Raw genomic sequence first — 244,059 nt, forward strand, 5'->3', positions numbered from 1 at the left:
AACATGAAATATTTTATGGCTCAGGAGAAAAGCCAGTCAATTGACTGCACATTGTATTTTCGTAATTGGAATGAGATCCCTCCAAGAAGGAAAGTCTACAACACTCCGTGTACAAACTGCCCAATAAAACCTCAGGCCAGACGTCTCTGAAATACTTAAGTACGCCCGAACAATGCTCAGAGTAACTGATGTGTAAGTCAGCTAACGGATTGCGGTGAGGTGGACAGACGCGGTGGATTGTGAGTCACCATCAGTGGCTGGATGTTTCGTCCTATTCCACCGTCAGACTCAACATCCGCTGATTTTCTCAAAGTAACTGTATTTGCGCATTGATTGCCCTCAGAACTCACTCCAGAAAGTCAAGTCTAGTCATTAACAATGCAACAACACTTGTAAACACTATTAAGGGGAGAGATGACCCAGTATTATCGCTCGATTATTAACACAGAAACTCAGCTAATGTTCTGGGGACCCGGTTCGAATCAAACCACGGTGGATGGTGGAGTTTGAATTCAATAAGAAATATCTGGAATTAAGAATCTACTGATGACCATGAAACCATTGTCGATTGTCAGAAAAACCCATCTGGTTCACTAATATCCTTTAGGGAAGGAAATCTGCCGTCCTTACCTGGTCTGGCCTACATGTGACTCCAGAGCCACAGCAATATGGTTGACTCTCAACTGCTCTTGGGCAACTAGGGATGGGCAATAAATGCTGGTCAGCCAGCGATGCCCATGTCCCACGAATGAATTAGAAATAAACAAATCACTATCGTCTATCAACCTCTCTTTCCCAGAGGTGAATAATTAGAGGTGACAAGGCTCATTTTTTGGATTCTGAATCATTGTTGGAGATTTTAAAATGTCAATTTTTTTTATTCTTATTTTTTTTCCTTTCTGACTCTTTTCTCTCTCGCCTAGTCCAATTTTTCTTCTTGCTATCTTTAATTCTGTTTCCCCCTCTTTCATTCATCTTTCTTCTCAGTTCCTTTAGTGTTTATTACACAATCTGTCAATTTCATTAGTAAATGAGATACCGGCTATGATTCTCCATGGGAAAACCAAGTGGTCCCAGCAGCAGGGGACCCAGAGTGTTTCACATTGGCTGTCCTTAGCAGATAGTGTTCAGACATTTTTAGTTAAAAATATTCAGTGAGTCAGTGTTAATTAATTGAATTTAAACTACCCGGGGCATTAGCCTGGGTCTCTGTGAGTGCAGCCACAGTATCTCTCCACCACCATCTCTCTTATGATACAGTGAAAAGAGTGAAAGAAAGTTCCGGACTTCTCGACATCGTTTATCACCATCAACACTGATAGCTTCAGATCTGTGTAATCTCCAAGTAGCAGTCACTGATCACTCTGGAGTTAACCTCAGAATACACTCTGACAGAATACAAATGAATATATTCTGTCTCCCCGACCCGCTCCTCCTCCCCCCCAACCCCCCAGCAAAGGCCTCACTGAATTATAATTTAAACACTGCAGCAATTATTTCCATCCAACCCGAGCATGCTGAGTCAGTGGAACTGTCTGAGATGTTTTCCAGATTTATTTATTTGACAAATATCTGTGTCCAGCTCTTCCATTAATAGAGAATATTCCTCAGCAGCTTGTGGAATCTTTCTGAGCAGCTCGCTGATCCTATCATCATCAATGTTGTATGTTTATTACAACTGAATAATTTCTTGTTCATGTTTTAAAACCTACTCCAGTTGCCCTTAACTAGAAAGTCCTGCTCCAGGGCTGTACAGCAATCTGTCAGCAATAGATATTTTCCAGACTCCAGCAACTAGAAAATGAAGCAGTTATTTTCTAATTCATTCGTGGGACATGGGCGTTACTGACTGGCCAGCATTTATTGCCCATCCCTAGTTACCCAAGAGCAGTTGAGAGTCAACCACATTGCTGTGGCTCTGGAGTCACATGTCAGCCAGACCGGGTAAGGATGGCAGACTTCCTTCCCTGAAGGCATTAGTGAACCAGATGGGTTTTTCCGACAACCGACAATGGTTTCATGGTCATCAGTAAATTCTTAATTCCGGATATTTTTTATTGAATTTAAATTCCACCATCTGCCGTGGCGGGATTCGAACCCGGGTCCCCAGAATATTAGCTGAGTTCCTGGATTAATAGTTTAGCGATAATACCACTGGGCCATCGCCTCCCTGGATGTGTGCAGATAGGAGTGGAGCAGTTGGATCTGAGCCACTTATTTCTGACGACCGACCACACCAACATGCATTAATATATAGTGCCTTTCATGCAATCAAAAATGTCTGCTTCACGGGGATGAAATTGGGTGAGATTTGATTCTGAACCGTGGAAGGAGCTAGTGGGTGATGAAGAGATAGGTTTTAAGCAGCATATTAAAGGGGGAGAGGCAGGTTCACTGAGGGAATTGCAGTGCTGAGGGCCCAGGCAACTGAACACACAGCCGCCAATGGTGGATCATTGATAACACTACATTCTGCACTCTCTCATTTCCTTCTCTATGAACGGTATGCTTTGTCTGTATAGCGCGCAAGAAACAATACTTTTCTCTGTATACTAATCCATGTGACAATAATAAATCAAGTCAAATAATCAGGGGGTGTTCATGAGGCCAGAATTAGAGGAGTCGAGTATCACAGAGGGTTGTGCAGGAGATTAGAGACATCGGGAGGCATGTCGCCGTGGAGGGATTTGAAAACAAGGATGGGAATTTTGAAATCGGGACATTACCAGACAGGGAGCCAATGTATGTCAACTCACACAAGAAGGAGTCTCACAACACCAGGTTAAAGTCCAACAGGTTTATTTGGTAGCAAAAGCCACAAGCTTTCGGAGCGCTGCTCCTTCGTCAGGTGAGTGGGAGTTCTGTTCACAAACAGGGCATATAAAGACACAAACTCAATTTACAAAATAATGGTTGGAATGCGAGTCTTTACAGGTAATCAAGTCTTAAAGGTACAGACAATGTGAGTGGAGAGAGGATTAAGCACAGGTTAAAGAGATGTGTATTGTCTCCAGCCAGGACAGTTAGTGAGATTTTGCAAGTTGTGGGGGTTACAGATAGTGTGACATGAACCCAAGATCCCGGTTGAGGCTGTCCTCATGTGTGCGGAACTTGGCTATCAGTCTCCACCCAGCGACTCTGCGCTGTCGTGTGTCGTGAAGGCCGCCTTGGAGAATGCTTACCTGAAGATCAGAGGCCGAATGCCCGTGGCCGCTGAAGTGCTCCCCAACAGGGAGAGAGCACTCTTGCCTGGTGATTGTCGAGCGGTGTTCATCCATCTGTTGTCGTAGCATCTGCATGGTCTCCCCAATGTACCATACCTCGGGACATCCTTTCCTGCAGCGTATCAGGTAGACAACATTGGCCGAGTTGCAAGCGTATGTACCGTGTACCGGGTGGATGGTGTTCTCACGTGAGATGATGGCATCTGTGTCGATGATCCGGCACGTCTTGCAGAGGCTGTGGCAGAGTTGTGTGGTGTCGTGGTCACTGTTCTCCTGAAGGCTGGGTAGTTTGCTGCAGACAATGGTCTGTTTGAGGTTGTGTGGTTGTTTGAAGGCAAGAAGTGGGGGTGTGGGGATGGCCTTGGCGAGATGTTCGTCTTCATCAATGACATGTTAAAGGCTCCGGAGAAGATGTTGTAGCTTCTCCGCTCCGGGGAAGTACTGGACGACGAAGGGTACTCTGTCCACCGTGTCCCGTGTTTGTCTTCTGAGGAGGTCGGTGCGGTTTTTCACTGTGGCGCATCGGAACTGTCGATCGATGAGTCGAGCGCCATATCCTGTTCTTATGAGGGCATCTTTCAGCGTCTGGAGGTGTCTGTTGCGATCCTCCTCATCCGAGCAGATCCTGTGTATACGGAGGGCTTGTCCGTAGGGGATGGCTTCTTTAACGTGTTTAGGGTGGAAGCTGGAGAAGTGGAGCATCGTGAGGTTATCCGTGGGCTTGTGGTACAGTGAGGTGCTGAGGTGACCGTCCTTAATGGAGATGCGTGTGTCCAAGAATGCAACCGATTCCGGAGAGTAGTCCATGGTGAGTCTGATGGTGGGATGGAACTTGTTGATGTCATCATATAGTTGTTTCAGTGATTGTTCATCATGAGTCCAAAGGAAGAAAATGTCATCGATGTATCTAGTGTATAGCATCGGTTGAACGTCCTGTGGGGTGAAGATGTCTTATTCAAACCTGTGCATGAAGATGTTGGCATATTGAGGTGCGAATTTGGTCCCCATGGCTGTTCCGTGTGTCTGGATGAAGAACTGGTTGTTGAAGGTGAAGACATTGTGGTCCAGGATGAAGCGGATGAGATGTAAAATTGCATCTGGAGATTGGCAGTTGTCGGCGTTGAGTACTGAGGCAGTTGCAGCAATGCTATCATCGTGGGGGATGCTGGTGTAGAGTGCCGAGACATCCATTGTGACGAGGAGTGCTCCTGGTTCAACTGCTCCACGTGTGCTGAGTCCGTAGTGTCGCGACAAAAGCTGGGGGATCTTTACAGCGAAGAATCGCACTGGCCTCCTCAGAAGACAAACACAGGAACGGCGGACAGAGTACCCTTCGTCGTCCAGTACTTCCCCGGAGCAGAGAAGCTACAACATCTTCTCTGGAGCCTTCAACATGTCATTGATGAAGACGAACATCTCGCCAAGGCCATTCCCACACCCCCACTTCTTGCCTTCAACCAACCGCACAACCTCAAACAGACCATTGTCCGCAGCAAACTACCCAGCCTTCAGGAGAACAGTGACCACGACACCACACAACCCTGCCACAGCAACCTCTGCAAGACATGCCGGACCATCGACACGGATGCCCTCATCTCACGTGAGAACACCATCCACCAGGTACACGGTACATACACTTGCAACTCGGCCAACGCTGCCTACCTGATACGCTGCAGGAAAGGATGTCCCGAGGCATGGTACATTGGGGAGACCATGCAGACGCTACGACAACGGATGAATGAACACCGTTCGACAATCACCGGGCAAGAGTGTTCTCTTCCTGTTGGGGAACACTTCAGTGGTCACGGGCATTCGGCCTCTGATCTTCGGGTAAGCGTTCTCCAAGGCAGCCTTCACGACACACGACAACGCAGAGTTGCTGAGCAGAGACTGATAGCCAAGTTCCGCACACATGAGGACGGCCTAAACCGGGATCTTGGGTTCATGTCACACTATCTGTAACCCCTACGACTTGCCTGGGCTTGCAAAATCTCACTAACCGTCCTGGCTGGAGACAATACACATCTCTTTAACCTTTGCTTAACCCTCTCTCCACTCACATTGTCTGTACCTTTAAGACTTGATTCCCTGTAAAGACCTCGCATTCCAACCATTATTTTGTAAATTGAGTTTGTGTCTTTATATGCCCTGTTTGTGAACTGAAATCCCACTCACCTGACGAAGGGGCAGCGCTCCGAAAGCTTGTGGCTTTTGCTACCAAATAAACCTGTCGGACTTTAACCTGGTGTTGTTAAACTTCTTACTGTGTTTACCCCAGTCCAATGCCGGCATCTCCATATCATGACTCACTCAAGACAAGGCAGTGGAGTTTCTGACTCAACTCAAGTTTGTGCAGAGCAGAAGATGGGAGGCTGGCCAAGCTTTGGAATAGTCAATCCTAGCGGTACTGAGGATGCGCGGAGAGTTTCAGCAGCAGATGAGCTGAGGCGGGGCAGAGATGTGAACAGAAGCTCATCTCAATGTCGATTATAACAGCAGGACTGTAAATATATTCCTAACTGCATGCAGTTAAAAACATTCAAAAGCTTGTTTCCTCAAATCTGTCCAGTGAACCCGACCAGCTCCTCATTGACAATCCACCCTTTCCCTGAGTCACAATGGGTCAGATATTACTGAGGTTAACTGTGTGGGTGATGATTCGATGCACAAATTGGGCAAAACTCATGCATAGAAACACTGGGAATTGGAAATCAGCGCAAGTTTCTGGAGAATTTGCATTGCTCAAGCAGTCAGTTTACAAGAATGGCATCTCACCCTCAGTCTCACAAAGTTGCTGCATTTGTAATTTAATTTCAACAAAAAAAATTATGTTTTATTTATTCATTCACAAGCGAGAGGCCAGCATTTATTGTCCATCTCTAATCACCCTTCAGGAGGTGTTGGTGAGCTGCCTTCTAGAACCGCTGGAGTCCCTGTGGTGTAGGTACACCCACCGTGCTGTTAGGGAGGGATTCCAGGATTTTGACCCAGCGACAGTGAAGGAACGGCCGATACATTTCCAAGTCAGGATGGAGAGTGACTCGGAGGGGAACCTCCAGGTGGTGTTTAGTAATTAACATTGTAAATCGCTTTTCAACCACAGGATAATTAATAACAACAGCCAATCAACCTTTTGAGCCTTTCTTAAACACTTTGAACATTTGAGTTATAAAATGTTGCAGATGAGATTAAAAAGCCGTTTGATTAATTGGAGAATTGAAAATGTGACAACTTTTTTATCGAAGGAGAGAGGGACAAACTCAACAAGTACAAAGCAGCCAGTTTAACATTAACAGCAATAATCCAGGATCAATTCAACTGACATTTTGGAAGGTACAGACGCATAAGCAAAGTCAGCACAGATTTGTTCAAGTCAAGTTGCTGGTTAAGATATTTCCTCCTGCTTTATTGTCACAGTTTATGGTGAATCTACCCTGTGCCGAATTGTACAGAGTTTTCTGGATCCGGATTCACTGAGAAATGGATCAACAACAAAGAAAATGAGGCAGATTTATCCACTCACCTTAACTGAGCTGCATTCGAAACTCAACCTCCATATGTGAATAATCACATTAACTCTCACTGCCCCCATTAACCCCCAGTGTCCCACCCCCACCAGCCCCCACCTCTCACTGCCCCCCCCAGTGTCCCACTCCCACCAACCCCATCTCTCACTGCCCCCCAATGTTCCACCACAACCACCCACTGTACCCCCAATGTGCTAACTCCCACTAACCTCCAACGTCCCACCATCCCCCACCCCCACCAACCCCTACCGCCCACAAACCCCCACTGACAAAACTCCCTCAATGTAAACAAAATGAGGGAGATTGTCATTGACTTCAGGAAGTGTAGAGGGGAACATGCCCCTGTCTACATCAACAGGGCCAAAGTAGAAATGTCCGACAGCTTCAAGTTTTTAGGTGTCCAGATCACCAACAGCCTGTCCTGGTCCCCCCCCCCCCCATGCCAACGCCTCTACTTTCTCAGAAGACTAAGGAAATTTGGCATGTCAGCTACGACTCTCACCAACCTTTACAGATGCACCATAGAAAGCATTCTTTCTGGTTGTATCACTGTGGTGAACCATCGTTGGTTACCACTGTGGGGTTATTCCAATGTTACTGTTGGGTTAGGGTGTTACCACTGTGGGGTTGTTATAATGTTGTTGTTGGGTTAGGGTGTTGCCACTGTGGGATTAATATACCTGTGGTGGATGCTGTTATGGCACATCCCGGTCGGGCCCCGCCTCCTGGGGAGAGGTATAAGACCCTCTGCTCAGGCGGGACCCCTCCAGTCTGGATTGGTGTACTCGTGTTAGATAGTTCCATTGTTTGTCAATAAAAGCCTTCAATCGCTGAAGCCTTGTACCTCGTGCTTGATTGTCGCGCATCAATTTTATTGACAAACACAAAACTCTCGACAGTAAAGAGAGTATGGAGCAAATGCTGAAACCAGAGCGTCTGACGCTGGACCCACGTGCGGTCGGTGCCTCTAACACCTTCGACCACTGGCTGAAGTGTTTCGAGGACTACCTGGCGGCCTCTGCAGCAGTTACTACGGACGACGACAGACTCCAGGTCCTCCACGCGAGGGTAAGCGACACGGTCTATCTTGCGATTCGTGCGGCCACCACTTACCCGAGGGCCATCGAGCTCTTGAAAAAACGATACACGAGACCACCCAACGAGATTCACGCTCGTTACCTCCTCGCTACACGACGTCGGCAGTCGGGCGAAACCATGGAGGATTACGCCAATGAGCTCTTGCAGCTTGCCAGGGGCTGCGACTGCAAAGCTGTGTCGGCTGAGCAGTACATGTATGACCTCGCCCGAGATGCGTTTGTAGCAGGGGTAGGGTCCTCGTACATCCGGCTTAAGCTATTGGAGAAAGGGAACCTCAACCTGACCCAAGCGATGGAGATGGCTGAGATGCTGGAGGCAGCGTCGAAAAGCTTGGCTCTGTACCCCGAAGACCACGCGGAGACAACGTGGCAGGAGCAAGCACAAATCCCTCCTCGCCCCACGGGCTCGCGCTCCCATATCGACCCGACGACGGCGGCAGCTCCAGGCGGCCAGCGGTGCTATTTTTGCGGAGGAGCCAAGCATCCACGGCAACAGTGTCCAGCTAAAACAGTGATCTGCAGTCAGTGCGGTAAAAAGGGGCACTACGCGAAAGTCTGCAGATCGAAGCCCAAGAACGGCAGTGCAGCCTGTGACCCTCCAGAGCGGAGACAATCTCCTTCGGCGTCGCAGTATCCACGAGGTCCGACCACGTGCGAATCCAGGACGACGCCATCGTGGCTGGCGGAGGAGGAAGATGACCACCAGGAGTCGCTACGCTTGGCGCCCTCACCCACGTGCGATTCATGGGGGCGGCCATCGTGGTCGACGACGACCAGGAGCGACCAGCAGGGGTCCTCAGTATCAACCTCGGCTGCCTGCAGTGACGTCCAAGGGCCAACGGTGGCGTCGATCACCCTGGACCAGACAAAGCATCACAGGCTTGACTGTTCAATGATGAACATCAAGGTAAATGGTCATACTGTGTATTGTCTGTTTGACAGTGGGAGCACCGAGAGTTTTATTCACCCTGACACTGCAAAGAGGTGTGGACTCCGGGTTCTACCTGCCAAACAGACAATTTCCATGGCATCACGGTCCCGGTCTGTACCGATCCAAGGACGTTGTATGGTAACCCTGGAGGTGCAGGGCACAATTTACGAGCGATACAGGCTCCTTGTGTTGCCGCACCTTTGCGCGCCAATTCTCCTCGGACTAAACTTTATGGTCCACATGAAGAGTGTGATCCTACAGTACGGTGGGCCACTCCCTTCGCTGGCAGTAGGGAATCAGCCGCAGCCTCCAAATTGTCCAAAGCGCCCCGCATGCAACCTTTCCACACTAAAGATCACCACACCCTCTTTATTTAAGAATCTGGTACCAGGCTGCAAGCCCATCACTACTAAAAGTAGGCGTTACAGCGCTGAAGACCGGATCTTCATTAGATCTGAGGTTCAGCGGCTCCTCAAAGAAGGGATCATACAGCCCAGTGCTAGTCCGTGGAGAGCGCAGGTCGTGGTGGTTAAAAGCGGGAACAAACCCCAGATGGTCATCGACTACAGTCAGACCATTAACCGTTATACGCAGCTGGATGCGTATCCTCTCCCGCGCATATCTGATATGGTCAATCAGATTGCGCAGTACCGGGTGTTCTCCACCATAGACCTTAAGTCCGCCTACCACAACTCCCCATCCGCCCAGAGGACCGACAATATACGGCTTTTGAGGCGGATGGTCGTCTGTATCAGTTTCTTAGGGTTCCATTTGGTGTCACCAATGGGGTCTCGGTCTTCCAGCGTGCTATGGACCGAATGGTGGACCAGAACGGGTTGCGGGCTACCTTCCCGTACCTGGATAACGTCACCATCTGCGGCCATGACCAGCAGGACCATGACACAAACCTCCAGAACTTTCTGCGCACTGCGTCTCGCCTGAATCTGACCTATGACAGGGAGAAGTGTGTATTCCGTACGCGCAGGTTAGCTATCCTGGGATACGTGGTGGAAAACGGGGTCATCGGCCCTGATCCAGACCGTATGCGCCCCCTTACTGAACTTCCCTTGCCCGCTAGCGCAAAAGCACTGAGGAGATGCCTCAGCTTTTTTTCTTATTATGCGCAGTGGGTCCCCAACTACGCGAACAAAGCCCGTCCACTCATCAAGTCCACGACTTTCCCACTCACGCCGGAGGCCCAATTGGCCTTCAAGGCTTTGAAAAGCGACATTGCGAAAGCCACGATGCACGCGGTGGATGAATCCATCCCTTTTCAGGTGGAAAGTGATGCATCGGATTTCGCCCTGGCCGCCACACTGAACCAGGCAGGCAGGCCCGTCGCGTTTTTTTCCCGCACCCTTCAAGGTCCCGAAATTCGGCATTCAGCGGTGGAGAAGGAGGCTCAGGCTATTGTGGAGGCCATCAGACACTGGCGCCATTACCTGGCGGGGAAGCGGTTCACCCTGATCACGGATCAACGATCCGTGGCGTTTATGTTCAGTAATACGCAGAGGGGCAAGATCAAGAATGATAAGATCTTGCGGTGGAGAATTGAGCTCTCCACCTATAATTACGATATTATGTATCGTCCGGGGAAACTCAATGAGCCCTCAGATGCCCTCTCGCGCGGAACATGCGCTATCATGCAGGAGGACCGCTTGAACGCCCTCCATAATGACCTGTGCCATCCTGGGGTCACTCGGCTCTACCACTTCATAAAAGCCCGCAACCTGCCCTACTCGGTGGAGGATGTCAGGTCTGTAACGAGAAGCTGTCGGATTTGCGCGGAATGCAAACCGCACTTTTATCGACCTGACCGGGCACAATTGGTCAAGGCCACTCGCCCCTTCGAGAGGCTGAGTGTGGATTTTAAGGGCCCCCTTCCCTCAACGGACCGGAATGTGTATTTTCTCAATATCATAGATGAATACTCCCGGTTCCCGTTTGTTGTCCCCTGTGCGGACACGTCGACTGCCACAGTGATTAAGGCATTCAGTGATCTTTTTACCCTGTTCGGGTACCCCTGCTACATACATAGCGACAGGGGCTCGTCGTTCATGAGTAACGACTTGAGGCAATTCCTGCTCTCATACGGGATTGCCTCTAGTAGAACCACGAGCTACAGCCCTAGGGGTAACGGACAGGTGGAGAGAGAGAATGCTACAGTCTGGAAGGCTGTCCTATTGGCGCTGAAGTCCAGGGGCCCTCCAGTCTCCCGTTGGCAGGAGGTCCTTCCAAATGCGCTTCATTCCATTCGCTCCCTCCTGTGTACGGCAACCAATGCTACTCCCCACGAGAGGATGTTCTCATTCCCTCGGATGTTGTCCTCGGGGATCTCCTTACCAGCCTGGTTGACGTACCCAGGACCCGTCCTTCTGCGGCGACATGTGAGGGCCCGCAAGTCCGACCCCTTGGTCGAACCGGTCCAACTCCTCCACGCCAACCCTCAGTATGCCTATGTGGCATATCCTGACGGGCGAGAGGACACAGTCTCGATTCGAGACCTGGCGCCCGCAGGGGACGTAGCAACTCCTGTCGCTCCTATACCCCCTGTCACGAACCCCCTTTCACTTCTTTCTTCCCCAGACGTGGCGCGGTCAGCACCGGGACCAGTGCATAACAGTTATACTCCCATGTACAGCTTGCCTGAGACTCGGAGATCGGCGCCACCACAGAAGGTACCAGGATCCCCTGCACCACCGCTTCACCACGGTCAACCGGCCCGTGAGTCCTCGAGGAGACAGCCGGACGCTGTTTTGGAGAGAACGCCACCGCAAGCACCTGCTCCGGTGTCGCAACCGGTGTTGAGGAGATCACAGCGACGGTGCGGTCCTCCAGACCGTCTGGACTTGTAGATTTTGTATATATGTAATCTGTTTTCGCACCCCGCCGGCCTTTGTTTTCAAAGGAGGGGTGAATGTGGTGAACCATTGTTGGTTACCACTGTGGGGTTATTCCAATGTTACTGTTGGGTTAGGGTGTTGCCACTGTGGGGTTGTTATAATGTTGTTGTTGGGTTAGGGTGTTTACACTGTGGGATTAATATACCTGTGGTGGATGCTGTTATGGCACATCCCGGTCGGGCCCCGCCTCCTGGGGAGAGGTATAAGACCCTCTGCTCAGGCGGGACCCCTCCAGTCTGGATTGGTGTACTTGTGTTTAGATAGTTCCATTGTTTGTCAATAAAAGCCTTCAATCGCTGAAGCCTTGTACCTCGTGCTTGATTGTCGCGCATCAATCACAGCTTGGTATGGCTCCTGCTCTGCCCAAGACCGCAAGGAATTACAAAAGGCCGTGAATGTAGCCCAATACATCACGCAAACCAGCCTCCCATCCATTGACTCTATCTACACTTCCCGCTGCCTCGGCAAAGCAGCCAGCATAATTAAGGACCCCACGCACCCCAGACATTCTCTCTTCCACCTTCTTCTGTTGGGAAAAGGATACAAAAGTCGAAGAACACATCCCAACCGACTCAAGAACAACTTCTTCCCTGCTGCTGTCAGACTTTTGAATGGACTTACCTCGCATTAAGTTGATCTTTCTCTACACCCTAGCTATGACTGTAACACTACATTCTGCACTCTCTCGTTTCCTTCTCTATGAATGGTATGCTTTGTCTGTATAGCGCGCAAGAAACAATACTTTTCACTGTATGTTAATACATGTGACAATAATAAATCAAATCAAATATAAAAAACTCCTATTGCTAAGCTTGAATTGGTATCTTGATCATTACTGGCCAGCGCTAAGTTGTGGTTTACTATCACCGTAAATATTATTATCCCATTTTGTTTACCAATTCTAATGGGCCTCGCTGGAACTCGTTCAAAGAATTTGATGATGAATCAGATGGTTAAAAGACCATGTACACTATTAATGACTTGATTTCAGGACAATGTTTAAAGGAGATGTACGAGGCAGATTTTTTACACAGAGAGTAGTGGGTGCCTAGAACTCGTTGCCGGGGGAGGTAGTGGAAGCGGATACGGTAGTGACTTTTAAGGGGTGTCTTGACAAATTCATGAATAGGATGGGAATAGAGGGATATGGTCCCCGGAAGGGACCATTTTTAGTTCAGGGTTTTAGTTCAGTCGGGCAGCATGGTCGGTGCAGGCTTGGAGGGCCGAAGGGCCTGTTACTGTGCTGTAATTTTTTTTGTTCTTTGTAATTGGAGTCAAGGATTCCAAATGTAACATCTCCAATTAAAAGAGGGGAAGGGATTAAAAGGAACAATCGTCAGCCAGTCAGCATAAAGCCAATGCTGAGGCAACACTGAGATAATAATCTGGATAAAATCCATTGGCATTTAGAAAAACAATGGTGAATGAAACAAAGTTAAGTGGATTTTGTTAAAGGGAAATGATGCTTGACTTGATTGAGTCAATTGATGAGGTCATGGAGAAGATTGCTCGCTGTAATTCAGTTGATGTTGTATTCATTAACTTTCAAAGGGAGTTGATTATTCATTATTAATGATTAGTAATATATATTTATTAATCAATGAAATATTAAAACCCATTGGGCGGCATGGTGGCACAGTGGTTAGCACTGTTGCTTCACAGCTCTGGAGACCTGGGTTCGATTCGCGGCTTGGGTCATTGTCTGTGTGGAGTTCTCCCTGTGTCTGCGTGGGTTTCTTCCAGGTCATAGAGCCACAGAGTCATAGAGAATTACAGCATGGAAGCAGGCCCTTTGGCCCAACTTTTCCATGCCGACCCTTTTCCCCTTGATCTGGTTTCCTCCCACGTTCCAAAGGTGTCTGGGTTAGGTGCATTGGTCATACTAAATTGCCCCTTGGTATCCCGGGATGCCTAGGTTAGAGGGATTAGTGGGGTAAATATGTAGAATTACGGGTATAGGGCCTGGGTGGGATTGTTGTCAGTGCAGACTCGATGGGCCAAATGGCCTCCTTCTGCACTGTACGATTCTATGATTCCATGATTAAAGGAACAGTATGGATATAATGTTGGCCAATGGGCTGAAAGCAGAGAGTGTGAACATGATGCTTTTAGATTGTTAAGATACACAGGTGAAAGGGCATTGATGTTTAGGAAGGTTCAGAGATCGGACGAGACCTTTGGCTTCATAAATAGAGGCGTCAAATCCAAAATCATGGAAATGTAGCTGTGATCCAGCCAATGTTTTGTCTAACTCTGGAATCTGGGAAGGATGTCGAATTCTTGGAGTGTAGGCTGAGGAGATTCACTGGAATAGGATCAGGGATGAGAGATTGGAGAAGTTGGGATCATTGTTCTCCAATCAGAGAAGGTTAAGAGGAGATTTAATAGTGATGTTCAAAATCAGGATGGATTTCGATTCAATGAATCAGGAGAAAGTGTTTCTAGTGCGAGGAGGGTGGGTAACCAGAGGGACACAGATTGAAGAGAATCGGGAAAAGAACCAGAGGGGGAGATGAGGGGAATTTATTTGACACAGTGAGTTCCTGTGATCTGGAATGTGCTGCCTGAAAGGGCGGTGGAAGCAGATTCAATAATAACTTTCAAAAGGGAATTGGAGACATGGAACAAAGAAGAACAAAGAACAAAGAACAATACAGCACAGGAACAGGCCCTTCGGCCCTCCAAGCCCATGCCGCTCCCTGGTCCAAACTAGACCATTCTTTTGTATCCCTCCATTCCCACTCCGTTCATGTGGCTATCTAGATAAGTCTTAAACGTTCCCAGTGTGTCCGCCTCCACCACCTTGCCCGACAGCGCATTCCAGGCCCCCACCACACTCTGTGTAAAATACGTCCTTCTGATATCTGTGTTAAACCTCCCTCCCCTCACCTTGAACCTATGACCCCTCGTGAACGTAACCACCGACCTGGGAAAAAGCTTCCCACCGTTCACCCTATCTATGCCTTTCATAATTTTATACACCTCTATTAGGTCTCCCCTCATCCTCCGTCTTTCCAGTGAGAACAGCCCCAGTTTACCCAATCTCTCCTCATAACTAAGCCCCTTTACCAGGCAACATCCTGGTAAACCTCCTCTGCGCTCTCTCTAAAGCCTCCACATCCTTCTGGTAGTGTGGCGACCAGAACTGGACGCAGTATTCCAAATGCGGCCGAACCAACGTTCTATACAACTGCAACATCAGACCCCAACTTTTATAGTGAAAGGAAGAATAATGTCAGAGTTGTGGGAAAGGGTGAGTGGGACTAATTGGATATCTATTGCCAGCCCCAAGACCTCATTCCACACCTGCCAATTTGCAGGTCTGGTGGAGGTAGGACAAGCACCCAGAGTGTCCCACGGAGTAGTGTGTCTGACAGGGGGGAGTTATGATGAAAGGAGGTGCCTAATGATAGGGGCAGGATCCCGCCTTCCCCCCATATACTTTAATCTCCTTCACCCCAAGAGCTATATCTAACTGCTTCTTGAAAACATACAATAGAATCATAGAAGATAGGAGCAGGAGGAGGCCATTTGGCCCTTCGAACCTGCTCCACTTTCATTAAGATCATGGCTGATCATCCAACTCAATCGCCTAATCCTGTTTTTTCCCCATAACCTTTGATCCCATTTGCCCCAAGTGCTATATCCAGCCGCCTCTTGAATACATTCACTGTTTTGGCATCAACTGCTTCCTGTGGTAATGAATTCCACAGGCTCACCACTCTCTGGGTGAAGAAATGTCTCCTCACCTCCGTCCTAAATGGTGTCCCCGAATCTTCACGCCTGGTTCTGGACTCCCCCCACCATCAGGAATATCTTCCTTGCATCTACCCTGTCTAGTCCTGTTAGAATTTTATCGGTTTCTATGGGATCCCCCCCATTCGACTGAACTCCAGTGAAAACACTGCTAACCGACTATTTTAAATAGTTTTAGATCTGATTAGCCTGTAGTTATTCCTTTCCCTTTGTTTTTTTGAACAGGGCTGTTGATGTTTATAATTCTCCTGCCCCCGGCATCGAGGCACGGTCAGGAGCTTGTGCCCAGAGCTCCACTATTTCCATCGCATCTCATCTGGACTGGCTAACTGTTCCACACTGAGCGCTGCCAGCCTCTGAAGCTATTTTTATCGGATCCAATTTCGCTGCTACCCCCTCCTTTCCTCTAAGTGGTATTTTTGGTGACTGTATTTTGAAGATGTGGCATTGGCTGGCAAGGGCAGCAGTTATTAACATTCCTGAGAAGGTGGTAATGGGATGACTTCTGAAACCACATGTAGCAATTTGATGGTTTGTTGGGATGTCTCAGAGAGCAGCGAGAGGTCATTCAGTTTGGGGTGTCTGGAGTAACATGCAGCTCAGACTGGCTAAGGGCAGCAAGTTTCTTTCTTATAAGAACCAAGAGATATTACTGGTCCAGTGACATATAACAACTACACTGACATAACTCTGCAGAGATTTCATGCACTTAACTTCATCCAAAATCCTCATGTGCTACATCACTCTAAGATTATAAAGGAACATTCATGCCACACAAGTGCCAGGCAATGAGCATCTCCAACAAGAGAGGATCTAACCATCACCCCTTAACATTCAATGGCATTAACATCACTGAGTCCCCCACTATCAACATCCTGGGGTCACCGTTGACCAGAAACTGAACTGGACTCGCCATTTAAATACTGTGGCTACCGGCGCAGGTCAGAGGCGAGGAATCCTGCAGTGAGTAACTCACCTCCTGACTTCCCAAAGCCTGTCCACCATCTACAAGGCACAAGTCAGGAGTGTGATGGAATACTCCCCACTTGTCTGGATAGGTGCAGCTCCAACAACACTCAAGGAGCTTGATACGATCCGAACTGACCCCATTGAGCACCTTCAACATTCACTCTCTCCACCACCGACACACAGTGGCGACACGCAGTGTACCATCGACAAGATGCACTACAGCAACTTGCCAAGGCTTTAGACAGCACCTTTCAAGCCCACAACCTCTACCATCCAGAAGGACAAGGACAGGAGGTACATGGGAACACCGCCACCTGCAAATCCCCCTCCAAGTCCTGGCTTGGTAATATATTGCCGTTTCTTCACTGTTGCTGGGTTAAAATCCTGGAACTCCCTCCCTAACAGCACTGTGGGTGTACCTACACCACATGGATTACAATGGTTCAAGAAGGCAGCTCATCATCACCTTCTGAAGGGCAATTAGAGATGGGTAATAAATGCTGGCCTAGCCAGCGACACTCAAATTGTGAGAATGAATTAAAAAACAGAAAATGATTCTGAGTGTCTTGTACACTGTTGTGTTCTGTACAAGTCATTCAGAAATACTATACCATACAATATTAACTTGCACAATTACCAATTTATCTCACTCTGACTGGCAATAGCAGGATCGCTCTCTGCAGCCTTTTGTATTCAGCATCCTCCTCGCATTGACTTTGTGGAAATTTTCTTTTACTTGAGAGGCGAAGGTGTGAGGAGCGAGGAGGATTGGGAGAGGAAAGCTGAATTTCTTCAGGATCTGGAGAGAGAGTCATAGACGTTTACAGCATGGAAACAGGCCCTTCGGCCCAACTTGTCCATGCCGCCTTTTATTTTAACCCCTAAGCTAGTCCCAATTGCCCGCATTTGGCCCATATCCCTCTATACCCATCTTACCCATGTAACTTTTTAAAAGACAAAATTGTACCCGCCTCTACTGCTACCTCTGGCAGCTTGTTCCAGACACTCACCACCCTCTGTGTAAAAAAATTGCCCCTCTGGATACTTTTGTATCTTTCCCCTCTCACCTTAAACCTATGCCCTCTAGTTTTAGACTCCCCTACCTTTGGGAAAAGATATTGACTATCTAACTGATCTGTGCCCCTCATTATTTTATAGAGATGATTTAACTTGATTTATTATTGTCACATGTATTAACATACAGTAAAAAGTATTGTTTCTTGCACGCTATACAGACAAAGCATACCGTTCATAGAGAAGGAAACGAGAGAGTGCAGAATGTAGTGTTACAGTCATAGCTAGGGTGTAGAGAAAGATCAGCTTCATGCAGTCCATTCAAAAGTCTGACAGCAGCAGGGAAGAAGCTGTTCTTGAGTTGGTTGGTACGTGTCCTCAGACTTTTGTATCTTTTACCCGACGGAAGAAGGTGGAAGAATGTCTGGGATGCATCGGGTCCTTGATTATGTTGGCTGGTTTTCCAAGGCAGCGGGAAGTGTAGACAGAGTCAATGGATGGGAGGCTGGTTTGCGTGATGGACTGGACTTCATTCACGATCTTTTGTAGTTCCTTGCGGTCTTGGGCAGAGCAGGAGCCATACCAAGCTGTGATACAACCAGAAAGAATGCTTTCTGGTGCATCTATAAACATTGGTGAGAGTCGTAGCGGACATGCCAAAATTCCTTAGTCTTCTGAGAAAGTAGAAGCGTTGGTGGGCTTCCTTAACTATAGTGTCGGCATGGGGGGACCAGGACAGGTTGTTGGGACATCAGATGAAGATTTGACAGAGGTTGCATCAAGAACATGATGCACTGTGAGCAAGAAGCATTGGGCTGGTTGTTTTCAATGTTGCATCAATTGAACAGATGCTGACTGGGGCATGGTGCCTGAGGCTGAGGGTGAGCGTCACAAAGAACAAAGAACAATACAGCACAGGAACAGGCCCTTCGGCCCTCCAAGCCCGCGCCGCTCCCTGGTCCAAACTAGACCATTCTTTTGTATCCCTCCATTCCCACTCCGTTCATGTGGCTATCTAGATAAGTCTTAAACGTTCCCAGTGTGTCTGCCTCCACCACCTTGCCCGGCAGCGCATTCCAGGCCCCCACCACCCTCTGTATAAAATATGTCCTTCTGATATCTGTGTTAAACCTCCCCCCCTTCACCTTGAACCTATGACCCCTCGTGAACGTCACCACCGGCCTGGGGAAAAGCTTCCCACCGTTCACCCTATCTATCCTTTCATAATTTTATATACCTCTATTAGGTCACCCCTCATCCTCCGTCTTTCCAGTGAGAACAACCCCAGTTTACCCATTCTCTCCTCATAACTAAGCCCTTCCATACCAGGCAACATCCTGGTAAACCTCCTCTGCACTCTAAAGCCTCCACGTCCTTCTGGTAGTGTGGCGACCAGAACTGGACGCAGTATTCCAAATGCAGCCGAACGAACGTTCTATACAACTGCAACATCAGACCCCAACTTTTATACTCTATGCCCCGTCCTATAAAGGCAAGCATGCCATATGCCTTCTTCACCACCTTCTCCACCTGTGACGTCACCTTCAAGGATCTGTGGACTTGCACACCCAGGTCCCTCTGTGTATCTACACCCTTTATGGTTCTGCCATTTATCGTGTAGCTCCCCCCTATGTTAGTCACAAGCAAGGCCAAACTGTGTCGCCTCTCCTGATGTGTCATTGAGGTGGTGAGCCACCTTGTTAGACTGCTGCAGTCCATGTGGTGAGACGGCGGATGCTGTTTCTGCTGTTCAGGGATTGTGAAACACGGGGGCGCAGTCTCAGGATAAGGGGTCAAGCGTTTAGGACTGAGGTGATTGAGTCCCTCCCCTTGTCAATCGAGGCCGGACCTCTTAGTAATGACAACGATTGATTTTTGCACATCATTTTCTGCAGTAACTATCCTCCAGCGACTGCATTTCTTGCTGGAGAAATTATCCAGCTTCTATTTGCTGTAGTTTTGGTCCAGAGTTCTGTAAATTCAACTAACCCACACTATCCAAAGAAAATCTCTGATCTGTGAAAGAAGGAATTCTAACTATTGAAATCAATTTAAAGCACAACTTTAGATCATCGTTTGCCTTGTTCCCTCGGGTCCCAGATATTCGCAGTGACACCGGTTTTCACTTTCAGAAACACGCAAAACAAAAAAAATTCAATAAGCCAACTACATGAGGAGCAAGTCTGAATAAGGGCAAATACTGTTAGACATCCTGGTACAGTGAGAGCACAATTAAATCCTCGTTAGTAACAAGAAAATGTTTTCATATTGAAATACAGGATTTTTATCCTTGAAGTTTTTGTAATAATAAATACTCCCTGCAGAAAATAATGATTGTGGGAAGGATGTAAACAACTTGTTATTCCAGGAAGGTTCCGAAACTTAAACATTCCAACAGATTGCTCAAATCCTACTTACAGATGTGTAAAATTCCAGCTACAACCTCCCATTGCAGGAAGTCTTCTATCCCACAGAAAGAGACAATACTGCTTTTCCCATCAGCGTGTTGTTGGCCTTATCATTATAATTGCATGCTGGAATGCAGTAAAGAACATGCATTAGCGAATTCCCACCACATCCCAATCTTACCACTGAGTGTATCGACTCCTGAAATTTCTCAAGGCAGTGTAGTTGGACAGGACTCGCTCCATTAGTGTGCCTGACACCCAGCTCCGATCCCTTGCCATTTGTACAATCACAAAATGATACCATACAGGAGGCTATTCGGCCCTTCTTGTCTCTGCCAGGTCTTTGAAAGAGCTATCCAATCAGTCCCAAGCATCCCCCACCTCATTCCTCTGCCGGCAATCTTTTTCTCAACTATCTCTCCAATTCCCTTTTGAAAGTTATTATTGAATCTGCTTCCACCGCCCTTTCAGGCAGCACATTCTAGAGCACAACAACTCACTGTGTCAAATAAATTCCCCTCATCTACCCCTCTGGTTCTTTTCCCGATTCTCTTCAATCTGTGTCCCTCTGGTTACCCACTCTCCTGTCACTGGAAACACTTTCTCCTGATTTACTCCATCAAAACTCTTCCTGATTTTGAGCTCCTCTAATAAATCTCCTCTTAACCTTCTCTGCTCCAAGGAGAACAATCCCAGCTTCTCCAGTCTCTCCTCATTCACTGAAGTCCCTCATCCCTGGGAACATTCCAGTAAATCTCCTCCGCACCCTCTCCACAGCCCTGACATCCTTCCTAAAGTGTGGAGCTCAGAATTGGCTCTCTAGCTGAGGCCTAACCAGTCATTTATAAAGGTTTCGTGCAACTTCTTTCTAGCCTATTCCTCTCTCGATAAAGCCAAGAACCCTGTATGCTTTTTTCGCAGCCGCTTCAACTTGTACTCTTCAGCTTCAGAATGTGTGTATGGGCAGCTCCAGGCCCGCTATTCCTTATCTACAGTCCATGTTAGTGTGGGAGGTGCCTTCCGCTTTGACAGTTGACAATCTCTCTGCAGGAACACCAGAAATTTGAAGCAGTTTCAATGGAGGCCAAGGGCTGTTCTGTGATGACACTGTGCCTTTAAGAAATACATTTGCATCATGTTACTTGTAACGGGTATGATTTAAATTCAGGGTGCCAATCTGTTCAGGAAAACCTTGAAATTAGTGGTTGGGAGAACAAGATAAGTATTCATTTTGGACACAGGATGTTTGTTTAAGCTGAGATAATGCATTTGTGTTTACTTAGGTTCCCCTTGGGGTTTCAGAGTAGAGTTTTGATTCGGGTTGATGGACAGGGACAGAGTCATCTGGCTAATGGGAGGAGCTACACTTGCAGGAAAGAAAGAGTTTCAGTTTAATTTTAAAATACAAGCAGTTGCTACCTGGGCTGCCAGGAGAAAGCAGTGTCTTTCTGTTTATCTCCCTTTCTTTATTTCTCTCTCTCCAGAGGCTTTCTGAAAGCTCCTAGATTGTTAACCTGAGTCTAGGCAAGTATGCGTGTATTTTGCTAACTAATTTTAAAGAGGGGTTTAAGTCTATAAGAGAAATATTGCTTGATTGGAATTAATAGGGATAGGTTAGCAGTTAAGAATTATATCTTGCCATGTTTAAGTGATGTTCAATTGTTAAAAGTTAACAATTCATTATAGTTAAATTGTGTTGTTGAACAAAGTTTGTTTTGAAAGAAGTTCCCCGGTTTGTCAGTAGATTCACACCTGGAGTAAAGCATCTTAATCTTACATTAACACCAAAATAGACAACTGTCTAGTCTGACTGTAATATAGATTGGGGTTTCTGATCTGCTGCTCTAACAGTTCCAAGAGAAAAATAAAAGGACTTGTTTATAAATGAAGTGAAACAATGATGCAAAGGCCACTTCCCGACAGGCAGACAATCTCTCTGCCACCCAATGGCCGTTAAGAAATAAGAAAATCTTGCAGTGCAATAGATTTAGTCAGGATGCCCCTTGACAATCAAAGAACTTCTATCTTGTGCTGTAGTTACTGCAGTGATATAAGAGGCAAGTAGCTACAAAGAGCTAGTCTGTGTGTGACTCCAGAGCCACAGCAAAGTGGTTGACTCCTATCAGTGCTTCCCAATTGCCTTGGAAGCCACTCAATGGTTACTCAGGCGGGCAGCTCACCACCACCTTCTCAACACCAATAAGGGATGGGCAATAAATGCTGCCAATGGAGCCCACATCCCAGGGGTGATTTTTAAAAATTTTTTAAAACTGCTCCTTTCTTTGAAGGATTATTTTTGAAACGTCCAGGTCGCGGAAAAGAAAATGGAATTTCTCAAGCCTTGCAAAGGAGTAATTTTGGTGGTTGAGGTTGAGGAAGAATGATGTTGAAATGATATGCCTGTTGACCACATATTCCCGGAATAGTTTATTTTTCTGCTTGTGAATTATTGAGAGAGTGAGAGCTCTCCCCAGACGCTGCAACGTGGCCAGAGGAACACATTCAATTTGTGGCTTTGTGTTCAGAAAAACAATTTTAAACTACGTTGTGAGGATAAATAATTTTTAAAAATTAATTAGAATGATGATGCAGAAAGTCCCTCTGGAAAGGATTTCTAACCAGCCGTGTTTGGAACAAATTGTATATTTGGTTTTGTGAAACTGTTGAAAGTTCTGCTAAATATACAATAAAGTGGAGTTGCGTTAGTCTTTAGCTATATTTAACATGATGTTTATTTTTCTCCAGAAAAGAACGCAGTATAATAATTCTTATTTCAAACAAGAAAACAGTAAAATAGTTTTCAATGTTAGGCAGACAACAAACATGTCCTCATTTCCATTTTAAAACAAGCTCCTATTTCCAATACAGATTTCTGCCAATCGATTAGCTTTCAGCAGTGGCTCATGGGCTGTAGGTTCACATCTGGGTCAGAAGGTTATACGTTCAGGCCCCCCCACCAGAAATTTGAGCACAGAATCTAGGTTGACACTCCAGTGCAGTACGGAGGGAGTGCTGCACCATTGGAGGTGCTGTCTTCCACGTGCAACGTTCAACTGAGGTCCGCTCTGCCTTCACAGGTGAACGCCAATGATCCCGTGACACTAAATTGAAGAGGAGCAAGAGAGTTATCCCCAGTGTCCTGGCCAATAGCATTCTCTCACTCAACACAGATTATCACTGTTTGTGGGAACTTGCTGTGCACAAAATGGCTGCCGCAAGTTCTACATCACAACAGTGGCTACACTTCACTAAGCTCATCATTGGCTGTAGAGTGCTTTGGGGTGTGATGAGATTGTGAAGTATGTTTTATATTAGGTGGATTGGCCATGCTAACTTGCCCCTTAGTGGCCCAAGATGTCTAGGTTGGATGGTAAATGTATGGGGTTACGGGGGTAGGTTTGGGGAGAGGGCCTGAGTAGAGTACTCTGTCAGAGAGAGTTGGTGCAGATTGGATGGGCCAAATGGCCTCCTTAAGCATTGTAGGGATTTTACGATTCTATATAGATGTAAGTCATATATTCAGTTCTTCCAACCGGCCCATTTGCTCCACCCGTACCTCCTCCCACTCGACACCATCTCACCCTAACGGCATCCCCTCCTGTTCCTTTCTCTGTCGCATTAGTATTCAGCTTCTACTGAAATGATTAGGCATTGGACTGGCCAAGGAACATTCCTCAATCAGCGTAACCAATGTTCATCGGATTCAGTCTCCTTGCTTATTATGGGATCTTGCTGTGCAGAAACTGGTCATCGCATTTCCTGCATTGCAGTAGTGAACACGCACCAAAACATTCCATTGGATGTCAAGTGCTTTGGGCTCTCCTGAAGTGCTGAAAGGCGCTATATAAATGCAAGTCTTTCCTTTTTCGGTCTTTCTCCTTCCATCTTTCTACCCAGCACCACCCCCCCAACTCTCCCACGCCCCCACCTCCCCCCCCTTCCCCGCACCCCCACTCGCCACCACCCCACCAAAACAAGTGTTTCTGCAACATATCTGAGTTATTTATGAATTGCATTTGTGAGAAATTTGAAATTGTGGAAGATTTGATTAAACAGTGTCTGGAGATTCAGTTTATCAAAACATCAGTGAACTGGAACCAAAAGAGAAAACGCCGGACAATCTCAGCAGGTCTGGCAGCATCTGGACTCGAAACGTCAGCTCTTTTCTCTCCTTACAGATGCTGCCAGACCTGCTGAGATTTTCCAGCATTTTCTCTTTTGGTTTCAGATTCCAGCATCCACAGAAATTTGCTTTTAACCAGTGAACTGGGATTCACCGCCGGCGAGTGGTGTGGATCCAATGGTAACTTTCCAAAGTGAACTGAATAAATTCTTGAAAAAGGAGAAACTTGGAGTGTGGTTGGGAAAGAATGGGAATGTGGGAGTCACTGGATAGTTCCTTCAAAGAGCTAGCACAGGCAAAATGGGCTGAATGGTCTCCTTTAGTGACAACAGATTCTACGAAATCTATCTTGTTATATACTCACAGCAGTAAAATTATTTGTCCACATGATAAATATTTAAGATGAAGAAACTGTAAACATTAATTCCTGACGCAGTTTATGGAAATGTGAATGATTATTCGGCCTTACACGCAATCTTAAAGTTTATTTATTAGTGTCACAAGTAGGCTTACATTGACACTGCAATGAAGTTACTGTGAAAATCCCCTAGTCGCCACACTCCGGTGCCTGTTCGGGTACACTGAGGGAGAATTTAGCACGGCCAATACGTCTAACCAGCATGTCTTTCGGACTGTGGGAGGAAACCGGAGCACCCGGAGGAAACCCACGGAGACACGGGGAGAACGTGCAGACTCTGCACAGACGATGACCCAAGCCGGGAATCAAACCTGGGTCCATGGTGCTGTGAGGCAGCAGCGCTAACCACTGTGCCACCGTACCACCCTAACTATATCAAAATTACAACTCCCACTACAGCCAGACATATTTTACTGAGAGCAGCAATCTCACTCAAGATGTGGACCATAATCAGAAAGTAATGTCTGAAGTAAAATCATCTGATACAGATCAGTTCTCAGAGATTTAAATCCTTACTCCACCCGAGCTGCCCTGTTACCAGATATAGCCCGAAAAACCTCAAACTCTCCCATACAGAGTGAAATATCGGATATGTTCAGAAAAATGATTCCGTGAACACAGATTTAATTTCACAAATCAAATTGTCTCGTTGGAAATTTTAACTGTTGATGGATTTTTTATGTCTCTATCAGTGATTCGACTACATTCCATGTTATAAAAAGGCTGCAGAATAGGAATGTCCATGTGATAATGATAATTATTAACCCCTGAGAGCTGGAGCAGGATTTTACAGCCTTACTCGTCCCGAAACCGTAAAATCCCACCTGGGTCAAAGGACCTTCCTGTGCTCCATCCCTCGCCTGCTCCGATTCCTGTGGCGAGCGAGATGGAAAAATTCCAGCCCTCGTGTTAATGAGAAAGATTTGTTAATCTCCACTCAGAGAGCTAGAGCAGAATTTTCCAGCCACGCTCGCCCCAAGTCTGGAAAATCCTACCCGAGGTCAACAGACCTTTACATGGTCCTGAACCATCTGCTACGATACCTGTGGCGAACGGGACAGGAAAACTCCACGTCTAGTGTTGCTCAGTTATTGAGTATATTCCAGAAAGAGGTCGATTAATATTTGGACTCCAGGGAATCAAATTATATGAGCGGGACGGCACGGTGGCACAGTGGTTAACACTGCTGCCTCACAGCGCCCGGATCTGGGTTCAATTCCGGCCTCGGGTCACTGTCTGTGTGGAGTCTACACATTCTCCCCCTGTCTGCGTGGGTTTCCTCCGGATGCTCCGGTTTCCTTCCACAGTCCAAAGATGTGCTGGTTAGGTAGGTTGGCCATACAAAAATTGCCCTTTAGTGTCAGGGGTACTAGTTAGGGTAAATGCATGGGGTTATGGGATAGGGTCTGGGTGGGATTGCAGTCGCTGCAGACTCGATGGGCCGAATGGCCTCCTTCTGCACTGTAGATTCTATGATTTATGAAAGTGGAGTTGAGGTTGTGGATTTTTGATGACCGTTTGGAACAACAGAGCTTGTTTGAAGGGCTGAATAGTCTGTTCCTATTTCAGATATTCCTCTGTTCCCATGAACGGAACACCTGCTCACCAGATTCAGTCAGTCCAAATACATTTAAACATTTAATCAATGATCACATCCTGCCTTATCAAGGAAGAAGCTAAATACAGGAAATCCATGTTCAGATCTTAAACAAATGGAAAGAGAGAGGGGGGCAAAGGGAGTGCTCAAGAACAGATTAGCAGCGAACATGAAAGGGAATGCAAAGTCTCTTAGGGGAACATAAATAGTAAAAGGGTGATCTCAGGAAAGGTGGGGCTGATTAGGGACTAAAAAAAGACATCCTTGTGCAAGTAAAGGGCATAGCGGAGATACGAAATGAATACTCTGCATCTGTCTTCACTAAAGAAGAAGATGTGACCAGTGCTGCAGCGTGGAAGAGGCAGCAGCAATAACGGACAGGATAAAAATAGACAAAGCATCATTCTACAATGCACTGATCAGAAACTCTGAACGCAATCATTGAATCTTAGAAACCCTACAGTGCAGAAAGAGGCCATCTGGCCCATCGAGTCTGCACCGGCCACAATCCCACCCAGGCCCTATCCCCATATCCCTACATATTTTACCCACTAATCCCTCTAACCTACACATCTCAGGACACTAAGGGGCAATGTTAGCATGGCCAATCAACCTAACCCGCACATCTTTGGACTGTGGGAAGAAACCGGAGCACCCGGAGGAAACCCACGCAGACACGAGGAGAATTTGCAAACTCCACATAGACAGTGACCCAAGCCGGGAATCGAACCCAGGTCCCTGGAGCTGTGAAGCAGCAGTGCTAACCACTGTGCTACCGTGCCGCCCCGCTGAATCAGCTGAAAGGTCCAGAATACATCCCCAAAAACCTGGAAAATCAGATAGATCATTACTTCATTCCTTATTTTTTAATTTGACAATTTAGCTGAGATCAAAAGTAAAACGTTTGCCAAATCTGGATCTTAAACTGGGGGAGGTTTATGAAGAGAGAAGGTGACTCTTATATCCTGCTCCAAAACCTGCCATTAACAGTTTTTTGACATTTTGTTTTTATTAGCCCTACAGTGGGGGCAGCACGGCAGCACAGTGGTTAGCACTGCTGCCTCACAGTGCCAGGAACCCGGGTTCGATTCCCGGCTTGGGTCACTGTCTGTGCGGAGTCCGCACGTTCTCCCCGTGTCTGCGTGGGTTTCCTCCGGGTGCTCCGGTTTCCTCCCACAGTCCGAAAGATGTGCTGGTTAAGGCGCACTGGCCATGCTAAATTCTCCCCCAGTGTACCCGAACAGGAGCCGGAGTGTGGTGACTAGAGGATTTTTACAGTAACTTCATTGCAGTGTTAATGTCAGCCTACTCGTGACACTAATGAAAAATAATAAACTTATTATTAATTAAATTGGTTTCTGCCACTCAGATAGGGTCAGACTGAGTGGGAAGGGGGAGTTATAGGGTGGGGTTGAGGTTTCTGGTCTCGCCGATGTACACAGGGCTTTGCATGCTTCATACTCTCCTGTGCCAATGGGCATGGCCGGGACATTCAGCCCATGGAGCTGAACGCTCTGAGCACACTGGTCTTCAGACACGGTGTCCTTTCAAACAACACCATTCATTTGTGCCTTTTAATCGAGTGAAACATTCTGAGGAATTTCACAGGAGCTTTAGCCAACAAAATATGGACACAGAGCCGCATGAGGATGGGATCAAATCCTTGGTTGCAGAAGGAGGCATCAAAGAGCATTTTAAACAGAGCACAGAGCAGCAGAGATGCACAAAGGCAGCTTCCAGCGTGATCCCTGGATCTGAGATGTACACACTAACTGGACGATAAATAAACGATTAAATTTGATTTTGTGTCGGCAGGCTCTCAGTAGAAGATGATCCCAACAAACCATTGATTATCTAATTGTCCATGTTACGGACAGGAGAGAGACACAAACTGAACTTCCTTATCATCTGTCTGTAAGCAGACATGTCGATAATTGTTTTAAAACAAGACTGTGACAAGAAGGTTTCCCCAAACCTTCGGTTAGTGTGCTCCAATCTTAAAAGAAGCTTGCAGCAAACTCTCTTCATGACTAACTCGGAAGGTTAGTTTACTCACACATTCAAACCCGGGGGTGGGATGTTCGTTATTTCACACACAGACGCATACAGCGAGGGAAATAGATAAGAGGAAATTTCATAACTTTGGATAATACCAGTAAAAGAGCCAACAACCTGTCCTGGTCCCCCCATGTCGACACTATAGTTAAGAAAGCCCATCAACGTCTCTACTTTCTCAGAAGACTAAGGAAATTTGGCATGTCAGCTACGACTCTCACCAATTTTTACAGATGTACCATAGAAAGCATTCTTTCTGGTTGTATCACAGCTTGGTATGGCTCCTGCTCTGCCCAAGACCGCAAGGAACTACAAAAGGTCGTGAATGTAACCCAATCCATCACGTAAACCAGCCTCCCATCCATTGACTCTATCTACACTTCCCGCTGCCTCAGCCAAGCAGCCAGCATAATTAAGGACCCCACGCATCCCAGACATTCTCTCTTCCACCTTCTTCCTTCGGGAAAAAGATACAAAAGTCTGAGGTGATGTACCAACCGACTCAAGAACAGCTTCTTCCCTGCTGCTGTCAGACTTTTGAATGGACTTACCTTAAGTTGATCTTTCTCTACACCCTAGCTATGACTGTAACACTACATTCTGCACTCTCTCCTTTCCTTCTCTATGAATGGTATGTTTTGTCTGTATAGCGTGCAACGAACAATACTTTTCACTGTATACTAATACATGTGACAATAATAAATCAAATTAAATCAAATCAAAATGAAAATCAAATCACCAAAGTTAATATTCATTCATGTGATTTGCAGAGTCCATTGGGAGGGGGATTCCTTTGTTGGGAGGTTCCGATTGCGGTGGCTTGCTGGTTGAGGACAGCAGCACACAATTCCTGCAGAGTGCAGGGTGGTGCTACAAGATGAGATTGGGAGAGTCGGTCTGCTTTGCAGGCGATAGCCGCAAACTTCCAGATGAAGGAGCTTTGAGGAGCTGGGAGATGTTATTGGCAGCTTAGTCAGACAGGAACCCAGCGATTGTTCTCGGGGGTGAATCAGAAAACTGCCGGCTTCTCATTCCCAACTGAATATCGAGATTTCAAAATGGTGGCGTGAGTCATGTGACCTCCTTCTTTCACAATAATTTCAGAATGGATCTTTATCTGGGTCTGGCTTTTGTTTCGTGGATTGTAATGTCCCACTCACTCGATTCTGAAAGAATCACCACCCATACTGACAACGCTGCTTCGTGGTAGCCATTACCTTGTTAGACCCCATGACTCTGCTGGAGAGGTAAGCTGATAAAGATACAAATGTCCTCCATTTCCCTTCAATGGTTGCTTTTTGAGATGGTCTTTGACAATTCCAGGTATGAGATGGGACTGTTAGCAACTCTACAATTAGCTTTGATGTCTGCAAGGCTGCATCTTGAAGCAGTACACCCCTCCAACACAAAATATATCAATAGCACAGTATCATCGCATCCTTAAGTAGTCATTAATTGACCACTTAAGGGCCTCAATATTTTGTGGGGTGGGAACATTGATCCAGAACGTAATTCTGGTGGAGACAGGGAGGTGACCAGACTCTGACCATCCCGGCGAATTATATTCCCTTCCTGCGTTCATGCTCATTATCAGAGAGAGAAGCTTATGTTGCGTGTTGCCAATTCATTAATCCAGGTTTTCATAGAATCCCTACAGTGCAGAAAGAGGCCATTTGGCCCATTGAGTCTGCACCGACCGCAATCACACCCAGGCCCTAGTCCTGTAACCCCACATATTTACCCTGCTGGTCCCCCAGACACTAGGGTCAAATTAGCACGGCCAATCAACCTAACCAGCACATCTTTGGACTGTTGGAGGAAACTGGAGCACCCGGAGGAAACCCATGCAGACATGGGTAGAATGTGCAAACTCCACACGGACAGTGACCCAAGGCTGGAATCAAACCCAGGACCCTGGCGCTGTGAGGCAGCAGTGCTCACTACTGTGCCACCATGCCGCGGATTAGTACATAATTACTCTGCTACTGTGTTGCTGTAAAGTATATATTGGGAGCAGTGACCTAAAGCTTGTTCAGAGGTAGGAGTGGGATAGAGCAAGACGGAGAAGGTCAGGGAGGAAATTTCAGGGTGTCGAACCCAGGCAGCTGAAGGCACAGCCCCCAGGGCTGAAGCGATTATAATCAGGGATACTCAAGAGGCCAGAATCTGAGGACAGAGATGATGGAAAGCTGAAGATGGTGACACAGATGGGATGTGTTGGGGCGATGGAATGATTGGTCAGAATGTTAAGAATGAGATCATACCAGACTAGGAGCAAATGTGGGTCACTGAGTATAGTCTAATAAACCAAAGGAAAATAAAATCAGCTATCTCCACATGTGTGTACACAAGAATTTTTACAAGAGTTGAAGGATTAACTGGAGTTAATTGCTATTGGTAATCCCGCGGGTATCTTTATTACCAAGGAATAAACTTATCCAAAATGAGATCAACATTTTAGTTTCCTCTCCAGGTACAAAGCCATGTTATTAAAAAACACGCGTGCAAACAGTAAGAAAGTCAAGATGATGCACGGTGGCACAGTGATTAGCACTGCTGCCTCACAGCGCCAAGGTCCCGGGTTCAATTCCGGGTGACTGTGTGAAGTTTGCATATTCTCCCCGTGTCTGCGTAGGTTTCCTCCGAGTGCTCCAGTATCCTCCCACAGTCTAAAGATGATGTGGAGTTGCCGGCATTGGACTGGAGTGGGGCACAGTAAGAAGTCTCACAACACCAGGTTAAAGTCCAACAAGTTTATTTGGTAGCAAAGATGTGCAGGTTAGTTTGATTGGCCGTGCTAAATTGCCCCTTAGTGTTCCAACATGTTTAGGTTAGGGGGGTTAGTGGGGTAAATATGTGGGGTTGCGGGGAGAGGGCCTGGGTAAGATGGTTTGTTGGAGAGTCAATGCAGACTTGATGGGCCGAATGGCCTCCTTCTGCAGTGTAGGGATTCAGTAAGTGCACAGTTACTCTGGAAGTACGTGTCAATGAATATATCACCCATGGACACAGAAATATTTTGCATTGTTTCACAAAATAAAAAATAAAATATCAATCGCAGAATAATTGCAGCCACTTTCCGTGCAACACCAACATTTTAATTTTGCGCCAATGAATATTTTGGCAAATTGTTTGAAACTTGTAACTCGGGGCTCTCTGGTGTTGATTTTTATTTTAATAAACACCGCAAAGCTCTATTTTAAAATTAGATTTAAAGGTACAAACCACAAAACTCCAAATAATTGTTAAATGGTTGGTTTCATGTACCCACACACATAACTGGCTTCTAATAGAGAAAGCAGTAATTAAAAAAACATCCTCTTCAATAGAATTCTCTAAAGTTAGACTTGTGCTGCTCTTGTCCAAATAGATCACTCCCTTGGACTGCAAAAAATAGAATACACCAAAATAAACTGAGAAAGTCACACAATTAAGAGCAAGCGATTTTACCCTGAAGTTGAATAATCACATGGTAACCACAATCAACAATAAATCAGCCAATTAAAGAGGAGGATGTCTTGGCAGTTTTGAATAAACTGAAGGTCGATAAGTCCCCTGGGCCTGATGAAATGTATCCTAGGATTCTGTGGGAGGCAAGGGATGAGATTGCAGAGCCTTTGGCGTTGATCTTTGGGTCCTCGCTGTCCACGGGGATGGTGCCAGAGGACTGGAGAATGGCGAATGTTGTTCCTCTGTTTAAGAAAGGGAATAGAAATGACCCTGGTAATTATAGACCGGTTAGTCTTACTTCGGTGGTTGGTAAATTGATGGAAAGGGTCCTTAGGGATGGGATTTACGACCATTTAGAAAGATGCGGATTAATCCGAGATAGTCAGCACGGATTCGTGAAGGGCAAGTCGTGCCTCACAAATTTGATAGAATTTTTTGAGGAGGTAACTAAGTGTGTTGATGAAGGTAGGGCAGTTGATGTCATATACATGGATTTTAGTAAGGCGTTTGATAAGGTCCCCCATGGTCGGCTTATGATGAAAGTGAGGAGGTGTGGGATAGAGGGAAAGTTGGCCGATTGGATAGGTAACTGGCTGTCTGACCGAAGACAGAGGGTGGTGGTCGATGGAAAATTTTCGGATTGGAGGCAGGTTGCTAGCGGTGTGCCGCAGGGATCAGTGCTTGGTCCTCTGCTCTTTGTGATTTTTATTAATGACTTAGAGGAGGGGGCTGAAGGGTGGATCAGTAAATTTGCTGATGACACCAAGATTGGTGGAGTAGTGGATGAGGTGGAGGGCTGTTGTAGGCTGCAAAGAGACATAGATAGGATGCAAAGCTGGGCTGAAAAATGGCAAATGGAGTTTAACCCTGATAAATGTGAGGTGATTCATTTTGGTAGGACTAATTTAAATGTGGATTACAGGGTCAAAGGTAGGGTTCTGAAGACTGTGGCGGAACAGAGAGATCTTGGGGTCCATATCCACAGATCTCTAAAGGTTGCCACTCAAGTGGATAGAGCTGTGAAGAAGGCCTATAGTGTGTTAGCTTTTATTAACAGGGGGTTGGAGTTTAAGAGCCGTGGGGTTATGCTGCAACTGTACAGGACCTTGGTGAGACCACATTTGGAATATTGTGTGCAGTTCTGGTCACCTCACTATAGGAAGGATGTGGAAGCGCTGGAAGGAGTGCAGAGGAGATTTACCAGGATGCTGCCTGGTTTGGAGGGTAGGTCATATGAGGAAAGGTTGAGGGAGCTAGGGCTGTTCTCTCTGGAGCGGAGGAGGCTGAGGGGAGACTTAATAGAGGTGTATAAAATGATGAAGGGGATAGATAGAGTGAACGTTCAAAGACTATTTCCTCGGGTGGATGGAGCTATTACAAGGGGGCATAACTATAGGGTTCGTGGTGGGAGATACAGGACGGATATCAGAGGTAGGTTCTTTACGCAGAGAGTGGTTGGGGTGTGGAATGGACTGCCTGCAGTGATAGTGGAGTCAGACACTTTAGAAACATTTAAGCGGTTATTGGATAGGCACATGGAGCACACCAGGATGATAGGGAGTGGGATAGCTTGATCTTGGTTTCAGATAAAGCTCGGCACAACATCGTGGGCCGAAGGGCCTGTTCTGTGCTGTACTGTTCTATGTTCTATGTTCAATTTACAAAGAATCTCCCACAACCTCAGGATGTTGCAAAGCTCTTTCAGCCAATTCGCAGATTCTCAACAAGATAATGATCAGACAAGGGCTGGAAAATGCCCCCCCCCCCACACCCCTGCCCACCAGCAGGGTCTTCCAGTCCCACCAAAGGAGACCCACCATTCCCGCTCGACAATCACCAGGCAAGAGTGTTCTCTTCCTGTTGGGGAACACTTCAGCGGTCACGGGCATTCGGCCTCTGATCTTCAGGTGAGCGTTCTCCAAGATGGCCTTCACGACACACGACAACGCAGAGTCGCTGAGCAGAGACTGATAGCCAAGTTCCGCACACATGAGGACGGTCTCAACCGGGATCTTGGGTTCATGTCACACTATCTGTAACCCCCACGACTTGCCTGGGTTTGCAAAATCTCACTAACTGTCCTGGCTGGAGACAATACACATCTCTTTAACCTGTGCTTAACGCTCTCTCCACTCACATTGTCTGTACCTTTAAGACTTGATTACCTGTAAAGACTCACATTCCAACCATTATTTTGTAAATTGAGTTTGTGTCTTTATATGCCCTGTTTGTGAACTGAAATCCCACTCACCTGATGAAGGAGCAGCGCTCCGAAAGCTTGTGGCTTTTGCTACCAAATAAACCTGTTGGACTTTAACCTGGTGTTGTGAGACATTTTACTGTGTTTACCCCAGTCCAACGCCGGTATCTCCACATCATAGATACATGAATAAGCAGGGAATAGAAGGATATGGACCACGTAGAGGCAAGAAAATATTAGATGAGAGAGGCATCTGTGTCGGCACAGACTTGGAGGGCCGAAGGGCCTGTTCCTGTGCTGTACTGCTCTTTGTTCTTTGGGATGGCCAGCAAGCAACGCTAATGGCCATTGACATTGGCGGGACCAGAAGATCCCACCGGTGACCAATGGTGAGCCACCTCCACCACTGGAGGACCCTCCGCGGGGGACAGGGAGTAACATGGCAAACAATCGCGGCCAAGCAGTTTCAATGATCCGTTTGTAACTCCACACATCTTCCTCCAGACCTGAAACAGCTTCTCGATTACAAACTATCAATGACTAAGGCAGGCCATTCAGCCTATCCAAATCTATCCATTCACAAATGTCCTAAAATTCACGGCTATCTTCCCCACCTCCATTTGTTCCTTAAATATTTCACAGATTTTAACTTCGTTGCTCTCTGAGAGTTCACTCTGTACATGTACCTGTGTGAAATAACTATCGTCAGCTTACTGTTTAATAAATACAATTCAGACAACAATGAAAATGTGGGAATTAGGAAGAGAATCACAGAATCCCCAGAGTGCAGAAGAGGCCATTCGGCCCATTGAGTTTGCACTGACTCCCTGTCAAATGTCCTGCCCAAGTCCTCCTCCCCAACCCTCCCTTCAGAACCCCACATATTTCCCATGGCCAATCCACCTAACCTACACGTCTTTGGACTGTGGGAGGAAACTAGAGCACCCGGAGGAAACCCACGCAGACACGGGGAGAACGTGCAGACTCCACACAGACAGTCGCCCAAGGCCGGGAATTGAACCCGGGTCCCTGGTGCTGTGAGGCAGCAGTGCTAACCACTGTGCCACCGTGCTGCCCCTCCAGCCTGCTCCCATATTCAGTAAGGTGAAGGCTGATCTTTCACCACAGGATTCCCCTACCCTTTAATTCCGTTAGTACCCCTCCAAAATATCGATCTACCCTCTTTCCTGAATGTACTCAGTGAGTGATCATTCACACAACTCCCTGGATAAAGAACCTTCTCTTCCTCTCACTCCCATTGGGCCAACACCTTTCTCTGAGACCTGGATTTAGATTCCGCACCTCACATAGATAGGTAGGGAAGTACTAAAAAACAGAACGCCATTCTCAAGAAGTCGTAATCAACTCGGAACGTTAACTCTGTTCCTCTCTCCACAGACGCTGCCAGACCTGCTGAGGTTTTCCAGCATTTTCTATTTTTATTTCAGATTTCCAGCATCTGCAGCATTTGTTTATATTTGTAGGTCGAACAGTAAATTGTTAAGAGGATGTAACGGGATATAGACAGATTAAGTGAGTGTGCAAAGGTTTGGCAGATGGCAGATAATATGGAAAAATGCGAACTTGCCACTTTGGCAGGAATCACGGTGGCACAGTGGTTAGCACTGCTTCCTCACAGCGCCAGGGACCTGGGTTCGATTCCCGGCTTGAGTCACTGTCTGTGTGGAGTTTGCACGTTCTCCTGGGACTTGATGGATTGAATTATAAGGAGAGGCTGGATAGACTGGGACTTTTTTCTCTGGAGCGTAGGAGGCTGAGAGGTGACCTTATAGAGGTCTATAAAATAATGAGGGGCATAGACAAGGTAGATAGTCAATATCTTTTCCCAAAGGTAGGGGAGTCTAAAACGAGAGGTCATAGGTTTAAGGTGAGAGGGGAGAGATACAAAAGTGTCCAGAGGGGCAATTTTTTCACGCAGAGGGTGGTGAGTGTCTGGAACAAGCTGCCAGAGGTATTAGTAGAGGCGGGTACAATTTTGTCTTTTAAAAAGCATGTAGACAGTTACATGGGTAAGATGGGTATAGAGGGATATGGGCCAAATGCGGGCAATTGGGATTAGCTTAGGGGTTTTTTAAAAAAAGGGCGGCATGGACAAGTTGGGCCGAAGGGCCTGTTTCCATGCTGTAAATCTCTATGACTCTATGACTCCCCACGTCTGCGTGGGTTTCCTCCGAGTGCTCCGGTTTCCTCCCACAGTCCAAAGATGTGCGGGTTCGGTGGATTGGCCATGCTAAATTGCCCCTTAGTGTCAGGGGGACTAGCTCAGGTAAATGCATGGGGTTATGGGGATGGGGCCTGGGTGGGATTGTGGTTGGTGCAGACTCAATGGGCTGAATGGTCTTCTTTTCCACTGTAGGGTTCTATACAGCGCAGAAAAGGCCCTTTGGCCCATCAAGTCTGTACCAACACATGAGAAACACCTGAACTCCCACCTAATCCCATCTGTCAGCACTTGGCCCATAGCCTTGAAGGTTATGACGTGCCAAGTACTCATCCCGGTACTTTTTAAAGGATGTGAGGCATCCCCCCTCCACCACCCTCCCAGGCAGCGCATTCCAGACCCTCACCACCCTCTGGGTAAAGAACTTTTTCCTCACATCGCCCCAAACCTCCTGCCCCTCACCTTGAACCTATGTCCCCTCGTGACTGACCCTTCAACTAAGGGGAAGAATAGCAAAGCAGATTATTTGAATTGATTTATTAGTGCCACAAGTAGACTCACATTAACACTGCAATGAAGTAACTGTGAAAATCCCCTACTCGCCGCACTCCAGTGCCTGTTCGGGTACACTGAGGGAGAATTTAACATGGCTGATTTACCTAACCAGCACGTCTTTCGGATTGTGGGAGGAAACCGGAGCACCCAGAGGAAACCCACGCAGAGATGGAGAGAATGTGCAGATTCCGCACAGACAGTGACCCAAGCTGGGAATCGAATCCGGGTCCCTGGTGCTGTGAGGCAGCAGCGCTAACCACTGTGCCACCGTGCAAAGAGATTGCAGAACTTGGTGGTACGGAGAGATTTGCATGTTCTGGTATATGAATCGTAAAAAGTTAGTTTTCAAATGCAACACGTGCTAGGAAGGCAGATGGAATGATGTTGTTTATTGCAAGGGGAACGAAATATAAAAGGAAGATCAGGGCCTCAGTGAGACAGCATCTGGATTACTGTTTACAGTTTGGGCTGCTTACTTAAAAACAGGTTATAATTGCATGAGGAGCAGTTCAAAGAAGGTCCACTTGACCGATTCCTGGGACAAAAAGATTACTTGAGGAAGAGAGCAGCTTCGGTCTATACCCATTGGAGTTTGAGAGATAATCTCATTGAAAGATCCTGAGGCGACTCGATAGGGAGGAGTGATGTTCTTTTCAGAAGAGAGTGGCCTGGGGCATATTTGGAAAGAGAGTTAACTGGCTTCCTGATTATGGCATCATTAGGTTCAAAGAAATGCCCATGTGACCTTGGGTTGCCATGAAGGTGAACAACTAAGAGAAAAGGGTAAATGGAAAGATAATTGCTGTGTGGTCGGGTTCCAGCCTTTTTTTTTGTTTGGCATTTCAGAAGGCAGGGAATGTTTGCAAAGAAAAAACAGGCAAGACTCTGTCTCTCTCTCAGGTTTCTGTTGGTCGTCTTCAATTAGATCCTGGTGTTGAAGCAGGTCTCTGAGGATAGAACAGACAATGTATTGCTCTGTGCATTGGAAAAGACAGAACCTGAAGACAGGGAGAGCAAGGGATTGCAGATTGGCAATACCTGTTCCTGTTTCAGTGGCGCTATACCCCACCAGACCATTTAAAGGTTCAGAGAGGGAGTCACCAGGGATTCTGTGTCTATTGTAACCCAAGTGAGAGAATATTTGCAGATGTCCACCTTGTTGGTCTGGGACATTCTGATGGAATAAAGTTGCTGGTGATTGTGACTCAAGGGCTGAAAGAATTGAGTGGGAAGTGAGAGACTCAACATAGTGGAGGCTGAGTTAGAAAGACAAAGATTGTCTGTGGTCCCACATTTGTACTGGAGGGAATGCAAGTGTTGGTAACTACAGAAGGTGTAACTTTACAATATCAACTATTTAAAGTGAAATTAGCCTTTTTTTTATTTGAAATATCCTCCACCTGTTGATTAGTGTTTGAATTGTATTGACTTTAGTTGGTTTGTTCCAGGAAAAGTTTTAAAAAGTGGAATCTTGTCCACGAGCTTTCTTTGCATTGGCATCATCGGGATGCATTTCCCAAAAGGTTCTCAGTCTCTATCAGAGTTGTCAAAATGTTCAGCTGAGAGACATGTAATTTGGCAAACATCACCTCCAACAGTGCAATGCCAAAATGTCAGTGCGATGACACGTTCAAGTTCGTGGAGTAAACAGCCTGATTATGACATCATTAAGTTACAGCGTGCTTTTGCCATTGAGGTGAACAGGTGACAAGAAACCAAAGGGTAAACAGGAAGCTAATTGTGTTGGCATTGGAATTCCACCATTTTTTCTGTTAGGCAATTCAGAAGACTGAGGATTCGTTCAAAGAGAAAACAAGCAAGGTTCTCTCCAGGTGGAACCGCTTTCTCTTTCGCAGTCCTTGGAGACATCCTGGCGTTGAAACAGGGGTCTCTGAAATTAGAATAGAGACTGTGTTATTGTGTGCATTATACAATTGGAAAGGGCAGAACATTGAATACAGGAAAGGCTGTCACAGCTTGGTGTGGCTCCTGCTCTGCCCCAGACCGCAAGGAACTACAAAATGTCGTGAAGTCCAGTCCATCACGCAAACCAGCCTCCCATCCATTGACTCTGTCTACACTTCCCGCTGCCTCGGCAAAGCAGCCAGCATAATTAAGGACCTCACACGCCCCGGACATTCTCTCTTCCACCTTCTTCCATCGGGAAAAAGATACAAAAGTCTGGGGTCACGCACCAACCGACTCAAGAACAGCTTCTTCCCTGCTGCTGTCAGACTTTTGAATGGAGTTATTTCGCATTAAGTTGATCTTTCTCTACACCCTAGCTATGACAGTAACACTACATTCTGCACTCTCTCCTTTCCTTCTCTATGAATGGTATGTTTTGCCTGTATAGCGCGCAAGAAACAATACTTTTCACTGTATGTTAATACATGTGACAATAATAAATCAAATCAAATCCCATGTGACTTTTTCAGCTTGTGGGACTGAGGGAATATATTTGCATGAATTGAGGATTGGTTAAGGGACAGAAGACAGAGTAGGAAGAAAATAGTAATTTTCAGGTTGGCAGACTCCAAGGATCAGTGCTTGAGATTAATCTATTCGCAATTTCTTTGCATAACATTGATGAGGGATCAAGCATAAATACCAGCAGGACGTTAGGCTGAATGATGGATAGGTGGGGAGGTGGGTAAGTGGGCAGTTGGAAAAGCAGCCAGCATAATCAAGGACCCCTCGCACCCCGGACATTCTCTCTTCCACCTTCTTCCATTGGGAAAAATATACAAAAGTCTGAGAACACATCCCAACCGACTCAAGAACAGCTCCTTCCCTGCTGCTGTCAGATTTTTGAATGGACTTACCTCGCATTAAGTTGATCTTTCTCTCCACCCTAGCTATTACTGTAACACTACATTCTGCACTCTCTCGTTTCCTTCTCTATGAACGGTATGTTTTGTCTGTATAGCGCGCAAGAAACAATACTTTTCACTGCATGCTAATACATGTGACAATAATAAATCAAATCAAAAAATGGGTTGATGTACATCCTTACCAGCCAGGGAGTAGGGTAAGGTTTTTTTTAAATGTCCGTTAATAACAGTTTTGTGAAGTCTGTAGTTGAAGACATTTTGTCTCTTTCCTGAAGCATTTTAATTACAGATTATTGCGTGAATCATTGCCTTTTAGTAACTGCACAGCGCTGATTCTGGGTAAAATTTCCACCATCCAAAACACTAATTTCTCTCAAATGATTTTCACTTCAAACAGATGCCACATTGTGACTTCCATCCCCTGGTTTGCTGGAGGGGAAATGTCCTAATGGATGATATAATTTGGGGGCAAACAGTGAGAGGCTCCAACTTTTACATTGGAATGTGAAATATGCACCTGAGGCAGAGAATTAAGATCAGTGGCAAAAGCAGACATGAAACTGAATGGTAGAATGACACAGCAGCGAAAGAGACACAGAACGGGGAGAATACTCAAACTTGCTGAATAATTTTACACCAAGGTTCATAACGTCATAGAATTGAGAATTATAGAGGGAGGACATTCAGCCCTGTCTCTTTCAGTGCTGTCTCTTTGAAAGAGCCATTCAGCTAGCCCCGTTCCCTCCGCTCTTCCCCACAACCCTGCAAACATTAAATTATTTATCCAATTCCCTTACGAAAGTTATTTCTAAATCTGCTCTCCCGGCTCGAGTGAGACCGGAAATTCCCGCCTGAGGTCAGCAGAGATTTCTGTTGTCGGGACCCTGGCCAGCTCCAATTCTGTGGCGGGCGGGGCGGTAGAGTTCTGGCCCAGATTATTTTGGGGCTGTGGGTTAATTTATGTTTGACAAGAGGGGATTAATTCAGTTGGGGGTCTATCCCATGCAAGTCTTTATCCTGCAAATATCTGGCAGATATGCAATGAGATGGACAACGTACTTTCCATTGTATCTTGAACCTAGACTTTACTAATTGTTATGGATTTTAGAAAAACCACCAGATACAGACACTCTCCAATAATGATCATCTCAAATCACATCCGAAATCGATTTCTAACACGATACCAGGGGATGTGCCACTCCTTCACTAGATTAATATACAATGGTAAGAGGTTACCAGTAGTGTGAAATTAACACTGCGGCTTACATATTTGCAGGTGACATATTTGCTTTTTCCCAGGATGGAAGAGTCCATTACTAGGGGGCATAGTTTGAGGTGCGAGCGGCAAGGTTTAAAGGAGATGTACGAGGCAAGTTTTTTTACACAGAGGGTGGTGGGTGCCTGGAACTCACTGCCGGGGGAGGTAGCGGAAGCGGATACAATTGTGACTTTTAAGGGGCATCTGGACAAATACATGAATAGGATGGGAATAGAGGGATATGGTCCCCGGAAGGGTAGGGGGTTTTAGTTCAGTCGGGGCAGCATGGTCGGTGCAGGCTTGGAGGGCCAAAGGGCCTGTTCCTGTGCTGTAATTTTCTTTGTTCTTTGACACAGTTTAAATAATGAACTTGCAATGGGAAAAAACAGGTTTCCATACATGTAAATTAATCTGCTGTCTACGACCTAACTAAAAGCAAGTCTTGTCCACCCATTATCCCTGCACTCACTGACCTGGCTTGGTTCTCAGTCCAACAACACGTCGATTTTAAAATTCTCATCCTTGTGTTCAAATGCCCGCTTGGCCTCAGCTCCTTATCCCTGTAAGTTTCTTCAGCCCCACAATCCTCTGAGATCTCTGCCCTTCTCCAATCCCGGTCTCCTGAGCATCCCCCGATTTCCATTGCTCCAGTATTGACGACCATGCCTAGGCTCTGGAAGCCGCTCCCTCAACCTCCCTGTCTCTATCTATCTCCACCTTTAGCTTTCTACTTCACCAAACTTTTATCATCAGTCCTAGCATCTCCCTATGTGGATCTTGTTTGATAATCGCTCCAGTGAAGCAACTTGGAATTTTGTTGTTGTATGGAGAGCACAATGTCCCACCATCACATTACAAAGCAGCCAGGCCGTTCAGGAGGGATGTTAGAAAACATTTCTACACGCAGAGTGGTGGAGGTTTGGAACTCTCTTCCTCAAATGGCAGTGGACGCTGGTTCAACTGTGAGGTTTAACTCTGAGATAGATTGATTTATTGAGCAAGGCTATCAAGGGATATGGGCCTAGGGCTTGTACATGGAGTTAGGACACATTCTTATTGAATGGCAGAGTGGGCTTCTCGTGTTCCTATGTTCCAATGATTGGCACTCATCATCCACCTTAAGCAGTCACTCCCTCCACCACCGATGCACAGTGGCAGAAAGGTAGACCATCTGCAAGATGCACTGTCACAACTCGCCAAGGCTCCTTCAGTGACACCTTTCAAACCAAAAAAATCTACCATCTAGAAGGACAAGAGCAGCAGATACCTGGGAACGCCACTACCTGGAGGTTCCCCTCCAAGTCACTCACCACCCTGACTTGGAAATATATCACCGTTCCCTCACTGTTGCTGGGGGAAGGGTAATTATGAGGCTATTAGGAGAGAATTAGGAAACATAGGTTGGACTAGGAGATTACAGGGACTGGGAACGTCCGACATGTGGAGTTTTTTCAAGGAGCAGCTACTGCGAGTCTGTGATAGGTATGTCCCTGTCAGGCAAGGAGGAATTGGTAGGGCTAGGGAACCGTGGTGCACCAAAAAAGTTTCTTTGTTGGTTAAAAAGAAAAAGGAGGCTTATGTTCGGATGAGACGTGAGCACTCGGGTAGTGCACTAGAAAGCTTTAGATTGGCTAAGAGGGAGTTGAAGAGCGAGCTTAGAAGGGCTAAAAGGGGACATGAGAAGACTTTGGCGGATAGGGTTAAAGAGAATCCTAAGGCGTTCTATAGGTATGTCAAGAACAGAAGGTTGGTTAGGGCAAGTTTAGGGCCAGTTATAGATGGCAGAGGGAAGTTATGTGTGGAACCGGAGGAGATTGGTGAAGCATTGAACCAATATTTCTCTTCGGTGTTCACGCAAGGGGACATGAATATAGCTGAGGAGGACACTGGGTTGCAAGGGAGTAGAATAGACAGTATTACAGTTGATAAGGAGGATGTGCAGGATATTCTGGAGGGTCTGAAAATAGATAAATCCCCTGGTCCGGATGGGATTTATCCAAGGATTCTCTGGGAGGCAAGAGAAGTGATTGCAGAGCCTCTGGCTCTGATCTTCAGGTCGTCGTTGGCCTCTGGTATAGTACCAGAAGATTGGAGGTTAGCGAATGTTGTCCCATTGTTTAAGAAGGGGAACAGAGACTTCCCCGGGAATTATAGACCGGTGAGTCTCACTTCTGTTGTCGGCAAGATGTTGGAAAAAATTATAAGGGATAGGATTTATAGTTATTTGGAGAGTAATGAATTGATAGGTGATAGTCAGCATGGTTTTGTGGCAGGTAGGTCGTGCCTTACTAACCTTATTGAGTTTTTTGAGAAAGTGACCAAGGAGGTGGATGGGGGCAAGGCAGTGGACGTGGTATATATGGATTTTAGTAAGGCGTTTGATAAGGTTCACCATGGTAGGCTTCTGCAGAAAATGCAGATGTATGGGATTGGGGGTGATCTAGGAAATTGGATCAGGAATTGGCTAGCGGATAGGAAACAGAGGGTGGTGGTTGATAGTAAATATTCATCATGGAGTGCGGTTACAAGTGGTGTACCTCAGGGATCTGTTTTGGGGCCACTGCTGTTTGTAATATTTATTAATGATCTGGATGAGGGTATAGTTGGGTGGATTAGCAAATTTGCTGATGACACCAAAGTCGGTGGTGTGGTAGACAGTGAGGAAGGGTGTCGTAGTTTGCAGGAAGACTTAGACAGGTTGCAAAGTTGGGCCGAGAGGTGGCGGATGGAGTTTAATGCGGAGAAGTGTGAGGTAATTCACTTTGGTAGGAATAACAGATGTGTTGAGTATAGGGCTAACGGGAGGACTTTGAATAGTGTGGAGGAGCAGAGGGATCTAGGTGTATGTGTGCATAGATCCCTGAAAGTTGGGAATCAAGTAGATAAGGTTGTTAAGAAGGCATATGGTGTCTTGGCGTTTATTGGTAGGGGGATTGAATTTAGGAGTCGTAGCGTTATGTTGCAACTGTACACAACTCTGGTGCGGCCGCACTTGGAGTACTGTGTGCAGTTCTGGTCCCCACATTACAGGAAGGATGTGGAGGCTTTGGAGAGGGTGCAGAGGAGGTTTACCAGGATGTTGCCTGGTATGGAGGGGAGATCCTATGAGGAGAGGCTGAGGGATTTGGGATTGTTTTCGCTGGAAAGGCGGCGGCTAAGAGGGGATCTTATTGAAACATATAAGATGATTAGAGGTTTAGATAGGGTGGATAGTGATAGCCTTTTTCCTCTGGTGGAGAAATCCAGCACGAGGGGGCATGGCTTTAAATTGAGGGGGGGTAGTTATAGAACCGATGTCAGGGGTAGGTTCTTTACCCAGAGGGTGGTGAGGGATTGGAATGCCCTGCCAGCATCAGTAGTAAATGCGCCTAGTTTGGGGGCGTTTAAGAGATCCGTAGATAGGTTCATGGACGAAAAGAAATTGGTTTAGGTTGGAGGGTCACAGTTTTTTTTTTAACTGGTCGGTGCAACATCGTGGGCCGAAGGGCCTGTTCTGCGCTGTAATGTTCTATGTTCTATGTTCTATGTTGCTGGGTCAAAATCCTGGAACTCCCTCCCTAACAGCACGGTGGGTGTACCTATACTACAGGGACTGCAGCGATTTAAGAAGGCAGCTCACCACCACCTTCTCAAGGACAATTAGGGATGGGCAATAAATGATGGCGTAGCCAGCGATGCACACATCGTGTGAATGAATATATTTTTAAAAATCCTTCACTCTCCATCATCAGTATCCTAATCATTTATGGTTTGAACTATACTTATCTACACATCCATCACAGAGCCTGTGATAAATCTATCCTGGATAATTGTCAATGTGAGGTACAGCATAGAACAGCTGGAGATGGTTAATATGATGCCTAGGTATTCATGATATCTTTGTGTCTACTCACACGGAATTAAATAACATTTTGTACAATAACTCACTGTTTTTTACAGATAGGAGTACAATTGGTAAAAACTGGACGATCGGAACATACGAACAGGAGGAGGTGTTTTGACCTCCGGTTTATTCCCTCATTTAATAAGATTTTTATTGATCTTTATCCTAACTCTATCCACCTCCCCATGTTGCTTACAGATCCCTTACTAACCTCGCCGAGCAAACGTCTATCCATCCCAGATTTTAAACGATGAAGCTAGAATCGACTGTGTGAGAATTCCACACCTTATTGTGAGGATGTGTCTCCCAGTCTCGCCTGACTCTGATTTGATGGTTCCATCGTCTCTTTGTCTGAGACTCCCCCACCAGCAGGAATCGTTCTCACTCTCAACCCTTTCCGCATCGTAAAAACTTCAATCAAATCACCCCTGAGCCAGAGAGTTTCCGCAATCTCGCCTCATGATCTTGGGCCGAGAGGACAGCCAGTGACCACAAGCAGAAGCCAGTTCTGTTTCTGTGTCACAAACACACCGGAGGTGAGAAATGGAGTTTCAGATTTTCACAGGGATGAATCCCGCTTTGATTTGGAAATGAGGATCCTGTCCAATTCAAGCTGCTGGGGCAGGAATAGAGATAGGTTTTAGACGGACGTGGCAGCCATTACTGAGCGTGCTGGCTGCCCAGAGGGAGCCTCTGTGCCAAAGTCTGCCATTGCCCTGTAGGGAGGTGAGATGGTCCAAGGAAGCCCTCTGGTCCGACAGCGATAGCAACTCCAGAACGGCCGCCCCGGGAACATTTTTAAAAATTCATTCGTGGGACATGGGCGTCGCTGGCTGGCCAGCATTTATTGCCCATCCCTAGTTGCCTTTGTTCAGAGGGCAGTTGAGAGTCAACCACATTGCTGTGGCTCTGGAGTCACATGTAGGCCAGACCAGGAAGGACAGCAGATTTCCTTCCCTAAAGGACATCAATGAACCAGATGGGTTTTTTCGACAATCGACAATGGTTTCATGGTCATGAGTAGATTCTTAATTCCAGATATTTTTTCTTGAATTCAAATTCCACCATCTGCCGTGGCGGGATTCGAACCCAGGTCCCCAGAACATTAGCTGAGTTTCTGGATTAATGATCTCGCGATAATACCACTGGGCCATCACCTCCCCAGTTTGCCAGAGAGCATTTTCTAAGAAGCCGGGTTAGGAATGGAGGGTGGGGTGAATTCAGAGCCCCGCTCTCTGAATTAATGGAGATGCTGGAAACTGAGACAGGATCTCAGCCGCCTGACGCTCCGCCATTTTCCCAGCCACCCACCTCCATTTTGCACAATGTGAGCATGAAAACCTGCCCCTGAAACCTTGGTCACATTCGGATGAATCCTTCCGAGGTGCAGCACCAGAAACTGGTCCAGATGTGATGTAACTGGGGCTTTGTATTAAACACGAGGTAAAGTTCAGCTGGAATCTCGTGTCCTGTTCTGGGAGTCACACTTTGGGAAGGATGTCAAGGCCTTGGAGGGAGTGCAGAAGAGATTTACCTGGGAATGTTCCCAGGGGATGAAGGGCTTCAGTTATAGAGAAACCGGTTCTCCTTGGAGCAGAGAAAGTTAAGAGGAGGTTTAACAGAAGGATTCAAAATTCATAAATATCGCTGATAATTTTCAATTTTCCAAAGTTAGACTTGGTGAGCAGTGGGAAACAACGAGAGCAGAGAGAGGCTCTCCACCTCATCAGAAATCAACCTATGGGTTCAGGACACACATTCAGAAAGAGAAAATGAGGTGCGGCCAACATAAGGAAGCAGGGGTGATTGGGTGGTGTGTAGGAGGTTTACTGCTACTAGTAAGGGTATTAAGTATAATATCAGTATTAGTAAGATTTATTAGTATTGGTAAAGATTTAATAATATTAGCAAGGTTTATTAATCGTAGCAAAGTCAGCAGCTAACAGTAAAAGGATTGGCAGGTCAGCTCCAATCTCAACAGTGCATATCCTGTGTTGTGTGGGAACTCTGGGGTGCTTCCTGTGTCTGGGATAACCAGTTGTGCAGGAAGTATCGTCAGTTGCAGCAACGTAAGCCCTGGTTTTCGGAACATGAACAGCGTGGGCATCACTGCAGCATATCCATGAGGTTGAGAGCTTTCTGGATAGCACGTTTATATGATAGATCTGGTCATTGTGCACCTTCAGAGTATGCAGGGAGAGAGGGAAAGGTGAGCAACAGGCAGTCACAGAGGAACAGGAAGATAGCGCAGGAGTCCCGAGTGCATCCTACTCTCCAACCAGTATTCACTTCTGAATACTGATCAGAGGGATGGTTCGTCTGGGGAGTGCAGCCAGAGCCAAGACCATGGCACCAGGGTTGGCTCAGCTGTACGGGAAACTGTACAGGAAGGGAAGACTGGAAGAGCAATGGTGATTCAGTAGTTAGGGGAATAGACAAGCATCTTTTCTCCTTTGAACTTTGGCGTCAAGTGATCACCTTCCACCCTCCCTAACTCTGCACTGCAGGCTTACAACGACTAATCCAGTTTGTTCTCGTCACCAGTGCAGTAGCTCAAGGCGACTTGATGTGACAAATAACAAACCAAAGGATTTATTGACTGAGAAGAACTATCTACAACGAAGGATTTAACAGCACAGCTCGACAGGTCTATTAGTTATCAACTTCAGGAAGCGTAAAGGAGAACATGCCCCTGTCTACATCAATGGGGGCGAAGTAGAAATGGTCGACAGCTTCAAGTTTTTAGGTATCCAGATCACCAACATCCTGTCCTGGTCCCCCCATGCTGACACTATAGTTAAGAAAGCCCACCAATGCCTCTACTTCCTCAGGAGGCTAAGGAGATTTTACAGATACGCCATAGCAGGCATTGTTTCTGGTTGGATCACAGTTTGGTATGGCTTCTGTTCTGCCCAAGACCACAAGGAACTACAAAAGATTGTGAATGTAGCCCAATCCATTACGCAAACCAGCCTCCCATCCATTAACTCTGTCTACACTTCCCACTGCTTCGGCAAAGCAGCCAGCATAATTAAGGACCCCACGCACCCTAGATATTTTCTCTTCCACCTTCTGCATTGGGAAAAAGATACAAAAGTCTGAGATCACGTACCAACCGACTCAAGAACAGCTTCTTCCCTGCTGCCATCAGTTTTTTGAATGGACTTACCTCGCATTAAGTTGATCTTTCTCTGCACCCTAGCTATGACTGTAACACTACATTCTGCACTCTCTCCTTTCCTTCTCTATGTCGGTATGTTTTGTCTGTATAGCGCGCAAGAAACAATACTTTTCATTGCATACCAATATATGTGACAATAATAAATCAAATCAAAGATTACAACTGCAGCGTCTGAGCCCTGGGGACGCACACCCGTGCTCTTGATAGGCCCAGCTTCATGTTTGCGCTCCATTAGTTTCAGCCTGGTCAGGTGCCCCCGCCCTCTTCCCCCGCCCTCTTCCCCCGCCCTCTTCCCCCCCCCCCACCCCCCACCCTCCCCAACCCCCCGCCCGCCCGGATCGATCGCCCATTAAAGGGGCCACGGTACCGCAATGACCTTTTATAGTGCTTTCTGCAGTATGAATGTTTCTGTTGGATGGAACATGGATCAAAGCCGCATTTGGCAACAAGATGTCTTTCAACCTTCAGCCTAGCTCACAGAATGGCCAAGAAAAATACTGACAAAATAAAAACTTGTGTTGGACAAAAAACAAAACCTGCAAATAGCAAATTCAAAAGATTTGGGTACTTGGCCGAAGAGCCAATCCTGGATCACCTTCTCTCAGTTTCTGAGGGAGGGATGTTTGAATTAATCTCATGTTCTTGCTGTCAGATTAACCCACCCTTGCATCAACTCTCACCACATATCCTTCAAGAAAATGCATAGAAAGTGGGAACTGCTTTTAAAGAACAAACTTAAAAATAAACTTTTGAAATGTTTCCTGCCTTTAGACCGGTGCATATATTGGGTGGATTTTGCAGTCAGCAGCGGGGAGGTGATGGCCTAGTGGTATTATCACTAGACTATTAATCCAGAAGCTCAGCTAATATTCTGGGGACCCGGGTTCGAATCCCACCACGGCAGATGGTGGAATTTGAATTCAAGAAAAAATATCTGGAATTAAGAATCTACTGATGACCATGAAACCACTGTCGATTGTTGGAAAAACCCATCTGGTTCACTAATGTCCTTTAGGGAAGGAAATCTGCATCCTTACCTGGTCTGGCCTACATGTAACTCCAAATCCACAGCAATGTGGTTGACTCTTAACTGCCCTCTGAACAAGGGCAACTCGGGATGGGCAATAAATGCTGGCCAGCCAGTGATGTCCATGTGCCATGAATGAGTTTAAAAAAAGTAATGATGTCCACCTTGTCTCAAAGGAACAATCTCTGTGGTCTGAACTTCTCCTTTTCCGGCTATTAATCAGAATCATCATGGGACATGGATTCTCCGGCTGGCCAGCATTTATTGCCCATCCCTAGTTGCCCTTGGAGGACAGTTGAGAGTCAACCACATTGCTGTGGCTCTGGAGTCACATGTAGGTCAGACCAGGTAAGGACGGCAGATTTCCTTCCCTAAAGGACATTAGTGAACCAGATGGGTTTTTCCAACAATCGACAATGGTTTAATGGTAATCAGTAGATTCTTAATTCCAGATATTTTTAATTGAATTCAAACTCCACCAGCTGCCGTGGTGGGATTCGAACCCAGGTCCCAAGAACATTAGCTGAGTTTCTGGATTAATAGTTCAGCGATAATACCACTAGGTCATCGCCTCCCCGCTGCTCACTGCAAATTCCACCCACTAAAATCTGGGGCCAAGTCCCGGGATTGCCAACCAGGCCATGGCAGTGATGTCAGTAAAGCAGGTAAGCAGCCAATCACATTGCACTATTCTCACAGACGTTCGGGATCAGATCAGAATCTCTGAGGTATATTATGAAGAAAAATAAGTACTCTTGTTTGAGTATTGTTGGGGTGGACAGCCCACCTGGTGGAAGCAGCAGTGGTCGTGCCTCCGGCGCGAAGTCCGGCCTTGTAGCACAGGAGGGTAAGGAAAGGAGGAGGAAGGCAGTGGTGATCGGGGACTCTACAGTGAGGGGGGTCAGACAGGCGTTTCTGTGGAGGAAGTCGAGAAACGCGGATGGTGGTTTGTCTCCTTGGTGCCGGGGTCAGGGATGTTTCTGGCCGTATCCAAGAAATCCTGAAGTGGGAGGGAGAGGTGCCAGAGGTCGTGGTGCACACTGGTACCACTGACATAGGCAGGAAAGGGGAAGGGGTTATGAAAGGAGAATATAGGAAGTTATGTAGGGAGTTAAGAAGAAGGAATGCAAAGGTAGTAATCTTGGGATTGCTGCCTGTGCCACGAGACAGTGAGGGAAGGAACGGAATAAGGTGGAGGATAAATGTGTGGCTAAGGGATTGGAGCAGGGGTCAGGGATTCAGGTTCCTGGATCATTGGGACCTCTTTAGGGGCAGGTGCAACTGTACAAAAAGGATGGGTTTCACTTAAATCCCAGGGGGACCAATATCCTGGCGGGAAAGTTTGCTAAGGCTACTGGGGAGTGTTTAAACTGGAATGGTTGGGGTGTGGGAATCGAAATGAGGTGACTGGGAGAGAGGAGCTTAGCTTAAAAATAAAAGGGGCTTGTAGACAGTGTGAGAGGGAGGATAGGCAGGTGACGGAGAAGGGGAGCGCTCAGACCGAAGGGTTGAGATGTGTGTATTTTAACGCTCCTCTCCCTCCCACTTCAGGATTTCTTGGATACGGTCAGAAACATCCCTGATCCCGGCACCAGGGAGGCAAACCACCATCCGCATTTCTCGACTTCCTCCACAGAAACGCCTGTCTGACCCCCTCACTGTAGAGTCCACGCTTAGAGTGTGGATCACTACTTGGAAGTGTGATGTGGTGGCCATTGCAGAGACTTGGTTATCTCAGGGACAGGACTGGATACTTCAAGTGCCGGGTTTCAGATGTTTCAGGAGGGACAGAGAAGTAGGCAAAAGAGATGGGGGAGTGGCACTGTTGATCAGGGATAGTGTCATAGCTGTAGAAAAGATGGATGCCACAGAGGGATTGTCTACGGAATCTCTGTGGGTGGAGGTTCGCAACAGGAAGGGGTCAATAACTTTACTAGGTGTTTTCTAAAGGCCGTCCAATAGTAGCAGGGATGTGGAGGAGCAGATTGGGAAGCAGATCCTGGAGAGATGTGATAATAACAGAGTGGTCATGATGGGAGATTTTAATTTCCCAAATATTGATTGGAATATCCCTCGGGTAAGGGGTTTAGATGGGGAGGAGTTTGTTAGGTGTGTTCAGGAGGGCTTCCTGACACAGTATGTGGATAAGCCTACAAGAGGAGAGGCTGTGCTTGATTTGGTATTAGGGAATGAACCTGGGCAGGTGTCAGATCTCTCAGTGGGAGAGCATTTTGGGGATAGTGATCATAACTCTATCTCCTTTACATTAGCATTGGAGAGAGATAGGATCAGTCAAGCTAGGAAAGTGTTTATTTGGAGTAAGGGCAATTATGAGGCAATTAGGCAGGAAATTAGAGGCATAAATTGGAAGGAGGTTTTCTCAGGGAAATGTACAGAAGAAATGTGGCAAATTTTCAAGGAAAATTTGTCTGGAGCTCTGCACAGCAACGTTCCAATGAGACAGGGGAGTTATGGTAGGTTACAGGAACCATTTTGCACGAAAGCTGTAACGAATTTAGTCAAGAAGAAAAGAAAAGCCTACAAAAGGTTCAGGGAGCGAGGTAATGTTAGAATTCTAGAAGAGTATACGACTAGTAGGAAAGAACTTAAGAGGGAAATTAGAAGAGCAAGAAGGGGTTATGAGAAGGCCTTGGCAGACAGGATAAAGGAAAACCCCAAGGCATTCTACAAGTATGTCAAGAGCAAGAGGGTAAGATGTGAAGGAGTAGGACCTATCAAATGTGACGGTGGGAAAGTCTGTATAGAACCGGTAGAAATAGCAGAGGTACTCAATGAATACTTTGCTTCAGTATTCGCAGTGGAAAAGGATCTTGGTAGTTGCAGTGCAGTCTTGCAGTGGACTGAGAAGATTGAGCATGTGGACATTAGGAAAGAGGATGTGTTGGAGCTTTTGAAAAGCATCAAGTTAGATAAATCGCCGGGACCGGATGGGATGTACCCCAGGTTACTGTGGGAGGCGAGGGAAGAGATTGCTGAGCCTTTGGCGATGATCTTTGCGTCATCAATGGAGGCGGCAGAGATTCCGGAGGATTGGAGGATTGCGGATGTGCTTCCGTTATTCAAGAAAGGGAGAAGAGATAGCCCGGGAAATTATAGACCGGTGAGTCTAACCTCAGTGGTTGGTAAGTTGATGGAGAAGATCCTGAGAGGCAGGATTTATGAACATCTGGAGAGGAATAGTATGATCAGAAATAGCCAGCACGGCTTTGTCCAAGGCAGATCATGCCTTACGAGCCTAATTGAATTTTTTGAAGATGTAACTAGACACATAGACGAGGGAAGAGCGGTAGATGGAGTTTATATGGATTTCAGCAAGGCGTTTGATAAGGTGCCCCATGAAAGGCTCATTGAGAAAGTGAAGGAGCATGGGATACAAGGGGACATTGCTTTGTGGATTCAGAACTGGCTTGCCCACAGAAGGCAAAGAGTGGTTGTAGATGGGTCGTTTTTCAGCATGGAGGTCGGTCACCAGTAGAGTGCCCCAGGGATCTGTTCTGGGACCCTTGCTCTTTGTGATTTTTATAAATAGCCTGGATGAGGAAGTGGAAGGATGGGTTGGCAAGTTTGCTGACGACACAAAGGTTGGTGGTGTTGTGGATAGTGTAGAGGGATGTCAGCAGTTGCAACGAGACATAGATAAGATGCAAGACTGGGCGGAGAAGTGGCAGATGGACTTCAACCCAGATAAGTGTGTGGTGGTTCATTTTGGCAGATCGAAGAGGATGAAAGAATATAATATTAAGGGTAAGACGCTTGGCAGTGTGGAAGATCAGAAGGATCTTGGGGTCCGGGTTCATAGGACGCTCAAAGCAGCGTCGCAGGTGGAGGCTGTGGTTAAGAAGGCGTATGGAATACTGGCCTTCATCAATAGAGGAATTGAGTTTAGAAATCGGGAGATAATGCTGCAGCTGTATAGGACCCTGGTCAGACCCCACCTGGAGTACTGTGCCCAGTTCTGGTCGCCTCATTACAGAAAGGATGCAGAGGAGATTTACAGGGATGTTGCCTGGATTAGGTGGCATGCCTTATGAGGATAGGTTGAGAGAGCTAGGTCTTTTCTCCTTGGAGAGGCGAAGGATGAGGAGTGATCTGATAGAGGTGTATAAGATGTTGAGGGGTATTGATAGAGTGGATTCGCAAAGGATTTTACCAAGGGTTGTAATGGTTGCCACAAGAGGTCACAGGTTTAGGGTGCTGGGGTGTAGGTACAGAGGAGATATTAGGGGTAAGTTTTTCACTCAGAGGGTGGTGGGTGCGTGGAATCGGCTGCCGGTAGTGGTGGTGGAGGCGGATTCGATAGGGTCTTTGAAGAGACTTTTGGATAAGTTCATGGAAGTTAGTAAGATAGAGGGTTATAGGTAAGCCTAGTAGGTAGGGACATGTTTGGCGCAACTTGTGGGCCGAAGGGCCTGTTTGTGCTGTAGCTTTTCTATGTTCTACGTTCTATGTTGTCTAGACCCTGACGTTTTTGATTTTGGGATTAATGCGAGCACAAGGTGTTTCACTCCAGCTGTGATTCTATTGGCCCACTGGGAGGCTTTGATCAAAACAAACTTTATTTAAGACCACAGCTAGAATATAACAAAAAGAATGAGCATAAAGTTTCCCATTTGAAACACTTAAACATGACAAGGTATGATTCTTAACAACGAACTACCTCTATAGTTCCAATGTAAGCAATATCCCCACAGACATAAATTCCTCCTCAGACTAAATTAGCACAAAAAAAAACAAATGGGGGGAATTTTCCTGTCCTGCCCACCACGGGGATCATAGAAGAGGAGGGGCAGATCATGCAAAGGTCCGTTGACCTCGGGCGGGATTTTCCGGTTCTGGGGCGAGAGCAGCCGGAAAATCCCACCCATAAGCTCACACAGATGCTAGATTTCCAGCCTTTTAACCCCTCAGGACAGATACGGAAAGACACATGTGCAGAAAAAATTTATTAGGGTGTTACCGGGACTTGATGGATTGAGTTATAAGGAGAGGCTGGATGGACTGGGACTTTTTTCTCTCGAGCGTAGGAGGCTGAGGGGTGATCTTATAGAGGTCTATAAAATAATGAGGGGCATAGATCAGCTAGATAGTCAATATCTTTTCCCAAAGGTAGGGGAGTCTAAACCAGAGGGCATAGGTTTAAGGTGGGAGGGGAGAGATACAAAAGTGTCCAGAGGGGCAATTTATTCACACAGAGGGTGGTGAGTGTCTGGAACAAGCGGCCAGAGGTAGAAGTAAAGGATACAATTTTGTCTTTTAAAAAGCGTTTAGACAGTTACATGGGTACGATGGGTATAGAGGGATATGGGCCAAACGCGGGCAATTGGGATTAGGTTAGGGATTTTTAAAAAAAGGGCGGCATGGACAAGTTGGGCCAAAGGGCCTGTTTCCATGCTGTAAACCTCTGTGACTCTATGTCTTCTGACTCCCATACAACAGCCTCCAGAGAAAGGGACTTATTTCCTGGCAGATCCCAGTCTCCCAATCCAGATAGAGAAAGAGACACAGAGAAAGCTACCTCTCTCTAAGGATCCCTGAGAGAGAAGGATTCAATTACTAGGGGGCATAGGTTTAAGGTGCGAGGGGCAAGTTTTAAAAGAGATGTACGAGGCAGATTTTTTACACAGAGAGTGGTGGGTGCCTGGAACTCGTTGCCGGGGGAGGTAGTGGAAGCGGATATGGTAGTGACTTTTAAGGGGTGTCTTGACAAGTACATGAATGAGATGCGAATAGAGGGATATGGTCCCCGGAAGCGTAGGGGGTTTCAGTTAAGTCAGGCAGCATGGTTGGTGCAGGCTTGGAGGGCCGAAGGGCCTTTTCCTGTGCTGTAATTTTCTTTTTTCTTTGTTCTTTGATCCCAAGCAGCGACGTTGGAACCTGCTCCCTGCCATGTTGTAGCATTTTTGGGTCTTGCCCAGATCCAAGTCACTTCTGAAATGAATCCTAACACCTGTTCGAGCTTCACTTTAAGAGATTTGAACTGCGTTTAAGACGAGCAGGATTGTTTGAACTCATAAAAGCAAATTACTGCGGATGCTGGAATCTGAAACCAGAAGAGAAAATGCTGGAAAATCTCAGCAGGTCTGGCAGCCTCTGTAAGGAGAGAAAAGAGCTGACGTTTCCAGTCCAGACGACCCTATGTCAAAGTTTTGATTTACCACTCAACCCGCTGCGTGATTGAATGGCCTGCCATTGGCCAGTGGCAGGATCTTTTGGCCCCTCTGTTGTCAACATGGTTTCCAGTTGAAATAACCCTTTGCCGCTGTGAAACCTCCTGTGGGGGTCTGCTATCGGTGGGACCAGAAGATCCTGGTGGCGTGAATGGACAGAAACATCTGGCCTATGACTTTGGCCAGTTTTATATTGGATGGGACTGAAAGCAACATCAAAATCATAGTGTCATAGAATCCCTATAGTGCAGAAGGAGACCATTTGCCCATCAAGTCTACACTGACCCCCCCTAAAGAGCATCCCACATCGCCCCCCCCTCCTCTCTAACCCCGTAACCGCCATGCATTTACCATGGCTAATCCATTTAACCTACATATGTTTGCACCCTTAAGGTCAATTTAGCACGGCCAAGCCACCTAACCTTTACTTCTTTGGACTGTGGCAAGAAACCGGAGCACCTGGAGGAAACCTAAGCAGACACGGGGAGAATGTGCAGACTCCGCACAGTCACCCGAGGCCGGAATTGAATTTGGGTCCCTGGCGCTATGAGGTGAAACTGAAGCAGTCTCACCCTCGTTAATGCAAAGGTAGAAAAGGTTTAAAGATGTTAAAAAAACTGGAATTCCAGAATGAAGATTGACAACCAGATTAATGACTTTGACTGAAGTAAAAATGATCCAGATGCAAACACCTTTCAGAGCCCAAGCTCTGAAATCGAGGATAATGAAGATGCCAAAAATGTCCGGAATAATCATTTGGAATGTTTACAGTTTACTGAGTGCAGTAATTGGAAAATATACTGAGAGTATGGACAGTGAATACAACACTAAAACCTCTTGGAAAGAAATGAAACAGAGAATGAGATAAACACACTGTTTGGAGCTGGCACTGATGGAATGAAAACAGACTTTCTTAAATAAAAGAAAAAGGGACATTGGACGTTTAGCGAGAATGGTGAGAAATAAATCATGGAGTAAATTCAAACAGCTGCAGGAAGATTCCAAAGACCACAATAAGAGCAATAGAGACAATGCCTGAGCTTCTCATAATGAATAAACCGCAAGCAATGCAAACACTCCAAACAGCAGAGCCCTGGATTGGTACAGCAACTCAGATTACAGATACAATAACAAGTGATAAATCCCAAAATAAGCGGGTAGAAATGCGGCGTTACCTTTAGCACAAAGTGCAGTCGGAAAGCTGGGAGGTCATAGCGTCCCAACAGTACAGAAGGAGGCCATTTGGCCCATCAAGCCTGCACCGACCACAATCCCATCCTATCTCCGGAACCCCACATATTTACCCTGCTAATACCCCCAAAACTAGGGTCAGTTTAGCATGGACAATGCACCGAACCAGCACATCTTTGGACCGTAGGAGGAAAGCGGAGCACCTGGAGGAAACCCATGCAGACACAGGGAGAATGTGCAAACTCCACACAGACAGAAATCGTAAATCGAACCCGGGTCCCTGGCGCTGTGAGGCAGCAGTGCTAACCACTGTGCCACCATGCCGCCCGTGAGGTAATTCTAATCATCCCGTTAATTATAATCTCAATGATACAATGGCTCTGGGAGATGTTGCTACCGTATAACAGGGGGTAGGGAAAGCAACAACACTTTATGTATCTACCAGAATTCCAAACTGGACACAGTACTCCGGAAGAAACAGATAGTTTCAGTTGTCGGTGCAATCAAATCCTCATTGACAGAAGACCCATTACAATCAAATAGATTAAGCATTGCAAACTGGTCTCAAATCTTAGAGAAGTTTTTGGTGATATTGTGTGTTGCCATTATCATTTTGAGGAAATGGAACATATTTTCCTCTGCTGCTCCCTCTCCCAGTCTCACTCTGAGTTTTCCCATCACTGCCTTCCCACACACTTCACGCTAAACTCAAAGCAAACATCTCCAAACAGGGAGTGTAAAATAGATGAAAAATATACTGGTTTACCAGTGGGACAACTTGTGTCACACAAGCGCTGAGCAAAGTTCATCTCTAACAAGAGAGAATCCAACCATTGACATTCAATGGTGTTACCATCACTGAATCCCCCACTATTTTATCTCGGGGGGTTATGGTTGACCAGAAACTGAACTTAACTAGCCATATAAATACTGTGGCTACCCAAGTAGGTCAGGGGTTAGGAATCCTGTGGTGAGTAACCCACCTCCTGACTTCCCAGTGCCTATCCACCATCTACAAGGCACAGGTCAGGAGTGTGATGGAATACGCTCCACTTGCCTGGATGGGTGCAGCTGTACGGCAGCCGGTGGAATTAAAAAAATTAAATTAATAAAAATCTGGAATTGGAAGTTAGTCTCAGTAATGGTGCACATGAAACTATCATCGATTGCTGTAAAAACTTACCTGGTTCATTAATGTCCTTCAGGGAAAGAAATCTGTCATCCTTACCCAGTCTGGCCTACAGGCCCACAGCAATGTGGCTGATTCTCAACTACCCTCTGAAATGGCCGAGAAAGCCTCTCAGTTCAAGGGCCATTGGGGATGGGTAACAAATGCTGGCCCAGCCAGTGACACCCACATCCCACGAAAGAACAGAATCATAGAATTCCTGCAGTGCACAAGGAGGTCATCCGGCCCATCGAGCCTGCACCGACAACAACCCAGGCCCTATTCGCATAACCCCATGATTTACCCTGCTATATCCCCCTGACACTGGGGCCAATCAACCTAACCCGCATATCTTTGGACTGTGGGAGGAAACTGGAGCACCCGGAGGAAACCCACGCAGACACGGGGAGAACGTGCAGACTCCATACAGACAGTGACCCAAAGTGGGAATCGAACCCGGGTCCCAGGCGCTGTGAGGCAGCAGTGCTAACCACTGTGCCACCGTGCCGCCTAAAGAGAAGGAAACAGCACTCAAAAAACTTCAGTGACAATGCTGCTTTTTAAGTTTCAGTCTTCCCATAGTTAACACCAGACACAATGCAGCAAGTATTTTCCGATAGAATCTTTAAGTCTGTCTATTTTTAAGCTATTAGTTTTCCAGCTCCTGAATACGTTTAAACTCACAGCTTTTCAATAGACCAACCAGGGGAAGGCTTACTTGTTCCAAAACATTAATTCTAAAACCACATTTAGATTACATAAAGAGTGAGAGACATTGAAAACAGTTCACAAAGGTTTCACAGCGTTGATCCCAGAACTGAGAAACAATTGAATAGACAGAGACTCTATTCCCCTAGAAAAGAGAAGGGTGAGGGGTGAATAATATCTTTAAATTATGGAGGGGTTTGATTATGAGGGGCGGCACGGTGGCACAGTGGTTAGCACTGGTGCTACCTCACAGCACCAGGGACCCGGGTTCGATTCCCGGCTTGGGTCACTGTCTGTGTGGAGTTTGCACGTTCTCCCCGTGTCTGCGTGGGTTTCCTCCGGGTGCTCCGGTTTCCTCCCACGTTCTGAAAGACGTGCTGGTTAGGGTGCATTGACCTGAACAGGCGCTGGAATGTGGCAACTCGGGGAATTTCACAGTAACTTCATTGCAGTGTTAATGTAAGCCTTACTTGTGACTAATAAACTAACTTTAACTGTTAGGGTAGGTATGAAGCAGATGTTTCTACTTGTGCAGGAGACTTGTGACCGTAACTATAAGATAATCATTAATAAATCCAATCAGGAATTCAGTAGAAACATCTTTGCCGAGGGAGTGGTGAGAATGTGGAACTCATTACTACGGGGAGTGGTTGGGGTGATTAACATTTAAGGGAATATGGAAAGGAATAGAAGAATATGCTGACAAGGTGAGATGAAGGGGGATGGAAGGGAGCTCACGTGGGGCATAAACACCAGTATAGGCCAAAAGAGAAAATGCTGGAAAATCTCAGCAGGTCTGGCAGCATCGACCAGTTGGGCTGAATGTCATGTTTCTGTGTCATTATTTCTATCTTTAAGGGATGGGGTTTCAGTGAATAGCACTCAATCAAACAAATTTATTTGGACAGATGAAAGAGTGAAAGTTCTCTTAAATCTGCTCTGAGATGAGGCCACAATGTCATAGCAAGACCCAATGCAACGTTAATGAGGCGTTAAACTCTTTGTCTAATTTATTAAGATGACCATAGACTACTCTCTCTCCTTTGAGGGGGAGACTTGACTGGTAGTGATTTAACCTGAGGGTCACCACACCTCAGGCGAGCGGCAAAGGTTGAGAAGGCCGGGCCTTCATGAATAACCTCAGCCGGTACGGGAATTGAACCCACGCTGCTGGCTTTGCTCTGCGTCACACACCAGTCATCCAGCCAACAGAGCTAAATGGATGATTGGATTGAACACATCAATGTCAGCCATAACTTTGCAACAACAGTGGACGGACTTCTCGACTGCATCTCACAAGAACACGAGCAATAGGAGCAGGATGTTTCCATTTGGCCCGTCGAGTCCGTTCCGCTATTCAGTTTGATTGTGGCCTCACCTCAGTCCACGCTTCGCTTCCCTTAGTTCCCCGAGGACACACAAATCTGCCTGTCTCAGCCTCAGTGCATTCAATGATGGAGAAGCCACCCGATAACTTTCCCCTTCCGGCCACCCCCATGGCCTTTTATCACCCCCATGCCAAGTTGTTTCATCAAACATAATGGATTTTTAAACATTCGTTCACAGGGTGGGGTAGGCCAGCACTTATTTCCCATTCCTAATTGCCCTTGAGAAGGTGGTAATGAGCTGCCTTCTTGAACTGCTGCAATCCACAGTGTTTTAGTCAGGAAGTTCCAGGATTCTGACCCAGTGACAGTGAAGGAAGAGATATTTCCAGGTCAGGATGGTGTGTGCCTTGGAGAGGGACTTGCAGGCAGTGGTGTTCCCATATAGCTGCTGCCCTTGTCCTTCTCATGAAACTGGGCTGAGAACCCAGATATCTATTAGAGTCGTAAAACATCTGCTCCCCATTGGAAACGTTGTTTTATTGACAGCTCAAGCTCTCTAGTCTCTGTTGTCAATCTCACAATGTTTGCTTACACAGGTTAAGTGGTTTTTAAGTGTGTGTAGTTTTTGTTATTAACACTTTAATGGGCCTGGCTGATTGACACTTTTGTTAGAAAGTACTCTACAATATTTTTTCAAACATAGAAGTTATGAATGGTTTACTTTTTCAAAGTTTTTTTTACACATTCCACTATACACTGTAGGGTTAATTGGTTCGAGAAAGTATATGGTAAGTCAATGGGCTTGGAAGTGCCATAGCTTGACATGGGTATATGAGTGGCCATGGGGGTTGCAAAGGAAGATCTTGGCATGGAGATATGAATGGCCATTTGGGTGGGTGGAAGGGCAGAGCTTTCATGTTCCTTCAGTTGTCTGAGCGCATCGTAAATGATGGTAGAAAATTGGCCTTTCTCCTGTTCTTTGAGAGAGGAGAAATGTAGCCCATGTTTAATAAATTAGAAAAGGCACTTAGTCAAACATTGAAAATCGCCAGATTCATTTTAGCACATTATGATTTAGGATGTGTGTCTGGCATTTATTGCTTTCCAAAATTGATTGCAGAGGAACATACAATAGCCTCAAGTACTCGATGCGCATATTATTATTGAATATTCCTTGTAGCAGTTTTTGCTGGACTGGAGGGGGGACATTATATCCAATAATTGGATGAAAGAGCACACAACACAGCCATTCGGTCCATTCCGTGCTTTCCCTTTTAAAAGTTATTCTTCAATCTTCAGAAGGCTGTGGAGGCCAGGTTATTGAGTGTCTTTAAGACAGAGATAGATAGGTTCTTGATTAATAAGGGGATCAAAGGTGATGGGGAAAAGGCAGGAGAATGGGGATGAGAAAAATATCAGCCATGGTTGAATGGCAGAGCAGACTCAATGGGCCGAGTGGCCTAATTCTGCTCCTATGTCTTATGGTCTAATCTGCTTCCACCGCCCTTTCAGGCAGCACATTCCAGATCACAACATCTCACTGTGTAAATAAATTTCTTGTTGTGATGCCGATGGTTCTTTTGCTGATTATCTTTAATCTGTCTCGTAGTTACCGACTCTCCTGTCACTGAAATAGTGGATCAAATAGACAGGATAGTATTATTGATCAAAGGAATGATTCTAGCAATGGAGGGGCCAAAGACAGAATCTATTTGATTTGCCTTCACGTTCTGCAGAGCTCCTACGATGCTGTTTGTATCCCGTAGGCCACCAAATAATGGGAAGGAGACAGAGGAATCATTTTTTCGCCAAGTTACAGAAGGAGCTAGGCGGATTTTCCTCACCCCCGCGGCATGTTCTGTGGTGGCAGAGACTGTCCGCCATTGGCTGGCAGCAGGATCTTCCAATCCCATCGCTGTCAATGGCCTTTCCCATTGCTTGCACACTCCGCTGCCGCAGAACCTTCAGTGGGTGCCGCTGTCGGTGAGACTGGACGGTCTCACCAGTGGAAAGGTACGGAAAATCCCACCTGTAGACTGGTGAGAATGGGGGATTTCAGTTCACATAATATAGACTAGAAACTAACAGGGTAAAAGGACAAAAACAAGGTGGAATTGTAGAATTCCTGAAGTGAGAAGCAGCAATCCCACTGGTACAAACTCCGCTGAAGGATGAATCAAAGCAGGTCATTGCGAAAAGGGATAAAGCTGCAGGTATTCTGGTCTCCTCCAGCCTGGTCGCTGGGCCGTCAGTTAAATATTCCACATCTGGAGCAGAGAAAGACTGAAGTGGAAACTTCACTTGAGAGTGTAATTGTGATCTGTCATCTGCAAATATCACATTGTAATTCAAACTGCAATGGTAAAGAGCAGTCATGAGCAGATTGTCAGAGAGATGGCATCCCTGAGCACAGATGTGGGTGGGAGGGTGAGGGAGTTTTTAAACAAACCAAGTATTCCAGGACTAAATTAAATCTCCATCTACTGGAATGTATTGCAGCCAATGCTGACAACTGCCCAGGAACTGGGTATAATTGAGTGACAATTTCAAAATATTACGATCCTCAGCTTCTTTTATTCACATTCTATATGCCATGTGCAATTTAAATATATCAACTAACAAATGGGAATCTGCATTTAATCAATTAGGCACAAACAAACTTGTCCTTTTTTGGATAAAGGTCGTTACGTTTAATCTTGTCAAACTCCTGAAGTTTTCCAGTTGTCTCCTTACTCTCTGAGATCGCTTCATTTCTCCAATCCTGCCTTTCTGCACCTCCTGATTTTAACTGATGCACCTTCAGCAGCCTGGCCTTCAGCAGCCTGGGCCTTCAGCAGCCTGGGCCTTCAGCAGCCTGGGCCTTCAGCAGCCTGGGCCTTCAGCAGCCTGGGCCTTCAGCAGCCTGGGCCTTCAGCAGCCTGGGCCTTCAGCAGCCTGGGCCTTCAGCAGCCTGGGCCTTCAGCAGCCTGGCCTTCAGCAGCCTGGGCCTTCAGCAGCCTGGGCCTTCAGCAGCCTGGGCCTTCAGCAGCCTGGGCCTTCAGCAGCCTGGGCCTTCAGCAGCCTGGGCCTTCAGCAGCCTGGGCCTTCAGCAGCCTGGGCCTTCAGCAGCCTGGCCTTCAGCAGCCTGGGCCCGAAGCTCTGGAATTCCCTCCTTATTTAGCCTCCTGCCTGTAGCAATGCACTCATAAACTTCACCAGGAACACAAAGGGTATTGTTAATAAGGAGGGGCTGTACCGAGGCCAACAGCCCCCCAGCTTCCTCGGAGCAGTCCCCCGGCTGCCCCAGTCCCTAAACATCTCCTATCTGTCTTCTGCCCCAGATAAGACTCCACCCCCTGGGGTGATTACTTCTCTCGGTCCGAATTGGTCCCTCAAGCCAGGTGACCCTCTTCTATTGTGTTGCCCTCAAAGGGACAGTCCACCACAATCACCAGACTGCCCATCTCCACCCCTTTCTGTTCCTTTCCAAAAACCTGCCTCTTTCACCTGGGAGGTGGCTCATCAATCTTCACTCACCTCAGCTCATCTGCTGCTGAAACCCTCCAGTTCCATCCAGAACCAGCTATTCCAATATTATCCTGGCTTGCCTTCCAACTTCAAACCCTCCCTATTTCTGCAATCTCCTCCAACCTCTACACCCCTCCCTATCTCTGCAATCTCCTCCAGCCCCACACCCCTCCCTATCTCTGCACTCCTTCAGTTCCAGTCTCTTTCTATCGCTTCACCATTGGTCACCGTGCCTTCACCTACCCACAGCCTGATCTCTGGAATCCCCTCCTTAAGCCTCTCCCCCTCCCTCTTGGTTACCTTCCCTTCTCAAGGGCAATTAGGGATGGGCTATAAATGCTGGCCTAGCCAGCGACACCCACGTATTGTGAACAAATATTTAAAAATCCTCCCTTGTGTCAACATTTGTTGATAAACAGTCTGGGATGTTTTACTCAAACTGGACGTTAAAGTAAGGTGAAGCATTTTGAACTCTATTGACTGATTAACAAAGGAAGTGGCTGTGCATATCAGCTGTTTGACTGGGTGTTTGGAAGTTGTAAAGCAATGCAAGCCAGTATTATTATCATTGTGTTGTGAATGAGGCAGCTGCCTTTCTTCCTGAGGCAGTACCATAAAAACAGAGGAATCAAACTGGCAGAATATCCCGGTCTAATCCATCTGGCTGTTGCTATCTTTGAAGTTGTGTTTGTAGCGCCCTGCCCATTAAAGCGAAGAAAACCACTAATTATTACCCAATGATCCTGAGGATTCCTTTGCAATTAAAGGAGGTTCTGAGAAGTTGGAAGGAGAGACTTTCATGTGGATTCCCATGAATCTTGGTGGGATCACAAATTGTTCTCGAAAGCTCTATTCATAATCAGAATTCATGGCACAGTTACACAAACTGCTGCCTTCAAAGCTGTTGCCCAACTTCATGCTTACTAAACACTCAGCGAAGGAACCTCCAGGACATCCTCTGAGCGAAAGAATGTGGAATCATAGTAATGAGCAACATTCAATCTGTGCCGAGAGATCGCACAAAGAGCGAGTGCAGAATGAATGACCAGGGATCGTACTTTTGGACTAAAGGGCATTCTGTGTGTCACCGTGGAGCGGGTACAACACAAACTCAACAGAATGGCACCAGTGCAAAGAGGGTCAAATTATGAGGGCGGATTGCATAGTTTAGGCTTGTACATAGAATCCAGGAAGTTAAGAGTGGCACGGTGGCACAGTGGTTAGCATTGCTGCCTCACAGCGTCAGGGACCCGGGTTCAATTCCAGCCTTGGGTGACTCTTTGTGTGGAGTTTGCACGTTCTCCCTGTGTCTGCTCCTCCGGGTGCTCCAGTTTCTTCCCACAGTCCAAAGATGTGTAAATTAGGTGGATTGGCCATGCTAAATTGCCCCTTTATAAGACATAGGAGCGGAAGTAAGGCCATTCGGCCCATCGAGTCCACTCCACCATTCAATCAAGGTTGATTTCAACTCCATTTACCCGCTCTCTCCCCATAGCCCTTAATTCCTCGAGAAATCAAGAATTTATCAATTTCTGTCTTGAAGACGCTCAACGTCTCGGCCTCCACAGCCCTCTGTGGCAATGAATTCCACAGACCCACCACTCTCTGGCTGAAGAAATTTCTCCTCATCTCTGTTCTAAAGTGACTCCCTTTTATTCTAAGGCTGTGCCCCCGCGTCCTAGTCTCCCCTGCTAATGGAAACAACTTCCCTACATCCATCCTATCTAAGCCGTTCATTATCTTGTAAGTTTCTATTAGATCTCCCCTCAACCTCCTAAACTCCAATGAATATAATCCCACGATCCTCAGACGTTCATCGTATGTCAGGCCTACCATTCCTGGGATCATCCGTGTGAATCTCCGCTGGACCCGCTCCAGTGCCAGTATGTCCTTCCTGAGGTGTGGGGCCCAAAATTGCTCACAGTACTCCAAATGGGGCCTAACCAGTGCTTTATAAAGCCTCAGAAGTACATCCTTGCTTTTGTATTCCAAGCCTCTTGAGATAAATGACAACATTACATTTGCTTTCTTAATTACGGACTCAACCTGCAAGTTTACCTTTAGAGAATCCTGGACTAGGACTCCCAAGTCCCTTTGCACTTTAGCATTATGAATTTTGTCACCGTTTAGAAAATAGTCCATGCCTCTATTCTTTTTTCCAAAGTGCAAGACCTCGCACTTGCCCACGTTGAATTTCATCAGCCACTTCTTGGACCACTCTCCTAAACTGTCTAAATCTTTCTGCAGCCTCCCCACCTCCTCAATACTACCTGCCCCTCCACCTATCTTTGTATCATCGGCAAACTTGGCCAGAATGCCCCCAGTCCCGTCATCTAGATCGTTAATATATAAAGAGAACAGCTGTGGCCCCAACACTGAACCCTGCGGGACACCACTTGTCACCGGTTGCCATTCTGAGAAAGAACCTTTTATCCCAACTCTCTGCCTTCTGTCTGACAGCCAATCATCAATCCATGTTAGTACCTTGCCTCGAATACCATGGGCCCTTATTTTACTCAGCAGTCTCCCGTGAGGCACCTTGTCAAAGGCCTTTTGGAAGTCAAGATAGATAACATCCATTGGCTCTCCTTGGTCTAACCTATTTGTTATCTCTTCAAAGAACTCTAACAGGTTTGTCAGGCACGACCTCCCCTTACTAAATCCATGCTGACTTGTCCTAATCCGACCCTGCACTTCCAAGAATTTAGAAATCTCATCCTTAACGATGGATTCTAGAATTTTGCCAACAACTGAGGTTAGGCTAATTGGCCTATAATTTTCCATCTTTTTTCTTGTTCCCTTCTTGAACAGTGGGGTTACAACAGCGATTTTCCAATCCTCTGGGACTTTCCCTGACTCCAGTGACTTTTGAAAGATCATAACTAACGCCTCCACTATTTCTTCAGTTATCTCCTTTAGAACTCTAGGATGTAGCCCATCTGGGCCCGGAGATTTATCAATTTTCAGACCTTTTAGTTTCTCTAGCACTTTCTCCTTTGTGATGGCAACCATATTCAACTCTGCCCCCTGACTTTCCTGAATTGTTGGGATATTACTCATTTATGTCCAAAGATGTGTAGGTTAGGGGGGATTAGCGGGCTAAATATGTGGAGTTAGGGGGATGGGGGATGGGAGAGGGCCTGGGTAAGACATGATGGGTGGGATTTTATGGCCTCACTCGGGTGAGACCGGAAATACCTCCCCCCCCCCGCCCCACCCCCGAGGTTAACGGAGATTTCCGTTGTCAGACCTCGCCCGCTCCGATGCTGGGCGGGCAAGGTGGTAGAGTTCTGGCCTCTGTCAGAGAGTTGGTGCAGACTCAATGGGCCGAATGGCCTCTTATGCACGGTAGGGGTTCCACAATGCTATGAAGGGTGATTTAAGCGAAGTGTTTAAGATGACGATTGGAGCAGGTGGGGTGATGGAGAGGAACTCTTCCCTCTGCTTGGGGGAAACCAGCACAAGAGGACAGAACGGTAAAATGAGAGGCAGGTCCCCTGGGGTGATGTCAGGAAGCATTTCCTCACACAAAGAGGATTGGAAATCTGGGACCCTCTCCCCCAGCGATCTGCTGAGGCTGGGAGTCAATTGAGGAATTTAGCATGGCCAACGCACCCTAACCAATATGTCTTTCAGACTGTGGGAGGAAACCAGAGCACCCGAGGAAACCCACGCAGACACGGGGAGAACGTGCAGACTTCACACAGACAGTGACCCAAGCCGGGAATCGAACCCAGGTCCCTAGCGTTGTGAGGCAGCAGTGCTAACTACTGTACCACCGTGCCGCTCTAGTGTACAGTATGTTTTGCCTGTACAGCGCATAAGAAACAATATTTTTCACTGTACCCCAATACATGCGACAATAATAAATCAAATCAAATCAAAACCCCACCAACAGCCCTTCCCCAATGTCAGGGAACATTTCATGTTGGTCAGCCAATCATGTTCATCTTGTGTTCGCTGCCAGAAGCAGGAATCGTGCTGTGTCCAGCCCCATCGTGTGTGTGTGTGACATGTGAAAAATTCAGGCCATAGTTTCACTTTCTTTTCAATGAAACATTACCACAGAGTGCAGACTGGGGATTTGAGGGACATCACTTAGCTCACAGCATCATCGAGGCAAAGACATTCAAAACATCTACACGGGAAAACACACACAATCACAGCAGGCTTTCGACAAGGTCTCACATAACAGACTACTATGTAAAGTTAAAGCACATGGGATTGCAGGTAATGTCTTGAGATGGATAGAAAGCTGGTTAGCAGATAGGAAGCAAAGAGTTGGCATAAATGGGTCTTTTTCTGATTGGCAGCCAGTGACTAGTGGGGTTCCGCAGGGATCTGTGCTCGGACCCCAACTGTTCACATTATATATTAATGATTTGGAAGAGGGAACTGAATGTATTCTCTCCAAATTTGCAGATGATACAAAGTTGGATGGGAGGGTGAGCTGTGAGGAGGATGCAGAGATGCTTCAGCGTGATTTGGACAGGCTCTGTTTTGTGGGCATCTGCATGGCAGATGCAGCATAATGTGGATAAATGTGGGGTTATCCACTTTGGTAGCAATAATAGGAAGACAGATTATTAATTGAATGGACGTAAATTGAGAGAGGTGGATACTCAGCGTGACCTTGGTGTCCTCGTGCATCCGTCACTGAAAGTAAGTGCGCAGGTACAGCAGGCAGTAAAAAAGGCAAATGGTATGTTGGCCTTCATAGCGAGAGGATTTGAGTACAGGGATAGGGATGTTTTACTGCAATTGTACAGGGTGTTGGTGAGCCACACCTTTTAATTTGATTTGATTTCTTAGAATCATAGAATCCCTACAGTACAGAAGGAGGCCATTTGGTCTATCGAGTCTGCACTGACCACAATCAAACTCACGCCCTATCCCCATGCATTTACCCTAGCTAATCCCCCTGACACTAAGGGGCAATTTAGCATGGCCAATCCATCTAACCCGCACATCTTTGGACTGTGGGAAGAAACCAGAGTATCCAAAGGAAAGCCATGCAGACATGGGGAGAACGTGCAGACTCCGCACAGACAATGACTCAAGCCACGAATCAAACCCATGTCCCTGGCACTTTGAGGCAGCAGTGCCAACCACCGTGCCAACCTAATGTAGACTTGATTTGATTCATTATTGTCACATGTATTAGTATACAGCGAAAAGTATTGTTTAGAACATAGAACATAGAAAGCCACAGCACAAACAGGCCCTTCGGCCCACAAGTTGCGCCGATCACATCCCCACCTCTAGGCCTATCTATAGCCCTCAATCCCATTAAATCCCATGTACTCATCCAGAAGTCTCTTAAAAGACCCCAACGAGTTTGCCTCCACCACCACCGACGTCAGCCGATTCCACTCACCCACCACCCTCTGAGTGAAAAACTTACCCCTGACATCCCCCCTGTACCTACCCCCCAGCACCTTAAACCTGTGTCCTCTCGTAGCAACCATTTCAGCCCTTGGAAATAGCCTCTGAGAGTCCACCCTATCCAGACCCCTCAACATCTTGTAAACCTCTATCAGGTCACCTCTCATCCTTCGTCTCTCCAGGGAGAAGAGACCAAGCTCCCTCAACCTATCCTCATAAGGCATGCCCCCCAATCCAGGCAACATCCTTGTAAATCTCCTCTGCACCCTTTCAATGGCTTCAACATCTTTCCTGTAATGAGGTGACCAGAACTGCGCGCAGTACTCCAAGTGGGGTCTAACCAGGGTCCTATAAAGCTGCAGCATTATCTCCCGACTCCTAAACTCAATCCCTCGATTAATGAAGGCCAGTACGCCATACGCCTTCTTGACCGCATCCTCCACCTGCGAGGCCGATTTAAGAGTCCTATGGACCCGGACCCCAAGGTCCTTCTGATCCTCTACACTGCTAAGAATGGTACCCTTCATTTTATACTGCTGCTTCATCCCATTGGATCTGCCAAAATGGATCACTACACACTTATCCGGGTTGAAGTCCATCTGCCACTTCTCCGCCCAGTCTTGCATTCTATCTATGTCTCGCTGCAACTTCTGACATCCCTCCAAACTATCCACAACACCACCTACCTTGGTGTCGTCAGCAAACTTACCAACCCATCCCTCCACTTCCTCATCCAGGTCATTTATGAAAATGACAAACAGCAAGGGTCCCAGAACAGATCCCTGGGGCACTCCACTGGTCACTGACCTCCATGCAGAGAAAGACCCCTCCACAGCCACTCTCTGCCTTCTGCAGGCAAGCCAGTTCTGGATCCACAAGGCAACAGCCCCTTGGATCCCATGCCCTCTCACTTTCTCAAGAAGTCTTGCATGGGGGACCTTATCGAACGCTTTGCTGAAGTCCATATAGACCACATCCACCGCTCTTCCTTCGTCAATGTGCTTGGTCACATTTTCAAAGAACTCAACCAGGCTCGTAAGGCACGACCTGCCCCTGACAAAGCCGTGCTGACTACTTTTGATCATACTAAACTTCTCTAGATGATCATAAATCCTGTCTCTCAGGATCCTCTCCATCAACTTACCAACCACTGAGGTTAGACTCACCGGTCGGTAATTTCCCGGGCTGTCCCTGTTCCCTTTCTTGAATATAGGGACCACATCCGCAATCCTCCAATCCTCCGGAACCTCTCCCGTCTCCATCGACGATGCAAAGATCATCGCCAAAGGCTCCGCAATCTCCTCCCTCGCCTCCCACAGTAACCTGGGGTACATCCCATCCGGTCCCGGCGACTTACCAACCTTGATGCCATTCAATAGTTCCAACACATCCTCTTTCTTTATGTCCACATGCTCGATCCTTTCTGTCCTCCGCAATCCAGCAGTACAACCACCCAGATCCCTTTCCACCGTGAATACCGAGGTAAAGTATTCATTAAGCAGCTCCGCCATTTCTAACGGTTCCGCACAAACTTTTCCCCCTTCACCTTTTAAGGGTCCTATGCCTTCACATCTCATCCTTTTACTCTTGACATATTTGTAGAAAGCCTTGGGATTCTCCTTAATCTTACCCGCCAAGGTCTTCTCATGACCCCTTCTCGCTCTCCTAATTTCCTTCTTAAGCTCCTTCCTACATCGCGTATACTCCTCTAAATCCTTAACACCTCCTAGCTCTCTGAACCTTCTGTACGCCTCTCTTTTCTTATTCACCAGGTTCATCACAACCTTCGTGCACCACGGTTCCCGTACCCTACCAACACCCCCCTGTCTCATCGGAACGTTGTCATGCAGAGCTCCAGACAAACATTCCTTGAAAATCCTCCACTTTCCTTCGGTACTTTTCCCCAAGAATGCCTCCTTCCAATTTACCCGTCTAATTTCCTCCCTGATGACACTGTATTTCCCTTTACTCCAGAGAAACACTTTCCTAGCCTGCCTGACCCTATCTCTTTCCAATGCTATCGTGAAGGAGATAGAATTATGATCGCTATCCCCAAGATGCTCACCCACCGAGAGATCCTCCACCTGTCCAGGTTCATTAGCCAGCACCAGATCAAGAACAGCCTCTCCTCTAGTAGGCTTATCCACATACTGTGTCAGGAAACTCTCCTGACACAGTATGGAGACTCTTGCGTGTTATTCAGACAAAGCATACTGTTCATAGAGAAGGAAAGGAGAGAGTGCAGAATGTAGTGTTTCAGTCATAACTAGGAGATAGAGAAAGATCAACTTAGTGCGAGGTAGGTCCATTCAAAAGTCTGACAGCAGCAGGGAAGAAGCTGTTCTTGAGTCAGTTGGTACGTGACCTCAGACTTTTGTATCTTTTTCCAATGGAAGAAGGTGGAAGAGAGAATGTCTGGAGTGCGTGGAGTCCTTAATTATGCTGGCTGCTTTGCCGAGGCAGCGGGAAGTGTAGACAAAGTCAATGGATGGGAGGCTGGAGTATTGTGCGCAGTTTTGGTGTCCTTATCTGAGGAAGGATGTCCTTGCCATACAGGGAGCACAGCGAAGGTTTACCAGGCTGATTCCTGGGATGGCAGGTCTGTCATACAAGGAGAGACTAAATTGATTAGGATTATATTCACTGGAGTTTAGAAGAGTGAGAGGGGATCTCATAGAAACTTATAAAATTCTAACAGGGTTGGACAGGCTAGATTCAGAAAGAATGTTCCCAATGGTGAAGGAATCCAGAACTCGGGATCATAGGGAATTTTGTAGGAGATTTTCACAGTAACTTCATTGCAGTGTTAATGTAAGCCTACTTGCGACACTAACAAGCAAACTTAAAACTTAATCGTTTGAGGGTAAGGGGTAAACAATGTAGAAGTGAGGTGAGGAGAAATTTCTTTACCCCGGTCCCTGGTACTATGAGGCAGCTGTGCTAACCACAATGTCACTGTGCCTTGTGCCTTTGGTTTTTTCTGCAATTAAGTTAAATCAGTTAAATTGGAAAAAAATCTCCAGGACCCAGTCTGAAAATCTGCAAGTTCTAAACTTACAGATAAGTTTCCACAGTAACTGTCTGAGCTGAAACCTGGTGGGGTAGGTTTCCTTCTGTCACAGAAAGGTCACGCTAGTGAAATTATCCCCACCAGATTACTGGCCGTGTGGTAAAGGCAAAACTCCACCTCATTGAGTCGTTAACTCATTTATAAACGATTAGATTTATTCTGAGAGTTGCAATCATTTCATTATTTGGTCGACACAAGCTGCTAAATTAAAGGCTCAGGCCTGTATAATCCATCATTATATTTCAAAATGAATTGAAGTTGTATATTTTTATTACACAATTACAGGGGGCACTTTAAATCAATTTTTTTCCACTTTCAAGATTTAATTGAAATTGAAATGGAGAGGATGAGAATCATGGCGACGCTTAACTCTTTCCAAATGATGATGTGACATCTTAAGACAAGCATTACAAAGTCCAGCATGGAAAATAGTACAGCACAGGGGAGGCAATTCAGCCCGTCCATACTGACTCTGACAGCACCCCCTCAGTACTGACCCTCTGACAGTGTGGCACTCCCTCAGTACTGACCCTTTGACAGTGCAGCACTCCCTCAGTACTGACCCTCTGACAGTGCAGCACTCCCTCAGTACTGACCCTCTGACAGTGCAGCATTCCCTCAGTACTGACCCTCTGACAGTGCAGAACTCCCTCAGTACTGACCCTCTGACAGTGCAGAACTCCCTCAGTACCGACCCTCTGACAGGGCAGCACCCCCTCAGCACTGACCCTCTGACAGTGCCGCACTCCCTCAGTACTGACTCTCTGACAGTGCGGCACTCCCTCAGCACTGACCCTCTGACAGTGCAGCACTCCCTCAGCACTGACCCTCTGACAGTGCAGCACTCCCTCAGTACTGACCCTCTGACAGTGCAGCACTCCCTCAGTACTGACCCTCTGACAGTGCAGCACTCCCTCAGTACTGACCCTCTGACAGTGCAGCACTCCCTCAGTACTGACCCTCTGACAGTGCAGAACTCCCTCAGTACTGACCTTTTGATAGGGCAGCACTCCCTCAGTACTGACCCTCTGACAGTGCAGCGCTCCCTCAGCACTGACCCTCTGACGGTGCAGCACTCCCTCAGTACTGACCCTCTGACAGTGCAGCACTCCCTCAGTACTGACCCTCTGACAGTGCGGCACTCCCTCAGTACTGACCCTCTGACAGTGCGGCACTCCCTCAGTACTGACTCTCTGACAGTGTGGCACTCCCTCAGTACTGACCCTCTGACAGTGCGGCACTCCCTCAGTACTGACCCTCTGACAGTGCGGCACTCCCTCAGTATTGACCCTCTGACAGTGCGGCACTCCCTCAGTACTGACCCTCTGACAGTGCGGCACTCCCTCAGTACTGACCCTCTGACAGTGCGGCACTCCCTCAGCATTGACCCTCTGACAGTGCAGCACTCTCTCAGTACTGCATTGGAAGTATTGCCCTGGATTAACTGTTCAGGACTGAGGAATGGGATGTGAATGACCTTGTGACTCGGAGACAAGAAGCCCGATGAGACCATGGCTGATAATATTTCAATGTATGTGGAATAACATTGAAATGAATTTTTAACTCCCCAGTAATTACTCACAAAAGAGAAAATAAAATGAGTACCATCCCCAAATTGCAGTGCTCGCTGAGGGCGAACATTAACGCTCGGTTTTCGTGAACAATTGCAGGTTCAGAGGTTGTTATCAAATTACAGACAAACATCTTGTAGCCAGCCACAGAACTAAAGAGTCTAAACAGCGTGGCACATCTGGATTAGAACTCATGAGTCAGAAAGTGTCCGGAATCATCTCAATCTGAAATAGCTGCTGCCAGGAATTAATCGCACCAAATGCATCTTCTGAGAAAGTCCATTTGGCAAAAAGAAAGTCACAGAGCAATAAATTTTAAAATCTTCTGCTGGGTAGTCTGAATCAAGTGACAAAGTTTTGAAATGCTTCACTGGTTAAGGGCAAGCTCTTTGTAAGAGTCAGCTGGTGATGTTGTGATCTGTGGGTGCAGAGGCCAGTTCCCCAGTTTCTCCAGTGGTTTCATTGTTGAAGGTTTCGCTAAAGCAGCTCCTGATTTTGAGTTGCAGTCCATGCTGAGATAGTTAACCATCTGCTGGCTAGGCTGTACCCAGACCCTGGGCCAAGGTAACCTTGTCTTCACTAATTTAGTCAGGTTTGGTCAACTATGAGGAATTGACGACTTTGACAAGGTCTCAGAGGAGCCAAACACCCAGGATCCTTTTCAGTACTCAGCAACAATATATTCCGGTGATAAAGAAGGGCTGTAAGAAAAGGGATAACCAGCCATGGATAACGAAGGAAATTAAGGAGAGTATTAAATTAAAGACCGATGCGTCCAGAGTGGCCAAAAATAGTGGAGAATCGGAAGATCGGGAAAACTTTAAGAAACAACAAAGAACGACTAAGAAAGCGATAAAGAAAGGAAAGATAGGTTATGAAGCTAGGCTAGCACTAAATATAAAAAATGATAGTAAAAGCTTTTACAAATATATAAAAAGGAATAGAGTGGCAAGAGTGAATGTTGGACCCTTGGAGGACGAGAGGGGGGATTTAATAGTGGGAAATAAGGAAATGGCTGAAACTTTAAATAAGTTTTTTGTGTCGGTCTTCACGGTGGAAGACACAAATAGTTTACCGAATATTAACGATAGAGGGTTGGTAGGAGGAGAGGTACTCAATACAATTAATGTTACCAGGGAGGCAGTGCTTGGTAGACTAACGGGACTGGAGGTGGACAAGTCCCCGGGCCCAGATGGAATGCATCCCAGGGTACTGAAAGAAATGTCAGAGGTAACAGCGGATGCGTTAGTGGTTATTTATCAAAATTCGTTGGATTCTGGGGTAGTGCTGGCGGATTGGAAAACGGCTAATGTTACACCGCTGTTTAAAAAAGGAAATAGACAAAAAGCGGGTAACTACAGGCCGGTTAGCTTAACGTCTGTAGTTGGGAAAATGCTGGAATCCATCATTAAAGAAGAAATAGCAGGCCATCTGGATAAGAATGGCTCGATTAAGCAGACGCAGCATGGATTCATGAGGGGAAAGTCGTGCTTGACGAACTTGTTGGATTTTTATGAAGATGTGACTGGTGCGGTTGACGGAGGGGAACCGGTGGACGCAGTGTTTTTGGATTTCCAAAAGGCGTTTGATAAGGTGCCTCACAAAAGGTTGCTGAAGAAGATTGGGTCACACGGAGTTGGGGGTAGGGTGTTAGCATGGATTGGGGATTGGCTATCCGACAGGAAGCAGAGAGTCGGAATAAATGGGTGCTTTTCCGGTTGGCAGATGGTAACTAGTGGCATGCCGCAGGGATCGGTACTGGGGCCTCAACTATTTACCATTTATATAGACGATCTGGAGGAGGGGACTGAGTGTAGGGTAACAAGGTTTGCAGACGACACAAAGATAAGTGGAAAAGTGAATCGTGTGGAGGGCGTAGAAGGTCTGCAGAGAGATTTGGACAGGCTGAGTGAGTGGGCGAGGATCTGGCAGATGGAGTATAACGTTGACAAATGCGAGGTTATTCACTTTGGAGGACATAATAGCAAATTGGATTATTATCTAAATGGAAAAAAATTACAACATGCTACTGTGCAGAGGGACCTGGGGGTCCTTGTGCATGAGACGCAAACACCCAGTCTGTAGGTACAACAGGTGATCAAGAAGGCAAATGGGATGTTGGCCTATATTGCAAGGGGGATAGAATATAAAAGCAGAGATGTCTTGCTGCATCTGTACAGGGCATTGGTGAGGCCGCAGCTGGAATACTGTGTGCAGTATTGGTCCCCTTATTTGCGGAAGGATATATTGGCCCTGGAGGGAGTGCAGAGAAGGTTCACCAGGTTGATACCAGAGATGAGGGGTGTTAATTATGAGGAGAGACTGAGCAGATTGGGTTTGTACTCGTTGGAATTTAGAAGGCTGAGGGGGGATCTTATAGAGACCTATAAGATCATGAAGGGGCTGGATAGGGTAGAGGTGGAGAGATTCTTTCCACTTAGAAAGGAAGCTAGAACTAGAGGGCACAGCCTCAAAATAAAGGGGGGTCAGTTTAGGACAGAGTTGAGGAGGAACTTCTTCTCTCAGAGGGTGATGAATCTCTGGAATTCTCTGCCCACTGAGGTGGTGGAGGCTACCTCGTTGAATATGTTTAAATCACGGATAGATGGATTCCTGATCGGTAAGGGAATTTGCGGTTATGGGGATCAGGCGGGTAAGTGGAACTGATCCACTTCAGATCAGCCATGATCTTATTGAATGGCGGGGCAGGCTCGAGGGGCTAGATGGCCTACTCCTGCTCCTATTTCTTACGTTCTTATGACCATCTGCCACCACAAAACAAACCATTCCCCGTTCTGAGTGGATAATGTGAGCAGACCATTCATTGGGTGGACATCATTGGCCAGGTACACATTTGTTGCCCATCCCTAATTGCCCCTTGAGAAGGTGGTGGTGAGCTGCCTTCTTGAACCGCTGCAGTCCCTGTGACATGTTTAATCCACAATGCTGTTAAGGAGGAAATTCCAGGACTTTCACCCAGTGACTGAAGGAACAGGCAATAAAATTCCAAGTCAGGATGGTGCGGGACTTGCAGGTGTTGGCATTCCCAAATGTCTTCTGCCCTTATCCTTCTAGAGGGAGGATGAGATATTAAGCCAGAGCCCTGCGTGTGGGACAATGGGAAAGGTCCCACGCAGTATTTCAAACAAAGAATATTTTACCCTGGGGTCCGAACCAACACCTGCCCCGTAGCCAACAGATGATCTGGCCACAATGCTGTTTGTGGGAGCTTGCTGTGCACAAATAGGTTGCCAAGCTTCCTACATTACAACAACAACTACACTTCAAAATAATTCATTGACTGTAAAGTGCATTGGGACACCCTGAGGTTGCAAAGGGCGCCACTGAAATGCAAATCTATCTTTCTTATTTAATTGAACCCTTCAGTCCATCTGTTCCCCCACACCCTTCGTTTTCTTCTGAACTATGTGTTTAGTCTTATTCCCGACCATCCTTCCAAAATATACTCATACCTGTAACCACATCTGCCACCTGCCCGCTAATTCCACACATCTGTCTTCCGATCTTTACCGCTCTTGCTAAACCCACTACATTTCTACCAAGAGTAAATCTCCAGGTTGTGTTGCTTCGAGCCAGGTCCAAATCATTCAGCTGTCCCATGAATAAAAAGAGGGAAGGAAACTACCCCTGTACCTCCTCACCTTTACAGCCCTCTGACCCTAACGCTGTGCTAACAACCCCGTCACCCAAACACATCAAACTCCATTCAGTACAGCAACAAAACTAATTACTCCTTCATTCAATTCAGCTCTGATTGTCCATCTGGAAATTAGTCACAGGGAAATTACTGGTTTGTTAAAAAATGGATAATTAACCATAATAAGAAAAATTCAACTGATTAAATCTGTGTTAAAAACTATTTCAAATAACCAGCGAGCCAATAAAGCCATGGCAAAAATCACAGAAATCAAATCAATGTTCCTTAACGTTTCCAAACATTCCAGAAAGAAAAACCCCCTTTTGATAAATCACAACACCACCTACTCCATCCCTCGACCAGAATACATTCCAAACGTCACTCCCAGCACTTTTCCGGCACTTCCCCCTTTACCACTGCGTTCGCCAATCAGGAATCGGCGTGAGGGGGTAAGTGCGAAGCATCCGATGGCTCTCTGCTGCTCACGGGTGTCTTGTTGTTGTGGCCATTTTCTGTCTCGGGTCAGTGACAGTTCTGCGAGTGTGGGGGGGTGGGGGGCTGTTGCTCAGCAGGGTCTCCGATGTTCGATTTGCAGCACAGTCCCGGGTCTCAGCACTGACCTCGGGTCTTGCGGTGCTGCTGGGTCCTCGTGCACTCAGCTCACTCCCAGCTGAAGGATGTGCACAAAGCCCTTGCAAATTACACTGCTGCAGCCTCTCAACTTTGTAAGGAGCTATGATTCTGGGAAGCATGTGGCTGGGGGAATTGGGGGAGCTATGATTCTGGGAAGCATGTGGCTGGGGGAATTGGGGGGGCTATGATTGTGGGGAGCATGTGGCTGGGAGAATTGGGGGGGCTATGATTGTGGGGAGCATGTGGCTGGGGGAATTGGGGGGGCTATGATTGTGGGGAGCATGTGGCTGGGGGAATTGGGGGGGCTATGATTGTGGGGAGCATGTGGCTGGGGGAATTGGGGGGGCTATGATTGTGGGGAGCATGTGGCTGGGGGAATTGGGGGGGCTATGATTGTGGGGAGCATGTGGCTGGGGGAATTGGGGGGGCTATGATTGTGGGGAGCATGTGGCTGGGAGAATTGGGGGGTTTATGATTGTGGGGAGCATGTGGCTGGGGGAATTGGGGGGGCTATGATTGTGGGGAGCATGTGGCTGGGGGAATTGGGGGGTTTATGATTGTGGGGAGCATGTGGCTGGGGGAATTGGGGGGGCTATGATTGTGGGGAGCATGTGGCTGGGGGAATTGGGGGGGCTATGATTGTGGGGAGCATGTGGCTGGGGGAATTGGGGGGGCTATGATTGTGGGGAGCATGTGGCTGGGGGAATTGGGGGGGCTATGATTGTGGGGAGCATGTGGCTGGGAGAATTGGGGGGTTTATGATTGTGGGGAGCATGTGGCTGGGGGAATTGGGGGGGCTATGATTGTGGGGAGCATGTGGCTGGGGGAATTGGGGGGTTTATGATTGTGGGGAGCATGTGGCTGGGGGAATTGGGGGGGCTATGATTGTGGGGAGCATGTGGCTGGGGGAATTGGGTGGGCTATGATTGTGGGGAGCATGTGGCTGGGGGAATTGGGGGGGCTATGATTGTGGGGAGCATGTGGCTGGGGGAATTGGGGGGGCTATGATTGTGGGGAGCATGTGGCTGGGGGAATTGGGGGGGCTATGATTGTGGGGAGCATGTGGCTGGGGGAATTGGGGGGGCTATGATTGTGGGGAGCATATGGCTGGGGGAATTGGGGGGGCTATGATTGTGGGGAGCATGTGGCTGGGGGAATTGGGGGGGCTATGATTGTGGGGAGCATGTGGCTGGGGGAATTGGGGGGTTTATGATTGTGGGGAGCATGTGGCTGGGGGAATTGGGGGGGCTATGATTGTGGGGAGCATGTGGCTGGGGGAATTGGGGGGTTTATGATTGTGGGGAGCATGTGGCTGGGGGAATTGGGGGGGCTATGATTGTGGGGAGCATGTGGCTGGGGGAATTGGGGGGTTTATGATTGTGGGGAGCATGTGGCTGGGGGAATTGGGGGGGCTATGATTGTGGGGAGCATGTGGCTGGGGGAATTGGGGGGGCTATGATTGTGGGGAGCATGTGGCTGGGGGAATTGGGGGGGCTATGATTGTGGGGAGCATGTGGCTGGGGGAATTGGGGGGGCTATGATTGTGGGGAGCATGTGGCTGGGGGAATTGGGGGGTTTATGATTGTGGGGAGCATGTGGCTGGGGGAATTGGGGGGGCTATGATTGTGGGGAGCATGTGGCTGGGGGAATTGGGGGGTTTATGATTGTGGGGAGCATGTGGCTGGGGGAATTGGGGGGGCTATGATTGTGGGGAGCATGTGGCTGGGGGAATTGGGGGGTTTATGATTGTGGGGAGCATGTGGCTGGAAGACCCCGGCATGGGCTTGAGCCCTTCCTCCTTCCTTGGAGGTCCTGTGGGCCCCTGGGTCACTCCATGGGACGGCGGTGCTTCTGCAGTGAGCTCCAGAAGCTCCGGCGTCATCTGGCACTGCCAGTCCTGGAGGACCACCTGCGTCCTACCCATGGTGGTCGAGCCCTCTGCGATGGCTACCTGACTTGGGGGCCACCTGTCAATGGCTGTAGCAAGTGCCCTCTGAGACTGGGCCATGGTCTGCAGCCCCTCAGCCATGACCCTCTGTGACTGGGCCACGTTCTCAAGGCCTGCTGCCATAGCCCGCTGTGTCTCAGTGCTGTCCCGCTGAGTCTCCTGTAAGCTCTCGAGCCTCTCAGCCATGGCCCACAGAACCTCGAGAATCCTGTTCAGTTTCTCAGCTGTGGCCCGCTGTGACTCAGCCGTGGCCCCCTGGGACTCTGCTGTGGCCTGCTGTGACTCGACCATCGCTTGGAGCCTGCCACTCATGGTGAGGATCCCCTGCCCCAGGCTTTCCACTGCAGATGCCACCCTTGGCCTGGAAAGCACACAAGACAGGCCATAATAGTCTGCCTGAAAGCTTTGGGACTCCTCCCAACAGCTTTGCAGTTGGTCCAATGTGGCCGTCAGCCCCTCCTGCATTCCCTGGCTCTGTTGCTGCATCTCGAGTAGCTGAGGGAGAAGTGATCTCAGAGGCCCAGCATGTAGCCTGAGGCCAGCTGTGTCCTCGCCTCCGGCAGGCCCCCGCGTGCCAGAGACCTCGGGTGTTCCCTCCTCCACCCGATGTACATTATCAGAGGTATCATGCTCACCAGAGGTGACCCAGAAGCCTCACCGCTAACTGGACCCACCGATGTGTCAGTATCTGGGATGGTGAGTTGTGAGATGGCAGCTAACGCCAAAACAGTGCCACCCTCAGAGGTCCCTTCACCCATATCCTCCGAGGACACGTCCGAGCTGTTAGGAATAGGATGAGCGGGACCTGTAGCAGAGGCCTGGAGTCCAGAAGGCCCCGGGGTGTCCGGATCTGTTCCTGCACACAGGACACAAGGTTAAGTGCAAGGGAGGGAGAGGAATCCGGGATGCCAAACACGTGATTCACATTTCTCCATTGAACATAGAACAAAGCACCAAGAGAATTACATCACAGGAACAGGCCCTTCAGCCCTCCTAGCCTGGAGTGACCAGGCTGCCCATCTGATTTGTAACCCCCTCCCCTTCCGGGGACCATATGCCTCTATTTATGAAGAGCAGGTCATGTTTGACTAATTTGGTGGAATTCTTTGAGAACATTCCATGTGCAGTGGACAATGGGGAACCTGTGGATGTGGTGTATCTGGATTTCCAGAAGGCATTTGACAAGGTGCCGCACCAAAGACTGCTACATAAGATAAAGGTGCACGGTGTTACGGGTAATATATTAGCATGGATAGAGGATTGGTTAACTAACAGAAAGCAAAGAGTGGGGGTAAATGGGTGTTTTTCTGGTTGGTGATCAGTGACTAGTGGTTTGCCTCAGGGATCAGGGTCTGGCAGATGGAGTACAATGTTGGTAAATGTGAGGTCATCCATTTTGGTAGGAATAACAGCAAAATGGACTATTATTTAAATGGTAAAAAATTGCAGCATGCTGCTGTGCAGAGGGACCTGGGTGTCCTTGTGCAAGAATCTCAAGGAGTTGGTTTGCAGGTGCAGCAGGTAATTAAGAAGGCAAATGGAATTTTGTCCTTTATTGCTAGAGGAATGGAGTTTAAAACCAGCGAGGTTATGTTGCAGCTGTATAAGGTGCTGGTGAGGTCACACCTGGAGCACTGTGTACAGTTTTGGTCTCCTTACTTGAGAAAGGATATACTGGCACTGGAGGGGGTGCAGAGGAGATTTACTATGTTGATTCTGGAGTGAAGAGGGTTGGCTTATGAGGAGAGACTGAGTAGACTGGGGCTATACTCATTGGAATTCAGAAGAATGAAGGGAGATCTTATGGAAACATATAAGATGATGAAGGGAATAGATAAGATAGAAGCAGGGAAGTTGTTTCCACTGGCGGGTGAAACTAGAACTAGGGGGCATAGCCTCAAAATAATGGGGAGCAGATTTAGGACTGAGTTGAGGAGGAACTTCTTCACACAAAGGGTTGTGAATCTGTGGAATTCCCTGCCCAGTGAAGCAGTTGAGGCTACCTCATTGAATGTTTTTAAGGCAAGGATAGATAAATTTTTGAACAGTAAAGGAATTAAGGGTTATGGTGAGTGGGCGGGTAAGTGGAGCTGAAAAGATCAGCCATGATCTTATTGAATGACGGAGCAGGCTTGAGGGGCCAGATGGCCCACTCCTGCTCCTAGTTGTTATGTTCTTATGATCTTATTCACATCCCATTCACATAGCTGTAAAGACGCACCTTAAAGGTCACTATCGTATCTCCCCCGGCAGCGGGTTCTAGGCACCCACGACCCTCTCTGCAAATAAACATGCCTTGTTCATCTCCTTTAAACCTCGCCCCTCGCACCCGAAACCCGTGACCCCGAGAGGTTGCCTCAAAGTGAGTGGAGGAATGACAGGTGCTCACATCTTGACTGCACCCCGACCATGCTGTCACTGACAGCCCGCATTTCCCCTTCCCTTGACAGCTCCAACGCCACTCCTCAAAGACCGGAGGTCTGGCTCACCAGCCCCTGTCTTCGCCCTCTCACGGCTGTTGTGGTCAGTCTTCTCCTGTGCTGACAGAAGGAGCCATGAAAGAAATGGTGGTGTGACTCCTGCAGAGTATCAGGTAGTGACCCTCAGAGGGAAAGCGCAGTGGGGCTCTTGGGGGGGATGGGAAGAAGGTGCTTGGGGGTCAGGAGCTAGAAGTATGCAGGGTGCTGGGGATGGGAGGATCTGGAGGAGATTTGGGGGAAGGTGCAAGATGGGGTTCAGCACTCACCCTTGCTGCACGGATGAGGTCATTGAGTTTTTTCTGGCACTGCTTCACAGTTCGGGGGCCAGTGCCCTGGCACTGACCGAGGCAGCGACTTCCTCCCAGGCCGCATTTCCATCAGAGCCCCTGGGTCTGCGTCCTCCTGGAGGGGAGAGGGTGTCCCGCCTCTCCTCTGCTGCATCCAGCAGCCTCCCGAGGTCGTCCTCAGTAAATCGGGGGGGGCTATTCAGGCACACATTGTGTGTGCACGACCTGCCTGCCTGTCCATTCTTGAGAGTTTAATGGAGCTACCCCTCATGCAGTTTGCTTGTTCGCACTGAGGGGAAAGCAAGTGAGCACTTGGGGGGGCGGCGGGGGGGGGGGGGGGGGGGGGGGTGGCAGTGGAACAGTGCCTCAATGATTGGGGATGGGGAGAGAGAGAGAGGTGTCACACAGCCATCGGAGTCTGGAGGAGATGGGGGACTTGTGCGGGAGGGTCCGGGGAGTGAGGGAGGATCACCCTGTCTGATATCTGTAGGGTGGAGGGAGGAGGGTGGATCTCTCTGCCTGAGATCAGTGAGGGGGAAGGGGGGGGTCCGCTGCCATTCTGCCTGAGGTCAGTGGGGGGAAGGGGGGAGGGGCCCACGATCGGTCTGGGTAGCTGGGGGGTGGGGTGGGGGGATAAGGGGGTCAGTAATGTAGTGGGGGTGAGGCAATGTCTGTTGGGGCCTGGGAGGGATGTGGCAGGGGAGCCGCATTCGATTATTTTTTGTGCGCATGCGCAGTTGAAGACACCGATCGGAGCTGCAGGATTTCGGGCACGTTAAGCCCCGCCCACAGGCTTGTGCAGCGAGATTCGGAATGGCTGATATTTTTGCAGACAGAGTGTGTATGGGGGCACCTGAGAACGGGTCTAAACCGTTGGATCTGAAACACTCCCAGTTTCAAGTCCGCCCAGCACTTAGAATCAAAATGGTAAAATAGGGCCCTGAATCTTCAGCATTCCAGCTGCCTCGTCACTGACAGTTATGAGGAGAGCTTTAACATCTTAGGATGAAACGGTTAAATAGATTCCCCGTGCTGGGACCAATCTGTGTCACGTAGGAAGACTGCACTGACTGCCAGCCAATTAACATTGTCAATCTTTTTTTGGATACAGAAATGAATCTTTCAAATGAACAGTCGTTTATCTGTTAACCTGAGCAGAAAGGTGAGGTTTCTGCTGAAGTTTCTGGTGAGCTTAATATAAATTATTAACCATCTCCTCCTAACATACCACAAATTTCAACTCACCACACTTTATCAAATTCTTAGGATTCCCTTGCTCTTGCTTTATTTTAAGATAAAAAAAACAAACCTTTTATCTTCCTACTGAAAACATTGTTTTCCACCCAGATAGACGCAAAACACTGCTTCAATCCTTTCAGTAAAATGTGGATTGGGGGTTTGATAGAAGCGAATAAAAAAAGACTAGCTTGTGTCCCGATCATGCTGAGAATTATGAAAGGTTTTGTTTGAGTCAATAAGGCAAAACCATTCCCACTCACACAAGGATCTGTAACTGGAGGTCGCCGATTGAAAATAATTGGCAAAAAAAGAGTTGGTGGGTGGAGATGAGGGGAATTTATTTGACACGGTGAGTTGTTGTGATCTGGAATGTGCTGCCTGAAAGGGCGGTGGAAGCAGATTCAATAATAACTTTCAAAAGGCAATTGGAGAGATAACTGAACGGAGAAATGTGCAGGGCTTTGACTGGACTTGCAGATAGTGAGGAACATTGTCAGAGGCTACAGAAGGATATAGGTAGGCTGGGAATTTGGGCAAAGAAATGGCAGATGGAGTTCAATCCAGATGAATGCGAAGTGATGCATTTTGGTAGAACTGACGTAGGGGGGAGCTATACGATAAATGGCAGAACCATAAAGGGTGTAGATACGCAGAGGGACCTGGGTGTGCAAGTCCACAGATCCTTGAAGGTGACATCACAGGTGGAGAAGGTGGTGAATAAGGCATATGGCATGCTTGCCTTTATAGGACGGGGCATAGAGTATAAAAGTTGGGGTCTGATGTTGCGGTTGTATAGAACGTTGGTTCGGCCGCATTTGGAATACTGCGCCCAGTTCTGGTCGCCACACTACCAGAAGGACGTGGAAGCTTTAGAGAGACTGCAGAGGAGGTTTACCAGGATGTTGCCTGGTATGGAAGGGCTTAGTTATGAGGAGAGATTGAGTAAACTGGGGTTGTTCTCACTGAAAAGACGGAGGATGAGGGGTGACCTAATAGAGGTGTATAAAATTATGAAAGGCATAGATAGGGTGAATGGTGGGAAGCTTTTCCCCAGGTCGGTGGTGACGTTCACGAGGGGTCATAGGTTCAAGGTGAAGGGGGGGGAGGTTTAACACGGATATCAGAAGGACGTATTTTACACAGAGGGTAGTGGGGGCCTGGAATGCGCTGCCGGGCAAGGTGGTGGAGGCGGACACACTGGGAATGTTTAAGACTTATCTAGATAGCCACATGAACGGAGTGGGAATGGAGGGATACAAAAGAATGGTCTAGTTTGGACCAGGGAGCGGCGCGGGCTTGGAGGGCCGAAGGGCCTGTTCCTGTGCTGTATTGTTCTTTGTTCTTTGAGAGGGCTTGGAAACTGTAGAGTCAATTGGAAAGCTCTTTCAAAGAGCCAGCACATGCACAGTGGACTGAATAGCCTTCTTCTCAGCTGTGAGATTCTCTGGACAAATTCTTCCAGACAGGTTAGGAAGGACATATCTATTCGAATTCAGAAAGGACAAATCTAAGTTAATCTGTGGAATTCCCTGCCCAGTGAAACAGTTGAGGCTACCTCATTGAATGTTTTTAAGGCAAGGATCGATAAATTTTTGAACAGTAAAGGAATTAAGGGTTATGGTGAGTGGGCGGGTAAGTGGAGCTGAGTCCACAAAAAGATCAGCTATGATCTTATTGAATGGCGGAGCAGGCCCAAGGGGCCAGATGGCCTACTCCTGCTCCTAGTTCTTATGTTCTTATGTCAGGAAATGTTTCTTTTCCCAGAGATTGGTGAAGAGGCTGTTACAGAGTTTGCTGAAGAATAAACCAGATTTCATACCCTTTGTGATTCAATTTCTCACACCTCCCAGGAGATAGCATGGATGGAGAGTATCTGAATCGTGACAACTAAATGCAGCAGGTCACTGGATCACGTTGACCTTTTCCTGGCCCATATTGTTTTGTATTTTGAGATCTTCTAAGTTAATTGGTAACATCCCCGCGCTCTAATAAAGGATTCCGAATCTACAATGTTAACTGGTCTGTCAGCTGTGTTCATCTTTAACAACGTAAAGTATCACAAGGCGCGTTTGTCAAAAAAACATCTTACAACGAGAGACGTAAAGAGATTAGAGGCCAGGTGATCCAAAACCTGGTCAAAGAGGTTGGTTTTTTTAGGAGTGTCTTACAGGAGGAGAGGGAGAGAGAGATTTGGAGAGATTTCAGGAGAGAATTCCAGGCAGCTGAAGGAACAGCAACCAATAGCGGAGTGGATAAAATTGAGGATGCTCAAGAGGCCAGAACTAGATGAATGCAGATATCACAGGCGGGTTGCAGGGCTGAAGAGGGTTACAGAGATAGGGAGGGGTGTAGGGGCTAGACATGGTTCAGTGATAGGGAGGGGTTGCAGGGCTGGAGGGGTTACAGAGATAGGGAGAGTGTAGGGGCTGGAGGAGGTTACAGAGATAGGGAGGGGTGTAGGGGCTGGAGGAGGTTACAGAGATAGGGAGGAGGTGGAGGGGACTGGAGGAGGTTACAGAGATAGGGAGGGGTGTAGGGGCTGGAGGAGGTTACAGAGATAGGGAGGAGGTGGAGGGGACTGGAGGAGGTTACAAAGATAGGGAGGAGGTGGAGGGGCTGGAGGGGCTGGAGGAGGTTACAGAGATAGGGAGGGGTGTAGAGGCTGGAGGAGGTTACAGAGATAGGGAGGGATGGAGAGGCTGGAGGGGGTTATAGAGATAGGGAGGGGTGTAGAAGCTGGAGGAGGTTACAGAGATAGGGAGGAGTGTAGAGGCTGGAGGAGGTTACAGAGATAGGAGGAGTGTAGAGGCTGGAGGAGGTTACAGAGATAGGGAGGGGTGCAGAGGCTGGAGGAGGTTACAGAGATAGGAAGGGATGGAGAGGCTGGAGGAGGTTACAGAGATAGGGAGGGGTGCAGAGGCTGGAGGAGGTTACAGAGATAGGGAGGGGTGCAGAGGCTGGAGGGGGTTACAGGGATAGGAAGGGTTGCAGGGCTGGAGGGGTTACAGAGATAGGGAGAGGTGTAGGGGCTGGAGGAGGTTACAGAGATAGGAAGGGCTGCAGGGCTGGAGGAGGTTACAGAGATAGGGAGAGGTGTAGGGGCTGGAGGAGATTACAGAGATAGGAAGGGCTGCAGGGCTGGAGGAGGTTACAGAGATAGGGAGGGGTGTAGAAGCTGGAGGAGGTTACAGAGATAGGGAGGGTTGCAGGGCTGGAGGGGTTACAGAGATAGGGAGGGGTGTAGTGGGCTGGAGGAGGTTACAGGGATAGGGAGGGGTTTGAGGGCTGGAGGAGTTTACAAAGATAGGGAGGGCCAAGGCCATGGAGGGATTTGAATTAAAAGGTTCAGAATTTTTAAATGGAGGAATTGTTGGTTCTGTAACCACGGTCAGTGAGCACAGGAGTGAGGGGTGAGTGTGAATCGGTGAAGAGTGTTTGGTGAGTTAATGTTCATGGAGGGTAGAAGGTGGAAGCCCATCCAGGGGAGCATTGGAATCTGGAGGTAAGAAAAACGCGGATGACGGTTTGAGTGCTCAATATTTCCAGAACTTCCTAGCTTTATTTTAGATTTCCAATGCCTGCGGCTTTTTTGATATTACTTTATTCCTCAATTGTTTTCTGTCTGGACTTTGTCGAGAAAGCAAAAGAAGAGGTTGCCAACAACAGATGCAGAATTCCATCAGCATGCAAATTAAATGAAAAGATACGCTCACCGACTGAGACACAAGTGAAATATTGGAGAGAAATTAACTTCTCTCTGACTGGAGTCTGAGCCTAGGCTGCCCCCTAGTGCATTAAACGTTGTGTAGAAATAGATCCAATCTCCCTCAGTGTCAGAATTCTTCCAATTCCCCAACTCTTTACAAAAACGTGTTAATTATGTGTTCATCTCATTGCTTTGGAGCACATTATGAATTAGCAATGGTTAAAATAGAGATGTAGATATCACAAAAAGTGTAATCAAAACAAGATTGACATTTGTTGTCACAGTATTGGAGGAAATGTTGAAAAGTTACACAGTATTGAAGTATATTATTTCAATAACATTGGCTGCAGACTGCTTACTCAGCAGAGCTTTCTTCACTGTCCATAATTACAGAGGAAGGTTGCAGGGCTGGGGAGGGGGGCTGGGGGGCAAGAGTGGGTGGGGTTGGATAGCTCTTTCAAAGATTCTATAAAATCAATCTCGATCAAACGAGTTCCATGATCTTCAGAACCATACAGTTATTATAGATCTGAGGCTATTCGGCCCTTCATGCTTATGCCCGTGCCGGCTCTTTGACAGTCCTGTCCAATTATCTCAGAATCCGTACAGTGCAGAAGGAGGCCAGTCAGCCCAATGATTCTGCACCGACTCTCCAACAGAGCATCTTACCCAGTTACTCCCACTTCCCCACCTTGCTCCTTCGCCATTGCTCTGTGAATATTTTCTTTCCAACTATTTCTTCAATTCCCTTTTGAAAGTCAGTAGTGAATCCGCTTCCACAGCCCTTTCAGGCAGCGCATTCCAGATCACAACTCACCACGTTAAAGAAAAATCTCCTTATGTCGTTTCTGCTTCCTTTCATAGTTATCTTCAATGGTTGTTCTCTGATTATAAGACCTTCCAAAAACAAGTAACGTTAAAAACAAACTGGTTCATATTTTCATAATTAACCATCAAATTAAAATATATTAATTGTTGAATGTTGGTGACGCTCAAACCCTCCAATATATCCTGTGGAGATTCTGTTAATGTCCAAACATTGTCATAAATGGGCGGCACGGTGGCACAGTGGTTAGCACTGCTGCCTCACAGCGCCAGGGACCCAGGTTCGATTCCCAACTTGGGTCACTGTCCGTGTGGAATTTGCACGTTCTCCCCGTGTCTGCATGGGTTTCCTCCGGGGGCTCCAGTTTCCTCCCACCGTCCAAAGATGTGCGTGCGGGTTAAGTGGATTGGCCATGCTAAATTGACTCTTCGGGCCTGATTTTACCAAAACAATGGGCGCGAAATCGCGGTAAAGTTGGGCGTCGGGCCTATACGGAAGTTGGTGTGCATTTTGGTGATAGTGACCACAATTCGGTTACGTTCACCTTAGTGATGGAAAGGGATAGGCATGAACCTCGGGCCAGTGGTTTTAGCTGGGGGAAGGGTAATTATGAGGCTATTAGGAGAGAATTAGGAAACATAGGTTGGACTAGGAGATTACAGGGACTGGGAACGTCCGACATGTGGAGTTTTTTCAAGGAGCAGCTACTGCGAGTCTGTGATAGGTATGTCCCTGTCAGGCAAGGAGGAATTGGTAGGGCTAGGGAACCGTGGTGCACCAAAAAAGTTTCTTTGTTGGTTAAAAAGAAAAAGGAGGCTTATGTTCGGATGAGACGTGAGCACTCGGGTAGTGCACTAGAAAGCTTTAGATTGGCTAAGAGGGAGTTGAAGAGCGAGCTTAGAAGGGCTAAAAGGGGACATGAGAAGACTTTGGCGGATAGGGTTAAAGAGAATCCTAAGGCGTTCTATAGGTATGTCAAGAACAGAAGGTTGGTTAGGGCAAGTTTAGGGCCAGTTATAGATGGCAGAGGGAAGTTATGTGTGGAACCGGAGGAGATTGGTGAAGCATTGAACCAATATTTCTCTTCGGTGTTCACGCAAGGGGACATGAATATAGCTGAGGAGGACACTGGGTTGCAAGGGAGTAGAATAGACAGTATTACAGTTGATAAGGAGGATGTGCAGGATATTCTGGAGGGTCTGAAAATAGATAAATCCCCTGGTCCGGATGGGATTTATCCAAGGATTCTCTGGGAGGCAAGAGAAGTGATTGCAGAGCCTCTGGCTCTGATCTTCAGGTCGTCGTTGGCCTCTGGTATAGTACCAGAAGATTGGAGGTTAGCGAATGTTGTCCCATTGTTTAAGAAGGGGAACAGAGACTTCCCCGGGAATTATAGACCGGTGAGTCTCACTTCTGTTGTCGGCAAGATGTTGGAAAAAATTATAAGGGATAGGATTTATAGTTATTTGGAGAGTAATGAATTGATAGGTGATAGTCAGCATGGTTTTGTGGCAGGTAGGTCGTGCCTTACTAACCTTATTGAGTTTTTTGAGAAAGTGACCAAGGAGGTGGATGGGGGCAAGGCAGTGGACGTGGTATATATGGATTTTAGTAAGGCGTTTGATAAGGTTCACCATGGTAGGCTTCTGCAGAAAATGCAGATGTATGGGATTGGGGGTGATCTAGGAAATTGGATCAGGAATTGGCTAGCGGATAGGAAACAGAGGGTGGTGGTTGATAGTAAATATTCATCATGGAGTGCGGTTACAAGTGGTGTACCTCAGGGATCTGTTTTGGGGCCACTGCTGTTTGTAATATTTATTAATGATCTGGATGAGGGTATAGTTGGGTGGATTAGCAAATTTGCTGATGACACCAAAGTCGGTGGTGTGGTAGACAGTGAGGAAGGGTGTCGTAGTTTGCAGGAAGACTTAGACAGGTTGCAAAGTTGGGCCGAGAGGTGGCGGATGGAGTTTAATGCGGAGAAGTGTGAGGTAATTCACTTTGGTAGGAATAACAGATGTGTTGAGTATAGGGCTAACGGGAGGACTTTGAATAGTGTGGAGGAGCAGAGGGATCTAGGTGTATGTGTGCATAGATCCCTGAAAGTTGGGAATCAAGTAGATAAGGTTGTTAAGAAGGCATATGGTGTCTTGGCGTTTATTGGTAGGGGGATTGAATTTAGGAGTCGTAGCGTTATGTTGCAACTGTACACAACTCTGGTGCGGCCGCACTTGGAGTACTGTGTGCAGTTCTGGTCCCCACATTACAGGAAGGATGTGGAGGCTTTGGAGAGGGTGCAGAGGAGGTTTACCAGGATGTTGCCTGGTATGGAGGGGAGATCCTATGAGGAGAGGCTGAGGGATTTGGGATTGTTTTCGCTGGAAAGGCGGCGGCTAAGAGGGGATCTTATTGAAACATATAAGATGATTAGAGGTTTAGATAGGGTGGATAGTGATAGCCTTTTTCCTCTGATGGAGAAATCCAGCACGAGGGGGCATGGCTTTAAATTGAGGGGGGGTAGTTATAGAACCGATGTCAGGGGTAGGTTCTTTACCCAGAGGGTGGTGAGGGATTGGAATGCCCTGCCAGCATCAGTAGTAAATGCGCCTAGTTTGGGGGCGTTTAAGAGATCCGTAGATAGGTTCATGGACGAAAAGAAATTGGTTTAGGTTGGAGGGTCACAGTTTTTTTTTTTAACTGGTCGGTGCAACATCGTGGGCCGAAGGGCCTGTTCTGCGCTGTAATGTTCTATGTTCTATGTTCTATATACCGCGATCTGCACCCGATTCCAAGCAGATCACGGCATTACCGACACCCGATTTGGGCGTGGGTCCGGCCCGCACCCGAATCGGGCGACCCGACGATTTAAATGCATTTGCATGCATTTAATGAACCGCGTGCCCAACTCTACCGCCAAATCCCACTTCACCGTCTTCTGGTCCGATGCGGATCCGCGCTCTAATCGACCTGCCGAATAAAAATCCGAAGTCACCGCTGCAGCCTCCGAAGAGCAGGGTCAGAGCCTGCAACGGCTCCCTGACCCAGGTCCTCCTCTGGGGCGGGGCGGCGGGGGGAAGGGGGGTGGGAGGAGGAGAGTGGGTGTGACGTATCATCCTCGGGGGGGGGCGCGGAGGTGGGGGGGGGGGTGTGACCGAACAGCCCCTGGGGGTGGGGGGTGGAGGGGGGGGTTGGGAGGAGAGGGGGTGTGACGTATCATCCTCTCGGGGGGGGCGGGGGGCGCTGCCACTCTGCAGCCGATCGGTGGGGAGGGAGGGGGCAGGGGGTTCCGCTGCCACTCTGCGATCCCTCCTCCCCACCGGAGGAACGAATCCCTCCTCTCCGGAGTGGCCGCATACTTCAAACACCACGACTGTCATTATTCACCTCAGCGGAATCTCCTGCCCCCTCCCTCCCCACCAATCGGCTGCAGAGTGGCAGCGACCTCCCCCCCCACGACCCCTCCTCAGAGGATGATACGTCACACCCCCTCTTCTCTGAAACCCCCCCCAGGGGATGATCGGTCACAACCCCTCTCCTCCCACCCACATCCCCCCCCACCCCCCCTCCAGGAGATGATACCAGAACTGGGGGCGTGACTATCAGGTTTAACTGAACACGTTGGGCCTCTTCTCCATGAAAGGGAAGGCCGGGGGGGGGGCCTGATAGAAGTCTTTAAAATTATGAAGGAAGAATTCAAATATAAAATAGTTACTAATAAATCAATCGGGAATTCAGGAGGAACGTCTTTAGCCAGGGAGTGGGGAGAATGTGGGACTCGCTCCCACAAGGAGTGGGGAGAATGTGGGACTCGCTCCCACAGGGAGTGGGGAGAATGTGGGACTCGCTCCCACAGGGAGTGGGGAGAATGTGGGACTCGCTCCCACAGGGAGTGGGGAGAATGTGGGACTCGCTCCCACAGGGAGTGGGGAGAATGTGGGACTCGCTCCCACAGGGAGTGGGGAGAATGTGGGACTCGCTCCCACAGGGAGTGGGGAGAATGTGGGACTCACTCCCACAGAGAGTGGGGAGAATGTGGGACTCGCTCCCACAGGGAGTGGGGAGAATGTGGGACTCGCTCCCACAGGGAGTGGGGAGAATGTGGGACTCACTCCCACAAGGAGTGGGGAGAATGTGGGTCTCACTCCCACAGGGAGTGGGGAGAATGTGGGACTCACTCCCACAAGGAGTGGGGAGAATGTGGGACTCACTCCCACAAGGAGTGGGGAGAATGTGGGTCTCACTCCCACAGGGAGTGGGGAGAATGTGGGACTCACTCCCACAAGGAGTGGGGAGAATGTGGGAATCACTCCCACAGGGAGTGGGGAGAATGTGGGACTCGCTCCCACAGGGAGTGGGAAGAATGTGGGACTCGCTCCCACAGGGAGTGGGGAGAATGTGGGACTCACTCCCACAGAGAGTGGGGAAAATGTGGGACTCGCTCCCACAGGGAGTGGGGACAATGTGGGACTCGCTCCCACAGGGAGTGGGGAGAATGTGGGACTCACTCCCACAGGGAGTGGGGAGAATGTGGGACTCGCTCCCACAGAGAGTGGGGAGAATGTGGGACTCGCTCCCACAGGGAGTGGGGAGAATGTGGGACTCGCTCCCACAGGGAGTGGGGGAATGTGGGACTCGCTCCCACAGGGAGTGGGGAGAATGTGGGACTCGCTTCCACAGGGAGTGGGGAGAATGTGGGACTCGCTCCCACAAGGAGTGGGGAGAATGTGGGTCTCACTCCCACAGGGAGTGGGGAGAATGTGGGAATCACTCCCACAGGGAGTGGGGAGAATGTGGGACTCGCTCCCACAGGGAGTGGGTAGAATGTGGGACTCACTCCCACAGGGAGTGGGGAGAATGTGGGACTCACTCCCACAGGGAGTGGGGAGAATGTAGGACTCGCTCCCACAGGGAGTGGGGAGAATGTGGGACTCGCTCCCACAGGGAGTGGGGAGAATGTGGGACTCGCTCCCACAGGGAGTGGGGAGTGGAGAGAATGTGGGTCTCACTCCCACAGGGAGTGGGGAGAATGTGGAACTCGCTCCCAAATGACTGGGGAGAATGTGGAACTCGCTCCCACAGGGAGTGGGGAGAATGTGGAACTCGCTCCCACAGGGAGTGGGGAGAATGTGGAACTCGCTCCCACAGGGAGTGGGGAGAATGTGGAACTCGCTCCCACAGGGAGTGGGGAGAATGTGGAACTCGCTCCCACAGGGAGTTTAGAGAATGTGGGACTCGCTCCCACAGGGAGTGGTGAGAATGTGGGACTCGCTCCCACAGGGAGTGGGGAGAATGTGGGACTCGCTCCCACAGGGAGTTGAGAGAATGTGGGACTCGCTCCCACAGGGAGTGGGAAGAATGTGGGACTCGCTCCCACAGGGAGTGGGGACAATTTCGGGCTCACCCTCACAGGGAGTGGAGAGAATGTGGGACTCGCTCCCACAGGGAGTGGGGAGAATGTGAAACTCGCTCCCAAATGACTGGGGAGAATGTGGAACTCGCTCCCACAGGGAGTGGGGAGAATGTGGAACTCGCTCCCACGAGGACGGGTTGAGGTGAATAGTATTGATACATTTCAGCAAATCAGGAAGCTAGATAAAACAAAAGGTCACAAAAGCTTGTGGCGCAGTGAATAACGTCCCTGGCTCTGGTGCAGAAGCTCTGGGTTTGAGTCAAACGGCAGCCCTGTTGGCCATGGAAGGTGCAACGCAGTTCAACAGGCTGATAATCAGCTCAGAATTCCTTCCACCACTATTTCCCCCTATTCAGGGAATAAGAACATAAGAACTAGGAGCAGGAGTAGACCATCTGGCCCCTCGAGCCTGCTCCGCCATTCAATAAGATCATGGCTGATCTTTTCCTGGACTCAGCTCCACTTACCTGCCCGCTCACCATAACCTGAATTCCTTTACTGTTCAAAAATTTATCTATCCTTGCCTTAAAAACATTCAATGAGGTAGCCTCAACTGCTTCACTGGGCAGGGAATTCCACAGATTCACAACCCTTTGGGTGAAGAAGTTCCTTCTCAACACAGTCCTAAGTTTGCTCCCCCTTATTTTGAGGCTATGCCCCCTCGTTCGAGTTTCACCTGCCAGTGGAAACAACCTCCCTGCTTCTATCTTAAATTTTCCCGTCATAATCTTATATGACAAGATCTCCCCTCATTCTTCTGAATTCCAATGAGTATAAGCCCAGTCTACTCAGTCTCTCTTCATAAGCCAATTCTCTCAACTCTGGAATCAACCTAGTGAATCTCCTCTGCACCCCCTCCAGTGCCAGTACATCCCCTTGCATGTGTGTGAAGAAATGCTAAAAAACCCAGTGCAGAAGGAGGCCATTCAGCCCATCGAGTCTGCATGGACTCTCTGACAGAGTGTACTGTCCAGGCCCTATCCCCCACCCTATCCCCGTAACCCCACACCTTCACCATGGCTAATCCATTGAAGGGGCAATTTAGCATGGCCAATCAATCTAATCTGCACATCTTTGGATTTATTTCACAAAGCCCATTACTGAAGGGCCTTCAGCCTTGGTATTCATTAATGCAGTGGTCATATTTTCACATGTGTAAATTATTCATGAGCAAATTCCCCGCCATTGTTCGTCAAAATTTAAACAAAAATGTTTCCATTCGTCTTCCACATCTTTAAGTCCATACCGACTACATCATTAACATATTATGCTCCATCATTAACATATTATGCTACCTCATTAACATATTATACGAATTGAAGACTTACAATGAGGCGCTATGGTGTCCTCTGATACTTTGTAAGTTCATCACATTTTTGACCATCTCTTCAATAAGCTTGTGTACTCATCATCAACTAACTCTGCATCCTTTACTAGAATTTTTAACCTGTGGCCAGGGATGAGAAAGGTGTCAATGTAAATTTAAGACAATTTTATTTGTTTTCTCTCAAACCCATCTTCAACATGATGATTAGAGATGCTACATTTTGTTAAAGAGATGCAACAATGTCCTGATTGGGTAAATTACAAATTTACTTACTTTCCAAAACGGTTGCTCTATCAGAGAGGATAAGTTATCCAGAGGACTTTCTTCACCCAGACATCCCTGCTCCTGTACTCGAATCCTCTCGCTATGAAGACCAACATACTATTTGCCTTTTTTACTGCCTGCTGCACATGCATGCTTACTTTCAGTGACTGGTGTACAAGGACACCAAGGTCTCATTGCACATTCGTCACTCTTAATTTACACCCATTCAGGCAATAATCTGCCTTCTTGTTTTTGCTACCAAAGTGGATAACCTCACATTTATCCACATTATACTGCACCTGCCATGCAGATGCCCACACACTCGGCCTGTCCAAATCACACTGAAGCATCTCTGCATCCTCCTCACAGCTCACCCTTCCAGCCAACTTTGTATCATCTGCAAATTTGGAGATATTACATTTAGTTCCCTCTTCCAAATCATTAATATATATGGTGAATAGCTGGGGTCCCAGCACTGATCCCTGCAGTACCCACTAATCACTGCCTGCCATTTTGGAAAAAGACCCATTCTTCCCAACTCTGTTTCCTGTCTGCCAACCAGTTTTCTATCCATCTCAATTCACTACCCCCTATCCCTTTAATTAAACACTAATCTCTTCTGTGGGGCTTTGTCAAAAGCCTTCTGAAAGTCCAAATAAACCACACCCACTGGCTCCCCCTCATCAACTCTCCTAGTTACATCCTCGAAGAATTCCAGTAGATTTGTCAAGCATGATTTCCCTTTTGTAAATCCATGCTGACTCTGCCCGATTCTTATCACTTTTCCAAATGCCATCCTATAAAATCCTTGATAATGGACTCTCGAAGTTCCCCCACGACCGACATCAGGCTGACTGGTCCATAATTCCCTGTTTTCTCTCTCCTTCCCTTTTTAAATAGTCCGGTTACATTAGCTACCCTCCAATCTGTAGGACATGTATGTATATATTATATCTATATATATGTATATAATATCTGTAAAAATACAGCTTCTTCATTCACATATATGCTGAAAATCTGAAATTAAAATAGAAAATGCTGGAAACACTCAGCAGGTTTGGCAGCACCTGCAGAGACAGAGAGGGAATTAGTTTTTCAGATCTGTATGCTTTCAACAGAAATTGAAAAACAATAGTCTGTCTTGTCACATATCTGGGATGTTGAAAGCTCTTTATGACCCCGTTTTGAAGTACTGTTAGAACCATAGAACCATAGAAAATTACAGCTCAGAAACAGGCCATTTGGCCCTTCTTGTCTGTGCCGAACCATTTTTTGCCGAGTCCCACTGACCTGCACTTGGACCATATCCCTCCACACCCCTCTCATCCATGAACCCGTCCAAGTTTTTCTTCAATGTTAAAAGTATTGACCATTTTATCCGGCAGCTCATTCCACACTCCCACCACTCTCTGCGTGAAGAAGCCCCCCCTAATATTCCCTTTGAACTTTTCTCCTTTCACCCTTAACCCATGCCCTCTGGTTTTTTTCTCCCCTAGCCTCAGCGGAAAAAGCCTGCTTGCATTCACTCTATCTATACCCATCAAAATCTTATACACCTCTATCAAATCTCCCCTCATTCTTCTACGCTCCAGGGAATAAAGTCCCAACCTATTTAATCTCTCTCTGTAACTCAGCTTCTCAAGTCCCGGCAACATCCTTGTGAACCTTCTCTGCACTCTTTCAACCTTATTTACATCCTTCCTGTAACTAGGGGGTGACCAAAACTGTACACAATACTCCAAATTCGGCCTCACCAATGCCTTATATAACCTTGATGTGGAGATGCCGGCGTTGGACTGGGGTAAACACAGTAAGAAGTTTAACAACACCAGGTTAAAGTCCAACAGGTTTATTTGGTAGCAAAACACCAGGTTAAAGTCCAACAGTTTTATTTGCTACCAAATAAACCTGTTGGACTTTAACCTGGTGTTGTTAAACTTCTTATTATATAACCTTACCATAACACTCCAACTTTTATACTCGATACTCCGATTTATAAAGGCCAATGTACCAAAGGCACTCTTTACGACCCTATCCACCTGTGACGTCACTTTTAGGGAATTCTGTACCTGTATTCCCAGATCCCTCTGTTCAACTGCACTCTTCAGACTCCTACCATTTACCCTGTACGTTCTACTTTGGTTTGTCCTTCCAAAGTGCAATATCTCACACTTGTCTGCGTTAAATTCCATTTGCCATTTTTCAGCCCATTTTTCTAGTTGGTCCAAATCCCTCTGCAAGCTTTGAAAACCTTCCTCACTGTCCACTACACCTCCAATCTTTGTATCATCAGCAAACTTGCTGATCCAATTTACCACATTATCATCCAGATCATTGATATAGGTGACAAACAACAATGGACCCAACACCGATCCCTGCGGCACACCACTAGTCACAGGCCTCCACTCAGAGAAGCAATCCTCCACAACCACTCACTGGCTTCTTCCATTGATTCATTGGGTTCATGTCACACTATTTGTAACTCCCACAGTTGCGTGGACCTGCAGAGTTTCACTGGCTGTCTTGTCTGGAGATAATACACATCTTTTTAGCCTGTCTTGATGCTCTCTCCACTCCCATTGTTTTGTTTCTTAAAGACTTGATTAGTTGTAAGTATTCGCATTCCAACCATTATTCATGTAAATTGAGTCTGTGTCTTTATAAGCTCTGTTTGTGAACAGAATTCCCACTCACCTGAAGAAGGGGCTTAGAGCTTCGAAAGCTTGTGTGGCTTTTGCTACCAAATAAACCTGTTGGACTTTAACCTGGTGTTGTTAAACTTCTTACTGTGTTTACCCCAGTCCAACGCTGGCATCTCCACATCGTTCTTCCATTGAGCCAGTGTCTTATCCAATTTACTACCTCCCCATGTATACCTAGCGACTGAACCTTCCTAACTAACCTCCCATGAGGGACCTTGTCAAAGGCCTTGCTGAAATCCAGGTAGACAACATCCACCGCCTTCCCTTCATCCACTTTCCTGGTAACCTCCTCGAAAAACTCTAATAGATTGGTCAAACATGACCTACCACGCACAAAGCCATGTTGACTCTCCCTAATAAGTCCCTGTCTATCCAAATATTTGTAGATCCTATCCCTTATCACACCTTCCAATAATTTGCCCACCACCGACGTCAAACTTACTGGCCTATAATTTCCCGGATTTCTTTTGGAACCTTTTTTAAACAACGGAACAACATGAGCCACCCTCCAATCATCCGGCACCTCCCCCGTGAATACTGACATTTTAAATATGTCTGCCAGGGCCCCTGCAAGTTCAACACTAGCTTCCCTCAAGGGAAGATCGTTGAAGAGGCAAACGGCTTTGTGATTTGTCCAAAGTTCTTAAGTATAGCATGAACAAGTCAAACAGATGATTGGTGAACATTTTAATTTGATTTGATTTATTATTGTCACATGTATTAACATACAGTGAAAAGTATTGTTTCTTGCGCGCTATACAGACAAAGCATACCGTTCATAGAGAAGGAAATGAGAGACTGCAGAATGTACTGTTACATTCATGGCTAGGGTGTAGAGAAAGATCAACTTAATGCAGGGTGGGTCCATTCAAAAGTCTGATGGCAGCAGGGAAGAAGCTGTTCTTGAGTCAGTTGGTGCGTGACCTCAGACTTTTGTATCTTTTTCCCGAAGGGAGAAGGTGGAAGAGAGAATGTCTGGGGTGCGTAGGGTCCTTAATTATGCTGGCTGCTTTGCTGAGGCACCGGGAAGTGTAGACAGAGTCAATGGATGGGAACTGGTTTGCATGATGGATTGGGCTACATTCACAACATCTTGTAGTTTCTTGCGGTCTTGGGCAGAGCAGGAGCTATGCCAAGCTATGATACAACCAGAAAGAATGCTTTCTATGGTGCATTTGTAAAAGTTGGTGAGAGCCGTAGCTGACATGCCAAATTTCCTTAGTCTTCTGAGAAAGTAGAGGCATTGGTGGGGCTTTCTTAACTATAGTGTCGGCATGGAGGGACCAGGACAGGTTGTTGGTGACCTGGACACCTAAAAACTTGAAGCTCTCGACCATTTCGTCTTCGTCCCCATTGATGTAGACAGGGGCATGTTCTCCTTTACGCTTCCTGAAGTCGATGACAATCTCCTTTGTTTTGTTGACATTGAGGGAGAGATTATTGTTGCCATATCTGAAGGGACAATCTCATACATTCTCTCCCCAGTCTATCAAGCACAGAAAGTAGTTCACATATTTTCCATAGCAACAGCTTCCAAACATGTGGCAGCAATAGAAGGACCTGAAGAATGTGTATCATTATAAGGAGTGATTGAGCAGATACAGTACAATCTGTTGTCCATCTCATTAAAACCATAAATATGCACAAGTTGCACAACAAAGTGCTATTGATGCTTGAATTTTTTTTACAAAAAAACTTTCCATCAATTACTTGTGAAATATTAAATGTATTTAGAATCATAGAACCCCTACAGTGCAGAAGGAGGCCATTTGGCCCATCGAGTCTGCACTGACCATAATCCCACCCAGGCCCTATTCCTGTAACCCCTCATATTTCATCTGTTAATCCTCTGACACTAAGGTTAATTGAGCATGGCCAATCAACCTAACCCGCATATCTTTGGACTGTGGGAGGAAACTGGAGCACCCGGAGGAAACCCACACAGACACGGGGAGAACGGGCAAACTCCACACAGACAGTGACCCGAGCCGGGAATTGAACCCGGGTCCCTGGCGCTGTGAAGCAGCCGTGCTAACCACTGTGCCACCATGCCACCCATTGAATTTCTTATTTTGCACAGGACCAGAATCAAACAAACTCTGACACCAAGTCACATGAGATGCCCTCATAAGAACAGGATATGGCGCTTGACTCATCGATCGACAGTTCCGACGCGCCACAGCGAAAAACCGCACCGACCTCCTCAGAAGACAAACACGGGACACGGCGGACAGAGTACCCTTCGTCGTCCAGTACTTCCCTGGAGCGGAGAAGCTACAGCATCTCCTCCAGAGCCTTCAACATGTCATTGATGAAGACGAACATCTCGCCAAGGCCATCCCCACACCCCCACTTCTTGCCTTCAAACAACCGCACAACCTCAAACAGACCATTGTCCGTAGCAAACTACCCAGCCTTCAGAACAGTGACCACGACACCACACAGCCCTGCCACAGCAACCTCTGCAAGACGTGCCGGATCATTGACACGGATGCCATCATCTCACGCGAGAACACCATCTACCAGGTACACGGTACCTACTCTTGCAACTCGGCCAACGTTGTCTACCTGATACGCTGCAGGAAAGGATGTCCCAAGGCATGGTACATTGGGGAAACCATGCAGACGCTACGACAACGGATGAATGAACACCGCTCGACAATCACCAGGCAAGACTGTTCTCTTCCTGTGGGGGAGCACTTCAGCGGTCACGGGCATTCGGCTTCTGATCTTCGGGTAAGCGTTCTCCAAGGCGGCCTTCACGACACACGACAGCACAAAGTCGCTGAGCAGAAACTGATAGCCAAGTTCCGCACACATGAGGACGGCCTCAACCGAGATCTTGGGTTCATGTCACACTATCAGTAACCCCCACAGCTTGCCTCCTGTCCTGTCTGGAGACAATACACATCTCTTTAACCTGTGCTTAATGCTCCCTCCTCCACTCACATTGTCTGTATCTTTAAGAACTGGTTGGCTGTAGAGATTTGCATTCTAATCAGTATTCTGTAACTTGATTTTGTGTCTCTGTGCCCTGTTTGAGAGCAGGTTTCCACTCCATCTGACGAAGGAGCAGCGCTCTGAAAGCTAATGGTATTTGCTACCAAATAAACCTGTTGGACTTTAACCTGGTGTTGTTAAAACTGTTACCCAGTCACACAAGCAGACATCGGGAGATTTGACCTAAAGCTTGGATAGAGATAAGTTTCAATGCGCTTCATAATGGAGGAGAGTGAGGTAGAGAGGGAGGATTAGGGAGGTACCGTCACTAATGTTGGAGCAATGTAAATCATGGCTGATGAAGAGTGTGCAGATCGGGGATGTAATGTCCGAATTATGGCAGGGGCTGTGGGTATTAAACAAAAAGAAAAAGACGTGGTTTGCACACATTGTCCAGAATTCTCCGACCTCGCCCGCGGCTGGGATCCTCTAGTCCTGCTGCAGTGAATGGCGGAGTGTACGACATTGGAGGATCCTGGCTATAGATTCAAAAGAACAACAACTGAATTATTGTAGGACCTGTTGCCTGTCCAGAGTAGAAAAAGAAACTAAAGGAGGAGCTTGCAAAACACCCCAATGACATTGCCATCAAATCATGTGACTGGCTCTTAAAGCAATCATACAACCCTTTTCAATATATAACATCCCTCCCCCTTCACTTCTGTGTTCATGACAACAAATTATGATGGTGTTATAAATAGGATCAATAATACTTTAGGCACAGTACATCATTAATCATTATACACAGTCAATAAGAGAGTCAATCAGGATAACGTCCATTCCTGTTTGGTTGCAATACGACATTCTGGAACTTGGCTGTCCTTGACACTAGAGGCATGATTTAGAAATTGAGCAGGCATTTATTCTCTTGGAACTAATTCTGCATCATTCAAAAGTGGTATAGTAGCAAAGACATAATCATCAGGCACCTCAGATTCAACTAAGTCTTCTATAGTTGTATTCACAACTCACACTAAAGAAGTTGGCACTTTCTGGAGATGATTCAGAGAAATTATTTTGAGATGATGACAATTGGACAGCATGGCGTCACCAAACTAGTTCATCTTCGGTTTGAACCGTGTAAGAAATTGGACGGTTTTTGCTAAAAATATAGCATAAAAATGTGCTAGTTGAAATGAGTGTTGTTTTGACCTTCCTTCTTGTCTAGCAACTTGAGATTGCTGCTGACACGTTACTATCTCTGAAGTTCCTGGAGGTAATAACAAATCAAACTTTCTCTTTCAGAGTAGTAATGCAGGTGAACTTTAGGTCAGTCTGATGAGTCGTGTCAAAAAGATGTCAAAAAGCTATTCACACAACGTGATAAAAAGCTTTTGAAGCTTTTAAAGAATGTTTCAAAGATTGTATGAATCTTTAAGTTAATCCATTGGTTGATGGATGATAAGGTACGGATTTTCTATGCTTAATGCCATTTACTTGAGATAGAAACATGGTAATAGGTGCAGGAGGAGGCCATTCGGCCCTTCGAGCCTGCACCACCATTCAATATGGTCATGGCTGATCATGTACGTTCAGTATCCCACTCCCGCTTTCTCTCCAGACCCCTTGATCCCTTTTGAAGATAATCTTCAAATTCTTGTGAACTGTGAACCAATATCACTAATAATCTGTCCCAGTTTACCAAATCTCACAAAAATGACTCTACGTTTTTCAGTAGTTTGTTCAGTTGTAGTAGATCTCATGATAACAGCTTCTGGCCACTTTGAGTGTGTATCAATTATAACCAAGAACATGTCACCCTCAAACGGTCCAGTAAAATCTACATGCAATTGTTGCCGTGGCATTTTAGGCCACTCCCAGTGATGTCATGGAGACAACGGTGTATTTCTTACTTGTGCACAGGATGGACATTGTCCCACCTTTTCTTAAACCTGAGCATCCAGACCTGGCCACCGAAAGTAGTTGTGTGTTAATTCCTTCATCCCAACTGTACCAGGATGCCCTTCACATAGTTGTTCAGGAACAGAAGAAATGATCACTCGGATTCCGCACAATAGACACCAACCTTCGAAGGCCAACTCAAGCTTTCTTGACACACATGCGCCGGAATTTTACCACCCCACCCGCCACGGGAATTGGAGTGAGCGAGGGGCAGTCCATGGAAAGGATTTCGGGGCGAGCGAGGCTGGAAAATCCCACCCACAGTTTCAAATCAGGATGTGTATATATGTTCCAGCTGACATTCCTTTCAATAACATATCCATCACCTCCCCCATCACTGGATCATTTCTGGAATGCCTCTGAATTTGAACAGCCGTCACTGGCAAATGATCTACTCGCAAAAAATAAATAATATCAGCAAAACTAGTTGGTGGTATCCTCTCGATAGGTAAAGGTAAGCGTGATAATGCATCAGTATCAGCATGGCACTCTGACTGATGATATCTTATATTGTGGGACAATGCAGATAAAGTCAGTGACCATCTTTGCAATCGGCTAACAGCTAATGACGGTATGACTTTATAGAGCCCAAAAATAATAGTTAAAGGTCAAAGATCAGTCAATAATGTGAAATAATGAAACCTTCATACACCATAAATCATACACAATATTTCTTTTTCTAGCTGAGGATAGTTACATTCAGCACTGGTCAGAGTACACAAAGCAAAAAGCTGTTTGTCATTCTTCTCCTGAAGACATAATATGTGAAACGACTGTCCCACTCCATACAGTGAACTTGCAGCAAACAAGCAGTAATAGCAGCTTCGGATTAAAATGAACCAATACTTCAGACTTCTTGATTAGTAAGTTTGTGGACGACACAAAAGTTGGTGGATTTGCGGATAGCGATGAGGACCATCAGAGGATACAGCAGGATGTAGATCAGTTGGAGACTTGAGTGGAGAGATGGCAGATGGAGTTTAATCCGGACAAATGTGAGGTAATGCATTTTGGAAGGTCTAATAAAGATAGGAAATATACAGTAAATGGCAGAACCCTTAAGAGTATTGATAGGCAAAGGGATCTGGGTGTACAGGTGCACAGGTCACTGAAAGTGGCAATGCAGGTGGAGAAGGTAGTCAAGAAGGCATACGGCATGCTTGCCTTCATCGGCCGGGCAAGTCATGTTGCAACTTTATAGAACCTTAGTTAGGCCGCACTTGGAATATAGTGTTCAATTCTGGTCGCCACACTACCAAAAGGATGTGGAGGCTTTGGAGAGGGTACAGAAAAGATTTACCAGGATGTTGCCTGGTATGGAGGGCATTAGATATGAGGAGAGGTTGGAGAAACTTGGTTTGTTCTCAATGGAGCGACGGAGGTTGAGGGGAGACCTGATAGAAGTCTACAAGATTATGAGAGGCATGGACAGAGTGGATAGTCAGAAGCTTTGTCCCAGGGTGGAAGAGCCAATTACTAGGGGGCACAGGTTTAAGGTGTGAGGGGCAAGGTTTAAAGGAGATGTACGAGGCAGATTTTTTACACAGAGGGTGGTGGGTGCCTGGAACCCATTGCCGGGGGAGGTAGTGGAAGCGGATACGGTAGTGACTTTTAAGAGGCGTCTTGACAAATACATGAATAGGATGGGAATAGAGGGATATGGTCCCCGGAAGGGTAGGGGGTTTTAGTTCAGTCGGGCAGCATGGTTGGTGCAGGCTTGGAGGGCTGAAGGGCCTGTTCCTGTGCTGTAATTTTCTTTGTTCTTCAAAGCATCTTTGACGTCCTTGTATGCTGTCTCACATTCTATTGTCCAGCCTATGACTGTTTCACACAGAGTAAATATGTCGAGAATGACGATGACTTGCATTGAGGACAGAGTGATGCTCCTCTCATCCTCAGCAATATGGCCGACTCCTGCCTGACAAGAGATCTTCACACGTCCTGCCATCGAATGGGCTTATCAAAGGGTTCAGAAACATGGGATGTGCAGCATCAGCTATTAGAGGCCCCACCCACATCAGGGGTTCACATTCATCTTACAGCCGAGGTGGGCAGCCTGGCAGCACTTCGACAGCCCTTGTCCTTGTGATCTCCAGGGAACCCTTCCATGGATGGGGGTTGGGAGATGGACTCCAGGCGGGGTGTGGATGGGGGGGTATTCCAGCAGCAGAACCTCCTTACTGCGTTGCCAGTGTGGGAGGGACATTGTGCTGCCATTCTCACACTCGTGATGTGGAGATTCTCACACTCCACAGGGATGAGGTGCCAGGTGAGTGCGGTGGTTCCCCCAAGCTTGAACAAAGTGAATTTTAATGCCAAACGCTCAACACAATGGTGATCTATCTACACCAGTGTCTATATTCAACCCTGCCCACTAAGTGCCTATGGTCTTTTAATCTTCCTCATCCTCCCACTCCATCTAGGCATATTCTCAAGATTCACAGTTTAGGTTGAGGCAGCCTGCTGACTTCCGTGCCCTTTTGCCTGCGATGACCTTGGCGAGTGTCTCCTGGGGATCCAGGCCTGCTTTCGGGCACGGATGTTGGACTGCTGCCCACCTCGGTGTCAGGGGCTGGAGCTCTGTCGCTCCTAAGGAGGGAGTGGGGTGTTGGATGGGCTGGAGTTGCCCAGATTCCCTTGGCTGGAGGGCCCTGGGCTGTACTCCCACTGATCTTCTTCCCTTCGGGTTCCTGGGGGCCCCTGTGCTCCTGCATTAGATGGCAGCTGGAGTGAGATCCAGAAGCCTCGCTATCTTATGGCATTGACACTCGTAGATTCCCCGCTCCATACAGCTCACACCCTCAGACACGCCAATGGCTGGCGGTAAGAGTGGGAGAGACTCCTTGTCAGCCATGCTTGATGTGGAGTGGCGCCCCTCAAGCTACAAGCCTCTGGCGACAGAGTAGCGACCTGTTCCAGGAATTAGTAGTTATTGAGAAAGATGAACGCCTGCCTTAGTGCACCACTCGGTGCGGGACGAGAACTGGAGTCACGTGCAGATTTGTCCCATTTGCTGAAGAATTAAGAGGCAATATTCTCAGCACTGGGATGAAAGGTTAGTCATTATGCAGCACATTCCACTTCCAGATTATTATTTTCATGAAAGAATCGTGTGTGCTCTCAATAAATTCCTCTTAGTGAGATAGTTCCACCGTATTTTTGATTCAAGGTGCAGGTTTCATTGTTGTAACCATTATTATTTCTAATACAAGACATTTATTACATTTTTCCCATTCAATTAATATGGTTCACCATTTTTTACATTTTCTTCTTGATCAGAATGATCCATAATTCATCTAAACTGAGGCATCAAACCCAAACGTGAGATATAAAGATTCCTGGGATTGTTTTGCCCATATTGTATACAAGATTGAAATGACATAAAATTCACCCAGGCAAGTGGCGAGTATTCCATCACACTCCTGACTTGTGCCTTGTCGATAGTGGAGGGGCTTTGGTGGGATCAGGAGATGAGTTACTCACTGCAGGATTCCCAGCCTCTGAGCTGCTCTTGTAACCATAGTATTGATATGGTGCCATAGTGATGGAGCAACATCCTGAATTGTGCTTAAATAGAGTCATAGAGGCCCTTCGGCCCAACTTGTCCATGCCGCCCTTTTTTTTAAAACCCGTAAGCTAATCCCAATTGCCCGCGTTTGGCCCATATCCCTCTATACCCATCTTACCCATGTAACTGTTGAAATGCTTTTTAAAAGACAAAATTGTACCCGCCTCTACTACTACCTCTGGCAGCTTGTTCCAGATACTCACCCCACTTTGTGTGAAAAAATTGCCCCTCTGAACCCTTTTGTATCTCTCCCCTCTCACCTTAAACCTATGCCCTCTAGTTTTAGACTCCCCTACCTTTGGTCCAAATATATTGGACTTTTTAATAAAACCTGCGCTTTTTAAAAATGGACATACAAGTCGAAGATGGCTTAGGATTAGGTAAATTCCGAGAATGTAAAGAGACAATGGAATGTCACACCCAGTCTCAGACAGACATTTCAAGGAAGAAACAATGCAAAAGTGAACTGCCATCTCCTGTGGAGATAATGGAAGCTGGTTATCATCTCTTCAGGAATTGCATCCTGTGGGTAACGTTCCAGATCGATTTATGAATTTTTGCCAACCAAGAACGTACAGGAGACTGTGATAAAAAAAAGGCTGCAATGTGGCCAGTGTGGACTAGTGCTGGATGTGTCAGAAGCAAGGGATGACAGCAGTAGTGACCCAAGTTCCAGCAGGTAATAATAAAAATCTCGCTCTCTCTCTCAGCCAAGTCAGTGAAGCCACAGCTGAAAAGGAGGCAGGACAACTTCTCAACTAAACTGCAGAACCCTGGAATCTCAAAACCAACTATTCAACTGCTGAAGTCAATGCTACCGGAACACAAATCTCACTCAGCCACAATATTTCACCATCTTCTCCTCACAGACAAGTCAAAGGCTGATTTGAATATGTTGTTTCAAACATTATTTTCCAACTCACTTCTCATTTCTAATCGGTGTGTATCTCGATGTGCGTGCATTTTTGTATTTTCTTGCATTTTAAATTTTTACTCCATCCTTAAAGTTACAAAGCCAATGCTCAACAAGGACCGGGCAAACCCAAATCCATTCCTTGCTTGCTCCAAAAAACAAATTCAAATTCCAACTGAATCCAATTCATGGTCCCCACAAGAGAGGCAAACAAGATCCAAGCTGACAAGACACGACATTTCACCCCATCTTGGGATTGATTCCAGAGATGAGGGGTTTGTCGTATGAAGAGAGATTGAACAGTTTAGGCCGATACTCTCTGGAATTTAGAAGAATGAGGGGAGATCAAATTGAGATATACAAGATGATTAAAGGTATGGATAAAGTAGGTGTGGAGCGGATGCTTCCTCTTGTGGGGCATTCTGGGACGAGAGGCCATAGTCTTAGGATAAGGGGCAGCAAATTTAAAACAGAGTTGAGGAGAAATTACTTTCCCCAAAGGGTTGTGAATCTGTGGAATTCGCTGCCCCAAAGTGCAGTGGATGCTGGGACAGTGAGTAAATTTAAGGAGGAGTTAGACAGATTTTTAATTGGTAATGGGTTGAAGGGTTATGGGGAGAAGGCAGCAAAATGGGGATGAGGAGCATATCAGCCATGGCCAAATGGCCTCATTCTGTTCCTATATCTTATGAACTTAGATTCTGGCATTAAGAGACGCAAGGACTCTGGTTTCCTCCCACAGTCCAAAGATGTGCGGGCTAGGTTGATTGGCCATTCTAAATTGCCCCTTAGTGTCCTGGGACGCATAGGTTAGAGGGGTTAGTGGGTAAATATGTCGGGATATGGGGATAGGGCCTGGGTGAGATCGAGGTTGGTGCAGACTCGATGGCCCGAATGGCCTCTTTCTGCGCTGTAGGATTCTATGATTCTATGACTGATTAGGGACAGTCAGCATGGCTTTGTGAGTGGAAAATCATGTCTCACAAATTTAATTGAGTTTTTTGAAGGGGTAACCAAGAAGGTAGATGAGGGCAGTGCAGTTGATGTTGTCTACATGGACTTTAGCAAGACCTTTGACAAGGTACCGCATAGTAGGTTGTTGCATAAGGTTAAATCTCATGGGATCCAGGGTGAGGTAGCCAAATGAATACAAAATTGGCTTCTTGACAGAAGCCAGAGGGTGGTTGTAGAGGGTTGTTTTTCAAACTGGAGGCCTGTGACCAGTGGTGTGCCTCAGGGACCAGTGCTGGGTCCACTGTTATTTGTCATTTATATTAATGATTTGGATGAGAATATAGGAGGCATGGTTAATAAGTTTGCAGATGACACCAAGATTGGTGGCATAGTGGACAGTGAAGAAAGATATCTCCAATTGCAACGGGATCTTGATCAATTGGGCCAGTGGGCTGATGACTGGCAGATGGAGTTTAATTTAGATAAATGCGAGGTGATGCATTTTGGTAGATTGAACCAGGGCAGGACTTACTCAGTTAATGGTAAGGCATTGGGGAGAGTTACAGAACAAAGAGATCTAGGGGTACATGTTCATAGCTCCTTGAAAGTGGAGTCACAGGTAGACAGAATGGTGAAGAAGGCATTCGGCATGCTTGGTTTCATCGGTCAGAACATTGAATACAGGAGTTGGGACATCTTGTTGAAGTTGCACAAGTCATTGGTAAGGCCACACTTGGAATACTGTGTACAGTTCTAGTCACCCTATTATAGAAAGGATATTATTAAACTAGAAAGAGTGCAGAAAAGATTTACTAGGATGCTACCGGGACTTGATGGTTTGAGTTATAAGGAGAGGTTGAATAGACTGGGACTTTTTTCCCTGGAGCGTAGAAGGCTGAGGGGTGATCTTATAGAGGTCTATAAAATAATGAGGGGCATAGACAAGGTAGATAGTAAATATCTTTTCCCAAAGGTAGGGGAGTCTAAAACTAGAGGGCATAGGTTTAAGGTGAGAGGGGAGAGATACAGAAGTGTCCAGAGGGGAAATTTTTTCACACAGAGGGTGGTGAGTGTCTGGAACAAGCTGCCAGAGGCAGTAGTAGAGGCGGGTACAATGTTGTCTTTTAAAAAGCATTTAGATAGTTACATGGGTAAGATGGGTATAGAGGGATATGGGCCAAATGCAGGCCATTGGGATTAGTTTAGGGGTTTTAAAAAAAAGGGCAGCATGGACAAGTTGGGCCAAAGGGCCTGTTTCCATGCTGTAAACCTCTATGACTCTATCACTCTATGATGCTTGATCTTAGCAAAAAGTGAATAAACTCACTCTTTCTTTAACGCAAGAATTCCACAATTACTTCCTTTTAAAACATAATTGCATTGGGACTGAGGAAAGGTATCCACAAGGGAAGGCACCTTGTTGCAACCATCGAAGGGGGTTGAATAAAAAAGGGAGCCAGTTCATCCGTCCTCACCCGGGCGGCATCACAACTTGGGGGTATCCCATCTGGAATTCAACTAATTTGGTGACTTCACCCAGGGACTGGTTGTTAAATTGGCGAGTCCAATTAAGTTTCTGATGAATGGTAACTGTGCCACCACATCTACTGGTGACACAGGCCATACCCAGAGATGGTGATGGTGGGATCGGGGATATTATTTGTAAGATATGATTCTGTGAGTGTGAATCATAGAAATTCGGTATGCAGGTGCAGCGCATAATAGACAACGTGTTGGCATTTATTGCGAAAGGACTGGAGTATTGTGTCGGGTGTTGGTGAGACCACATCGGAGGTACTGTGTCCAGTTTTTGTCTCCTTATTTGAGGAAGGATGTGGTGGCATTGGAGGCAGTTCAGAGGAGGTTCACCAGATTGATTCCAGGGATGAAAGAACAAAAAACAAAGAAAACTACAGCACAGGAACGGGCCCTTTGGCCCTCTAGGCCTGCACCGACCATGCTGCCCACCTTAACTAAAACCCCCTACCCTGCCGGAGACGATATCCCTCTATTCCCATCCTATTCATGTATTTGTCAAGATGCTTGACAAATACATGAATAGGATGGGAAAAGAGGGATATGCGTCTCTAAATGCCAGATCATAAGTTCATAAGCCACTACCGTATCTGCTTCCACTACCTCCCCCGGCAGCGAGTTCCAGGCACCCACCACCCTCTGGGTAAAACATCTGCCTCGTACATCTCCTTTAAACCTTGCCCCTCGTACCTTAAACCTGTGCCCCCGAGTAATTGACTCTTCCACCCTGGGAAAAAGCTTCTGACTATCCACTCTGTCCATGCCTCTCATAATCTTGTAGACATCTATCAGGTCTCCCCTCAACCTCCGTTGTTCCAGTGAGAACAAACCAAGTTTCTCCAACCTCTCCTCATAGCTAATGCCCTCCATACCAGGCAACATCCTGGTATATCTTTTCTGTACCCTCTCCAAAGCCTCCACACCTTTCTGGTAGTGTGGCAACCAGAATTGAACACTATATTCCAAGTGCGGCCTAACTAAGGTTCTATAAAGCTGCAACATGACTTGCCAATTTTTTAGCTCAATGCCCCGGCCGATGAAGGCAAGCATGCCGTATGCCTTCTTGACTACCTTCTCCACCTGCGTTGCCACTTTCAATGACCTGTGCACCTGTACACCCAGATCCCTTTGCCTCTCAATGCTCTTAAGGGTTCTGCCATTTGCTGCATATTTCCTATCTGTATTAGATCTTCCAAAATGCATTACCTCACATTTGTCCAGATTAAACTCCATCTGCCATCTCTCCTGCCAAGCCTCCAACTGATCTATATCCTGCTGTATCCTCTGATGGTCATCATCGTTACCCGCAAATCCACCAACATTTGTGTCGTCCGCAAGCTTACTAGTCAAACCAGTTACATTTTCCTCCAAATCATCTGTATATATTACAAACAGCAAAGCTTCATAAGAACATAAGAAATAGGAGCAGGAGTAGGCCATCTAGCCCCTCGAGCCTGCCCCGCCATTCAATAAGATCATGGCTGATCTGAAGTGGATCAGTTCCACTTACCCGCCTGATCCCTATCACCCCTAATTCCCTTACCGATCAGGAATCCATCTATCCGTGACTTAAACATATTCAACGAGGTAGCCTCCACCACTTCAGTGGGCAGAGAATTCCAGAGATTCATCACCCTCTGAGAGAAGTAGTTCCTCCTCAACTCTGTCCTAAACTGACCCCCCTTTATTTTGAGGCTGTGCCCTCTAGTTCTGGTTTCCTTTCTAAGTGGAAAGAATCTCTCCACTTCTACCCTATCCAGCCCCTTCATTATCTTATATGCCTCTATAAGATCACCCCTCAGCCTTCTAAACTCCAATGAGTACAAACCTAATCTGCTCAATCTCTCCTCATAATCAACACCCCTCATCTCTGGTATCAACCTGGTGAACCTTCTCTGCACTCCCTCCAAGGCCAATATATCCTTTTGCAAGTAAGGGGACCAAAACTGCACACAGTATTCCAGCTGCGGCCTCACCAATGCCTTGTACAGAGGCAGCAAGACTTCTCCGCTTTTATATACTATCCCCGTCGCGATAAATGCCAACATCCCATTTGCCTTCTTGATCACCTGTTGCACCTGCAGACTGAGTTTTTGCGACTCATGCATAAGGACCCCCAGGTCCGTTTGCAGAGTAGCATGTTGTAATTTTTTTCCATTTAAATAATAATCCAATTTGCTATTATTCCTTCCAAAGTGAATAACCTCGCATTTGCCAACGTTATACTCCATCTGCCAGATCCTCGCCCACTCACTCATCCTGTCCAAATCTCTCTGCAGACCTTCCGCTTCCTCCACGCAATTCACTTTCCCACTTATCTTCGTGTCGTCAGCAAACTTTGTTACCCTACACTCAGTCCCCTCCTCCAGATCATCTATGTAAATAGTAAACAGTTGAGGCCCCAGCACCAATCCTTGCGGCACGCCACTAGTCACCATCTGCCAACCAGAAAAGCACCCATTTATTCCAACTCTCTGCTTCCTGTTGGATACAGTAAGAAGTTTAACAACACCAGGTTAAAGTCCAACCGGTTTATTTGGTAGCAAAAGTGTGGCTTTTGCTACCAAATAGACCTGTTGGACTTTAACCTGGTGTTGTTAAACTTCTTACTGTGTTTACCCCAGTCCAACGCCGGCATCTCCACATCCTGTTGGATAGCCAATCCCCAATCCACGCTAACCCCCTACCCCCAACTCCGTGTGCCCCAATCTTCTGCAGCAACCTTTTGTGAGGCACCTTATCAAACGCCTTTTGGAATTCCAAAAACACCACATCTACCGTCAACTGCACTAGTCACATCTTCATAAAAATCCAGTAAGTTCGTCAATCACGACTATCCTCTCATGAATCCATGCTGCGTCTGCTTGATCGAACCATTCTTATCCAGATGGCCTGCTATTTCTTCTTTAATGATGGATTCCAGCATTTTCCCAACTACAGACGTTAAGCTAACCGGCCTGTAGTTACCCACCTTTTGTCTACTTCCTTTTTTAAACAGTGGCATAACAGTAGCCGTTTTCCAATCAGCTGGCACTACCCCAGAGTCCAGTGAATTTTGATAAATAACCACTAACGCATCCGCTATTACCTCTGACATTTCTTTCAGTACCCTGGGATGCATTCCATCCGGGCCCGGGGACTTGTCCACCTTCAGTCCCGTTAGTCTACCAAGCACTGCCTCCCTGGTAACAATAATTGTATTGAGTACCTCTCCTCCTACCAACACTCGATCGTTAATATTCGGTAAACTATTTGTGTCTTCCACCGTGAAGACCGACACAAAAAACCTATTTAAAGTCTCAGCACTGATCCCTGAGAACGCCGCTTGTCACAGTCCTCCATTCAGAAACGCACCCGTCCACTGCTACCCCTTTGACCGAGCCAGTTTCGTATCCACCTTGCCAGGTGGATACAAAGGGTTGTCGTATGAGGAGAGATTAAACAGTTTGGGTTTATACTCACTGGAGTTTCGAAGGATGAAAGGGAATCTGATCGAGATGCATAAAATTTTAAAAGGGATTGATAAACTAAATGTCGATCAAATGTTTCCTCTTGTGAGGCAATCTAGAACAAGAGGTCACAGGTATAGGTTGAGAGGCGGTAGATTTAAAACTGTGATGAGGAGGAGCTACTTCTCGCAGAGGGTGGTGAATTTGTGGAACTCGCTGCCCCATCGCGCGGTGGAGTCTGGATCATTGAATGGTTTCAAGAAGGAGATAGATATATTTCTAATAAAAAAGGGAAAGAGGGGATATGGGGAACAGGTGGGGAGGTGGATTTGAGACCAGGGAGAGATCAGCCATGATCTGATTGAATGGCGGAGCAGGATCGAAGGGCTGAATTTGCCGACTTCTGCTCCTAATTCCTCTGTTTCTGCTGCTTGACCAGTCTGTGAGACATTGCTCCCAATTCTGGCACTAGCCCCCAGATGTTAGGAAGGAGAACTTTGCAGGATCGACAGTATAAAAACAAATCACTGCGGATGCTGGAATCTGAAACCAAAAGAGAAAATCAAAAGAGATGCTGGAAAATCTCAGCCATTCTGGCAACATCTGTAAGGAGAGAAAAGAGCTGATGTTTCGAGTCCAGTTGACCCTTAGTCAAAGCTCTTTTGGCAGGGTCGACAGTGCTGTGTTTGCCGTTCTCATTTCTAGTGCCTGGGTCAATGTCGGGTGGTCCATCTGGTTTCATTCTTTGTTGCATTTTATTACAATCTAGTGGTCCTCAGCTGGATTTTCACTGCAGTTTTGGGCGCCACACCTTAGGAAGGAATGAAGGCATTGGCGAGAGTGCGGAAAACATTCACGAGAATGGTACCAGGGATGAGGAACTTTGGTTATGAAGATAGATTGGAGAAGTTGGGACCGTTCTCCTTGGAGAAAAGGAAGCAGAGAGAAGATTTGATAGGGATGTTCAAAATCACGAAGGGTCTGGACAGGGTCGATCGGGAGAAGCGGTTCCCACTCCTGGAAGGATCAAGAATGGGAGGGCACAAACTGAAAACAATATGAGAAAAATCTTTTTCATGCGGTGAGTGGTCAGAGTCTGGAATGCACTGCCTGAGATTGGGATGAATCATAGAATCCCTACAGTGCAGAAGGAGGCCATTTGGCCCATCGAGTCTACACCAACCACAATCCCACCCAGCCCCACTCCCGCGACCCCACATATTTATCCTGCTAATCCCCTGACACTGGGGTCAATTTAGCATTTAGTCAACCTAACCCGCACATCTTTGGACTGTAGGAGGAAACCGGAGCACCTGGAGAAAATCCACGCAGACACGGGGAGAACGTGCAAACTCTGCACAGACAGTGAACCGAGGCTGGGATTGAATCCTATTCCCTGGCGCTGTGTTAGCAGCAGTGCTAAGCACTGTACCACTGTGCCACTCTGTTGGGGGAGACAGGTTCAATTGAGGCTTTCAAAGAGGAATTAGGCTGTTATCTGAAAAGGAAGAATGTGCAGGGTTATGGGGAGAACACAGAAGAATGGAGAGCCAGTGCAGGCACTATGGGTGAAACAGCCTCTACCTGTGCTGGAATTACTCTGTGATTCTATAAATTATGAATAAGGGCTATCAGGTTGAAAAAAAAGTTTGCTTGGACTGAACAATGAGTGATGGAGACACCAACAGAGGGAGGTTGTGCAGTGGCTGATAGGGGAGCCCTGACTTTGGAGCTTCCTCCAAACCCTCCCCCTCCAGAGCTCCTTCTCCTGCCGTTTCCCCTGAGGGCTCCTGAGGCTGGGTTTGTCAGAGAGCGATGGTGCTGGTATTCCCATGATGCAGCATGGCACAGAAAGAGCCCACAGAGGGCTGGGCTGCCCTCAGCCTCTGGAAGGAGGGGAGGCAGCTCCTGAGGACATTCAGAGTGCAATTGGAGCATCTTGTCAGTTTCAAATGCCAAGGCAGCAATCTAATGGTATTTTTCACAAGCTAAATGCAAACAGAACACGCAATTTGGATTGTTGTTAATAACGTCCGTACCTTTTCCCGGACTTTCCTTCTTTCTCAGCAATGGTGCTGAAAGAGTTAAGCATTTTGGGCAGCAAGATAATTGTGCGCATGTCCAAGTCAGCTGCCTGCAAAGTTGGAAGAAGTTAGTGAAGTGCAGCATTTGTGATTGAGGGAGAGGGACAGAGCCCCAGGGGCTGCAGCAATGACACTGGTTTGAGTGCACATGAGCCGGAGAGGGAGTGCGGGGGAGAAGCTGCTACAAGCTCACATGAGGAACAGCAAGGAGAGGAGAAGGTGCAGCCTGCAGATCCAGATGATTGAGAGCGAACGCCTGCAGTCCTTGCTGCTGATTGAGAGGGAGATGGACGTGGTGAGGAGGTCCCTCTGGCTCACCCAGGCTATCGGTGGCTACAGTGTGTACCCTGCGCCTCCAACTGCTCACAAAGCAGGCAGGGGCACTCAGCAAGGACGGCAGGAGCAGGGCACTGGTCCAAGTCACTGGGCTCTGAGGGATGAGAAATGCCAACAAGGGCTGGACAGGCGAGCTCCCAGAACAACAGGAGCTGAGGAGACTGCCTCAAGGCCACATATCCCAGAAACATCAGAAATGGCCACATTGAGGACAGTGCCAAGTCAGAAGGTCATCAAGGTGGAAACTCAGCTGCACTGTCCCCTCCAACACAGTGTGTGTGAGACCTCAGTGGATAGTTTGGACACTGAGGGGGATCCCAAGGAATGCACAGCGAGCAGGAAGACTGGGAAAGCAGGAGATGGGCGGCTGAGTAGCAGAAATAAAGCCCATTCCAGTCTGAAACCGCCGCTCCACAGGGAGGAAAGATTGGAGCTCGAAGCAAAGCGGTTAGAATTCTGCAGGGACACATTGGCGGGCTCTCTGGTGTCTGTACCGGACAGAGTTCCCTTATCTCTAGACTGCAGGAGTCATCAGAAATCCAGCACCGACTGCTGTGAAGACAGAGAGTACAAGTCAAGCTCTGGGGCTAGAACATTACTGCTCAATAGCAATGAGCTCTGTTGTAAATCAGTCAGTGATGGGCCTAAGGATAGGGAGGCAGGGCCAAGCACTAAATCCCAACTCAAACTGTCTGCGGACTGCACTAGATCCCAGGAGTCTTTTACCAGTGAGGGGAAGACATTGAGTGACCATTGTATTCCGGTCATTGACCACTGTTCAGCCAGAGAGAAAGCTCACAAGTCATCTCCCTGTGCCAGTTACGCACCTACATTCACCAGGCAGCCAGTGCTAAGGTCCCCTTTGATTAGGAGCCACTCATCTCCTTCCCATTCACCCAAAGTCTTGCCCACTGTCCCTCGTTTTTGTTCTGCTAGAAACCTGGGACAGAAGGATCTGGCCAGGTGTCCTGGAGAGGTGGACAGGATCTGGACAGGCCCCAGTGCCCCAAGGAGGAGCTCACAGTGGCGGCGCCAGCTGGCTGCTGATGTGCCGTTGGCAATGGTGGGGCCCAAGGACAGCGGCAGTGTCCGCGTGGTCATGTCCAAGCGGGAGAAAGCTTGCCTCCTCCACCAGATGGTTCTGAGCTACAAGCAGCCGGCTGACCTCAGGCTGCACCAGAGGGACATCCAGAGCCTGCTCCAGCTCCAAATCGATGCTTTTATAACCACCCTGATGCAGCAGAATAAACCTGGCTCTGGGACCTGAGATCCTCTGTCACCCCAGACAGGAGATAGTCGGGCTGGACAGGACAGCATGTCTCCCTGGGGGAAGCTCTGCAGCCTCCAGCAGTCACTAAACCAGACCTGGCAATGGCAACTCTGCTTCCCCACAATGCAGCATGCACATAGAACACCCCAATCGGTCAACAGCTAAGATTGCACTGCACCCTGGGACATCCAGTCAGCTGATCACAGTCTCTTGCTATGACTTTACCTCTAGTTCTGCTTACTAACACAATGGTTGATGGGTAGTGACCATCACGGCAACCTCCAAGTTGAGGTCACTTCAGGCTGGAGGCATTGAGCCCAGGAATGTGACAACGCGGAGTGCAGGACCACACAGTGTGACTTGGGAATGTGGTTCAGGTGGAAAACTCTCCGATAAGTTTTTCTCGAGCTATCATTTAGATTGTCGTCAGACCCTGACTTTCCACTTTAAAACTGCAAGCTAGTTAAGGAGCCAAGTTAACACAAACTGTCTGGTATCTAACAATCAAATTAAGGGGAGCTGATGGCGTAGTGACATTGTCACTGGACTAGTAATCTGGAGAGCCAGGATAATGCTCTGGGGACCCGGATTCAAATCCCACCACAGCAGATGGTGAAATTTGAATTCAGTAAAAAAAAAATCTGGAATTAAGAATCTACCGATGACATGAAACCATTGTTGATTGTTGTAAAAAACCCATGTGGTTCACAAATATCCCTTTAGGGAAGGAAATCTGCCATCCTTACCTGTTCTGGCCTTCTTGTAACTCCAGATCCACAGCAATGTGGTTGATTCTTAAATGCCCTCTGAAATGAAATGGCTGAGTGAGCCACTCAGTTGAAGGTTGATTAGGGATGGGCTATAAATGCTGGTCCAGCCAACGACACCCACATCCCGTGGACAAATACATTTAAAAAAACTTAAAGTGGAGAGGTTTTAGTTATTGTAGCAGGAAATGAATTAGCTGTTGTAACTTGGGTGTGAGACAGGTTTTGATATTTTGAGGGTGTGAGGAGGTCAGAGTGCTACACGATATGTCTGCCAACTTGGAAATTTGGTGCAGGTGAGAGTTCAGTGCAGTGGATGGCGGTGCTGTTTATTATATCATTATTTCGGGATAGCCAATAAATGCTGGCCAGCCATGTCCCACGAATGAATAAAAAATAATTTTCAGCCTCCGGCCGCTGGCGAGTGTTCAGGATTTTAATTCAGTGATTGGTGAGTTTGAAAAGATTTTATCCCTGTAAATGTGGGCAGTAATTTAAATGGGTATGGGAGATATAAGTACTGTATTAAATTCACCACTTAACTAAAGTACCTGGTACAACTGTAGACATGATGTGGAGATGCCGGCGTTGGACTGGGGTAAGCACAGTAAGAAGTCTCACAACACCAGGTTAAAGTCCAACAGGTTTATTTGGCAGCACTAGCTTTCGGAGCCTCAAGCTCCTTCTTCAGGTGAGTGAAGGCTTGTGTTCACAAAGAGGGCATGATAAACATAGTCGTCTGACATCTGAGCCCAGGGGAGTCAGCGGGGGAGGGTCTGCCGAGGTGAGGGGGGTGGGGGGATCGCCACTGATCGGGGGGGATGGGCTGGACATCGGGACGCTCCAGGATGGAGGCGGGGTCAGGAATTGTTGTGGGGCCACGATCGGGCCATGGGGTCGGGGGGGGGGGGTGCTGGAGTGGCAGCACTGCAGGGGTCCCGGGCTGGCTAGCAATCGAGCTGTCAGCAAATGGGGAGGCTGACAGATCGAGACCACTGCGCATGCGTAGAGTTCCAGAACTGTCAAACTCCGGCGCAAATAGGCCCTGCTCCCAGGGTTTTTAATGCCCTGTTTGTGAACACAGTCCTCACTCACCTGAAGAAGGAGCTTGAGGCTCCGAAAGCTAGTGCTGCCAAATCAACCTGTTGGACTTTAACCTGGTGTTGTGAGACTTCTTACAACTGTAGACAACGGGGGAGTGTTATTTCTAAACTTGAAACCTAATCAGTTGGACACAGTAAGGGTGGCAGGGTAGATGATGCGTTGTAGCTGCAGCAATTAGGATTTGGTGGATACCAGCAATTATGGCCGCGATTCTCCCGTCTTGACCCGCAACCTTTCTGGCGGGTTGGGATGGGAGATGTGCGTTGCCGGCCTTGTTCCGGGATTTGCACGTGCGCCAGGAAGGCATGCGCATCTCCCAGAGCCGGTGAACCGTCGCCGGTCAGACCACACTGGAAAGCGGCGGAAGACAGGTAAGTAATTTGAATCTATTTTTAATATGGTTTAAATGTTGTTTAACTCTAATTATCGGGAACTACCGGTCCTGATTGAATCTCCCACCCGCCAGGAGTAATTCATTCCGGCAGGGTTTAGACTCGCTCCCCATATTCGGGGAACTAGTGGGAGACCCACCAGAATGAGGGGGGGCAATCGGGGCCCCCCTGGGGGTTGGGTGGCAGGGGGATGGTGCCCCCAGGCATGGGCACCCTGGCAGTGCCAGCCTGTACCCCCTGGCACTGCCCAAGGGGCAAAGTGCCCATGCCCAGGGGGCATCTTGGCACTGCCCACCAGGCATCGGGCAGTGTAAAGGGGGTGAGGCCTATTGTGGGCGGGGCCTAGGGGTGATCAGTGGGGGTGGGGGGGTCCCACTGCCACTCTGCAGACAGGATCGGTCTGGGATGGAGGGAGGGCAGCAATTGGGGCGGGCTGGGGGGCGGGGGAGTGGTCTTCCAGCGAGGGGTCTGTCTCCGAGGGGGGGTCTGACCCCAGGGGAGTCAGCGGGGGAGGGGATCTGCTGAGGTGGGGGGGGGAGTAGGGGGATCGCCACTGATTGGGGGGGTGGGCAGGATATCAGGGCACTCCGGGACGGGGGGGGGGAGTGTCAGGGCTGGCCCAGGAATAGTTGTGGGGGCCACGATCAGGCCATGGGGGGTGGCTGGAGGGGCAGCACTGCGGGGGTCCCGGGCTGGCCAGCAATCGAGCTGTCAGCAAATGGGAAGGCTGACAGATCGGGACCACTGCGCATGTGCAGAGTTCCAGAACTGTCAAACTCCGGCGCAAAACTCCCACTCCCTGGGTTTTTAATGATATTCATGACTGGGACTTCTGCAGAAGTCCCAGAGTGTGGAGATTCAGGTGAAAAGCTGAACTGACAAAGCAGTCGGGATCTAGAACCGTTTTCCCGCTAATTCAGCACTTTCGGGAGAATCGCGGCCTATATCTGCAATATGTATCCACAGCACAAGGAACATCAGCTCCAAGTTGATGAGCTGGAGTCTGTGCTTCTGTTATTGAGATGCAGCAGGGACAGAGGCAGTTACCTGGGCACTTTGTTCCATCAGGTGTGGGGTTACGGGGATAGGGCCTGGGTGGGATTGTTATCGGTGCAGACTCAATGAGCTGAACGGCCACCTTTGCACTGTAGGGATTCTATAATTCTATTCTATGATTCAGAGAGTCACACCCCTAAGGCTCCACATTCCAGATTTGGTCTGTGGTCAGGGACCTACGAGTGAAGCAAATATGGGGATCCAGAAGGTAACAGTGGAAAACAGTCAGCCAGGACATCAGGTTAAAGATTCTTGCAACTCATGCAGGGACTGCAGGGAGGATGAACAAACTGATCGTGGCACCCTTTACAAAGTCAGGGAAGCAAAAAGGAATGCAGTTGTAGTGGGGAGCAGTATAATTACAGCAATAGATACTGTCCTCTGCAGCTGAGAGTGAGAGTCCCAAAGGCTGTGTTGCTGGCCCCAATACCAGGCTTAAGGACATCTCTGGGCTGGAGAGGAACATTGAGTGGGAGTGGGACCGCATCTGGAGTACTGTGCACAGTTTTGGTCCCCTTACTTGAGGAAGGATGTAAATGCATTGGAGGCAGTTCAGGGAAGATTTACTGGATTGATTCCAGGGATGAAGGACTTGTGTTATGAAACTGTCCAGGCCTTGCTGCATTTGGACACGGATTGCTTCAGTATCTGAGGAGTCACAAATGGTGCTGAATGGTGTGTAGTCACCTGTAAGCATGCCCACTTCTAACCTTCTGATGAAAGGAAGGCCATTGATGAAGCAGTTGAAAATATTTAGGTCTGGGACACTGTCCTGAGGAACTCAGTACTGACTCAAGATCCCCAACCATCAACATCCTGGGGGTTACCATTGATCAGAAACAAAACTAGACTAGCCACAGAAATACTGTGCTACAAGAGCAGGTCTCAGTGAGTGTAATGGCTCTGTTGATAATGGATGATATCAGGACACTAGTGAAAAAATTGGAGGATCAAAACGTAAAATCAGTTTGGGTGGAGGTACAAAATAGCAAAGGAAAGACGTCACTGGTGGGAGTGATTTATCGGCCCCCTGACAGTGGTTACACGAGGACAAGAAATAATGGGGCATTTTAAGAAAGATACAGTAAGAGGCTGAAAGGGTAGTAGGGATAGGTGGGAGTGTGGAGTAGAGGTCCCAATCAGACCAGCCATGATTTTATTGAATGGCGGAGCAGGCCCAAGGGGCTGAGTGGCCTACGCCTGCTCCTAATTTTTTATGTTTGAAAGATTTCAAGCATTAGATAGATTGGATGAATCAAATTAGCAGAAGTATCCTGGAAGATGAGTTCATAGTTTATACGGGACAGTTTCTTAGAACATGTTCTGGAAGCAACCAGAAAACAGGCTACTTTAAACCAGGAAACGTGTAATGTGACACAGAATCATAGAATTGCTCCAGTGCAGAATGAGGCTGTTTGGCCCATCAGTGTCTGGGCCAGCTCTCCAAATGAGCATTATGATTTAGTGCCATTTTCCTGCCTTTTTCCCATATCTTTGCACATTGTTTCTATTCAAATAATCACCTCATATCTTCTTGAATGTCTCAAATTAATTCATGATCGTGTTGTATAGGATCCTCTAGGTAAGAGTGATTGTAACATGATAGAATTTCAATTTCAGTTTGAGGATGAGAAATTTAGGTCTAAAACTATTGTCTTAAAAGGGTGGGATTGTGGCACAGTGGTTAGCACTGCTGCCTCACAGCACCAGGGACCCAGGTTCAATTCCGGCCTTGGGTCACTGTCCATATGGAGTTTGTTCATTCTCCCCGTGTCTGCTTGGGTTTGCTCCGGTTTCCTCCCACAGTCCAAAGATGTGCAGCTTAGGTTGATTGGCCATGCAAAATTGTCCCTTAGTGTCAGGGGGATTAGCAGGGTAAATATATGGGGTTACAGGGATAGGGCCTGGGTGGGATTGTCATCGGTGCAGAATGGGCCGAATGACCTCCTTCTGCACTATAGCGATTCTATGATTAAAGCCAATTACAAGTGTATGAAGACCAAGTTAGTGGAATCGAGAATAGGTTAAAGAATCACTGGCAGACACCTCAAAGAATATATATTCAGTGAGAAAGACTATGAGCAAGATACACCATCCAGGACTAACTAAGGAAATTATGAATGGTATCAAATTGAAAGAAAACATGTACAATGCTGCAAAGATAGTGATAGTCCAGAAAATTTTAGAAACCAGTAGAGGGCAACTAAAAAAACTAATAGATGGAGAAATTGGCATTTAAGAGAAAAGTAACAAGAATATAAAGACAGACAGCAAGAGCTTCTACAAAAATATATAAAAGGAAGAAAGTTGCTAAAGTGAACGTTGATCCCTGCAAGGGTAAAACTGAGAAATTAAAAACAGAAATCAAGGAAAACAGCAGAGATTTTTAACAAATATTTGTACCTATCTTCAAAGTTGAAGGCACAAAAAACATCCGAAGAACAGTCGAAAATCCAAGAGGGAAAAGGGAGGGAGGGAGAGACTTAAAATGCTCATGATCACTAGAGGAAAGGTGTCGGAAAACTAATGTGATTAAAGGCTGAGGGGTCCCCTGGGCCTGATAGGGAGCAGCACCCTGGAGTTGTAAAGGAAATGGCTACAGAGATAGTGGATGCATTGGCTGTGATCTTCCAAAATTCCCTGGATTCTTGAAAGGTCCCAGTGGATAACCACAATATATAACACCTCTGTTCAAGCCTGGTGGAAGACAGAAAGCAGGAAATTATAGGCCAGGTAGTCTAACAACTGTCATTGGGAAAATATTAGAATCCATTACTAATTAGGTAGTAACAGGACATTTGGAAAATTACAATAGTCAGGTAGTGTCAACATGGTTTTGTGAAAGGGAAATCATTTGGGTGGCACAATGGTTAGCAGTGCTGTCTCGCAGCTCCAGGGATCTGAGTTCGATTCCCAGTTTGGGTCACTGTGCGGAGTTTGCACATTCTCTCCATGTCTGTGTGGGTTTCCTCCGGGTGCTCCGGTTTCCCCCCACAGTCCAAAGATGTGCGGGTCAGGTGCTTTGGCCATGCTAAATTGACCCTTAGTGTCCCAGGATGAGTAGTAAGAGGGATTAGTGGGGTAAATAGGCAGGATTACGGGGATAGGGCCTGGGTGGGATTGTTGTCGGTGCAGACTCGATGGGCCGAATGGCCTCCTTCTGCACTGTGGGATTCTATGATGTTTGACAATTTTATTAAGAGTTCTTTGAGGATGTGACAAACAGGATGGAGAAAGGGAACCAGCAGATGTAGTATTTTTGGATTTCCGAAAGGTGTTTGTTTTGCTGCCACACACTACTGCCACAATAGTTCATGGTGTTACGATCTTATCTGCCCTTCTCAATATGAGGAAAATGGCTAGGGAAAGGGAATTAAAACATTGCTTTTGCAAATTACAGCCCCAAAATGAGAGGAACACATGGAAAGGAAAGGTAGATGTGAGAAACCCAATCCCAGGAACTGTCTGCACACCATTAAAAGCAATTACAAATGACACTCAGCACTGAAACAGCCACTTAGGTGTAACACTCCCAAGCTGGGGTTTAGGTTCCACTCACGCATCCTTCCATACTTCATCAAAGCCCATTGGCATTTCCTTCTATTCCTTTCTCCCTCATGTACGTACCATCTTAAATACTGTTCACCTCAGCTACTTCTGTGGGAATGAGCATCATATTCTCACCACTTTCTGGGTAAAGAATTTTCTCCTGAATTCACCTTTGGATTTATTAGTGATAATCTTGTAATATTGTATGCCTTAGTTTTCAGATCTCACACCCACAAGTGAAAATATTTTTCCAGCATCTACCCTATCAAACCCATTCATGAGTTTGAGGTGCTTTTAGGATATTTTGTGATGTCACTTGAACTATGTCAAGGTCCAGGTTATGTAACAAAGAAAGATGTCACAGTTGGTTTGAGGCTTTTTATGAAGCCGGGGGGTCCTGTTGCCTGCAGTGAGAGGAGACTCGGTGCTAAGACCCTACTTCCTGCGTGTGTCCTGGAGGGGCATGTCTGACGACGCTGAAAGGTGCTGTAGAGGGCTGGAAGTGCGAGAGACAGTGTTTGGGGAGCTGCTGGAGAAAGTGGCAGTCAAGAGGTTACTGGGTCCGGTGTACCGCAACTGGGAGCCACGCATTTACCACACCTTGTCGCATGTCCTTCGCCACGTCGACGCGCCGGGTTTCGATTCCCTCCTCTCCGATTACATCGTTTTTATCCACCGGCCCCGCGACAAGAGGAGCCTCAGCTTTTACTTGGAGTTCACAGAGATCTGCATCAACACCATCCTGTACTGGCTGTTTGCCCGAAAGGTCAGCCCCCTGTTGGTGCAAAAACTACTGGAGAGAACCATCAGCTTTCTCGGAGATAGGGGAAACCAGCTGGGATTGATCTGGAGGTAATTTACTGGGAATTGCTGAAAATGTGTGCTAATTTCCATCCAACAATTCACATCTGTGAGGCAGCAGTGCTGACCACTGTGCCACCGTGCTGCTGCCCCTTAACATCATCTGAAAGTGCTTTGTAGCTAACTGAGTACTTTACTAAAGTGCAATCACTGTTGTAATGTAGGAAACACAGTAAGAAGTCTCACAACACCAGGTTAAAGTCCAACAGGTTTATTTGGTAGCAAATGCCACTAGCTTTCAGGGCGCTGCTCCTTCATCAGGTGGAGTGGGAGATGTGCTCACAAACGGTATACAGAGACACAAACTCAATTTACAGAATAATGATTGGAATGCTAATCAAGCTAATCAATGCTAATACAGCTAATCAAGTCTTAAAGGCACAGACAATGTGAGTGGAGAGAGCATTAAGCACAGGTTAAAGAGATGTGTATTGTCTCCAGACAGGAGAGCTAGTGAGATTTTGCAAGTCCAGGCAAGTTGTGGGGGTTACAGATAGTGTGACATGAACCCAAGTTCCTGGTTGAGGTTGTCCTCATGTGTGCGGAACTTGGCTATCAGTTTCTGCTCAGCGACCCTGCGGTGTCGTGTATCGTGAATGCCGCCTTGGAGAACGCTTACCCGAATATCAGAGGCTGAATGCCCGTGACCGCTGAAGTGCTCCCCAACAGGAAGAGAACAGTCTTGCCTGGTGATTGTCGAGTGGTGTTCATTCATCCGTTGTCATAGCATCTGCATGGTCTCCCCAATGTACCATGCCTCGGGACATCCTTTCCTGCAGCGTATCAGGTAGAGAACGTTGGCCGAGTTGCAAGAGTATGTACTGTGTACCTGGTGGATGGTGTTCTCACGTGAGATGATGGCATCCGTGTCCGGAGGCATGGTACATTGGGGAAACCATGCAGACGCTACGACAACGGATGAATGAACACCGCTCGACAATCACTAGGCAAGACTGTTCTCTTCCTGTTGGGGAGCACTTCAGCGGCCACGGGCATTCAGCCTCTGACCTTCGGGTAAGCGTTCTCCAAGGCGGCCTTCATGACACATGACACTGCAGGGTCGCTGAGCAGAAACTGATAGCCAAGTTCCGCACACATGAGGACGACCTCAACCGGGATCTTGGGTTCATGTCACACTATCTGTTAAACCCACAACTTGCCTGGACTTGCAAAATCTCACTAGCTGTCCTGTCTGGAGACAATACACATCTCTTTAACCTGTGCTTAATGCTCTCTCCACTCACGTTGTCTGTACCTTTAAGACTTGATTAGCTGTATTAGCATTGATTAGTTTGATTAGCATTCCAATCATTATTCTGTAAATTGAGTTTGTGTCTCTGCATGCCCTGTTTGTGAGCACATCTCCCACTCCACCTGACGAAGGAGCAGCACGCTCCGAAAGCTAGTGGCGTTTGCTACCAAATAAACCTGTTGGACTTTAACCTGGTGTTGTGAGACTTCTTACTGTGTTATCCCCCATCCAATGCCGGCATCTCCACATCCACGTAATGTAGGAAATGCAGCAATTTGCACACTGGAAGTTCCCACAAATCGCAATGTGGTAATGATCAGATAAAGGGATAAATATTGATCGCGACACTGGGGGAGAGCTCTCCTGCTCTTTTTTCAAAATAATGGTTGTGGGGGTCTTCTGCATCCACCCGAGAGGGCAAATGAGGCATCGGTTTAACATCCCATCCTAAAGGTAACCCTTCAGACATGGCAGCACTCTCTAAATAACTACACTGGAGCATCAGTATAGATTTTCATGCTCAGTTCTAAGACTTCAACGCATAACCTTCTGACAACTGAGGGCCACTCACTGAGCCATCGCTCATACCACAGTCTGCATCTGGCCATAATGTTAATGCTGAGTGTGCTTTAATTATATTTTACTGCATAATGGTTAATTATGCATAATGGTTCAGTATTACACTCCTGCGAGGCACTTCATTTTCCTAAGTTATGGGTGCTATATAAATGCAAGTTGCTGTTATTTTATTGATCACCTGAGTTTTGAACAGAAAATAAATATTAGCTTGCAGTTTTATTTGTGACACTGAGAGTTTGGAGCATTGCAACAAAAAGAAACCCCACTGGAACTATTCCAAACACGATTAAACCCCACAATGAGAGATTCAATTTGCTGTTTGTTCCACGGCTCAGAACATAGCTGTTGTTTTCTCTTCCAGACAGCCTGTCTCCAGCCGGAATACCTCTGCCCAACTGAGAGCTCTCCAAACACGTTCTTACAGGCCTATTGCACAGCTGACACACACAGTTCAGGAAGGAAGTCACATACACTCCGAGGGATCCTCCTTCCTCCTCTCCCTGGCACTCTTTAAACCAAAAGCAAGTTGCAGAATGATACAGCACAGTGGTGACCTGAATGTACCAGCCCATCGTGCCTGTGCTGGCTTTTTGTAAGAGCTGCCAAATCTGTTCCTCCCTTGCTCTTTCCTCATAAGTCTCCACATTTGGGAGTTATTCTTGAATCTGCTTCCACTGCCCTTATGGTATTGCAGCTCATAACACTTATCGCTGCATAAAAAGTGTTTCTTCATGTTGCCTCTGGTTCTTTTACCAATTACCTTAAACCTGTGTCCTCTGTTTACCAATCCATCTGCGTCTGGAAACAATTTCTCTTTATTTACTCTGTCTAAACCCTTTAAATACATCTGTTATTTCCCTCAACCACTCCCTGTGAGAGCAACTTCCATATGCCCACCACTTTCTGAAGAAAGACGTTTCTCCTGAATTCACTGCTGGATTTATTAGTGACAGTTTTACTTTCATAACTCCTATTTCTGGTCTCTCTCACAAGTGGAGACATCGTCTCCCTCTCAAACCTTTCCAGTGAAGCAGCCCAACTGACTTACTGCTGCCAATCAAAGTGACAGCGGAGCTCTACCTCAAACTTCCTTATTGTTGCATCTGCCATGAGCTCTAGTCAGAAATTCAGAAGACCATGAACAGAACTTTCATGAGAAAATATTCCCCTTTATACATGGTTTTCGCAATGGCAATAAATGGTGTGATTTCAACAACAAAATACATGAACTGTCATTGTGGTGTTCATCCATGCCTTGACTCCAAGCTGCAGAATTTCCTCCCTAAACCTCTCTGTCCTCTCTAAAGTTCTCCTTTAAACCTACCTCTTTGACCAAGATCTGGGTCACTTGTCCTAATGCTTCCCCATATGGCTTGGTGTCAAATTTGATGTGGCATTCACCCCTGTAAAGTGCCTTGGGACATTTTGCTATGGAATGTGCTTTAGAATGCAACTGGTCCTGTTATTTATTATAATCTCCTGGTTATCTCATGTCTGCAACTCAGGAATTCAAGTAAGTCAAAATGAATAAATCTTGCATAATAAAACTATGCAGCAGATAATTCCCCCCTTTTTGCTTGGCTTTCAAAATTACAATAAATGGCAGAACTTTAAATGCAAAAGCTATCATAACATTCAATACTCTGTGTATCAATGTTCATTTGAGTCCTGCGCATTTGAATAACAAGCAAGCGTTATTTTTTTTTAAATTATGAAACAAATTATAAATTATAGTAGAAGCTACTTTTAACATGTTGTTATTAAATGGGTCTCTGAATTTCCTGTTTGCGTTTCAGAACCTTCACACCAGTGTACAATCCAAGCCCATTGAGGGGTGTGACCCCTTTACAGTTTGTAGCTCAAAACAGGCAGTCAGACATTCTGAAGATTTTACTCCAGTATGGGATACTAGAGAGGGAGGAAAGTCCCATGTCCACAGTCCTCATCATTCTCTTCTATCCAACATCAATAGGAAGGGTGCATGACCTTGAGTCAACACAAACAATAGAGGAGGCAAAACTGTGTCTCAGTTTATGCGTTAGAGTGATGTGTCGAATACATGTCACACATATTAAGGTACGTTCTGCTGGCGGCCGTGCAAGAAATACAAAGACTCATTTTTTGTTTGGAGTTAATATCTTTGCTTCTTTACATGCCAAACGCCTTGCTCACTCTCCTCCGTAATCTCTTCCATTCCCTATAATCGCCAAAATCTCTGGCCCTTCTCCAACTTTCGTACACGGCTAATTTCCATTGTTCCGCCATTGGCAGCCGTGACTTCAAATGCCTGGGCCATAAACTCCGGAATTCTTTCCCAGGCCCCTCTGCTCCTTGAAGACATTTATTAAAGCTCACCTCTTTGACCAAGCTTTTGGTTACCTGTCATTTTAATGTCACCGTATGTCAAAGTTTGCGGGATAATGCTCTGGCTACACATTGGAACATTCAACAATGTTGTAGCCACTACAGAAATGCAAACTCTTGTTGTTGTTACTTGCCAGATGGTTCTCTCCTGTGCACATGGAGAATGCTTAGTTCCTAGATGTAGTGTAGAGGGAATTATAGTGCCCAGGGAATTCCAGAGCTTCTCTCAAAGGGGCGGGATGGGTAGACGGAAGTGGCAGATATTGTGTTCTAATTGTACAGAACTAAGGGAGAACAAGGACCCAAATAGGAAGTCCCAGCCTATCTTTATCTGGGGGCACCACACAGTTTGTGTTGAAGGAAGCCTTTCACTAGCCCTTTTTAACTAAGATTCCCATTCCGGACCAGATTGGAGCATTCCTTTCCAGCGAGAAGAGGGAAGAACATCAGGGCTGCATTCTCTCTGCTTTAGATTTGATAGTAAAAGCTCAGTGTCCCATTGATGTATTTAGAAGCGTGGAATTATCTAGCTCCGAAGGTAATTCAGCCCCTCACGCCCAGACTGGTTTTGTCCAATGTAGTTCCACACCCCAGCATTGTCCCCCACATAACTCTGCAAATTAGTCATCTTCAAGTCCTTTTGAAAGTTCCTACCCCTGCTCAGAGACTGCCATCCAGATTTTAAGAATCCTGTGCTTCTTCTCATTTCCTCTAGCTCTTTTGCCCATGTTTTAGATTTGATTAATGATGCACTTACCAGAAAATCAGTTCTCTAGCTATTCAAACTAAAGTCTTCAACATTCTGAACACATCGATTTAATATCCCTGTAATTGCCACTGTTCAAGGGAGAATACCAGTTTCTTTAATCTCACGTAACAAAAGTCCCTCATCCCTGATATCATAACCTAGGAAGGAGGAGAGGGAGAAACAGAGGTACATACATGCAGGGAGAGAATGGGATATCTGCATTGCTGGCAAGTCCAGCATTTATTGTCCATCCCTGATTGTCCTTGAGAAGATGGTGAGACACTGCCTTAAATCATTGCAATCCTTATGGTACAGGTGCACTCACAGTGCTATTGGGTAGGGGGAAGACATGGAGAGAGGGGAACCCAGATACAGGTATCAGCTAGGTACCAGAGAACATCAAGGGCAGGATTTTACCGCCTCGCTCATCCCGAAACCATAAAATCCCGCCCGAGGTCAACACACCTTGGTGGGCAGGGCAGTAAAATTCCAGCCCAACTGTCTCAGGACCATTCCTCCAGAATAGATGAAAAGTTACATTTATGTAGTGCCTTTAACACAGTAAAAGATGCCCTTTACACAAGAGTGCAAATCAGACCAAATAAGGTTACATTAGGGTGGATAACAAAAAGCTTGGTCAAAGAGGAAGTTTTAAGGAGGGTCTTAAATGAGAGAGAAATAGAGAGAAGCTTAGCGGAGCAAATTTCAGAACCTAAGGGCCCAGGCAACCAATGATTAAAATTAGAATTCCTCAAGATGCCAGAATGGGAGAAGCACCATGATCTGAAAGGGTTCTGGGGCTGGAGAAGATTCCAGAGATGAGGAAAGAACAAGGTCATATTTGAATACAAGGGGGATAATGTTCAAATCAAGGCGATTTCAAGCACCTTCAGGAAAGAAGGGGAAGGAGAGCAAATAAATGGGAAAAATACAGAGAAGGATCAAGGCTATAAAGGATACTGATATCAGTGTAACACATTCTCCTTGCTTCTGTTTGCAGGCGTATATTGACTTTAGACGGAAACCTCTCATTTCTAACTGGCTGGATTACATTCCTGTGACAAGATATCACGAGCCCTGCGAGCTCCTTCACCTCTGCAGAATGTCTATTAGAAGCTGCTTACTAACCAACTCGAGGCTGCCTCGAGGAATATCCTTGCTGCCACTACCCAAATCACTTCAGAATTACTTGAACTTGGAAAGATAAAGGTGAAAAGATCTCCCTTCTCCCCACCTACCTCTCTCTTGGCTGCAAGCCTGTTATAACAGATTGGGGACAGGGACAACAGAGTGAAGAAAAAAGAAACCCCGACCCTTCAGGAGAGAAAAAAGAACCGATTCATTATTACAGCGTTTACGTCGTGTTCTATCACTTCACAACATGCAATAAACGCAGAATTTCCAGCAATTTTTGCAACTGTTTTATTGTTCCCCTTACCAACTAGTTAGAAAAGGTTTTCAAACCTTTCACAGAATCTGAAATTACAGTTAAAATTCAAAAATGAATCATTTATAAATTAAATTTGTACCCAAGTCGAGACTCTCGGGTGGAATGTTACTGGCACGTCTGCCCGAGGTTGATTCGATCCTGTCCGAGGCCAATGGAGAATGCCGTTCTCCGAGCCTCACCCGCCCCCAGAATCGGGGCGGGCGTACTGGTAAAATTCCGGGAATTAACGGAGTCGAGCTTCCTGTTCAGACTTTTTGCCTCATTGTTCTGCTCAAGTATAATTTGCACCACAACTCGATTGCAGTGTGAGATGGCGATGGTACAGTGAAGATAATGAGGTATCTGTGGCCCTTGTGAATGTCAAAACCAACAGTCTGCCTCCAGTCTGACCAATGAAATTTAAAGATTGAGAAATTATAAGAGAAAGGACTAAGGTATATTAGAGTAAAATAAGGGCAGAAAGAAACGGAGGGGGAAACAAGATTAAATATAGAGACAGAAGGCAGAAAGGAAAGGTAAAAAAATAAAGTTTCCAACAACAATTTATTACCTACAGAAATGAAACTCCCAAGTTTCAACTGTTCTCCTTCTGAACCAGAGGTTAAGTAACAAGGCAGAACATAAATCTCATTGAAAGGATGCTAAGTAGCTGTCCTGACTTTAACAAGTTTAACAGATAACTAATACACAAATGTAGCAACCTCCCTGTGAGTTTGATAAAGTTAAACGTGAGATGTTATTCTTACGAGGCTCTCAGTGGAATGGTACAAATCTGCCAGCAACTTGTGGAAACTCCCAATTCTCGCTCTTCCTTGCCACAAGTCACTGAACACTCCACACATTAATAACACCTTTTCTTTAATAGCAAAGCATAGGCAATACTTCCTTCAGGTAACAACAATGCTTTCAAACATCGCATTACTAACGACTCCATTACTGTTTGGAGCCAAGTTGTTCTAAGGGGGAAGTATCTGTCTGTGGAGACTGTTGGGCTGCGATGCAATCTGCTTCATACCTTTTACGGAGGCCCATTAGGTACATTCGCAAACGATCTGGATCCAGGCATGAGTTTCTTGCTGCCTGCACCAGTCTGGTGGCCAGATGATGCATTGCTTTCTGCTGCAGAGACTCAACAGTGTTTTTCTGTTTACACTGCAATTCAGCAAAAAGCAAAGAGTCAGACTTATACCACAGAATCACTGGGCAAGTTTACAAGATCTCCTATCAATTGGAAAACATACCAACCTCCTTTACTGGCCATGGCTCAGTAGGGAGCAACCTCACCTCTGTGTTGCAGAGATGTGGATTCAATTCCAACTCCAGAGACTCGCATCCATAATCCAGGTGAATATTCAGAGTGCAGTACTAAGGGAATGCTGCACTGTTGGAGGGGCATATGTTTCAGGTAAGACATTAAATCGAGGCCCTGCCTGCCCTCTCATGTGGACATAAAGGAACAAAGGGCAGGATCTGAAGAAGAGATGTTCTGGCCAATGTTTACCACTCGATCAACATCAAACATTTAATATGGTCATTATCACATTGCTCCTTCTGGGAGTTTGCTGTGCACCAATGGGCTGCTGCATTTCCTACATTACAAAGAAGGACAAGGGCAGCAGACACATGGAAATACCACCATCATGTGGAAGTTCCCCTCCAAGCCATCACCATCCTGACTTGGAAATATATCACTGATGTCACTGGGTTAAAAACGTTGAACCAACTCCCTATCAGACTACGGGTGTATCTACACAGGAATGCAGTGGTTGAAGAAGGCAGCTTACCACCACCTTCTCAAGGGCAATTAGGGATGGGCAATAAATACTGGCCTAGCCAGTGATGCCCAAATCCTGTAAATGAAATTCCCATGTGAAATTAGATACAATAAGCAGAGTGAGAGAAGAGGTACTGGAGGGAATGGCATCCTTTAAGGTGGATAAATAACCAGGGCCAGATGGATTGTAGCTCGGGCCGTTGAAGGAAGTCAGAGAGGAAATAGCAGATGCTCTGAGGATCATTTTCCAATCCTCACTAGATACAGATAAAGTACTAGAAGGTTGGAGGTTTGAAAATGCTGTACCGTTATTTAAAAAGTGTGCGAGGCGTAGGCCAGAAAACTATAGGCCAGTCAGTCTGACTTTGGTGGTGGGCAAATTATTGGAGGCAACTCTGCGACAAGATAAACTGCCACTTAGAAAGGCATGGATTGATCAGGGATCATGAACTTGCTTTAGGGAAGGATCATGTCTTGCTAACTTAATAGAATTTTTTCAGCAATTAACAAGGTGGATTGATGAGGATAGTGCAGTGGATGTTGTCTACATGGATTTCAGTAAGGCATTTGACAAGCTCCCACTTGGGAGACTGACCAGAGAAGTGAGGTCTCATGGGATACAGGGGAAGGTGGCAGATTGGATCCAAAATAGGCTCAGTGATAGGAAACAAAGAATAATTGTTGATGGATGGTTTTTGCAAATGGAGAACAGTTTCCAATAGTGTTCCACAGGGCTGTGTTGGGGCCCTTTACTGCCTGTTGTATATGTTAATGATTTAAATGTAAATGGGGGTGGCATGATTAGGAAATTTGCAAATGATGCAAAAAATGGCCGTATAGTTGGTGATGGAGAGGATAGCGTCAACTCCAGAATGATATCAATGGTTTGGTTGAGTGGGCAGGTAAGTGGCAAATGAAATTCAATGTGGAAAATTGTGAGATGATGCATTCAGGGAAGGCAAACAAAGCAAGGGAATACACAATAAACGGAAAGATATTGAGAGAGGTATGACAGGTGGACTAAGTTGGTCAAGGAACCATATGGAATGTTTTCCTTTATAGAATGAAGTACTGAATACAAAAGCAGGGATGTAATGATGGAATTGTATAAAATGTTGGTTAGGCCACAGCCGGAGCTTTGTGTAGAGTTCTGGCCACCAAATTACAGGAAGGACATAATTGCTCTGGAGAGAGTGCAGAGGAGTGTTACAAGAGTATTGCCAGGGCTGGAAAATTGCAGCTATGAGGAGAGGTTGGATAGGTTCGGGTTGTTTTCCTTAGAACAAAGGGGGCTGGCTGTCATAGAATCATAGAAACCCTACAGTACAGAAAGAGGCCATTCGGCCCATCGAGTTTGCACCAACCACAATCCCACCCAGGCCCTACCCCCATATCCCTACATATTTACCCACTAATCCCTCTAACCTACGCATCTCAGGACACTAAGGGCAATTTTTAGCATGGCCAATCAACCTAACCCGCACATCTTTGGACTGTGGGAGGAAACCGGAGCACCCGGAGGAAACCCACGCAGACACGAGGAGAATGTGCAAACTCCACACAGACAGTGACCCAAGCCGGGAATTGAACCCAGGTCCCTGGAGCTGTGAAGCAGCAGTGCTAACCACTGTGCTACCGTACCGGCTATTGGGTGATGTAACTAAGGTGTACAAAATTGAGGGGTACAGACAGGGTAGACAGGAAAGAATTGTTTCCTCCAGCTGAGCAGTCAATTACCAGGGGGCATAGATTTAAGGTGATAGGTAGGAGGATCAGTGGGGACATGATGAGGGTAGTGGGAGTTCAGATTTCACTGTCTAACTTAATGGTTGAAGCTGAAATGCTCAACTCATTCAAAAGGTTTCCTGGACCTGTATCTGAAGCGTTGTAGCCTGCAAGACGATGGACTAGGTGCTGGAAATTAAATTAAAATGAGCAGTTAGTTTGTTTTCTTCTCTTTTTGGCCAGCACAGACACGATGGATTGAATGGCCTCTTTCTGCACCATCATCTTTCTATGGTTCTCTGGTTCATCTCCTACAAAAAACATTGATTACACTTCAGAAAGTACTTCATTAGCTGTAAAATTCTTTATCACAGAAGGCTGCCGAGGTTGGGTCATTAAGTATTTTCAATTGAGATATTTTTAAACAGTTATGGGGATGAGGCAGGAGAGTGGAGTTAAGGATTATTTTATGAGATCAGTCATGATCTCATTGAATAGTAAAGGGCCGAACGGCCTACTTCTGCTCCTTATTGTTGCTGATGCCGGAAGAAGCAGGCCCAAGGAGATGAATTTTGTTGACCCAAGTATATTAGTCTCCAGAATATCAGAGATTCTCAACCATCCATGATTAGTCTGGAGCCTCCATGATGTGTTGGAGGTTAGGAGTTAGATCGTGAAGACATCCAACCAGAGCTAGTAACTCCAGAATACTGCGTGAGCAACGTCCAGGAAAAAATGATAGCGACATTATAATTTTTTTTGAACACTTTCAATTACAACTAGTAAAAATACTGGAGATAAGAAAATTGACAGTGACGAGAAACACCCAATCCGCTTTACACCTGGATGTTGGAAAGTGATGCAGCATGATGATAGACATATTGGGAGACCATTGGGGTGGGATGGGAGGAAGGAGGCGGACTGTGAAGGTTAGGTGTCACTAGGATAAACACGTTGGGAGACCAATGGTCCGAATGTGAGAGCAGGGTGTAACTGGGATGGACATGTTGGATGACCAATGGGGGCGAGAGTGAGAGGGCGGGGTGTCACTCAGGTGGACTTGGTAAATGAGCAATGGGAGAGGTGAGGGAGGGGGGGTGTGAGAAGGTGGGATGTCAATGGACTTGTTTGGCGACTAAAAGGGGAAATGATGGGATGTTTTAGGCAAAAAATGGCAGGATGGTGAGGGATGTGCTGGAAGTTAGGGATTAGACAGTGAATACATCCAACCAGAGCTGGTAACCCCAAATAGGATCATAGAATGATTTCTGCATACATATTTCTACAAGTATTGCAAAAAACTTTTAGATAAAAAAGATGTGTTATATTTTTCCATCTGACAGACTATTCATGAAACACTACTGCCGGAATTTTACCGCCTCGCCCATCCGAGGCTCGTAAGATCCCGCCCAAGGCCAATGATTCTGGCCGGTAAAATTTCAGCCTATGTCAGGAATATTTTGGCCGGTCACGCCCCACCACCGCTGCAAACGAAGATGTAAAATTTGACGCTCAGCCAAATCTCTGTTCACTACAGCAGTAAGAAGTTTAACAACACCAGGTTAAAGTCCAACAGGTTTATTTGGTAGCAAAAGCCACACAAGCTTTCGAGGCTCTGAGCCCCTTCTTCAGGTGAGTGGGAATTCTGTTCACAAACAGAACTTATAAGACACAGACTCAATTTACATGAATAATGGTTGGAATGCGAATACTTACAACTAATCCAGTCTTTAAGAAACAAAACAATGGGAGTGGAGAGAGCATCAAGACAGGCTAAAAAGATGTGTATTGTCTCCAGACAAGACAGCCAGTGAAACTCTGCAGGTCCACGCAACTGTGGGAGTTACAAATAGTGTGACATAAATTCTGATTCTAGGATCGCATGATAAAGACTCAGGAGGAAAAAAGCAGAAATATTTATGTGAAATAGTGTGACATAAACCCAATATCCCGGTTGAGGCCGTCCTTGTGTGTGCGGAACCTGGCTATCAGTTTCTGCTCCGCACACACAAGGACGGCCTCAACCGGGATATTGGGTTTATGTCACACTATTTCACATAAATATTTCTGCTTTTTTCCTCCTGAGTCTTTATCATGCGATCCTAGAATCAGAATTTATGTCACACTATTTGTAACTCCCACAGTTGCGTGGACCTGCAGAGTTTCACTGGCTGTCTTGTCTGGAGACAATACACATCTTTTTAGCCTGTCTTGATGCTCTCTCCACTCCCATTGTTTTGTTTCTTAAAGACTGGATTAGTTGTAAGTATTCGCATTCCAACCATTATTCATGTAAATTGAGTCTGTGTCTTATAAGTTCTGTTTGTGAACAGAATTCCCACTCACCTGAAGAAGGGGCTCAGAGCCTCGAAAGCTTGTGTGGCTTTTGCTACCAAATAAACCTGTTGGACTTTAACCTGGTGTTGTTAAACTTCTTACTGTGTTTACCCCAGTCCAACGCCGGCATCTCCACATCATCACTACAGCAGGAGCAGAGAATCCTGCTGGCATGAATGTTTAGAAAATCCCAGCCCCTGGCTTTAATCACACTTACCCATATTTGTTTGGTAATCTGAGACGCGATTTCTTTAGCGTCGAGTACAATCGATGGGGGAAGAGATGAAACTTCAGCAGCTTTCAAACCTAATGCAAAAGGAAAAATACATGACATTAAGCAAGAAGAGAATTGTACGGCAGCTAGCATTTATATTCAGAGCATGTGGGCCTCATGGGTCAAGAAAGTGAACAAACAAAAACACTACAAGAAGTACTGGATTACACGGAATAGGAAGTAAATAAATTTTATGATTAAAGTAACTGGCTGTGAATTCAATTCCAAATACGTATTTCTTCTTCACACTGGTTTAGGTTTCCATTCTAACTCGGGTCACTATACCCAATATTTCTAATTTTAAATTTGACATCCAAAACAAAACATGAAATTCAGGCCAATTCTTCTGCTGCAGTCAAAACTGTCACAAAGGTTGGGGAGTCTAAAACTAGAGGGCATAGGTTTAAGGTGAGAGGGGAGCGATACAAAAGGGTCCAGAGGGGCAATTTTTTCACACAGAGGATGGTGAGTGTCTGGAACAAGCTGCTAGAGGCAGTCGTAGAACATAGAACATAGAACAATACAGCGCAGTACAGGCCCTTCGACCCTCGATGTTGCGCCGACCAGTGAAACCCATTTAAAACCTCTCTAATCTACACTATTCCAATATCATCCATATGTTTATCCAATAACCATTTGAATGCTCATAATGTTGACGAGTCCACTACTGCTGCAGGCAGGGCATTCCATGCCCTTACTACTCTCTGAGTAAAGAACCTACCTCTAACATCTGTCCTATATTTATCACCTCTCAATTTAAAGCTATGTCCCCTCGTGTTAGCCATCACCATCTGAGGAAAAAGGCTCTCACTATCCACCCTATCTAATCCTCTGATCATTTCAGCAAAGCATTTGATAAGGTTCCCCATGGTAAGCTTTTGCAGAAAATACGGACACATGGGATTGAGGGTGATTTAGTGGTTTGGATCAAGAATTGGCTAGCTGTAAGAAAACAAAGGGTGGTGGTTGATGGGAAATATTCATCCTGGAGTTCAGTTACTAGTGGTGTGCCGCAGGGATCTGTTTTGGGGCCACTGCTGTTTGTCATTTTTATTAATGACCTGGATGAGGGCGTGGAAGGATGGATTAGTAAATTTGCGGGTGATACTAAAGTCAGTGGAGTTGTAGACAGTGTGGAGGGAAGTGGCAGGTTACAGAGGGACATACATAGGCTGCAGAGCTGGGCTGAGAGGTGGCAAATGCAGTTTAATGCAGAAAAGTGTGAGGTGATTCACTTTGGAAGGAGTAACAGGAATACAGAGTACTGGGCTAATGGTAAGATACTTGGTAGTGTGGATGAACAGAGGGATCTGGGTGACCATGTGCATAGATCCCTGAAAGTTGGCAACCAGGTTGATAGAGTTGTTAAGAAGGCATACGGTGTGTTAGCCTTTATTGGTAGAGGGATTGAGTTTCGGAGCCAGGAGGTCATGCTGCAACTGTACAAAACTCTGGTGCGGCCGCATTTGGAGTATTGAGTACAGTTCTGGTTGCCGTATTATAGGAAAGATGTGGAAGTGTTGGAAAGGGTGCAGAGGAGATTTACCAGGATGTTGCCTGGTATGGCGGGAAAATCGTATGAGGAAAGGCTGAGGTGCTTGAGGTTGTTTTCGTTAGAGAGAAGAAGGTTAAGAGGTGACTTAATAGAGGCATACAAGATGATCAGAGGATTAGATAGGATGGATAGTGAGAGCCTTTTTCCTCGGATGGTGTTGGCTAGCACGAGGGGACATAGCTTTAAATTGAGGGGTGAGAGATATAGGACAGATGTTAGAGGTAGGTTCTTTACTCAGAGAGTAGTAAGGGCGTGGAATGCCCTGCCTGCAGCAGTAGTGGACTCGTCAACGTTGAGAACGTTCAAGTGGTTATTGGATAAACATATGGATGATATTGGAATAGTGTAGATTAGAGGGGCTTTAGATTGGTTCCAGAAAATGCAGATGTATGGGATTGGGGGTGATCTAGGAAATTGGATCAGGAATTGGCTAGCGGATAGGAAACAGAGGGTGGTGGTTGATAGTAAATATTCATCATGGAGTGCGGTTACAAGTGGTGTACCTCAGGGATCTGTTTTGGGGCCACTGCTGTTTGTAATATTTATTAATGATCTGGATGAGGGTATAGTTGGGTGGATTAGCAAATTTGCTGATGACACCAAAGTCGGTGGTGTGGTAGACAGTGAGGAAGGGTGTCGTAGTTTGCAGGAAGACTTAGACAGGTTGCAAAGTTGGGCCGAGAGGTGGCGGATGGAGTTTAATGCGGAGAAGTGTGAGGTAATTCACTTTGGTAGGAATAACAGATGTGTTGAGTATAGGGCTAACGGGAGGACTTTGAATAGTGTGGAGGAGCAGAGGGATCTAGGTGTATGTGTGCATAGATCCCTGAAAGTTGGGAATCAAGTAGATAAGGTTGTTAAGAAGGCATATGGTGTCTTGGCGTTTATTGGTAGGGGGATTGAATTTAGGAGTCGTAGCGTTATGTTGCAACTGTACACAACTCTGGTGCGGCCGCACTTGGAGTACTGTGTGCAGTTCTGGTCCCCACATTACAGGAAGGATGTGGAGGCTTTGGAGAGGGTGCAGAGGAGGTTTACCAGGATGTTGCCTGGTATGGAGGGGAGATCCTATGAGGAGAGGCTGAGGGATTTGGGATTGTTTTCGCTGGAAAGGCGGCGGCTAAGAGGGGATCTTATTGAAACATATAAGATGATTAGAGGTTTAGATAGGGTGGATAGTGATAGCCTTTTTCCTCTGATGGAGAAATCCAGCACGAGGGGGCATGGCTTTAAATTGAGGGGGGGTAGTTATAGAACCGATGTCAGGGGTAGGTTCTTTACCCAGAGGGTGGTGAGGGATTGGAATGCCCTGCCAGCATCAGTAGTAAATGCGCCTAGTTTGGGGGCGTTTAAGAGATCCGTAGATAGGTTCATGGACGAAAAGAAATTGGTTTAGGTTGGAGGGTCACAGTTTTTTTTTTAACTGGTCGGTGCAACATCGTGGGCCGAAGGGCCTGTTCTGCGCTGTAATGTTCTATGTTCTATGTTCAATGGTCGGCGCAACATCGAGGGCCGAAGGGCCTGTACTGCGCTGTAATGTTCTATGTTCTTGTATGCCTCTGTTAAGTCATCTCTTAACCTTCTTCTCTCTGACGAGAACAACCTGAAGTCCCTCAGCCTTTCCTCATACGATCTTCCCACCATACCAGGCAACATCCTGGTAAATCTCCTCTGCACCCTTTCCAATGCTTCCACATCTTTCCTATAATACGGCGACCAGAACTGTACGCAATACTCCAAGTGCAGCCGCACCAGAGTTTTGTACAGTTGCAGCATGACCTCCTGGCTCCGAAACTCAATCCCTCTACCAATAAAAGCTAACACACCGTACGCCTTCTTAACAACCCTATCAACCTGGGTGCCAACTTTCAGGGATCTATGCACATGAACACCCAGATCCCTCTGTTCATCCACACTACCAAGTATCTTACCATTAGCCCAGCACTCTGTATTCCTGTTACTCCTTCCAAAGTGAATCACCTCACACTTTTCCGCATTAAACTCCATTTGCCACCTCTCAGCCCAGCTCTGCAGCTTATCTATGTCCCTCTGTAACCTGCCACTTCCCTCCGCACTGTCTACAACTCCACCAACTTTAGTGTCATCCGCAAATTTACTAATCCATCCTTCTACGCCCTCATCCAGGTCATTAATAAAAATGACAAACAGCAGTGGCCCCAAAACAGATCCTTGCGGTACACCACTAGTAACTGGACTCCAGGATGAATATTTCCCATCAACCACCACCCTTTGTTTTCTTACAGCTAGCCAATTCCTGATCCAAACCACTAAATCACCCTCAATCCCATGTGCCCGTATTTTCTGCAAAAGCTTACCATGGGGAACCTTATCAAACGCTTTGCTGAAATCCATATACACCACATCAACCGCTTTACCCTCATCCACCTCTTTGGTCACCTTCTCAAAGAACTCAATAAGGTTTGTGAGGCATGACCTACCCTTCACAAAACCGTGCTGACTATCCCTAATCAAATTATTCCTTTCTAGGTGATTATAAATCCTATCTCTTATAATCCTTTCCAAAACTTTGCCCACACCAGAAGTAAGGCTCACTGGTCTATAATTACCAGGGTTGTCCCTACTTCCCTTCTTGTACAAGGGGACAACATTTGCTATCCTCCAGTCTGCTGGCACTGTTCCTGTAGACAATGATGACACAAAGATCAAAGCCAAAGGCTCTGCAATCTCCTCTCTAGCCTCCCAGAGAATCCTAGGATAAATCCCATCCGGCCCAGGGGACTTATCTATTTTTACCCTTTCCAGAATTGCTAACACCTCCTCCTTATAAACCTCAATCCCGTCCAGTCCAACAGCCTGCATCTCAGTACTCCCCTCGACAACGCTGTCCCTCTCCTGTGTGAATACTGATGAAAAATATTCATTTAGTGTCTCTCCTATCTCTTCAGACTCCACGCACAACTTCCCACTACTGTCCTTGACTGGCCCTAATCTTACCCTAGTCATTCTTTTACTCCTGACATACCTATAGAAAGCTTTAGGGTTTTCCTTGATGCTACCTGCCAAAGACTTCTCATGTCCCCTCCTGGCTCTTCTTAACTCTTTCTTTAGGTCCTTCCTGGCTAACATGTAACTCTCAAGTGCCCTAACTGAGCCTTCACGTCTCATCTTAACATAAGTCTCCTTCTTCCTCTTCACAAGAGATTCAACCTCCTTAGTAAACCACGGTTCCCTCACACGACTGCTTCCTCCCTGCCTGACAGGTACATACCTGTATGTACAGGTACATACAGGTAGAGGTGGATACAATTTTGTCTTTTAAAAAGTGTTTAGACAGTTACATGAGTAAGATAAATACGGAGGGATATGGGCCAAATGCGGGCAATTGGGTGGTTAATTTGGTGGTTAACCACCAATTGGGTGCAATTGGTGGTTAAAAAAAGGGGGAGGCATAGACAAGTTGGGCCGAAGGGCCTGTTTCCATGCTGTAAACCTCTATGACTCTAATTTATCTTGATTGTGATGCCAGGACAAATGAGCTTTTGGTATTCATCAGCATCAGATGACGTTATTCTGGGGGTAAGATCAATCCCTGTCAAGTATGTGCATGTTTAAATTGAAAAAATAATTTTCATCAACGGTAAGAGTAAAGTTCAGTTTTGAAGAACCGAATAAACAAGTCAGGAATGCATAAACTCTGCCTGTTAGTGCCTTGAGTAACAGGAGACACCACCGTAGTGGGTCGGATCTCAGACAATGATGAGACAGAGTGTAGGAATGAGATAGAGAATCTGATGAACTGGTGCAGCAACAATAATCTCTACCTCAATGTCAACAAAACAAAGGAGATAGTCATCGACTTCAGGAAGCATAGAGGAGAACATGCCCCTGTCTACATCAATGGGGACATAGTAGAGAGGGTCAAGAGCTTCAAGTTTTTAGGTGTCCAGGTCACCAACAACCTGTCCTGGTCCCCCCATACGACACTATAGTTAAGAAAGCCCACCAACGCCTCTACTTTCTCAGAAGACTAAGGGAATTTGGCATGTCAGCTACGACTTTCACCAACTTTTACAGATGCACCATAGAAAGCATTCTTTCTGGTTGTATCACAGCTTGGTATGGCTCCTGCTCTGTCCAGGACCGCAAGGAACTACAAAAGGTCGTGAATGTAGCCCAATCCATCATGCAAACCAGCCTCCCATCCATTGACTCTGTCTACACTTCCCGCTGCCTCGGCAAGGCAGCCAGCATAATTAAGGACCCCATTCGCCCCGGAAATTTTCTCTTCCACCTTCTTCCATCGGGAAAAAGATACAAAAGTCTGAGGTCGTGTACCAACCGACTCAAGAACAGCTTCTTCCCTGCTGTTGTCAGACTTTTGAATGAACTTAACTTGCATTAAGTTGATCTTTCTCTACACCCTAGCTATGACTGTAACACTGCATTCTGCACTCTCTCATTTCCTTCTTTATGAACGGTATGCTTTGTCTGGAGAGTGCTCAAAAAAAATACTTTCCACTGTATGCTAATACATGTGACAATAATTAATCAAATCAAATCAAGACTGAAGGAAGAACTGAATGAGGTGTTTAAAACGTTACAAGGATTTATGGGTGGCACGGTGGCACAGTGGTTAGCACTGCTGCCTCACAGCGCCAGGGACCCTGGTTCAATTCCAGCCTTGGGTCACTGTCTGTGTGGAGTTTGCACATCCTCCCCGTGTCTGTGTGGGTTTGCTCTGGTTTCCTCCCACAGTCGAAAGATGTGCAGGCTAGGTTGATTAGTTGTGTTCAGATGACCCTAGTGTCAGGGGGATTAGCAGGGTAAATATGGGGGTTTCGGGAATAGGGCCTGGGTGGGATTGTGGTCGGCGCAGACTTGATGGGCCAAATGGCCTCCTTCTGCACTGTAGGGATTCTATGATTCGAAAGATATAGAGAAATTATGTCCTGAGTTGTACAAGGGGACTTAATTTGAAAATAAAGCAAGGCGCTTCAGGAGTGAGATCAGGAAGCACATTATTGCATTAAGGATGGTGGAAATCTAGAATTCTCGCCTGCATAAAGATGCTGAGTCAGATGAAACTTTGGGCAAGGGCATTAAAGGATATGAAGCAAATAGGATTGAGATCCTGATCAGCCACAAGTTAACTGAAGGATTGAGCAGGCTCGAGGAGTTGAATGGCCTCCTCCTCTTCCAAATTTCTCATGTTCTGCAGTGTACCTTACCATAGTTTTTCTCCTCAGTATAACCTTTAGAGAGAATGTATGTGTAGATAATCTTATTATAGTTCCCTGTGTTGCTTTGGTTATGTCGAACTTCGAAGTGGTTGTTTTCCACGTTGGGATACAAAGCATCCAGCTGGCAAACTTCCAGATAGTGAGTGGCAAATAGTGTGAATGCCTGAATAGAAAGAAAATAGTTTACTCCAAGTGACAAATAGCCAACAAAACCATTTCAACAAAGGTGTCCGTAGGGGTATTTCAATCTACACACAATACCATGAGTCAGCCATGGCTCAGTGGACAGCACTCATGCTTCTAAGGCTGAGGTTTGTGGATTTAGGCCCACTCTCGAGATCAGAGTACATAATTTAGGCTGTTCGCCTCAGGGTGCGCATTACTGAGTGAGTGCTGCACTACTGCAATATTTTCAAACAAGCAAAGTAACCTTAGACGTCATCTGGACCCTTTAGGTGTATGCAAAAGGTCCCATCGGCACTATTTTAAAGGAGAAATCACGGGGAGACGGTGGCATAGTGATACTGTCATTGGACCGGTAATACAGAGACTCAGGGTAATGCTCTGGGTGATACAAAGAGATGTAGAGGGATAGGTAGTATTGAGGGAGCAGGGGAGCTGCAGAAGGACTTGGACAGGTTCGGAGAGTGGGCAAAGAAGTGGCAGATGGAATACAATGTGGAAAAGTGTGAGGTTATGCACATTGGAAGAAGGAATGGAGGCACAGACTATTTTCTAAATGGAGAAATGCTTAGGAAATCAGAAACACAAAGGGACTTGGGAGTCATTGTTTAAAATTCTCTTAAGGTTAACATACAGGTTCAGTCAGCAGTTAGGAAGGCAAATGCAATGTTAGCATTCATGTCGAGAGGACTAGAATACAAGGGCAGGGATGTACTTCTGAGGCTGTATAAGGTTCTGGTCAGACCCTATTTGGAGTACTGTGAGCATTTTTGGACCCCATATCTAAGGAAGGATGTGCTGGCCTTAGAAAAGGGTCCAGAGGAGGTTCACAAGAATGATCCCTGGAATGAAGAGCTTGTCGTATGAGGAACGGTTGAGGACTCTGGGTCTGTACTCGTTGAAGCTTTTGGATTTCCAAAAGGCGTTTGATAAGGTGCCTCACAAAAGATTGCTGAAGAAGATTGGGTCACACGGAGTTGGGGGTAGGGTGCTGGCGTGGATTGGGGATTGGCTATCCGACAGGAAGCAGAGAGTCGGAATAAATGGGTGCTTTTCTGGTTGGCAGATGGTAACTAGTGGCGTGCCGCAGGGATCGGTACTGGGGCCTCAACTAACCATTTATATAGACGATCTGGAGGAAGGGACTGAGTGTAGGGTAACAAAGTTTGCAGACAACACAAAGATAAGGGGAAAAGTGAATCGTGTGGAGGGCGTAGAAGGTCTGCAGAGAGATTTGGACAGGCTGAGTGAGTGAGGATCTGGCAGATGGAGTATAACATTGACAAATGCGAGGTTATTCACTTTGGAGGAAATAATAGCAAATTGGATTATTATCTAAATGGAAAAAAATTGTAACATGCGACTGTGCAAAGGGACCTGGGGGTCCTTGTGCATGAGACGCAAAAACCCAGTCTGCAGGTGCAACAGGTGATCAAGAAGGCAAATGGGATGTTGGCCTATATCGCAAGGGGGATAGAATATAAAAGCAGAGATGTCTTGCTGCATCTGTACAGGGCATTGGTGAGGCCGCAGCTGGAATACTGTGTGCAGTATTGGTCCCCTTATTTGCGGAAGGATATATTGGCCTTGGAGGGAGTGCAGAGAAGGTTCACCAGGTTGATACCAGAGATGAGGGGTGTTGATTATGAGGAGAGACTGAGCAGATTGGGTTTGTACTCGTTGGAATTTAGAATTCCAATTCTGAGGGGGGATCTTATAGAGACCTATAAGATAATGAAGGGGTTGGATAGGGTAGAGGTGGAGAGATTCTTTCCACTTAGAAAGGAAGCTAGAACTGGAGGGCACAGCCTCAAAATAACGGGGGTCAGTTTAGGACAGAGTTGAGGAGGAACTTCTTCTCTCAGAGGGTGGTGAATCTCTGGAATTCTCTGCCCACTGAAGTGGTGGAGGCTACCTCGTTGAATATGTTTAAATCACGGATAGATGGATTCCTAATTGGTAAGGGAATTAGGGGTTATAGGGATCAGGCGGGTGAGTGGAACTGATCCACTTCAGATCAGCCATGATCTTATTGAATGGCAGGGCAGGCTTGAGGGGCGAGATGGCCTACGCCTACTCCTATTTCTTATGTTCTTATGTAAGCTTAGAAGGTTGAGGGGGGATCTTATTGAAACGTACAGGATACTGCGAGGCCTGGATAGAGTGGACGTGGAGAGGATGTTTCCACTGGTAGGAAAATCTAGAACCAGAGGGCACAACCTCAGGCTAAAGGGACGATCCTTTAAAACAGAGATGAGGGGGAATTTCTTCAGCCAGAGAGTGGTGAATCTGTGAAACTCTTTGCCGCAGAAGCTGTGGAGGCCGGGTCATTGAGTGTCTTTAAGACAGAGATAGATAGGTTCTTGATTAATAAGGGGATCAGGGGTTATGGGGAAAAGGCAGGAGAATGGGGATGAGAAAAATATCAACCATGAGCAGACTTGATGGGCCGAGTGGCCTAATTCTGCTCCTATGTCTTATGGTCTTATGGGTTCAAATCCCACCACGGCAGATGGTGAAATTCGGATTCAATAAAAATCTGGAATCAAAAGTCTGATGATGACCAGGAAACCATTTTCAATTGTTGTAAAAACCCACCTAGTTCACGAATGTCCTTTAGGGAAGGAAATCTGCCGTCCTTACCCAGTCTGCCCTACATGTGACTCCAGAACCACAGCAATGTGGTTGACTCTTAATTGGCCCCGCAAGGGATGGGCAATAAATGTTGGCCCAGCCAGCGATTCCCATGTCCCATGAATAGGAAAAAAGGAGCAGGGATGCTCACCTCCAGTTGTCTTGACCAATACACAACTAAAATCAGTAAAACAGATTATCACAACCATTATTACATTGCTGTTTGTGGGAACTCGATGTGGCACAAATTGGCACTTACACTTCTGACAAATAACATACTATATAAAATTCTGAGAAAGAGACAGATCATTAAGATAACCAACAATAAAGAGAACAATTATATAGCATCAGAAGAGAATGCTGATTGATTGGCAAGTGGACTTTGATTGGCAGAAGAGTTGCCAAGGAGAATGCAGCAGTGAACAGTTAACTGCCAAAAAAGTGTGAGGTGATTCACTTTGGAAGAAGTAACAGGATTACAGAGTACTGGGCTAATGGTAAGATACTTGGTAGTGTGGATGAACAGAGAGATCTCGGTATCCATGTGCATAGATCCCTGAAAGTTGGCACCCAGGTTGATAGGGTTGTTAAGAAGGCGTACGGAGCGTTAACTTTTATTGGTAGAGGGATTGAGTTTCAGAGTCAGGAGGTCATGTTGCAGCTGTACAAAACTCTGGTGCGGCTGCACTTGGAGTATTGCGTACAGTTCTGGTCGCCGCATTATAGGAAGGATGTGGAAGCATTGGAAAGGGTGCAGAGGAGATTTACCAGGATGTTGCCTGGTATGGTGGGAAGGTCTTATGAGGAAAGGCTGAGGGACTTGAGGTTGTTTTCGTTAGAGAGAAGAAGGTTAAGAGGTAACTTAATAGAGGCATACAAGATGATCAGAGGATTAGATAGGGTGGATAGTGACAACCTTTTTCCTCGGATGGTGATAGCTAGCAAGAGGGGACATTGTTTTAAACTGAGGGGTGATAGATATAGGACAGATGTCAGAGGTAGGTTCTTCACTCAGAGGGCTGGAATGCCCTGCCTGCAGCAGTAGTGGACTCGCCAACATTAAGGGCATTTAAATGGTCATTGGATAAACATATGAATGATATTGGAATAGTGCAGGTTGGATGAGCTTTAGATTGGTTTCACTGGTCGGCGCAACATCAAGGGCCGAAGGGCCTGTACTGCACTGTAATGTTCTATGTTCTAAACTTGTTGTTCAAATTCAAACCAGGTTGACTCTGCTTGGCATGGGGAATGAACCAGGCTGTTCCCCAAGTTTTTGTTTGGTTAACAAAGGCTCAAATGCATGGACATGCTCATTCTGTCTGCAAAGAGTCTGTGTGTGAATAGATGTGGCTGTGAGCTACACTGCGAGCCTGACTGATAATCTTAAATTGGCTTTCAGTATAATTCTTAGCACAGGAGTTTTTAGCAAGTGTTGTCCAATCATGGAAGCATATCCAATGTTGGACACTATGTTTTGAGTTTTGCAATCACGGACTAGTTTGTTCAGTACTTTGCCTGTTGCGAACAGTCAAAGGTGCATGCTGTTTCATACAATCCACCAGTTGTACAGCTTACATAACTGGAATCACATTGACACTGAAATTCATATAGCACATTACTCATTTGTGTGATAGGGAGAATATCTTTTTGGCTTAATAGCAGCATCCTGTCAGTGGAGAACACCACTTGTGTTGGCACTGCGTAGTAACAGCATGAAACGACTAACTTTGCCTGTTGCTCAAATGTCTGAGTCACTTTACTCTTCCAGCATAAGCTGAGGTAGACTGGGCACTTTCAGGACTGAAAGCGGCAGCCTTAGGCCCATTCATCAGTTTGCACAATATACATAGAACATAGAATATTACAGCGCAGTACAGGCCCTTCGGCCCTCGATGTTGCGCCGACCAGTGAAACCAATCTAAAGCCCCTCTAATCTACACTATTCCAATATCATCCATATGTTTATCCAGTAACCATTTGAATACAGTCAGCGATGATCTGATCACAGCCGCCATTATTCCACAGGATGGATTTGATGAGTAATGTGATAAAGGAAGGGGGCCCCCTGCCCAAGTCCCGAGCAGGATGTTCGTCTAGGCCTCTTCCAGAATGTCTCGAGCAGACATCCTTTCGCTGCTTTGTACAATTATCGGCCACATACTGGGGTGAGGGTGGACGGTCCGCCCTGGGCCTTATCTACCCACTGTAAAATTGTGGACAGGTTGAGGTAGGCCCTTCCACCTGCAAACCCGCCAAGAGGGACTGCAAAATTTTGTCCCATGAAGCTCCTTTATAATTTTAAGGACCTCTATCAGGTTATCCCTCAGTTTTATCTAGCCTGCTGAACCTTTCCTGATATGTATAACCTCTAATTTTCTGGTATCATCTTTATAAATTTTCAAGATCATTCACACAAAGACTAAAATGACCAAATCCTTTACCTTGAAACTGAGCAGAAATTCACAGACTGCATGGCAGATGCCAATACCTTCCTCTGTACTGGTTCCTCTACCCAATTCATCAATTATAATGAGAGATTTGTCAGTGACATTGTGCATGATGTATGTTATCTGTAAGAAAAAGAAGAGATGCATAATTTGCTTTTAAATAAATCACCAAATGCAAAAATGCACAACTCTTGTCTAACAGAATCTTTAAACAGAATCTTTAACACACATTCTGACAGACAGGTGCTTTCATAAAGTTGGCCTGTCTGATATCAGGTCTAAGAGTGCAGCTGTACTGTCACTTTGCTTTGCTGCAAACTAAGTTACAATGTACAGCCGAAAGGGTCACATTCTGGTGTTTATGCTCCAAATGAGCCTTCTCCCACTCACATTTATCTCACATTATCAGCATAACCTTCGATTCCTTTACCTTGTCTAGCTTCCCCTTAGTCTGGATTGGTTGGGAGTTGGGGGGTGAAGAGAGCTGCTCCAAATAAATTAAACAGATAAACTCCACGGTGCTCGAGCAATGAGATTTCAAAGCTCTCTAAGTGTTGCTTGGTTGTGAGAAGAAACAATTTACATTTTTATGGCGCCTTTCACAACTTCTAATGTCTCAAAAGAACAAAGAACAAAGAACAATACAGCACAGGAACAGGCCCTTCGGCCCTCCAAGCCCACGTCGCTCCCTGGTCCAAACTAGACCATTCTTTTGTATCCCTCCATTCCCACTCCGTTCTAGATAAGTCTTAAACGTTCCCAGTGGGGGCATTCCAGGCCCCCACCACTCTCTGTGTAAAATATGTCCTTCTGATATCCGTGTTAAACTTCCCCCCCCCCCTCACCTTGAACCTATGACCCCTCGTGAACGTCACCACCGACCTGAGAAAAAGCTTCCCACCATTCACCCTATCTATGCCTTTCATAATTTTATACACCTCTATTAGGTCACCCCTCATCCTCCGTCTTTCCAGTGAGAACAACCCCAGTTTACCCAATCTCTCCTCATAACTAAGCCCCTCCATACCAGGCAACATCCTGGTAAACCTCCTCTGCACTCTCTCTAAAGCCTCCATGTCCTTCTGGTAGTGTGGTGACCAGAACTGGATGCAGTATTCCAAATGCGGCCGAACCAACGTTCTATACATCTGCAACATCAGACCCCAACTTTTATACTCTATGCCCCATCCTATAAAGGCAAGCATGCCATATGCCTTCTTCACCACCTTCTCCACCTGAGACGTCACTTTCAAGGATCTGTGGACTTGCACACCCAGGTCCCTCTGCATATCTACACCCTTTATCGTTCTGCCATTTATCGTATAGCTCCCCCCTACATTAGCTCTACCAAAATGCATCACTTCGCATTTATCTGGATTGAACTCCATCTGCCATTTCTTTGCCCAAATTTCCAGCCTATCTATATCCATCTGTAGCCTCTGACAATGCTCCTCACTATCTGCAAGTCCAGCCAATTTCGTGTCGTCTGCAAACTTACTGATCACCCCAGTTACATGTTCTTCCAGATCATTTATATAAATCACAAACAGCAGAGGTCCCAATACAGAGCCCTACGGAACACCACTGGTCACAGGCCTCCAGCCAGAAAAAGACCCTTCCACTACCACCCTCTGTCTTCTGTGACCAAGCCAGTTCTCCACCCATCTAGCCACCTCCCCTTTTATCCCATGAGATCCAACCTTTTTCACCAGCCAACCATGAGGGACTTTGTCAAACGCTTTACTAAAGTCCATATAGACGACATCCACGGCCCTTCCCTCGTCAACCATCCCAGTCACTTCTTCAAAAAACTCCACCAGGTTAGTGAGGAATGACCTCCCTCTCACAAAACCATGCTGACTATCGTTAATGAGTTTACTCCTTTCTAAATGCGCATACATCCTATCTCTAAGAATCCTCTCCAACAACTTCCCTACCACGGACGTCAAGCTCACCGGCCTATAATATCTCGGGTTATCCTTCCTACCCTTCTTAAATAACGAGACCACATTAGCTATCCTCCAATCCTCTGGGACCTCACCTGTGTCCAGTGACGAGACAAAGATTTGCGTCAGAGGCCCAGCGATTTCATCTCTCGTCTCCCTGAGCAGCCTTGGATAGATTCCATCAGGCCCTGGGGATTTGTCAGTCTTTATATTCTCTAAAAAACCTAACACTTCCTCCCTTGTAATGGAGATTTTCTCTAACGGTTCAACACTCCCCTCCAAGACACTTCCAGTCAACACATCCCTCTCCTTTGTGAATACCGACGCAAAGTATTCATTTCGGATCTCCCCTACTTCTTTGGGCTCTAAGCATAATTCCCCACTTTTGTCCCTGACAACCCTTTTGTTCCTAACGTATGAATAAAATGCCTTGGGATTCTCCTTAATCCTGTCAGCCAAGGACATTTCGTGACCCCTTTTTCACCTTTCTAATTCCCCGTTTGAGTTCTTTCTTACTTTGTATTTTTTCAGCCAATGAAATACTTTTCAAGTGTAGTCACTGTTTTAGGAAATGTAGTCATCAATCTGTGCACAGCAAACTCCCACAAACAGCAAAATGATAAAGACCAGACAATCTGTTTTCAGTGAAGCTAGACGAAGGATAAATATTCGCCAGGACACCAGGGACATCACACCTGGCCCTTTTTCAATAGTGCTACAGGATCTTTTATGTCCACCTGTGACGATATCAGTTTAACAGCTTATCTGAAGGACAACACCTCCAACAGTTCCGCACTCCCTCAGTGCTGCATTGGCATATCAGCCTGGTTTATAAGGTAAAAGACATTTCTACATTTCTAGATGATTCTGACGTGCTTTCTATATCAAACATTAATTACCATGAACAAGATATCTTCCAAAAGAACTAAAAAGGATAATAAGATTTTTGCACCTCTTTCATCTCCTTCATAAATGTTGATGAGTTTGTTTCAATGTCATCGTCTACACCTATCCTGGTAAAGATCTGGTCGGCTATTCGAAATGAGGCATACTCAGCTGGAACAAAGGAACCTAATGGTGCAGAAAGGGGAATTTATCTATCACTCCTCCAACTTCCTCAAAGCATGTATGCATTTACACTTTATCTTTTAAATTTGACAATGTTTGTTGCAAGTTTCTTTCAGAATTATGTGAATCATGTAGAATTTGCAGCGCAGAAACAGGCCATTGAGCTCGACTGGTCCATGACAGTGTTTATACTCCACATGAACTTCACTGATATTAATGAAACCTAGTTTTGGTCTCTCCCACAAATGGAAACATTTTCTCTAGCCCTAACAAATCCCTTCATAGGTTTAAATACCTCTATCAAGTCAGCCCCTCAGCCTTTTCTTTTCTCATGATATTTAAAATATTTGTGTAATTTCTTTGTTGATTTTTGTAATCTTTTGTTAATGAGAATGGTTTAATGGCTCCTATAACAAAGTGAGATGACTGGAGGTCAGGAGAAGTTTGACAGTGATATTCTCTCACCCCATGCTGGAATAATATTCTAACAAATGCTTGCTTGGTTCCAATATGAAAAATGACCTGTTGACAACATAATGGAGAGAGAAAGTGGGGGGAAAATTGGTAACAAAAAAATTTTTGTTTAAAAGCTGAGAATTTAAATCCCTTAACTTTTCAATCACTCTGTAGCTGAGTGTCAAGCTCCCCAGGCAAGTATTAACATTCTTCTGTGCTCAGTATCCCAGCCAATGCAATAACTATTTTCCACATAACATAGTAGGCACATAAGTCAGTGTGCATTCCTGTCTTGTTGTGCACTTCATTTAATACTCTAAAGCAAGTCCACACACATACTCACACACACACACACACACACTCACACAGACACACACATTTGACACCCAGTTGAATGCTACCATGTATATCATTACTGGAACACTATGCTTAACATCATTCCCTTGGCTCCCTGTCCTGGTAAACATCACTCCTCCACATATCCACTGACTTGTAACAACCCACAAAATGATAGGAAAAGTTCGCAATGCCCTCCATCTGCTGATCTATTCAGTATTCGTACCCAAGGTACGATTCCCATCAAGAAGGCCGATGTGGAAAAACCCTCCCACACAAGAGTTCAACACAAATTCCATATGGACAAACACATGGGAATCATTGGACATGACAAACAAGTATTTGGTTTCAAACCCAACCCAACAGCTGACTGGCTGCAACCTTCCAAGGAAAGAGTGGTCCACACTCAACAGGTTCAGGAATGGCCATGGCCCCTGCTTGGCCAACCTCCACAGATGGGACATTAGTGCCAGCCCCCTATGTGCCCGTGGGAAAGAGCAAACTCTGCACCACATCATAGAAGAGTGTCCAATCCAGAGATTCAGCAGAGGTCTATCCACACACAACACAGCAGGACCCGGAAGAAACTGCTTGGTTTAGGGACTTTGTATCTGCTACAACATTCAAAACGCTTATCAGTGAGATTATAAGATAAAATTCAACACCAAGCCACATAAGAGGAGGTGCAGAATATCATGGAATGCCATTAACAGTGAGTTCAGAGGTTGAAGACCTCTAATTTGATGGTAAAGAGCGAGGTTGTAGGAGGTCAAAAGAACATGGTTCTAAAGACAATTCATTATGAAGTAAATTTAACTTCTTACACAACAGGTAAACATATCCAGGATCCTGAAAGTTCAAATGCAATTCTTTCGAAAATTATGGCTGGAATTTTACCGGCATGCCCATCCCGATTCCGGGACATTCTCCATTGGCCTCGGGTGGGATCACACGAACCTCGGGCGGACTTGCCAGTAAAATTCCGCCCTATGTCTGTTACTATTTGTTTTTGGAAGGGGGGTGACACTCAACTTCTGACAGCCCAGAGAAGGCACCTCTGAACCATTTCAGTCCTTTTGGTAATGAGGCTCCCTAAAGGATTTTAATCAGTAATGAAGAAGCAGTGAGTACAGTGCCCATAAAACAGGCTGCACTGCACAGATAGTCGGGTTAATCCTCATTGTCTGGCACTCTACACTCCCAGCCCTTTAATCTACTCGCTGCCCTTCACTCCAACCTCTCCACCTGTCACTCTACACTCCCCGCCTGTACTTCTACTCTCCCTGATCACTGCTGCAATTCAAGCCTATTTAGCTCTTGCTCAGATCTAATTTCACTCTGCTAAACTCCTACTCACCAATCTGGGCTATAATCTGACACAGGGCGATTTGTTTAAGGTAGGTTGACTTTCCACTCATGTTGGGCCCAGTGACAATGATGAAGTTGTTGCCATCAGAGATGTACGTGTTATTAGCAACAGGCTTCTCCATCGATATATTTTCAAGAATAGGGTGCCGTCCCTGCTTAACAGCCAACGTATCGGTGAACTCCGGACGAACTGAAGCAAACCAAGAACAATCAATCATGAAAACCTGGTTGGATTTTGATATTAGTTCCCTGAACTTGCTCAGCAATCCACCATAACAAGAACCAAAACACAGGATAAATGCGTGGAAGTGTTTCTATCTATTTTCCGCTGACCAATTATAAGAACTTATGAGCAAAGAACAAAGAGCCAGCAAATGTCACAGGGAACAAATAACAACTTTTCTGTACAGTTACTACCCTTTTAATTATTACTCATTAAAAATTGCTAAGTTTGGAGTAGGAATTCAAATGTACATCGAATGAATTGTCTGTCATAGAATCATAGACCCATTGTGCTTGTGCCAGCTCTTTGAAACAGCTTTTTAATTAGTCACACTCTCCTGTGCTTTCTGCAAAGCCCTGCAATTGTTTCTGCTACAAGTATTTATCCAATTCCCTTTGAAAGTTATTATTGAATCTGTTCACCTCCCTTCTCAGCAGTGCATTACAGACCATAATAATTCAGTGCATGAAAAGACCTGTGGTTCTTTTGTCAATTCCTTAAAGTTGTGTGCTCTGATTATTACAAAACAGAATTGTCCGACTGTGAGAATACATATAAGCAGAGCAACCACTGGGAAGTTATAATTTACTCCAAGTCCCAGTATTTGAAACCTCCCACATAGAAACATAGAAAATAGAAGCAGTTGGTCATTTGGCCCTTTGAAACTGCTCTGCCATTTAATATGATCATGGCTGATCCTCCATCACAACGCCATCCTCCAGCACTCCCCGCTACTCCTTGATGCCTTTAGAGTCCATCAATTTATCTATTTCCTTCTTAAAATCAGTAACTTGGCCTCCACAGCCTGCTGTGCTGGAGAATTCCACAGGTTCACCACCTTCTGAGTGAAGAAGTTCCTCCTCACCTCAGTCCTAAATGGCCTCCCCTGTATCTTGAGACTGTAACCCCTTGCTCTAACCCTCTGCCAGGGGAAACATCATCCCGGCATCCAATCTGTGCAGCACTTTCAGAATTTTATTTGTTTCGATGAGATTCCCCACAGTCCTGTAAACTCCAACGTATACACATTCTTAATTCAATGGCTTTGTAGAGGCGCTTTCCGGTACTGCACAAATCCGTGCAAATCCCATAGTTCCAGGTTATATTCCTTGACATGAAGTAGCTGATTTCAGTCAGACTAGGAGTCAATTGGAGATTTCAACAACAATTTGAATTTATATAGCATACTTAACATTGTAAAACAGCCCAAGGCACTTCATAGGAGAGCTATCTAACAGAATTTGGAAGTAAGCCAATGAAGGGATATTAGCACAAGTGGTCAAAAGTTGGTCAAAGAGATATGTTTGCAGAAGCATCTTAAAGGGTAGAGAAGTTTAAGGTGAAAATTCCAGGATTTAGGCTCCAGGAAACTGAAAGAATGACCAAGAATGAGATTCAAAAATCTTTATTAAGTATGGATTTTTTAAAAATATACTCTTAGGATGTGAGCCCACTAGCAGTTTATTACTCATTCCTAATTACTCTTGAGAAGGTGGTGTGAAGTACTGACATTGTTGGTCCAGCTAGGATTTTAGTCAATGGTGACCCTGCCCCCCAGGACGCTGATGCTGGAAATTCAGACATGGTAATGCCAAGGATAGGCAGCTAGATTTTCTCTTGTTGGCAAAGGTTATTGCCTGACGTAAATGTTACTCATAACTTAGCAGCACGAATGTTGTCCAGGTCAGGACAATTTCTTAAACCAGAATGTTCTACAACCAACCAGGGGACAGGTTATTCCAGACCTGGTAATGAGCAATGAGACATGGTTAATCAATAACTTCATGGTAAAGGAGCCTCTAGGTAATAGCAATCATAATATAATAGAATATCATATTTAGTTTGAAGAAAAGTACAGTGTATCCCTAAGACTAGAGTTTTAAACCAAGTAAAAGGTATCAGCTGGAAAACAAGGTTAAAAGGTACAATAGTGTGATATTTAATAACTCTCAGCAACAATTTAACCCAGTGAGAAAGAATGACTCTTTGAGATGGATACATAATCTGTGACTAAATAAGAAAGTTAAAGATAACATAAAATTGAAAGATTTGGAAAAGAGTAGTGGTAAATCAGAAGATAGGTCAGATTTTAACCAGCATAGAATGACTAAGAAAACAAGAGGCAGAAAGTGGAGTACGAGAGAAAGCTAGCTAGTAATATAAAAACAGATACGAGATTCTACAAGCATTTAAATAAAAGAGGAACTAAAGTTCATGTTGGTCCTTTAGCAAGTGAGTCTGGGGAATTGTTAATGGCAGTATATTGGCAGATAGGAAACAGAGAGTAGGAATAAACTGATCTTTTTCAGAGTGGCAGACAGTGACTGGTGGGGGTACCACAGGGATCAGTGCTTGGGCCTCAGCTATTCATAATGATTCGGGTGAGAGAACTAAATGTAATATTTCCAAGTTTGCTGACGACATAAAACTAGGTGAGAATGTGAGAGGTGAGGAGGATGTAAAGAGGCTTCAAGGAGACTTCGACAAGTTGAGTGAGGCAGTATAACATGGATAAGTGTGAAGTTATCCACTCCAGGTGGAAAAAGAGAATGACAGGGTATTACTTACTGTAAAGACCAAGGGCCCACATTAGCTGTCAGCGGGAATGGCACACAGGCGGAAAATATGGTGAGAATTGTGATGTTATGTTGGCAAGGATTCCAACAGCTTTGCAAAAATGGAAAAAAGACAAGGGGACCCCCCCCCCCCCACCCACACCCCCCCGAGGGCACAGAGGTAGATATAAGCCCCAGAAGAGGGTTCATTTTCTGTGCCGATTGGGGCACTATTTTTAAAGGGTGTCCCGATCTCTGTGGAGTCGGCCTTGCCAGCTCTACCAGGGCTCCACCCACCACAATGAGAAGATTAACTCAATTCAATCCTGGGATGAAGAGCTTATCTTGTGAAGGATGGTTGAAAAGGTTGGGCCTACACATTGGAGTTTAGAAGAATGCTTAATAGCTTGTTTAGCTTAGGATAGAATCATGCATGAAGAATAGCCATTAGAATCAGGTACCAGAGGATGCTTCACACACGTGGAATCATTTGGCAAAAGCCAACGCCTTGAGAAGGCAGGATAGCAAACTACAGAGAATGTCCAGCACAGAAACAGGCCATTTGGTCCAATTGATCTATGCTGCATTTATACTTAGAAAAGTACATTGAAAATAGAAGCATTCGGCCCTTCGAGCCTGCTCCACCATTCATTATGATCATTGCTGATCATCAAATTCAATATCCTGATCCCACCTTCCCATTTAGCCCCAAGGTTCATGCTCCACACAAGCCTTCTTTCAGCCCCTCTTCATTTCATTATATCATTGTAACTTTCTAGTCTTTTCTCCCTGTGTTGCCCAGCATTTCCGCAAATGCATCTATGCTATTCACCTCAATCACTCCTAGCTAGTTCCAAATTCTCATCACTCCCTGGGTGAAGATATGCCTCCTGAATTTCTGATTGGATTAATTAGTGACTATGTTATATTTGTAGCCTCTATTTCAATCACCCCCAAATGTAGAAACATGTTCTATCTATTCTATCAAACTTTTTCATAATTTTCAAGGTTTCTATTCGTTCACTCATCAGCTTTCTCTTTAATGGAGAGCTCCAGCCCTTTTCATTTTACATAATTGAGGGCAGCATGGTGGCACAGTGGTTAGCACTGCTGCCTCAAAGTGTCAGGGACCCGGGTTCAATTCCCGGCTTGGCTCACTGTCTGTGTGGAGTTTGCACATTCTCCCCGTGACTGCATGGGTTTCTTCCGGGTGCTTCGGTTTCCTCCCACAGTCCGAAAAACGTGCTGGTTAGGTGCATTAGCCATGCTAAATTCTTCCTCAGTGTGCCCAAACAGGTAACCGGAGTGTGGCAACTAGGGGATTTTCACAGTAACTTCATTGCAGTGTTAATGTAAGCCTACTTGCAACTAATAACTAAAAAAACTAAATTTTCCTAAAATGTAACAGAAACTGAGGCACCGTAGTCAATTGCTAGGAATTGAATTTTAGCTAAATTTGTGTTAAAATTACAGTGTGTTAAGTTTGTTTCTCAAACACTTATTTAAACATTGTCACTTGCAATACAAAAAACAGGAAAGACCCTTGCCATAGTCTGAAAGCGTGCAGGTGTGCGCAAAGGACAACAACATGTCCAACATGGAAACTGCATCTGACAGCTTGTACAGACAATGGATGTGTTTGTAGATCTCGCTTAGGAGTTTGCAAACTACCCTGGATAAAGACAAAGAAAACAATTACAATTTAGGTTGTTAGCAAAACAAAATAGGTTTGATTATTGAGTTGTAAAAAATAAGCAGCAGAAAACATATGGCCATCAAGTTCCTTGCTAGCAACTCGATCAATATAACTGCTTATTTATCTGACATGATTAAATCCATTAAAAGAAAGATTTGCATTTAGGACCTCAGAAAATCCCAAAGGACTTTACAGACATAAATACTTTATTGTAATAGAGGAAACCTGGCAGCCAATTTGTGTACAGTAAGGTACCACTATCAACAATGTGTGAAAGATTGGGGCAATAAATATTGACAGGACATCAGGGGGCATTCCCTTTTCCAAAATGGTGATTTTGGATCCTTTACTCCCATCTGCAAGGCAGGCAAGGGCTCAGTTTAACGTCACATCTGAAAGGCAGCTCCTCCAACAATGCAGCACGGCCTCAGTGCTACAGTGGGAATGTCAGCCTTGGATGTTCCACTTACGTCTCTGGAGTGAGACCTCTGACAGAGAGGCAAGAGTGCCACCCACGAAGCCACAACTGACTTCCATTCATTGCATTTTATTCTTAGTTTATTTCCATTTTTGGCCTCCTGCCATCTGTTACAAGAATATACCAGCTTTCTTGAAAGAACAAAAGTTGCTTTATGAATATTCCTAATCTCCTTACAGATAGGTCATGTGGTAAATCTCCCGCAAAGACTCTTGGCACCGTTCATTCATTTTAATTAAGTCGGTGGTAGTGAAGTTGTAAGTATTCTTCATCACGGTGACCTGGGAAGGAATTCACAAGTTATAACAGAAGCTTTCTGCAGGACTCAGAACAAGTCAGGCCAAGATCCCACATCACAGCCTATGCAGGAGGCAGGCATGCCATTATAAAATGCTAAGCAGCTTTGTGCCAGTTAAATGTCTAGACTTTGCCTGTTTAATACATAAGGTTGACTAGGAAAATGGGAACATTGGAGCAGGAGTAGGTCATCTGGCCTGTTGAGCCTGCTCTACCCTTCGATTAAATTATGGCTCAACGGCACTTTCCTGCACTATCTCCATCTCTTTCATATACTAATATCATTAATATTTAGCAATGTTGTTGATTTCTGTCTTGAACATGCTCAATAATTGAGTTTCCACAGCCCTCTGGGGTAGAGAATTCCAAAGATTCATCACCCTCTTTGTGAAGGAATGCCTCCATATGAACAGTCTGCCCTTATTCAGAGACTGGATCCTCTGATTCTAGCCCCACCCCCAGGGGAAACATCCTTCCAATATCTATCCTATCGCTCCCTTTAAGAATTTTTAAAGCTTCAGTGACATCACCTCTCATTCCTCAAAACTCTAGTTACAGACCCAGTTTCCACAATTGCTCCTCATAAGGCAATCCTGCCATCCCAGGGGTTAATTTGGTGAATCTTTGTTGCACTCCCTCCCTGGCAAGTTTATCCTTCCTTAAATAAGGAGACCAAAACTGTACACATTACTCCAGGTGAGGTCTCACCAAGGTTCTGTACAATTGCAGCAAGACATTTTCATTCCTGTGCTCAGATCCCTATGCAATGACAGCCAACATACCATTTGTCTTCCCAATTGCTTGCTGCATCCACACACTAGCTATTAGTGGCTCTTGAACAAGAAAACCCAGGACCCTTTGGACACCTGTACTTCCCAATTCCTCACCATTTAAGAAATACACTGCATTTCTGTTTTTTCTACCAAAATTGATGACTTCACACATATTTCATCTGCCACGTTCTTGCCCAATCACTTAGCTTGTCCAAATTCCATTCAAGGCCCCTTGCATCCTCCTTACAGCTTACATTCTAAATCTAGTTTTGTGTTATCAGCAAATATGGAAATATAACATTTGGTCCCCACATCCAAATCATTTATATAGATTGTGAACAGTTGTGGTCCCAGTACTGATCCTCGTGGTAACCCATGCAGTAACAGCCTGCTATTCTGAGACTGACCAGCTTATTCCTACTCTCTGTTTCGTGCCTGTTAACCAATGATCAATCCATATCAGTCAGTATACATAGCTATACATGTTCATCCTGAATGGGTACCATTGTGTTTTACGCTTGCTTGTCACTTTGTCTGTTAAACTCACGGATTTAGAATGAAATTGTTGATTGGTGCCTATTTGAATGGGGAAGAAAGAAAGAATTGCATTTAGATAGCACCTGTCACAAACAGAGGGCAACCCAATTCACCACCTGCCTGGGATCTTTTATGTCCTCCCAAGAAGGTAAACAAGACCTCAGTTAAAATCTCATCTGAAAGTCAGCATCTCGCCCCAGTATTTGATTTGATTGTTCCTCCAAATTACAGCAGACCCAACCCTGGACTGCGAGACCAGAATATGAGTCAAAGTCTCTGCAGTTGGGCTTGAACCCACAATCTTCTGGCTCAGAAGTGAGAGGGCTGTCACTGAGCCGTGACTAATACAGATACTAGGAAGCCTATCTGCTGAGATGGATGCTGAGCCTGCCTCTTCTCTTATGGGATCACGTTGCCCTGATCCTGTGCTCCTCCAATTCTGCCTCTTGTGAATTCCAGTTTCACTGTCCCATCACTGGCAGCTTTGTCTTCAGCTGTTGTGGCCCTAAACAAATGAATTTCCCCCCTAAACCTGATGCCTCTCCTTCCTCCCCACCCCGATTAAACCTGTCTGCCTTCTATCTTCCCCATTTATCACTAAACCTGTCTGGTTCTCTATTTCATGCCCCTCCCCCCCAGCTCTGCCACACACACACTATACCTATATGCCTCTCCATCCTCCCCGCCTTGACAAAATCTGTCTGCCTCTCTATCCTCCCTCTCCCGCCACTAAAACTTTCTGCCTCTCCATCTCACCTCCCCCCCCACTCCCCTACCCAAACCTGTCTGCTTCTCTATCCTCCCCAGCCTGACTAAACCTGTTTGCCTCTCCATTTCCCCCATCCTGCCACTCCTTTAAGATGTTTCTTAAAACCTACTTTTTTGACCAAGCATTAGGTCACAGATCCTAATATCCCCTTATGTGGCTCAACATTAAATGTTGTTTGATGAAGTTGCTGTAAAGTACTTTGGGGTGTTTGACTATGTCAAAGGGGCTGTATAATGCAGGCTACTTTTGTTGAAAAAGGGAAGTTCAACAATTCATTTGATTTTCCAATTAAAATTATGAAGGATATATCCACTAAAAATAGACTTCTTTGTAATTGGAACCCAGCATGACTTAATACCATGTTTAAAAATTGTAATTAACAGAAGCTGCAATGAGTAACGCACCTTCATGAACTCTGAAGGCAGTTGTCCATTAGGGAATGAAACTCCGTCACAGCTCAGCTGAATGAAGAATCCTCGGGTGGTACTGAAGCTGGTTTTCAGAGGCAGGTTATATTTTTCTCCCAGCTGTGTTATCATTCCTACTCAATTTAACATGAAATAGTGAAAAGACTTATCAAGCCTCGTAGGAGTTACTGAAGTGTCATTTACAGATTCATCAAATCAAATACGGTGCAGTCAGCACAACGCAAAATCAATGATAAAACCATTTCTTGTCTAGTGGATATTTGACCTCTGTTGTTTTAATCCAAATGGAAAGAATATACCAAATGGAGTAGTAAAAACAAAGAAATAACCAAAGAAAGAACAAAAATGTATGATTTTTAAAAATTCATTCATGAGACATGGGCGTCGCTGGCTGGGCCAGCATTTATTGCCCATCCCTAGTTGCCTGAGGGCAATTGAGAGTCAACCACATTGCTGTGGATCTGGAGTCATATGTAGGCCAGACCAGGTAAGGAGGGCAGATTTCCTTCCTTAAAGGAAATGTCCCTAAAGGACATTTTATGACAATTGACAATGGTTTCATGGTCATCAGAACGCTCTTAATTCCAGATTATTTTTATGGAATTCAAATTCCACCATCTGCCGATTTTGAGAGTCAGTAATTCTGGAGTCCTCCATTCTCTATTCAGTTGCAGAATTTCCAAACTCTCCTGCAAAGGTAGCTGAAAATGATTGTTTCCCTAAAATGTTTTCTTTAAGGCAACAGTCATTTGATCAAAAAAAGAGTTCTCACCACAAAATTGAACCCTCGACAGAACCAAAAATCTAGCCATGTGAGATTTATGCACAATCTAATAATTTGAACACAAGCACAGACTCCGGAGTTTCTAGGTCAAATTTCCTTAGTCTTTTATATAATCATTCAAAATCCTTCTATGGATTAATAGTTTTAAGAAGATGGACAATCAAATATTGACCACGCCTTGTAGGCTTCTAACAAGTTATTGTTTTGTAAATTCTGTCCATATATTGCAATAGACTCAACAAACTAGATCAATTATATTCAGTTCCAAAAATACTTTATTTTCAATCTTTGTTCTTTCTGGTAAGGTCAAACCCATCCCTTGCTTCCTCTTGGCTAGAGCAGTGACCTGAGTGCACATCTCCACCTCATTCTTCCAATGCTTGCATGGTTCCAATGCTGAACAGACTGGTGGGATAATCATAGTTTCTGATCTGACAGTGTGACTCAGAAATTGCAACTTAAAAACTGCCAGGAACTTTACGTTTGTCGGAAAGATGAATTGCTTTCTGATTTCTTTATCTTCCCACCTGACGAGATTGAGGTTAGTCCTCTGCGACCATGTTAAACAGGTGAAAAGCCATTCACTGAATTCAGCAGCAGGAGACTTCTGATAGAACATAGAACATAGAAAAACTACAGCACAAACAGGCCCTTCGGCCCACAAGTTGTGCCGAACACATCCCTACCTTCTAGACCTACCTATAACCCTCCATCCTATTAAGTCCCATGTACTCATCCAGGAGTCTCTGAAAAGACCCTATTGAGTTCGCCTCCACCACCACTGACGGCAGCCGATTCCACTCGCCCACCACCCTCTGTGTGAAAAACTTACCCCTAACATCTCCCCTGTACCTACCCCCCAGCACCTTAAACCTGTGTCCTCTCGGAGCAGACATTTCCACCCTGGGAAAAAGCCTCTGAGAGTCCACCCGATCTATGCCTCTCAACATCTTATACACCTCTATTAGGTCTCCTCTCATCCTTCGTCTCTCCAAGGAGAAAAGACCGAGCTCCCTCAGCCTATCCTCATAAGGCATGCCACTCAATCCAGGCAACATCCTTGTAAATCTCCACTGCACCCTTTCAATCTTTTTCACATCCTTCCTATAGTGAGGCGACCAGAACTGAGCACAGTACTCCAAGTGGGGTCTGACAAGGGTCTTATATAGCTGCATCATTATCCCCGGACTCCTAAACTCAATCCCTCTATTGATAAAGGCCAGCACACCATACACCTTCTTAACCACCTCCTCCCCTGCGGGGCCGATTTTAGAATCCTATGGACCGGGACCCCAAGGTCCTTCTGATCCTCCACAGTACTAAGAGTCTTTCCCTTTATATTGTACTCCTTCATCCCATTTGACCTACCAAAATGGACCACGACGCATTTATCTGGGTTGAAGTCCATCTGCCACTTGTCCGCCCAGTCTTGCATCCTATCTATGTCCTCTGTAACTTCTGACATCCCTCCAGACTATCCACAACCCCACCAACCTTCGTGTCATCGGCAAACTTACCAACCCATCCCTCCGCTTCCTCATCCAGGTCATTTATGAAAATGACAAACAGCAAGGGTCCCAGAACAGATCCCTGGGGCACACCACTGGTGACCGACCTCCATTTAGATGATGCACAACTGTTTTAAACAAAGAACAAGGAACAAAGAAAATTACAGCACAGGAACAGGCCCTTCAGCCCTCCAAGCCTGCATCGACCATGCTTTTATTGTGGTACAATAGAACCTTAGTTAGGCCGTACTTGGAATATAGTGTTCCATTCTGGTCGCCACACTACCAGAAGGATATGGAGGCTTTGGGGAGGGTACAGAAAAGATTTACCAGGATGTTGCCTGGTATGGAGGGCATTAGCTATAAGGAGAGGTTGGAGAAACTTGGTTTGTTCTCACTGGAACGACGGAGGTTGAGGGGAGACCTGATAGAAGTCTACAAGATTATGAGAGGCATGGACAGAGTGGATAGTCAGAAGCTTTTTCCCAGGGTGGAAGAGTCAATTATTAGGGGGCACAGGTTTAAGGTGCGAGGGGCAAGGTTTAAAAGAGATGTACAAGGCAGATTTTTTACACAGAGGGTGGTGGGTGCCTGGAACTCGTTGCTGGGGGAGGTAGTGGAAGCGGATACGGTAGTGACTTTTAAGGGGCGTCTTGACAAGTACATGGGATGGGATGGGAATTGAGGGGTATGGTCCCCGGAAGGGTAGGGGGTTTTAGTTAAGTCAGGCAGCATGGTCGGTGCAGGCTTGGAGGGCCGAAGGGCCTGTTCCTGTGCTGTAATTCTCTTTGTTCTTTGTTCAATAGTTCAGCGCAAACACTGGTTTCTACTTTACCTTCCGGATCCTCTCCCAACTGAAGAAGCTTCCCCAACTGGAAAAAACTCAGCTGTTAAACACAAGCTTCAGTAAACATCAGCTGCCCTCAATTCTTGGTTTTCTTTCTTAAAGGGGCCTGCATTTCAAACGCTGACACTTACATCAGGTCACTAGCAAGTGCAGAACTGGACAGACTTCATAAATATCCTTATTTTCAGGGATAACCTTATTTTCAGCGCCATTAATAATGGGCTGGATTTTGTGATGATAATGATGGAGAAACTGTCAGCATTCGGCATCATTATCCCACTGAACTGACAGAAGCTTGGAGTCTGCACACGCACAATGACAGAAATCTAGACATTGTTGATTCCACCAGCAGATATGTTGTTGAGGTCTTCCCAGACTGTAATCCTTAAGCAATCACTGAGTTGATGAAAACTTCAATTTTACTTGGTTAGACTCATAAAACCCTTGAACAGATTACAACTTATTAACTGAGATATGATGATGTACTAAGTTCATAATAAATACTAAACACCCCCACTAACCCTGAAAAGCTAACATCAAAAAAGAACATAAGAATATAAGAACTAGGAACAGGAGTAGGCCATCTGGCCCCTCGAGCCTGCTCCACTATTCAATAAGATCATGGCTGATCTTTTCATGGACTCAGCTCCACTTACCCGCCCACTCACCATAACCCTTAATTCCTTTACTGTTCAAAAATTTATCTGTCCTTGCCTTAAAAACATTCAATGAGGGAGCCTCAACTGCTTCACTGGGCTGGGAATTCCACAGATTCACAACCCTTTGTGTGAAGAAGTCCCTCCTCAACTCAGTCCTAAATCTGCTTCCCCTTATTTTGAGGCCATGCCCCCTAGTTCTAGTTTCACTCGCCAGTGGAAACAACTTCCCTGCTTCTATCTTATCTATTCCCTTCATCATCTTATATGGTTCTATAAGATCTCCCCTCATTCTTCTGAATTCCAATGAGTAAAGCCCCAATCTACTCAGTCTCTTCTCATAAGCCAACCCTCTTAACTCCGGAATCAACCTAGTGAATCTCCTCTGCACCCTCTCCAGTGCCAGTATATCCTTTCTCAAGTAAGGAGACCAAAACTGTACTCAGTATTCCAGGTGTGGCCTCACCAGCACCTTATATAGCTGCAACATAACCTTGCTGTTTTTAAACTCCATCCTTCTAGCAATAAAGGACAAAATTCCATTTGCCTTCTTAATTACCTGCTGCACCTGCAAACCAACTCCTTGCAATTCCTACACAAGAACACCCAGGTCCCTCTGCACAGCAACATGCTGCAATTTTTTACCATTTAAATAATAGTCCATTTTGCTGTTATTCCTACCAAAATGGATAGTCTCACATTTACCAACATTATACCCCATCTGCCAGACCCTCGCCTACTCACTTAGACTGTCTATATCCCTTTGCAGACTTTCAGCGTCCTCTGCACACTTTGCTCTGCCACCCATCTTAGTGTAATCTGCGAATTTTGACACACTACACTTGGTCCCCAACTCCAAATCATCTATGTAAATCATAAACAATTGCGGTCCCAATACTGATCCCTGAAGCACACCACTAGTCACTGATCACCAACCAGAAAAACACCCATTTACCCCCACTCTTAGCTTTGTCTCCAATGTCTCCATTGTGATAAAAAAAATACATATAACTTTAAAATAAGGGATTATTTTTGATAAATTCTGTTCACATTATTTTAGCTTCTATCTTAATCTAATCAAAATCAATGTGAAAATGACAGATTCAACCTCTATCTGAAAATTAAAAGTGAAGGGATTCAGTGTTTTCCACTAATCAGTTTGCTATCTGTGAGATATTTAAAAGTCACTGGATGCTCACCCAGCTTAATGACATCAATATTCCTGAACACCTGGAGATCCCCATGACTTGGCTCCAGATTGAAACTCTCGTCAAGAAAGAGGAATCCACACCACAAAACCTGCAAGATGCTTATAGTCAGCATCAAACAACATTGTTTCGCCACTGATCATGAAATAAAACTGCGTGAGACTATCCCATCTTACACACTTATCATGGAAAGGAAAAAAAGCATGTTACTGCCCTAATGCACTAGCTGGTTCATGGAAAATTTAGGGTTTGCCATTCTGCAAATGTGCAGAAATTGCACCTATAATCTAACCGGCACAATTTTAAAGTGGAAACTCCGCTCATTTTAACAGTTTAAACTTGTTTATCTGAACTGTTTCATATTCATTTGTCAGACGCAGTAAGATACCAACATGGAAACTGTACCTGCCACGTCATCTACAATCTCTGCATATGTACGGCGAGCAATATCAAGGAACTCATTGATATTTGGTTTGACAGCGTAGCATTTCTGAGTTCTCATGTTCAAGCAGCCTTTAATGTACCTGGTATCATCATTGATGACAGTTTTGATTTGCTCCAGAATGAGATTGAATCTGTAATATTCACAGTGCAAAAATAAATGCAATGAATTTATTGAAAACATATTTAAAAAGAAACATTAAAAAAGTTAAGCAAAGCAAGTTTTAAAAAAACGAATTCCTCAATGAACTTTATGAACTTGGGATAAAATATGAAATAGATAAAAATTAAGCCCCAGCTGTCTAATTCTGGGCACATTAAAAAGGAGGTCAAGGCCTCAAAGAAGTTGGAGAGGATATTTACCAGATTGGCACCAGGGGTGAGGAACTTCAGTTATATGCAGAGAGACACTGAAGAAGCTCAGATTGTTCTCCTTAGAGCAGAGAAGGTTAAACTGTTCAAGAAGTTCAGTTTACTGCCACTGTCTCATGGGCGATTTGGGATGGGTAATAAGTTGCCAGCAATGCTCATGCCCCATGACTGAACAAAAAAATTTAACAGAGGGGTTCAATAATCTGAAGGATTTTGACAGAATGAATAGGGAGAAACTGCCTAAAGAGTCAGTAACCAGAAAAGCTAGATTTAAGGAGATTAGAGGAGGTGAATATTTATTTTTAACACAGCAGATGAATTGCAGTGGATCAAGAAGGTGGTTCATCACCTGAGGACCAACTAGGGATGTGCAACAAATGATGGCCTTGTCAGCAACACATACATGCCATGAAAGAATTTTTCAAACTTGTTGTGATCTAGAATGCAATGCTTAAAAGGATGGTGGAAGTGAGTTCATTTTCAAAGCTAAACTGGATAAGGGGAGGAATTGCAAGGCTATGGAGGAAGAGTGGGTGAGACTAATTGGGTAGTTCTTTCAAAGAACCTATGCTGACAGAATGGGTCAAAATTGCTTCTTTTGTGTTGTAAGATTACATGGGGGTAATTTTAATCCCAAAGGTGTGTGGGAAAGGAGGCAGGAGGTGGTGGCGATAAAAATAAAAAATGAAAATCTCACCAAAACTGGTCACCCATTCAGCCACTTCCAGCTTTAACAGAAACCAAAAGAGAAAATGCTGGAAAATCTCAGCAGGTCTAGCAGCATCTGTCAGGAGAGAAAAAGCTGACGTTTCAAGTCCAGATGACCCTTTGTCAAAGCAGACAAAGCTTTTATCCAGCTTTAACAGAGATGGGCTGGGTTGGAGCAACAAAGCCACTAGCAGGAGGAGAATAGCTTGGTAAAATAAGTTTCGGAGCCTGTGTGGCTCCATTTCAAGTTGTTTTATTTTTCCAATTCCATTGGACCCCAGGAAACCCAACAGATGAAAAGAGGCAAAAAGGGCCAGGTTGTGAGATTAGTGTCTTTCCTCCAATGCTTAGGGGCCAGCAGGATTAGGAAGGGTTGCCACCACCAAACTTGACCAAACAATTTTAAAGTTTTAAAGTTTATTTACTAGTCACAAGTGGTCTTACATTAACACTGCAATGAAGTTACTGTGAAAATCCCCTAGTCGCCACACTCTGGCACCTGTTCGGGTACACGGAGGGAGAATCTGGCATGGCCAATTCATCTAACCTGCACATCTTTCAGACTGTGGGAGGAAACCGGAGCACCCGGAGGAAACCCATGCAGACACGGGGAGAACGTGCCAACTCCACACAGACAGTGACCCAAGCCGGCAATCGAACTTGGTCCCTGGCGCTGTGAGGCAGCAGTGCTAACCACTGTGCCGCCCAATTTTATGATGATTGGCTGAGCCCTAGCCCACATGCACTTTTCCACTACTCCCTCCACACCCTGGCTGTCAGTTGGGAAACCTGTTTAGATCATTTAAAATAGATCCTGTGGGAAATCCTGTTCAGGTTCTCCATCCACAAGCCTTCTCTCATCCCACCTCTCCCCAACTCCAAGTTATTTTCAGGTCCAACATTAATATGATATCTGGTTAAGTCATTTTAATTAATTAAACCCAATTTGATTATGCAGCTGTATGATTGAAATAAATAAGGTAAATTACTACTTTGGGTTACCTGCTATCTTCAAGTGAACTGCAATAAGCCTTAAGTAATGATGTCTTGCAACTTTTCAAAGTTTCCTGTAGAACAAAAGCAATGATTGTAAACACCTCTCAGCAGTTTTGGAAAATTATTATATTATTCAACATTTTCTGAAAAAGAGATAGCTGATTTCAGTTAAAAGCTCATTTTACTCAGCGGTTTTGATTCTTCCCTCCTTCACAACACCTATAATGTCCCTGCTGTAACGTTACTTAGTTCTCAAGCTTCTCTGTATTGGTGTTTTTGATGCATATGTCATTTCTCTTTGCTCTATACAGGAAATATGCATCTCCACTTCGTCATTATCGATCCCTATTCAGATCAAAAAAGGGATTTAACAGGTAGATATGGAGAAAATATTTCCTTTGATGGGGAACTGAAAACAAGGGAGATGCAATCTTAAAAAAAGGAAGAGTGTACTCAGTGGAGCACATACTTCTGCCATGCTGTGTTAACGTTATTACAATGACACAGGTCTATCTTGAGGCTTTTCCCTGCTCGGTTGATGCTCTGTAACTACAAAGCTGAAAAGAGAAATATTTTTATTCAGAGCTGCCATTTCACTGAGATGACCACAGACCAATCCACATCCAACAAACTGCTCTGAAAACTCTGCTCACATTTTGACAGCTGTGGTAAATTGCATACATGGAAGAGATTGTGCCGTCAAAAGGTTACATCATGGTCAACATGGAGTTGACTGGACAGTGGAGTTACCTCTTCATGTGGTCAGTGGTAAATTTCCGGTTCTATTTGGGAGATCATGGTTGAAGGAGATAAAGTTTAATTGGAGTGTTGTCAACATATTGGTTTAATGTCAAATCTGACCTACTGCACCGTCTGGATAAATACAAGATTTTGATGTGATTTGATTTGTTATTGTCACATGTATTAACATACAGTGAAAAGTATTGCTTCGTGCACGCTATACAGACAAAACATACCATTCATAGAGAAGGAAAGGGGAGAGTGCAGAATGTAGTGTTACAGTCATAGCTAGGGTGTAGAGAAAGATCAACTTAATGTGAAGTAGGTCCATTCAAATGTCTGATGGCAGCAGGGAAGAAGCTGTTCTTGAGTCGGTTGGTACATGTCCTCAGACTTTTGTATCTTTTTCCCGAAGGAAGAAGGTGGCAGAGAGAATGTCCGGGGTGTGTGGGGTCCTTAATTATGCTGACTGCTTTTCCGAGGCAGCGGGAAGTGTAGGTAGAGTCAATGGTTGGGAGACCGGTTTGAGTGATGGACTGGGCTTCGTTCACAACCCTTTGTAGTTCCTTGCGGTCTTGGACAGAGCAGGAGCCATACCAAGCTGTGATACAACCAGAAAGAATGCTTTCTATGGTGCATCTGTAAAAGTTGGTGAGAGTGTATTCATAGAAGGTAGGACCAGGAGGAGGCCATTTGGTTCTTCGAGCCTGCTCCACTGATTCTGCTATTTGAAGAATACTTGACTCAATGAAGGGAGTTGAAGTGAAATTCAAGATAAAGTCAATCAAAAAGTCTCAAAGTAAAGTGGAGGGGCACAGTAGTTAGCACTGCTGCCTCACAGTGCCAGGAACCCGGGTTCAATTCTGGCCTCAGGTGACTGTGTGAAGGCATTTGCCCCTAGTTTACTCAAAGGTGCTCTTTGCAACACTGTCAAGGGGTGGGGCCCGTAAAGACTCCCCAGCACCCACAGCTGATGGATTAGAGCGTTCTGCTTAGCTTGTGTGCTCTTGCTCATTATCGACAGCGATGCATGTGTTCGCAAACTCAGAGTATGATGCAGGGTGCGGGCGGCGTGGTGGCACAGTGGTTAGCACTGCTGCTTCACAGCGCCAGGAACCCAGATTCAATTCCTGGCTTGAGTTACTGTCTATGTGGAGTTGTACGTTCTCCCCGTGTCTGCGTGGGTTTCGTCCGGGTGCTCCAGTTTCCTCCCACAGTCTGAAAGACGTGCTGGTTAGGGTGCATTGACCCGAACAGGTGCCGGAGTGTGGCGACTAGGGGAATTTCACAGTAACTTCATTGCAGTGTTAATGTAAGCCTTACTTGTGATTAATAAATAAACTTTAACTTTTAACTCTAGGGTGACAATAGCAAACACAGAATGATGAGGTCAGTGCACCAAGGATTATCTGGTGAGCAGCAATCAGTGTTAGTCATGTACATCAGTGGTGAGTTATCATTGACGATGTCAACTCTAATGGAGAGGCATGACGACAATGAACATTCCTTTGCAGCTGAGATGATTCATCCACAAGTCAATTTTTAAAAATTCATTTGTGAAACATGTGCGCCGCTGGCTGGCCAGCATTTATTGCCCATCCCGAGTCACCTTGAACTGAGTGGCTTGCTAGGTCACTTCAGAGGGCAGTTGAGAGTCAACCACATTGCTGTGGCTCTGGAGTCACGTGTAGGCCAGACCAGGTAAGGACGACAGATTTCCTTCCCTAAAGGACGTAGTAAACCAGAGGGGTTTTTCTGACAATCGACAATGGTTTCATGGTCATCAGTAGATTCTTAATTTCAGATGTTTTTTATTGAATTCAAATTTCACCATCTGCCGTGGCGGGATTCGAACCCGGGTCCCCAGAACATTAGCTGAGTTTCTGGATTAATAGTCTAGCGATAAACCACTTGGCCATAGTCTCCCTGATTCTGGGTCAAAAGCATGGAACTATGATCCTAACAGCACTATGGATGTGCCTATGCCAGATAAACAGTAGCATTTCAAAAAGGCAGCTCACTGCCGCCCTCTTAACAGCAATTAGGAATGGTCAGTAAATGCTGGCCTTTCCAGTGATGCTGTCATCATGAAAAACACATGATAGGAACCTGGAGCTGTGAAGTATGAATCAAAGGACTTTATTCACTATGAAGTGCTTTGGAACATCCCGAGGTCATGAAAGGCCCATCGTTATGCAAAATATTTTGGTCAAAGTTCACAAATTTCTTTTTGCAAAACAGGAAAGGTGGCTGAAGGTTGATATACTTGATTCACTTAAAAGGAAATTGCGTGTGATAGTATAAAAATTGTAGATTGGTAAGACCAATCTACCATTTTTCTCCTATCACACAGTGTAATGAAGCAGGATGGACAGTAGGAATACATTGAGAAAGCAATTTGGAGCCAACATGAGATTAATAAGAGTTGGCACGGTACTGGTATTAGAGTGAGTTTTGGCTGAAGCAACAGTGAACCGAAACTGGTTTGATCATAATGTCTGAGGTACTGATCTAATCACAGCATATCAGATCAAAGGGAGAAAGAGCAGATGGGTGAGATTATATCTGATGATTCCAATGCAATTTACACTTGAATTAAATTGGCTTTGTATACAAAGTAAAGTGAACGAGATAAGAGGGGATAAAGGCACATTACTGCAGATGCTGGAATCTGAAATAAAAACAGTAAATGCTGGGGAAACTTAGCAGATCTGACAGTATCTGTGGGGTGATGGACAGCACGGTGGCACAGTGGCTAGCACTGCTGCCTCACAGCGCCAGGGACCCATGTTCAATTCCCAGCTTGGGTCGCTGTCTGTGCGGAGTCTGCACGTTCTCCCCATGTCTGCGTGAGTTTCCTCCGGGTGCTCCGGATTCCTCCCACAGTCCAAAGATGCATGGGTTAGGTGGATTGGCTATGCTAAATTGCCCTTTAATGTCAGGGGTACTAGCTAGGGTAAATGCATGGGGTTATGGGGGTAGGGCCTGGGTGGGATTGTGGTCAGTGCAGACTTGATGGGCGGAATGGTCTCCTTCTGCACTGTAGGATTCTATGATAATCTATGAGAATAGAGCCAACGTCTTGAGTCTGGATGACCTTTCCTCAGAGCTGAAAGCAAAGAAAATCAGACAAGATTTATACGATGAGGGCGGCGGGATTCTGTCATTGGACAAAGGAAATGTAAATGATGATAATAAAGGCTGAGAATGGTGCTGAAAGCATCCATTAAGTGATCGGAATGTGTGAATGGCAGAACAAGGGTACAGATTGTTTGGGGGCTACCTGAGGAATGTGGCAGTTGGCCCTGAAGCCAACCTAGACAACCTTGAAATCTAGACAAAGCAGGAAGGGAGACAAGACAGAAAGATTGAGAAAGAAATAACTTATAGAGTCATAGAGGTTTACAGCATGGAAACAGGCCCTTCAGCCCAACTCGTCCATGCTGCCCTTATTTTTTTTTTAAACCCCTAAACTAATCCCAATTGCCCGCATTTGGCCCATATCCATCTATACCCATCGTACCCATGTAACTATCTAAATGCTTTTCAAAAGATAACATTGTACCCGCCTCTACTACTACCTCTGGCAGCTTGTTCCAGACACTCACCCCCTCTGTGTGAAAAAATTGCACCTCTGGACACTGTTGCATCTCTCCCCTCTCACCTTAAACCTATGCCCTCTAGTTTTCGACTCCCCTACCTTTGGGAAAAGATATTGACTATCTACCTTGTCTATGCCCCTCATTATTTTATAGACCTCTATAAGGTCACCTCTCAGCCTCCTACGCTCCAGAGAAAAAAGTCCCAGTCTATTCAGCCTCTCCTTATAACTCAAACCATCAAGTCCCGGTAGCATCCTCGTAAATCTTTTCTGCACTCTTTCTAGTTTAGTAATATCCTTTCTATAATAGGGTGACCAGAATTGCACACAGTATTCCAAGTGTGGCCTTACCAATGTCTTGTACAACTTCAACAAAACGTGCCAACTCTTGTATTCAATGTTCTGACCGATGAAACCAAGCATGCCGAATGCCTTCTTCACCACTCTGTCCACCTGTGACTCCACTTTCAAGGAGCTATGAACATGTACCCCGAGATCTCTTTGTTCTGTAACTCTCCCCAACACCCGACCATTAATTGATAAGTCCTGCCCTGGTTCAATCGACCAAAATGCATTACCTTGCATTTGTCTAAATTAAACTCCATCTGCCATTCGTCAGCCCACTGGCCCAATTGATCAAGGTCCCACTGCAACTGGAGATAACCTTCCTGTCCATCATGCCACCAATCTTGGTGTCATCTGCAAACCTACTAACCATGCCCCCTATATTCTCATCCAAGTCATCAATATAAATGACAAATAACAGTGGACCCAGCACTGATCCCTGAGGCACACTGCTGGTCACAGGCCTCCAGTTTGAAAAACACCTCTCTACAACCACCCTCTGGCTTCTGTCAAGAAGCCAATTTTGTATCCATTTAGATACCTCACCCTGGATCCCGTGAGATTTAACTTTATGCAACAACCTACCATGTGGTACCTTGTCAAAGGCCTTGCTAAAGTCCATGTAGACAACGTCAACTGCACTGCCCTCATCTACCTTCTTGGCTACCCCTTCAAAACACTCTATCAAATTTGTCAGACATGATTTTCCACTCACAAAGCCATGCTGACTGTCCCTAATCAGTCCTTGAATCTCTAAATGCCTATAGATCCTGTCTCTCAAAATACCTTCCAACAATTTGCCCACCACAGATGTGAGGCTCACTGGCCTGTAGTTCCCAGGCTTTTCCCTGCAGCCCTTTTTAAACAAAGCACAACATTTGCCACTCTCCAATCTTCAGGCACCTCACCCATGACTATCGATGATTCAAATATCTCGGCTGGGGGTAGAGGATCGAAGGAAAACTGCCAGGTTTACATCTCTACCCAGTGGAACGGGTAACACAGCTTTGCTTATTCCGAATATAAAATAAAAACACAAAATGTTGGAAATACTCAGCAAGTCTGACTGCATCTGTGAAGAGAGAAACATTTCAGGCCTGTGACATATCACTCGAACCTTCCATCTTTGTTCTCTCCACAGATGCTGCTGGGCCTCTGAGCGTTTCACAAGAGCACAAGAAACAGGAGTAGAAGTAGACTGCACTGCCCGTCGAGTGTGCTCCACCATTTAATATGATCATGGCTGATCTTGGTTTTCAATTCCATTATTCTTTGACAAAGGGTCATCTGGACTAGAAACGTCAGCTCTTTTCTCTCCTTACAGATGCTGCCAGACCTGCTGAGATTTTACAGCATTTTCTCTTTTGGTTTCAGATTCCAGCATCTGCAGTAATTTGCTTTTATCAATTATTCTGCCTGCTCCCCATAGCCCTTGATTCCCTGAGACCAAAAATATTTATTTCTGAGCCTTCAATGTGTTCCAATGATGGATCATCCACAACCCTCAGGTGGAGAATTCCAAAGATTCACAACGTTTTGAGTGAGGGAATCCAGCGTTTTCTCCAGCATCTAAATGCTAGATTTCTAGCATCTACATTATTTTGTTTTTGTGTTAATTTCTGTGTACTGCTATGAAAAATAATTATATTTACTTATTCCCTATCAATGAAGTAATCACAATGCCAATACAGAATCTCCCTTGGGTGCTCTTCCACTTCACATGCACACTGAAGCTCTATACCAGGGGTCTCCAAACTACGGCCCGCGGGCCACATCTGGCCTGCGGCGGGTCACATCCGGCCCGGATACAATAAATTTTATCCATTCATTTATAGAACTGATTTTTTTCTTTGGCCCGCGAAGATGTGTAGAATGTACGATGTGGCCCTCGTACTGAAGAGTTTGGAGACCGCTGCTCTATCCGATACCTGTAGCGGTTCCACCAATTCCAATGTATGTTTCAGGTAAATTAAATTTGTGATCTTGGATTCAGCTGCCTGTACCTGTTAATAAACACAATAATTCTGTAATCGCCATCACTCAGAAGCAGCCAGAATTAGTTGAAAATTTCATACTTAAAGCAACACAAAATTCTAAATCGAATATGCCTGGAAGATTTATCTACCTCAAAATTAAAAATAATTTACATTCAAGTACTCTAGAGGGCAATATGACATGGCTCCATATTACAGAGTTAATATCACAAACGTTTAGAGTCTGTATTGTGATAGCGGGTGGCGGGGGAGGGGTGCACAGATGGTTAGCATGTGGATTAAATTAATACCAACAGCACAAGGTTCAATCTCTATTCCAGCTAAAGCAGACTCCTCATTCTACCATGGTAAGAAAATCACTGCATTTTGTCATGCATGTTTAATGCTGAATAATTACAGAGCTTGCCTTTAGGCAGAGAAGTGAAGGAGAAAAATTAGATGCATGATAATCTTTATTAAAACTATGCACATTTAGGGGGAAAAATCTCAAATAGTTTAGAGAAAGTAACATAGGAAACATACAGTGTCTTGCTTTGGAATTTGCACTAGGACAGACAGGAGCTGGTCAGTATCCAAGAACCGGGAAATTACTGCAGAGATAAAGCACAAGGATACAATTTATATATTTATATATTCATTAGTGAAACATAATCACACTGCCAAGAAGTAACATTAAACTCATACATTATCAGGAAAGCAGTCTCACATAAACAGCTGCCATCCCAAAGGAGACAAATGCCACCTGTAAGAGGACAAGTTGCATCGTATTTTAAATTCTCATCCTTGAGTTCAAATCCCTCTAAGGCCTCACTCTCTCCCTATCTCTTGCAATCTTCTCCAATCTACAATCTTCTGAGTTCCCTGCACTCCTCAAACCGTGGCTTCTTCTCCATTACCTACTTACTTCACCTACTATTGGTCAATGTATCTTCTGGGACCAAGGCTCTAAGTTCTGGAATTCCCTTCCTAAATCGCTCCACCTTTTTCTCCTCCTTCAAGACTCTAGTTAAAATCTACATGTTTGACAAGCTTTTAAGTGACTGTCCTAACATTATCTCCTTATGTGACCTGATGGCCAGTTATGTCTGGTGGCATTCTCAATCAGTATTTCTAGTTCTTTTTAAACTCCTATAAAAGGCACTATTATAAATGTTGTCAGGATCAAGCTCTTCCAGGTTAGATGCAAAGTAAAGCTTCTCAACACATACTTGTCAACTGTAGTTTCACAGGAGTTAAAGTATCCCCCCCCACCCCCGCTCCCCCACCAGGTACCCCTACCCACAACCTTGTGTCCTTCAGTTTTCTGCCCTGGACTTGTGCCCATGAAAAACTGGCTCGGAAGAACCACAGCGCATTTCATGACAGAACGCTTATTGAACAAGAGATTTTCAACAACCCCCCACCATGAGGCCGGACCTGGACTGGAGCCCAGGTAGCAATAGTGAAATGCAACTCTCCAACCCCCCACAACCCCTCCCAACAATGTCCAGAAAAAGACAGCAAATTTATCACTGTTGCTGGTCTGTGCCAAACTCTTTTTTGTTGCACTGTTATTTTCTTTAGAAAAACAGAGTACACTGAAATAATAAATGTGCTTCTCTTCAAAACACACAGTTGTGAATTTCTTCTCCATGGCGCCACGGAAGAGAGTGTTTAGGAAACTGGTTCCTCTCCAGAAAGATTCACACTGTACCAGCAATCATTTCTAGCACAGACCACACCATTTTCATTTTGAGAAGGGTGCCCACTTGTGTGTCTCCTGCATGCCATGAACCAATGCTACCCTGATGTAACACTTTTCTATTGGCTGATGTGACACCCACTGCACTAATTTGGACCAAACAAGTCCGTTGTATGAATCTTTATGTCACTCAGCACAGATCAGGCTTTCAGCTGGGGGGAACGGGAGATCGGGACGGCCTGGAAGGGGGTGGGAGGCAGGGCTCTGGCCCAGATACGTCCAGGGGGGCCAGTGATCAGTGGGTGGGGTAGTCAGAGGGGCAGCATTGCGGGGTTGCGGGTCTGGACAGAAACTGAGCTGGCCAATGATAGGGAGGCTGGCAGTGCAGCACATGCGGCGATGTCAGCATTGACAGATCAGCGTTGGCGCAGTGGCCTGCTCAGTGCTGTGCTGCCAGCCTCTCCAGTGGGAATAGGCCCTGCCCACTGATTTTTCACGTGAATCACGCTGAGGGTCTCTGCAGTGCACAGAGTGCGGAAGATTCATTTTGGAAATCCCACTGAAATAGTAAAAAGTTTATTTATTTGTCACAAGTAAGGCTTACATTAACACTGCACTGAAGTTACTGTGAAATTCCCCGAGTCGCCACATTCCAGCGCCTGTTCAGGTCAATGCACCTAATCAGCACATCTTTCAGACTGTGGGAGGAAACTGGAGCACCTGGAAGAAACCCACACAGACACGGGGAGAATGTGCAAACTCCACACAGACAGTGACCCAAGCTGGGAATCGAATCCGGGTCCTGGTGCTGTGAGGCAGCAGTGCTAACCACTGTGCCACCGTGCTGCCCAGTGAGATTTGCTCCAGATTTTACACAAATTCAATACATAACATTTTGGGGACAATCGCCCCCATGAAATCTTGCTGGGAAACCCTGTCAGCTGACAATGCAGCAAATACAGGCACCTATCCGAACTAACTCCAATACCATTAACAGAAGACCTGAGAGCACAAATGTGACATTCTTTTTCAAATTTAAATTTCACTTGTTAATATTTCATATTATGTTAGTTTCATTTTATTCATGTGTGCACGACTGTTATTTGTTGTGACTGGCTTAGTCAGAGAGCGAAATGCACACCTCAGGGACAAATACATGAATAGGATGGGAATAGAGAGATATGGTCCCCGGGAGGGTAGGGGGTTTTAGTTCAGTCGGGCAGCATGGTCGGTGCAGGCTTGGAGGGCCGAAGAGCCTGTTCCTGTGCTGTAATTTTTTTTGTTCTTTGGTTGGCACACATTGAGTGTTGCAGGGAGGTTGGGGATATTTCTTTATTGTGGATGAGTTTTTGCATTGACTCTTTCTTTGAGTATTGTGTCCAGTGCTGTACTCGCCACTCTGCGGGACATGACTAATCTTGCAGCCTCCATAGAGTCACTACAGTGCAGAAGGAGGTCAGTTGGCATTGACTCTCTGACAAGAACAAAGAACAGTACAGCACAGGGACAGGCCCTTCAGCCCTCCAAGCCTGCGCTGATTAGAACATTACAGTGCAGTACAGGCCCTTCGGCCCTCGATGTTGCACCGACCTGTGAAACCAATCTAAAGCCCATCTAACCTACACTATTCCAATATCATCTATATGTTTATCCAATGACCATTTAAATGCCCTTAATGTTGGTGAGTGCACTACTGTGCAGGCAGGGCATTCCACACCCTTACTACTCTGAGTAAAGAACCTACCTCTGACATCTGTCCTATATCTATCACCCCTCAATTTAAAGCTATGTCCCCTCATGTTAGCCATCACCATCCGAGGAAAAAGGCTCTCACTGTCCACCCTATCTAATCCTCCGATCATCTTGTATGCCTCCATTAAGTCACCTCTTAACCTTCTTCTCTCTAATGAAAACAGCCTCACGTCCCTCAGCCTTTCCTCATAAGACCTTCCCACCATACCAGGCAACATCCTGGTAAATCTCCTCTGCATCCTTTCCAATGCTTCTACATCCTTCCTATAATGCGGCAACCAGAACTGTACTCAATACTCCAAGTGTGGCCGCACCAGAGTTTTATACAGTTGCAACATGACCTCATGACTCCAAAACTCAATCCCTCTACCAATAAAAGCTAACACACCGTATGCCTTCTTAACAACCCTATCAACCTGGGTGCCAACTTTCAGGGATCTATGCACATGGACACCGAGATCTCTCTGCTCATCCACACTACCAAGTATCTTACTATTAGCCCAGTACTCTGTATTCCTGTTACTCCTTCCAAAGTGAATCACCTCACACTTTTCCGCATTAAACTCCATTTGCCACCTCTCAGCCCAGCTCTGCAGCTTATCTATGTCCCTCTGTAACCTGCAACATCCTTCCGCACTGTCCACAACTCCACCGACTTTAGTGTCATCTGCAAATTTACTAACCCATCCCTCTACGCCCTCATCCAGGTCATTTATAAAAATGACAAACAGCAGTGGCCCCAAAACAGATCCTTGTGGTACACCACTAGTAACTGAACTCCAGGATGAACATTTCCCATCAACCACCACCCTCTGTCTTCTTACAGCTATGATGTGGAGATGCCGGCGTTGGACTGGGGTAAGCACAGTAAGAAGTCTCACAACACCAGGTTAAAGTCCAACAGGTTTATTTGGTAGCAAATACCATAAGCTTTCGGAGCAGAGCTCCTTCGTCAGATGGAGTGGATATCTGTTCTCAAACAGGGCACAGACACAGAAATCAAATTACAGAATACTGATTAGAATGCAAATCTCTACAGCCAGCCAGGTCTTAAATGTACAGACAATGTGGATGGAGGGAGCATTCAACACAGGTTAAAGAGATGTGTATTGTCTCCAGACAGAACAGCTTGTGGAATTCTGCAAGTCCAGGAGGCAAGCTGTGGGGGTTACTGATAATGTGACATAAATCCAACATCCCGGTTTAGGCCGTCCTCATGTGTGCGGAACTTGGCTATCAGTTTCTGCTCAGCGACTCTGCGCTGTCGTGTGTCGTGAAGGCCGCCTTGGAGAGCGCTTACCTGAAGATCCAAGGCTGAATGCCCGTGACTGACGAAGGAGCTCTGCTCCGAAAGCTTATGGTATTTGCTACCAAATAAACCTGTTGGACTTTAACCTGGTGTTGTGAGACTTCTTACTGTTCTTACAGCTAGCCAATTTATGATCCAAATCGCTAAATCACCCTCAACCCCATGCCTCTGTATCTTCTGCAATAGCTTACCGTGGGGAACCTTATCAAATGCTTTACTGAAATCCATATACACCGCATCAACTGCTTTACCCTCATCCACCTCTTTGGTCACCTTCTCATAGAACTCAATAAGGTTTGTGAGGCACGACCTACCCTTTACAAAACCGTGTTGACTATCAACATGGATGGTGTTGACTATCAACAGTGTGTCCATCAACATTGTCGGGTTAATAAGGGACAGTTTACTTGCACTTGTGATGAACAGAAATGTCTAAATGTAACCGCGGGAAGACAGCTCATTTGTGGACAATGCAAAGGAACTCATGTAAGCTCAGCCAAATGGACATACCCATTTGATACTTACCAGGTGGTGGGATCAAACGGGAAGTCAAGTAAACCGCGCAATTGGCAATATAAACAAACTCATAATCGGGACACTAAATGTTATCGGGCTAAGAAGGGATATGTGTTCCTCTTCAATGGTACTTACATGACAGAAACACCAAACCTCCCAAACCGTTTTGCAGTAGGAACAATAGGACCACTCACTGTTCCATGCCCTCAGAAGGGACATATCCGGAGGAGAATAGTAACCCGGGCTATCAGCAAAGAATTCTGCACTGATTGAGAAGCCCCGGGCACAATGGGATCATCACTAGGATACGGGTTCCTTGGAGCCTTATCTCTGGGGGGGGGCAGCAGGAGTAATTAGTGAAAAAAATAGGAATCATATTGTTTGTGGACTAACAGTCCTGGGAAACAGCACTTCAAAAGCACTGGAGGCTGTTAACCAAGAAATGGCTGAACTGAGATTATATGCACAGCAGACACAATATGCAGTGGACTACCAGTTAGCACAACAAGGGGGAGTGCGTACAATCATAGGCAACAAATGCATAACCCACGTCACAGACGAATCCTATAACATTACTCAAGTCATCAATAACATCAGAGAACAACTTGATAACTTCAGACAGGGACCTAAGAAAGGAAGTAACTGGCTGGAATGGCTAGTAGGGGGGTCCTGGGAATCTTACTTATTGCATGGATTGGTCATACTCATTTCAATTGTAATTGTCTGTTGTCTAATTGTTGGATGCCTTAATGTCTGTTGTAAAATAATGGTAACACGAATTGTGCCAGGGGCCAGTGTAACCATCGAGGAAGAACCCATGATGGAAATCCCCGAAGACACCAGAAGAAGCGAGGAAGGAAAGAAGACAGACCTCTACATGTGAAAATGCAGCTGTTGGTCTGGGGATTATTAAAGTCATAATCCTGACCAAAAGAGGGGAATGAAGTGGGAAAAATTATAAAAATGGTTGGAAGAGACATTAAGCAGGCACTGGCTTTTAGCACAGACAGCTACTTAAAGTTAAAACATGCAGGAACCAAAATACTGCAGGAAGCTAGTCAGAGCTTCAGGCACTTTAAAGATAAGGACAGACCCAGGTCAATAAGGTCTGATAATAAGATCAGCCATAGATGGGAACATAAATACATAAATGCAGCAAAACCAATCACTGTACGTATAGATCAAAACCAGCCATTGATAGAGGAAATGTATCCATTCTATGAACAATGCGATGTTAACTGCCCATGTCTGTACCTGTCTCATTGTAACGATGTGTTAACTATCGATCACCATGATCTGTCTACTCAACTATAACAATGTGTTAAATGGCTAATGTCCGGACTATCCATTGTCTAAAAGGTATAAAAATAATCAACTGCTATTGTATGATTGAGAAGGTCGCTGCCAAGTACTGCGGAGTATCAGTGCTTTCTCCCCAAAGCTTTGTGTCCGAAATAAAACTGTTATTGAACCTCCAGTCTGACTCCAGTGGTAAATCTCCCACAACAACGACCTACCCTTCACAAAATCGTGTTGACTATCCCTAATCAAATTATTCCTTTCTTGATGATTATAAATCCTATCTCTTATAGTCCTTTCCAAAACTTTGCCCACAACAGAAGTAAGGCTCACTGGTCTATAATTACCAGGGTTGTCTCTACTCCCCTTCTTGAACATTGGGACAACATTTGCTATCCTCCAGTCTTCTGGCACTATTCCTGTAGACAATGACGACATAAAGATCAAAGCCAAAGGTTCTGCAATCTCCTCCCTAGCTTCCCAGAGAATCTTAGGATAAATCCCATCCGGCCCAGGGGACTTATCTATTTTCACACTTTCCAGAATTGCTAACAGCTCCTCCTTATGAACCTCAATCCCATCTAGTCTAATAGCCTGTATCTCAGTATTCTCGACAACATTGTCTTTTTCCTGTGTGAATACTGACGAAAAATATTCATTTAGCGCCTCTCTTATCTCTTCAGATTCCACGCACAACTTCCCACTACTGTCCTTGACTAGCCCTAATCTTACCCTAGTCATTCTTTTATTCCTGACATATCTATAGAAAGCTTTAGGGTTTTCCTTGATCCTACCTGCCAAAGACTTCTCATGTCCCCTCCTGGCTGTTCTTAGCTCTCTCTTTAGGTCCTTCCTAGCTAACTTGTAACTCTCAAGCACCCTAACTGAGCCTTCACGTCTCATCTTTACATAAGTCTCCTTCTTCCTCTTCACAAGAGATTCAACTTCTTTAGTAAACCACGGTTCCCTCGCTCTACCACTTCCTCCCTGCCTGACAGGTACATACTTATCAAGGACACGCAGGAGCTGTTCCTTGAACAAGCTCCACATTTCAATTGTGCCCATCCCCTGCAGTGTCCTTCCACATCCTATGCATCCTAAATCTCGCCTAATCGCATAATAATTTCCTTTCCCCCAGCTATAACTCTTGCCCTGTGGTATATGCCTATCCCTTTCCATCGCTAAAGTATACGAAACCGAATTGTGGTCACTATCACCAAAGTGCTCACCTACCTCCAAATCTAACACCTGGCCTGGTTCATTACCCAGTACCAAATCCAATGTGGCCTCGCCTCTTGCTGGCCTATCTACATACTGTGTCAGGAAACCCTCCTGCACACATTGGGCAAAAACTGACCCATCTAAAGTACTTGAACTATAGCGTTTCCAGTCAATATTTGTAAAGTTAAAGTCCCCCATAACAACTACCTTGTTACTTTCGCTCCTCTCCAGAATCATCTTTGCAATCCTTTCCTCTACATCTCTGGAACTTTTCGGAGGCCATTGGAAAACTCCCAACAGGGTGACCTCTCCTTTCCTGTTTCTAACCTCAGCCCAAACTACCTCAGTAGACGAGTCCTCATCAAATGTCCTTTCTGCCACCGTAATACTGTCCTTGACTAACAATGCCACACCTCCCCCTCTTTTACCAGCTTCCCTGCACTTACTGAAACATCTAAACCCTGGAACCTGCAACAACCATTCCTGTCCCTGCTCTATTCATGTCTCCGAGATGGCCACAACATCGAAATCCCAGGTACCAGCCCATGCTGCGAGCTCACCCACCTTATTCCAGATGCTCCTGGCGTTGAAGTAGACACACTTCAAACCACCTTCCTGCCTGCCGGTAAACTCCTGCGACCTTGAAACCTTATTTATGACTTCACTACTCTCAACCTCCTGTACACTGGAGCTACAATTCAGGTTCCCATCCCCCTGCTGAATTAGTTTAAACCCTCCCGAAGAGCATTAGCAAATTTCCCCCCCCAGGATATTGGTACCGCTCTGGTTCAGGTGCAGACCATTCCGTTTGTAGTGGTCCCACCTTCCCCAGAATGAGCCCCAATTATCCAGGTATCTGAATCCCTCCCTCCTGCACCATTCCTGTAGCCACGTGTTCAACTGCTCTCTCTCCCTATTCCTCTCCTCGCTAGCACGTGGCACTGGTAACAAACCCAGAGATAACAACTCTGTTTCTAGCTCTAAGCTTCCACCCTAACTCCCTGAATTTCTGCCTCACATCCCCATCCATTTTCCCACCTATGTCTTGGGTGCCGATGTGGACCACAACTTGGGGCTGGTCCTCCTCCCTCTTAAGGATCCCGAAAACACGATCCGAGACATCACGGACTCTGGCACCTGGGAGGCAACACACCAGCCGCGAGTCTCTCTCGTTCCCACAGAATCTCCTATCTATCCCCCTAACTATGGAGTACCCAATAACTAATGCTCTACTCCTCTCCCCCCTTCCCTTCTGAGCAACAAGGACAGACTCTGTGCAGGAGACCTGTACCCCATGGCTTACCCCTGGTAAGTCGTCCCCTGCAACAGTATCCAAAATGGTATACTTGTTATACAGAGGAACGGCCACAGGGGATCGCTGCACTGACTGCTTCTTACCCCTTCTAACAGTCACCCAAGTATCTTCATTTCTAGGAGTAACTACCTCCCTGTAGCTTTTATCTATAACTGTCTCTGCCTCCCGAATGATCCTGAGTTCATCCAGTTCCAGCTCCAGATCCCTGCCTCTGGAGATTATAGTCTGACAGACTATAATGTCGGCATCTCCACATCAAGACTATAATAACTCAGGAGGCTGACTGGAAAGGGATGATGTTTATTACAAGAACGTGGAGCAGGAGTCGGTCGTCTGGCCCCTTGAGTCTGCTCCACTATTCAATAAGATCATGGCTGATCTTTTTGTGGGCTCAGCTCCACTCAGCCTCCTGTTCACCAGAATCTTTAGTTCCTTTATTGTTCAAAAATTTATTTATCTTTGCCTTAAAAACATTCAACGAAGTAACCCCAACTGCTTCACTGGGCAGGGAATTCCACAGATTCACAACCCCTTGTGTGAGGAAGCTCCTCCTCAACTCAGTCCTAAATCTGCTCCCCCTTATTTTGAGGCCATGCCCCCTAGTTCTGGTTTCACCTGCCAGTGGAAACCACTTCCCTGCTTCTATCTTATCTATTCCCTTCATAATCTTATATGTTCCTATAAGATCTCCCCTCATTCTTCTGAATTCCAATGAGTAAAGCCCCAGTCTACTCAGTCTCTCCTCATAAGCCAACCTTCTCAACTCCGGAATCAACCCAGTGAATCTCCCCTGTACCCCCTCCAGTGCCAGTATATCTTTTCTCAAGTAAGGAGACCAAAACTGTGCACAGTACACCAGTGTGGCCTCACCAGCACCTTGTACAGCTGCAACAGAACTTCCCTGTTTTTAAACGCCATTCCTTTATCAATGAAGGACAAAATTCCATTTGCCTTCTTAATTACCTGCTGCACCTGCAAACCAACCTTTTGTGATTCATGCACAAGGACACCCAGGTCCCTCTGCACAGCAGCATGCTGCAATTTTTTACCATTTAAATAATAGCCAATTTTGTTGTTACTCCTACCAAAATGGATGACCTCACATTTACCAGTATTGTACTCCATCTGCCAGACCCTTGCCCACTCACTTAGACTATCTATATCCCTTTGCAGACTTTCAGCGTCCTCTGCACACTTTGCTCTGCCATTCATCTTAGTGTTATCTGTGAATTTTGACACACTACACTTGATCCCCAACTCCAAATCATCTAAATCGTAAACAATTGTGGTCCCAACACTGATCCCTGAGGCACACCACTAGTCTCTGATCGCCAACCAGAAAAACACCCATTTACCCCCACTCTTTGCTTTCTGTTAGTTAACCAATCCTCTATCCATGCTAATACATTACCCATAACACCGTGCATCTTTATTTTATGCAGCAGTCTTTGGTGCGGCGTCTTGTCAAATGCCTTCTGGAAATCCAGATACACCACATCCACAGGTTCCCCATTGTCCACTGCCAATGTAATGTTCTCAAAGAATTCCAGCAAATTAGTCAAACATGACCTTCCCTTCATGAACCCATGCTGTATCTTACCAATGGGACAATTTATATCCAGATGTCTCACTATTTCCTCCTTGATGATAGATTCAAGCATTTTCCCTACTACAGAAGTGAAGTTAACCAGCCTATAGTTACCCGCCTTTTGTCTACCTCATGATAATGATAGTTTCTAGGTCCTCACCTGCCATAGCCTTCTTGGCATCAATTTTTGGCATGTTATTGTGTCTTCCACTGTGAAGACCGACACAAAATACCTGTTCAATGCCTCAGCCATTTCCTCATTTTCAGTTATTAAATCCCCCTTCTCATCCTCGAGGTAGACACCAAGGTTCGTGGTGGAAGATATAAGAGAGATGTCCGAGGTAGGTTCTTTACTCAGAGAGTGGTTGGGGTGTGGAATGGACTGCCTGCTGTGATAGTGGAGTCGGACACTTTAGGAACTTTCAAGCGGTTATTGGATAGGCACATGGAGCACACTAGAATGATAGGGAGCGGGATAGCTTGATCTTGGTTTCAGAAAAGGTTCGGCACAACATCGTGGGCCGAAGGGCCTGTACTGTGCTGTACTGTTCTATGTTCTATGTTCTCCTTTTTTAAACAGTGGCGTCACATTTGCTGTTTTTCAATCTGCGGGAACCACCCCAGAGTCCAGCGAATTTTGGTAAATTATCACTGTTGCATTTGCTATTTCTCCCGCCATCACCTTTAGTATCCTGGGATGCATTCCATCAGGGCCAGGAGACTTGTCAACCTTTCGCCCCATTAGCTTGCCCAACACTACCTCTTTCGTGATAATGATAGTTTCTAGGTCCTCACCTGCCATAGCCTTCTTGGCATCAATTTTTGACATGTTATTTGTGTCTTCCACTGTGAAGACCGACACAAAATACCTGTTCAATGCCTCAGCCATTTCCTCATTTCCAGTTATTAAATCCCCCTTCTCATCCTCTACAGGACCAAAGTTTACTTTAGCCACTCTTTTTCATTTTATATCTTTGTAGAAACTTTTGTTATCTGTTTTTATATTCTGAGCTCGTTTACTCTCATAATCCATCTTACTTTTCTTTACAGCTTTTTCCGTGGCTTTCTGTTGACCTTTAAAGATTTCCCAATCCTCTAGTTTTCCACTAATCTTTGCCACTTTGTATGCATTTTCTTTCAATTTGGTACCCTTCTTTATTTCCTTAGATATCCATGGCTGATTATCTCTTTTTCTACAGTCCTTCCTTATCGCTGGTATATACTTTTGCTGAGCGCTGTGAAAAAATGCTTTGAGAGATCTCCACTGTTCTTCAATTGTCCCACCATAAAGTTTTTGCTCCCAGTCTACCTTAGACAACTCCTCCATCATCTCATTGTAGTCTCCTTTGTTTAAGCACAAGACACTGGCATTGGAGTTTACCTTCTCACGCTCCATCTGTATTTTAAATTCAACCATACTGTGATCCCTTCTTCCGAGAGGATTCCTAACTGTAAGCTCATTAATTATTCCTGTCTCATTACACTTCTTACTGTGTTTACCCCAGTCCAACGCCGGCATCTCCACATCATCATTACACAGGACCAGATCTATATTCAGTCTTGAATATATGCCCCTGACAGCATGACCTCAACCCCAGGACAGTTTCTAACTCTGCCTTGGACAGTCTCTTAATTCTTGCCACCAGAGAGTCTTTCACTCTTCTACTGTTCCTTGACCACCCTTTACTCCTATCTCCATCTCCCTCCTCCCCTCTCGCCTTTTTCCATCCCCACATTCTCATCTACCCCACTATCTCACTCTCATCTTCCCCTTTCATGTTTCCCCTCCGAGTCCTGCCTCCGTCTTAGCTTCCCCTCTCATGTTCCACACCCCTCCAATTCCTGCCTCCAAGTAACATTCCCCAGTTACGGAATAACTGCAAAGGCAGCATCAATTGACCTCCAAGTCGTGGATAAACTGAAGCTCACCAAGTACGTGCGAGTTATATAGAGAGAGAAAACAGACTGTTCTAATTGTCTGCTGGTTGGGCACTTAATTTGGAGGGGGAATGTAATTCTGTCTAGTTGGCCTTTTAATCAGCATTCATAAGATGCAAACGTAGTTCCTGACATAGCTCAGCGGAAAAATCAACTCACCTTCAACCTGCCATCAAGGTAATCCCAAACTAATTTTCCACTGGTGGGAAAGAAATTTTTCCAGTCAGAGCAAATATTGTGCCCCCACACACCATAATTCCCACCGCTGGCAGGAGAGGAAAATTCCTGCCTTAGTCTGCAAATAACTCATAAAACTATACAGAATTCACAGTGTAGAAATAGGCATCCAATCCATGACAGGTTTTGTTCTCCGCATGCGCCACATCTCAAACCATCAGCATATCCTTCTATTCTTTTCTCCTGGCTGCCGCACTGCTGCTTCACAGCACCAGGGTCCCAGGTTCGATTCCCAGCTTGGGTCACTGTCTGTGTGGAGTTTGCACGTTCTCCCTGTGTCGGCATGAGTTTCCTCCGGGTGCTCCGGTTTTCTCCCACAGTCCAAAGATGTGCGGGTTAGGTGGATTGGCCATGCTAAATTACCCCATTAGTGTCATGGGGATTAGTTGGGTAAATACGTGGGGTAACGGGGATAGGCCTGGGAGGAGAATGTGGTCGGTGCAGACTCGATGGGCCAAATGGCCTCTTTCAACAGGATTCTACGATTCCAATGGGTTTATTCGGTTTTTCCTTCAACTACAGTTTTGCTATTCACCTCAAATACTTAATACGTTTCTCCTATATTCCCTATTGGATTTATCTGTGATTATTTATTTTTGGTCCCTAGTTTTAGTCCTCCAATAGTGGAAACATCTTCCCTACATCTACCCTATTAAACCTTTCACGGTGGTTTTGGGACTTGCCTCTTTGTGCTATCTGTGGTGGAGATGGCAGAACTATGCATCAGACTTGCCCAAAAGGCAGGTAACTGAAGAAGAATTTTACTGCTATATCCCTAATTTCCCCAGAAAACAAGCAGACCGACCAGACTGAAGGCTAAAGAAGAGATCCTCATCCTCCAATAATTCTTGGACACAGTCCAATCTTGTGTTAATGGTCTCCACGTCAACCAGGGGCTCCAGGATATTCGAGCGAAGCCTACGACTCCCTCCAGCTGTCTTTGTGTAGTTCAGGACCCCAAACAGCGTGTGATTATTTCTGCAAAAAAAATAATCAAATGCTTTTACTTTGGAAAGAAACAAGTGGTGACTCAGCAAAGCAAATATTTGGAACAGGAAGAAGGCATTCAGTCCTTTGAACCTGAAATTCTTCTCAAGAACAAAGAACAAAGAACAATACAGCACAGGAACAGGCCCTTCGGCCCTCCAAGCCCGCGCCGCTCCCCGGTCCAGGATTGAATCCTGAATCCAGGATCCCCGCCCAAATTTCCAGCCTATCTACATCCTAATATCCTATCCACCGAGCTGTCCCTCACAGCTATGATGCTTTGTTCATCACAACTATTAACTCACCCCCACCCCCCCATTCCAGACCATGTGATCTCCAGGGAGAGGCGAAAACCCAGAGTGAAAACCCCAGGGCCAATATGGGGAAATAAATCTGGGAAATTCCTCTCCGACCCCCTGTGGCGATCGAAACGAGTCCAGGAGATCACACTGGCCCTGATCAGAAAATGCTTCCCAACCCTATTCATTTCCACTTCTGCTTTACGAACACCATCTGAATTCCCTGCCCCCGAGACAGGTTCCCAACTATCCGCAGTCTCGCTCTGTACTGGCCCCAGCAAGATGATCATAGAATGAAGCCTTGAAACGAGAAACAAAGAACAATTAGCCCGCGCCGCTCCCTGGTCCAAACTAGACCACTCTTTTGTATCCCTCCATTCCCACTCCGTTCATATAGCTGTCTAGATAAGTCTTAAACGTTCCCAGTGTGTCCGCCTCCACCACCTTGCCTGGCAACACATTCCAGGCCCCCACGACCCTCTGTGTAAAATATGTCCTTCTGATATCTGTGTTAAACCGCCCCCCCTTCACCTTGAACCTATGACCCCTCGTGAACGTAAGGTTTCTCCCAGGTTTCTTTCTGCTCGCAGCAGCTTCCAATGATACCATTGCAATTTTGGAGTGTTCGGAAACTCCAACATAGGAAGATGAAGGTAGTGGGGTTAAAATTTCAGATCAATTACCTCTGATGTGGTGTGCCTCAGGGATCGGCGTTGGCTCCACTGTTATTTATCATGGGTGGCACGATGGCACAGTGGGGGGTGGTATAGTGGTTAGCACAGCTACCTACCTCACTGCGCCAGGGTCCCGGGTTCAATTCTGGCCTCGGGCCACTGTCTATGTGGAGTTTGCACTTTCTCTCTGTGTCTGCATGGGTTTCCTCCAGGTGCTCCAGTTTCCTCCCACAGTCCAAAGATGTGCGCGTTACGTTGATTGGCCATGCTAAATTGACCCTACTGTCAGGGGAATTAGCAGGGTAAATGTGTGGGGTTACGGGAATAGTGCCTGCGTGGGATTGTGATCAGTACAGACTCGATGGGTCAAATGGCCTCCTTCTGTACTGTAGGGATTTATGATTATGATTCTTATGATTTATATTAATGATTTGGATGAGAATTTAGGAGGCATGGTTAGTAAGTTTGCAAATGACACCAAAACTGGTGGCAGAGTGGACAGTGAAGAAGGTTATCTAGGATTGCAACGGGATCTTGATCAATTGGTCCATCTGCTGACGAATGACAGACGGAGTTTAATTTAGCTAAATGCGAGGTGATGCATTTTGGTAGATTGAACCAGGGCAGGACTTACTCAGTTAATGGTAGGGCATTGGGAAGAGTTACAGAACAAAGAGATCTAGGGGTGCAAGTTCATAGCTCCTTGAAAGTGGAGTCACAAGTCGACAGAGTGGTGAAGAAGGCATTCAGCATGCTTGGTTCCATTGGTCAGAACATTGAATACAGGAGTTGGGACGTCTTGTTGAAGTTGTACAAGACATTGGTAAGGCCACACTTGGAATACTGTGTACAGTCCTAGTCACCCTATTATAGAAAGGATATCATTAAACTAGAAAGAGTGCAGAAAAGATTTACTAGGATGCTTCTGGGACTTGATGGTTTGAGTTATAAGGAGAGGCTGGATAGACTGGGACTTTTTTCTCTGGAGCGTAGGAGGCTGAGGGTTGACCTTATAGAGGTCTATAAAATAATGAGGGGCACAGATCAGCTAGATACTCAATATCCTTTCCCAAAGGTAGGGGAGTCTAAAACTAGAGGGCATAGGTTTAAGGTGAGAGGGGAGAGATACAAAAGGGTCCAGAGGGGCAATTTGTTCACACAGAGGGTGGTGAGTGTCTGGAACAAGCTGCCAGAGATAGTAGTAGAGGCAGGTACAATTTTGTCTTTTAAAAAGCATTTAGACAGTTAAATGGGTACGATGGGTATAGAGGGATATGGGCCAAATGCAGGTAATTGGAACTAGCTTAGGGGTTAAGAAAAGGGGCGGCATCGACAAGTTGGCCGAAGGGGCTGTTTCCATGCTGTAAACCTCTATGACTCTATGATCAGAACCACAAGGTGATAGGTAGGGTTAGAATTAGGGTTAGGGGAATAGGTAGGAAAGTAAGTTGTGATGAGAATAAGTAGACTCTGCTTAGGGATGAATGAGTGGACAAAAAAATGGCAGATGATGTATAATGTGGGAAAATGTGATATTGTTCACTTTCGTGGGAAGAGTAGAGAAGCAAATTATTCAAAGACTGTAGAATGCTGTGATGCTGAAGGATCTGGATGTCCTTGTACATGAATCACAAAAATTTAACATGCAGGTACAGCAAGTTGAAAAGGAAGTTCGAGAAATTGGAAGCCAAATGGAATGTGTCTCTATTGCAAGGGAGATAGGGTATAAAAAGTAGGGACATTTTGCTACAATTTTACAGGGCAGTGGTGAAAACACACCAAGATTACCATGTACAGTACATTCTGTTACTTTGTTCTGCCATTTACACATTCCGATCTCTTAATGGACGCTAAGAGCACCATTCCTAACCTTTATCATCACCAGTTACATTCCCTGTCTTTTTGCCTGTGCCATCCCTATCAATTAAAGCCATCCCGCCCCCCCGCCCCACCCCCCGCACAGTGTAAATCTTGTCCTGTTTTTCTTGTCTTCAGCTCTGACAAAGGGTCATCCTGACTTGAAACATTGGCTCTATTCTCTCTCTTCAGATGCTGTCAGACTGGCTGAGATTTTCCAGCATTTTCTGTGCACAGTGTTTGTTTCCTTCTTTAAGGAGTTTGTCTCCTTATTTATTGTATTAGGGGTGGTTCAGAGAAGATTCGCTCGGTTGATTCCTAGATTAAGTGGTTGCCTTATGAGGAAGGGTTGAACAGGTTGGGTCTATACGCATTGGAGTTTAGAAGAATAAGAGGTGATTTTATTCAAATCTATAAGATTCTGAGGGTTTTGACAAGATAGATGCTGAAGGATGTTTCCTCTCCTGGGGGAATGTGAGAATTAGTGGGCTCAGTTTCAAAATAAAGGATCTCCCATTGATGATGGAGATGAGGAGAAATTTCTTCTCTCAGAGGGTCGTTAATTTTTGGAATTCTCTATACCTGGGAGCGGTAGAAGCTCGGTCACTGAATATATTCAAGTTATTCAAATTAGACTCATAGATTTTTATGAGTTATTCAGGTTTTTGTGAGTTATTCAGATTTTTGATCTACAAAGAAGTAAAGGGCTATGGGGTAGGCAGGAAAGTGGGGCGAAGGCTGCTGTTAGATCATGCATGATCTTATTGAATGGCAGAGTAGGCTCAAGGGACCAAATGGCCTACTATTGTTCCTATTTCTTAAGTGATACAGATGAACAACTGAAGAGAGACAGAGGGGTAAGTGGAAAACAAAAACAGGAGGTGTGCAATGAGGTGGAGGACAGATTATTAGATAACAGAAGTGATGGTGTACAAAACAAATAGAGCAATCTTAAGAGAAACTGGGGAAAAATGTAAGCCAGAGCCAGATGATGTTCCAATAGATACAGAGGAATATTAGAGGGAAAGGGAAGTAGCTGGAGGCCATTCAGCTTCTTGACTTGTTTCACCATTCAAATTGGTCATGGGCTGATCTGTAACATAACTCTACTTATCTACCTTGGTTCTGGAATGCCGTTGTTTAACAAAACCATCAGCCTCGGTTCTGAAATTTTTAATTGACCTCCATCTGCAACTATGGCATTTTTTTGGGAAGGGGTCAGAGTTCCAGATTTCCACCACCCTTAATTACTTCCTGACAATACCACTAAATGGTCCAGTTTAATTTTAAGTTTCTGCCCCATTATTCTGGACTCTGCATCAGAAGAAATAATTTCTCTCCATCTATCCGATCAAATCCTTTTATCATCTTAAATACCTCAATCAGATCACCCCTTAATCTTCTATGTTTAAGGAACCACAAACCTGGACTGTGCAACCTGTCCTCAGTTTTTACCCCATTAACCCAGGTATCATTCTGGTGAATCTGCACTGTATCCCCAAGGCCTACATATATTTCTTGAGGCACGTGCTCAGAATTGACCAGCTATTCTGGAAGGAGCCTAACCAGAGCTTTATAAAACTAATATAACTTCCATCCTTTGTATTCCAGTTCTCTTAAAATAAAGGTCAACGCTCTACTGATGTTTTTAATTATTTTTGCACGATATTTCAGTGATTTCTATATTTGGACACTTAAATCTATCTGTGCCTCCACAGTCCCAAGTTTCTGGCAATTTACAAAATACTTTGATCCAATTTTCTTAGCTCCAAAGTAAATTACCTCACACTTCTTTGAAAAGTAAATAAGAAGAATTTGTTTCCACTGCCAGAAGGGGCAGCACAGTGGCACACTGGTTAGCACTGTTGCCTCACAGTACCATGGAGCCGGGTTCAATTCCCAGTTTGAGTTCTGCAGAATCTGCACGTTCACTCCATGTCTGCATGGGTTTCCTCCGGGTGCTCTGGTCTCCTCCCACAGTCTGAAAGACGTGCTGATTAAATGCATTGGCCGTGCTAAATTCTCTCTCAGTGTACCCGAACAGGCACCGGAGTGTGGCGACTAGGGGATTTTCTCAGTAACTTCATTGCAGTGTTAATGTAAGCCTACGTGCGACACTAATAAATAAATAAATAAACTTTAAACCAGAAATTACAAATTTAACATAATTAACTGAAAAACCAAGGTGAGGGTTGAGGAGAATTTTATTTATGCAGCGAATTGTTGCGAATGCACTGACTGAAAAAGCATAGAATCATAGAAATAGAATCATAGAAACCATACAGTGCCGAAGGAGGCCATTCGGCCCATCGAGTCTGCACCGACCATAATCCCACCCAGGCCCTACCCCCACATATTTACCCGCTAATCCCTCTAACCTACACATCCCAGGACTCTAAGGGGCAATTTGTTTTAAATCTGGCCAATCAACCTAACCCGCACATCTTTGGACTGTGGGAGGAAACCGGAGCACCCGGAGGAAACCCACGCAGACACGAGGAGAATGTGCAAACTCCACACAGACAGTGACCCGAGCCAGGAATTGAACCCGGGACCCTGGAGCTGTGAAGCAGCGGTGCTAACCACTGTGCTACCGTGCCGCCCCGCACTGGAAACAAATTCACTAGTAACATTCAAAAGGGAGTTGGATAAATAATTGAAGGGGTGAAAGTTTACAGGATAATGGGGAAAGATCAGGACTAATTGGATACACTTTTCAGAGAGCAGCGTAGACATGATGGGCCAAATAGTTCCCTTTTCTGCTCCATCATGTTATGATTTTTGACCAGTAAAATTGCAACCAAATTCATTTCATTTTCTAATAAATTTCACCTTTGCCAAAACTATTTTCACCAACACCTGAAAGATTCCTCCCTCAGGTAACTTGCTTGGCTGTATACCTGGGATCCCTGTTGTTAATGATCAGTTCAAGCTGCTGAGCTGAGGCCGAATCTATCATCGCTGTCTGTTCACTCCCTTTGAAGATGACTTTAAGGGACTTTGGAGCATAAACCGTATTCTGGATAAATTCAACATACTTCAGCAAGGCTGCAGCTGCTGCCAAACAGTAATATCTGCAAATACAACAGAAAAACAAATTCTCAACTGTTTCACACCTCAATATTTCCCCTTAATCCTTTTCACCGCAGCCACGGGGTCATTTACAACGAGGTCAGGTTGCATTCAATCACATAGAATCATGAAAAAAAGCAAAATAAATGTGCCAAAGTGCTTCACAGAAATTTTATCGGACCAAATTTGACACCAAGCCACAAAGGAGGTATTAGCATAGCTGACTGGGTGAGAGAGGTAGTTTGTCAGCTATGGCCAAAAGGGGAGAGAGGTGATCTGCTTGCAGACTTCTATCAAGGTCGCTCCAAACTAGCAAGCCAGGTGGCAAATTAGAATGATTCATATTCTGATTTGATTTACTTTTATTAGGAAACTGACTGACCACCATTCAGCTCCTTCGCACAGAGATATGCATGAGTCAACAGGCCCAGTGCTTGGTTAGCCGCAGATTGACAGAAGCACTGCTGCTGGCAGGAGTACCCTTTTTGGTTAGATCCAGGAAAGATTTGCCAAAGCTTATGTTCCTCAGTGATGTACGGCAAGGACTTGGAGGACTGAATCAGGCTCAGCTGTGAAGCTATGCAATTAAAAATCGGTCACCATTAATAACAGACACTGTGCTGAGGTGTCAAGTGCTGCCAATGTCCATGAAATTATAACTGCAGCACAAAGCCAATGTTTGAAACAAGACCGAACTGGTAATGGTTGGGCGTTGGGGAGAGCTACAGAACCAAGAGATCTAGGGGTACATGTTCATAGCTCCTTGAAAGTGGAGTCACAGGTCGACAGAGTGGTGAAGAAGGCATTCAGCATGCTTGGTATCATTGGTCAGAACACTGAATACAGGAGTTAGGATGTCTTGTGAAGTTGTACAAGACATTGGTAAGGCCACACTTGGAATACTGTGTACAGTTCTGGTCACCCTTTATAGAAAGGATATTATTAAACTAGAAAGAGTGCAGAAAAGATTTACTAGGATGTTACCAAGTCTTGATGGTTTGAGTTATAAGGACAGGCTGGGTAGACTGGGACTTTTTTCTCTGGAGTGGAGATGGCTGAGGGTTGACCGTATAGAGGTCTATAAAATAATGAGGGACAGGGATCAGCTAGATAGTCAATATCTTTTCCCAAAGGTAGGCGAGTCTAAAACTAGAGGGCATAGGTTTAAGGTGAGAGGGGAGAGATACAAAAGGGTCCAGAGGGGCAATTTTTTCACATAGAGGGTGGTGAGTGTATGGAACAAGCTGCCAGAGGTAGTAGTAGAGGCGGGTACAATTTTGTCCTTTAAAAAGCATTTAGACAGTTACATGGGTAAGATGGGTATAGAGGGATATGGGCCAAATGCAGGCAATTGGGACTAGCTTTGGGGTTTAAAAAAATGGGTGGCATGGACAAGTTGGGCCTCTATGACTCTATGAATTAAATCAATGAAAAAATAACTCTATGCAATTCATGAAAGGTACCATTCTCGGCTTCATGTTAGTAGATTGTGAGTTTAAGCCTCACTTCAGAGAGTCATAGAATCATAGAAACCCTACAGTGCAGAAGGAGCCATTCGGCCCATCGAGTCTGCACCGACAACAATCCCACCTCGGCCCTATCTCCATAACCCCACATATTTACTCCACTAATTCCTCTAACCTACGCATCCCGGGACACAGAGGGGCAATTCAGCATGCCCAATGCACCTAACCCGCACATCTTTGGACTGTGGGAGGAAACCGGAGAACCTGGGGGAAACCCATACAGACACGGGGAGAACGTGCAAACTCCATATGGACCCATACCTAAGCTGGGAATCAAACCCAGGTCCTTGAAGCTGTGAAGCAGCAGTGCTAACCACTGTGCCACCATGCCGCCCCAATCGATCACATAATCCAGGCTGATTCTCCCTGTGCAGTACTAAGGGAGAGCCACACTGTCTGAATGCCACCTTTCAAAAAAGACATTAAACCAAAATCTTGAGTGCCCTCCCTGGTGAATGTCAAAGATCCAATGGCACTATTTCAAGGAAGAGAAAACGAGTCCTTCCCACTGTCCCAGCCAATATTTATCCCTCATCCAGCATCATTAAAACCAATTATGAGGCCGTCATTTCATGTCTGCTGATGGGATTGTTCTGGGTGCAAACCGGAGTGTTTTCCTGCATTACAACAGTGACTACATTCTGGAAAAAAAGTACTTCAGTGGCTGTCAAGCTCTTTGAGACAGTGAAAAGCACTGCAGAAATTTAAGTTCTTTCTTTGCTTTGTAAGTATCTATGAATCTAAAACATTTAGCTCTGAGTTTCAGATGAGCTGCCTTTAATCCGAGACTTAATTCCATACTTCAGCTGGACCTCCATTAACACAGTGCTGAACTCGGGTGTGCAAAGCTGCTCAATGTATTCCAGCCCCTTTGTTTCGTTAAAGTACTTTCTCTGAACAGTACTGAGAGCCACACTCTGTGGAAAATAGAAAGAAAACATTCAAAAACTGGAGAGAATTCATCAGACTTCTATTAGCAACCCCACGCATTGGCATCCCTATAAAGTTTCCACCAAACTTAACAAATGCACTCACTGTTTCCACATAAATCATAATGTATTCAACAATGATTATTGTGTAATCAATTGCAGACTAATTGTAAACAAGTGGGTTTAACTCCATAATTTGTTTGTTCAGTTCCTTCATTTTGAAATGGATATATAACCTGATTCATTTTGCTATAAAATGTCAGATGCTAACTTTCCCCCTGGAGCCCTTCAGCTACCCATCATGTAATCCAGCCTCAGCCCAACAGCTCGCCGATTCCTACAATTCCAGCCACTTGCGCATGCCTCCATTTTAATTGCTGCACCACTGGCGACCATGATTTCACCTGACTGAGCCCTAAAATCTGGGATTCCCACTATAAACCTCTCTCCACCTCTCTCTCCTCCTTCTGTACACGCTTAAAACTTAGCTCTTTGAACAAACTTTTAATCACCTATCCTAATATCTCATGTGGCTCAGTGTCAAGCACATTGGGAGGTTTTAATCACCTCCTGAGGTTGACTGTTCCAACGTCGCACAACCTTCTGAAAGAAAAAAAATTCTCATCTCTGTCCTATAAGGGCGACACCTAATTTTAAATCAGTGCCCTCTAGTTCTGGATTCACCCACAAGAGGAAACATTCTTTCCACATCCACCTTGTCAAGATCATTCAGGATCTTATATCCTTCAATCAAGTCGCCCCCTTACTCAAACAAAGAACAAAGAACAATACAGCACAGGAACAGGCCCTTCGGCCCTCCAAGCCTGCGCCGCTCATGTGCCCAACTAGACCATTCGTTCGTATCCCTCTATTCCCAGTCTGTTCATGTGGCTATCTAGATAAGTCTTAAACGATCCCAGCGTGTCCGCCTCAATCACCTTGCTTGGCAGTGCATTCCAGGCCCCCACCTCCCTCTGTGTAGAATACGTCCCCCTGACATCTGTGTTGAACTTTGCCCCCCTCACCTTGAACCCGTGACCCCTTGTGTTCGTCACCTCCAACCTGGGAAAAAGCTTCCCACTGTTCACCCTATCTATGCCCTTCATAATTTTATACACCTCTATTAGGTCATCCCTCATCCTCCATCTTTCCAGGGAGAACAACCCCAGTTTACCCAATTTCTCCTCATAGCTAAGACCCTCCATACCAGGCAACATCCTGGTAAACCTTTTCTGTACTCTCTCCAAAGCCTCCACGTCCTTCTGGTAGTGTGGTGACCAGAACTGGACGCAGTATTCCAAGTGTGGCCTAACCAGCGTTCTATACAGCTGCAACATCATATGCCAACTTTTATATTCTATGCCCCTCTCTATGCCACTCTTCTAAACTCGAGTGGAAACAAGCGTAACTTGTCCAACTTATCCTCATAAGACAACTGCTTATTCTGGTATAAATCAAGCAAATCCCCTCTGGACCATCTCCAATGCTTTTACATCCTTCCTTAAATAATGAGACCAAAACTGCACACAGTATTTGAGATGCAATCTCACCAAAGCCCCGTATAACTGAAGCATAATATCCTTAATTTTATGCTCAGTTCGTACAGCCCATTCAGCCTGCTCCACCACTCAATAAGATCATGGCTATACTATCTCCACTTTAAAAGTTATCCCAATATTCCTTCACTCCCTTAGTATCCAAAAATATATAGTTCTCTGTCCTGCGTATACAAAAACCTGAGCAACCACAGCTCTCTGGAATAGAGAATTCCAAAGGTTCACAACCCTCTGAATTGAATAATTTCTCCTCACATAAATCCTTAAATGATCAATCTCTCATCCTGAGACTATGCCCCATAGTTTCTCTAGACCGCAGCCTCTCAGCATTTAGCCTGTCAAGCCTTCTCAGAATTTTATACATTTCCAAGAGATCAGCACATTCTTCGAAACTCCAGAGGATACAAAATATGTGTGTGTTTGTCAGGAGGGGGGTCAAAAACAGCTACTTCAAATTTCTTCCTTTGGCATTCGCCCAATAACCCGCAGGTCCATTCAAGGTCATGACATCAGCTACACTGCTAGGTTTCTTCTTGTGCCTGCCTTTTGGATACTCAATGGGGCACTGTAAAGTATGCTAAGATGTCCAATAATCTTCCTGAACCTGGAATGGATGGGTTGTCTTCTGAGAAAAGGTTGGACAGATTAGGCTTGTATTCACTGGAGTTTAGAAGAGTAAGAGGTGACTTGACTGAACATAGGAATTGAAGTAGGCAAATTCAGCCCATTAAGCCTGTTCTGCCATACAATCAGATCATGGCTGAAAGCTTTAAGGTCCTGAGGGGTCTTGACAAGGTGGATGTGGAGGAGATGTTATCTCTTGTGGGAGAATCTAGAATCGAAGGCTCACTGTTTAAAACAAAGGGGTCGCCCATTTCAAACAGAGATGAGGTGAACTTTTCTTCTCTCTGAGGGTGGTGATTTTTTGGAACTCTGTTCCTGAAAAGATTGTGAAATCAGTGTCTTTAAATATTTTTAAGGCAAAGGTGGATAGATTCTTAGTAAGCAAGGAGGTGATAAGTTAGCGGGTGGAGACAGGATGCAGATTTGAGGTTACTATCAGATCTGCCATGATCTTATTAAATGGCAAAGCAGACTCAAGGGACTGAATGGCTTACTCCTGCTCCTCCTTCCTATGTTCGTATATTGTAGGAGATAAATATTAAAGACCTTCTTAAAGGAGGAGAGAGATGTGGAGGGTCAGAGTGATTTCAGGCAACTGAAGGCATGGTTGCAATGCTGCTGTGAAAGAACAGTAAGAAGTCTCACAACACAAGGTTAAAGTCCAACAGGTTTATTTGGTAGCACAAGCTTTCAGAGTGTCACTCCTTCTTCAGGTTAACCTGGTGTTGTGAGACTTCTTACTGTGCTTACCCCGGTCCAACGCCGGCATCTCTGCATCACGGGTGTGAAAGAAGTCAGGGATGTACAAAAGGCCAGAACTGGAGGAATTTAGAGATCTCAAAGGATTTTACAGCTATTAGAACACTGACTATTCTGTTGTCCAAAAACCAAAATGCAGATTGAAAATACTGTTCACAGACTCTGCATCATTCTTACTTTAAAGTTTTCTGTGATAAGAGTAAACAGCTTAGTCCCACTTCCTTTATCACAAGTGGTATTTGGCATTATGATTTCTAAAGGTGTTAAAATCTGCAACTTGGTAATAACCTGAAAAACAAACACAAGCAAGAAATGTCCCCAATCAGTGAAATAAATGATTCAAGTTCATTTGATTTTACATAGTATCGTAACTTCTTTTAATCTAATAAATATATCAATTATATATGAATAAATTATGAGCCAAGTAGCATGATAAAACAGTGCAGCATAAGCAGGGGATTCCCAGTTCAGCGCTCAGTCTGTGCTCAGTTACTATGGCTTTTTTATTAGTCTGCCTGAACACCCTTGGGATAGGAAGTGGATACAAAATTAGGCACGGTTCCCACTCCTTGGTGCTTTCCAGTGAAACTGGCTGGAAAATACATGTGGAATTTTGGATTAGAAAAACATGGGACTCGCCCATGGCAAAGATGATTTTAGAATTGTGATGTTACGCCTGTCAGAAAAGGACGAACACTCAAAGAACAAGAACAAAGAACAATACAGCACAGGAACAGGCCCTTCGGCCCTCCAAGCCCGTGCCGCTCCCTGGTCCAAACTAGACCATTCTTTTGTATCCCTCCATTCCCACTCCGTTCATATGGCTATCTAGATAAGTCTTAAACGTTCCCAGTGTGTCCGCCTCCACCACCTTGCCTGGCAGCGCATTCCAGGCCCCCACCACCCTCTGTGTAAAATATGTCCTTCTGATATCTGTGTTAAACCTCCCCCCCTTCACCTTGAACCTATGACCCCTGGTGAATGTCACCACCGACCTGGGGAAAAGCTTCCCACCGTTCACCCTATCTATGCCTTTCATAATTTTATACACCTCTATTAAGTCTCCCCTCATCCTCCGTCTTTCCAGGGAGAACAACCCCAGTCTGGAGCTCTTCATTACTGAAAAGGGAATGCTGAAGAGTAACCAACATAGATCTTTATAATTATGAAAGGTTTTGATAGAATAGACACAGTAAGTGGTTCCCATCGTGCGGAAGAGCAAAACTGCGGCCATCAATGTGAGTTTGTCACTCAAATTCAATAGGAAACCTAAAAGAAGCTTCTTTATGCAAGGGGTGATGAGAATGTGGAACCTACTACCTGCTAGAAAAATTAATGAAAAAATAAATAAAACATGAGGGAGAAGACAATAGAGTAATGCTGATAAATTTAAATGAGAAAAAAGTGGGAGGAGGTTAAATGCTGCTGTGAACTGACTGAACAGAATGGCTTCTTTCTGTGCTGCATATCCAACACAATTCCATGTGATACCCTTCACACTGGGACAGCCACCGAAGTTCATTTCCTCAGACGACAATGGGCATTTATGTGAGGTACCTGAGGATGCCTTTTGCCAATAAAACCATTATGCCAAAGTCAGTAATGCAGGAATGGGCAGCAAAGGAGACTAAACATTGTTTTTTTATCATACAATTCCAGAATCTTTTTTAAAAATTGCGACCTAAAATGATTAGCTCGTATCTCAGGACATATATTACATACACTCAAATAAATCCTAAATCCTAATAAATATGTTTTCCACAGTGTCAAACACTGATTCGGAATATCTATTGATCAGATATTGTCTGCTGCGTCAGTAGTTGCTTTCTCAAAATGAGTATTTAAGCATATGCTGACCAAATGGTCATGGGCACTAGAATACAAACCCAGGCTTTTAATGAGTTCAAATTACATCATGACAAGTTCTGGGACTAGTTCAATGCAATGCATCTGGCAATTCATGGACTGGCACAAGAAAGAAATATCATGCAAACTGTCAGATTGCTATAAAAATCCAATTGGTTTGTCTTGCAACCCGACCTCCTGGATCCCTGTACCTGCCTCACTCGCAGCCACACCCTCCTGTCCCTGACCACAGGAAGGCTGTGAGACTTTCCGGCACAGACACAATAGGCCAGCTAGCCCTCTTCTGTGCTGTGAATATCTGATTCTAAATTAACGGTCAAATATCTTACCCAGGGCATAGCAAGTGCAAGTAAGTGAAGAATATTTGGTTAAAATGTTACCTTAGCATATGTGGTATTGTCTGCAAATTGGGACAATATTAGCTCAGGGCTCTTCAGGTCAATGCTTGCCATTCCTATTTCACCGCGAGCAAGCCCACGACCCTCCACTACAGCAACAATTACTGAAGCAACAACATGAGCTGAGACTGCAGAAGAAGAAGTAACTGTACAAAAGAAATAGGAATAGGAATATCAGAAATCGGGCAGCAGTTAGAGTTGATTATAATGCTACAAATACAATATTGCACTTTGAAATCTTTCATTAAAAAGTTATCATGGGAAGGTACTTCAATCCAGCAACATTGGGACTGAGTCCCTGCCAAATTTCAGAATTTTCCAGTTTTTGGAAAAATAATTGGAACTTTGTAATTCAGTTTAAAAGGACACAGGAAATCTTAATTAAATGATTGCAAAGCATTTTAGGTGAACACCCATATCGCTGCTGATGTTCATTTCTCACAATTGGATTTAATAATTCTCTCATGCCTCCTATGAGTGGGGTCATGGTTTATTCAGCCACTTGGAACACAGGAAACATCAGGCATATAAAGCTGATCAGTGCACGGCACAGCGCCAAGTCAATGCAGTAACTCCCCAAACTTTCTCAGATGGGTCAAGGAGGGTCAAGGTTCACTAAGCCACTTGGAGCATGGGAATAAAATGTCTGAGTTTTGGATAAACCAGTTTTTGGAGAGACGGATTTGACATGCTCTACCTGTATGTTTGTCTGTTCATGCAGAGATTACACTACAAGTTCCAGATTAATGAAAAACAAACTGAAATGGGAGAAATTGCATTTTAAATGTGGACAGTTAGTTCGACTGTTGTCTTGTCTAAAATATATTTTGGCATTAAAAAATCCTTTTGTCAGTGTTTGACCAGAAGTTCAAATTAAAACTTGCACTGGGCTATGGCTTTGGGTGGAGAATGCAAATCATTTTGAACCATAATTTTATGGGAATGGTTGGGTAGACTGGTTTTGTCCCTTTCATCCCTCACTATCCTTACTGCATTTATATAGCATCTTTCACCACGCTAGGACAGCCCAAAGTGTTTAACAGTGAAGAATGTTTGGAGTGTAAATACTATTGTAATGCAGGGAACACTGCAGCCAATTTGCACACAGTAAGATCCTATGAACAGCAACAAAATAAATGAGCAGATAATCTGCTTCAGGTGTTGGTTAAGGGATAAATGCCTTCAGGACAACAGGCAAAATTCCCTTACTTTTCTTTGAATAGTTCAATGGGATATTTTAAGTCCACCTGAAAGTCTTGGTTTAATGTCTTATCTGAAAGACAGCACCTCTGATAGTGAACCTTGGTACGGCACTCCTGTGAAACCTGAGTTTCGAGCTCATTAAGAAGTTTAACAACACCAGGTTAAAGTCCAACAGGTTTATTTGGTAGCAAAAGCCACACAAGCTTTTGGAGCTCTAAGCCCCTTCTTCAGGTGAGTGGGAATTCTGTTCACAAACTGGAAACAAATTAATTCTGGAATTCTGGAAACAAATTAAAACATGCTACCGTGCAAAGGGACCTGGGGGTCCTTGTGCATGAGACGCAAAAGCCCAGTCTGCAGGTACAACAGGTGATCAAGAAGGCAAATGGGATGTTGGCCTATATTGCGAAGGGCATAGAATATAAAAGCAGGGATGTCTTGATGCACCTGTACAGGGCATTGGTGAGGCCGCAGCTGGAATACTGTGTGCAGTATTGGTCCCCTTATATGAGGAAGGATATATTGGCATTGGAGGGAGTGCAGAGAAGGTTCACCAGGTTGATACCGGAGATGAGGGGTTTGGATTATGAGGAGAGGCTGAGGAGATTGGGTTTGTACTCGTTGGAGTTTAGAAGGATGAGGGGGGATCTTATGGAGACTTATAAGATAATGCGGGGGCTGGATAGGGTGGAGGCGGAGAGATTCTTTCCACTTAGTAAGGAAGTTAAAACTAGAGGACACAGCCTCAAAATAAAGGGGGGTCGGTTTAAGACAGAGTTGAGGAGGAACTTCTTCTCCCAGAGGGTGGTGAATCTCTGGAATTCTCTGCCCACTGAGGTGGTGGAGGCTACCTCGCTGAATATGTTTAAAGCGCGGATGGATGGATTCCTGATCGGTAAGGGAATTAAGGGTTATGGGGATCAGGCGGGTAAGTGGTACTGATCCACGTCAGATCAGCCATGATCTTATTGAATGGCGGGGCAGGCTCGAGGGGCTAGATGGCCTACTCCTGCTCCTATTTCTTATGTTCTTATGTTCTAAACAGAGCTTATAAAGACACAGACTCAATTTACATGAATAATGGTTGGAATGCGAATACTTACAACTAATCAAGTCTTTAAGAAACAAAACAATGTGAGTGGAGAGAGCATCAAGACAGGCTAAAAAGATGTGTATTGTCTCCAGACAAGACAGCCAGTGAAACTCTGCAGGTCCACGCAACTGTGGGAGTTACAAATAGTGTGACATGAACCCAATATCCCGATTGTGGCCGTCCTCGTGTGTGCAGAACTTGGCTATCAGTTTCTGCTCAGCAACTCTGCGCTGTCGTGTGTCGCGAAGGCCGCCTTGGAGAACGCTTACCCGAATATCAGAGGCCGAATGCCCGTGACCGCTGAAGTGCTCCCCAACAGGAAGAGAACAGTCTTGCCTGGTGATTGTCGAGCGGTGTTCATTCATCCATTGTCGCAGCGTCTGCATAGTTTCCCCAATGTACCATGCCTCGGGACATCCTTTCTTGCAGCGTATCAGGTAGACAACGTTGGCCGAATTGCAAGAGTATGTACCGTGTACCTGATGGATGGTGTTCTCACGTGAGATGATGACATCTGTGTCGATGATCCGGCACGTCTTGCAGAGGTTGCTGTGGCAGGGTTGTGTGGTGTCATGGTCACTGTTCTCCTGAAGGCTGGGTAGTTTGCTGCGGACAATGGTCTGTTTGAGGTTGTGCGGTTGTTTGAAGGCAAGAAGTGGGGGTGTGGGGATGGCCTTGGCGAGATGTTCGTCTTCATCAATGACATGTTGAAGGCTCCGGAGGAGGTGCCGTAGCTTCTCCGCTCCGGGGAAGTACTGGACAACGAAGGGTACTCTGTCCACTGTGTCCCGTGTTTGTCTTCTGAGGAGGTCGGTGCGGTTTTTCGCTGTGGCGCGTTGGAACTGTTGATCAATGAGTCTAGCGCCATATCCTGTTCTTATGAGGGCATCTTTCAGCGTCTGGAGGTGTCTGTTGCGATCCTCCTCATCCGAGCAGATCCTGTGTATACGGAGGGCTTGTCCGTAGGGGATGGCTTCTTTAACGTGTTTAGGGTGGAAGCTGGAGAAGTGGAGCATCGTGAGGTTATCCGTGGGCTTGCGGTACAGTGAGGTGCTGAGGTGACCGTCCTTAATGGAGATGCGTGTGTCCAAGAATGCAACCGATTCCGGAGAGTAGTCTATGGTGAGCCTGATGGTGGGATGGAACTTGTTGATGTCATCATAGAGTTGTTTCAGTGATTGTTCACCATGAGTCCAAAGGAAGAAAATGTCATCGATGTATCTAGTGTATAGCATCGGTTGAAGGTCCCGTGCGGTGAAGAAGTCTTGTTCGAACCTGTGCATGAAGATGTTGGCATATTGAGGTGCGAATTTGGTCCCCATGGCTGTTCCGTGTGTCTGGATGAAGAACTGGTTGTTGAAGGTGAAGGTATTGTGGTCCAGGATGAAGCGGATGAGATGTAAAATTGCATCTGGAAACTGGCAGTTGTTGGCGCTGAGCACTGAGGCCGTTGCAGCAATGCCATCGTCATGGGGGATGCTGGTGTAGAGTGCCGAGACATCCATTGTGACGAGGAGCGCTCCTGGTTCAACTGCTCCATGTGTGCCGAGTTTCTGTAGGAAGTCCGTCGTGTCGCGACAAAAGCTGGGGGTTCTTTGTACAATGGGTTTCAGGATGCCCTCGACATAGCCGGAGAGGTTCTCGCACAGGGTCCCATTGCCCGATACGATGGGACGGCCGGGTGTGTTTGCCTTGTGTATCTTCGGGAGGCAGTAGAGATCTCCAACGCGGGGAGTACGTGGGATGAGAGCACGGGGGGTGTTCTGAAGGTCCGGATCAAAGGTCTTGATCAGAGTGTTGAGTTGACGGGTGTGTTCTTTGGTCGGATCTGCAGGTAACTGCCTGTAGTGTTCCTCGTTGTTGAGTTGTCGGTACACTTCTTTGCACTAATCCATTCTGTTCAGTATGACGATGGCCCCTCCTTTGTCTGCTGGTTTGATGACAATGTTGCAGTTGGTCTTGAGAGCGTGGATGGCGTTACGTTGTGCTTGGGTGATGTTCGGGGCTGTCTTGTGAGTGCGGCTGATGAATTTGGTGTTGACGCACCTCCTGATGAACCTGGTGTTGTTAAACTTCTTACTGTGTTTACCCCAGTCCAACGCCGGCATCTCCACATCATTTCGAGCTCATCGCAGGAGTGTGAGATAGGCAACGCCCACTGAGTCACAAGTGAGTGGGTTACGACTGAGCCACAGTTGACACTAGTTATATTAATGAGGAAAACTTACACGTTTCACAATAACTTCATTGCAGTGTTAACGAAAGCCTTACTTGTGACTAATCAATAAACTTTACTTTATCTTGCTGGTTCTTTTACAACTTGAAAGAGAGTTGAATAAAAGTACACTCTGCTATACTGAATAAAACTTGGAAACTGTAAGGTATTGGCAAGTAAATTATAAACTATACGATATTGGCAAGTAAACTAAATTGCTACTTGTAAGTAACAAATCCAGCTGTAAAAGCCTGCACTATTTGCCAAACATCCAGAACATCTGCATTTCATTCACTATATATATATAAAGCTCTGAAAAGGGTAAAAAGGAATATAGACTGATTAATCTTGCACACAGAGAGGGCAGATGGGGTCTTGGTTTAACCTGAAAGACAGTACCTGTTCAGCAGACCCCCTCAGTAGCTGCCTTGAAGTGTCAGCCTGCATTATGTGTTCAGGTCTTTGCTGTGTGATTTGAACCCACTTTAACTCAGAGACTGGAATACCACCAACAGCTGATGAAGGGACCAAGCAGCTGTCCACCACCTTTCAAACTTCAGGCTTTACATTGCATGGGGGTTTAAGTTACACTGGATGCTACTTTTGGCTCACAGGTTGAGGTATTTGTATTAAATTAGTGTGTGTGCATTAGTTGTGCTAAAAAATGGTGCAGAGGAAATTAAGTCCTCTCAATGCTTTATAATTATGGGTGTGATTCTCCCGATGAAAAACTAAGTGCTGATGCCAGCAGGGAAACCATGTGGGGGAAAGATCCCCAATGTAAAACAAACCGGTCAGCCTCGCTTCACAGCCCAGCAAGAAAAACCAAGCAACCTGTCTTAATGACTATCGGCCGGTGCCTCTGACATCCATCATTATGAAGTGCTTCAAAAGGTTAGTCATGGCATGAATCAATTCCAGCCTCCTGGACTGCCTGGATCCACTACAGTTTGCCTACCACCGCAACAGGTCCACAGCAGACACCATCTCCCTGGCCCTGCACTCAACCCTGGAAAATCTAGATAACAAGGACACTTATGTCAGACTCCTATTTATTGACTACAGCTCAGCCTTCAACACTATTATTCCCACGAAACTCTGTGGCCTGGACCTCCCTCTGCGACTGGATCCTGAACTTCCTAACTCACAGACCACAATCAGTAAGGATAGGCAACAACACCTCCTCCACGATCATCCTCAACACCGGTGCCCCACAAGGCTGTGTTCTCAGTCCCCTACTATACTCCTTATACACCTATGACTGTGTGGTCAAATGTCCCTCCAATTCAATTTTCAAGTTTGCTGACGACACCACCGTAATGAGTCGGACCTCAAACAATGATGAGACAGAGTACAGAAATAAGATAGAGAATCTGGTGAACTGGTGCGGCAACAATAATCTCTCCTTCAATGTCAACAAAACAAAGGAGATTGTCATCGACTTCAGGGAGCGTAAAGGAGAACATGCCCCTGTCTACATCAACGGGGACGAAGTAGAAAGGGTCGAGAGCTTCAAGTTTTTAGGTGTCCAGATCACCAACAACCTGTCCTGGTCCCCCCATGCCGACACTATAGTTAAGAAAGCCCACCAACGTCTCTACTTTCTCAGAAGACTAAGGAAATTTGGCATGTCAGCTACAACTCTCACTGACTTTTAAAGATGTGATGTGGAGATGCCGGCGTTGGACTGAGGTAAACACAGTAAGAAGTTTAACAACACCAGGTTAAAGCCCAACAGGTTTATTTGGTAGCAAAAGCCACACAAGCTTTCGGAGCTCCAAGCCCCTTCTTCAGGTGAGTGGGAATTCTGTTCACAAACAGAGCATATAAAGACACAAACTCAATTTACATGAATAATGGTTCGAATGCGAATACTTACAACTAATCAAGTCTTTAAGAAACAAAACAACGTGAGTGGAGAGAGCATCAAGACAGGCTAAAAAGATGTGTATTGTCTCCAGACAAGACAGTCAGTGAAACTCTGCAGGTCCAGGCAACTGTGGGGGTTACAGATAGTGTGACATGAACCCAATATCCCGGTTGAGGCCGTCCTCGTGTGTGCGGAACTTGGCTATCAGTTTCTGCTCAGCGACTCTGCGCTGTCGTGTGTCGCGAAGGCCGCCTTACACACGACGGCGCAGAGTCGCTGAGCAGAAACTGATAGCCAAGTTCCGCACACACGAGGACGGCCTCAACCGGGATATTGGGTTCATGTCACACTATTTGTAACCCCCACAGTTGCGTGGACCTGCAGAGTTTCACTGACTGTCTTGTCTGGAGACAATACACATCTTTTTAGCCTGTCTTGATGCTCTCTCCACTCACATTGTTTTGTTTCTTAAAGTCTTGATTAGTTGTAAGTATTCGCATTCCAGCCATTATTCATGTAAATTGAGTCTGTGTCTTTATATGCTCTGTTTGTGAACAGAATTCCCACTCACCTGAAGAAGGGGCTTGGAGCTCCGAAAGCTTGTGTGGCTTTTGCTACCAAATAAACCTGTTGGACTTTAACCTGGTGTTGTTAAACCTCTTACTGTTTTAAAGATGCACCATAGAAAGCATTCTTTCTGGTTGTATCACAGCTTGGTATGGCTCCTGCTCTGCCCAAGACTGCAATGAACTACAAAAGGTCGTAACTGTAGCCCAATCCATCACGCAAACCAGCCTCCCATCCATTGACTCTGTCTACACTTCCCACTGCCTCGGCAAAGCAGCCAGCATAATTAAGGACCCCACTCACCCCGGACATTCTCTCTTCCACCTTCTTCCGTCGGGAAAAAGATACAAAAGTCTGAGGACATGTACCAACCGACACAAGAACAGCTTCTTCCCTGCTGCTAACAGACTTTTGAATGGACTTACCTTGCATTAAGTTGATCTTTCTCTACACCCTAGCTATAACTGTAACACTACATTCTGCACTCTCTCGTTTCCTTCTCTCTGAATGGTATGCTTTGTCTGTATAGCACGCAAGAAACAATACTTTTCGCTGTATGTTAATACATGTGACAATAATAAATCAAATCAAGTCAAATCAAAACAAGGACTGGAGCACCATCTTTAAATAGTGTCGCAATCTCACAGTTGAGTGACAGGCCACCCATGGATATAGCAACCCCCACTGGCAAGGATGACAACACCAAGGGGCTACCTTCCCCCACCCCTAAATGAATAGGTCATCCCCATCCACCCATCCCCCCAACACCACACAGGCATGAGGTGACTCGACTCTCCTCCCCCAATCAGAGGCTCACCCCACCCCCCCATAAGAGAGAGACTCTGATATGGGGTCACCAAAGGCACCGGTCCCCTCTGTTCCCCCTTCAGGCCCCATCCTTTGTCAGTGCCACCTTTTAAGTGCCAAGGTGGCAGGGGGGAATGATGCCAGCCTTTTAATTGGCTGAAAACTACCTTCAGTGCAGGCATGCTATTCCACCAGGAAGAAAACCCACTATGAAAAAAAATCAGCAAAGGTCTTCAAAACAAAGAACAAGCCTGTCTTTAAAAACTACAGGGAAAAGAGGGAGCACTTCAGATTTAATCAAGCATGAAGGAAGACAAAAACAAACAATGCTACTGCCTCCCATTAAATAGTCTGGCTCTCTCAATCAGGAGGCTAATTAAAGGTACCAGAGCATGAAAGAGAATCTGAGCAAAGCATTTCAAAGGATTTAGGCCCCTCAGCATGGTCAGACTTGAAAGGAAACTACAGTGGTAAAGAAAGGGGTGAGACTGAACAGATGTGGCGAAAAGAGGAAGTACTTCAAAGTTAATGAGGTGTGAAATGATTGTATTAACAATGCAGGCTTTGATCTCCACTGGAGCTGTCAGTCAGAAAGCTCTTAAATGCACCATCTGTTCCTTGTGTAAACAAACCCAGCTAATCTCCTCTCTGATGTGGATGGTACTGTCAGTCCAACAGCCTGGTAAAATTCAATGGAGGGGATAGTGAGTTTACAAATGAACCCTCATGGAGCAAGTGAAACTGTTAGCCTTCTGTCAAAGCAATTTTAGGAGGCCAGACAGAGCTTGAAAGGAGGATCTCCCTCGTGAAAATCAATACTCCTGTCAATCAAAGCAGTTCAAAGAGTTTCTGAAGCAGCTGGAGCTTATGAGAGAAAGCAAGGGGATCAGCCAAGTGAAACAGACATCTCCTGTCAATCAGAGTTCTTCAAAGGGACCTGGGGGTCCTTGTGCATGAGACGCAAAAGCCCAGTCTGCAGGTACAACAGGTGATCAAGAAGGCAAATGGGATGTTGGCCTATATTGCGAGGGGGATAGAATATAAAAGCAGGGATGTCTTGATGCACCTGTACAGGGCATTGGTGAGGCCGCAGCTGGAATACTGTGTGCAGTATTGGTCCCCTTATATGAGGAAGGATATATTGGCCTTGGAGGGAGTGCAGAGAAGGTTCACCAGGTTGATACCGGAGATGAGGGGTTTGGATTATGAGGAGAGGCTGAGGAGATTGGGTTTGTACTCGTTGGAGTTTAGAAGGATGAGGGGGGATCTTATGGAGACTTATAAGATAATGCGGGGGCTGGATAGGGTGGAGGCGGAGAGATTCTTTCCACTTAGTAAGGAAGTTAAAACTAGAGGACACAGCCTCAAAATAAAGGGGGGTCGATTTAAGACAGAGTTGAGGAGGAACTTCTTCTCCCAGAGGGTGGTGAATCTCTGGAATTCTCTGCCCACTGAGGTGGTGGAGGCTACCTCGCTGAATATGTTTAAAGCGCGGATGGATGGATTCCTGAGCGGTAAGGGAATTAAGGGTTATGGGGATCAGGCGGGTAAGTGGTACTGATCCACGTCAGATCAGCCATGATCTTATTGAATGGCGGGGCAGGCTCGAGGGGCTAGATGGCCTACTCCTGCTCCTATTTCTTATGTTCTTATGTTCTTATAAAGTGGCCTGGTCACACCCAGGGCTTCTGAAATAAACCAAGATCAATCCCTTCTATAGAATGGAGTGTTATGATTTTGAAGGCTTCCAGGTATTCGAGGGCATGGTTATCAATGTAACCAGGTCACTTCAAAGGTTTTACAGAACACAGAAAACAATTACGATTTTTAACAGAAAGTTGCCTGAAATTACCATGCTGATCCCCATGCTTCCCAGGGCAAGGAGGAGAGGTCCAGCCACGAGACCCCCATCATGGAGGAGGGTGCAGAGGTGTGGCCAAACGGGCCACCTAAAATGGCAATTTGTAAAGCTGACAATTGGGCAGGTTGCAGCCTAAAAGACAAAGATAAACAGGCTGCAACTCAGACGACTGAATGCACAGGATATGGGCCATCTCCAGGACAAAACGGACTTTCTGGTCAAACTGGGTTGTTTACCAGACATAGGGGTGCCGTAACCCCTTATTTGGGAGGGAGGTGTGTGTCCTATGTGCCCCCAGCACCGACAGACATGGTCGTTGGGGACACACCCAGAGATTGGTGTGGCAGCACCCGATTGGAATTTATCAATCAGGTTCATCAAGTCCTGATTGATTGATTGGCAAAGATGAAGCCGAGTGGGCGGTAGCATGATTGGAAGCTAAGTGTACCGATCTGCAGGCAGCAATAAAAGCGCTACATCAAGCCAGTAAAGAACAGAGACAGGCAACCGCTGACCACTCCAAATGCCAGCGAGAAATTTCACAGCTGGAATCCCTATTATCGGTTCAAAATGGATTTATGTGAACCTTCGGGACAGTAGAGGAAGAGAGAGAGAGAGAATGCAGAGTGGGGAGAGTTAAAGGAGAATGCGAAATTTTATGTTACGTGAACCGAGGATTGGGGTCCACCACCATCTTTCCCAGGGGACGTCATACCCGCTGTGCCCCCAGATTCACCTCCAGTACCGATGCACCCAGAGATGACTGAACGTCGGGTAGGAGAGTCTCAGGGCCCAGCTATTACATACACGACCCCGTTTACAGAGGCACAATTGGCCGAAATCGCAAATAAAATCACAACCTTTGAGCCACCGGCTGACCCACACAGTTTCTTTGAGGATGTTAGGCAGCAGAAGATAATGCATGGACTAGATGAAAGGGAAGAGGTGAAGCTGATAGTCATGTGCTTAAGCAAGTCTGTAAGGTCTGCCCTGCCAGCCCCTCAAAATGTCAGGGAAGGAACCTTAAGTGAAATGAAGGAAGCGATATTGACCGTGTCAGGGTTTAATAAAGGGGAAATCCGACTGCCTTTGCCATTTGTTTATGGATCCACTTCACGGGAGTATATGGGGAATTAGATCGGGCTAGATTAAATGAGGCTGATTCATCCAAATGGGCTAGGACATTAGCCTCGCACACCACAGAGGAAGGCAAGAAAGCTTGCGCTAATTTTGACCCTTCAGAGACAACACACAATGAAGCATGGGTTCTCCGACAGTTAGCTCAAGTCTGGAACAGGAAGTTCAGGGAGCCCCAATGTCACGGTCAGATAGGGAAGCAAGAATGCTTCCTATGAGGGCTAGCCAGGGTCCAGTATGGAGAAACGAGGGTAGAGGGAATCCCCAACACCAGAGAGGTACAGCTCCACCTTACATAGCAGCTCCGGAGAGAGATAGAGGGACATATTTTAATTGCGGGCAGCCAGGATACTTCGCCCGAGATTGTAGGAGACTCCCGCCGCCATATACACGGTCCCTGAGACTACCAGGACCACCGGCTCCACCAGTTAGGGCAGCTCCTGGGTACGAGAGAGAACGTGATGATGTGGAGATGCCGGCGTTGGACTGGGGTAAACACAGTAAGAAGTTTAACAACACCAGGTTAATGTCACACTATTTGTAACGCCCACAGTTGCGTGGACCTGCAGAGTTTCACTGGCTGTCTTGTCTGGAGACAATACACATCTTTTTAGCCTGTCTTGATGCTCTCTCCACTCCCATTGTTTTGTTTCTTAAAGACTTGATTAGTTGTAAGTATTCGCATTCCAACCAGTATTCATGTAAATTGAGTCTGTGTCTTTATAAACTCTGTTTGTGAACAGAATTCCCACTCACCTGAAGAAGGGGCTTAGAGCTTCGAAAGCTTGTGTGGCTTTTGCTACCAAATAAACCTGTTGGACTTTAACCTGGTGTTGTTAAACTTCTTACTACGAGAGAGAACACCGCTCACCACCAATGGAAGGTCCCGGTCACCCCATGCATACCGTAAGTGCTAGTCCACTACTGTATCCAACTGTCTTCGCCTATGGAATCCTAGATTAACGGTGCCCGGCCTCTCCAACCTGGATCTGTAGCACCAGGTGGGATAGTGTAGGGAGACCCCTAGTTAACAGCGAGGTAAGAGGCCACCTTGTAGAATTCCTTTGGGACACCGGAGGCTCCCGAACTACCCTTAATGTATCAAGATTAAAAACAGACATCCCTTGGCCAGTTACGGGCACAATTACACTCAGTGGATTCACAGGACACATGCAGGAGGGACGCATTACAGCCCCTGTATAGGTCTGCCTAGGTAGCATGGCGTGTGACCATCCGGTGGTGTTAGTTGACCTTCCCCCAAATGCTGAACACATCCTTGGGTCCGATTACATGAATAAATGTAATCTTTCATTTGATCCAGCTAAGCGATGCATTTGGCAGATGGCTACGATTAGCAGAGCGCCATCAATCATTCCAGTTGGGACATACGCTAATAGGGTTAGCACAATAGGGGAATTCTGGTTTGATCCCTTAACGATTAGCAGTGATCCAGCCATCAGGGAGGTGCTTCAAAGAAACAATGGGGTGTTTGCGCAGCATCAACATGATTGTGGCCAGATACCTGGGGAGGTGTTAATTGAAGGGCCGGACCTGAAACCACAGAGACAATACGGTTTCCCCAAACAGGCAGAGGGGGAGGTGGCCAAAGTAATTGATAGTCTATTACAGCAGGGGGTGTTGAGACAAGTGGCATCTACAAATAATGCGCCGATATGGCCTGTGAAAAAGGTAGATGGATCATGGAGGTTAACAGTCGATTATCGGGAATTAAATAAGGGTGCCCCACTCACGGCTCCCACAGTAGCCACAAGCCCCATCACGATGATGAGACAGAGAGCCCAGGCAAAGTTTTTCACGGTACTAGATATCAGTAACGGCTTCTGGTCCATCCCTTTAAATCGGTCCTGCCAATACAAGTTTGCCTTTACCTTCCAGGGACAGCAATACACTTGGACTTGCCTACCACAGGGTTTCCATAATTCCCTGTCCATCTTCCACAGGCGACTAGCTACCGGGCTAGAAAAGCTTTCCTGACCCGAGTGCTTGATCCAATATGTAGACGATTTATTGTTACAGACTAACACCAAAGAGGAGCATGTAACATTGCTGGATGAATTACTCACACTGCTCCACTCTGCAAGTCAACCTGAAAAAGACCCAAATTTTGCAACCCAAGGTTATATACCTAGGTACAGTGATTACCCATGGGAAGAGGGAGATCAAACAGAAAAGGATAGACTCCATAGTGCACCTCCCACTGCCCCGAGATGTGAGTGCCCTCCGATCTTTCCTAGGTCTAGTAGGATACTGTCGGAACCATATAGACGGATTCACCACCAAGGCAGCCCCACTTTCCGAATTGCTAAAGAAAAAGGTGATCTGGAAGTGGACTGTGCAGCACACAGCTGCAGTAACTGAGTTAAAGCACACCGTCGCCACAGCACCACCGACCACACACTTCCAGCAGTATTACTACAAGAAAAACATGGTAGACCAGGCCCAGTAGCCTACGTCTCACAAGTCTTAGACCGAATCGAACAGGTCTTCTCCGGGTGTGAACGACACCTGCTCGCTGTATTTTGGGCTGTGCAGCATTTCACCTATATCACCGGACTGAATCCAATAACCGTCCTCACTGAACACACCCCAACCCAGCTTTTGCTGGATGGCCGCCTCAAAGATGGCTCAGTAAGCCAGGTCCACACTGCCCATTGGACACTTCTACTGCAGGGTAGGGACATCACCGTAAAGCGAGCCAACGTGCCCACGTTCCAGGCAGATAATTTAAATTATGGGGGAGATCCGCATGAGTGTCAGGTTATAGCCACAAAGGACCCCACAGGTCTGTTTATCCCGAAACAACATATGGAATTATTAAGGTTATTAAGGTTAGAAGCCACCACAGGACCTCCCCACCTGATAACTGTAAGGTTGATGCATTAGCCAAGGCCGGTGCCCGTACGGGACAGTTTTGGCAGCCACCTGTAGGAGAGCAAGTAAACCCTGTGGCCATCCGCCAAACTAATAGAGCCGACCTGGTCCAGGCACAGCGCACCGACAGTTCCCTAAAACACATTTTAGAAGGATTCTACCCAGCGCCATATGAGAAATGGAAGGACAAAATACAGATTCAGGATGGTTTGATATTGAAGGCAGGCACATACGTAGTCCCTACCCAGGACAGAAATCAGCTCATCTACCAATACCATGAAGGACATGGCCATCAGGGCATAAAGACAACAATCGAGTGATTAAAAGAATTATGTTGGTGGCCCGAACTGCACGATGACGTTGCCCATTCTATCGACAATTGTTTAATTTGTGCCCAGAACAACCCCGATAGGTATGCCAGAAAAGTGAAGCTAAGGCACACATGCCCAGTATAAGGCCCCTGGACAAATCTCCAAATTGATTATATCGGCCCACTACCGCCATGTAGGAATGGATTTAAATATGTCCTGGTAATAATAGACACTTTCACCAAATGGGTCGAGGCATTCCCCACTAGATCCAACACAGCTAAGGCCACCGCAAAGATATTAGCCCAGCAGGTGTTTACACGATGGGGTCTTCCCCGCAGCATAGAGTCTGACCAAGGGACACATTTCACCGGGCGGGTGATGCAGAACGTTATGGTTATGTTTGGCATCAAGCAGAAATTCCACATCGCCTCCCATCCACAATCCAGTGGAATCGTAGAGCGCATGAACCGAACGCTACAAGGGATCATTAGAAAGACAGTGCAGCAAAACAACACAACATGGGATACAGTGCTTCCCTTTGCCCTCATGATGGTACACAACACTGTTTCCAGTTCTACTGGATTCACCCCCCACACATTAATGACTGGCCGACCTATGAGGGGAGCTGAATATTTATTGGGGTTTGATTTAACTGAGCCTGCTATCACAGCGCTCACCCACAAGAAAGCTGTCCAGCAGCCAACCGAAAACATTAAAGCAGCCCAGTTAGCCACGGCTGTCCGATTAGGAGTTAAAAAGAAACAGAGCAAGGCATATTTCGATAAAAGGGTACACCCGATAGAATATACGGTTGGCCAGCAGGTAATGATTTCCCTCTACAACCCCAGTTCTTTCTTGTCCCCGAGATATGCAGGTCCACACACCATCACTGACAAAATAAGGCCCTCAGTGTATAAGGTCCTGATCGCCAACAGGAAAACTGATTGGTTCCACGTCAATCAACTGAAAGCTTACGGGACTCAGAATAATCACTTCCACCATCTCACATTAGAGATAGGGGAGGATGACACTAGGTGACCGGAACGGCCCCATCCAGGAAATGTATTTCCTCGGACACCTTCTCATCCATTTTCAGGTTCAGACCCGACCCTTACCCCGACCACACTACAGCCCAGAGCCTCGTCCACACCCGGAGTGCCCCTAGAGGTACTGATAGGCCCAGACATAACAGGAGACTTGCGCACCCTACAGGACTGACGCGACTCGCTAGATATCGGCCCTCGCAGCATTATGGATTCTCCCATAAACATAAGCCTAAACAGCCCCAGACACAACAGTGAGGCCCTGACTAAACGACACCGGGTTATTTTGATGGGGACACTAGAGGTCACATCCCCCACCTGGGTAAGGGACCAGACACATAGACTAATTAGAATGGAAGACGAGGATAAAGGACCCCCGAACCCTGATCCAAACGCAGACCCCACAGTGCAGTCCAACGAACAGACACGGGTATGGAGGCCAGGTGAGGAGATAATGATGGAGCCCCATGAGACAAATGATTCAGAAGATGAGTCTCTGTTGGGCAATTTGTTAACGGAAATGCTGAATGAAGGAATCTAAGGTGCTCCAAAGGATGAAACTCAGCCTACAGTACAGACCAATGCAAGGTACACGAATCTCTGATGGAAGCACCCACTTAAAACCCCGCAACCTGCAGGTCCACCATGACCGACCGACAGTAAAATGTCCACGGTTAAGTACAATCGACTCATTTCCCATACCATTTGTATACTGCTAGTATGATTAACCAGGTTATTTACACAATCCAACGCCGTGCTCTATAGCCACATTTCTCTAGTTAAGAGATCATTAAGGCAACTATGCAAATCTTTGAGGCAGCTATGCTAAATTTTAACATCATTGAGGCGGCTGTGCTAAATTTTCAAATCGTCAAGGCGATTGGGCTACATTTTCAACTCTTAGAGGCACTTGTGCTAAATTTTAAATGCATTCCACCTCCAAACTCTAAGGCGTATGGAGCTTGGAACGGACATCTCCCACCTGTGCTGTGCTCAGTTCTGGTCGCCTCATTACAGGAAGGATGTGGAAATTATTGAAAGGGTGCAGAGAAGATTTACAAGGATGTTGCGTGGATTGGTTGGCATGCCTTATGAGGATAGGTTGAGGGAGCTCGGTCTTTTCTCCTTGGAGAGACGAAGGATGAGAGATGACCTGATAGAGGTGTACAAGATGTTGAGAGGTATAGATTGGGTGGATTCTCGGAGGCTTTTTCCCAGGGCTGAAATGGCTGCTACGAGAGGACACAGGTTTAAGGTGCTGGAGAGTAGGTACAGAGGAGATGTCAGGGGTAAGTTTTTCACTCAGAGGGTGGTGGGTGAGTGGAATCGGCTGCTGTCAGTGGTGGTGGAGGCAAACTCAATAGGGTCTTTTAAGAGACTTCTGGATGAGTACATGGAACTTAATAGGATTGAGGGTTATAGGTAAGCCTATATATAAGCCTAGGTAGGTAGGGACATGACCGGCGCAACTTGTGGGCCGAAGGGCCTGTTTGTGCTGTATTTTTTCTATGTTCTATCTCTTCAGGTCATTACAAGACCAACTCCAGTGCTATTCGAATCCCTAGGGCTAATGGTGACTGCTGCTGGAATAAAACAGGCCGCCTTGATTTTGCTGGCCAGTTAAACAGGCTCTTTTCCAACCACTGTACGACTCGTCCATTTATCGATCTGAACAAAAATTTGCTCGGTAGTGGTTCACAACGAGAATAAAAACTACAACACGCAAGCGACAATTGATATATCCGGGTCCTCCTGGCCACACCACTGTCGATATTGTTCACAAAAAAGGGGGGGGCATGGACAGTTTAAATATATGTATGTACATCAGATATTGGATGCGATAACAGCAGAAATTACTTTGATCGCCTCAGGACAACGACGGACGACGACAGAGATGCAACCTACAATCTACCTCATCGGACTCATCATCGGGATAAGCACGCAGGACACTCCAAGATGATGAACTTGTGGTATCCCGGTTATTTATGGTTTGCCCCACCTGACACGGGGAATGTGAGGATGGTGTGTTATGGGTGCATCCCGATAAGAGTATAATGTTTGGGTGTAACAACCAGTGGCTGATATACAAAAAACCAAATGGCAGTTCAACTGAATGTTATCTGAGTGTCACCGTAGCAAGGGATTGGTGGGGATTTTCAAATAATGGGTGCCCTGAAATTGGATGTCTGGCCAACAGCCCAAAAAAAGGATTGGAGCTCGAGCAGCGGTGCCCCGGGGCGCTCATAGAGGGGAACTTTGCATTGTATGAAATAAGAACTGGGCTGAAGCCAACCCCAGACCCATCCCACTCGATTTGTCCTGAAGCCACCCCCGGACCACAGAACGGATTGATACTAAAACACACAGGGAAAACCCTGTATGACGACATCCACCACGAATTGGTACCTGTGGTGGTGGATATCGCTGGGACTCAACTGCCAGAGTGGTGCTCTCCCCAACTTAAGAGATTATACCTCCACTTGACTCGCAGACTGTTAGAACGGAAGGTAGGAATGGATGACAGACAGGAAAGATCCAGGAGGGAGTTAGTCAATGACATGGCCACAGCATACGGGGCAGGGGTAGCAACCATCAACGCCCTTGATTTAGCCGACCTGGACAATAAACTTAGGATTCTGACCCAACAGATTAAACAGACATTATGTTCTATCAATGAGGACAATCGGCAAGATGCTGAAGGGGAACTGACTGGGAACGCAGCCAGCAGCCACATGGTAGCTGTATTAGAAGGACACGCCAAGACAATCAATCAAATTATCAGGGAAAAATTAGAGGATGATGACCGAGAATAGAACCGGACTTTATGTAGTGCATACGGACAGTGGATGATAGAACAGCTAAGGGAAAACCTAGAGCAGGTACGCAGTGGACAGATTCCGTCTTGGATTAGTAACGAACAGATGGAACACCTATTTACGGCTCAGAAACACCCCGAGTTATCTGGCTGCCAGATGCGACAGTTGACCAAAGTCTGGTTCAATGACGACTGCAAAGGGACTCCAGGGAAAGCCCTGAGAATGATCTTAGGGCTCCCCATAATCACCGACGACCGGGTTGGACTGAGGGTCTTTGAAGTGGAGAATATAGGGACTATCCATGAGGATATCTGGATAGGGTATGACAGGGCTTTACTGTACGCAGTGGAGAAAGAAGGGAGGCTCATAGGCACTACTCTGGACAGATGTCAGCAAACTGACGAAATAATCGCATGCCCGTACCCAGTTTACTTAAACGAGCATGCACTGTGTGGCTTCAGAACAAACACTAGCCTAAATTGCTCAGTAGAAGCTCATAGCCTGGACACAGACATAACACGGGTAGCCTACAAGGGTGCAGGGAAATACTGTCTCATCACCTCCCTGAAACAGTATCAGTATGGCGTGACATATTGCGACATTACTAACACTACATTCTGCATCAAACCAGACATACCAGCCAGGGTGGGCCTCATTCAACTAATAGACATCCATAAGAGGGAGAGGGTAGATTTGAACGCCACTGACGAGCTCCGACAGACTCTAGGGGAGTACCATGAGAAATATGACACAAGCCTAAAGCCCCTGCCGGAGGAGTTGAACCAAATTCGGGTAAAATTGGCTACAGCCCACAGAACCTTCACCAAAGTAATACAGCAGACCCAAGAGGTGGAAAGGGGAATTAAAGAAATTAAAGTCACCTCCTGGTGGGATGACCTTTGTAATTGGGGCTCAAACACTTTAATCCACCCATTTGTTCGCATAATGTCACACCTGGCGGTATTACTGATTTTGTTCACCCTGGTGTATCTAATCATCCTCACAGTCCAATTCAGCCGATGGAGAAAGAGGATCACCTGGAGACAGGGCGTAGGGTCCATCCTTGAACCATGGTCCCCTCTAATTCAGTAAAGCATTGTTTACAGGAAGCCTGCCATTTTGCGATTTGTACTAATGAACCGTTGGAAATCCTACTACCAAAATGTGCCTCAGATCTGCGAATACTATATTGTAATGTTTGTTTGAATGTTGGTTTATAATTAGCTTATTGTAATAATGGTGTTTAGAATATGTGGTTGTTTGTATTTGTGGGTAATTAGCTTATTGTAATAATGGTGTTTAGAATATGTGGTTGTTTGTATTTGTGGGTAATTAGCTTATTGTAATAATGGTGTTTAGAATATGTGGTTGTTTGTACTTGTAGAGTGTTGCTGTCTGTAGCTTCTGGAATGTAAATATGTTGCAGGGATTATTATTGCTGTACATGCCAATGCCTGGGCCTTGATTGACTGTTGAGTGACTGGGGAATTCCTGACAGATACTGGTCCTGAGTTTGTGATCCATCACGCTTCGCGTTCAGGATCAATGGGGGGACTGTGGCCAAACGGGCCACCTAAAATGACGATTTGTAAAGCACTCTGGGACAATTGGGCAAGAACTAAAACAGCAGGCTGCAGCCTAAAAGACAGAGATAAACAGGCTGCAGCTCAAATGACTGAATGCACAGGATATGGGCCATCTCCAGGACAAAAGGGACTTTCTGGTCAAACTGGCTTATTTACCAGACATAGGGGCACAGTAACCCCTTATTTGGGAGGGAGGTGTGTCCTACGTGCCCCCAGCACTTACAGACATGGCCACTGGGGACACACCCAGAGAGTGGTGTGGCACCACCTGACTGGACTTCATCGATCAGGGTGATCAAGTCCTGATCGATTGATTGGCAATGGCCAAAAGGGGCGTGAAACGCAATGGTGTATAAAGGGTGCTACGCAACCAAGAATCTCTTTCTCTCTGACCCCACGAACAAGCTACAACAACGGTGACCGTCGCCAGCAACGACCAGCACGAGGAGAGCCACCACACCCGAGAAGGAAGGAAGACCAGAGCCAGAGTGCCAGTCCAGACCAAAGGACCAGACTACACAGAGGACTACAGAGACCAGCGCACAGATGAAGGCCTATATCGGCTTGGGTACGTGCCAGTCACGCAAAGTTAAGACAAGGTCTAGTATTGGACTTGAATTTTAGTATTTTCTGTAAGATAACTTATTGTTGGTGGGTGGATGATTGTGTGTTTTAAATAAATATTGGTTGTACTAACAAGAAGTCTAATTGAAATTCTTTGTCCATTGTATAAGGGTTAAAACAGATCGTACAGCAGGCACAACAGAGGTCTACCCCATCCCCCAGCCCGAGCCCACCCAACCCCACGATTTCTTGGGGGACCCTCCCTCTGTAGCCTCGCAGTGGCAGAGGGGCAGAGTACTTACCTCCTTGCCCCTCCTCAGACTTCAAGATGCCAGGTCCACCCTTCCCAGGACCTGCACCAAATCACAACCATTGCACTTCCTGTTGGGGCAAGCATAATGGGAGACCCGAGCTTCCGTTTAATTATATTCTAACAATATTAAAACAGTATTAGTCAGGTTCCTGCCCAGATTGGGACCGGCACAGTGGGCAAGGGAGTCTCGCAATGGGCTTGACGCCCAGTGAGAACCCCGTTTTTGTCCTTCACACCCTATTAAGCAGGCCAGCAGTCATCCTGACTGCAGCTAGCAGCAGTGGAAAATCCCCTTTTATATCTATCCAAAAGCCAATGCTATTTTTCTGCAATTTTTATGTATAAAATCCTATGATTCATTGTTAATAATCAGGTTCAGCAAACCGTCTCTGTGGCTTAGTTTTTCCTGGAGTAATGTGGTTTGGAGTCAAATCCATGTTCCAAACTTATGAGCTAGTATGTTAATCTAACTCACAGAAACTTACAACACAGAAAGGGGTCATTCAACCCTGTGCTGAACCTTTGAGAGTTATGCAACTGGTCCAATTCCCCTGCTCTTTCCTTATAGTCCAACAAATCTTTTTCCCTTCAATATATTTATCCAATTCTCTTTTGCAAGTTATTATTGAATCTGCTGCCATTATACTTTCAGGCAGAGCATTCCAGATCATGCTGACATGCTTGTGTGGGGCAGTCGATGGGGGGGGTAAGGTGTTGGCCGGGACCCCTTGACAAACAGGGTAGTGGGTGTGTGGGTTCTGCCGTATTTTAGGTGGTTGGAGAGAGGAGTTGTTGAGGTGGTTTGTGTTAGGGGGAGGGGGCTGTTAGGTTGGGGACTTTTGTTGTGTTTCTGGGGGCAGGGGTGGATGTCAAGGTGGTGTGTGTGTTGGAGTTTTTTTGGGGGTTTCCTGGTTGGGGAGGTTTTTTGTGCCACTTGCTGAGTAAGTCTCCGGATTTGGGGGGGGGGGGGGGGGGGGGACTTTTCTCGGGGTAGCAGGTGGGCTACTGGGGGGAGATCAGGCGGTGGGGGAAAGATTCCTGGGGATTTCCTGACAGGGATGTTGATGCGTAGGTAGTGGGTTGAAGGGTAGTTTGTTGTCTTCCTGTGTCTTGGCTCTTTTGCCTCCCATGTGTATGTGTCTGTTGGGGTGGGCGAGGGGAGAGGGCCACCGGAGCTAGTGGGATGGAGTGACTTTTGTTTGAGAGTGTTATATGTTGTGGTGGGCAGGATGTGTGGATTAGGGTAGCATGCATCAGGCCGGAGTGGGGGCATTAGTGGCGGAGTAAGGGGGTTTATCAGGAAGGTTTATAGCTTTGGCATGAGCAAGAACCTTTGCTGGCATTACAAAATTTCTTTTTTGACAAATTATTTATTAGTGTCCAAGTAAGCTTACATTAACCCTGTAATGAAGTTACTGTGGAAGAGTACACCGAGGGAGAATTTAGTATGGCCAATCCACCTGACTAACATATCTTTAGAGTGTGGGGGGAAACTGGAGCACCTGGAGGAAACCCATGCACGCACAGGGAGAACATGCAGACTCTGCACAGGTAGAAATCCAAGTAGGGAGTCCAATCCGGTGCTCCGGGTCTATTTCCACGGATGGTTCGATGTGGCGGGATCGTACCACCCATGTTGTGCCCCATATATGTTGGCGTTTCGTGTTGGGGGGTTATTATCCATGGGGGTGAGGTGGAGGATTAGGATTATTTTTGAGATAGGGTGTTTAGATTAAAGATTGAGTATTTTGAAGCCCATGTTGGGGGGGAAGAAAAAAAGAAAAGGATGGTTCGAGGTTTACATTATAAGGCAGGGTCTCGTTTGCTAGTTATGAGTTTCCCTTTGATCAGGGTCCATTATTTTAAAGTGATCTGGGGGGGCGGTTACTGATTACCCTGCAGTAGGGAATGGGTTAATGAACTTTGTCACACTTAAGCATTAAGACCCAAACTCTGTGATTTTGTTGAGAACACTGCAGAGTCCATGTTTTTGTCAGAGTTCGGTGTTTTTCATGTCTGTGCCAGATAAAAGGAACAGCTATTCCTCTGTCTCCATTTGTTATCAAGAAATGCGATTAACCCAGCTCGAAATAAGCTAAACAGTCTCCATTTTTATGTAGCTTTGTTTAACACGATGGAGTTGACATGTATGCCTTCTGTCCTTGTATAACCATAGATTCATATATATATATTCATCATACGTTATTCATCTTATCCTGATATAAAGTATTATACAAACCTGTATGTAGATTAGTTAACTTGTTTGTGCAAAACCTGTGATGTTGTTTCAAGGATATAAATGACGAACAATCGTGGCCTTGGAGATCGAACAAACTACGCAGAGGAAGATACTGCTAATACAAGAATCTCACCATGAACAATGACAGACAACTTAGAGAATTGCAATGTAATGAGGGCGGGGCCCGGGACATATATAAACTCTGTTCTTACTTGTGTTCGATGGAACACAAGCCTGGAATTGCGGATAGCGAAGAGCATTGTCGGGCAATACAGCAGGATATAGATAGGCTGGAAAATTGGGCGGAGAGGTGGCAGATGGAATTTAATCCGGATAAATGCGAAGTGATGCATTTTGGAAGAAATAATGTAGGGAGGAGTTATACAATAAATGGCAGAGTCATCAGGAGTATAGAAACACAGAGGGACCTAGGTGTGCAAGTCCACAAATCCTTGAAGGTGGTGAAGAAGGCATATGGTATGCTTGCCTTTATAGGACGGGGTATAGAGTATAAAAGCTGGAGTCTGATGATGCAGCTGTATAGAACGCTGGTTAGGCCACATTTGGAGTACTGCGTCCAGTTCTGGTCGCCGCACTACCAGAAGGACGTGGAGGCATTGGAGAGAGTGCAGAGAAGGTTTACCAGGATGTTGCCTGGTATGGAGGGTCTTAGCTATGAGGAGAGATTGGGTAGACTGGGGTTGTTCTCCTTGGAAAGACGGAGAATGAGGGGAGATCTAATAGAGGTATACAAGATTATGAAGGGTATAGATAGGGTGAACAGTGGGAAGCTTTTTCCCAGGTCGGAGGTGACGATCACGAGGGGTCACGGGCTCAAGCTGAGAGGGGCGAAGTATAACTCAGACATCAGAGGGATGTTTTTTACACAGAGGGTGGTGGGGGCCTGGAATGCGCTGCCAAGTAGGGTGGTGGAGGCAGGCACGCTGACATCGTTTAAGACTTACCTGGATAGTCACATGAGCAGCCTGGGAATGGAGGGATACAAACATAAGAACATAAGAACATAAGAAATAGGAGCAGGAGTAGGCCATCTAGCCCCTCGAGCCTGCCCCGCCATTCAATAAGATCATGGCTGATCTGACGTGGATCAGTACCACTTACCCGCCTGATCCCCATAACCCTTAATTCCCTTACCGATCAGGAATCCATCCATCCGCGCTTTAAACATATTCAGCGAGGTAGCCTCCACCACCTCAGTGGGCAGAGAATTCCAGAGATTCACCACCCTCTGGGAGAAGAAGTTCCTCCTCAACTCTGTCTTAAACCGACCCCCCTTTATTTTGAGGCTGTGTCCTCTAGTTTTAACTTCCTTACTAAGTGGAAAGAATCTCTCCGCCTCCACACTATCCAGCCCCCGCATTATCTTATAAGTCTCCATAAGATCCCCCCTCATCCTTCTAAACTCCAACGAGTACAAACCCAATCTCCTCAGCCTCTCCTCATAATCCAAACCCCTCATCTCAGGTATCAAACGATTGGTCTAGTTGGACCAAGGAGCGGCACAGGCTTGGAGGGCCGAAGGGCCTGTTTCCTGTGCTGTACTGTTCTTTGTTCTTTGATGAGAAGGCTGAGGGTCCACTGTTAGGAACCTCACTTCTCCCACAATTGTGAAAATAAACCTGCATTTTGAACCACTAATAGTGTCAGAGGTTTTTTACCTACAACAACCCTTTTAGGGGAGTTTCCTTTGCTAGTCAAGGTGTGTTCCCCCTGTGGCCAGGGTTCCTTCCATCGTTCAAAGTGATTCAAGGGAGTCTGGAAATTTGCCCTTTTGTTACTTGTGGTGAGCTATCCTGTGTCCAGGTTTCTCCCATTGTTTCAGTGATGCGCGATTGATTCACACGGGAGGCTAGGACCTACCTGGGAATAAAGGCTTTTATTCGCAACAAGATTGGAGCACACTACTTAACAATATTATCCCAGACTCAGGGCTACTAGAAAGTAGCAGTGACCTTTATACTCCTGTAAGAAGGCGGAGCCGAACGGAGAGTACCACATAAACAATAATAACAGGTGGAACACCCAAACCCTAACCCCAACAGTAACAAGAGCAACATATGTACAAGTACCCATAGTGGTGACCATCTATGGTTCACCACATTCACCCTTCCTTTAAAAACAAAGGCCGGTAGGGTAAGGAGACAATACGAACTGTCCATATGTTCACAAGTTCAGCCGTATCGGGGATCCGCACTGTCTCTGCGACCTCCGCAGCACTGGCTCCAGTGCCGGTTCTGGTGACCGTGGTGACGACCCTCTCTCCGAGGTGGTGTCCACTGACTCCTCCAGTTCCTCACACGCCTGTCGACCTCGAGGTGGCGACAATCTCCTGGACTCAGGCAAGCTGTACACGGGAGTAAGAGGATTAAGTTGAGATCCCGATGCTGCCCGCGCCGTGTCAGGAGGGGAGAGAATGGGCAAAGGAATCCTAACCAGGGGTGCGGGAGTGACAGGGGTTTCCAGGTCCCCTGCAGGCGCTAGATCTCTGATAGAGACCGTGTCCTCTCGCCCGTCAGGATATGCCACATAGGCATATTGAGGGTTGGCGTGGAGGAGATGGACCTGTTCAACCAAAGGGTCGGACTTGCGGGCCCTAACATGCCGCCGCATGAGGACAGGTCCTGAGTACGTCAACCAAGACGGCAGTGAGGTCCCAGAGGAAGACTTCCGAGGGAAGGTAAACATCCGCTCATGCGGGGTAGCGTTGGTTGCCGTACACAGGAGGGACCGGATTGAATGGAGCGCATCAGAAAGTACCTCTTGCCAACGGGTGACTGGAAGACCCCTAGACCTTAGCGCCAGTAAAACAGCCTTCCAGACTGTAGCGTTTTCTCTCTCGACCTGTCCGTTACCCCGGGGTTGTAACTCGTAGTCCTACTTGAGGCAATTCCCTTAGAGAGCAGGTATTGCCTCAAGTCGGCGCTCATAAACGACGAACCCCTATCACTGTGGATATAACTGGGGTAGCCGAACAGGGTAAAAAGACTCCGCAGGGCTTTGATGACCGTGGCAGAGGACATGTCAGAACAGGGGACGGCAAAGGGGAATCGGGAGTATTCGTCAACCACGTTGAGGAAATACACATTCCGATCTGTCGAAGGAAGGGGCCCCTTGAAGTCGACACTCAGTCGTTCAAAAGGGCGAGTGGCCTTAATGAGGTGTGCCCTGTCAGGCCGGTAGAAGTGCGGCTTGCACTCTGCACAAACCTGGCAGCTTCGAGTTATCGACCTGACATCCTCTATGCAGTAGGGCAGATTCCGAGCCTTTACAAAATGGAAAAACCGAGTGATCCCCGGATGGCAGAGATCATTGTGGAGGGCCTGTAACCGGTCCTCCTGCACACTGGCACATGTTCCACGCGACAGGGCATCTGAGGGCTCATTGAGCTTCCCCGACGGTACATGATATCATAGTTGTAGGTGGAGAGTTCGATTCTCCACCTCAAGATTTTATCATTCTTAATTTTTCCCTTTAACGTGTTGTTGAACATGAAGGCCACGGACCGCTGGTCCGTGAGCAGGGTAAACTGTTTGCCAGCCAAATAATGGCGCCAATGCCATACGGCCTCCACAATGGCCTGAGCCTCTTTCTCCACAGAGGAGTGCCGAATTTCAGGGCCTTGGAGGGTGAGAGAGAGAAAGGCAACGGGCCTGCCCGCCTGGTTAAGTGTGGCGGCCAGGGCGAAATCAGATGCATCACTCTCCACTTGAAAAGGGATGGACTCATCAACAGCGTGCATCGTGGCTTTCGCGATGTCGGCTTTTATCCCTGCAAAGGCTAGGCGAGCCTCTGCTGTCAGGGGAAAAGAGGTAGATTTTATGAGCGGACGGGCTTTGTCCGCGTAATTGGGGACCCACTGTGCATAGTACGAGAAGAAGCCTAAGCATCTTTTCAGTGCTTTGATGCTAGTGGGTAGGGGAAATTCAAGGAGGGGACGCATACGGTCTGGATCGGGGCCGATGACCCCGTTTTCCACCACGTATCCGAGGATTGCTAGGCGGTGCTTGCTAAATACGCACTTCTCCTTGTTATAGGTCAGGTTCAGGAGAGACGCAGTGCGTAAAAACTTCTGGAGGTTTGCGTCGTGGTCCTGCTGGTCATGGCCGCAGATAGTGACATTGTCCAGGTATGGGAAGGTAGCCTGTAGCCCGTTTTGGTCCACCATTCGGTCCATCTCACGCTGGAAGACCGAGACCCCATTAGTGAGGCCGAAAGGGACTCTTAAAAAGTGGTAGAGTTGGCCATCCGCCTCAAAGGCCGTGTATTTGCGGTCCTCTGGGCGAATGGGGAGCTGGTGGTAGGCTGACTTCAAGTCGATGGTGGAGAACACCCGGTACTGCGCAATCTGGTTGACCATGTCAGATATGCGCGGGAGAGGGTACGCGTCCAGCTGCGTGTACCTATTAATGGTCTGACTATAGTCCATGACCATCCGGGGCTTGTCTCCAGTCTTAACCACCACGACTTGTGCTCTCCATGGGCTAGTGCTAGGTTGAATGACCCCTTCCCTGAGGAGCCGCTGAACCTCAGATCTAATAAAGATCCGATCCTCAGCGCTGTAACCCCTGCTCTTAGTCACGATGGGCTTGCAGCCTGGCACGAGATTTTCGAATAGGGAAGGCGGGGTAATTTTGAGTGTTGAGAGGCCACATGTGGAGCGCGCTGGACAACTTGGAGGCTGCTATTCTCCCACTGAAAGTGGGAGGAGTGGCCCATCGTACTGCAGGATCACACTCTTCAGGTGGACCATAAAGTCTAGCCCCAGAAGTACCGGAGCGCAAAGGTGCGGTAACACAAGGAGCCTGAAGTTCTCGTAGACTGTGCCCCGCACCATTAAGGTTACCACACAGCTCCCAACAACGAGGACAGATCGGGACCTCGACGCCATGGAGATTGTCTGCCTGACAGTTTGCACACGGAGAGCGCACCATTTTACTGTAACCGGATGGATGAAGCTCTCCGTGCTCCCGCTGTCAAACAGGCAATGCGCCAGGCGCTCGTTTACCCCTATGTCCATCATGGACTTGTCGAGTCTGTGAGGCTTGGCCTGGTCCAGGATGATTGACGCCACTGTTGGATCCCGAGCGTAACTGCAGGCAGCTGAGATAGCCGATGACGAGGACCCCTGCTGGTCTTCTGCGGCCGGTGTCGACCAAAGTGGCTGCGCCCATGAATCGCACGTGGTCGATGATGTTGAAAACGGCGGCACCCGCAGGTCGCACGTGGCTTGCGTCATCATAGGAAATGGCGGCGCCCGTGGATCGCACGTGGCTGAAGACATCGATGAGGCCGGAGACAAGGAGATGGATCCTGGGGAGTCGCACGCAGCACTGCTGGGCTTGGAAGGGGTCTTTGCTCGGCACACTTTTGCATAGTGCCCTTTCTTTCCACAGACGGAGCAAAACACCGTCCTGGCCAGACATCTCTGGCGAGGATGCTTCGCCAATCCGTAGAAATAGCACTGTGGGCCTCCAGGAGCTGCCACAGCCGTCAGGTCTGAAGTTGGGAGCATTATCACGTAGTTCCGAGGAGCCGCCGAGTACAGTTGAGGCGGTGGCTGTGCTTGCCACGCTGTTCCCACGTGGTCGGTGGGGTAGGTTTCGAGACTTCTGGAGGCCGTTTCCATTGCATCGGCCAATTCTACCGTCTTAGCCAGGTCCAGGTTACCCTGCTCTAGCAGCCGCAGGCGAATATAGGATGAGCCGATTCCCGCCACAAACGCGTCCCAAATAAGGTCGTTGGTGTATTGAGTAGCCGACACCTCCTTGCAGTTGCAGGCTCTGGCTAGCTGTTGAAATTCGCGCAGGTACTGTCCCGTAGTTTCGCCGGGCTGCCGCCGTCGAGTGGCTAATAGGTGACGAGCATGAATTTCGTTCGGCTGTTTATTATACAGCTTCTTGAGTAATTCGATAGCATCTTTGTAATTTTGGGAATCGCGAATTGTTGCATACACAGTGTCGCTCACCCTGGCGTGGAGGACCCGCAATCTGTCGGCGTCAGACTGGACTGTTGTCGAGACCTCAACGTAATCCTCGAAGCACTTCAACCAATGGTCGAAGGTATTCGACGCCCCAGCGGCACGCGGATCCAAGGTTAGCCGATCGGGCTTTAGCATCTGCTCCATTTTTTTTTCGAACAAAATTTTCAGTATTTTGTTGTGAATAAAATTGATGCGCGATTGATTCACACAGGAAGCTAGGACGTACCCGGGAATAAAGGCTTTTATTCACAACAAGATTGGAGCACACTACTTAACAATATTATCCCAGACTAAGGGCTACTAGGAAGTAGCAGTGACCTTTATACTCGGCGGAGCCGAATGGAGTGTACCACATAAACAATAATAACAGGTGGAACACCCAAACCCTAACCCCATCAGTAACAAGAGTAACATATGTACAAGTACCCATAGTGGTAACCATCTATGGTTCACCACATTCAGGTAATTGAATACTTAAAGATTTGCATTTTTTCTAGTCTTGCCTGTTAATTGTAGTGAGTGCCCAAGTGGCCAGCATGTCCTCCATTTTTAGATGGATTGAGAAGTTACAGGTCTATATTTTTGTTTTAGGGATTTGTCTTTTCCAGAGTGGATTCGTTTGGCCGTCCTAATAGGTTCCCATGTGTAAGTATCAGGCCGGAGTGGGGCATTAGTGGTGGAGTAAGGGGGCATGTATTACCCCCATTGCTTGATTTAATTTATTATTGTCACATGTATTAGTATACAGTGAAAAGTATTGTTTCTTGCATGCTATACAAAGCATACTGTTCATAGAGAAGGAAAGGAAAGAGTGCAGAACGTAGTGTTACAATCATCGCTAGGGTGTAGAGAAAGATCAACTTAATGCGAGGTAGGTCCATTCAAAAGTCTGATGGCAGTAGGGAAGAAACTGTTCTTGAGTCAGCTGGTGCATGACATCAGACTTTTGCATCTTTTTCCCAATGGAAGAAGGTGGAAGAGAGTATGTCCGGGTGCGTGGGGCAGTAGGAAGTGTAGACAGAGTCAAAGGTGAAACTGTAACAATCTGCGGACAGTGCCCAGGACACCATCAGAAAATTGTTATTTTTGTGTAGATGTAGAAGGTTCACTCACCCCAGGGCTGCTGAAGGTCGCTGGAAGAGGAAGGGTTAGATAAAGATATAGAAGGATGTGCTTATCGGGTGAGATAAAGTAGAATGGGGGAAGGGAAATTATCAAAAGTCTCTATCATTCACTCTACATTTTTGCTTTGATGACAATGATGGCAACAAACTAGTGGGACTGAGAAAGAATATGTTTGAATTATTTGTTGATGAAAGATAAAAAATAAGATCATTATTAGTGAACCTGAATGCCCAGTTTGGGGAGTACGAAGTTTGCAAGTGAGTCTTGCATTGCGACTGCTGCTGTTGGTGGACACAGGTGTCTTCCCGAGTCTGGTCTCATCAAAACCCTTCAATGAAGAACTGCTCTGTGCCGAGGCAGCAGTAAACAGGCTTCGATTCCCAGCATTTGAACTTTTATCACCAAAGTATGATTCTGCTAAAACAAAAATCAAGGAAGATTATTATGAGTAGAATGACTAACAGCTTGCATTTATATAAAAGCACTTGACCTCTGAGGTCATGCACCAGCTGACTCAAGAACAGTTTCTTCCCTGCTGCCATGTTAAAGTGGCTTTAACATTAATGAAACACCCACAGGAGCAAAATGCGATGAACCACATGTGAAGATACTGGGATGGGATGGGCTTGGTCTATGGCACAAGATTTCACTTAACAAAACAAGCTTTATTGAATATAAAATCAAATAAAAAACCACTATTAACTTAACAAGGTTTTTAACTATATATGTGATGCACTCAGGCATACTCCTACACCCCCAAATTCACTTGGAAGTTATATACTGCTGTAGGGACAATGCATGAATATTCCACAGTCAGCTATCACTATTCTGAGAGGTGAAATTTTCATTTACCCTATCCTAACTGTGGAGATCTCAGTCCCTTGTTCTGTTTACTTTCCCAATTTAAAAAAAATTCTCTCTTGGGATGTGGGTGTCACTGGCAAGGCCAGCCTTTATCACCCATCCTTAATAGCTCTTGAAATAAGTGGCTTGCTAGGCCAGTTCAGAGGGCAATTAAGAGTGAACGACGTTTCTGTGGTTCTGGAGTCACAGGTAGGTCAGACTGAGTAAGGATGGCAGATTTCCTTTCTTAAAGGACATTAGTGAAGCAAATGGGTATTTGTTACTATCAATGATTCTTTCATGGCCACCATTAGTGAGACTAGATTTATATTCCAGATTTATGAATTGAATTTACATTCCACCAGCTGCCATGGTAGGATTCAAACACATGTCCTCAGAACAATAGCCTGGGTCTTTGGATCCAGTGACATTACCACCATTCCACCATCTCCCCCTAATACTTCAAAGCTACTCTGCCCATTACTTTCATTTGCAATAAGACACTGAGACCTAGTATAGGTTTCCCTCCAACTTCAAATTAGGCAATCTTCCAGTGCAGAGGAGATTCACTTGAATGGTAGACATGTACTCGGAGGACTAATTTGGAAGGTAATGGAGAAAATGTTGGAGAGCAAGGCTAAATTGGACAACCATTACCATCCTGGCTGCTGTTAATACCGGACAAGTCAGATCCCAGAGTGAAAACTGGCTTGATAGATCCTAACTTGTTATTTTTATTTAGAAACCATGGAGGAAAGTTACTGAACAAATCCACAGGCAACTGAGAGCTTACAATCCCTGCCTTCTCTCTCTGACATGCACACTCTGAACGCCCCTCACTCAACTCCTGTCATTCCTGCCTCTTTACCCTGGATCACTGTCGCTAAGCAACAGTAAAGCTTTCTACTTTGGTGTTTTGTTTTCCCGAATCACTGAATTTTCAACCCATCTCTTAAACTTTAGGGATTATAAAACCTCATTAAAACTGTACATACACAAACAAACCCAGAAGACCTGAAACATTTTGTCCAGACACCCACGTACCAAGGTTTATAAACAAAACCTAAGTGGAACTGAAACCATTTTTACCGAATACATAAATATATTATATAAATTCAACTTAAAATTATATAATGTTCATAACACAACTCTGTCAAAGAATTGGCTTGTCTTGCTGAATGATTCTCTATCAAAGATGTAGAGGAGGGATTTAGGGAGAGTATTCCAGAAGTTAGGATCAAGAAGGCTGAAGTGGCAGCCACCAAAAATGGAGTGAAAGAAATGGAGGATCATAAGTTGCCAGGATCTAAGTCCAAAGTAAAGCTAGACCAATTCCTGGACAGAAGGCACCTATTCAAAAGCGACAAGTTGCACTTCAACACAAGTGGGACCAATGCCTTCGAAAGGAAGTTCATTAGTGTGGGTAGGAAGCGCTTAAACAACAGCATGTAGAAGAAGAGGAATAGAGTACATAAAGTGAGAGTATTGGACTTTATTAGAGAAAGAAGTAATGCCATATTAGGACTACATTAGGAACAGGCTCAAAGAGCTGACTGGCCTACGTCTACTCTCAAGTCTAATGTTCCAATAAATGCAAACACGTTTAGCATGCCTGTGTGTAAATACACTGTGCTAAATATGATGTAGTTGGTGAGTTACAAGCACAAATAGAAGTATGGGAATCTTGTGCAAAGGCAATAGCAGAAATGTGGCTCAAAAATGATGAGGACTGGACACAATATACAAGGATATAAATGTTCAGAAAATGTATCTGGGAATACAGGTACAGAATTCCCCAAATGTGACGTCACAGGTGGGTAGGGTCGTAAAGAGTGCCTTTGGTACATTGACCTTTATAAATCGGAGTATCGAGTATAAAAGTTGGAGTGTTATGGTAAGGTTATATAAGGCATTGGTGAGGCCGAATTTGGAGTATTGTGTACAGTTTTGGTCACCTCGTTACAGGAAGGATGTAAATAAGGTTGAAAGAGTGCAGAGAAGGTTCACAAGGATGTTGCCGGGACTTGAGAAGCTGAGTTACAGAGAGAGATTGAATAGGTTGGGACTTTATTCCCTGGAGCGTAGAAGATTGAGGGGAGATTTGATAGAGGTGTATAAGATTTTGATGGGTATAGATAGAGTGAATGCAAGCAGGCTTTTTCTGCTGAGGCTAGGGGAGAAAAAAACCAGAGGGCATGGGTTAAGGGTGAAAGGAGAAAAGTTTAAAGGGAATATTAGGGGGGGGCTTCTTCACGCAGAGAGTGGTGGGAGTGTGGAATGAGCTGCCGGATAAAGTGGTAAATGCTTTTAACATTGAAGAAAAACTTGGACGGGTTCATGGATGAGAGGGGTGTGGAGGGATATGGTCCAAGTGCAGGTCAGTGGGACTGGGCAAAAAATGGTTCGGCACAGACAAGAAGGGCCAAAAGGCCTGTTTCTGAGCTGTAATTTTCTATGGTTCTATGGTTCTAAAAGATACAAAAGCCAAAAAGGGACCTGGGATGACAGTACTGATTAGGCAAGATATGTACCAGAATTTTACCGCCTCGCCGCCCGAGGCTTGTAAGATCCTGCCTGAGGCCAATGGGGAATGCCATTCTGCGAGCCTCACCCACCCCGGAATTGTTGCTGCCATGCCAGTAAATTTCCGGCCATAGTGTTGGAAATAAATGAGGTCTTTGAGAGGGCAAGGACAAAAGGTAATATCACACTACTTGGGAGTATTTCATAGACCTTCAAATAGCGAGAAAGAAAAAGGGGACGAAATCTGCAAGGAAATCAGAGATGTGCAATGACTACAGATGGTCACTTAGTAGTACAGAACTTGACTACAATTGAAACAAGACATTCTGCTGAAGTCATCTTGCCTTCACCAAAACAGAAAAAAGAATACCAAATCTCAAAGGGAACGACATTTTGACTGCATGAGAAAAGGATGCTGATTGATTGGAACTCTGATTGGTGGAAACATTGCCATGGAGAATGCTCCAAGAAATGGCTGTCCTCCAGACTTTTATTTGATTGAAAAAATCTTAATGCATGGACATGTTCTCTCTGTTTGCCAAGAGACAGAGCCCTGTAGGTGAATATATGTCGTTTGTAACACGTGAGCCCGACTGATCATCTTAAATTGGTTTTGTGTAATTCTTTGCAAAATTGGGATTCCTTAAAAGAGGTTTTACAGTACATGTCAGATGACTAATTCAAATGAGAACCAGCTCAAATACAATATGTTGAGAGGGAGGTGAAGAGGAAAATAAGACTGACAAAGAAGGAGTAAAAGGTTAAAGTTTATTTGTGTCACAAGTAGGCTTACATTAACACTGCAATGAAGTTACTGCAAAAATCCCCTAGTCGCCACACTCTGGCGCCTGTTCGGGTACACTGAAGGAGAATTTAGCACAGCCAATGCACCTAACCAACATGTCTTTCAGACTGTGGGAGGAAACCGGAGCACCTGTAAACACATGCAGACATAGGGACAATGTGCAAACTCTGCACAAACAGTGACCCAAGCCCAGAACCCGGGTCCCTGGCACTGTAAGGCAGCAGTGCTAACCACTGTGTCACCGTATGAGAATAGAATGGCTGATGAAGTGAAAAGGAACCCAAAGATCTTCTACTGGCATTTCAATGTTAAATGGGAAGAGGTGGATTGAGTCCCATTGGGGACAAAGTGAGTGATTTACGCTTAGAGATGCAGGGCAAGGCTAGAATCGTATTGATGCTTACTAAGAGGAATCTGACAAAATATTAATAGAAGTGGGGATAATGGTGGAAGCAATGGATTATGTGAGAATTGAAATGACCATGGTACTGCAAAGGGTATTGTGCTTTGGGTAGATAGGTAACTTGGCCAGGTAGCTTCATTCCAGGTCTCTAAAGCACAGGTGTGGAGATAGCGGTAGGCCTCGATTTATCTTTCAAATTTGCTTAGATGGGGGGAAAGTGACAAGGAATTGTAAAAAAGAATGTAAGGACAGTCATAGCCACTGCAGGTCAGTCAGTCTGTGGTGATTAAGGTTCTGTAAACCATAATCAGGGGAAGTAAATCAACAGGTACTTTGGAAAGGTTTGAGTTAATAGAGAGCCAGAAAGTATTTGTAAAAGCTAGCTTGCGCTTGACTAATTGTTTTAACTATATTTGTGGTTGTGGGGCTTTTTTGTAAAGAATAAACTGGTTTGCACAGGTAAATTCAAACTAACAACAGATTTATTCTGGGAAGTCTCGCCTGTACAGAGTACAGAGAGAAAGTAAAACAGTAGCCTCCGCAAACACCTTAATGATGCCACCATCAAATCATGTGATCAGCTCTTAAAGCAAACATACAACCCTTTTCAATATATAACATCCCTCCCCTTTACATCTGTGATCATGACATCAAATTACTATGATGTTATACATAGGCTCAATAATACTCTAGATACAGTACTATGCAGCATTAATCATTATACACAGTCAATAAGAATGTTGATCAGGATGACATCAATTCCTGTTTGGTTGTATACGACTTAATGGAATTTGGCTGTCCTTGACCCTAGAAGTATGATTTGGAATTTCAGTTGACACTTTTTCTCTTCAAACTAGTTCTACATCATTATCATATGGTATAGAGCTAAGACATAATGATCAGGCAACTCAGATTCAACAAAGTCTTACGTAGTAGTATTCACACACAAGGGACTAAAGACATTGACGCTTCTGGGGGTGATTCTGAAAAATCATTTAGAGGTGACAACAATTGGTCAGCATAACATCGCCAAACGAGTTCATCTTTCAGTTTAAAGCATGTAAGAACCCACTTCTCACTTGTGACATAACTATGCGCTAACATTCAATCTTCTTGCTGAAGTGAGCATTGTTTTCTCCTCATGTCTTGTCTGGCAACCTGAGAATGTTGTTAATACTCTACTATCTCTGAAGCTTTTGGAGGTAATAACAAATCAAATGTAGTTCTTAACTTTCTCTTTCAGGGTAGTAATGCAGACTGAACTTTGTGCAGTCTGATGAGTAGTGGTTCTATAAGGTGGCAGAAAGCTATTCATACAACACGATAAAAACCCTACTCTTTTGAAACCTTTAAAGAATGTTTCAAGGATTGTACTAATCTTTTTGCTAATCCAATGGTTAATGGATGATAAGGTATGGATTTTATATGCTGAATACCCTTTACTTTGAGATAATCCTGAAACTCTTGTAAACTGTGATCAATTATTGCTAACAAACTGTTCCAGTTACCAGATCTTGCAAAAATTTTAGCACATTTGTTCACTTGCAGTAGATCGCATTATAACTTCTGGCCAGTTTGAGTGTGCATCAATTATGATTAAAAACATGTGGGTGGCACAGTGGTTAGCACTGCTGCCTCACAGCACCAGGGATCTGGGTTCAATTCCCGGCTTGGGTGACTGCATGGGTTTTCTCCGGGTGCTCCGGTTTCCTCCCACTGTCCAAAGATGTGCAGATTAGGTTGATTGGCTATGTTATATTGTCTATAGTATCCCGGGATGTGTAGGTTAAAGGGATCAGCGGTATAAATGTGTGGAGTTGTTTTCAGTGCAGACTCGATGGGCTGAATGGCCTCCTCCTGCACTGTGGGGTTTCTATGATGTAACCCCCAAACAGACCAGCAAAATCGACATGTAATTGTTGCCATTGCATTTTAGCCCATTGCCAAGGATGTAAATGAGTCAAGTGTGGTGTATTTGCTGTATATGCACTTTTTCTTCAATCTGAGCATCCAGATCTGGCCACCAAAAGTAACTGCTAATTCCTTCATCTTGACTCTACCAGGATGCCCTGCATGTAGTTGTTCAAGAACTCTTCTATGCAGACTAGGAGGAATGATCACTTGGATTCCCCGCAATAGACATCCAACTTGAATGGTCAACTCAAGCTTTCTTGACACATATGGTTTGAAATCAAGATGTATATGATACATTCCAGATCTTGTTCCTTTCAATACCATATCCATCACCTCCTCTATCATGGGATCATTTCTGAAATGTTTCTGAACTTGAGAATATGTCACAGGCAAATATTAGCAGAAGTAGTTGGTGGCATCTGTTTAATAGGTAACGGTGTGCTAATAATAATTCATCAGCATGGCACTCTAATTGACAATACTTTATATCATAAGAGTCTGCAGAAAAAATTAGTGACCATCTTTGCAATCGGATAGCAGCTGAGGACAGTATGCCTTTATACGGCCCAAAAATAGTTAAGGGTCGATGATCATTAATAATGTTAAATGACCATATAATAATGAAACCTTTGTGCATCAAATATTATCCTCAATGATTCTTTTTGTATCTGAGCAGTTAGATTCAACACCAGAGTACGCAAAGCAAATGTTATTCGTCGTTCTTCTCTCAAAGGCATGAGACACAAATGTCCCTGCTCCAAAAACATCGCAAACAAGCGGTAATGGTAGCTTCGGATTACAATGAACTAATACTTAAGACTTCTGCAAAGCGCCTTTGACATCCTTGTATGCTTTCTCACATTCTGTTCCACGACCATTTCACAGAGTAAATAATTCAATGGCTTCAATAATGCAGCTAAATTTGGAATAAATTTGCCATAATAATTTATTAACCCTAGAAAGGACATCAGTTGTGTCACAGTTGTTGGACTTGGTTCTTCTAAAATAGTGTCCATCTAAGTGCTTTATGTAGGCCTTTACTATCAATAACGTTGACTCAAATACCAATGTCTGGAAAAAGCCACTTTTCTTTCTTGATACGCAGACCATGTGCTTGAAGACATTCAAACTTTGTTTCTAAATTATTCAAGTGCACCTGTTCACCAGACCTGTAATTATAATTAAAGTAACATTGTACACCAGAGAGACCACTGAAAATCTGATCCATCAATCTTTGGAATAGGGCTGGTGCGGATGCTCTTCCAAAATGCAATCTTTTACAATGAAAAGACCTTTATGAGTAAAGATGGTAAGCAATGGTTGGAACTCAGCGACTACATTCATCTGTAAATATGCTTGTGAAAGATCAATCTTACGGAAATTCTGCCCACCTGATAATCCAGCAAACAAATCTTCAATTAAAAAAAGCAAATTTCAATCAGCACACAACACGAGATTTATGGTTGTTTTAAAATCACAAAATACGAAATGAACCATCTGTAGGATTCTATGTTTCATGACAGATGTGATGAGGGTAGCCCAGTCACTCATTGTAACTGGTTCTAACACACCAGTGTTAACAAACCGTACTAATTCTTCTTCGACTTTGGGACAAATTGCATATGGCACCATTCTTGCCTCGAGACTTTTTGGTTGACTATTAGACTTTCTCTTAAGTTATACTTGAACTCCCTTCATTAAGCCCAGTGTCTCATCAAATGCACTTATTTATCCAGGTGGTGCTGTTTTGACATTGATCAATTTGCTGACAACACTCGAGTTAAGCTGTACATTCTCCAACCATGATCTCCCAGAGCTGGAAAATTACTACAGACCACATGGAGAGGCAACTCTGCTCTTTGTCCACTCAATTCTACCTTGACCATGATGTAACCTTTTAACAGCACAATCTCTTCTGTATATGTCCTTCAAATCACACCAGCTGGTTTTAAAGAAAGATTTTATCAACTTTTGTTAATAAGTAGTCTCAGGAATTAAAGATACAGCAGCACTAGCATCAACCTCCATCCTAATACGTTTCCACTTAACTTTGGAATTACCCAGAATCTATGTGATTCACCCTGCACAGATAAGATGTTCAGTTGAAGCTCTACATTATTTCCTCTGGGTGCTTCGGTTTCCTCCCACAGTCCAAAGATGTGCGGGTCAGGTTAATTGGCTATGTTAAATTGCCACTTAATGTCAGGGGGACTAACAGGGTAAATACGTGCAGCTATGGGCTGTATCAGATTATGGCCGGTGCAGACTTGATGGGCTGAATGGCCTCCTTCTACATTAAGGATTCTATGATTCTATTTTATTACATTTCTGGATATTCTCTTCCTCACAGTCGTAATTCTTTTCTTTGTAAATCATTTTTTTAGAATGCATCTTATATACGTCTTTAAGTTACCCAGATTCTTCTTCTGAATATTCTTTTCAGGGGAAGCTGGTCTTGCCCTAAAAGATTTTGCAATGTGACGCACTTTGCCACAATTCTTGCACTGACTATCCTTGCTCCAGCATTCACTCACTAAATAGTTCATTTTGGCACATCTGTGACATGTTAGTTGCTGTTTTGACTTGCTAGAGGCAGTTCCCAATTTGTGGATCTTCATTCCTGCACCAAATTGTGAATCCTCTTTTGCAGCCAGTTCCATCCACACTGATTTCTTGTGCTGTTTTTATCATCAAAGCATATTCAATAAGCAGTCTTCTTTGGTTAGCCTCATTGTGGAGACCACTAACTAAATGAAGAGGAGAATCTTCTAATGACTCAGCAAACAAAATGTCGTGCCAGCCTTTTTGAGGTTATCACAAACTGAGCAATGACCTTGCCTTCCATTTGATTCCTTCAATGGAACCTGAACCATTCCATGATGATCAATGGTGGAGAGTAATGTTCTTCAAGGATTTTTCATCATAGGTTTTGGTTCACCCAAGTTCCAGAGTAAATTGAAGATTTTACTTCCAATTGTACTGAGAAAAACTGGTACAAGTAACTCATTTTCAATTTTATTTACTTGTACAAAGTACTGAAAACACTCTAGATAGGAACTCCATCATTCATTTTCTTCAATGAAAGAGCCCATGGATTCTAACTGACCCGCCATTCTCTTGCAGGCACTAGCAACTTGCATCTGTTCAGTATATTGTTTTACTGTCTTCCCGGTACTCCCCTTTTTAATCCTGGAGACTGTTGACTTCATTTCTTTTAAATGACCCAGCCGTGCAGCAAACCATACATCATCTCAACTACACCAGATACTGCTTGGAATCTCACCCTTCTCTGATCAGAAAATAAAACTCTTTTAAAACCACAGAGACCTTTTTTCTTGTCTTCATTCCAGCACTTTAATCCTGTTGTTAGCATTTCCCCAGTCTTCTAATATTCAATGGGTGAGGGCCCACGATATCTTTTTCCTCTACTTAGGATCTTTTCTCGATGTTCTCAACGAAACCAAATCCCAACTTGTCACCTATTTTCTTTTTGTAATGTTCTAACCGTGGTAGGGGTTATGGGTTTCAAACGAAAAGAAAAAGCTGTGGTTCACACACGTAGATTCAAACAACAGATTTATTCTAGTAGTACAAAGTACGGCGTACAAACTGAAAGTAATGGAACAACCTCTGCAAACACCCTTATGACATCAGCATCAAATCATGTAATCAACTAACATGCAACCCTACACTAATCCAATTGATTTTTTTGATTAAGTAACAGAGGTCGATGAAGGGAATGCGATAAATATTGTTGACATGGATTTTAATAAAGTGTTTGACAAGGTATCACATAAAAGACTGGTTAACAAAATTGTGGAATAAAAGGACCAGTGTGCAATCGGATTTTAATAAGTGGCTTAAGGATCGGAAGCAGCAAATTTTGGTGCATTATTTTTATGCACTGGAAGGTGATATTCCCCAAGGATCAGTGTTAGGATATCTTTGTTTTGCCACATATAAATGACTTGGATCTTGGAATGTGGAAATTGAGCAGAGATTTGATAGAGGCATACAAGATTATGGCAGGTATACATAAGGTAGAGAAACAAAAACTCTTCCCATTAGCTGATGGCATAAGGACGAGGACACGTTTAAAATGCTGAGCAAAAGCAAGGGTAATGTGCAGCAACTGGCAAAGACCTAGAACTCACCATCCACGAGGGTGGTGGAAGCAGAAACAATGAATGGCTTCAAAAGGAAATTGGATAGACATTTAGAAGATAAACTTGTAGAACTACAGGAATCAAATGAGGGAGAGGGAGTAACAGAAATGCTCCATGGGGAGCAGGCAGGATTTGTTGGGCCAATGGTCTCCTCTGTAAATGACTGCATGACTCAAATAACCCAAAATTGTTGTCAAACATAATGTGACACCGAGCCACAGAGAAGATACCAGATGTGACCAAAGGCTTGGAGTCAAGCAGTGTCCTAAAGTACAGAAAGAGAGACAGAGAGGGCTAGGTAGGAAATTCTGGAGCTGAGGACTCGGTGAGCTGAAAGTATGGTGAGTAATGATGGGATGAGCGAGTGAGCAGACAGAAGTTGAGGACTCCAGATATCTTGGCAGGATGGAGAACTGGAGGAGGTTGCAGAGATAGTAAAAGGCAAGGCCATTGAAGGAGTTGGGAAAAAAGGGTCAGATTTTTAAAATTAGAGCTGCTGGTGGGCTGAAAATAAATATTGTAAGGAATAATCATTAAGACAACATATATTGAAAGGAATAATACATGGAAGAAATGATTATTAGGACAAGTAGGAGATAATCATTAACATAGAAGAGATAATCACTACCTAAGACGCTCTCATATATCATCACATATCTTATTAAGAATACACTCGTACCCTTTTAAGTGCACGAAACCTTACCAGACCAGTACACATAGATACTCACATGAATGAACATGAAGGCTAA

General features: G+C 45.8%; 2 protein-coding genes across 2 annotated transcripts; one reads left to right on the forward strand and one right to left on the reverse strand.

Moving 5' to 3' along the window:
• The first annotated feature begins 123,534 nt into the window (after positions 1 to 123,534).
• Positions 123,535 to 130,082, forward strand: LOC144497792 (ankyrin repeat and SOCS box protein 17-like). Its single transcript, XM_078219228.1, has 3 exons — positions 123,535 to 123,923; positions 127,560 to 127,839; positions 129,876 to 130,082. Exons 1-3 carry the CDS (start codon positions 123,535 to 123,537, stop codon positions 130,080 to 130,082), a joined length of 876 nt encoding a protein of 291 aa, XP_078075354.1.
• A 1,176-nt stretch (positions 130,083 to 131,258) lies between these two features.
• msh4 (mutS homolog 4) lies at positions 131,259 to 241,520 on the reverse strand. The gene is made up of 21 exons (XM_078219229.1): positions 241,469 to 241,520; positions 240,437 to 240,556; positions 232,879 to 233,073; positions 202,996 to 203,159; positions 200,927 to 201,037; positions 197,683 to 197,798; positions 195,184 to 195,357; positions 189,272 to 189,444; positions 176,133 to 176,200; positions 175,545 to 175,619; positions 168,936 to 169,000; positions 166,818 to 166,987; positions 161,386 to 161,522; positions 158,783 to 158,886; positions 157,979 to 158,103; positions 153,643 to 153,843; positions 151,378 to 151,496; positions 148,474 to 148,602; positions 143,201 to 143,375; positions 136,379 to 136,467; positions 131,259 to 131,477 (listed from the first exon to the last, which is right to left on the reverse strand). The coding sequence occupies exons 1-21, from the start codon at positions 241,518 to 241,520 to the stop codon at positions 131,259 to 131,261; spliced, it is 2,781 nt and encodes a 926-aa protein (XP_078075355.1).
• Between the last annotated feature and the right edge of the window lie 2,539 nt (positions 241,521 to 244,059).

Source organism: Mustelus asterias, chromosome 8 (assembly GCF_964213995.1).
Source record: "Mustelus asterias chromosome 8, sMusAst1.hap1.1, whole genome shotgun sequence".
NCBI classification, from domain to species: Eukaryota; Metazoa; Chordata; class Chondrichthyes; order Carcharhiniformes; family Triakidae; genus Mustelus; species Mustelus asterias.

Excerpts from the sequence above, each read along its gene's own strand:
- msh4 (XM_078219229.1), bottom strand. The coding sequence starts at position 241,520 with ATGATTTACAAAGAAAAGAATTACGACTGTGAGGAAGAGAATATCCAG. Across the intron at positions 166,988-168,935 it reads AGTTCACTTGAAGATAGCAG|ATTCAATCTCATTCTGGAGC; the intron begins GTAACCCAAAGT and ends TGAATATTACAG. Across the intron at positions 143,376-148,473 it reads AATTTCTGCTCAGTTTCAAG|GCATTCACACTATTTGCCAC; the intron begins GTAAAGGATTTG and ends CTTTCTATTCAG.
- LOC144497792 (XM_078219228.1), top strand. The coding sequence starts at position 123,535 with ATGTCTGACGACGCTGAAAGGTGCTGTAGAGGGCTGGAAGTGCGAGAG. Across the intron at positions 123,924-127,559 it reads CAGCTGGGATTGATCTGGAG|AACCTTCACACCAGTGTACA; the intron begins GTAATTTACTGG and ends TTTGCGTTTCAG. Across the intron at positions 127,840-129,875 it reads TACATGTCACACATATTAAG|GCGTATATTGACTTTAGACG; the intron begins GTACGTTCTGCT and ends TTCTGTTTGCAG.